Source organism: Microcaecilia unicolor, chromosome 5, assembly GCF_901765095.1.
Source record: "Microcaecilia unicolor chromosome 5, aMicUni1.1, whole genome shotgun sequence".
Lineage (NCBI taxonomy): Eukaryota > Metazoa > Chordata > Amphibia > Gymnophiona > Siphonopidae > Microcaecilia > Microcaecilia unicolor.
In genome coordinates this window covers 180,201,205-180,444,997 of record NC_044035.1, presented here as the reverse complement: position 1 = coordinate 180,444,997, position 243,793 = coordinate 180,201,205, and the positions used below count along the sequence as shown (strand labels likewise).

The 243,793-nt window shown below is 45.2% G+C and overlaps 1 protein-coding gene across 1 annotated transcript; it reads right to left on the bottom strand.

The window, feature by feature from the left end:
* Positions 1 to 2,227: 2,227 nt before the first annotated feature.
* On the bottom strand, positions 2,228 to 211,429 carry FA2H (fatty acid 2-hydroxylase). The gene is made up of 7 exons (XM_030203632.1): positions 211,100 to 211,429; positions 69,877 to 69,969; positions 26,298 to 26,440; positions 21,465 to 21,571; positions 19,313 to 19,485; positions 14,603 to 14,855; positions 2,228 to 3,878 (listed from the first exon to the last, which is right to left on the bottom strand). The coding sequence occupies exons 1-7, from the start codon at positions 211,373 to 211,375 to the stop codon at positions 3,802 to 3,804; spliced, it is 1,122 nt and encodes a 373-aa protein (XP_030059492.1). The 5' UTR covers positions 211,376 to 211,429; the 3' UTR covers positions 2,228 to 3,801.
* Between the last annotated feature and the right edge of the window lie 32,364 nt (positions 211,430 to 243,793).

The following is a 243,793-nucleotide window of genomic DNA, read 5'->3' as shown; positions in this document are numbered from 1 at the left end:
GCGCACAGGAACCATGTCAACCATTCAACCCAATGTACAGTGAGATGGTTTAAAAGCCATTCTCAAACACCACAGCAAATCTCAGTGCAGGTCATAGGCAATACCAACCTCTGCTGCGCACACTCCTCTCTCACCACAAGGCTCTGCTACAGCTTACATGTCTCTATTTCCCATTAAACGCTGTATGCAAGGCCACAGGATGATTGCCTACCATACACTGTAGGACAGGCAAAAGGGTAGTTCTACCCTTGAAAGGCACTTTCCTTATACATTATAAAAAGTTCCTGGATATACAACCACAGCTCCTTGCTACCAGTAGACACAAGTTTAGGTCTAGCTTTCTAACCACATCATCACACAGGCCTTTTATCCATGCCCTTGCTAAATTACTGAGGCCATGTACTGGGGGGGAGGGAAGGGTAGAAGACCCCCAACTTAGCAATTACCTGGAACGAGGCTGCCGTCCATAGATGAATCTGAACAGCCAAAACAGGAAGAAATGTGACTTCCATATGAAAATAAGAGGACAGGAATAAAATGGCAAAGGTTTTAAATGTCCCCCACTGGCCAGCATCAATACCATAGGTCAGTGGTTCCCAAATCTGGTCCTGAACACACCCCAGCCAGTCAGGTTTTAGGATATCCCACAATGAATATTCATGAGAAGATTTGCCATGCACTGTCTCCACTGCAGCTTTTTAAAATTAATAGCCTCTAAAGTCAAGAGCTTACAGACATCAGGGTGCTAATAAGAAGCTGCTAAATAGTATAGCTCAATTAGTTATCGACAATAATTATTGTTTTAGGTTTCAGGATAAACAGTTTTTTTAGGTCAATGGAGTGGCCATGGGGGCCACAGTGGCACCCACTATGGACTGTTTATTACATGGCTGATTTTGAGGAGAAATAAATCATTCTAGATTCATGATTCTATCATCTTATGGAAACAGGGTGGGTGTTTTTTGTTTGTTTTAGTATGGACAGGGAAGGGAGGTATCATTAACTGAATTTTTCTAATGTCTCATGTTAAGTTTACTCCCAAGTGGGATGTAATCAGGTGGAATTCTTGGATATACTGAAGGCCAGGTTTTTCTTTTACATAGGGAAAGCCCACTGATAGAAATACTATATTACATTATAACAGTCATCACCCAAGGAAGCTGAAAAACAGTATCCCATCAGGGCAATTTCTTCAGTTGAAAAGACTATGCTCCAATATACAACATTTTGAGGAACAGGTGAGACCAATGTGGCACAGATTTTTGCAGAGAGGGTATCCATACAAGGTCATTAAGCAAGCATACAAAAGGATGAGGCATGCCCAACAGTGCCCAACATTTGAAGTGATGCTGAGATTTGCATTTACGAGGTCAGAATCTGGGAGAAAAAGGTGTCCAGTTAAAGAGATCAGTGATATTATTCGGTACCATGGGAGACATGATCAAGGCCATCACTGTTGACTGTAAATATGCAATGGTAACAGATTTAAGATATGGGTTCCCCGTTTTGAGACAATATTTTTATTTAAAATCTGACAATGATTGTGAATCCCAGTGGGTTATAATGTCCATGTTAAATTAAGGTATATAGGGGAGACCACATGCAGAATTAAACAAATAGCACAACATCTTACCAATATTAGATTATGGCATGTGGAAACCCTATTTAGTGGAGCACTGGCAGCAAGCTTTACATTGTTTGGAAGATTTGCGTTTTGTAGTTTTGATAAAAGTGTCACTGAAACGAGGAGGGGATATTGCTAAGCAGTTAATACGTAAAGAACAACAATTCATACATTCATGGAATACAGTGATCCCAGCAGGGCTCAATAAGGAAATAGAATGGAGCTATTACCTGACTGATAAAGTAGCAATAATGACAGAATAGGCCTTTAAGTGAACTGAGGATTTATACTGCACATGAGTGTCTTTATAGATGAGTTCCATGTTGCTAAGACATGGATTCCACATCCCTGCGTAGCAACCGTTAAGTATGGTGGAGATGAAAACGGAATTCAAACATGCGTGGGATAAACATAAAGGAATCCTGTTCAGAAGGAGGGGATCCTCAGAAGCTTAGCCGAGATTGGGTGACAGAGCCATGGGGGTGGGGGGGGGGGGGGGGGGGCGGGCTACTGCTGGGCAAACGTCTACGATCTGTGCCCTGAAAATGGCAGGTACAAATCAAGGTAAGGTATACACAAAAAGTAGCACATATGAGTTTATCTTGTTGGGCAGACTGGATGGACCGTGCAGGTCTTTTTCTGCTGTCATCTACTATGTTACTATGATTAAACAACAGTTTTTTGAACAGTTTATAAGGGTGTTATGACCATATTTTTAAGTAGGATAGTGACATTTTGATTCTTTGCAGTTTGGTCTCCTGATGTTCCTATCGGTGAAACTTGGACCCATGTCGAGACCAAGACCAGGACATCAAATTTGGGAAAGTTTAATCATAGCTAAGAAGCACAAACTTTTATAAAAGCTCCCTTCCTGGAATGAAGACACCAGGATGATTAAGTGATTCAACTGGAAGAATAATTACACATATTGGTGGAAGATATCATAAATGGAGGAACTGCAACTGTTTTTGTTTGATCTCGTTTGGGAATTTTGCTGAGTCTTATTTGAAATATCACCGGCTCTAACAGTTTGAGGAAGTGAGATTGGAGTTGAGCATATGGTGAACAGAGTACTGAGACACTCTAACAGCAAAATTTGGATTATATAAAATAATTCGCTTTGGCAAACTGCAGTTTTCTTCAACTATCAGGATCAGAATAGATGTTTTCTAATCCTCTGACTGGCAGCACAACATGGGGTGATTGTTTTGTCTTTTGTGGAACCCTCTGGGATTGTCACTGACAATGGCCATGGAGCCAACAAAGTTGAATTTGGCAAAATTGAATGAATAGTCAGGATATAGTAGAGGAATATTCATTGTGGATATCCGGAAAACCTGACTGGCTGGGGTGCCTCCAGGATCAGGTTTGGGAACCACTGCCATAGGTGAATGCTGAAGGAAGTACCTCACTTTTCAGTACAGATAGTGCTCTAGTCTAAGCTAAGGCTGTTCTATCTCAGCTTACATCTCTAGCATACATTATTACAGGCTTACATAAACACCATTTCAAGATTTAGATAGAGAGCTAGTGTTTATTAAAAAAACCAGGCTCATCCAGGATAATTAAGAAAGTTGAGAGGCTGGAAGTCAGATGGTTAATGTGCTGGCCAGTGAATTCAAATGCAGTAAGGCAGCCATCAATTACTCCGCAGTATGCATTACCACAAATCCACCATGCAATTTGGCAGAAAATGTCCAGCATCCGCTCTTGGAAGACCAAAGATTGAAAAGGCAAGATGCTGCAGGGCACACCTGGAGTATTCCTTGCTCAGCCCAGATCAATCTGTCCCTTACTTTCTCAACGCTAAAAATTTCCCAAATATATTAAAACTATACCAAAATCACAAAAGAAAATATACAAATTCTGGACAGAGGCTGTACACTTGATCATTCTACCAGAAGCGGTATATACAAGAGTTTTTCCTTCCAAAAAAATAGATTTAGCAATTTTGGCTCATTCTAATATGCTCTCAGCCACAGGCATTGCTTCGCCCCTGCAATCAGGCACTTAGCAGGAACGAATAAAAATGCACAACAGGAAGCTTAGACTACAGAATAGATTTTGCTGTTTGGCTTCAGAACTGAAAAAAAAAAATAACCCATGTGCAACCAGCAGTGTGTTGTTTTTGGGAAATCTTCCTGTGAAGGGTGCTATATAAGGTGGCAGGTGTCCGATTAATGTGTTTGCTCTGTCTCTTCAGGGATCAGTGTGTGGAATGGGTGGTCCCAGAGTTTGCTGGTGATTCCAAACCCTGGAAGGAAGAAAAAGGGATGAAAAGGTAACGTTTAAAATAAGGTATTAAGAAAGCATACACTTTTATAAGACACTGCACTGACATATGACAGTTTGTGTAGACTGGCCAAATTTTCAAAACAAAACAAAAAAAATAAATAAAAATTATAAAACTGCTCAAGCTGATCACTTAGCTGAGTTTAGGAACCTGACATTCCCACTGAAATTCAGGAATCTAAGTTTTGCGCTGAAAATGATCCTAAGTTTAGGATTCTAAAGTGCCAAAATCTAGGAAAGTGAACTGCAGGCATAATTTAACACACCTAGGTTTATTTATTAGGATTTATTAACTGCCTGTATGAAGAGATTCCCCCACGGCGCTGTACAGTAGGTACAGTTTAACAAACTTACAATTTTGTTAATAGTAAATGTACATGTATAAACAAATACAATGAAAGAGGAAAACTTGAAAACAGCAAATTGAAACCTAGTAAGATTACCATGAAAGAGGATAAAAAATATACACATTTAACAGCACTGAAATTCAAACAACAGTGGTGTACCGAGGGCAGGGTGCTGGGAGCAGCTGCACGGCTGTCGGCTCCACCGGTTCTCGGGGCAGAGGGAGCAGGGAACTGGCGGAGCCAACAGCCACACGGCTGCTCCCAGCACCCCTCCTGCAATGTGCACCGGGGGGGGGGGGGGGGGGGGGGGGGTCATGCTGCACTCAGAGGGGACGGATGAACACTGCATCTGGGGGGGGGGGGGGGGGTGCGCAGTGGTGACCGCCCCAGGTGGCAGCTGACCATGGAACGCCACTGCAGAGATATAAAATGATTTAAGTATAACAGTGATGGAATATCTAATAAGCACACAATTAAAACATTCAAATAACATTGCTATGATACTAATGCTTTTCTACAAAACATTTTTCTAAAGAAACACTCTAATACTCAATAGGAGAAAAACAAACTCTATTGAAATACTCTAACTCTCTACAAGGAGTTTGCTATATATAATTAGTTCGGAGTGTCCCTTTAATTGTGGAAAAAGCTCCACTTAAAATATATTACAAACGATTGAAACCTCAAATCCCCAACAGGAAAAATACAAAAAGTATTTATACTATCCTTGTTGTATCAGGAGTAAGTTAATATCACCTGGTTTCTTGAGAAGGACAAAGAGAAAAAAACCCCAGAAGCAAAAAAACTCACAATGGTGAGAAAAAGCAAATGAGGTGAAAAAACTCTCTTACCTTCTTAAATACTAACTAATAAAGGGTCACTCACCCAAACTAAACCATAACAGACCACTCCCAGCCCAAAACATGCAATAAAGGCTAACCACCCCAATCGGAGGACACGGCAATCTTAACAGCTCATTAAACAGGCATTGACTTAAAGCTTCCTCATGCTGGCTTTTACTGTCAATCAACAAACTATCCCTTCTAAAGTATGGTACTAAGCTTTAATTAAGCAGACAGGCTCTAGTCCACAAATCCTGATGGTATCTGATGCTGCTGTAAATTGCTATAAACAGCTGTGGGCTGCAACAGGCTATGAGTTCCTGTAAGCTGCTGTAAGTGCTGAAAGCCGACACTCCTCCTAAGGGGCTCCGGAGCCCTGCAAGTATTTTATCAAACAAAAAAGAAAAACGTCAGTCCTTCAATTCTTCCACCAAGCGAAAAGGACATCAGCCCTTCAACAAGAGCGCCTTGTTTCGCCAAATTATGGCTGCTTCAGGAAGGGCGCTTCAAAAGATCCATCTGAAGTTCAACACCGCTACAATAAAAGATGGATCTTTTGAAGCGCCCTTCCTGAAACACTTACAGCAGCTTACAGGCACTCATAGCCTGTTGCAGCCCACAGCTGTTTATAGCAATTTACAGCAGCATCAGATACCATCAGGATTGTGGACTAGAGCCTGTCTGCTTAATTAAAGCTTAGTACCATACTTTAGAAGGGATAGTTTGTTGATTGACTAGAGCCAGCATGAGGAAGCTTTAAGTCAGTGCCTGTTTAATGAACTGTTAAGATTGCCGTGTCCTCCGATTGGGGTGGTTTCCCGTAGTTAGCCTTTATTGCAAGTTTTGGGCTGGGATTGGTCTGTTATGGTTTAGTTTGGGTGAGTGCCCCTTTATTAGTTAGTATTTAAGAAGGTAAGAGAGTTTTTCACCTCATTTGTTTTTTCTCACCAATTGTGAGTTTTTTTGCTTCTGGGTTTTTTTCTCTTTGTCCTTCTCAAGAAACCAGTGATATTAACTTACTCCTGATACAACAAAGATAGTATAAATACTTTTGTATTTTTCCTGTTTGGGGATTTGAGGTTTCAATCGTTTGTAATATATTTTAAGTGGAGCTTTTTCCACAATTAAAGGGACACTCACGAACTAATTATATATAACAAACTCCTTGTAGAGAGCTACAAAACATTTTACCATATAGTTGAGAGGCCAAATGCAGATATATAGATTGGGACAAGATGCGTGGTACGGAGTCAGTTGGGATAAATAAATGGATGGCTAAACTAAAGGCAAGTTCTTAGACCAGTTCCTTTATATCTTGATTAACTGTACAAAGTTACAAGTTTGGTGCTTAGTGTTGAAAATCAGTACTAAGTGCCTAACATATTTTACTCCCTACCCTAATGGCACCTGTGTAGCTACCTACTTTTCGGCCCCCAAAATAGGGGGTCTTTTACTAAAGATTAGCATGAGTTATCTGCAGCAGGGTCCATAGGAATAAAATGGGACCTGCTGCAGATAACTCAAGCTAACCCTTAGTAAAAGGCCCCCCTAGGCTCCTAAATTTCATACACAGTTAGGGCCCGATGCACAAAGGTCACCATGTTGGTAACACTTGCTTTAGAATGGTTGTAACCAATCTAAAGCAAATATTTAGCATGTAATGCAAAAGGGGGTTTGAATCCCTTTCACTGTCCTCCTAGCAGCTACTGAAAACCTATGCAAATGTACGCAGGGTGCTCATTAGTATTAAAATGAGCATTCCAAGCAATGCAGACAGTGAATGCCTAACCTTTAATGTGCAAACCTTTATGGCAGGTCTGGGACCTGTGGTTATGGGGAGCAGCCTGCTTGTACCATATAGTGTAAGCAGACTGCTCATGGGTAGGCGCTCATGGACAAGACCCCCACCCCCCTCCCGCTGATCCAACCCCTCCCTGCACCCCCAAGCAGTGAATCTCTGGTGGCCCGGTGGACTCCAACCCTCCCCTGCACCCTCTCCAAGCAAAAATCTACCTGGTGGCCTAGCAAGCCCCTCCCCCCCAATATCTTCAAACGATAGAGGCAGGAGTAACACCTCCTCTCTCCTTGCCTATGGGCCTGTCCTGGGGAAAAATGGCAGCGCATCCTGGGATGTACTGGGCAGGGACTAAGCCCCCATAATAAGGAGTTTTCTTCCTTATATGGGTGCTATCATTTTGCACAGGATGGGCCCAGAGGCAGGAGGTGTTGATCCTGCCTCCATCATTTTAAAGGTACTGGGGGGGGGGGGGGGCCCTAGACCACAGATAGAATTTTGCTGGGGGGGGGGGTCAGGGCCCACTAGGGATTTTTTTTGTGTGGGGGGGTGCAGGGTCCACTGGACAACCAGGGATTTATTGCTTGGGAATGCAGGGGGGACTGGGGGTAGAGGTCTGTGCACTGTCAAATGCATTTTGACAGTTTGAGTCACACAATGGGATCCATGAATCTCATCTGTATCCATCCACTTTGGTGCACTGGTCGCTGTTTTCGACTTGGTAACTTTTCGCAAGGCACCCGTATTTAACGGATGCCTTTGTGCATTGGCCCCTTAAATTCAATTTTCAAAGGATCCAATCTAGGCGACTAAGTTAGGTTCCTAAACTTATCCCATCTAGGAGCTTAGCCACAGGTGGGCCTGCTCACTTTCAGTTCAGGGTTACCAAGCACTGGTGTTGCTGGCAGGGATTCCCAAGCCCTGCCAGCTGTAGACATCCTCAACTTGTCATACTCCCATCAGACAACCGCCGCTCACACATGCCCAATTCTTGTAGATCTTGCTGCAGTTGTTTGAGGAGTGTTATGGTGGGCTATAGCTCAGGTAAGAAGTGGTGTAGGAGGGTGGGAGAAGGCCGGGAAAAAAAGGAAATGTAATGTGTCCATCCTAGTCTACTCGTTAGTCCACCCAAAATTTGCCATCTGGCTGTACCACTGATCGAACCATGAAAAATGAAACAGATCAGTAGTAAACAGACTTTATTAATAAAATAAAATTGCATATAGAGTATACTGCCCGACACAGGCCGTGTTCGCCCAGCAGGACTGCATCTATGGGGCTATAAAAATTAAATAAAACAATACAAACAAATTAAAAAAAATATATATAGAAGGAATATGTTAAAACCAATATCAGCTGAAAATACAATAACACCATGACAAAAAAATTGATATAATATCTAAGTATATTTATGTCTTATGTTCTTTATTATGCATGTTATTATTTTTGAATTTTATATGATACTAGTAAGAAAGGCCAGTTTCTGGCTGAAATGAAATGGGCGCTAGCAAGGTTTTGCGCGGAGTGTGTATGAGAGAGTGTCTATGAGAGTGACTGTGTGAGAGTGAGAATGTGCAAGTGTGTGTGTGTGACAGAGAGTGGGTGTGAGTGTGTCTGTGAGAGAGCGTGTGTGTATGTGAGAATGAGTGTGTGCGAGTGCGTATGTGAGACAGTGAGTGTCCTTCCCTGTCCCCCCTGTCAGGTATCAGGACTGGGGGGACTGTGGACAGTCATGAAGGCAGCCCCTACCAAAATAATGAAAGCAAGACCATTTGTATAATAATCACTGCATTCCAGAGAACAAAATGGAGCAAGTTCCCACATGCTATCTTTTGCTTTCTGTATTCAGTAGTAGCTTGCTAGACTTACCTAAGTGGCTGCAGCTGCAATACACTGAAAAGAAAGCAAGGAAACCTATGAGACGTAGATACGGCCGTCCCCTTGGCCTCTGACGCTCCTCCCTTCTTCTATTTGACTTCCCTCTGATAGGTCCGTCATTCGGTTGTGGACGCTCCTCCCTTTTCCTGTTTCAGTTCCCTTTGATAGGTCAGAGCAGTGCAGCTGTGACACTCCTCCCTTCTCTGATAGGTCAGGGTGGGGTAGAGATGTAGTGTGCTTAAAAATGGTTACAGAGCTTTGAACATACGAACTGTTGAAGCCTCAGAGTGTGCTTTAGAACCTTGAGGGTGGTTTTTATGTGCAGATGGGGCGTGGCCTACGGCCCAGATGGGCGTGGCTGAGACTGAGGGTGAGTAGTCCGAATAGCCTAGCCTACCAGGACAGGAGTTCAGGACAGATGGAGTGAGCTTCAGAACGTCTGAGGGGGGATTTTATTTATATAGATAATTTATGTATAAAGGTTTTAGCTCTAGTCTATTGAGATATATATATGTAATTCATTTGATACGACATTAATTTATCTAGTGGTAACTTATTGAGAAGTATATATATATTATTTTATCTGTTTTGATTTTATATTAGTGTATTTCATATTTATATTTTATATATTTTTGCATACTTATAAGGGCTTTGTATGTTTTTTTTTGTCGTGGTGTTATTGCTATTTTCAGCTGATATTGCTTTTAACATATTCCTTCTATATATATTGTTTTTTAATTTGTTTTGTTTTATTTAATTTTTAAATAGCCCCTGACGCAGCCCTGCTGGGTGAAACATGGCCTGTGTCGGGAAGTATACTCTATATGCAATTTTATTATAAAGTATGTTTACGTTTACTACTGATCTGCTTCGTTTTTTTTTCCACTTTGGAGTTTGCAGATCGTTGCCTTGCTGTTTCCTGGGGCCCCATCATACTACAAACCTCAGAGAATTCTTTCCAATCCTGCTATTTATGTAGTGGGTGTTTAGAGAGTTGTAGCAGTTTGGGGGTAGCCTGGGCAGGGGTTGAGAAGAGTTCAAGTGTGCACTCAAGTTTCAATTTATCGGAAAAAAAATACTAACCACAATACTTTCAGCAATTTTACCCCCCTCAGATGTTACTGGCTTTATAACTACAGCCATCACTGTCATGGAGCTCAGCCCTACATATAGTGACAAAGACTATGTGAGAACTTATCCAAAGATTACATAGATAGCTCATGTAGAGTGCTAGGTCTGTCTGTCGTGTCCCCGACAACTAGTCTGACGACAGTTTGACTATTGGACAATTGTTCTAAACTACTGATGCCAAGAAGAAGTCTGTTCTTTTGATTTCCGAAATTAAAGATTAGCACACAAACTCTTATGTGTTCTAAATGCACAGATTGTTCACCATGACAAATTATGACTTCACATCCTTTATCTGATTATTTAATTTTTAGACCAATGTACACTAGACAAATAACTTTTAGATAAAAACATAAATGTTGCCATACTGGGACAGACTGAACGTCCATCAAGCCCAGTATCCTGTTTCCAATAGTGACCAATCCAGGTCACAAGTACCTGGCAAGATCCCAGAACAGCCAAAACAGATTTTATGCTGCTTATCCTAGGAATAAGCAGTAGATTTTCCCAAGTCCATCCTAATAATGGCTTATGGACAGTTTTTGGGAAATTATCCAAACCTTTTTTGAACCCTGCTAAGCTAACTGCTTTTACCACATTCTCTGGCAATGAATTCCAGAGTTTACTCACTCATTGAAGAAATATTTTCTACGTGTTTTACATTTACTACTTAGATGAATTGGCCTTTAGATGAACTGTATCCTTACACTAATTGACCATTAGACAAACTGTCAATACCTAAGTAACATCCAAGAAACTAGAACTTAAAGGTAAAATGTGCAACCAACTTCAGGGCATGAACTTATTCACTATAAAGCTAAAAAAACTTTAAAGCCTTTGCTATTGGGGAGGAATGCAAGTGCTCAAGAATACAGTGAGCTGAAAAAATTTTCAAAGCTCCATACTAAACCTGAAGGTCACTGTTCATCAATTGCAAATGATGAAGAATCCAGCATCCTCATCCAGCAATGGCTCTCCCATCTCTAAAGCTTTGCTATTTTGGGTTTGCAATGAAACTGAAGCCACTCCTTCATGAGCTTTTGAGTGTTCATTTTATCTCATATGTTCAGCTTACAATTCATACAGCACAGATTCATGAGCAGTGGCAGGAGCATGCATACTTGTATAGCACTCTGCTTCTAGCTTATCAGAGAATCTTTCTGATTAGCAGATGCACCACATCTACAGATACGGAGTTGTTCACTTCTCTATAAATAAGTTGACATTGATCAAAGGTGTTTAGTGCTTTTCAGTAACTATTTTCGGTGGTCCGCATTACGTTGAAGTTTTTAGCAAGTTATGAATGAGTGAAGAGTTTTTGTATGACCAACTGACAGAACGTTGACCCCAGGTTTTCCTCATTTATCCCATAATAACGATATTGGTGGAGGTTGGGCACCAGAAGGCTTTTTCCCTCTCTCATTAATATGGTCCCTGAACTCATAGGAATTAAATATCATATAAAGTACTTTGGAGTTCAGAATCACGAGAGAACTATGTGCTGCATTGTTGAAGATGCCCACTTATTTTATTCTTGTGCCAGCTGCATAATATTCTGCCTTGCCAATAAGCTAACTTTGCCCCTTCAGATCACATTGGGCCTCATCAGTTGAGGCCATGTCAACCTCTGTGGCTAACCTACGTTTGATGCTCTTAATGGACACTTGCAAATCTGCCACATGGATTTGATCCTACACCTTCCTGTCATTTCCGGTTTGGATTCTTCATCCAGAGCGAACAGCTAGGCTTTCTTCATAATATATGTGCCTGAGGCTTCCAATCACCTGGATTCACGATTTGGGTTGCCAAACCAAATGAACAGATACCAACCCAACCCCTCAGCTAGGCAGTCAGAGGTGTGGCTGCATTGTGCTGGCTGTCCTGAGAAAGCAGAGTTGCATACCTGTAACAAAAGTCCTCTGTACACAGAATGATATGGATACACTGTTCCACCTACCACCCACTCTAAGAACTCAAAGAGAAAGGGAAAGGGACTTGATCTACTGCCTTTCTGTGGTTACACTCAATACAGTTTACATATTATATACAGGTGCTTATTTTGTACTTGGGGCAATTGAGGGTTAAGCAACTTGCCCAACTTTGCAAGGAGCTGCACTGGGAATTGAACCCAGTTCCCCAGGCCACAGCACTAACCGTTAGGCTACTCCTCCACTCCACTTACCCATAGTCACAAACAGCAATTAAGAAACAAGGATGTAAAATTAATGGCCCAAAGTACCAAAGAACTAGTGTCAGCATTATTATTATTTGTTACATTTGTATCCCACATTTTCCCACCTTTTGCAGGCTCAATGTGGCTTACATACAACCGTTAATGGCATTAGCCGATAACGGTCTGAACAAATACATGGTATGAATGAATACAAAGTGATATTGTGGTAGAATGAGGTACATGTATGGTAGGTACAGTTGGGGGGCACTTAGAGAGGAAAAGGGGGAAGAAGAGTCAGGTATGTTTGTTACGGTCTTTGGTTACATTGTGTTGCAAGTGTCTAGGTATTTTTATGTTGGGTCGGTGGGGTATGCTCTTCTGAACAGGTCTGTCTTTAGTGCTTTCTGAAAATTTAGGTGGTTCGAGCGTAATTTTTACTGCTTTTGGCAATGTGTTCCATAGTTGTGCGCTAGGTAGGAAAAGCTGGTGCATAGGTGGATTTGTATTTGAGTCCTTTGCTGCTTGGGTAATGGAGGTTTAGGTATGATCGTGCAGATTTTGTGATGTTTCTGGTTAGCAGGTCGATGAAGTCTGTCATGTATCCCGGTGCCTCACCGTAAATAATTTTATGAACAGTCGTGCAGATTTTGAAAGCGATACGTTCTTTGATTGATAGTCAGTGCAATTTTTCTCTGAGTGGTTTCGCGCTGTCAAAACGTGTTTTTCCAAATATAAGCCTGGCTGCAGTGTTTTGGGAGGTCTGAAGTTTCTTTATGATTTGATTCTTGCATCCCGCATGGATTCCATTACAGTATTCTGCGTGGCTTAGTACCATGGACCGTACCAGGTTACGAAATATTTCCCTCGGGAAGAATGGTTTTATGCGTTTGAGTTTCCACATTGAGCAGTGGCGTACCAAGGGGGTGGGGGTGGTCCGCCGGTGCTGCAGACTGCAGGCAGCCCGCGTCTCCTGCCTCCATCCTGCTGTGCCTTAAAGAAAAATTTGAAAAGCGGCATGGCAGGCATGCTTCGCGTCTGCCCTGCCTGCTTGTAAAAGAAAGCCCCCTTCCTCAGGTCAGGTTAGGACACTGTAATACACTATACTGTATTGACCTGAGAAAGAAGGTTTTGGCCTCTGACAGCTAAATGTACTAGTCCAATAAATGGTATTTTATTTTCTATATTTGTTTATTCTATTGTTAATTTGTAAGTGATTGATTGGTATTGTTAGTTATTCTTGGGCCATATTATGTGCGTGAAGCAGATCTCGTGATCCCCCCCTCCCCGGCTCATCAATCTTCGGACGCGTGGTAAAAATTTCGGCTACCACAGGGAATCCTTTTAATTTGCAGTTCTGCCTGAGCTCCTGGGAGGGTGACAGGGGGAGGACCCTGGGTCGCGTTTTTGGGTGGTGCATCTGTGCTGGATACGTTCGGTGAGTGTCATAGCTCCGCCCTCGACGTCATCACGTTTGACGCATAGGCGGGGCTGACACATGTAGGAAAATCGATCTCTGCCGCCTCACTTTTAGAACATTGGGTAAGTGAGGCTTCAATTTGAACATTGCAGTTGTCTTTTATATAGAGAGATATTTGTTTCTATTTGTTAATTTGTAAAGTGGTGATTGGTACTTGTTAGTTTTTTCAAATTTACATCTGCTGTCTTTATATTTGCAAAGTACTAGGGGACATTTTATGTTCTGTGGTGTTGCATTGTATGCAGAGTCTGGCATCTTGGGGGGTCAGTTAATTTTTGTCTAAATAGAAACTTATTATTACTTATTCTATAGTGGATTAGGGTGTATCTGTGTTTGTGAAAAAGACATGGCTTTCAGTTGGCATTGACTGTACAGGATCGACGATCTGTACTATTCCGTCTGGTTTCGTTTTACAATAGGTGAATTGATGTTCTAGTGCTCACTGTAGTGTTTAAGATGCTTTCTTTTTCCTTGTGTGACTCATAGAAATGATTGCTTATGGTATGGTAGAATTGCTCTATAGGTCCTGAGTGTTTTGTATCTCGGTATGCCTAGTACTGGATTTGGAGGGGGGTGTTAAAAATGACCGGCCCGGGTGTCAACTACCCTAGGTACGCCACTGACATTGAGAGAACATTTCTTTATGGTGGATTTCGCTTGGGTCTCTAGTGATAGGTTACGGTCGATTGTTACTCCGAGAATTTTCAGGCTGTCTGAGACAGGGAGGGTTAGTTGGAATGCATTTGCCCATGAGTTCATGATGATTAAGCTTAGCATGAAATCTATGAAAGGTTGTGGGGGTGGCGGGGAGGGGAACCTGGCTATTTCCTGAGGCCCATTTTTAGCAGAATTTGTTTTCAGATTACATTAGCACATATGTCTTCTGCTTTTGAAACAAACTCCTCTAAAGTCTATTCATTTTCAGGAAGGACATATGGCCTCAAATACATTGCAATCGCATGGGTAATTACTAACAGAACAAACTGTGGATCTAGAAAGTAGTAGAAAAGGGGGTTCTGTAGTTAACTACACAGTAAGTCTTATACCTGATTTCTGATGTTCAAAGTGGTGCTTCACATGGTAGGCCTTCAGCTCATACAGGTAGGTGCCTTCTTTGGGGGATCCATAGTGCAGGTAATAGTGGATCATGTCGTACACAACATAGCCAAAAAGGCCACCAACAAAAATGGACTGTCCCACAATCTTTGGAAAGAGGAGGAGAATGACACCATACAAGAATCCTATCACCAAGGATGCCGGTAGAGGAGGGAAGACCAGACGGGAGCTGTCAAAAGGAGACTGATAAAGAGAACAAGTGTTAGTTTAGCTTGTTTCCTCCAGCCTGGTGCTCTTACCTTTGGACTCCTAGCCCTTATCCTAGAAGCAATGGCAGGGTCACTCTGCATCAGGAGAAGGAAGAAGTGTGATGATCTGACCTGCTGCTCAGAACCAGTGTTTCATGGGTGCAAACACAGCAATTGCCTTGGGGCCAATGATCTTTAGGGCCCGCTGATTTTTCTGCTCTGGGCTTTAGCATATAACACCAGCCCTAGTGCTGCTCCTCTCTGCACAGAGACCCATCTGCTTTCTCACTGGTAAATTTCTTCCCTAGACACCAACATTATATTTCATAGATAACATGTTTCCATCACTGTACTGTGCTATTTGCTGGTGGGTACACCCTTCCTAGGTTTCTGCGCCTCCTGTTTTTATTGCTAATCAAAGCCAGCAGGGGGATTCCTTGGTGGAATTCTGTGGTGGCAGAAGTTACTCCTCCCTCTTCCCCTTCCAATGTGAAAATCACATGCTTGTTGCCTCCATTACATACATGCCTGTGCCCTACAGCAGTGTTTTCAGGATATCCACAATGACTATGCATGAAAGATTTGCATACACTGCCTCCATTATATGCAAATCTTTCATATATAGTCATTGTGGATATCTTGAAAACCTCACTGGCAAGGTGTACTCCAGGATTGGACTTGGAAACGAACACAGGCCTCCTCCAAAGCAGTGAGATCAATATTCAAATAGCATTTGGTGCCATGCTAAGCATATAATATCTCTTAATTATCTGGGGGCCTTATATGTATACTGCTAATCTCATATACATATAGGGGGCAATTCAATTACTGGGCACCCACTAGTAGGGGATCCAGCTCTGTGCATGGAGTGCTTATTCTATAGCATCTGGGTGCCTGGATTCTATTATACAATGCTTGCTTAAACCTGCATTAGCACGCCTAAGTATAGGCGCACCTATTTGCGACAGGTCAATAGAAGGTATAAATGGGCATGCTTATCTGCAACATTAAACATGCATAACTTACAGTATGCATTAAGTTGTGTGCATAAGTGGCAGCACCACCCATGCTCCGCTACACATACACCCTCCCCCTTGCAGTTAAGCATTATAGAATTTATGTGTCATAGCAGAGGTTTTCAACCCAGGAAGATTTGGGTGCCGGACAGGGTATTCGAAGATGAAGAGTCGGAAAAACTTATTGAAATATCTGTAAATCTGGAAGACGTAATGGAGCAGTTCTGCAAACTGAAGAGTAGCAAATCTCCTGGACCGGATGGTATTCACCCTAGGGTACTGATAGCTGTTCTGCCAGCTCATTTTTTAGTTCTGTTATTGATTTGTAATTTATCCTTAAAATTGAGCGTGGTACCAGAAGATTGGAGGGTGGCCAATGTATCGCTGATATTTTAAAAAGGTTCCAGAGGAGACCCGGGAAATTATAGACCGGTGAGTCTGACGTCGATGCCGGGCAAAATGGTAGAGACTATTATCAAGAACAAAATTACAGAGCACATTCAAAAGCATGGACTAATGGGACAAAGTCAACATGGATTTAGTGAAGGGAAGTCTTGCCTCAGCAATCTGCTGCATTTCTTTGAAGGGGTAAACAAACATGTGGACAAAGGTGAGCCGGTTGATATTGTGTATCTAGATTTTCAGAAGGCGTTTGATAAGGTCCCTCATGAAAGACTACAGAGGAAATTAGAGGGACATCTGATCGGAGGTAGTGTCTTACTGTTGATTAGAAACTGGTTGAAAGATAGGAAACAGAGAGTAGGATTAAGGGGTCAATATTCGCAATGGAGAAGGGTAGTTAGCGGGGTCCCTCAGGGATTGGTGCTGGGACCTCTGCTTTTTAACATATTCATAAATGACCTAGAGATGGGGGTAACTAGTGAGGTAATCAATTTGCCGATGACACAGTTATTCAAACTACAAGAGGACCTTACGAGACTGGGAGACTGGGCGTCTAAAAGGCAGATGACGTTAATGTGAACAAGTGCAAAGTGATGCATGTGGGAAAGAGGAACCCAAATTATAACTACGTCATGCAAAGTTCAGTGTTGGGAGTCATGGACCAAGAAAGGGATCTAGGTGTCATCACTGATACGTTGAAACTTTCTGCTCAATGTGCTGCTGCGGCTAGGAAAGCAAATAGAATGTTGGGTATTATTAGGAAAGGAATTGAAAACAAAAATAAGGATATTATTCTGCCGTTGTATCACTCCATGGTGCGATCGCACCTCGAGTATTGTGTTCCAATTCTGGTCGCCGCACCTCAAAAAGACATAGTTGAATTGGAAAGGTACAGAGAAGGGCAACAAAGATAATACAGGGGATGAGACGACTTCCCTATCGGATAGCTGAAGAAGCTGGGGCTCTTCAGCTTGGAGAAAAGGCGGCTGAGGGGAGATATGATAGAGGTCTATAAGATGAGTGGAATGGAACGGGTCGATGTGGAGCGTCTGTTTACGCTTTCCAAAAATACTAGGACAAGGGGGCATGCGATGAAGCTGCAGTGTGGTAAATTTAAAACAAATCGGAGAAAAGTTTTCTTCACTCAACGCGTAGTTAAGCTGCCAGAAAAGGTGGTTAAGGTGGTTAACTTAGCGGACTTCAAAGAAGGGTTGGACGACTTCCTGGAGGAAAAAGCCATAGAATGTTAACGAATGGACGAGGGAATAACACAGTATTTTCTAGGATGGCGGGACAAATTGCTTGTTCATTTGGCCGCTGTCGGTGACAGGGTGCTGGGCTCGATGGTTCCTTGGTCTGTCCCAGCATGGTGATGCTTATGTACTTAATAGAAACAAAAAGCTGGGTGGACTATATGGGCTTTAGTCCACTCCAGATAGAAGGCTAAGGCTTGCTTGCTTGTAGTCTAAGGTATGTGCACTTTCACCAGGATGGGCATGCAATTTTGGGAAGAATTTTAGCAGAACGACTGTCTGCTTAAGATGGAACTCCAACACCACCTTAGGAAGGAACTTAGGATGTGGTGTAGAGGACTATCCTATTATGATTAAATTTAGTATACAGTGGATCAGCTACTAGGGCCTGATGCTGGTGCACTCCCAGTGTCAGATGAAGCTCTGGCAGCCATCGGGATGACCAACATCAATGGACTGTACTTTGAGGATGTAAAAAGTTCCCTCTGGTGGGCCTGACGTGCCTTCTGTGTTCTTTTCTGATTTGTTAGCAAGGAACACAGATGAGTCATGGTCAGACCCCAAGCACAAAGGATACCTTCCGCTTGTTTTGTTGTTTTCTTGTGTTTTTTACGGGAATTTTGGACTCTCCTTGTTTTTCTTAGACCCCAAGCACCCCACACACCAATTGTTTAGATCAATGCAAAATATCACCCGATTATTCTGGGGGTCGTCTAGGGTATGTCAAAAAGCACCATGGTCTTCTGGGGTATATCAAAGGGTTCAATGGTGAGGCCAAAATGGGCTTACCTCAAATTGAGCTTGGTGCTGTGGCCTAAGAGGGCCTCCAGAGCAGAAAAAAACAAAAAAAAAACAAAGAAAACTTAAAAATGCTCAACACTAAGAAAATAAAAGGAAAGGAAGAAATTAAACTTTTATGAGGGAAAAATAGCAAAAACTAGCCAAAAAATCCTGTATGGGAAGGCACAAAAACGCGAAGAAGTGCTGAGGAGGAGAGACAAAATGCAATCTCCTAGCTCCACAGAAAAGACAACCAATGGTCCCGCACTCACATGTTGGGTGGAAAGGTTCTTGTGCATGCGCAGTGGGGCAGCTGCCAAAGGCCTCTTAAAGTTATACACCGCCCCTCTCCCGGTTCAACTTGTATCCCTGGTGGTCCTACTGGTGGCGACTGCAGGAGCAAGTGGGCATCACTTCTGTCTCCATCTCCCCTCTAGGGCCACCAGAGATGCAGGTAGGCTTGGGGGGGGCCTACCGACACTGCAGGGAGGGGGGGAAATCGAGGAGACTGAGCTGAAAAACTTGTTATGTGGGTCTCAGCCAATATTCAGCCAGGGCCCACCTAAAACTGTCTAATGCTGGCCCAGGCTGAATTTTGGCTGGGACCTGCATAGGCTCCGGCAGCCATCCCCACCAAATTTAGTCCCCGATATTCAGTGCTGGTGCCCAGATGGTGCCCAGTACTGAATATCTGGGGCTAATCTAGCTGGTGATGATTAGCGTTAAAAAAAACAAAACAAAAAAACAAACAAACAGTGATCGCCACCGACTGAATATCAACTGGTATATGTCTGAGCCATGGGACACACCTGAGCATATCCATAGCATAAAACGAGATGCTAAATCTCTCCCAATGAATGTACTCAAATATGCTAAATTTACTCCATGCTGTGAGAAGACTGGCAAAAGTAATGCAAACATTTCTCTGCAGCATAAGGTGCAGAGACAGACATGCGAGAGATGCACCCCCCTCCTCCTCTCATCCCTCCAGGGTCTCTCACCTTGTGGTGCTGGCCGTGCAGCATAAAGTGCAGCGTGATCAGGTAATAGTTGCTGGCAGGGGGCTTCATGTGAAAGATGAAGCGATGGATGGTGTACTCCAGCAGGGACCAGATCAGCATGCCCAACAGAAAGAGGAGCGGAAACCAGTAATGGTGCACAGGGATGGTGTACTCTGCAGAGAAGGAGATAGATACTTAGTCCGGGGTCAGCAAGAGAATGTGTGTGTGTGTGTGGGGAGGGGTGGGGAAGGTCACAAAACAAATACCCTGAGAAATCTGAAACATGGCTTGTGTCAGTCTTGGATGTTGATGAATAAATCTATAGATCTGTGGAACAACTGACTATTCTTTGAGTCACCTTTGCTGTGTATAATTGTTGGAAGTCACAGGTGGGGAAAAGGGCCCAATGGTATGTTTACTGTGAACCACGGGGACTGGAAACAGGTGCATCTACTTTGGCAGAGGGGCTCATCTGTGAGAAGGTATGGAAAACAAAGAATTTTTGGTTGTAATGGGAGAAAATATGTCTTTATCATCATTGCTTATGTCTGTACACCTCGTCAACAGATCTTCAGCAGTGAAAGGAGTTAATGCTGTAGGGTTGTAGGGATGAAATATGTTTTGTGCTGTGTGTTTTGCAGTGCAGTTTTCAGTGGTGTGAAGGACACAGCTTTAACAATGTACAATATGTTTTAAGTGCTATACAGAATTGGATTCTACCAGATATACAGAAGGACATTTTGCAGGTGGTACATCTAGCTCACATCTTTTCAGTACAAGTTACATTCAGGCACAACAGGTGCTGCTGCAAAAATTAATATATTGGGTGTATCAGCTGAAAATTGACACCCCCTTTTTTAATTTGATGTCTTAAGGTGTGCTTTTATTCTCTACTACTACTATTTAGCATTTCTATAGCGCTACAAGGCGTACGCAGCGCTGCACAAACATAGAAGACAGACAGTCCCTGCTCAAAGAGCTTACAATCTAGTAGACAAAAAATAAAGTAAGCAAATCGAATTAATTAATGTGTACAGGAAGGAGGAGAGGAGGGTAGGTGGAGGCGAGTGGTTACAAGTGGTTACGAGTCAAAAGCAATGCTAAAGAGGTGGGCTTTCAGTCTAGATTTAAAGGTGGCCAAGGATGGGGCAAGACGTAGGGGCTCAGGAAGTTTATTCCAGGCGTAGGGTGCAGCGAGACAGAAGGCGCAAAGTCTGGAGTTGGCAGTAGTGAAGAAGGGAACAGATAAGAAGGATTTATCCATGGAGCGGAGTGCACGGGAAGGGGTGTCGGGAAGGACGAGTGTGGAGAGATACTGGGGAGCAGCAGAGTGAGTACATTTATAGGTTAGTAGAAGAAGTTTGAACAGGATGCGAAAACGGATAGGGAGCCAGTGAAGGGTCTTGAGGAGAGGGGTAGTATGAGTAAAGCGACCCTGGCGGAAGACGAGACGGGCAGCAGAGTTTTGAACCGTTTGGAGAGAGGAGAGGTGACTAAGTGGGAGGCCAGCAAGAAGCAGTATGGCAATTCTTATGAATTAAATGTAAACATGCTCTGCATTCACAATATTCTCACATTAGTTCTATTTGAACATCACATTCTTACAAATTATGAGATTTGATGGTATCTGCCATTTTCTGTTTTATGAATATTTGAGAGCATAGCCTTAATTTTTGCCATTCGCTGCTTTGTACTTTTAAGGAAATGTGGTATGGAAATAAAATGATAGAATGGTTTCTTTGGGTTGACCTGAGCGAGGTGGCACACCCACCATCCACACCTGAACACATTCACCAAAATATTTTGGTCCTAGGAAGTTCGACATTCCAGAGGTCCTATTCCCTCCTCTGTTTTTTTTTTTGTTACATTTGTACCCCGCGCTTTCCCACTCATGGCAGGCTCAATGCGGCTTACATGGGGCAATGGAGGGTTAAGTGACTTGCCCAGAGTCACAAGGAGCTGCCTGTGCCTGAAGTGGGACTCAAACTCAGTTCCTCAGTTCCCCAGGACCAAAGTCCGCCACCCTAACCACTAGGCCACTCCTCCACTCTTGTTGTCCCGGGGACCCTACCCTGTTGAACTCCTGAGAAACGAAAATCAGTGACTCATACCTTAGGCTTTTGCAATTCTTAAGAGGAGGCAATATTCATACCTGTTGTGAAGGAGGTGAAGAGTCTGGTGTTTCCCTGAGCGAGGGATGTATAGCAGAACCAGCTACAGTAAAGCACAACTGGGACCCAAACAGCTAGAACTATATACCTAAAGAGGAATAGGAGGAGAGAGGTACTTTAGTCATCACAGGAAGAACACATCAGTATCTATGACTGATCTCTAAATATGGCGAGTATACACTGAGCAGACAAATTAAGATCAAATGTTAAATAAACCTTGTCCAGCTCAGATCAAAATCTATAAACTGAACCAAACCAACTGTACAAACTGACACCTTTGGTGTTTCGCCAAATAAGGATAAGGTAAAAAGCATATTAGTGCAGGCTAGTCCTATGGCTCAGGTCTAACAAGGATCAGAATTTAAATTCCCCATTTGTTACACCTGATCATGCAAAGAAGCACCGTCAAGCATTCAGGGTTAGGGAAGATGGATGCTACTGAAGCAGTGGTTCTCAACCCAGTTCTCGGGCATATTATACAGCCAGGTGTATTTATTTTATCAGACGTATATCCTGCATTATCCATAACATCTAAGTGGGTCACAAAAAACAACAAACAAACAAACAACAGCATAAAAAAAAAGCCATTAAAAATTATTCACATCAAGACTACTGAATCAGACCATATTTAAAGGCCATATAATCAGCACCACTTAGATAATTCATCTAATAAAATTCCTTTTTGAAATAAAAACGAAAGAGAAGTTATCTGCCATAATTGCATACAATGAAGGCAGTGCATGCAGCTCTCATGTATACTCACTGTGGAAACCTGAAAACCTGACTGGCTGAATGTGTCCCAAGGACCAGGTTGAGAACCCTTGCAATAAAGCAGTGGCTCTTAACCTTTTTTAGTCCGGATATACCTGACTGATGATGCTCGCATATGTGACACCGCATACAGGTGTCACATACTGTGCCACAGACCTTTGCTCTGATACAGTATGGCAATTCTTATGAATTAAATGTAAACATGATCTGCATTCACAAATAGCCATCTCCCCCCCCCCCCCCCCCAATCAACAGGCGCAGATCATAACTAGCACATTTTCTCCATATAGAAATAACACAAAGTTATGATTCTCATGTCAGTGTAATAGCAACATAAATCTCTTTACCAGGCAAGTTGTAAAATACAGACCCTGAAAACATTCTAACTCAAAATACATGTAGCAAATCTACCAAACAGTAGCACTAATTCCAATGATTTAAACATGAAACTTACCTAAGAACAGGCAGCACTATAAATATTAGATGAGGCAATAGAACATCAGTACACTTACTACAAGTAAAACAGAACAAGTCGGACTGTTCCAGAGTTCTACACAGGTTATCAATAGAAATCAAACAAAATAAAACATGGAAAAGAAAATAAGATGATACCTTTTGTATTGGACATAACTTAATACATTTCTTGATTAGCTTTCGAAGGTCTCCCTTCTTCCTCAGAACGGAAATAAGCAAATGTGCTAGCTGACAGTGTATATAAGTGAAAACATTCAAGCATTACTATGACAGTCTGACAGGTGGGAGGAGGGGGGTGGGTAGGAAGTATGCATGGGGACATCAAGCATATCATTGATATTCTAACAGGGTGGGTGTGGATAGGTGAAATTCATGGAAAAACAGAATCCTGGTAGATGTTGTGCTGATGGTTTAGCTGGCTATCCGTAGCAAACACCCACAGAAGGTGAGCTCTCCACAAGGAAACCAACGATAGACAAAACACACAGTGGATCCAAAAAAGTCCTCTCACAATGAGTGTCTTCCTGAACAAGGTCTTTATTAACAATAGCAAATATAAATCAATGAGAAAATCAATTTTCATAACAATTATTTCTATTTTTATTTTTAATTTTTATTTTTCATCTTTTATGCATGTGTTCACCATTATTATGCTTTACTGTTCATCATCTCATGTGCCATTTTCGTTTTGGGATCCCTGTCCATACTTCTGTTCCCTGCTACCATCATTCTTATTATTCTATCATTATTGTTTTATTTTGTATATATATGATTGTATGGACTGTATGTATTTATTCATTTCATTGCTCTACACATTTATTATAGATATCGTTTTTAGCAATTTTAGTGCTATTTCTTTACTTGACCTACAAGGCATTGTTCTAGGTATGTTCCTTATTTTGATATTATTTAATGTTATGCATTGCATTTTATTTTTCCGTCCTCATACCTTCCACGTGGATAAGTTTATTTTCTTATTGATTTTCTCATTGATTTATATTTATATTTCCATATTCTTTTTAGGATTAATTTTTCATTCTGATGTGTTAACACATAAATTTGTTTATGGCATGTTCATGTTTTCATGTATTTTTTATGTATGTTCTTAAATATATTTGTATCTTTATGCATTTATGTATATTATTTTATAGACCCCTGACGCAGGCCGCACGGCCGAAACACGTCACGTGTCGGGTCAAGTTTGCTATTGTTAATAAAGACCTTGTTCAGGAAGACACTCATTGTGAGAGGACTTTTTTGGATCCACTGTGTGTTTTGTCTTAGCTGGCTATCCAACAACAGGCGCGTGGGATCCCTTAGGAAGGGAAGGAGCTAATGGTTACTGAGGAAGGGCAGACTGGATGGGCCATTTGGCCCTTATTTGCCGTCATGATTCTATGTTTCTACGAAACACATGTGAATGCATTTGATGACTGAGAATTATGTATTTTCTGTATTAGGTTTTGTGCATAATTTATTCATGTATGTACCACATGGTCATGTTGGCTTTTCAATGAGTCAAAAATTTTATTTTCTTGTACTTATCTGTTTATGGTATTTAAATGTTTATATTTATCAATAAATTTACAGTTATAGTTAGAATCTATTTTTGATGAAGTCTAGATGGCTAGAGGTTCTGCTTGGCCTCTGCTCTGTTTTGCACTCGTCATACCCCACAGATCCCAAGGGGGGGATTCATTCCATGTTGTACACTCTAGAAAAGGGGACAATTATCAGATTTAGCTGGCTTATAACTTAATAGACATGTCCCTCCAGGATCCTGTCCAGACTCTGTGTTATGATTGGGGTCTGAACCCCTCTCAAACTTACCTCTTTCCTGGGGGTCAGCTTCTTAGCTGGCTTCTGTTTCTTTGTCTGTCCTTTCTGAGCTGGCTCTGTCTCTCTGTGCTGGCAGCTTCCAGCAGCAGGGCTCTAATTGTTTCACTATACTGCACCTGTGTGGGTAGTCTGAGTTGTTCTAACTCTCTTTGGGTGTACTGGCTTCAAGTGTTTCACGGTTTTGCATTGGTGTGGGTTGGGCCTCTCTGGGTCAGTGTGCTTTTGCCTAGGTCTAGGGAGTGTGACATCATCAGGGAGGGCCTTGATAAGGAAGTGGTGTTTCCTTCAGGGCCTTTGCAACCGTGGTGTTTGCTTTAGGTAGGGTGGTGCAGTGTGCACTTCTGACTTTGTGTCTAGTTTCCCTGCTTGCTTTGCTAAGGTCCAGGTTAGTGTTAGTGCAGTGTGCACTGGTGACTGTGTGTTTAGCTTTCCTGCTTTTCCCTCTTGGTTTTGGAAGCATTGCTGTGTGTAGGGCTTTGGAAGCTCTGTTGCTGATAGAAGTACTTCAGGGTTTGGTGGTGTTAGGAACACTGCAGAGTTTGCTGTTAGAAGTACTTCTGGTGTTTGTGCTATTGGGAGCATTGCAGTCTTTGCTGTTGGTGTTTGGTGATTTAGAATCACTTTTGGCTTATGTGTTAGCTTCCCTTCTTTTTCCTTGTGGCTCCCCTGTCTTCCCTTTTAGTGCTAGGAGCTCTTCTGGTTGCTTACCAGAGTAGTGCTTAGGAAGCACCTTGTTAGTTGTATCTAGCTTGCTAGAGCAGTGCTTAGGTAGCTTGGTAGTTTTGTGTTTAGCTTATTAGTGTAGAGCTCTGCTTGTAGCTTGGTGCTTAGTAGCACCTGTGTTAGCTTTGTGTTTAGTTCCCTGCTCTGTTAGTTTAGGGCTTAGGAAGTCCCTTTCTTGAGCAGGGCTTAGGAGCTCCTGTTTAGTATAGGGCTTAAAAAGTCCTTTTGTCAGTTTACTGTTAGGAACACTCCTGCTGGTTTAGGGCTTAGGAGCTTTTCTGTTGGTGCTGGGCTTAGGAACACTTTTGGTCACTTTAGGAGTTAGGTGCACTTCAGTTACAGCTTGTTCTAGTCCTGGTCCCTGTGTCGTCCAGTAAGTCCTGCCGGCTACTCGAACCCATGAGCTCAACTCCTGGGGGGCTTAGTAGCTAAGTGCAGGTGAAGCTGTGTGGACCAGTGCAGTGTGCTCCAGTCCCGTGTTCCAGTCCTGTGTCCTCCAGTCCGGGGGACCAGTCCAGTGTGTTCCGGTTTGGTGTGTGTTCCAGTCCGGGGGATTGCAGTCCAGTGTTCCAGTCCTGTGTCCTCCAGTCCGGGGGATTCCAGTCCATGTGTTCCGGTTCGCTGGGCAGTGCCTGCAGTCCCTGCCGTTGTGTTTACCCAGTGTTGGTTGGTGGGTTTTGCCTGCTGCTGTCGCTCCTCGGCAGCAGCCCAAGGGCTCACGTTTGCTCCAGAGCCCGGCCCCGCGGGCTCTGAACCTGAGAACCTGACACTCTGTTATACAGTACTGGCTTTCAGCACATCCTCCAGTAACAAATTTCACAGTAACTTTACATGGATTCAAAAACACTTCATAAAACATATTAAACTGACAATCAGTTCATTTCATGAAGCATCTTTTAGTCCTAGTATTAACTGAAAAAGGTAAACCAGTTACATCCTATTCACATCTTTACAGACCTCTACTACACACACATTGGATGGTCATTACATCCCCAAACAACTCTTACCATGCTGTTTTAGAGCAGGACTCTATGAAGTCTGAGTGGAACAAGCGGATGGGCCGATCCACAGGCTGGTGAACCCATTCGTCATACTTTTCCTTCAGATGTCCCACCTGCCAGAGCAGAGGCTTTTTCCAGTCCACAAGATCCTAAATGGAGAAGAGAAATGGACATGGCATATTAACATCATGGATACATTAACCTTACCAACCACAGCAGTGCAACCCAATTCTTACAGCACAAAACTGAGGTTTCCAATCAAGCAAATTAAATCTCAGAGTCTGCGTGCTAAAAGTTTAGATAGGAAACTCTTAACAGGGATACTGTGACCAGATACTTAATCTAGTACATTGCTATATATAAGTTATTGTTTATTAAATTTGCTATACCGCTTAGTTGAAAACAAATTGAAGCGGTTTACACTAAAAACAATAAGTACAATTAAATAAAAACAGAAAGGAATGCCAGATTATGACAGGAAAGAATTATTACTCACACAAGAGAAATAAAAGCACATATACAACTGAAAATGCTTACATTCATTCAATTAGTAACCCTTCATATACTTCTCATCCATCATTCCTGACCTCTTGCTGCAGGATCAGCTGTACTTATAGAAAAAAATCTGTTGAAAGACGTATGTTTTCAAAACAGTACGGAAAGAGGTATAAGATGTTTCAAGGCAGAGTTGCTGAGGTAGGGAATTCCAAAGTGCAGGGGACAAGAAGTAAAATGCACGCCATCTAGCAGATTCCCATCTCACTTTAGAGCAGTGGCGTAGCCAGACTTGACATTTTGGGTGGGCTCAGAGTTAATATGGGTGGGCACTATGTATATAGGTATGAGTAGTGTTTCTTGGGATACTACAAAATAAGGCCTTAGAGTGCACTTGATGATGGATTTCTAAGTAGTCTGCCTAACAGCTGCATCAGCGTAAACCACCATACATAACAGAAAAACAATATTTTTAAATATAATTACATTATCCCATCTCTTAAAATTTACCAGACATAAGTATACTACAGTGGCAAACCTCTCAACACACGACAGGATCTTGCAATATAAATACACAGGAAAGATGTATTCAAATTCTGGTAGCACCTCATAATAGCAATACAAAATCCCTTACTGTCAGGTACTTTGTGAAGTAACACTAAATCCTGCAAAGAAACTTCTTAGAGCCTATGTTGCAAATCTCAACACCAATTCTGAACACGAATACCAATAACAGTACTTTTATAAATGCAGCAGTGCATATACATAACAGAAATACACTTCCCATTGGAAAAGTCAGACTCGTACAACCCGACACAAACTACATGCCAGCAGAATCTCTCACCTTGGTCACATGCAGAGCACATACCAACTCTCATCAATTACAGAATAGAGGACCATACATTAGCAATTGTCCTGTAGCCTGGCATCAGTCCCATCCCTGCCCTTCAGCCTGGCATCAGCTTTTCCCTTCCCCACTTCAGGGGACCCCAAGATTATATGAGCTATTACTAGAAGAAAACCAGGAAGGCAAAATTACAATGCACAGTTCAGGTATGACTGAGGGCAGCACCTTAACCTGAAGACCTAATACTCTGGTTTAAATTTCCAGCAATTAAAATCTGGCACTCAACATGAAATTGCCCTTCTGGGTCAAACTAAACGTCCATCTAGCCCAGTATTCTTTTTCCAACAGAAGCCAATCCAAGTCACAAATACCTGGCAGAATCCAAATGAGTAGCAAGATTCCATAGAATTCTAGATAGAAGGTAGTATAAATTATTTAAGTAAATAAATACATGGAATAAAGCTTGGGAAATAATATCTGATGTACTACACTTTTCAGAAGCTCTTTCAACCAGCAAAATTATATTTGGATCCTTAGCTTTTGAAAACCCTTTAGATATGTATAATTCTAAATTATATGATACCTTAATTGCAATAGCTCTCATAATGGTTTTAGCTAACTGGAAGGATAACACTAAATTCAATTCCCACTTCTGGTGGCACTCAATACTGCAAATCCATAAGTTTGAAACTTCTCTTGCCATCAAATTTAAAACCTCTCCACAAATTGACAAAGTATGGCTACCTATTAAAAAACCATTTGGCACAAAAAGGACAATAGCATGATGTCTATAAATAAATCTGAATAATATATATTACATATTATTTTATGTTAATGCCACTTACTAACATATTAATACAACAAGGTTTATAACAGTAACTTTAAAAGATATTATCATGATCATTCTTCCTCTTCTCCTTTTCTTTTAACTTTCTTTCACTCACTACTATTTTTGCTATTGAGATTACTGACATTTATTGTCCTTATGTTTGATAAAACTACTTATTGCAATAGTTGTTAAGTTTACCTCTTATCCTCTCTGATAGACAGATTGATAATTGTACTGTTCAGTTCTCCTTGATTGTATCTTTGATTTGCTAAAGCCCAATAACATTTCTGCCTTGGTTGCTCCAAGTATTATTCACGTTCAATCAAGAGTGAGAAGATTCAGAGAAACGTTACATACCAAGTAGTCTGCATATTGTGCAGGTTCTACTGTATTTACATTTCCAAGTATGGCTGGATGAAATAGAGCAGAAACAGAGGAAGAAATGTGCTTGACTGCTTGGAAGCAGTAGGGTTTTAAATCCATGGCTGCTGCATGATACATGTTTTACCCTCTGTAAAACATAGCATGTTGGATTCAAAAAGACATCTGTTGTATGGTCTGGAAAACTGCCATTCCTGATGTGAAGAGATGCAACTAGGGTCAGAACTAGGGCTGAGTGACTGGGGCACATTCTTCAGAGCACTTACACGGGTGGGCAGGGAGCCAGGGATCGGGTCCTCCGCTGTCTTTCTCCTTTTGTGCCACCTCTCACCGGACTCGCGTTATATTTGCCAGGATTTGCAGGGCAGAGTGCAGGAACCGGAACCGCGACCGCGATGGTAGCCGGCACAATTTCCCTTCCCATGCAGCACTGCGGTGCATTCGTGCGCATGAGTGGGAGGAGCAAAGCAAAACTGTAGGGTCCAGAAACTAGATTAAAACTGGATGGGGACTCGGGAGTGAGCAACGGAATAGCGGCGCCGTGTAGTATAATGGCTGCAGTGCTGCACTAAAAACAAAATTAGGCAGAGGAGGACCGGACAGCTGCCGGCTGCCTAGGTGGGCCTGAGCTGAGATTGGTAGCTACGCCCCTGCTTTAGAGGGGTGGGGAAGAACCAATCTATTATCATTTAAACAGCATAGAATACGAGAAGGTGTATAAGGGATTACCAAGGACACAAGATAAGTTGGAGAACCACTGTGAAGAACTCTGGGGTAGATGCACTAAAAAAAAATCGTTAAAGCCCTTCCCTTACCGATTCCTTAGCGAATCAGTAAGAAACAGGAATGCATCAAGGAAATCGCATGCAAATGAGCTGGTCGCTGCTAGCTCGTTTGCATAGCAGCCAAGCGTTATGCTGGTTGCTCTGCGCATGCCAATGACGTGATTTATGGACGTCCTTCACTCAAAAAAAAAAAAAAAGGACATCCCTGACGAGCAGGCTTTTCTTCAAATTGTCCACCCTGTAAGCACAGACCCAAGTGAAATCCTCTGCCTGGGTTTCTCTCTTACCTTGAGCTGCTGAGGTGCTGCTGGCGCTCAGGATGGCCAGGGCAGGTAAGAAAACATCTGTAGGATGTAGCCCAGCCCTAGTCCACAGCTCGCCCCTTCCCCATGCTCCTCAGAAGGAAAACAGCAGCCAAAGAGCCCCGCGATGCCAACCAAAAAACCCCAAACAATTCCACCTGGTCTCAAGCCCTCCTTAGGCATAGCTCCCTCCTCCAGGTCTCTCAGCCAATCACAGCGCGTTTAGCTGTCACTGGTGTCAGCTAAATGTGCTGTGATTGGCTGAGAGGCCCCTTCAGCTGGCGATGAGGAAGGGGGTGAGCCACTCACCCCGGTAGCAGATGGACGGCCCCCGGCTCGCCGCTGTCAAAGAAGGGCTGGAAGTAGGGGATGGACGAGAAGCACTCCAGCATCAGGTCTTCCGGGAGGTGTGGGGCTCAGGCAGGCCTAGGTAGGCACTGGGGGGGGGGGGGGGGGGGGGCAGGCGAAGAGGTGCTGGTAAGCCGGCAGGTGAGGGGTGACCACCGGCATGGCAGCCAGGTAGCCCAGCAAGGTGTCCATGGGCTGGTTAAAGGCGGCCAGGGGAGCCAGCTCATCCCGGTCCAGTCTCTCTTTCTTGACGGCAGGCATGGCGCGTGCAGGCTGCCCCCGGAGCCAGGACAAATCTGCCTCCTGCCACAACAAATCTCCATTAGCAGAAACCCCGGGGGAACTCATGGCAGGAGAGAGAACATTTCGGGCTGGAGAATCCTCCATCTGCACTGATGAGTGCCACAGCAGAAGCCTGGCAAGTAGGGAAGCGGCTGAGCAAATCATTCTTCTTTTTTCCTTCCGATTCCCTCACAGCAACCCCAACAAGAGGTGCAGACCTCCCGTTAGGTTTTCCACAGTGAGGGGATCGGAAACCGGTAGTGCATCTCATTAGGTTACGAATTATACACATTATAATACTAATTTGTTCATCTGCATTCCGTTTTCGTTAGCTGCTACCGTGACAGAGACAATGCCCTTTTGTGCATGTCCCTGTTTACTACTTGCAAGTTAAACTGGCTAGAACCAGTTTAAAACCCACGTTGCTGGCTCATAAAGCTTAGTGTATCTAGCCCTTTGTGGGTTAGTGTAAGAATTTTTAACTTGATCCTAAACTCAATGGGTAACCAGTAAAGCTGGTTACCTATAGAATATAGATCAAAATTCCTCTGTTCTCTTCAAATACCCTTATCACCATTCAGTGAAGACATTGGCTAACCAGGCCCCTCTGCTTCTCTCACATCTGTACAAGAAGAAAGTTCATCTGTTCTATCATTTACACCCCTCTTATAGATGTAAGCAGCACTATTTACATGTGCAAAGCTCTGAGTGATCCTGCACTTTTGTAAAGTGTCATCTTCTGATGTGCATTTCAAATACACTTTTTCCACCAGGCTGTACAGGTTTTATAAACACTCCACATTCAGTGTGATCTTTTTGCAGATTTTCGTGCATGAATCTAAATGACATTTAGTACCCATGCCCAGGTTAAAATAATTATAAGAAACATTTTGTATTTAATGTTGGTGGATTTCTGGGTGGGGATGGGCTCAGTGCCCACCCAGGTTAAAATAAAATTTAAAAAATGTTTGTACATTTCATTTTGGTGTGGATGGTCTCTGAGACCATCCTCACCAACATGAAATATACAACTCTTTTTTAATTTTAATTTTAACCTGAGCACAGCAGAGCCCATCCCCACCTAGAAACCCACCAACATTAAATACAAAATGTTTCTTATAATTATTAAAAAAAAAAACTTTTGTATTTAATATAGGCGGGTTTCTGGGTGGAGGTGGGTTCTGCAGTGCGCATGTCATTAAAAAACAAAAGTTTTTATATTTAATGCTGGTGTGCTTTAAGGTGGGGTGGGGGGGGGCTGAGATTAGGAAGGGCAGGGGAGATGCCAGACTATGGGGGGATGATTAGGGCTTAGGACAGGGCTGACATTAGGCAACAGGGAGGGGTGGTGGGTAGGGTAGGGCTCAGAGGCGTAGCCAGGTTTTGATCTCAGGGAGAGCAGACTTTTATAAAATAGGCGCCGGTTGGTGTCAGCTAGACAGCAGTGTCTGTGTTGTTGCTCAAGGGCTGTGGCGGACACTGATTAATACAGGCTGTCTCTGTTGCGTCCTGCCTACAAGGAAACAGTAAGTTACATCAGGAGGCAGGACGCAGAAGAGGTCCCTGGACTGGCCACAGCAGGAAACCTGTCTTAACTACAAAATAAAAATATTCAAATCGTGACCATCAGCTCAGGAATAGCACACACATTCCTTCCACTGCTAGACATCTCGTTTAAATCAAATGGGCTTTTGTTTGTGTGGTGACTCTATAGGATGTGCAGACCACTAGTCTTCAGCACTTTTATTTTGGGTGGCAAGGGCCCTTGCCCAGAGTGGCTGAGCCTACTTTCAAATAGGGCTAGACACTTCAGGTTTTCAGGCTATCCACAATGAATCTGCATGAAAAAGATTTGTATGTAATGGAGGCAGTATATGCAAATCAATTTCATGCATATTTAATGTGGATATCCTGAAAACCTGACTGGCAAGGGGGTACTTCAGGACCAACTTGGGAAACGCTGCCCTAGAACACAAAACTTACCACCACATAACAGCCCTAACCCACCTATGAAAAGACAGTGCTATATATTTTACACTGGGTTCTGGAGCACCAATATACCTACTATTGGGAAACTAGAACAAGCTGCACTGTTACACATTCCTACACAGGCACTACATGCTAGCAGAATCCTTCACCTCAGTCACACATGCAGAACATGGACAGACCCTCATCTATATAACATAAGAGTAGCCATACTGGGTCAGACCAATGGTCCATCTAACCTAGTATCCTGTTTCCAACAGTGGCCAACCCAGGTCACAAGCACCTGGCAGAAACCCAAATTGTGACAACATTCCATCCTACCAATCTAATACAGAATAGGAAGCCACAAAAAAAAAACAACAACAACAACAACAAAAGTTGAAATAGAGACCCCCTCCTTTCTGACCAAGAAAACCAGACTCTATAAACAGTGCAATACTGGTAAAGAAACAGAAAGCATTTTCTCCTGTACTTTGCAAAATAAAAATAGAAAAAAATATACATTTTACAAAGCAGGTATCTCAGTCCTTACAAAGTATTAAATAAAAATAATGTTTTTCTACCTTTGTTGTTTGGGAATTTGGCTGGTCCCAAGTCTTTTTTCCATGTTCCATGAGTCAGCCTTACAAATTCTTTTCCAGGCTGACCTTTCCATTTCTTCTCTCATCTCTTGTCTTCTTCACATCTGTTTGGCACTGATCTTTCGTTTTATGTCCCCACTATCAAATAGCTATGTATAGAGCTCCCAAGTGATCCAGTTCCAGAAGGGAGATTTTTCAACCAGTCCTAGTGTGAACTCACATCCCCACATTAAACATGAATTAGGTTGAAACCTGAGAGCATTTTAAATCTTTTTTTCCTGTGCTTACATCAAAAGAAAAAGATGGCATGTGGGAATTTGCTCCTTTTGTTTTGTGGATTGCAGAGGTACATTATTAAAATGCACTTGATATTTTTATAACTATTATTTAAAAGACAGATATTGAATAATGAGGGCAGAGCTACCTTCATGCAGAAGTCGAGTCAGTCTAAATGTGCCAACATTGTCCAGATCGGCACGCTATTAGCTGCCAAGTTTATACAAAGTTAATTATGTTCAGTGGAAAATAAATGTCGGCTCTGTCTGACTGCTATGTGAATATTCCATCATTGTTTCATTATTGCTACCATGTATTACATATGGGCATTTGCTTTAAACTTTGTTAATTTGTTTATCCAGACCTTACATACACGTTTGCTTTTTAACCCCAAAGGTGAATCCTAAGGGTGGTGGAACAATTAGGTATATTTCTGATTTACTTGTTTTGGAGTGCTTTGGGTCCTCCTGATCTGTACATCTGCTGTCTGGAATTTTGGAAGATGGAAATAAGGAAATAAAATTTAAATTTTAGATGTACTCTGTAGAAGTTGCTGTTCACTTTTGCAATGATTTCTGAATATGTGGTATCATTAAAGGGCAAACATTTAAATGCCCAGTTAGGTATATAGGCTAATCCCATGATATAACTGAATTCTATTATTTTGTCTCACAGTATTTTCAATTGCAAATCACATTGAACCCGAGTTTGTTTGGGATAATGTGTGATATAAATGTAAAAAAAATTAAAAAAGCCCTATATCCTCCACCTTTTAAGACACTGCCTACCTGCTGGATAGTGATGGCAAAAGGAAGCAAGTTTGGTCCGGTGAAGACGCATTCAAAATAACCTGTTCCTTAGCTGGGCCCTAATATTACCATATTAAAAATGAGACCATACCATGCCTCTGTGGAATGTTCCACTAATGTTAAATGATTAACTGGATTTCTTGAAACATAGGATGCATAACTAGGGCCACAAACATACACTTTATTCAATATCACAATTCCTCATGTAGAGCCACAAAACAACTTTTTAGGGTGGATAGTGTTTCTTTTACTATCAACCAGATACAGATAAGAGTTTTCAGTTTTGGCACAGCATAAGTCTTCACAAGAAAAAAATATATAAGAAAGCCAATGGACTGCATTAGGGGCTTATAGCCCATTTAGTTCTGTTTAAACAAAAGAGATATGCATTAAAAAATATTTATTTTGACCTATAATTTATTTATTGCATTTGTATCCCACATTATCCCACCTATTTGCAGGCTCAATGTGGCTTACATAGTTTTGTTATGACATTGTCATTCCAGAATATCAGATACAGTTAGTAGTGTGTAGGGATTAAGTAGGGAAGAAAGAGGAAGTGATTAGGCGGGTGATAGTAGAAGTAGATTTTCATAACTGGTTAGGTTGGGAAAGTGAATTAGTGAAGCTATTGGTTCTCGTTGTAGGCCTTGTTAAAGAAGTATGTCTTCAGAGATTTGCGAAAGTTATTTGTTTCGACAATTGATTTCAGGTCTGTGGGTAGAGCATTCCATATTTGCGTGCTCGTGTAGGAGAAGGTAGTGGCATACATCAGCTTGTATTTTAGTCCTTTACAGCTGGGGAAGTTCAAATTGAGAAATTTGCGGGATGTTCTTGTGGCATTTCTGGGAGGTAGGTCCACTAGGTTCAGTATGTAGATCGGGACGTCTGCGTGGATAATTTTGTGTACAATCGTACATATCTTGAACGCAATGCGTTCTTTAAGTGGGAGCCAGTGCAGTTTCTCTCTTAGTGGTTTTGCACTTTCATATTTAGTTTTTCCATATATGAGTCTGGCGGCAGTATTCTGGGCTGTTTGGAGTTTTTTGATAGTCTGTTCTTTGCAGCCCGCATACAGTGCGTTGCAGTAATCCAGATGGCTTATTACCATTGACTGTACCAGGGTGCGGAATACGTATCTCGGGAAGAATGATCTTACTCTTTTGAGTTTCCACATGGTGTGGAACATCTTTTTCGTTGTGTTCTTCACATGGGTATCAAGGGTGAGGTTTTGATCAATAGTAACTCCAAGAATTTTCAGGTTTTGTGAGACTGGAAGACAGCAGTGTGGTGTGATTATGGTAGAAAGTTTTTTGTGTTATGTTGGGAGGTGAGTACAAGACATTGTGTTTTTTCTGCGTTAAGTTTTAGTTGGAATGCATCCGCTCAGGTGTGCATGATTTGGAGGCTTTGGTTGATCTCGTTGGTGATTTCGTTTAGATCATGTTTGAACGGGATGTAGATTGTGACATTGTCTGCATATATGTAAGGATTGAGGTTTTGATTGGCTAGCAGTTTGGCTAACGGTATCATCATTAGGTTGAATAAGGTCGGTGATAGGGGGGATCCTTGGGGTACTCCACATTCGGGTGTCCATGGGGGTGATCTGTCCGCGTTCGTTGTTACTTGGTATGATCTTGTGGTTAGGAATCCCTTGAACCATTTGATTACTGTACCTCCTACTCCGAAGTATTCTAGTATATGTAATAGTATTTCATGGTTAACCATGTTGAAGGCACTGGACATGTCGAATTGTAGGACGAGTATGTTATTACCAGTTGCAATTGCTTGTTTGAATGAGTTCATTGCGGCTACTAGAACAGTTTCTGTGCTGTGGTTTGTCCGAAATCCTGATTGAGATTCGTGCAGGATTGAGTGTTTATTTAGGTATTCAGTGAGTTGTTTCGTCACTATGCCTTCCATGAGTTTGGTTATGAGTGGGATAGATGCTACTGGGCGGTAGTTGGTTAAGTCCATTGTGTTTTTCTTAGCATCATTCGGTATCGGAGTTAGTAAGATATTTCCTTTATCCGTGGGAAAGAGCCCGTTTTGAAGCCTGTGATTTACGTGGTTCGTGAGGTCTGTTTTGAATTGTTTGGGTGCGGATTTTATTAGACTGTTAGGGCATATGTCTAATTTGCATTGTGACTTGGCGTATTTTCCGACCCAATGTGAGATTTCCTTTGATGAGAGCTTGTCAAAGTTGGTCCATGATCGGTCTGCTGGGCATTCCCCGGGTTTCGGGTCTAGACATTCAAGTATGTTTGTGTAGTCCATTGTATTTGTAGGTATCATAAGTCTGAGCTTTATGATTTTTTCCTTGAAGTAATTTGTGAGGTTGATTGCTAATGGGGTTTCTGTGTTGTTGGAGGTGGCTGTAGTGGTGTTTAGGAGATTGCTTACGAGTGAGAAGAGTTTGTGTGTATCTTTGTAGTTTGGTCCTATTTTGGTTTTGTAATATGTTCTCTTAGTTTGTCTGGTAGCGTATTTGTATTTTCTTTGTAGTTGTTTCCAGTCTTTGAGTGTGTTTTCATCTTTTTTCTTGTTCCATGCTCTTTCTAGTCTTCTGACCTGAGTTTTTAGTTCTTTCAATTCTTCGTTAAACCATGGTAGTGAGTTTTTTCTGTGTGAGGTTCTGGTTTAAAGTGGTGCTATATTGTCTAGTATTGTTCTGCATCTGTTATCCCATTCTTGAAGAAATTGGGGTGAGTCTGTAGGTGTTGTCCATTCCTTGGTGTAAAGTTGTTGCCAGAATATTAGTGGGTCTATTTTGCCTCTCGTAATGTAGGTTTGTTGTTTTTGTTGTGTCTTTTTTGTTTGCCAGTGGAGGAAGAGGTTAACACTGTAGTGGTCAGACCATGGTCTGGCTGTCCATTTTGTGTCTGTTATTGTGAAATTTGGATCTGATGAGAATGTGTGGGTGATGATGTCTAGTGTATGTCCTTATTTATGGGTGGGTTGTGTGTTTGGCCAGTGGAGCTCCCACAGTTGGAGGAAGTCTTTGCATTCGCGTACATTGCTTGAGTTAGTATCTTCAAGGTGAAGGTTGATGTTACCTGCTATGATAAGGTTCTGGGTGGACAAGCAAGTATTCAATATGAAATCTTGAAAGTGCATTTGTGAGTCTTGCCATTTGCCAGGGGTCTGTAGAATAGGATTAGGTTTAGGTGTTCATGTAGGTTGGGGTGGTTAATTCTGACTGAGGCTATTTTGAGTTGGGGGTGTATAGATTCTGCTGTTTTGACTGTGAATTGAGATTTATAGATTATTGCTATACCTCCTCCTCTTTTTCCTTCTCTTGTCCAGTGGGTAATTTTGTATCCTGGAGAACAGAGTTCTAAGATTATTAGGTCTTTGGGGTCATGGATCCAGGTTTCGCTGATAAGGAGGTCGAGATGGTCATCTGTGATCCAGTCGGTTAGTGTCATGGTTTTATTGACTGCTGATCTGGCGTTGATGTATCCTATTTGTATTTGCTGGTAGTGATCGGTTGGATTTGAGGTAGTGTTAATTTTTATCAGTTGCCTGTCTTCTGGATGTATACGTTTGTTAAGTCCTTTCATTCTTTTCTGTTGATGGTGATCGTGGTTGATAGGCATGTTGTATATGGGTTGTATGGGTGATTTGTGAATTGTGTGGGTGGTGATGTCTGTGATAGGGTTTGTGGGTGTGTGGTGGATTAGGGGGAGATAGTCGGTGATTAGGAATAGTAATTTGCTGGGGCTCATATCAGTGTTCGTTGTTTATGGAGCGTTAGTGGGTTATAGTTCAAAATTCAGTGAGTCAATATTTAAATTGCAGTTTCAGATGTAGTGTTATGTTATGAGGTGCCTAGTGAGCAGTTAAATTGCGTTACAGATCTTGCTTCATTAGAAAGATGCTATGGCGATCTAGCAGACAATTAAGAGACAGTTAAGAAAGACCATTAAGATGCATTACAGATCTTGCTTCAATAACCGGAGAAAAGAAATGCTATGGGCACCCTAGCAGACAATTAAAGGGCATTTGAATTACAATTTTTGATGTGGTATTATATGCGCTGGCTAGTCAGCAGTTAAAAGCATTACAAATCTTACTACAGTACAATTCTATGTAGAACCTAGAAACATTTAGCAGGTATTTAAAATACAGATGGCTGGCTAGTCAGCGGTTAAAAGCATTTCAAATCTTGCTACAGTACAATTCTATGTATAACCTATCAAACATTTAGCAGGTATTTAAATTACAGATGCATGGTAATCATTAAAGCATTCTGGCTCTTGCTACAAGGTTATGAATTGTAAAGCACCAACAAAAGAGATCTGCATTAAAACAATATTTATTTTGACCTATAAAACCACTTGTCCCTGAAACATGCCTAAAAACAGAATAATCCATTTGTGTATCTAAAATGTAAATTCCTACAAATGAGATGACGTGAAAATGTGATTCCATGTGCCCCAGAGAAAGGCGAGTTTAATTACTTCCATTTAACTTCAATATATTCTATCATCTTTATAACACCAGGCTTACCAAAGGCAGATTACAAGAGTTAAGATGAACCCTTCAGGAAACAGGATATCCTCACTGAAATCTTCTTGGCCATATGTAGCTTACTTCCACTCGTCTGTTAAACCTCCTTGGGCAGCTCTTTCTCCCTCTGTCTCTTCTGCGTTGTCATTTTTATTGCCCTGAGAAGTGTTCTCCCTCAGCACCGGGCGATTCACAGTCAGCCTTCAGCCAGCTTCGGGGTCTCTCCTCAGGCACGTCCCGGACTTCTGCCTACTCTAGCGCAACTTCCTGTATTCTGCAGAGGTGGGAGTGGGACATGCCTGAGGAGAGGCCCCGAAGCTGGCTGAAGGCTGACTGTGAATTGTCGGTGCTGAGGGAGAATGCTTCTGGGCAGTAAAAATGACGATGCAGACAGAGACGGCAGGCAGAAGAGACAGGAGGAGAAGATGCAACTAGACTACGTTGGTAGAAGGTGGCAGGGAAAGTTACTGGCAGCATGTGGCGCATAGGCACCATTTCTCCTAAAATCTGTTTGGGGGAGCGACCGCTCCCCCTGCACCCCCCCTAGCTACGCCACTGCTGCCGTAATCAAACATAAAATTTAGGCAGTCACATGTAGCTCAAAAGTTAAACTGAATCAATTATAACTCCCATGTGTGTCAGGTTCATGGGACCAGACATTTCAGGCTCATTGTTGACCAGTACTCATTGTTTTTTTTCATCAGATATGAATTTGCCAATTATAATAACTGATGCTCCCTATGGTAGTTATAGAATTGTGCACTTGGTAAGCATGAAAGAAACAAAGAGGATGATGGTGGTCAACATTCCCATGGTTGCCTTGTCGTGATCTTCATATGCTAATCCAGAAGAAGGCAAGAGCCATTCTTTATCCTCCTGGGTTTGTTTTCTCCCTCAAGCAGCTGTTCTGCTAAGTGAACACTAGCAAAATCTGTGCAAGGCTTTCAAGGACCAGACAATTGACATATCACAGAAGTGCTGCATCAACTGGATTATGATATCATTAGTGATGTCATCATGTGTTACATCCCTAATACTTAGGCAGAAATCTTGGCTGCTGTAGCAGTGCTGATGGCTTAATGGCCAATTAAACTGGTGGTCTATCATTGATAGCAGTTTTATTAGCAGCTATTGGCCGCTCCTGGAACTAAAAAATATGTAGTAAAAGTTTGGGGAGTTTTATTTAACACATTTGTACCCCACATTTTCCCACCAATTTGCAGGCTCAATGTGGCTAACATCGAACCGTAATTATAAGGAATGATCTTTAGATGTGTTCTTTATTTTACAGACACAAGGAAACCAACTGTCTCGTTGTCTGCTGTGGGTGAGTATTTGTGTTTTGGAGTGATACATGTCTAGGCTTTAGGCCAGTTCCACTCTTTACAAACACTCAAAATAGTTACAAGGAGATTGGTTAAACTAAAATAAGCCTTCTATTCCTCCTTTTAAAAAAAGAAAGGTTAATCCAGAATGGGTGGCCAGAGTGAAAAGAAAAGTATGAAACCCTCCATGATAGCTTTTGGGGCTTTCAGGTTTTTCTTATTATTTCGGCTTGCTTTAGTTTTAAATATAGCTTAAGAGATCTGTGTATGCTTTAAATATAATTTTTGCAACTTTTTGAATAATTGTATCATATAGAATAAGATTTCCAACTTTTGAGGCTTGCTGCCTGTTTCTAAATCTTACTCATAATGAGCTGAAAAAATGCTTAACTATCTCAGTCTTCATTCAAATGCAATATCCAAATAATTGCACCTATATATATTAAAAGTGGAGAAACAACCTCAGTAATCAAAGCATGGCAATCATATAATTATTATGTTTAATGCCAGCAATCACTTGATTCCGTTCTTATCATTGGTCTGTAAACTCCACTTGTGTGCAAGTAAAACGCTCTACCTGGGGTTATATATACCCCATTAAGAACAATTTAGGCAACTGCTTCAATAATCATATTACTTAGCTTGAACACCTTCGCCCAACAGGGCTCACCGTTTCACCATTACGTTTGGCTTCCTCAGGGGGCCAAGCAACTATCAACAAGTCATATTGCCTTCAACAATGGCGTCCGTGATCTCCAGGTATCCTGGATCTAATTTTTTCTAAATCTTACTCCACATAACTCATTCCTTTTGCTGGAACAAAGTGCATGTGTTTTATTGTCTGAGTTCATTGTTACTTGTTTAAAATGTTTTATATTATGAACAAGAAGGAGGTAAGGTCCTAGTGGTTATAAAGATTTTGCTGTTACAAGATTAAAGGAAGACCAGTTGGCATACAGTCTTCGGTAGCAGCTCATTAGCTGGAACAGAAGCTGCCAAATGTCTTGTGGCCAACTGTGCCATCCATTGAAAGAAATGTCTCCATGAACTGACAAATAATATTTCATATCCTTGTCACTGCAGTAATAATTTTATCCTGTATGAATTCATGCTTTCAGTTCTGAAATATATTCATAGATGTATCCAGATATCTTTCCCTGAAATAATATTCCATAGCTTAAAAACCATAATCATGGCAGTTCTCTATCATGTCTTATGTTGTGAAGCATAAGAAGTAGTTTCCCGGATTTGGATTTTTGGTTTTAATTGCAGTTAATGCAGTGATTAAAGTGCTATTAATCACAATTTAAAATTTTTTATCACAATTTACAATTTGCCTTCTGCCTGATTCCCTCCCAGCACACCCGCCTATTGTCTGGCATCTCTCTTCTTCCCCGACTGCCAGTGACCCTCTTCCCTCCCCTTCCCATCCAGTTTTACCTTTTTCCATTTTCAGTAAAATCTTTGGTCCTGCAGCCACGGCAGTGATATTGAAAAACTGCCTGTGGCCTGTATCGGGCCAGCCTTTCCTCTGATGGAACTTCTTTTGTTTAGGACACATCAGAGGGAAGGCCTGGAGCAGGACACAGACAGCTTTTCAGTACTGCTGCCATGCCTGCAGGGCCAAAGATTTTACTGGAAATGGAAAAAGGTAAAACCAGGTGGGAAGGGGAGGGAAGACAGATGCCAGTCCATAGTGGCAGGCGGATGAATTAAGAGAACTTTGGGTGGCCAGGTTGGGAGGGAGGAGGGAAAGAGAGAACATCGGGTGGCCGGGTGGGGGGAGGGAGAGACGCTGGACTGTGCATGAGGCGGAGGGGGAAATAGGGAAAGGTGGATGGAGGGAGAAGAGAGGAAGAGATGTTGAGCTCATAGAGAGGGAACGAGAGATAATGGACCTGGAGTGCAGAGGGTGCAGGGAAGGAAGAAAAACAGATTTTGGACCGAGGGGGAGGAGGGGTTTGAGAGATAGGTAAGACAGATAATGGACCTAGGGTAGAGGAGAGGAAGGGAGAGAGAGTTGAACCTGGAGGCAGAGTAAGGAAGACATTGGGCATTTAATCACCCCCTTCCTCCTCATACTGCCTCAGGACTGAGGAAGTCAGCAGGGTGCTTCCAACCACCAATGGTTGAACTCCCCAAACATGCTAAGTTTGTGTATGAACTGTGCATGTTCAGAGTGCCAGTTATTGGCAGTTGGAGGCACCCTGTTAACTTCCTCACTCCTGAGGCAGCACAAGGATGAAGGGGGCTGCTTTGGCAGTGGATTTCTTTGACTGGCGGGGCTTCAGCATCCCCACCAGCAAAGGTATGATATCTAATGGGGGGGGGGGAGGGGAATGTGTGCCCAGTCCATCCCCATGTCCCCCCCATGGATTGCTGGCTATGCCCTGCATTTAATCATGTGATTACAGTTACAGCTAATTGACTTATCCTATATAATAATACTCACCTCCAATGTTCTAACCTGCCTGGGACCGTGGCTCCCTCGGAGGTGGTCTGCTAGGCAGCTTAGAACGTCACTGACAGCTGATTCCCAGCGTAACGTCACTGACAGCTGATTCCCGGAGCGTGTTTCCCTACTCCTCCCCCTGCCTGGGAATCTGCTGTCAGTGCGCCGCTCCCTGCAACACAGAACATCCCCCCCCCCCCCCGGCGCATCACCAAAGCACCCCCCCACACCCGAAGATCATCAACACACCCGCCCCACACACACATCCCATCCCGTTCAAGATCCCCTCACGCAGAGTTCAAGACTCCCCCTTCCTCCGATTTCAACAACCCCCCCTCCGCATAACTGACCCCTGGATCCCTCTGCCGTGACCCTCTCGACCCCCCCTTCTGCCGAAAACCCTCCCCCGCTGCCGTTGCGTTCCTGTGCTGACGACAACCAAACTTCTCTTCTCGGCTGCACCGGGGCGTTGCTTGATGTATGATCATCTGTTCAAGTTTCTGTGTGTGCGTCTGACATCAGACGCACGCACAGAAACTTCAACAGATGATCATTCAACAAGTGGCCTAGTGGTTAGGGTGGTGGACTTTGGTCCTGGGGAACTGAGGAACTGAGTTCGATTCCCGGCACAGGCAGCTCCTTGTGACTCTGGGCAAGTCACTTAACCCTCCATTGCCTGCCGCATTGAGCCTGCCATGAGTGAGAAAGCGCGGGGTACAAATGTAACAAAAAATAAAATAAATAAATAAGATAACTTTGGCTGTCTTCAGCACAGGTACGCGACGCCGGCGGGGGAGGGTCGCAGCACAGGGGTCCAGGGGTCAGTAACGCGGAGGGGGGGTGTTAAAATCGGAGGGAGGGGGGAGTCTGGAACTCGGAGAGAGGGGCGTGAGGGGACCTTAAACTGGGAGGGAGGGGGTCTGGAACAAGGGAGGGGGGGATTACCTTGCTAGCGCCCGTTTCATTTCCTACCGAAACGGGCCTTTTATACTAGTAGCCCAATAATACCATTAACTAAGTTCACAGTGGGTTACAAATAAGAAGCTAGATATAAATCTAGAAGTAACAAAATTCATTAGAATTATTACAAACCACAATTTTACAATTCTCATAAACTATCAGAAAATGACATCTTAAATTGTCGATACTGTATCTCACTTCCTTGTCACATATTTATGGAGCATCAAAGTTTTTAATCCTTTTTTGAAACTGGCATAATATAGATGGGAGAAAATTCCATAAACTAGCTGTCTGATAAGCAAACAAGAAACAGCATCTTCGAAGTATCCCTCAAGGACTAGGAAAAGAAAATTAAATTAAACTTCAAGTCCTAATATCGAGAAACATACAAGAGAAATAACTTGAGGAATTGAACCAGATATGATCTTAAATAGGACACAGCCTAATTTAAATGCCCTAGCCTAGGGAGCCAGTGCAACTCAATGAAATAAAATGTAACCCAATCTGATTTTCTTAAAGAAAAAAAAATCATATGTACAGCCACGTTCTTAATAATCTGAATTCTTCGCAATAATTGTTTTGATAAACCCAAGTATACAATATTGCAATAGTCTAATTTACTAAGCACCAAAGATTGTACCACGATTACTTTGCTACTTGTTTTATTTATTGTAAGCCACACTGAACTCAAGTATGTTCGGGATAATGTGGGGTATGTCATTAATAAAATACATTAAAAAATAAATAGATCTTCCAACATATTTTTGAATACTCATCAACTACCTCATAACATAGATAGAGCTTCTTATAAGAGAATTGATCTGACATTCCACAGATAATCATCCAGCACAAAACTCAAGATTTTAATGAATGGTCTAAAAATAAGATTCTCTATTAATAATGAGATTTAAATCCATAGTTTGGTTCTGCCCGACACAACATAAATTTTGTTTTCTCTATTTAGCTTAATTTTAATCAAAATGCAGCCCTACTCTAAATACTTTGGAATGACCTTCAATCGCCAAAATCTCAGCTCTTTCCAATTCTAAACACTTCACTGGCAACATCTAAGGTCATCTGGTTTGGAACTTAAGACTTTACTCTATGTAGCCTTAGCCCAATTATCAGTTTTAATACCAATCTACTTCAAGAATATCACAGTATCGTCAAACTTTTTCTAAGCTTCACGTAGAAGAAAATATCAGCAGTATATGAATAGACCAATACTCCCAAAGCAGACAGAACAGTTCCCATTGTGCTTAAATGGATAATGGTGACCCTTGGGGAACTGCGCAATTTGCATTCCACTCTAAGGATACCTTGGAATCCTCTCTTAGGCTATAGTTTTTTTTCTGTAAAAACTCACTAAACCATTTTAATACAGTCCCATTCACTCTAATATGACTAAGCCTACTCAACAACTGATCATAATTAACTGCATCAAATTGTAACAATCATTTGCGTTCCCTTACTGAGAGCCAGCCTAATTTCTGTTACCATTTCCAGCAGCAATGTTTCAGTACTGTGTTAACAGTGTGAAACCGTGCTGTGAGGTACATAGAATATCAAATCTACTCAAATAATCAGAGGCCCCAGGAGGAGCTGAAGAAAACTTCCAAGATCCTGCCAGTAATAATGGAGGGACTGCCAAGCAGTGGCATAGCTAGATCCATTGTTTTGAGCAAGCCAACAGTTAAGATGGGTAGAACTTCCATACACTTCCCCCTCGTTTGTCCCGCATATCTCCCTCCTCTCTTCTGCCCCTGGATCTGGTATGACCCCCCCCCCCCCCCTCCCAGTTTACCTCAGCATCTTTGCTAGCGAAGCAGTGATGCATATCCGCTGCCTGCACCAGCCCTGCAGGCTTCTCTCTGCTAAGTCCTGCCCTCACGGACATTACTTCCTGTTTCCTCTCTGGTTGGATGGGCATAGGGGAACCTGTGAGGCTTATGCAGGCAGCAGATGTGTGTTACTGCTATGTCGGCGAAGATACAGAGGTAGATCGGAGAGAGGTGAGTGAGGTGACGGCCACTGAACTTTTTTGATGGGCCAGATAGGGGGGGGTCTGAAACAAGGCCCACCCACAGCTATGCCACTGCTGTCAATTATTCCATAGCATAGAAGGCAGAACTAGCTCTGTTTCCATTATTACCTTTAAAAAAGAGCTTCAATTTGTTCTTAAAAGTGCCTCAGTATTAGTTTATACACCAAGAGGCTCAAGGCTCGAGGACTTGCCTATGTTATGACACTGTGAATGAATTACATTAAAAGACATTTAAAATATAAATAAAATGTACATTCATATAGGATGTACATCCGGAACATCTCAGTTGGCGCATTTAGTAGCAGAGTCCAATGACAACTGACTGCTCTTGGATTCTGCCATACAGTAAAAGCCTGAGAGAAAGGTAGTGGTCTGACAGGAGAAGCCATTTCTACCAGCTACAATCAGGCTAGAAGTAACTAACAGGCCTTGAATGGTAAAGAAAGACAGGTGCCTTCTACTCCTCTTGTCCCATCAGGTTTCAGACGACCCAGGCTGCTATTGGTGTACATGTGAAAGTTGGTGCACTTTGTGCTGTGAGCAACCTACATTGATAAGAGTATCACAGCATCTTCAGTGTATAGCTCTGCAGCTGCATTACAATCTCCCTGACAGAGGTATCATTGTCCCTCTGATAACAATGACATGCATGGTCAGGCGACCCTCAGGGAGAGGAATGCTGGCTTCTGCCTAACCCCTGGTAAGCCCTTCCTCAGCTGAAAGGTGCCCAGCTCTACCACCGGCTGCCTTTCAGGTGCTGTGGAGGACTTGCAGCTCATCTGCATATCCTTACAGCCTTCTCTGGGGTGACACCCAGGTCCACTCCGATCCACTCAGGGCTCCGCTCTAGGTGCTGCGCGACTAACGGCACGCGGGGCATTTTTCTCTTTACATCTAATCTTCTTCCCAGTTGCTAAAGTACCTCAGTCATTTATGGCCCTTATTCACATTCTCTTCCTAGCCCTGTCCCTTCCTAATCTTTTCCCTCACCCCCTACCTCTCTCCGCTACAGGAACTCACTGCCCATCCATCGACTTCATCACCTCACCTTCTCTCCTACCCTCTTCCTCCCTCTTGGCTTTTAATCTCCGCCTCTTTCTTCCGTTCATTTTGCCTTCCCCATTCCACCTAAATACCTCTCGCCTTCGACGCCACACCTCTCCTACTCTCCTCCGCTCTCTTTTACTCCTTCTCTTACTCTCAGCTGGTGACATCAATCCCAATCCTGGCCCCCCTCACCAACTATTATCCCAACTCTACAGATCTCACCGCGACCTCTCTAACCTCATCTCTATTTCTCTACTCCCCTCCTCTTCTCTGCCCTTCTCTTGCGCCCTATGGAATGCCCGCTCTATCTGTAACAAACTCCCCTATATCCAGGACCTCTTTATCTCATGTCACCTCCATCTGCTCGCCATAACAGAAACCTGGCTCTGCCCTGATGACTCTGCTTCAGTCACAGCCCTGTGCCATGGCAGTTATCTATTTTCACATACTCCTCGCCCTGCTGGCAGTGGGGGCAGTGTTGGACTACATCTCTCTCCCTCCTCCAGATTTCAACCCCTTCTTCCACCTCAATCTCATTGTTTTTCCTCCTTTGAAGTCCACGCTATCCGCCTTTTCTCTCCTCTGCCTCTTCGAATAGCGGTCATTTATCGTCCCCCTGATAAGTCCCTTTCATCCTTTCTCAGTGACTTTGACGCCTGGCTTGCCTTCTTCCATGATCCTTCCTCCCCCTCTCTCATCCTTGGTGACTTTAATATTCCTGCTAATGATCCTTCCAACTCTTATATTTCCAAGTTACTCGCTTTAACGTCCTCCTTTAATCTCCAACTATGCTCCACCTCCCCCACTCATCAAAATGGTCACTGTCTTGATCTCATCTTCTCCTCCAACTGTTCACCCTCTAGTTTCCTTGCCTCTGATCTTCCCTCCTCTGATCACCATCTTATAACTTTCACACTTAAATCTCCTCCCTCCCAGCCCCGTCCTATCTTATCTAATTTATCTAGGAATCTTCACGATATTGACCCTTCATCTCTATCCTCCCATGTTTCAAACCTCCTCTCTACTGTGGCACCATCCACGTCTGTCAACGAGGCTGTTTCTTCTTACAACAATACTCTATCCTCTGCCTTAGACACTCTTGCACCTTTGATGACCCGCCCTGTAAGGCGTACAAAACCCCAACCTTGGCTGACTTCTAATATCCGCTACCTACATTCCTGTACCCGCTCCGCCGAACGCCTCTGGCGGAAATCTCGGGCCCTTGCTGATTTCTTACACTTTAAGTTCATGTTGACCTCCTTCCAATCTGCTCTTTTACGTGCCAAACAGGATTATTATATCCAACTGACCAACTCTCTTGGCTCTAATCCTCGACTTCTCTTCACATTGAACTCTCTCCTCAAGGTGCCCCCTCCCCCAACTCCCCCTTCATTATCTCCTCAGACCCTTGCTGAATTCTTTCAGAACAAGGTTCAAAAGATAAACCTTGCTTTCTCTACCTCACCACCTCTCCCTCCACTAGTCCGTTCCCCTCTCTCTCCTTCCCCTCATTCCCTTTCCTCCTTTCCTGAAGTTACTATTGAGGAAACTACACTTCTCCTTTCTTCCTCAAAATGTACCACCTGTTCCTCTGATCCCATTCCCACCCACCTTCTTAATGCCATCTCTCCTGCTCTTATTCCTTTTATCTGTCACATTCTCAACCTCTCACTTTCCACTGCGACTGTCCCTGCTGCCTTTAAACATGCTGTGGTCACACCTCTCCTTAAGAAGCCTTCACTCGACCCTACTTGTCCCTCTAATTACCGACCCATCTCCCTCCTTCCTTCCTTTTCTCTCCAAATTACTTGAGCGTGCTGTTCACCACCGCTGCCTTGATTTTCTCTCCTCACATGCTATTCTTGACCCACTACAATCTGGTTTTCGCCCTCTCCACTCAACCGAAACTGCGCTTACTAAAGTCTCCAATGACCTATTACTGGCTAAATCCAGAGGTCAATATTCCATCCTCATTCTTCTTGATCTTTCCGCTGCTTTTGACACTGTCGATCACAGCATACTTCTCGATACCCTGTCCTCACTTGGATTCCAGGGCTCTGTCCTTTCCTGGTTCTCTTCCTACCTCTCCCTCCGCACCTTTAGTGTTCACTCTGGTGGATCCTCTTCTACTTCTATCCCTCTGCCTGTCGGCGTACCTCAGGGTTCTGTTCTTGATCCCCTCCTCTTTTCTATCTACACTTCTTCCCTTGGTTGATTAATCTCATCCCATGGCATTTCCTACCATCTCTATGCTGATGACTCCCAAATCTACCTTTCTACCCCTGATATCTCACCTTGCATCCAAACCAAAGTTTCAGCGTGCTTGTCTGACATTGCTGTCTGGATGTCTCAACGCCACCTGAAATTAAATATGACCAAAACCGAGCTTCTCATTTTCCCCCCCAAACCCACCTCCCCGCTCCCCCCCGTTTTCTATTTCTGTTGATGGCTCTCTCATTCTCCCTGTCTCCTCAGCTCGAAACCTTGGGGTCATCTTTGACTCTTCTCTCTCCTTCTCTGCTCATATCCAGCAGATTGCCAAGACCTGTCGTTTCTTTCTTTACAACATCCGCCCCTTTCTTTCTGAGCATTCTACCAAAACCCTCATCTACACCCTTGTCACCTCTCGTTTAGACTACTGCAATCTGCTTCTTGCTGGCCTCCCACTTAGTCACCTCTCCCCTCTCCAGTCGGTTCAAAACTCTGCTGCCCGTCTCGTCTTCCGCCAGAGTCGCTTTACTCATGCTACCCCTCTCCTCAAGACCCTTCACTGGCTCCCTATCCGTTTTCGCATCCTGTTCAAACTTCTTCTACTAACCTATAAATGTACTCACTCTGCTGCGCCCCAGTATCTCTCCACACTCGTCCTTCCCTACACCCCTTCCCGTGCACTCCGCTCCATGGATAAATCCTTCTTATCTGTTCCCTTCTCCACTACTGCCAACTCCAGACCGCGCCTTCTGTCTCGCTGCACCCTACGCCTGGAATAAACTTCCTGAGCCCCTACAACTTGCCCCATCCTTGGCCACCTTTAAATCTAGACTGAAAGCCCACGTCTTTAGCATTGCTTTTGACTCGTAACCACTCGCCTCCACCTACCCTCCCTCTCCTCCTTCCTGTACACATTAATTGATTTGATTACTTTATTTTTTGTCTATTAGATTGTAAGCTCTTTGAGCAGGGACTGTCTTTCTTCTATGTTTGTGCAGCGCTGCGTACGCCTTGTAGCGCTATAGAAATGCTAAGTAGTAGTAGTAGTAGTAGTAGCATGCTGTCGTATCTCAGTTGTAAACTCAATGATACACTTATCAATATGAACTGCAAATACAGGAGGCATGTGTACCATCTCCTACCTTGCTCTTGGAGTAGAGGAGTGGCCTAGTGGCTAGTGCAGCAGCCTGAGAACCAGGGGTACTAGGTTTGATTCCCACTGCAGCTCCTTGGACTCTGGGCATTTAATCCTCCACTACCCCAGGTACAAAACTGCAACTTTAAAAGACAGAACGCAAGTAATCTCTGTGCATATAACAGCAGCTTCATAAGCTTTTGTCTAATGAAAATGAAAAGTACCAGCAGACATCTGCACATGCTGCTCTGCACATAAATAAGCTTTGCAAAAATTATATGCACAAGAAATTTTTGGGAGGCCAATACTCAGGTGCAGAGCATGCTCAGAGATGTGCCAGAACTTTCGTTTTATTTGGATATGCACATGATAAGGTGACCGTAACACATATCCTTTGTGTGAATATTGGGATCATTTTCGAAAGGGAAGGACGTCCATCTTTTGACATAAATCGGAAGATGAACGTCCTTCTCCCAGGGACGTCCAAATCGGTATAATCGAAACCCGATTTAGGACGTCGCCAACTGCACTCCGTCGCAAGGGCGGCCAAAGTTCAAGGGGGCATGTCGGCGGCGTAGCGAAGGCGGGACTTGGGCGTGCCTAACACATGGATGTCTTTAACCCATAATCGAAAAAAAATCAAAGACATCCCTGACAAACACTTGGAAGTTTTCACCCGGACCTGTTTCTTACCACTAAGAAAGTTTAGCTCGATGGGATCAGGTAGATGTTTATTTAGAAAAATTGTTTTTGAATTTTTTATTTATTTTTCATTCAAACCATAAACATTTAGGCAAATATTGATGCTTTCAGGTTTACCCAACTATGGTGACCTCAGAGGTGCTCATTGCCCAAGATGTATATATGGCAATGTAATTAGCACCAACTTCTTCATCGGCACACCCGATTAATCAATTTTTACTATATATAGCTTTTTTTCTCTCTTCTCTACTTATTTTACTTATCTTTTTTATGTCAGACCAAGGTGTTCAGCTGTCTGACATGCATGTAAGCTCTTTGAGCAGGGACTGTCTTTCTTCTATGTTTGTGCAGCGCTGCGTACGCCTTGTAGCGCTATAGAAATGCTAAATAGTAGTAGTAGTTTCGCTCAGATGCGAGCTGTATCAAGGACATTCCTCTCAAGTCTCCCTTAGCGCCAGCTCTGCTATTATTTATCAGGATCGCCCCCCTTACAAAGGCACAAAAAGTGCCCAAAATGACCACATGACCTCCCGTTACTCCCCCAGTGGTCACTAACCCCCTCCCACCCTCAAAAAACATCTTTCAAAATATGTCGTACCAGCCTCATATGTCATACTCAGGTCCATGACGGCGCATGCAGGTCCCTGGAGCAGTTTTAGTAGGTACTGCAGTGCACGTCAGACAGGTGGACCCAGGCCCATATCCCCCCTACCTGTTACATTTGTGGAGGGAACAGCAAGCTCTCCAAAACCCACCACAAACCCACTGTACCCATATATAAGTGCCCCCCTTCACCTGTAAGGGCTATGGTAGTGGTGTACAGTTGTGGGGAGTGCACTACAAATGCTGGCTCCTCCCAAGACCAAATGGCTTGCATTTGGCCGTTTTTGACATGGACGTCTTTGGTTTCAAAAATCGCCGAAAGTCAGAAACGTCCATGTCTAGGGACGACCAAATCTAGGAATGTCCAAATTTAAGGATTTGAAAGTCTCTGACGTATTTTTGAAACGAAAGATGGATGTCCATCTTTTTTCAAAAATACGTGTTTCCCCGCCCCTGGATTTCGCTGTTTTTGCAAGGACATCCAAATTGCAACTTGGACGTCCCTTTCGAAAATGCCCCTCTATGTCTGGCAGGCTTCCCCTGATTAGTAAACAAGTTCTGCAGGCTTTAAGTTTATAATGTTGTTTACTGCATCTCTGTGGAACATGTTCTCGTTAATCTTGTGGGAGAAGCTGAATGCTTAGCCATTAGTGTGCAGCTCTATTTGTGGTTTTCTGCATCAAGCCCAGAATTTTTATTTGTATTATACATAAAGCCAGTGCTTTTATTGTATTAAAAAAGGTGCGGTTCTCATACAGTGCCAACCTTAAGGGCGGGGTCACTATGGCTCCACCCTTACAGTAACCACATCCATTTTACAAGCCATGGAGCATATAAAAAGGTATCATTGAAAATAGTACACAAGTCCCTAGGCCCAACAAAAGAACCTTATAGTCAGTCTTAATCAAATATGTAGACAAAAAATCTGCTGAACCCCCAACAAAAAACAGGCTCTGGCATGCAGGACAACACTAGAAAAACAATTTCCCCCCTTGCTATAAAAATAGTAGACAAATTTCAAATATTCCATTCACTATATTACAAATGAACAACTACAAATAAAGCAAACAAAAAAATAAAACAGAACAGCTAACACACTACTTTATCTTAAAATAAAAATAAAATTCTTTTTTCTACCTTTGTTGTCAGGCCACATACTTTTCATTTTTGTTGGTCCCAGTCTCTGGTTTCTACTTTCCTAATCTTCTCTTTACTCTATTACCAGGATTTCCTATTTGTCATTTTTCTCTCCTCCTTTTCCTTTCAGCTTGCTTCGATTTTATTTTCTGCCTTTATCCACATTTATTTCTTACTATCCAATCTTCTAGCATTTCTCCCCTTGCCCCTTCTCTCCCCATCCAGCATTTCTCCCCATTGTCCCCTCTCCTCCCCATCCAGTATCTCTCCCCTTGCCCTCCTCTCCTCCCCAGTATTTCTCCCCCTGCTTCCTCTCACCCCATCCAGCAACTCCAGCAGCAGTGGCGCAAGAAAAAGGCGCAAGACCATACTGCTCAGATGCACACTGCCGGCTCTGCTGATTCTTTGCCCTTCTGACGTCAGCCTCCTATTCCAGGGCAAGGGATCAGCAGAGACAACAGCGTGTGACCTAGCACATAGCATTGCGCCTGCTACTCCTTGCAATGCTGTGTCCGCGGTGCTGCTGCTGTTTGTAGGAAAAGCAGCTGTGTGGCTATGGGAGATGGAGGAGATGAGCGGAGATGGGGGGAAAAAGGTGCTGGTACATCATACCGGCACACACAAAAAAAAGCACTGCACAAACCTGTGGACTACAACTAAACCCAGGTTCTGTGTTTCCAAGGTTTGAATTCCTGTTCTCATCACTACACTTTAGAGGACAGGTCATGTTTCATTACCTGTTGTCTTCAGGGCCTGGAGACAAATGTATATTACTGGGCTCACTTAATATAATTTGAGGTTATATATTTAAACTAAACTCGCTCAAATTAAAGTTATACAAGGCCTTGGTATCAGCAAACATAAGGTTACATATTATTCATAGTTTAATGTCCTATGAGCAGAGGATCACTGAAAACTGGCATGCTATGTGTACAGATATTCATACATGTGTATGTGTAAGGGTCCTTGTGTATGCCCAGATACTATAAGGGGGAACCACTCACAAAGAATTTATTGGTTTAAGATCATGGCTGGAACCAACAGAAACTGAGGCTGAAGGCAGTTTCACCACACACAAAGTAGACCACACCACAATTGGTGTTCTGAACCACAAAGCTTTAAAAGTTATTTAGGCAAATAGGAGAAGACAATAGAGGCGGTAACTTTGGCAGAGGGAACAAAATAAAAAAGTCTCTCCCTCCTTCTTTACCTTTCTCCTTCCTTACACTCCCCAATAAGGGAAGTAGTAAATGGTTTTCACTTACAATTAGTTAGATGTGCTGAGACACTCAGGAATTCTGAAACTCTGAGGCAGCAATTCAGGTGGCTTGATCCTGATTGGATAAGAGTTGGTCCCCAGGAGACATGTAACTGTAAATGGTTACTTCTTCAGTCGCTAGAGTGGTTCCAAGACCATGAAGAGATTAAAGGAAGTCCTGGGCACCCTGCTGGAAATACGCAACTGTTTCCAACTTCTCCTTTTCTCCAGGAGTGAGTGCAATAGGTTCCATAGGCGGTCGGTGACTCAGATGTTTGGGAAGGCTAGGGCAGAGTGGGAATGGGATAGAATGTGGCATGGCAAGTTTCAATCCTTGCGGTGGCAACACCTGTGTGAGAACTTCTGACGACAGCAAGGAAGGACCCCTTCACTATATCCCTCTGCCCTTGTCCCCCCCCCATATCTCTGTCTATAATTGTAACATACAAGCTAATTACACTCAAAGAGAATTATCTGCCAAAAAAATATTGCCTCATCTCTCTCCTCCCCTCAAAATCCAACATCACCCCATCTCTTTCCCCTCCCACCATTGTCCAGTCTTTTTCCTCCAACCCTCTATCAAGTACTACCACATTTCATTTCCTCTTACCCTACCATCCAGCATCACCTCATCTTTCTCTGTGTCCCCCGCCCCAATATCAACCAGCACCATTATCCCCCACCAATATTCAGCCTTTTACCCGCACCTCTGCCAGACTACTACTCAACAAAAAATACCTTCCCCTCCATGCATCCCACCCTTTCCCTCCCTTGCTCATTCTGTCTGCCGGCCACCGACTCTCAAATTTCGTAGTTCCACACAATGAGAAACCGTAGGACCATAGCTCTCCGTGCGCCACTAGTGGCTCTGCAGGTCGCACACATCCCCCTATGATGTAACTTCCTGTTTTGGAGGGCGGGATCAAGAGCTGCTGCGACTGGCGCTTAGAGAGCTATGGTCCCGCGGTTTCACATTGTTTGTAGCTACAAAGTTGAAGAGTCTGCGGCTGGCAGGCAGAGCGAGCAACTGAGGGAGCGGGTGGAAAATACAGATGGGAAGGTTGTGATTTATTGTTGCCTTTCCAGAAGAGCAAGCGGCCACAGGGAGGGGAAGGTAATGGTTGGGGCTGGGGAGGCTTAGACTCCCCAAGCCTCTTATAAGGGGCGCCTATGATAGGGTCCCTGTTTCCACTGTCCCAGTAATAGTACAGAGCTTATTTATTTATTTATTAGGATTTATTTACTGCCTTTTTGAAGGAATTCACTCAAGGCAGTGTACAGTAAGAATAGATCAAACATGAGCAGTAGGCAATTAGAGCAGTAAAAATATTCGAACAACAATACAAAGTATGGCATGGTATACTACTTGCAATGACAACACAATCCGCCTTATTTTTGAAAGAGAAAGACGCCCATATTTCGACCTAAATCGGGAGATGGGCATCTTTCTCCCATGGGCGGCCAAATCGGTATAATCGAAAGCCGATTTTGAGCGTCTTCAACTGCACACTGTCGCGGAAACGGCCAAAGTTGACGGGGGCGTGTCGGAGGTGTGGTGAAGGCGGGACTGGGGCGTGGTTATCGGCCAAACAGAAATGAGCGGCTTTCACCGATAATGGGAAAAAAATAGCCGTTTTTAGCGAGAATTTAGGGCACTTTTTTTGGACCCTTTTTTTCACGAACAAATCCCAAAAAAGTGCCCTAAATGACCAGATGACCACCGGAGGGAATCGGGGATGACCTCCTTGACTCCCCCAGTGGTCACTAACCCCCTCCCACCAAAAAAACCACAACTTTTAAAACTTTTTATTTCCAGCCTGTATGCCAGCCTCAAATGTCATACCAAGCTCCCTGACAGCAGTATGCAGGTCCCTGGAGCAGTTGTTAGTGGGTGCAGTGGACTTCAGGCAGGCGGACCCAGGCCCATTCCCCCCCCCCCCCCCCGCTACACTTGTGCTGGTTAATGCTGAGCCCTCCAAAAAACCCCAAAACCCACTGTACCCACATGTAGGTCCCTCCCTTCACCCCTTAGGGTTATGGTAATGGTGTAGACTTGTGGGCAGTGGGTTTTGGGGGGCTTTGGGAGGGCTCAGCACACAAGGGAAGGGTGCTATGCACCTGGGAGCTCTTTTACTGTTTTTTTTAATTTGTAAAAGTGCCCCCTAGGATGCCCAGTTGGTGTCCTGGCATGTGAGGGGGACCAGTGCACTACGAATCCTGGCCCCTCCCACGACCCAATGCCTTGGATTTGTTCGTTTTTGAGATGGGCGCCTTCGGTTTCCATTATCGCTGAAAACCGATAGTGCCCAGCTGAAAAACGGCCAACTCCTAGGCATTTGCCCCGCACAACCCGTATTATCGGAAAAAAACATGGGCGCCCATCTTTTTTCGAAAATACGGTTTGTCCCATTCACGGACGTAGGCGCCCATGGAGATGGGCGTTTGCATTCGATTATGCCCCTCAATATGTACTAGAACATTATAATTGGTAGTGAGGGGTAAGGCAAAGTTGTTGTAACATATACCGTTAGATGAGTAAGAAAGTAGGAACAATTAGAAAGTAAGGTGATTAATTTGAAGAAAGTTGCACGTGAGGTCAGAGAGATGGTTAAATATTATCTCAGCTAGCTTAGGCAGCTGCTGTCATCGTGAAAGGCTCAGAAATTGTTTTCCTAATTAAATGTCCAGGCTAGAGAAACCAAAGTTCTTCTGTACTTTTGCTGTAGCTCACTGGCTGAGGTCTTTTGAGCCCACTAGGAACATAGAAAGTACTTCCACATAATATATATAATCCTCTTTGGTTGCACTGCAGAAAGGCAGTAAAGCAAATTTAGAACCCTTTATGGGCTGCAAGGGCTCTCCCTCTCACATACAGATCAGTGGCTGGGAAAGCAGAAGCCAGAGACAAAAGATCTGAACAATGCACAGGGCTTTATACCCCCCCCCCCCCCCCCCACGAGTTCCTCTAGAATCTATTCTGTCCCCTGATTATAAATAGTGGTGTCAGGAGAAGCTCCTTTCTGTAAACTGACAAGAGAAAATCAAGTCAACCAGTACTCATGTAGAGCCATTAGAGGGCACTGCAGGATCCCTATATAAAAGTGTCTCCACATATGGACCCTTTATATGCAACCCTGGTTTTTTTAAAAGGCCAGCGGGCCAATGAACACACCCAAGTAAAAATTCTGATTTTAACTCTGTGTGTTTATTGGCTCACAGGTAGAGTGGTCGAGCGCTCATTTCAGGGTCATGTTCCCTCATATCTATCCATAGAGGGGAAATCCATCATACAGCCCATGACTCTAGGCAGAGCTACTTACGAACAGAAATATAAAAGTAGCAGGGAAAAAAACCCAATAAAACAAAACAAAAAAAAGCAAACAACAAAAAAAAAATATATATATATACACCGAATGGTGGCATACCAAAATGAGAGCAGCAATATTGCTAGGAATCACAAGACATTCCTCCATGTCAGACTTGCACGCACACTAACAAAAAACGGGCTTCAAATCGGGGAACAGATTTAGCTTGCACTGCTCATTTCTTCCATCAGACACTTTGGGGCATTTTCTTTAAACTACAGCATGTGGTACTCAAGAGGCGTAGCCAGGTTTTGATCTCAGGGGGAGCAGACTTTTATAAAATAGGCGCTGGTTGGTATCAGCTAGACAACAGTGTCTGTGTTGTTGCTCAGGGGCTGTAGCAGGCACAGATTAATACAGGCTGTCTCTGTTGCGTCCTGCCTACAAGGAAACAGTAAGTTACATCAGGAGGCAGGACGCAGAAGAGGTCCCTGGACTGGCCAGAGCAGGCAACCTGTCTTCTTAACTACAAAGTAAAAATATTCAAATCGTTACCCTCAGGAATAGCACACACATTCCTTCCACTGCTAGACACCTTGTTTAAATCAAATGGGCTTTTGTTTGCGAGGTGACTCTACAGGATGTGAAGAACGCTAGTCTTGAGCATTTTTATTTTGGGTGGCAAGGGCCACCAAAGGTGGCCCTTGCCCCACAGCCTACATTCAAATAGGGCAAGACACTTTGTGAAATAACACAAACCCCTGCAAAAAAGGACACCCCAAACCTATACTGAAAACTTACCACACCATAACAGCCCTAACCTACATATGAAAAGACGGTACTATAAATATTACAGTGGGACCAAGAGAACTGTTTCCCTAATGGTCCTGGAGCACCCTCTTGCCATTCAGGTTTTCAGGTTATCCACAATGAATCTGCATGAAAAAGATTTGCATGTAATGGAGACAGTATATGCAAATCAATGCCGTGCATATTTATTGTGGATAGCCTGAAAACCTGACTGGCAAGGGGGTACTCTAGAACCAATTTGAGAAACACTGCCCTAGAACACAAAACTCACCACACCATAACAGCCCTAACCTACCTATGAAAAGACAGTGCTATATATATATTACACTGGGTTCTGGAGCATCAATATACCTACCATCGGGAAACTGGAACAAGCAGCACTGTTACACATTCCTACACAGACACTACATGCTAGCAGAATCCTTCACCTCAGTCACACATGCAGAACATGGACAGACCCTCATCTATATAACATAAGAGTAGCCATACTGGGTCAGACCTATGGTCCATCTAGCCCAGTATCCTGTTTCCAACAGTGGCCAACCCAGGTCACAAGCACCTGGCAGGAAACCCAAATTGTGACAACATTCCATGCTACCAATCTAAAACAGAAGAGAGAGCAACAACAAAAAAACAACAAAAATTGAAATAGAGACCCCCCTCCTCTCTGCCCAAGGAAGCCAGACTCTATAAACAGTGCAATACTGGTAAAAAAAGAAACAGAAATGCATTTTCTCCTGTACTTTGCAAAATAAAAATAGAACAAAAATGTACCTTTTACAAAGCAGGTACATCTCAGTCCTTACAAAGTATTAAATAAAAATGATTTTCTTCTACCTTTGTTGTCTGGGAATTTGGCTGGTCCCAGGCCTTTTTTTCCATGTTCCACGAGTCAGCCATACAAATTCTTTTCCAAGTTGGCCTTTCCATTTCTTCTCTCGCCTCTCTTCTTCCTTTCCTTCTCTACATCTGTTGGCAGTGTCCCCTTCTCTACGTCGTTCTATGTACCCACTATGAAATAGTTGTGCATAGAGCTGCCAAGTGATCGAGCTCCAGAACGGAAGATTTTTCAACCAGTCCTAATGTGAACCGACATCCTAAATTCATGTGGGATTTGCCGTCCTTGATTCTACCCATCAAAATCTGTGCACTCGGACCCCTGCATGGTTGCTAATTTGAAGACATCGGAGATGTGCATTTTTAAATACTGTCATATTCCTAAAATCAAATTCAAAATAAAATACCTTTTTTTGTTTGAACAATTTATTTTCTCATTTGCTTTGGTCCCACTGTCTGTTTTCTGTTTTTCTCTGTTTCTTCTGCCTTTACAGGGTCTCCTGCCCGTCTGACATTTCTTCTGTCGCCAATTGCACCATCCTTCTTTCCTCTGCACCACTATTTGTCCTGTCTAGTATCTCCCTTCTGTGTCCCTTGTCCTTACGCCAAGCCCCCTCCCTGCCCATCTTCCTTTGCTCAAAGCCCACCTCTTCAATGCTGCTTTCGGCACCTAACTCTCACCTTTCAGGAAATCCAGACTGCCCCAATTTGACTGCCCCTATCGGACTGACTGTTCACTTGTCCTTTAGATTGTAAGCTCTTTGAGCAGGGACTGTCCTTTATGTTAAATTGTACAGCGCTGCGTAACCCTAATAGCGCTTTAGAAATGTTAAGAAGTAGTAGTAGTAGTATCCTACCCCCAAGTTCAGCTTCTGCCCCTTCTGTGTCCCCGTATCCCCTTCTTTTTCAGCACAAGCCTACCTGGTCTCCTCATCTCCCCCTTTTCTAATATCTGCCCTCCTGGTGTCTCCATTTCCCCTTTTTTCTAATATTGCCCTGTGTCCCCATCTTCCCCCTTTTTCCAGCATTACCTCTTTCTCCCCATCTCACCTTTCTCCCCATATTCCCATTCCCCCCTTCCAGTGGTGCCTCTTTGTGTCCCTATCTCCTCCTCCTACCCATTCCAGTAGTACCCTCTCTGTGTCCCTATCTCTTTACCCCCCCCCCCCCCCCTTTTTAGTAGTGCCCCTGTGTCCCTATCAGTGAACAGTGAAGAAAAATGAGCTCAACCTATAGAGTTTATAATTGCAGTTTCTACCGGCTATAATAATTTTTGAAGCTCTTTTAGTGATATTTGATTGTTATTTCTTTTCTCCTCCAGCTTTTAAGGCACTGCCTATCCAACTGAAACTGCTTTAGACTTGTTGCAGATGACCAACAATAAAAAAATTACAAGTTGGATGCAGTAGCTCATAAATTTGCTTGCTTTGTTTCGAGTGAACGGCAATGACAACCGTGCGGGGGAGTAGAAACAGATTAACCAAACTGCCTTCCTTGCTTACAACGGACTAGATAGGCAGAGTTCCACTCCTGTCTATTAAACCTTCTTGGGCAGCTTTCTCCCTTCTTCAGCCGCCCCCCCCCCCCTTTACATGTTTCGTCCATGGTGATTTTCACTGCCCTCCTGCGCGAGTCTTGCACCTACTCCGAGTCCTGACTCTTCCACCAGCTCTCGCCCAGCCGCGTGGTCACTCGTTTTTAAAGCCCTGAGGCGTTCTCCCTCCGACACTGGTGAGTCACAAAGCCAGCCTCCTCTAATGCAACTTCCTGTCTTCCGCAGAGGTGGGAGATGTCTGAGGGAGAGGCCCCGACGCTGGCAGAAGGCTGGCTATGTGAATCGCCGGTGTCGGAGGGAGAACAGCTTTAAAAACGAGTGACTATGTGGCTGGGCGAGAGCGGGCGGAAGAGACAGGCCTCACAGTAGGTGCAAGACTCGGGAGGGGGGAGGAGGCAGAGAAAGCCATTGGCACTGCAGGCATTTGGCGCTTAGGCACCATCTCTTCTAAAAATCTGTTTCGCCCTACCTAGCTACGCCACTGGTGGTACTATAGCAGATGTACAGACATCCAAATTGGTGTTATCTTCCATCTGCAGAATACAATAGTCTGAGCAGTGGAATGAGACCAGGAATGTACCAACCACCCAACTGGAATATGTGACCCCATAACATCCAGGGCTCAGCTGGATTTCCATTTCAGGGAATGACCAAATCAAAGACAACATTCTCTGTTTTTAATAATTCTGATTTGACATAGGGTGTTATCCATGCTAATTTTACTTGTCTGCACAGTTCTATTGCTACTGTCTTCCAGAAATCCTTTTACACAGCACACAGGAGTTTAATCCACATAGGAGATGGTACATATGATTCTTGCACGAATAGAGGACATGCAGCACATAGTTCCAGTCTAAGTGGAAGGAAGTTCTGCTTTGAGGATCTAAAGTTTGGTTCCATTACCAGTGTTCAAAGTGCCATGCAGTGGTACTGTATCACAATCTCAAGGCATACGAGTCCCAGTTCATTAATGTGCCATAGTACATTAAAGTATTTGCTGCAGTTGTTAATCAATGTCTGATGGTAAAATGTAACACTATTCTGAAGGGATACCACAGGCCTAACCAGTGGGGAATTCATGAAGAGTCTGCGGCTGGCAGGCAGAGCGAGCGAGCGAGCAAGTGAGGGAGCGGGTGGAACATAAGGATGGGAAGGTTGTGATTTATTGTTGCCTTTCCAGAAGAGCAAGTGGCCACAGGGAGGGGAAGGTAATGGTTGGGGGCTGGGGAGGCTTAGCCTCCCCAAGCCCCGTATACAGAGCTCCTATGATAGGTTCCCTGTTTCCACTGTCCCAGTAATAGTACAGAGCTTATTTATTAGGATTTCTTTACCGCCTTTTTGAAGGAATTCACTCAAGGCGGTGTACAGTAAGAATAGATCAAACATGAGCAGGAGTAAATTAGAGCAGTAAAAATATTCGAACAACAATACTAGGGGCATAGCCACGGGTGGGCCTGGATGGGCCCAGGCCCACCCATTTTCCCTCCAGGCCCGCCCATCGACATCTTTCGCGTGCTGTCGCTGCCCTTTTGTCCCGCGGAGGCAGCATTCAGCATTTCCTTCCTGCCCTGTCTTTTCCCCAAGCTCCGCTGCATCGTCCCTGCAAGTGGAATCCTTTTCCCTTGCGGCTGTCGCTCTGTGCTGCCATTCACACAGGCAGCTTCGCTCCTCCCTGCTGCGTCCATCTGGCCCTCTCTGATGCACTTCCTGTTTAGGGCCGGATGAACGCGGTGGGGGAGAGCGAAGCTGCTTGTGTGAATGGCAGCGCAGAGCGACGGCCGAAAAGGAAAAGGATTCCACTTGCAGGGACGATGCAGCGGAGCTTAGGGAAAAGACAGGGCAGGAAGGAAATGCTGAACGCTGCCTCCGCAGGAAAAAAGGGCAGCGACAGCGCGGGAAGGATGTGGATTCGCGGGCCTGGAGGGAAAGTGGCTGAGCTGCTGGGACATGGGAGGGAGAGGAGGAAGGGACTTGAGGGAAGGGAGAGAGAGCTACTGGACATGGGAGGGAGAGGAAGAGGGGACTGGAGGGAATGGAGGGAGAGGACAAAGGGACTGGTGGGAAGGGAGAGAGCTACTGGACATGGGAGGGAGAGGAGGAAGGGGCTGGAGAGCTGCTGGACAAGGGAGGAAGAGGAAGAAGGTACTAAAGGGAAGGGAGAGCTGCTGGACATGGGATGGAGAGGAGGAGGGGATTGGATGGAAGGGAGAGAGCTACTGGGACATGGGAGGGAGAGGAAGAAGGGACTGGTGGGAAGGGAGAGAGCTACTGGACATGGGAGGGAGAGGAGGAAGGGGCTGGAGAGCTGCTGGACAAGGGAGGAAGAGGAAGAAGGGACTAAAGGGAAGGGAGAGCTGCTGGGCATGGGATGGAGAGGAGGAGGGGATTGGATGAAGGGAGAGAGCTGCTGGACATGGGAGGGAGAGGAGGAAGGGGCTGGAGAGCTGCTGGACAAGGGAGAAAGAGGAAGAAGGGACTGGAGGGGAGAGAGCTGCTGGACATGGGAGGATAGGGAGAGAAAGAGGGGAGATGGATGAAAGGATGCAGAGAGAAAGGGGAGAGACTGGAAGGCGCTGCGTATGCCTTGTAGCGCTATAGAAATGCTAAATAGTAGTAGTAGTAGTAGAGAGAGGAGACTGAACAGAAAAGGGTAGAGAGATAGAGAGACACTGGATAGAAGGAGAGGGGAGATAGAGACACTAGATGGAAGGATCAGGGTAGATAGGTGGAAGGATGAGATAGAAAGAGGGAAGACACTGGATGGAAGGGTAGGGAGAAAAAGGAGACGCTGGATGCAAAAGAAAGAGGGGAGACACTGGAAGGATGGGGAGAGAAAGAGGGGAGCTGCTGGATGGAAAGAGGGAGAGGACAGAGTAGGGAAAGACTGGAGAATAAGAGGAAGGGGCATGTGGAGAACAAGGGTGAGGAAAAGATGAAAAGTCATAGGTGATGAATGGACAGGAAATCCTGACAAGAGAAAGACGAAGGAAAGCAGAATCTAGAGACTGGGAGCTACACAATGAGAAAAAGGTAAACAAAGGTAAAGAAAATAATTTTATTTTTAATTTAGGATAAAGTAATATGGTACCTGTGTTAATAAAGTTTCAGAGACCAATACTTCCTTCCTTAGGTCAGGAGAGGATACCATAACATTATACTGACCCGAGGCAGGAGGTTTTGGCCTCTGAAAGCTCATTGAAAAGGGTGTTAGGCTATGAAATAAATTATTTTCTGAAACCTGATGCACTGAAAAGCAGCACTTTACCCCTGTGTGACAAATGCATCTGATAACTGTGACTAAATTTTGCTGGGGAAGGGGGGTAGAGAGAAAATTTTGTGCCCACCCACTTTAGGTTCAGGCCCATCCAAAATTGGCAGTCTGGCTACGCCACTGAACAATACAAAGTGTGGCATGGTATACTACTTGCAATGACAACACAATAGGTACTAGAACATTATAATTGGTAGTGAGGGGAAGGCAAAGTTGTAACATATAGATGAGTAAGAAAGTAGGAAGAATTAGAAAGGTGATTGATTTGAAGAAAGTTGCACGTGAGGTCAGAGAGATGGTTAAATATTATCTCAGCTAGCTTAGGCAGCTGCTGTTATCATGAAAGGCTCTGAAATTGTTTTCCTAATTAAATGTCCAGGCTATTTTAAAAGCCATTGGAGGAGATTAGATCAGTTTAAATATCACTGAAAGGGACAGCATTTTTTTTTGCCTCCTTTCCACCAAGCACTTGAGGGAGTGCAGAACTTCTGTGAAGATGGGTCTTCGGTACTGACCTCTGGCCTAGTCCCCTGGACAAAGGAAAAGGTATTATTGGCCTTTTTGCCTCCTTTCTGCTACGTTTTTGATAGCATAGAGTTTCTGAAAGGTTGGGTCGTACATACTGGGCTAGTCCTGAGACTAATTTAAAGACACCTTGAAGAATCCAGAGCTGTAAGGCTTGAGGGAGTGGAGATGGGGTGAAGAAGAGAATTCCTTCATTTGTAATGAGGCCCGGAAAGGAAACAATTGCAAGTTTTGGGAAAGGGAGGGGGGAATAGGAGGAAAACAAAAAATTGTCCATGTAAGGTCCGCACTAAATCAGTGGCTCGAGTACCCAATTTAGGGTTCTGGCTGTGACATGTTCTGCATGATTGAGGAAGCTTGATGTTAACCTAGAAAGATAGCAGCCTAGAGGATTTAAATGACCACAGCCAAGCCAGGAGAGGGGTGGTTTGAGAAACTATCTATCCAGATCGCTCCCTTGGGATTAGGGATCCCTGTGACTAAGTTGGAGCATGGAGATGTATTTTGTATTTAGGGATCTTAAAGGTCAGCTAGTGGAATACCTAGATGTAATTAAAAGGAAGCTACTGTAATGTCTTAATTTATTTATTGGGGTCTATTTACTGCCTCTTTGAAGGAATTCATTCACGGTGGTTTACAGCAAGAATAAGTCAAACATAAGCAAGAGGAGTAAAAATATTAAAACAATACAAAGTATGGAATGGTATGATACATCACAATATCAACTCAATGCGCAATAAATCATTTTAACAGTATAGGTGTAAGCAAAAATGGAACATATAGATAAATAAGACAGTAATAGGAGTAAGAAAATAAGGTGACTAATTTAAAGAAAGTTGCACGAGGTCAGAAAAGCGCTTGAATATTATCTTAGCTAGGGTACGAGTGAATTAACATGTCCTGCAGCTGGTGTCACTACCTATGAGTGTGTGCTTCCTGTGTTAAACAAAGCCCTTCAGGGAGTACATTCCAGAGTGTGGGGGCTACTCCAAAGAAAGCTCGCTGGCGAGTATCACGCTGTACGATATCTTTTGGAGAGGGTGTGGTTAGGGATACTCCTTGGGAGGACCTTAATGACCTTGGAGATGTGTAGAGGAAGATCCTGTTTAAGTACTCTGGGCCATTTTTTTAAAGGGTCTTGAAGATCAGAGTTTTAAATTTAGCCTTGTATTGTACTGGTATCCAGTGAAGCTATTAGTCTTGCTGCAGCATTTTGAATCAATTGGAACTGGTGCAAACCCTTTTACGTCAGACCAGTGTAGTGTTGTATCTCAGAAGAGTGACTTCCTGTCTGCAAAGAGAAATGAGATTTGACAGTTGTAGCAGTATAGAGGGTGACATTTTCAGTTCTGGTTTTGGCACTGAAACCGGCCTGAAATTTGGGTTCAGTCATTCTTTGGTTTCAGCTGAAAATGTCAGTGTAGAAGTATTCCTGGCTGGAAGTAGTTTTGGCGGAAGCCAAAACCAAAAACTCAGGTTTGGTTGTTTGAAAGTGAACCAGTAAGGGCTGCTGGGGATTGTCAGAACTTGTAGTCTACATCCTTCTGATAAACCCACAATACAATAATTTAAATAATGAAAGACACTTACCTACAAGCAAAATAGCCTCCGCACACATGGACTGCAGCTAATGAAAACTGAAACAAGCCACAGTACTTTGACTTTGCACCACACTCAAGTGTGACAGCGGACGACAATTCCACAGAGAGGCTAATTCCTAAAGAGCTTATCCCAAATTAAAATTCCTGGTAAAGCATTTGGAGCACTCGATTTACCATATAAATTATTGTGCAAGATCATAACTGCATTACAGTACTTGCACACTGAAAAAAAAATACAAAGAAGCCCCCCCTCCTTCCGAACTACTTACATTCCCTAGTGGTCTAATCAGGGCAGGACTGATGCCCCAGTCACGGCAGGCATTTTGAGAGCAGAGCTGAAAGAGGCAGGAATAACTGGGGATTGCTCCTGCCCCATCTACACCCCCTAGCCTACCAGGGATTATAAAATAGGCCTGGGGGGGGGGGGGGAGAAAGGCACTCAAAGGGGTCTAGGAGGAGGGGCACATCCTGTTTGAGGGTGAGAGAAGGAGACAAATGGGACAAAGCACAAATTTTTGGCTTGCACTGAAAACAGGTGGCCATTTTTGGCCAAAACCAGAAATATGGCTGAAAATTTAAAATGGGGGAAAACCAAAGCTAATCCAATGGGTCAAGTCTTTATTGACTCAAACATGATGCAAGCAATTGTCTAAAGGTTCAACATGGCCATGTTTCGGCAGAAGTGCCTTTGTCAGGAGCCTTATTTAAAATGAAAAGAAATGTATGTTTTCATTATGCAAATGTGACACTCAATGTTTTTGAGCATGTTGCTTCACGAGTTTTTCATTTTTCACATTGTTCATAGTGATTTCATTTGTCCTTAGTATTCTTCATATATTTCTGTTTGGACATCCATTGCTTTTGGTGCGGTCAGCACATTTTAATTATATGTAGCGCAGCACATACTGTTTTAAATATGCCAAGTTATGAGCAAGATGACAGGTGTTCCGGTTTTTCTTTTTCATTTGATATATAACCATAAGTGATTTTTTGTTAATAGTACTTTATAAATTTTGTTATATTTAGTATGCCTCACTAAAATTCTTGTTTTATGGTAAAAATCTTCTTTGGTAATTTATTATGTTTTGCACTTTTCACACAGCTGTACATTGTTTTTAGGTTTGTTAAAGCTCATCCTTTCATTCTATTAGTGTTTATATATTTACAACATTCTGTATTATGTTTTTTCCCTTGCACATTGTTGCTCCACTTTTTTCTGATATACTGGACAACTATACATGTTACAGCAAACAAGAGTTTTTAGGGTGCCCATCCTCTGTTCTTATTCATAGATGTGTACTACATTTGTACAGATCTTCATTTTGTTTATGTGGTCATTAAGGTATGTAATATGGTTTTTTTTAGTAGTGTATGTGATGTGCATAGACTTGGGGTGATGGTATCTGAGGATCTGAAGGCAACAAAACAGTGTGACAAGATGGTGGCTGTAGCCAGAAGGATGCTAGGCTGTATAGAGAGAGGTTTAACCAGCAGAAGAAAGGAGATGTTGATGCTCCTGTACAAGTCGTTGGTAAGGTCCCACATGGAGTATTGTGTTCAGTTTTGGAGGCCTATCTTGCTAAGGATGTAAAAAGATTGCCTCTGTGAACTGGACCCGACTGCCTCTACGAACCCACTGGGCCTCTATGAATTGGACCTGGGACCATACCTAGACAACGAATGCTGGCAAAACGGTGCAAAGAAAAGCTATAAAAATGGTATGGGATTTGCATTACAAGACATATGAGGAGAGATTTACTGACCTGAACATGTATACCCTGTAGGAAAGGAGCAACAGGGGTGATGTGATACAGACATTCAAATATTTGAAAGGTGCTAATCCGCAAACAAACCTTTTCCGGAGAGGGGAAGGCGGTAGAACTAGAGGACATGAAATGAGGTTGAAGGGGGGGGGGGGGGGGGCAAACTCAGGAAAAATGTCAGGAAGTATTTTTTCACGGAGAGAGTGTAATGCCCTCTTGTGGGAGGTGGTGGAGATGAAAATGGTAACGGAATTCAAAAATGCATGGGATAAACACAAAGGAATCCTGTTCAGAGCAAATGGATTAACAGAAGCTTAGCGGAGATTGGGTGGCAACACTGGTAACCGGGAAGCAAAGCTAAAGCTGGACAGACTTCTATGGTCTGTGCCCTGAAAATGGCAAGGACAAAAATAAAGGTCAGGTATACATATAAAGTAGTACATACAATGAGTTTATCTTGTTTGGGCAGACTGGATGGACTGTACAGGTCTTTACCTGCCATCATCTACTATTTATTGTTTCTCTTCATTTGCTCATCATATTTAAAGTTTTAATATTTATATAATTTAAAACTGTCCTTTTATGTACTGTTTATAAATATAAGTATCATTAAAAATCAGTAAAATCAATGTTTCATTGGTATACTGTATTAATATGCATTTATTTGTTTTCATGTTAAATGCGTATAAAAGGAAAGGCAGAAAACTAAATATATAACTAAACATTGGAAAAAAATATCTAAGAAGGTCACAGGTGGCCATGTTTAATGACCCCACACATTACGTTCTTAATTTGCTTCAGACTAGTAAGCAGATGATCAGAAGCCCTGCGCTGTTCCAAACAGTGCTGTAAAAATAGCTCTGGAACAGCGCGGGGGCTATACTGCTCCTATTATCAGAGCTAATAGCATGCAAATATAGGGACGCTATTAACTCTGATCATAGGGGAAAGTGTGTGAGGATTGCTCAGGCACAATCCTCCCACACTAGTTTGACAGGTCCAGGCTGTCAACGAGGAGATGGAGGTCCGCAGGACTCTCATAACTCCATCATCTGCTACCCCAAGCCCCCCCCAAGACAGCAACATGGGGAGCAGGAGATCCGGTGGACCTCCAACCCCCCCCCCCCCAACACAAGGGTCTGGAACCCCCAACACCCCTGCAACAACCAAAAAATAATCCCTGGTGGCTCATGGACTGCCACCCCAACCCCAATTCTCTGGGTTGGGGTGGGGGGCAGCCCACTTGGGCCACCAGGAATTATTTTTTGGTTGTTAGGGGGACTGGAGTTCCACCAGATCTCCAGCACCCCCCCCCCCCCCGGCCCTTGTGTCGGGGGGAGGGGGAGGGTGTGACACTAGCCATCAGGGCCTTGACTGCTTGTGTGAGGTTTGGAGGCCTGCAAATTGCATGCAGGACAAGGCTCCCCATTCCTCAGAAATAATAGCATGGACGGCTTCCTAAAGGAAAAGTCCATAGACCATTATTAAAATGACTTGGCAAAAATCCACTGCTTATTTCTGGGATAAGCAGCATAAAATGTGTTGAACTTTTTTGGGATCTTGCCAGGTATTTGTGACCTAGATTGGTCACTGTTGGAAACAGGATGCTGGGCTTGATGGACCTTTGGTCTGTCCCAGTGTGGCAATACTTATGTACTTATAGGGTAAAAGTACAGGAGGATTGTATGCACTCAGGCACAATCCTCTTACACGATTAACAGGTCTAGGCTGTCAAAATCCCAGACCTGTCAAATATAGAGGCTTGAGGTCTGGAGGACCCCCAGTCCCTCTTGCAATGCAAGGACCTGGTGACCTTGTGCCCTCCTCCCCAAACACCCACCCCAAGCCAGCGACAATCTCCTGACCCCCCCCCCCCCCACAACACAAGTTCACAGTGAGGCTGGAGATCTGGTGAGCTGGCGTAAGGTTTGCTGTGGACAGTGCGCCAATGTTTGGCGCGCTGCCCACTGATCATTGGGGAGGAATAATAAAATTACCTGTTTAGCATGCATTTGCATGCTACTTGCACTCAGAGCCTGCAAGCGAATTGTTTCATGCGCTCGGGGGTTCTGATCATGGGGCGGTAACAAACATGGGCGCTAGTATGGCGCTAATAGCCTCTAGCGCCCACATTTGCTTCTGATCATCTGCCCATTAGTTCCACCTAGGGAAAGAAAGCCAGCAGATCAATATCACAACAAAAAGATTTTATTGAAGATACCGTGTATGAACAAATCGCCAGACACTGGCTTCAATAATGGTGTGTCCATTTGTGTACACTAGAGACTACATTGCCCCTTTACGAAGGTTTCAAATTAGCCCCTGACGCAGCCCTAGGTGGGCGAAACACGGCCTGTGTCGGGCGATTTGTTCATACACAGTATCTTCAATAAAATCTTTCTGTTGTGATATTGATCTGCTGGCTTTCTTTCCCATATTGGATTTTGCAGATCGTTTGCCTTGTTGTTTTTTGGGACCCTCATTAGTTCCACCTATCCATTTTCTCCTATCACAGCAGATGCTGCAAGTCAGTGGAATGCCCTTCTAGAAAGAGGTGATGTGCACAACTAGTTGTATGTTGGATTTAGTCTTCAGCTGGTTGATTACTTACATTATCAGGATCCACAGTTTTACACCGAGGGTCCATTTTATAGCTGGTGGCTGGGGGCACAGCAGTTGCAGGATGCCATCTCTCTTCAGAGGCCTGAAAACACAAGAACAAAGCAGGGAGTTTAATGTGGGGCATTTGTAATGATTTCAGAATCCCTTGTACCCAAGAAATTGCAAGAACAGCTGTGCCAGTTCAATTTGTGTGGGTAACTGTGTGTGAGTTACTCAAAAAATAAATTACTTCCTCTTTCTGTTCTGGATTTTCAAAATACTGAAACATACACTATATTTTAAAAAGTCATTACAGGTTCCAACGCACTACCTACCATTACTCCCTTAGAATGATATAATCTTTATACAAGCTGACAATCAGTGCCTCCACTTCCAGGAAGCTCAGAAGTATAGGACTACGGTTTACCTAAAAACCATAAGTATATTCAACAGAGTTAAATATAAAAAGAAGAGCGACCAAAATGATAAAGGGGATGGAACTCCTCTCATACGAGGAAAGGCTAAAGATGTTAGGGCTCTCCAGCTCGGAAAAGAGATGGCTGAGGGGAGATATGATTGAGGTCTACAAAACGTAGAATGAGTAGAAGTGAATTGATTTTTTACTTCTTCAAAAAGTACAAAGACTACTCCTGCCGAAATTCTGTGACAAAAAAATTCTAATTCTGCACATAAAATTTACCAGTTAATTAGTCATAATTTAATCAATATTACAGCCCCCCTCCCTGTACACAGATAACATCCATATTTTTCCCCAGCATCAATATTTTTTCCAGCCCCCTCCCTACACCCACACATAGCATCTAATTTTTTTTTTACAGCCCTCCCTCCACCCATAGCTTCCTCCTGTTTTACAGTCCCTCCCTCTACTCACCCATACATAACATCCACTTTTTTTTACAGCTCCCCCACACGTACAGCATCCACTTTTTTTTTTTTAACAGCTTCCCTCTAAACACCCACATTTTTTTATTCAACTGCACCTGCACTCATGTGTGAGGCAGGAGCAAGATCTGCATGGGAGCACCTCTTCGGGGCAGAAAAGAGCCCCACTCTTTCCTGCCTGCTGCCGTTGCTCTGGGCTGGTCAGAGCAGAGGTTCTGCATAAAAATGTAGAATTGTGCGTAGCTTTGGAATTCTGTGCAAATTCTGCGCTCTACAGTCAAATTGCGGCAGGAGTAAAAGACTAGGGGACACTCAGTGAAGTTACATGGAAATACTTTTAACACAAATAGGAGTCAATATTGTTTCATTCAGCAAATAATTAAGCTTCAGAACTCATTGCCGGAGGATGTGGTAACAGCAGTTAGCGCAGCTGGGTTTAAAAAAAAAAGGTTTGGACAAGTTCCTGGAGGAAAAGTTCATGGTCTGCTATTGAGAGACATGGGGAAGCCACTGCTTGCCCTAGGATTGGTAGCATGAAATGTTACTATTTGGGTTTCTGCCAGGTACTTGTGACCTGAATTGGCCATTGTTTGAAACAGGATACTGGGCTAGATGGACCATTGGTCTGACTCAATATGGCTTTTCTTATGTTCTTACTGCACCCCAGCAGTGCTCTCCAACAAAATGGGACTCTACACAATGGCCTAAAGGGATTTAGCTCATGTTTTTCTCATCAACCAAAGATGAGTTACATTCAGGTATACTAGGTGGGTTCACAATCTAAGTCTTTACCAGAGGCAATGGACAGTTCACTTGCCTAGATTCACAAGGAGCTGCAGTAGGAACTGAACCCAGTTCCCCAGGCTCTCAGCCCACTGCACTAACCATTAGGCTACTCCTCCATTCCATGAAGGCTACTGCAGGACAGCCTTGGAGAGGTCTCATTCCAGAGTGACTTAACCATTTCTCCTTTGGCCAATCTACTTGGAACCACAAAACTTACAAGCTGTTTGACCCAAAGCATAAGTAAGAATAGGAAGGATGAAAAAATTGATTGCTGGGCAGTTACCTTCAGTCGAGGTACCTGATCACAGGCTGCCATACTCACAGCGAGGTGTTGCTTTTAGGGGCAGCTTTAGCACTAATTTATTTATTTGGATTTAATTACCACCTTTTTGAAGGAATTCACTCAAGGCGGTGTACAGTAAGAATAGATCAAACATGAGCAGTAGGCAATTACAGCAGTAAAAATATTCGAACAACAATACAAAGTATGGCATGGTATACTACTTGCAATGACAACACAATATGTACTAGAACATTATAACTGGTAGTGAGGGGTAAGGCAAAGTTGTAACATATAGATGAGTAAGAAAGTAGGAAGAATTAGAAAGTAAGGTGATTGATTTGAAGAAAGTTGCACGTGAGGTCCGAGAGATGGTTAAATATTATCTCAGCTAGGGTAGGAGTGGATAAACATGTCCTGCTGCAGTATGTGCAGCCCGAGTCAATCCTTGTGTGTGTGTGATTGAGACTGCCCGAGTCAATCCTTGTGTGTGTGAGTGAGACTAACAAGTTAGTTACTTCTTCCATTAAAGGCTTGGTTGAAGAGCCAAGCTTTCACCTGCTTCCTGAAGTTGAGGTAGTCTTGTGTCAAGCGGAGCCTTTCAGGCAATGCATTCCATATTGTGGGGGCTACTCTGGAGAAGGCTCGCTTGCAGGTATCACATCGTGTAATGTCTTTTGGAGAGGGTGTAGTTAGTGAAAGTCCTTGGGAGGACCTTAGTATCCCTGGCGGTGTGTGAAGGATCATCCTATTCTTCAGATACTCGGGCCATTTCCTTTCAGGGCCTTGAATATCAGACATATTTTAAAATTTAGCCCTGTATTGTACTGATAGGAGTTTTTGCAAAAATGGTGTGATATGGTCACGTCGCTTGCAACCTTCTACGAGTCTTGCTACTGCATACTGAATCAACTGGAGGTGGTACATAGGGTTACCATATTTTGTCCTCTCAAAAAGAGGACGCATGTCCCGCCCCCTGTCATGCCCCTTTTGCATCCTCACCCCGGCCCCGTCACATATTCCCCTCCCCCTGGGTCACATATTCCCCTCCCCTGCCCCCAATCACCTCCCCTCCCCTTACTTACTATCTGCTGCCCTGGTGGTCTAGTGACCTCTTCGGAGCAGGAAGGAGCCCCCTCTTTCCTGCCCAGAGCTCTGTCCTTGCCCTGCATCCTGTTGCTGTGACGGTCTTGGGATTCAAAATGGCCACCGAGAGTTGAAGTCTCGTGAGGCCATTTTGAATCCCGAGACAGTCACAGCAACAGAATGCAGGGCAAGGGCAGCGCTCCCGGCAGAAAAAAGGGGGCTCTTTCCTGCCCCGAAGAGGTCACTAGACCACCAGGGCAGTAGATAGTAGGGAAGGGAAGGCTAGGATAGGCCCGCTGCCCACCCATTTGTCCAGAAATCCAAACAAATGGGCGGACTGGCAAAACCCGTCCGGACATGTCCTCAAAAAGAGGACATGTCCGGGTAAATCCGGACATATGGTAACCCTAGTGGTACAGACCCTTTGTAGTCAGACCATTGTATAGTGCATTGCAGTAATCCAGTCTTGACGTTACCATGGCATGCACAACTGAGATAAGATTTACCTTTTCGATGTAAGGAGAGAGGCAGCGTAGCTGTCGCAAATAGTAGAAGCAGCTCTTGAAGGTTGCTTGGATTTGGGGAATTAGAGTAAGTGTTGAATCTAACTGTATGCCAAGGTTCCTGACTTGTGATTTGAGGGGGAGTTCATACTTATCAAAAGGGATTTTGATGTCAGGTATGTATCCACTTGTGTTAATGCTACCTTCTTCAAATAAAAGCAACAGCACCCTCTGTGATGGACAGGGGTCTACCTATAGTACTGGGGATTGTAATGCTCCTTTACAGTTGTCACAGCCCCCCTGCTGAAGCATACCCCAAAAGCCAGCCCTGGTTGGGAGATCTCTAATGAAGCCAGATCCAAGGCAGGCAGGACAAGTGGGGAGGGGGGTGGGCAGCATTCCAAGGTCTATTTAGTAACCACAAACATTCAAAGGCAGTTAATAATTCAACTGAGGAGAGTGGGAGGGGGGGAACAATTAGGTGCAGCTATAAAGGGGCAAGTTAAAAGCCTTAGAGCCGAGGGGCAACATCTATGCCAGCAGTAAAGGGAGACATAGTAGGGGAACTTTTGATCATAGCAGGGAAAAACTCTGTCACTGTATGCCAGCTACTTCCCTCCAGTACCACTGTTGCTGATGGTATTATGAATACTGAATGCACTCCAGGGAATTAAATGTACAAAAAAAAAAAAAGCTACACACTAATACAACATATTAAACAGTATTTGCAATAATCAGAAAATACACACAGGTACTTTAACACTTTGATTCCAGTCAGCCCTAGATCCTCAGTCCAGCGTCTTCCTACTGGCAATGTGAGCAGTGATGTTCAGTGGCACTGAAACAGAAATTCTATGGATACTGGCGGCAACTACACAATAATTTGCCTATCAGGGGTTTTTTTTTTTTGGAAGGTTGCCAAATGGCCACCAGGCTTCAGATTTACTGGCCGTTATTTTACTATTGAGTTGCCAAGTATGTTTAGAATTTATATCTGTACTAGTAAAAAAAGGCCCGTTTCTGTTTGAAAGGAAACGGGCGCTAGCAATGGTTTTTTGTTTTTGGTAACTATAGAGTTGTTAGAAAAGTATTATAATGAGAAGGAATATTTGTTAAATTTGTAAATCATCTGTTGCTGTGTTGTTCCGTCATGTGAAGCAACTGTCTTCCCAGGTGCAGTATGTTTGAGAGCGTGTTTGAGAGTGTGTGTGTGTTTGACAGAGTGTGTGTCACAGTGACACACAGAGAGTGAAAGACTGTGTGTGTGTGTGTGTGTGACAGTGAGACAGAGTGTGTGTCACAGTGACACACAGAGAGTGAAAGACTGTGTATGTGTGCATGTCCCCCTCCTTCTGTGTGAAGTGCAGTCCCCCCCTTTCCTCCTGTGAGTGGCAATGTAAGGGTGCCCCCCCCCCCCCCCGTGTTTTGTTTTTGAATTCCTTTTCTTTCTTTTATCCAGCGATTGTGCTCTCTTTCTCATGCCCTCCATTCATCCATGTGCATCATTCTTCCTCTCCCCTTCTGTTCTCTCACCCCCTCTCCATGTGTTTGTCTCCCCTTCAAGTTCCATGGCCTCTCCCTTAAAGTTTCTGCCCCCTTAATTGTACCTGTTCGTTTACGTTGCACTGCTGTCTGCAGGATCGGTGTCTGTGAACCTCGTCCAGCTTGCCCTGTTGCTAGTGCTGCAGTATCGAGAGGGCAGTTCAGGGCGGCGTGAACCTCGTCCAGAGAAGGCTGCAGTTTGTTTTATCTTCTTGCGCAGCCTGCTGAAGTCTTTTTGCTTTTTTTGACGTCCCCTGTTGAGGCGGCTGGAGGCTGTCTGTTGACCTTGTTTTTTTTGTTAGTGTGGGTCCGGAGGGCGGCTGGAGGCTGTTTCTTTACCTTTTTTTTTTTGTTTGTTGGTGCGGGTCCGGACGGCGGTATTCTCCTCAGCTGGGCGGCAGTCTCGTGCGGTGCGAGCATTGTGGATGGCGGTTGTTGATTTCGTTAGAGCATGGCAGGGTCGGGAGTGCTTCTCTAGCCTTTTTTTTTTCACCTTTTCTTTTTGCACTTGCCAGCAGCCAGTTCCTGCGATCTGCTGAGTTTGGTGACGTGTTTTTTTTTTGCGCATGCCAGCAGCCAGTTCCTGCGATCAGCTGGGTTTGCTGATGTCATTGAGTTCGATGCTGCCTCGCAGACCACCTCCGTGCTGAGGGAGACACGGTCCCAAGCACTTTAGAACGTTGGAGGTGAGTTTTATTATATAGGATTAGCTCTACCTAATGGTTAGAGCAGTGGACCGAGAACCAGGGAAGCCAGAGTTGTATCCCACGGTTCAGCCTTGAAATCTCGGGCAAGTCACTTAACCCTTCATTGCCTTAGGTACAAATGTAGATTTTAAGCCCTTCAGGGACAGAAAAATACCTACTGTATCTTAATGTAACTCGCTTTGAGCTACTACTAGGAAAAATGTGATCTACATCCAGGGCCAGACCGCCCCCCCCCCCCCCCCCCCCCCATTTTCCATTTACTTTATAAAATATTTACAGTGAAACCTCGGTTTTCGTTGACTTCGGATTTCACCATTTTCGGTTTTCGTTGAATTTGTTTGCGAAAAATTTGTCTCTGTTTTCGCCTGTTGTCTCGGATTTCGTCGGCGTGCCCAAGCTGCTAATTTTGCATTCTCCCGCGGCGTTCTCCTGTGGCATTGTTTCTCGTTTTTCCCACACTGTCAATTTTGGTTCAGTGCCTCTGCATAAATGACTGTGGCTTGAAGATTAGAATTTCATCGTTTTGCCCACACTGTTGATTTTGGTTTAGTGCCTCTGCATAAATGACTGTGGCTTGAAGACAAGAATTTCGTCGTTTTGCCCATGGGACCAAAAAATGTTTCTAGAGCCAGCAGCTCTTCGAAGAAGAAGGTCAGGAACATGATTGAGTTGAAGAAGGAAATCACTGAAAAATACAAGAGCGGTATTAAGATTGCGGAAATCGGCTGCATGTACAGGAAGTCGCCATCCACTTCAATTGTGGCGAAAAAGGAAGCATTAAAGGAGGCTAAAGTTGCAAAAGGCGTAAATGTGCTAACAAAACAGAGATCGCAAACAATTGAAGATGTGGAACAGTTATTAATTTGGATCAATCAAAAACAGATGGCGATTCTGTTTCTGAGGCCATCATATGTGAAAAGGCAGGACTGTTGTATGCCGATCTCATTAAGAAAATGCCTGGGACGAGTGCTAGTTCAGTAAGTGATTTTAAGGCCAGCAGAGGCTGGTTCGAAAAATTCAAGAGGCGCACTGGCATACACAGTGTTACTAGGCATGGTGAAGGTGCAAGTTCGGACAAGTCTGGTGCCGAAAAATTTGTGTCCGAATTCAAAGATTACGTAGCGGCTGAAGGATTCATCCTCCAACAAGTCTTCAACTGTGATGGAACTGGCCTGTTTTGGAAGAAAATGCCAAAGAGAACATTCATTACACAGGAGGAAAAGGCACTGTCAGGACATAAGCCTATGAAAGATAGGCTAACTCTTTTGTTGTGTGTGGTGATTGTAAAGTGAAGCCCTTACTGGTGTACCACTCAAACTCCTAGAGTGTTTAGCAGAAACAATGTGACCAAAAGTAAATTGTGTGTGATGTGGAGGGCAAACAAGAAAGCATGGCTCATGAGGCCAATTTTCATTGAGTGGATGAATGAAGTGTTTGGCCTGAGTGTGAAAAAATACCTCCAGGATAATCATTTGCCCCTTAAGTGCCTTCTGTTAATGGACAATACTCCTGCACATCCTCCAGGTTTGGAAGATGCATTGTTGGAGCAGATCAGTTTTATCACTGTGAAGTTCTTGCCTCCTAATACCACACCACTCATCCAGCCCATGGACCAGAATGTCATTTCCAATTTCAAGAAACTGTACATAAAAGCATTGTTTCAAAGGTGCTTTGAGGTGATATCAGATACAGAATTGTCCTTAACAGAGTTCTGGAAAAACCATTTCAACCTTCTCAACTGCATAAGCCTCATAGATAAGGCTTGGCAGGGAGTGACATCCAGGACGATGAACTGTGGCTGGAAGAAATTATGGCCAGGATGTGTGCATGAGAGAGATTTAGAAGGGTTAGAGCCTTCACCTGATGACCCTACACATGTGGTGCAGTCAATTGTTTATTTGGGGAAGTCCATGGGTTTGGAGGTGAGTGGTGAGGATGTGGAAGAGTTGGTGGATGACCACAGTGAAGAACTCACCACTGAAGAGCTGCAAGACCTTCACCTAGAAGTGCAACAGACGGCAGATGAAGTTGCTTCGGATAAGGAGGAAGAGACAGGGGAGAATGTGCCTTCTTCAGAGATTAAGGACATCTTCTCCATGTGGAGTAAAGTGCAGGGGTTTGTGGAGAAAAATCACCCAGACAAAACTGTTGCAGGCCGTGTCTGCAACTTGTTTAATGATAATGTCTTGCCCCATTTTAGGCAAATCTTAAAGAGGCGGCAGAAACAAACCTCTTTGGACAGCTTTCTTGGGTCCACTGACTCTGAAGCTGGTCCTAGTGCCAAAAGACCAAGAAGGGAAGTGACCCCAGATACTTCCTTGATACCTAGGGTCCTTATGGAGGGGGATTCCCCTTCCAAACAATAATAATCAGCATCTCTCTCTCCGTCTTCCATACGCCAAGAAGAGTCTTCAGAAAGGTAAATGTCATCTTAAATGTTCATTTATTCTTTACATTAGTGTTTTGTATTCATTTTTAAAAAATTTCTTGTTGCCTCAGTTTGCATTGGTTTCGGATTTCACCCATTATTTTCGAACGGATATTTGACGAAAACCAAGGTTTTACTGTATTAGGAGCTGATGCAATTATCTTAAGTGACAAATTTTTACCTGAAGCAATAGAGGGCTATGTTAGAGCTGTGCATTCAAGCTCAGCACACATTCCTAATGCAAGCATAATGTACAGATTTTGCTCCCTAGGTGTTATAAGCAAACATACAATAGCACACCCTATTGCTTGACCCAGAAACTAACTCACATCACAAAAAAAGTTTCCTATGGCCCTGACACGCCCCTGACACTTAACACTCCCCAGACTTCACAAAAACAAAAACCATCTCTGATGATTCAGTAGCAGCTGGACTCTGACCCCCTCCCCCCCCCCATCAACCCCACTCCACAGACTTCTCTGGTGGCTCACAGGCCCTATCGCCTACCCTCCCTCCTTGCTCCTACCCTCCAGCTTTAAACTTGGGATATGGGGGTTCGCCCATCAGGGAAATCTTTATGGTTGGGGTGGACGGTGGGTGTCTGGGACTAGGAACCAACAGAGACTTTTTTGGTGGGGGTCCAGGGACCTTGTATTTCATCTTTACACCAGCCTGAAGCTGGCATAAAAATTAAGTGTTAGAAAAGAGTAAAACTATGCAAGATGTTAGCACAGGTGTTTTTAAACATTAGAAGCCATCTTTTATACAAATTTGAATACATTTTGCATATGTAGTGTGCTAAGATTAACATGAGAAAAATCAAGTTCACAGAACTGTACTAAATGTTAGTATAGCTTACGACACTGGCCTCTTGGATTGTAAGCCGGGACAAGGAAATACCTAAATACAACTCACTTTGAGCAACAACTGAAAAGAAGTCAGCTAAATCCAAATAAAAATTAAGTCACAGTGAGACACTTCTTGTCCTTGTTAAAGTTGTAATTCAATCAATCATTTGCTTTGTTGTGATGAATCAGACCCGGGTGTTAACCAATCTCTTTTTGGCCAGACACACCTTTCTTTTCCTAGGTGTAACAAGCCAGACTGGCTGTACAGATTCTGCCCTGATACATATTCCTATTTTGCTTTTAGTGACACCCTAAAGAGTCTTTAAGTGCTCAATTTTGATGGCTCTAGCATGATACTAGACCAAATGTTCAAAGTGATCAGCTGGCTCTTCCCTGCAGTATATGAGAGAGTAAATATGAAAGGCATTACATTGACCAGAACATTGTTTTATTTAAATACTAGTAAAAAAGGCCCGTTTCTGTCAGAAATGAAACGGGCGCTAGCAAGGCTTTCCTGGGAGTGTGTATGTTTGAGAGAGTGTATGTGACAGTGACTGTGTGTGAGAGAGAGAGTGAATGTGTGAGAGAATGAGTGTGGGTGCGAGTTTGGGTGTGACAGAGAGTGTGTGTGGGTGAGAATGAGTGTGTGGAAGTGCGTATGTGATCCTGGTTTCTGTAGTTGAGGGGGTTTTCCGGGGAGGCTGGCTGTGCCAGGCTATTTGCCATCTGTGCCGTGAGGTCCCTGAGCTATCGTGATGGAGGGTATCACACTTTCTATACCTCTGTATGTTGTACATAGGTTCCTGCTGTTTCCCTCTGTGTGAGACAGAGGTACCTGGGTTCTGTGTAGAAATGATTCTTCAGTGTTTGTGTGAGGCTCTGTGGCAATGGGCTGTCGCTTCCTGCGTGTCTCTGTAGGTTGCCTGGCTTCACAGTTCCTCCATGCTGTCTGGCAAGCTGCTGGCTGCGTTCCATGTGGGACTGGGCACTGTTGATGAGCGGCATGGCGATTGTTTGGGAGTTATGTGCTTGGGGGGGGGGAGGTGGTGAGCGATGCGCCGAGGAGGGGGGCAGGGCGTACTCATCGCTGTGCGCGCGTCACGGTTTTGTTTGTTTTTGTACTCCTGCTCCTCCCCCTGTGTCCGTGGTGGTGCTCCCCCCTCCCCCTGCGTCGGTCGTGGTTTTGTGGGCCTTCTGCCTTTCCTGCCCTGCCGTCATCTGTCCATGCGATTTGTGGCTTCTGCCTTTCCGGCCCCGCCGGTGACGTCATCACAAGAGGCGGGTTGGATCACCTGAGCTGTGAGTAGAGCGTTTCTCTTGTGGAGTGTAAAAGTAATCCTCTCCACATCGTCGCCCATCCAGAAGGCTCATCCAATGACGGTATTTCGCCGCGCCTTCTAAGGGAGTTTCGCCCATTGAGGACCTGCCTAATGCGCGGCTCTGCCAATGGCGGGAGAGGACGCGCCGTCGACGTAATTGCGAGAGGCGGAGGAACGTGAGGGCGGAGGGCGAAGCTACAGGCAACAGGCCAAACCGGATATCTCGGGCGCCTCAACATCCGGCTTGAGGCTTCAATGAAACGTTGGAGGTGCCTTTTATATATATATAGATCCTTCCTAAATGACATCACTAACCGATGGTAGTAGTACAGTGGCCTTGGGACTCTGCCACCAGGTCTTGACCCAGAGGCCTGGGTGACTAGAAGGGGAGACTGGAGGGCAGTCACAAATGCAGACTAAACCAGATGAAGTGACCTGGAAGCAAGCCTGAAATAAGAGCCACAGGAAATATTCCCAGGGAGACAGAAAAGGGGTTGCTGGAAACAAAGCATCCCTAGCAACATGGATTTTGTGATCTGTGTGACTTGACTATCTATGTATATTGGTGTGAATATTTGAGTTCTGGCCTGTATATGTGCACCAAACCTGAACAAAAAATTAGAAGCCACTTTGAATTTAACTAGCTTAAATTAGTACTGTATTGGCATTAATGGACTGAGTAGATATGTTTAGGAAGAGACTTTACTTTGCAGTTGAACCTGCTATATTATAAGCAATGCTTGCTGCTTATTAAGTTGAGGTTAAAAAATAAATCATGTGCCAAAATACCAGTTCAGTAAACAAAGAGGAAGAGAAGCTTAGTGGTTAAAGCAGCAGACTGGGAACCAAGGAAGCCAGGGTTCAAATATTACTGATGTTCCTTGTGATCTTAGGCAAGTCACTTAACCTTCTATTGCCTCATGTTCAAACAGATTGTAAACCTTCAGGGGACAGGGAAATACCTACGGTATCAGAATGTAAGAGTGTGTTTATGTGTACAACCTTGCATTTTCCCCTTGTCCTCTTGCACTTGATCTGTCCCTCTCACCTTCTAGCATTATTCCCCCTCTCTCTTTTCCTGGTACCCAGCCCTGTTCTGTCTTCATTCCTTGCCATTTTTTTTTTTAATTCCCCCTCTTTGCATTCTTCCTACCTTCCTTGCTCTTTTCCTTATGCTCTATCCCCTTTTCCTCCTCTAACTCCACCCCTTCCCTTTTGCTCTATCCCCCCTCACCCCACCCCCTTCTCTGATGCTTAGCCCATCTTGCTGCCAGGACCTGGGGATGCCTGCTAGCTCATGCCACTGCCGCTTTGTCTCCTCCACCAGCAAGAGAATGTAAACTGCCTAGATGGCAATGCCATAGAGTGGGGTAAAAAAAATGTGAAATAAACTTGGAAAATTGAAACTTCCTAAAAAGTGTTTGCTTATGTGAAATGAATCTAGAGATAAGAAAAATAGACAATATGATCAAAAGCCTGCCACAAGAAAAAAGCCAATTCAAAAAAACCCACACAGGTGGGTTCACTTAATGCCACAACATAGTAGAACCCCTAACACTACCACTAAGTAGAAGTTTTAGAAGCTGATGAGGAAAGAACACTTTCTGTGTGGAGAAGAAGGGCTGGGAGTAGATAGGGTTACCATATGTCCGGATTTACCCGGACATGTCCTCTTTTTGAGGCCATATTCGGGCGGGTTTTGCCAGTCCGCCCATTTGTCCGGATTTTGGACAAACGGGTGGGCGGGATGCGGACCTATCCTATCCTCCCCTCCCCTTACTATCTACTGCCCTGGTGGTCTAGTGACCTCTTTGGGGCAGGAAAGAGCCCCCTCTTTCCTGCCCGAAGCGTTGCCCTTGCCCTGCATCCTGTTGCCGTGTGACGGTCTCGGGATTCAAAATGGTCACCGACAGTTGAAGCGGCCTCGCGAGACTTCAACTCTCGGTGGCCATTTTGAATCCCGAGACAGTCACAGCAACAGGATTCAGGGCAAGGGCAGCGCTCCGGGCAGGAAAGAGGGGGCTCTTTCCTGCCCCGAAGAGGTCACTAGACCACCAGGGCAGTAGATAGTAAGTAAGGGGAGGGGAGGTGATGGGGCGGGGGAGGGGAATATGTGACAGAGGGCGGGGTGAGAGCGAGAGGGCGGGGCGAGAATGTGAAAGGGGCGTGGTGGCGGGGCAGGGGGCGCGACATGTGTCCTCTTTTTCCGAGGACAAAATATGGTAACCCTAGGAGTAGGACCACAGAGAACATATACAAATCAGTGAAGTGAGGTGAACGATTCTCAACAGACTAGTCAGCTAAACCAAAAGCTAGACAAAGCAATGGGACTGAATAGGATATATCCAAGGAAGTCAGGGAAGTTCTAGCAGATCCAAGTTCTGACTTTTTCAATGCTTCTTAGACTGGAGAAGAACAGATGTGGTTGCTCTCCACAAAAGCAGAAAAAAAGAGGAAGTTGGGAACTACAGGCCTCTATAATGAGCAAATTAATGAAAACTAGTAAAAAAAAGGCCCGATTATTAGAAATGAAACGGGCGCTAGCAAGGTTATATTGATTAGTTGTTTTTTGTTAACCAAATAGTTCATATTAAAGTATTGTAATGAGATGGAGTAATAGAGACTGTGTGTTTGTGTGAGTGAGAGATACAGTGTGTGTGTGTGTGGAACTGATTTACATGACCCCCTCCTTCCCTTGCTCTAATTCTGTCTGTTGTGAGAGTGTGTGTGTGCCGGACCACAGGGGCAGTCATAGAGACAGTGTTTGTGTGTGTGTGAGTAAGACAGAGAGACAGACTATGTGAGTCCGAGAGTGAGTGTGTGTGAGAGTGAGACAGAGGGATTGAAAGAGTGTGTCTGTGTGTGTGTGATAGAGACTGTGTGTTTGTGTGACAGAAAGATACAGAGTGTGTGTGTGTGGGGGGAACTGAGTTCCATGACCTCCTCCTTCCCTTGCTCTTCTTCCGTCTGATGTGAGAAAGTGTGTGTGCAGGACCACAGGGGCGGTCATTGTGACATAGTGTTTGTGTGAGTGAGAGTGTGTGTAAGATAGAGAGACAGACTGTGTGAGTCCGATAGTGAGTGTGTGTGAGAGTGAGACAGAGGGATTCAAAGTGTGTGTCTGTGTGTGTGTGATGGAGACTGTTTGTGTGTCTGAGAGATACAGAGAGAGTGTGTGGTGAAGTGATTTCCATGACCCTCTCCTTCCCTTGCTCTCCTTATGTCTGTGTTGCAGGCCCCGCCCCCTCCCTCTTCGGTCCTACTTGAAGACAGGGATTATTGTATTTAGTAATGGTGCCCTCCCTGCTTACCTTTGTTCCATGTTTGTGTGTGTTGGCCAGCACAGGGTTAACTATGGAGGGAGGGTGTTCATCGTGTGCGTTTTTCGCGAACGGCAGCTGAATTGTAAAGGAGGGAGTCTGTTCAGCGCTTCACTGACGGCGCCAGTTTTTCTCTTTTCTTCTCGTCCGTGCCAGCTGAGCGGTTTCTTTGCAGGGAGGCTTTTTGTTCCGCTGTTCAGCGCGTCTGTGCCGGTAGTCTCGAGCGTGTTCCGTTTGGGTTTAGGCGGGCAACTATTTTTGCGAGCCAGTTGTGTGGGGGGGGGGGGGGGGGGGAGAAGGGGGGAAACAGGATCAGCTGAGAGGTTTTTTTCCCCTGGTTTGACGGCATAATGGGTGCAGTGACGTCAGCTGAGGCTTCGGAGATCCAGAAAGTTACGGACACAGGTAGCCAAGTTTTAGAACGTTGGAGGTGAGAATTATTATATAGGATGCTGTCAAAACAGAGGGTAATACAATTTCTGGAATTCAGTGGATTACAGGATCTGGAGAGTTAAGTGACTTGCCTAGTCAGATGAATCAATTTCTTTGACTGGGTGACCAGGGAGTTAGATTGAGGGATAGCGCTAGATGTGGTGTACTTACATTTCAGCCAAGCTTGTAAAACATGGCACCATATAGGTGATAACCAAACCAAGTGCTCTTGGCATGAGCCTTAAAGTGACTGACTGTGCTGGAAACAGGTTGAGTGGGAGGCAAGAGTAGTGGCAAATGGAGTTTACTCCGAGGATAAAGTATGCTACCAGCAATGTGCTGCAGATATTGGTCCTTGGTCTAGTTCTTTATAACTGATACAACAGTGTATTACAGGGGAGTGCCCAACCTTGGCCCTTGCCAGGTTGGGTTGTCAGGATTTTTCTCAATGAATATGCATATGGTCTATTTGCATACAATGGAGGCAGTGCATGCAAACAGATCTTATGCATATTCATTGGGGAAATCATGAAAACCCAACTGGACTGCGGCCCTCGAGGACCGAGGCTGGACACCCCTGATGTAGAAGGGCTGTCAAGCAATCCTTGTAGATGCTATCAAAATCTGTAACAGAGTAGACGTCTTGGAAGTATGGATAACATTGGGAGAGTAAAGAAGGGAATGCCATTGGGCTATTCAAAAATACTCAGTGGTACAGTGTAGTACTTTTGTGCAGAAAAGAAGAATGAGGCCTGAGAGTAACCAGATCTGTTTATCTTAAAGTGGCCAAACAGGAGGGGAAGGCCCTGTTAAAAAAGTCAGAAGGATGCTTGGGTGCACAAGGAGAGGCATGGCCAGGAGATGGCAATAATCCTCTGTTTAAGTCCCCGGTGAAGATCCCATTTAAAGTACTATGTACAGTTCTAGAAACACCAATTTCAAAAGATAACAGGCTAGAGTAGGTACAGAAAGCTGTTACTAAAATGATTAGTAGCTTTCGTCAAAATGTATGGGGACAAATACCCTCAATATGAAAGATGAGAGGGGAGATACGACAGATATTTAAATATCTCCATAGAGATACATCGTTCAATTGAAGGGAAGCTCTGGAACTAGGGGGCATAGGGCAAGGGTGAGAAAGGGAGTCATTTAAGGGTAGATGTATGGAACAACCTCCCAATAGTCTCCGTAGCATAAATTAGCCATTTCTGTCCTCTTAAATCAGTCCAAAACTCTGCTGCGCGACTCATTTTCCGCCAAAGTCGTTATGCTCACATCAGCCCTCTCCTCAAGTCACTTCACTGGGTCCCTCTCCGTTTCCATATTCAATTCAAACTTCTCTTATTGACCTTTAAGTGCATTCACCCTGCCACTCCCCAGTACCTCTCCATTTTCTTCTCTCCCTACGCCCCCCCTCGGGTACTCCGTTCTGTAGATAAATCTCTCTTATCTGTCCCCTTCTCCTCTACTGCTAATTCTAGACTCCGTTCCTTTTATCTTGCTGCACCTCATGCCTGGAATAGACTTCCCGAGCCTGTACGTCTAAGCACCATCTTTGGCCATTTTCAAGTCCAAACTTAAAGTCCACCTCTTTACCACTGCTTTTGATTCCTAACCACTACTCACTTGCCCTGTCCTTTTATCCTCACCTCTTTAATCCCTTACCCTTAATTGTTCTGTTTACCTGTCTTATCTAGATTGTAAGCTCTTTGAGCAGGGACTGTCCTTTTTGTGTATGGTGTACAGCGCTGCATATGCCTTGTAGTGCTATAGAAATTATAAGTAGTAGTAGATAAGTCTTTTCAATTGAAGGGAATCTCTGGAACTAGGGGACATAGGGTGAGGGTGAAAAACGGAGTCATTTAAGGAAATATTTCTTTACAGAAAGGGTAATAGATGTATGAAGCAACCTTCCAACAGTCTGGTGGACACGAGAACCATCTTAATTAAAGAAAACACAGGACAACCACAGATCTTAAAAGGGAGAGGAAATAATTGTAGAGCTTGGTAGCTATTAAGAATGAGAAGAATGAAGGTAAATAAAGACCATATATGGTCTATCCATTCTCTATCTTCTGAATGAAATCTACAAACACTGGAGGATTTAGGATACAGAAGTGCCCTTAAAATGACCCACTTAGTAACCATATTTCCCCAATAAGTAATCTATAGGAACAGGATAACTAAAATAAATGTTAGATAGAAAAATGCAAGAAGAAAGAAATCACTTCAGGTCACACATTGTTTCCTACAGTTTGCGCTGTTGGAGAGATTAGATAAAATGTATTATCATGAAAAGGGTAATGACTAGTTCTGAAATTGCACTGCCTCCTTTAAAGGCAATGTCCCTTCCCATTATTTCATTCTCATTCATCCCTACAGATTTAAGTAGATTATATACAGTTTCTCAAATCAAAAAGATAATGTTTGGCAAATGGAATTAACACTCCTCAGTGTGCCAGTGGATTGGTAAACCTAATTTGGTAGATGATACTCTGTAAAGCTATAGCACAGGACCCCCCCCCCCCCCCCCCACACACACACACACACATACACACAAATTTTCAGCCAAAGTAACCACATTTTAGCATTTGAAAATTCACACATCTACAGAAGATGAAGGTTCCCTCTCCAAACTTCTCTAAATCCCGCCAATATCCTTTTTGGAATGTCCCCCACTGCAGCCAACCCCCCCCCCCCCCCCACACACACACATATTTTCCAACCAATTCACTCCTAATTCCCTCAACTTTATTCATTTCCAGGTTATCTACCAGCTTCATTCCCCCACCTGATCCTTGACAGAAAAACACTAATTTGAAATGAACACATTCAACTTAACCACAGAAAGTTCTAGGCAGAATATGATTTCACATTTACAAAATATTTCAGAGTTAACAATATCTCTAACTCCTCTTTCCAGAAAAAGTTTCACATTAACATATATTAAAACATAGCCTAATGAGTTCCCGTTTCCATAAACTCATGGATAGCAAGTACAATAGCTAGCTTAAATAAGCACATTTTCTAATCATAGGCCTTGTATACATCTAATTGTCCATAATCCATTTATATATTACATTAATACAAAACTATATACTTCTAGATATCGTACAATTCATCCTATCATCCCCAGTTTCACATCCATCTCTCCACACCCTATTATCTCTCTCACCCCACCCCATTTCCTCTCACATTCAAACAAACATAAGAATGACTGTACTGGGCCACACCAAAAAAAAGTTCATCAAGCTCAGTATCCTGTTTCCAAAAGTAGCCAATCCAGGTCCTAGGTACCTGGCAGGATCCCAAAAAAGGATATATACCTCTGAGTGTAAAGCATGGAACCTAAATAGTAGATTACCCTGAAATGCCCATAAACCATATAGAGGGGCATAATCGAACGGGGCGCCCAGGTTTTCCTGAGGATGTCCTTGCAGGATGTCCCGGCGAAGGGGCGGGGAAACCTGTATTATTGAAATAAGATGGGCGTCCATCTTTCGTTTTGATAATACGGTCGGGGACGCCCAAATCTCAACATTTAGGTCGACCTTAGAGATGGTTGTCCCCGGTTTTCGGCGATAATGGAAACCGAGGACGCCACTAAAACTGCTCCAGGGACCTGCATACTGCTGTCAGGGAGCTGGGTATGACATTTGAGGCTGGCAAAAATTATTATTAAAGGGTTTTTTAGGGTGGAAGGGGGTTAGTGACCACTGGGGGAGTAAGGGGAAGTCATCCCTGATTCCTTCCGGTGGTCATCTGGTCAGTTTGGGCACCTTTTTGAGGCTTGGTCACAAGAAAAAATGGATCAAGTAAAGTCAGCCAAGTGCTCATCAGGGATGCCCTTCTTTTTTCCATTATTGGCCGAGGATGCCCATGTGTTAAGCATGCCCCAGTCCCGCCTTCGCTATGCTTCCGACACACCCCAAGGAACTTTGGTCGTCTCCGCGATAGAAAGCAGTGGGGACGCCCAAAATCGGCTTTCGACTATGCCAATTTGGGCGACCCTGGGAGAATGACGCCCATCTCCCAATTTGTGTCGTAACATGGACGCCCTTCTCTTTCGAAAATAAGCCTGTAAGATATCTGGAATGTGCTCAAACGTTATTTTAAATCCAGCTTCAAGCTGCTTTCCCCACATTCTCCAGCAATGAATTTCAAAACTTATTGATTTGGATTTAGCTCATACCTTTTTCAGTTGTATCTCTGTTCCTGGAGGGCTCACAATCTAAGCTTGTACCTGAGGCAATGAGGGGGTTAAATGACTTGACCAAGTTCATAAGAAGCTGCAATGGGATCTGAACTGGGCTTCCCTGGTTCTCAGCTCACTGGTACATAAGTACTGCCATACTGGGACACAGGGCCGCCGAGAGGGGGGGGGACAAAATTCCCCAGGCCCGGGCCTCCAGGGGGGCCCGGCGCCGCATGTCCCTTCAAGCGTAGCTAGGTGGGGCAGAGGGGGAGCGGTCGCTCCCCCAAACAGCTGTTTAGAAAATCTGCTCCCTCCCTCCCGTCCGCGTGGTCGCTTTTCACTTCCCTGAAGCCTTCTCCGTCTCCCTCCTGCACAGCACTGCACCGGCGGCAATTTAGAGTCAACCTTCTGCCAGCATCGGGGCCTCTCCTAGGTCATCTAGAGGCATATTTTCAAAGCACTTACCCTTCCAAAGTTCCATAGAAACCTATGGAACTTTGGAAGGCTAAGTGCTTTGAAAATATGCCTCCTAGTGGTCCAACCTATGTGTTTTTGCCTCCAACGCAATCTTTTTTGTTCAAAGTCTCTCTATGCCTTCTTTATTAGCGCTTTGCATTTGACTTGATATTCCTTATGCTGTTTCTTATTATTTTCAGTCGTTTCCTTCTTCCATTTTCTGAAAGATTTTCTTTTAGCTGTACTAGCTTCCTTCACCTCACTTTTTAACCATGCCGGCTATCATTTGGTCTTCCTGCCTCCTTTTTTAATAGACAGAATATATCTGGCCTTGGCCTGGGCTTCCAGGATGGTATTTTTGAACAGCATCCATGCCTGATGTAAATTTTTGACCTTCGCAGCCACTTTTTTTTTCACTGTTCTTCTCATCTTATCATAGTCTCCTTTTTGAAAGTTAAATGCTAACGTATTGGATTTCCTGTGTGTACTTACTCCAAAGCTAATATCAAATCTGACCATATTACGATCACTGTTAACAAGCCCCAGCACTGTTACCTCCTGCACCAGATCATGCGCTCCACTAAGGACAAGGGCTGCTTTATGGAGCAGCTGATACAGGAGCCGACAAAAGAAGGAAAAATTCTAGACCTACATTTTGTCAAGGAATTTTACCTACCTAGCATGCCCTGATGATTTATTTATTTTATTTATTTATTTATTGCATTTGTATCCCACATCCCCCCACCTATTTGCAGGCTCAATGTGGCTTACATTGATTTGTTAACATTGTCATTGCAGGATATCAGATACAGTTAGTAATGTGTAGCGATTAGGAAGGGAAGATAGAAGAAGGGAGAGAGTGGTTAGGGTAGTTATAGAGGTAGGCGTTCATAATTGAGTGGATTGGTGAGGTGACTTATTGAGGCTATAGGTTCTCATTGTAGGCCTTGTTGAAGAAGAATGTCTTCAGAGATTTTCGATATTGGGGTAATTGAAATCACCCATTATTATTGTGTTGCCCAGTTTGTTAGTCTCCCTAATTTCTGATAACATTTCTACATCCGTCTGTTCATCCTGGCCAGGTGGAAGGTAGTACACTCCTATCACTGTCCTTTTCCCCTTTACACACGGAATTTCAGTCCATAGGGATTCCAAGATGTGTTTTGTTTCCTGCAGAATTTTCAATCTATTTGATTCAAGGCTCTCCTTAATATACGACTGCTACTACTCCACCAATTAGATCCACCCTATCACTACGATACAATTTGTACCCTGTTATGACAGTGTCCCACTGGTTATCCTCCTTCCTCCAGGTCTCAGAGATGCCTATTATATCTAATTTTTCATTTAGTGCAATATATTCTCCCATCTTATTTCTTAGGCTTCTGGCACTCGCGCATAGAGACATTTCAAGCTATGTTTGTTTTTCCTATTTCATTTACATTTTGCTCAGTAGTTGACAGTGTTAATTTGCAATCTTTTCCTGGTCTAACCCATTAGGCTGCTACTCTACAAACATTTTCTCAATTTTATTTTCAATGTACTTAGTAAGTTCATGGCATGCCTCCCAGCCTTTGCTGTGGACTCTTAAAAAAAATGGAGATTCCCATTTACTCATTTCACTCCACTCATGATTCTATAGACCTATCAAACCTCCCCTCAACTGCTTCCTTTCCAAGCTTAAGGGCCCTAACCTTGATAACCTTTCCTCATAGTGGAGTAATTTCTTCCTCTATCATTTGGTCATTCTGGATGGTCATGGCTAACATCCTTTAGCTATAAGTTTAGGTTCTTCCTATATGCATCACTTTGTCCACATTAAATTTTTATCTGCCATTTGGATGCCCAGTCTCAACAGATCAAAGGCAGAACATCCACATCAAAGAATGGATCCAAGAAAAAGGTGAATGAAATGTTGTTATTCCTAAAATAATAGACACCCGATATGGCCATGTTTTGAGAAATCTTCATCAAGAGTAATAGAGTTGTAAGACCAATTTTGTACTTGATAGAAAATCACAATATTGTGAGCCAGACAAATGGGATGTACAAAAGCAATTTTTAAGAGAGGACTGATATCCCTGCAGCAAGAACTGTGGCCCCGAAGGAAGCATCTGCTTAAACAAAGGATTGAGAAGACCATGTCGCTGACCAACAGATCTCTGCCAACGAAATTGCCCTAGACTCTGCCAAAGAAAAATCACCAAAGACCTGGTAGAATAAGCCTTGATGTGCATGGGAGATCTACCCCTCAGAATGTAAGCAGAACAAATAGCCTCCTTCAGCCATCAAGCTACTGTTGCTGGCAAACAGCAGAGGATGAAAAGATGATCACACTGCCTGAAACTGTTGGTAGCAGTAAGATAGTGCATAAGGACGTGCTTCACATCCAGTCGCAGGGAAGCAAATTCTGCAGAATAAGTATATAAGTATTGCCATACTGGGAAAGACCAAAGGTCCATCAAGCCCAGCATCCTGTTTCCAACAGTAGCCAATCCAGGTCACAAATACCTGGCAAGATCCCAAAAAAGTACAAAACATTCTATACTGCTCATCTCAGAAATAGTGGATTTTCCCCAAGTCCATTTAATAATGGTCTATAGACTTTTCCTTTAGGAAGCCGTCCAAACCTTTTTTAAACTTCGCTAAGCTAACTGCCTTTACCACATTCTCTGGCAACGAATTCCAGAGGTTAATTACACTTTGAGTGAAGAATAATTTTCTCCGCTTCATTTTAAATTTACTACATTGTAGCTTCATCGCATGCCTCCTAGTCCTGGTATTTTTGGAAAGCATAAACAGACGCTTCATATCTACCCGTTCCACTCCACTCATTATTTTATAGGCCTCTATCATATCTCCCCTCAGCCGCCTTTTCTCCAAGCTAAAGAGCCCTAGCCACTTTAGCCTTTCCTCACAGGGAAGTCATCCCATCCCCTTGATCATTTTCATCGTTCTTCTCTATACATTTTCTAATGCCACTATCTGATGTGGTGACCAGAACTGCACACAGTATTCAAGGTGTAGTCGTACCATGGAGTAATACAAAGGCATTACAACATTCTCAAATTTTGTTTTCCATTCCTTTCCTAATACCTAGGATTATCATATGTCCTCTTTTAAGAGGACATGTCCTCCTTTTTGGACATCTTCAGGTATGTCCTATAGGATTTTTAATTTTTAGGGAAATGTGCCTATGACCAACACACCTACCCTCATAATGCGATAAACCATCTCTGGCTTAATAGTCAGTCTGGACACATGGGGGTGCTAAAGAGAGAAAAAGGCATTGCTGATCCCCTCTCTCCTCCCCTGCTGGTTGAATCTGTCAAAGGAATTTTGTTTCTGCAGCACTATTTTAAGCATATGTCCTGCAAAGACACATATGTCAGAAGCCAGCCAAAGGGATATGTGCTCTTATGATAAGTATTCTTAGTTCAGACTTAGTCAAACTCAAATCCAGAAGTTCTTGAAAAGTAGAATGTCTACTGCTGTAATGTAAGTAAGACACAAATATGGTAACCCTACTAATACGTTGCTTTCTTAGTTGCTACTGCATATTGAGCAGACGGTTTCTACATATCAACGATGACACCTATATCCTTTCCCTGGGTGGTGATTCCTAATGTGGAGCCTTGCATCATATACCTATAAGTTAGGCTCCTATTTCTCACATGCATCACTTTTCACCAGAGGAATAGCCAGACTTCGATTTTGGAGATGGCATGAGCTCAAAGTGTGTGGCAATATTCGTCGCCGCGCTGCTATCCCTGCTTCCATGCCCAGGTGCGCATACTCATTTTTATTGAAGTGGAGAATGCACAAAGTTCATGCATGCTCAATTTCTCTAAAAAGGAGCATATATCACCACAGGAAATCTTCTGCTGGTGGGGCTTGGTGGACCCCAGGCCCCCCCAGTGGCTATGTCACTGCTATGCAATTGCTCACATTAAATATCATCTGCCATTTGGATGCTCAGTCTTCTAATCTTGTCTTTGGGTATGTTTTGCATTCTGCGCAAAGGAACACTTGATCAAGTACAGTGCACTCCATTTAAGTGCACGTTGGATAAGCGAATGCTGTTTAACTGTATGCCATACTTTGGTCCCGTTTTTTGGCGCCATCAATTTCTATGGGGACAAACTTCGGTTTAGCGCACCAGTGATAAGTGCAAGAATCGCTTATATGCATGGTTTAAGACCGCTCCTCTGCATAAGTGCATGCATGGAATATGGAAGTCGACTGGCCTGTGACAAAGGGGCGATAACCAATGAGAGTTAATTTGTTAGAATAAGCGAAAGAAAGCTGTCAGAGTGTACAATGGAGCTGTTGTTGCGCAACTGTAAGTAACACTGGCTGAACAAAAAGAAGTTCTTAAAAAATTAGAAAACAAAGTCAAGCATCGATTGCTAAAGAACATGGGGTCAATCCCAGTCAAATTTCACATATCTTGAAGCAGAAAGATCAGCTTCTGGAAGACCGGCAAAACAATACAAATCCACACAGGAAATGTAAACGGGCGGGAAAAGCTGAGGATGTAGAAGATGCTCTTCTTTGGTGGTTTTCTCAAGTCAGGAGCAGACAGTTTTCTGTCAGTGGTCCACTGCTTTTGGAGGAAACTAATCAGCTAGCAACAAACTAATTTGGGAGAAGAGTAATTAATACAAAACATACTTGAGCCTGCTCTTCCTTCCGGTTTTAGTTTGTTGTACCACAAAATGCCTTGTTTGTGAAAGTTATCTCAGGTTAACTGTATAGCCTTACTTCTTTATAGTTACTGCTGCACCTGTTTGTAAGGGAATGTTTCTCCCTAACTGGTCTGTTCACTTATGTGATAGCCTATCTGTACATATGTTTGTTATATGCTGTCTGCTATAAGTCTCTCATATCCTTCAAACATGAGGGTTCTTCTGTAAATGTGTTAAAGATATGTATCTCCATTCTCTTGACTCGGCTGCACTAAGTCAGCATTTCTCCTATACAGTATAGGCGTTTTTCCTTTTTAAAGTAGTTATGCAGTTTGGTTTGACCACGGTTGCAGGTTAGCCCCTTATGCTGCATTTGTAATGACACACCTTCTCTAGTGTCCAATAACTATGGCTCCTGCTCTCCCGATAGCAGCCATTCTCTGTATGATGGAGGACTATTGCTGTAGCTGTGTCTTTCAATGATACTGTATAGCATTTCTGTCTATTTTTATTCTGGTGTTTTAGTTGCTAATCAGTAATAACCCTCATGTTTGAACCTCAACATTGCAGTCTTCAAGATGTTCTTGTCTTTAGATGTCTTTTTCTATAATATGAGGTATAGGTTTAACAAGCGTTAAGTTTTCTCTTTTTCATTTTTGCATATATATGAAACATGCAGGGGCTGTCTTTAAGTGTTCTCTCGTCTCTCCTTGCAACCTCTCTTATTATATAACGCTGAACTAATTGTTAGTTCTTTATGCCGCTTTTCTTACTTCTAACCCAGCTTTCCCTTTCCTTCTCTTTTTGGTATTTCCCCAGGTGTCTGTCTAATAAAAGATCATCAATTAACACATTTACTTTCCTTTTCATCTCTGATGTCTCAGTCTAGCATAGCCGCACCTATAAGATTTGTGACCTGGAATGTTAATGGTTTGCATCATCCTGTTAAAAGGAAAAAGGTTTTGATATACCTTAAGAAACTTAAACCTGGGGTGATCTTACTACAAGAGACCCATTGTGTCTCCATGACAGCTTTTATCAAACAAAGTAACTGGATCTCATCTTCCATAGACTCTCCCTCAGTAGGCAGGAAGCACGGTGTTTCAATTTTATTCCACAAAGACTTGCATCCAACTATTGTGGAACAGAATGTGGATATCCAAGGTAGATGGATAATTGTTAAGGTATCTATTAATAATGCCTCAATATTACTTGTTAATATATATGCTCCTAACGCTGATGCTCCTGAGTTTTTCCTTAACCTCCTTCAGCTAATTCAGACATTTGATCCCCTTCCCATAATTTTGTCAGGTGACTTTAATTTACCTTTAGATCATCATCTCGATAGACATTCTCAGGCTAAGGTTACTCCCTCCAAATCTTCTCTCGCTCTGTGTTCTCTTATTGATCACATGCATCTTGTCGACCCATGGAGACTATATAACCCGACCGCTAAAGAATTTACTTTTTACTCCTCTCCTCATAAGAGTTTCTCTAGGCTGGATTATTTTCTAATTTCCAACACTCTGACGGAGTCAATTCTTACTTCCTCTATTTCTCCAATCACTGTCTCCGATCATGCGCCAGTCTCATTAGATTTGAATTGATCCGGCACCAATAGTAGGCGATCTCCTTTATGGAGAATGCCTCTAAATCTTCTGGCTGACGACGATATTTCATTGCAGTTAAAAGCATTCATTAAAGACTTCTTTAGCGACAATTCCTCTTTCACAAGTAGCACGCTCACAGTTTGGGAGGCCTTTAAAGCTACCCTCAGAGGTGAGCTTATTTCGATTGCTGCATATAAAGCTAGGGCAGAGAGGGCTTCAATCTTAAAGCTTGAATCACAAATTAAAGAAATCGAAAACAACTATTTTCAAACTTCTAATCCTACCCTCCTTAATAACCTATGTCACCTAAAATTTGAGATGAACAAGCTATTAAGCTTTAAAGCCGGCCAGCAGATTTTTGACTTTCAGTCTAAACATTATGCTGAAAAGGATAAATCCAGTAGATTATTAGCTAATTATCTAAAAAGAAAAAGATCCAAGGTGCAGATCTCTGCCATTAAAATATCTGAGCATAGCATTGTCACCTCTCAAACCGATATTTCTAGGGCTTTTCATCATTTTTATTCAGAACTATACCAGTCAGAAGCCCCTCAATCACTTCACTTAACGGAAAACTTTTTAACCCCCCTACAATGTCCTAAATGGACAGAGCAGGAAGTCATCCCCCTTCTGGAGCCCATCACTGAAAAAGAAATTAGAGTGGCCATCCAAGACTCTCCTCTAGGGAGGTCCCCAGGCCCAGACGGGATCCCTATAGAGTTTTACAAAATCTTTAAATTTGACCTCATTCCTTTTCTCTTACTTTTATTCAATGACCTGTCTCTGGAAACCACCTCTACCAGTCGATTCGCAGAGGCAGTCATAATGGTCATTCCTAAACTGAATAGAGATCCTCTTTTGGTGTCTAATTACCGGCCTATATCCTTACTCAATGCAGACTAGAAACTATATGCTAAAATTCTAGCCAACCATCTTAAAAAAGTTGTGCATAAAATTATTCATCCCTGTCAAGTAGGTTTCATGCCTGGACAACTTATTAGCGATAACGCAAGGCTTTTTCTTCATTTATCGCATATAGCCTCTTTCCAGCCCCAACCAATTGTGGCTTTATCATTGGATGCAGAAAAGGCCTTTGACAGGGTTGAATGGAACTTTCTCTTTGAAGTGCTAACCTGATTCGGCTGCCCTTCTGAATTTGTGCTTAAAGTTCAGTCTCTTTATGCAAAACCAGTAGCCAAGGTAATCACTAATAACCTTTTGTCAGAGAACATTATTTTGCTCCGTGGCACCAGGCAAGGCTGTCCATTATCCCCATACCTCTTCAATATTGCATTAGAGCCGCTTCTAATTGCGATTAGATCTCATGCATGTGTACATGGAATGGTCTATAAAGATCTAGAATTTAAGTACTCTGCCTATGCAGATGATGTCTTACTTTATATTTCTGATCTGAACCAGTCTATCCCAGCGCTCCTGGACCTAATCGCTCACTTTTCCAAATTTTCAGGCTACAAAATCAATCAGCAGAAGACGGAATTATTTCCTCTCAACGCATAAGCGCTTCCGAATATAGCTCAGTCTTTTAACTTGGTGTGGGCCACCCCAAAAATTAAATACTTAGGAATTGAATTGCACGCCAACTCCATAGATTCTATTCATCATAACTCCGACTTAATCCTGAAAACCCTTAAAGCTTTGCTGCATTCCTGGCATCCTCTACACTTGTCCTGGTGGGGCCGGCTTGAAACTATTAAAATGATATCTCCAAAAATTAATTATATCCTCAGTATGCTTCCGATCGTCTTCCCCCTTCCATTCTACTCACAAGTTGACAAATTATTATCTTCCTTTCTATGGTCAAATAAGCCTCCAAAGATTGCTTTGAGGAAACAAATGCACCAGGGAAAAAGGTGGAGTTTTATTTCCCGACTTCCTCACTTATCATAAATCTTACATTTCACAGCAGGGGTGCAGATGGTTCTTCCGCGCTTCTGAATACAAGCCCATGTGGCTGCAATTGGAGGAGGCCATGGTAGCTCCTCTCACTTTACCGCTTCTTCTTACTGCTTCTTCATTTCCATCACATAGAGTTAATCAGATTATAGTCTCCACGGTCAAATGTCTATTGGACCTCGACAAATTTCAAGCAATACCTCTCAGTAAGTCATCACGTCAGTCACTTTGGTATAATCCGCATATCTTAATAAATAAGGCTCCATTCTTTTGGAAAGAGTGGATAGATAAGGGAGTCTTCTATCTGTCTGATATTGTTAATGCTGATAATAGTTTTTGGTCCTTTTCTGAGGTGGTATCCAAATTTTCTCTACCTCCTACTATGTTCTTTCAATGGATGCAACTTACTCATAGTGTGAAGGCATCTGTTGAGCTGGCATCATTGTCATCTCAGCTGCCTTCTTTATTTGCCAACGCCCAGACACTAGTATTAGCTGGGCACACAGCATCTATTTATAAAATTTTTTATTAACGCAACACACAACTTCAATACTGCCCTTCAACATAATTGGCAGCTTGATACAGAGTCTGTGGTAGATGAAAATATATGGTTCTGTTTCTGGTCTAAAGTTATGAAACCTCTTTCCTCTGCAGCGGTTTTGCAGTCTATGTTTTTTTTATATCATAAAACCAATTGGACTCCTCGAAAACTTGCTACTGCTGGCCTGAGCTCATCAGACAAATGTTGGCACTGTTTGCTGCAAGTGGGTACTTTCTCTCATATGCTATATGAGTGTCCTCCGATCTTTCAATTCTGGAAGGCTGTTTGGAATATTATACAAAAACTTTTGCCCATAACTGATGACCTGACTTATTCAATTGTAATTTTTAAGTCCGTTCATGCAACTTTTGATTTGACCTCCCCGCAATCAAAACTATTGGACATTCTCCTCACTATTGCTCAATGGCATATTTTGCAAAACTGGAAAAACACACAGTTGCTGAATATTCATTTCTGGTGGAATACCGTCCTGCAGCATCAGAAGTTTGAGCTCGCCATGGCTGTGAAAAGTCGGATGATAGTATCTAAGAAAAACATTTGGTCTATTTTGGACAACTACCTCCAAACTATTCAGGCCACACCTTAAACCAGTACAAAGGACTTATTTGTTAAACACCTGGATGCTTTCCCCTCTTTTTTCTCTTTCCTTTCTCTTTTTTTTTTCCTTTCCCACCTGTTGTGTTTCTTGCTTCCTATGTTTTTCCATCATTGTTTTCCTGTTATTTGTATTCTTGGAAATTAATAAAATATTTGGAGGTAATCAGCTAGCTGAAGGTCTTGGACTAACTGAATTCAAAGCCACTGTTGGATGGTCAGAAAGATGGAAGGAGAAGGAAAACCTGGATACTCGGGGGGGGGGGGGGGGAACAAGATGGCATCTTGAGGAGAACGTAGCAAGGCAGTTCTCTCCCTGTTTTCCTCTAACTAGAAACTTTTTACCTGAGAAAATGCCGAAAAGGAGGGGTAAACAGCGCGTTGGTCCCACTACGCCTGTGAGACCATTAGGGCCGATGGACCGCTTTGTAGTGCCTGGAAGCCCTTTGGGGCTGGATGCCTCACTGCTGGAGGGAGCGGTGGGAAGTGCCCCGCTCCCCCAGCTTGAGGCCAAGGTCTCACTCAGCCCTGACAAACGGAGCCCTCCGACAATGCCGGCAGTGGAGCAGCAACAGGGGCGGGAAACCCCTTGTACCTCAGGTCAAGGAGTGCTTCCTCCAGTGGGGCTGTCGGATATCATCAGCGGAGGCGAGGTATCGGGAAGAGCCAGTGTCCTGGCAATCTCTAGAGCGGTAGAGGAGATGCAGCTATCGGATCAAATTTCACCTGAATTTACATCACTCAGTAAGTCTGAGCATTATTACCTTAGACTCAATTTGGGAAGCTCTTATGAGCTTAGCTTCTTTTTCACAGAAACTGTTACTGGTGACCCAAACTACCAAATTGCCATTGGAAAACATTTCAATCTTTGAAACAAGAACACTATTCATTTCTATTGTTTTCTCAATGTTTAAAGACAATAACAAATCTCTTCAACTAACTCAGTCCAACTTGATAAAGGAAAATATGTTACTTCACTATAAAATGGAAAATTTAAAAAATCAACAGAGCCAAAACTCTAAGGTTGATCAATTTTCCTAAAATAACATCTATAGCTCCTTTAATAACTTTCAAGAAATATTTATCCGAAGTATTGAAGATTCCTGAACAGGCTTATCCGCCAGTTTCTAAAATATATTTGCCACCATATAAAAAGGATAAAAAAGGAAATATTAATCAAGCTGAACAAGGAGCAGATGTTTCATTTCATATATTGAATCTCACACAAATAATTCAAGAAGATGGGTACTACACCAGCAACTTTAATTGTATCATTTGTTTTAGAACCAGATCGTGATTGGATCCTGAAACAATTTTTTTGTTACAGAGATGAACTCTTTATGAATAATAAGATTAGAATATTTCCTGACATTGCAAGAGCAACTCAAAAAAGAGACGTCAATTATTTCTAAAACTTCGACCCCAGGTCCTACAATTGGGTGGTTTATTTTGGCTCAACTTTCCCTGTAAATGTGTATTGAAAGTCAATTCAGTTAAATATATATTTTATGATGCCCACTCATTTGAGTTCCTTTTTAGACTCGAGGGTTGCTATAACTCTTAATCTACAGTCAGCGGCATTATCATCATCTACTCCGTAACTGTTAATGAAAGGGCACTTTAAGTTCTCTTCTTTACTCACCTGCTATGTTTAATTAGTGGAATGTATTTTTTATGGAATTGTACCTTGTTTTCCCTTCTAAATTGTGGACTTGAGTATGGAAGGGGGGGGGGGTGAGAAATTTCCTGTGTCATTTGAATATTTGTATAAATTGAATATTACTTATCTCCCTATCTTTCATATCAAGAGTTTCTTGAATTATTGTGAATACTTATAAAAATAAAAAAAAAGATGGAAGGAGAGGAACAAGAAAATTCAAGAAACAGTATGGTGAAAAACAGGATGCTGATGACTTTGGTGCTGAAAATTGGGTTGTTTCAGTTCTTCCTACCATCTTGAACGAGTTTGCACCTCATGACATTTTCAATGCTGATGAAAACGGTCTCTACTGGCGAGTGATTCCTGATGGAACACTTGCATTCAAACAAGCAGAAACTACAGGAAGTAAGACATCAAAGGAACGACTGATGATCCTCCTTTGCTGCAATATGGATGGGAGTGAGAAGTTGGAACCACTTGTCATTGGAAAGAGCAAACAGCCCCGTTGCTTCAAGAATGTTAAGCGACTTCTTGTGTCACACGAGGCTAACACAAATTCGTGGATGACTGGGGAAATTTGAAAGCAGTGGCTAAAGAAATTAGACACTAGAATGTGGGCTCAAAAGCATCAGATTTTGTTGCTTTGTGATAATCGTGCTGCATACAGTGATGATGTCAGGCTGTCTAATGTCAAGGTGGTCTTCCTGCCACCAAACACTACCCCTCTGATTCAACCTATGGATCAGGGCATAATAGCCAATTTCAAAAAACATTATTGGGCTCTTGTGCTACGTCGACTGATGAGCGTTATGAATGACCAGACTGGCAAAGATAAACATGCTGTTGAACTGGCTTGTAATCTGTCACTGTTGGATTCCCTACATATGCAGAAAGAAGCCTGGAATCGTGTTACACAGGCAACCACTGTGAACTGCTACAAGCAGGCAAGCTTTGTTAGGGATGTGGAGAGAGACAAAACAGATGCAGCTGTTCCAAACGGTGTTAGTGAAGAGGAGTTTCATCACTACGTAGCTGTTGATGATAATCTACAAACAGCTGCCGACAGCACTGATTGAGATATGCGCCTACACGCAGGCAACGGCTGATGATGAAATTAGTAGCGAGGCAAATGCTGACGAAATTCAACCTCCCGTCACTTTTGCAAGAGGGCTGGAGAGTCTCAACCCGTGCAGGCCTATCTGGAGGCCACTGGATGTCAGTGCTATGACAGTTTTTACCGCCTGGCAGACGTAGTCTATGAAACTCACAGACACAATAGTGTACAGAGGACTATGAACGATTACTTTGAGTAAGACTAACGTCAGTTAATGGAGACTGTATACTGTACATATACTAAACGGTACATGTGTTTATCAGACTTCAAGCTTCTTTGGGTCACTACGGTTAAGTGCACACTCCGGTTAACTGCATGTATTTCTTTGGTCCCAGACCCCTCGCACGTAAGTGGATTGCACTGTATATAATTTAGCAGAAGTGGATTTTGGCATTTTAATATTCTTTTTCTACCTTTGGTAGGTAGTATCACCCATTGTTTTCTGAGTTGTCAAACTCAGTGCTAGTACTGTGATACTCCACTGTTTAACATCTAGTGGACAGGCTGTTCTCCCTATTGTGCCTTGCTAGAGAAACACTTGTGAATTCTCTTGATGTAAAACTGTTTGGGACAGAAAAGGAACATTGCCATTAACATGGTCTGCTCTGTTAGCAGCAGCACTGTAAAAGTAAGAACCTGTTAAGTTTTCAAGTTTATTGGGCATTTCTTACCCCACCCATTGATCATCTGAGCAGTTTACACAGTCAGTGAGATCTAGGGCAAAGGTGACACCAAGGATGAAACATGCAAATTGCTGGTTATACTATGAGAAAAGGATCACTAGTTATTTGTGCACTTTAATGGAAATTATCTGCTGAAGTTGGTGGATGAGAGCATGTGTAGTGAAGTACACACATTAAACAGAGGTGACAGGAGTATATTAATGTCATCAATGGAAACCCTTCACCACAAATAACAAGGAGGGGATAGTTAGGATTTTTAGAAACAAATGTATTGGATAAGAATCAATTTGGCTTCAGAAATCGTAAAACTAGAGCTGTACTGCATAGCATATTTTACTGTTCGGCCACATACAAATAAATATTTGGCTGAATATGAATATTGAATAAGAAAAATGGACATTGAGCTTTAACAAACAATAAAAGAAGCAACATGAAATCAGAGCTCAAGTGTTTATTTCTGTAGGATTTAGTACAGTACAGCCCTGGATTATTTGTATTCAAATTTAAAACCACTATTTGGCCAAATGTAAATAATGTATTTGGGGCTGAACTGAATCGAATATAAGTATTTGGTACAGCCCTAACTGAAACATTAATTTCACTTTTGGATGTGGTTAGATCAAGTTTTGATATGGGGCTTCGTCCTAGTTGATGACCCTAGATATCTCAGCGGCATTTCATACGATAGATCATAAGATTTTGATTAATAGGTTTAGTTTATTTAATCTTGATATACCGCCTTTCATCAAATCAAAGTGGTTTACAAACAAAATTAAAATTAAAGGAAAAGAAACTACAACTCATGATAGAAAAGAAATTAAAGAATTAATAAGTACAGTAAAACTAAAGGGCAAACAGCTGCCATACCTGGTAAGCTAGAACATCACACCTCAAAAGGATTAAGCAATAATTAATGTGTCTTCAAAGCAACTTTAAAGCATGGGTAAAGACTGTTCATTAGGAAGCAAAGGGATAAAGCATTCCAGAGAGTTCGACTCAGGGGCGTAGCTAGGTGGGGCCACGGGGGCATGGGCCTCCACAGATTTAGCCCTGGCCCCTTCTACTTTTGACCCCCCCCTCCCCCTCGCCAGGTACCTTTGCCGGTCTCTGGCGTGTTTGCTGATCTGTTTCTGCGAGTCCTAATTCCTGACGTCCTGCATGTGCATGTAGGGGAGAGGGGGGTCGAAAGTGGTGGGGGAGGGTCGGCAGCGGGGGGAGGTGAGCTAAAATGTGCCCCCCCCCCGCCGAGGTCTGGCTATGCCCCTGGTTCGACTTAGAGAAAAAAAAGCAGTGACGGGTGGCTTGGAATCTGGTATGGATAACAGCAGTGGTAGCCAATTGACTCTAGTTAGATGAGCGTAGAGAATGTATTGGACAAGAAATGATGAAGGAAGATAAATACGCCCCTCAGCCCAGCCACTCCAAGGGTGACACTGCCTATATAGTTTGCCTAATCCACCGTATCTCCAACAATTAATTGTATCCAAATTGCAGCTGTTTTTTTAAAGCAAATAATTTCTGATTGCATTCATTCTCCAGCTTTCTGCTTTGTATCAGATGCTTTTCCTGTTTTTAGATTAAAAGGATCTCTAACATACGCAGGTTTGTTACTTTTATATACCTCTAATAGAAGGATATTAATTTATCTTCTCTTTCCCTTAAACTTGTTCATCAACTTAATATAGGCTTTTCCTGTTGCCCTCACTTCAAAAGGAGCAAGAAGTCACTCTTTGTGTATACTCTATAGAGCGATCTGGCCCTTCTGGCACTTTTAGAAGTGGTAGTATTGTTGGAAGGATAATGAAGAAATCATTGTCACTTAACAATTACCTATACATTGAGATCAGTTTTATTATCTACTTTGTAAGATTAATCCCTTGAATTAGGCCTACAACCAAACACTACACATCAGGAAAAACAGAATCCTAAACCTGAAAGGATAAACTAAACCACTGTATATCCTAATAATAGGCAAGTACTTTGAACTACATCCACAGAGTAAACCTGAACAGGTTCTTAGATCTCACAATAAAAACTACCTTCCTGTAACTTACAGAACAGGTGAAAGAAGATAGGGTTGGGACTTCGGTAGGCCTTTTTCATTTCTTTTATCCACAGGTACAAAAAGCTCCTAACACTTGATGTCAAAAGCAACATCATGATCCTAAAGCTGCAGCTCATTACAGCTTCTGCCTCTGTCTAGACTGAATGCTTAGTCCAAGGCAAGATTCTGGTTTCATGTGATAAATGCATGCACATTGAATCTCTCATGAAAAGGCGTACAAGAACTAAAAGAAGGTGGCAACCATCCTGGAGATGCATGCTGAAACATTGGGTATCTCCAGCAAAGGGAGAGAAGATCTTGTGCAGAAAGAGAACAGCTGGACACAGGTCACTATATCCTACAAAATCTACTCTTCCCCCCCCCCCCCCCCACACCATCTTTTGTTGGACTGAAGAATTGGTTTGCAGCCTTGGAGGCAGAAGAGCTGAAAACATCTCGAGAGCAGGAGGAAACAATTAAAATAAATCCCAAAGCTGCTGGATCGGTGGCTAATAAAAAGTGAAAACGAAAGGTAGTTGTGGCTGGTGATTCTGTTCTGAGGGGTACTGAGGTGCCCATCTGCTGACCAGATATGATGTCCAGGGAGGTGTGCTGTCTGCCTGGTGCCAAGATTAGAAAGATGTAGCAGAAAGATTGCCTAGACTCATCATGCCTACTGACCACTCTCCTATGCTGCTCATCCATGTTGGCACATGCTAGGTATCCTACTGAACATATCAAATGTGACTTCATGGCTCTGGGTCAGAAGGTGAAGCACCTAGGTGCACATGCGGTGTTCTCATCAATCTTAGGGTTACCATATGTCCGGTTTTACCCAGACATGTCCTCTTTTTGAGGACATGGCCAGGCAACTGGGTGGGTTTTGCCAGCCTGCCCGTTTGTCCGTATTTCCGGACAAACAGGCTGGCTATTGGTGTCCTATCCTCCACTCTTTCGTGCCCGGAGCGCCTGCATACTGTTCCTTGCTGATGGTTCCGGTGCCGATTCAAAATGGCTGCTGAGAGAAGTCTTGCGAGGCCACTTCAACTCTCGGTGGCCATTTTGAATCGGCGCCGGGACCGGAGTCAGCAAAGAACAGTATGCAGACACTCCGGGCAGGAAAGAGAGGGCTCTTTCCTGCCCCAAAGAGGTCACTAGACCACCAGGGCAGTATAGTAAGGTAAGGGGAGGGGAGGATAGGACACCCTTAGGGGGGTGTGTGTGTGTGTGTGTGTGGTGGTGGGGAGTAACAGGGGGCGGGGTGGGGTGGTATGTGACAAGGTGTCCTCTTTTAGGGGAGAGCAAATATGGTAACCCTAATCAATCCTTCCTGTTGAAGATAAAAGGCCAAATGAGGGACACTCGCATCCTGAAGCTAAAAAGTGTGCCTGCGTGGATGGTGCCAATATGAGTGCTTCGGTCTCCTTGACCACGGGATGATTTTCCAAGAGCTAATGATCAATGATGGTGTCCATCTTTCAAGGAAGGCACAAAGTGTCTTCAGTAACAGACTGGCTAAAGTACTAAAGAGAGCTTTATACTAAAGTTGCTGGGGATGGGTAAGAAAAACCTTCAGGAAGGTAAGACAAATAACCTTACAGGAAAGGGGAGAAAAAAAAAAAAAAAAAAAAAAAAGAGTAACATCTGGAAAGCCTTGCATACCAATGCCCATAGTATGGAAAACAAATGTCTATATCTAGAGGCTGCAATGATAGAAGCAGACTTGGATTCAGTGGTGGTCACGGAGACGTGGCTCATGGAGAACCACGACTGGGATATAGTTATACTATACATTGCTTCTAGTCTGCAAATACCTGAGCAGTTTGATGTGGATTATATAAAGAAAAAAAACTGCACCAAAAACTTTCTAGGTAATACATACTGGTGAATAAATGAAAATTAAATGGTGCTTATATGCTGTGGAGAAAAGCCCTCAGAAACCAAAGGCAACAAGTCTGAGGTTTTGAGCGTGGTAACAATTAAAAATGTGACTCACGCTTAAGTTCTATCATCGGGCAGAAAAACTCCACTGGGCAATAGAATATATTTTTATTCTTAAATGCTAAATTGAATTACTTCTGTAATACACCCTGGTAACAGCATCAAGGTATTTAAATTGCACTTAGCTTAATGTTGTCATAGAGAGCACTCTTGTCTTAGCGTTTGACGGGGGGGGGGGGGGCACCATTTCACCCTGGAAACAAGGCTTCAGTGCTGTAGCGAGGGCAGCTGACACCCGGGGCGGGTCGCCGCTGCGCACCCCCCCCCCCCCCCCGGTGCAGCATGGCACCCCCTCTGGAGCGTGCACATCCCCCCCCCCCAGAGTTCATACGGCAGAGAGCGGTGAGGGATGGTCGGGAGGGCCGATCCGCCCCGACTGCACGTTGCTGAGAGCTGTGTCGGCTCCGCTGGTTCCCTGCTCTCTCTGCCCCGGAACAGGACGTAACCTGTTCCAGGGCAGAGAGAGCAGTGAACCAGCAGAGCCGGCACCCCCCCAGCGGCGTGCACCTGGGGCGGACCGCCCCACCGCCCCCCTCTTCCTACGCCACTGCAAGGCTTCTTCAGGAACGGAGTGCTTAAATACAGTGCTAAGGGTAAAAAAAAAACAGAAATGTCAAGTGAAACATTATTATTGAGAGCAAAATCACACAGGAAAAACTCATGGATACACATACATTGAATGGAAGCTTTTAAAATCTGAAAATGGCGCTTCAGCGTCATCGGCTCAACAGCTGATTTAAATAGATCTCTAGATTGTAGTGCTGATGATTCAATGTATGTGTATCCATGAGTTTTTCCTGTGTGCTGATTTTGCTCTCAGTAATAATGTTTCACTTGCCATTTCTGTTTTTTTTTTTACCCTTAGCACTGTATTTAAGCACTCTGTTCCTGAAGAAGCCTTGTTTCCGGGGTGAAACGGTGGCCCCCTGTCGAACGCTAAGACAAGAGTGCTCTCTATGACAACATTAAGCTAAGTGCAATTTAAATATCCTAATGCTGTTACCAGGGTGTATTACAGAAGTGATTCAATTTAGCATTTAAGAATAAAAATATATTCTATTGCTCAGTGGAGTTTTTCTGCCCGATGATAGAACTTAAGCGTGAGTCACATTTTTAACTGTTACCACGCTCAAAACCTCAGGCTTGTTGCCTTTGGTTTCTGAGGGCTTTTCTCCACAGCATATAAGCACCATTTAATTTTCATTTATTCACTAGAGTCTTTTACAACGTAGTATTAGGTTACAATTTTCAACTCTAGTAGATACTGCAATTTTTTGTGAGTGATTTTCCAAATACATATTGGTACCTAACAAAATTAGTCAATTAACTCAGAAAAATTTCTCAAATAACCAAGTTTAAGATTTTACAAAATGCCAGATAGAATTGATATGAATTTCCAAAGGTAATGAATTCCATCCTGCAGCAGCTTGATAATACAATGAAGAAGGTGCTAACCCATTTAATATCTTAGAAACAAAAGAACAAAGTTTAAACTGAACTCTTGCTTTCACTGGAAGCCAGTTACTTCTCCAAAAGTGGAGCAGCTGACTCAAACCTGGAAGCTGAAAATATCAAACTGCAGTATTCTGCAGCAATTATATTCTATTTACTAGGGTTTTTAAACAACCCACAAATACAATATTGCAGTAATCTAATCTGCTCAAAACCAATGCTTGAACCAACAACCTTAATTCAGCAAAGACAAAAAGGTTGCTTATTGCTCTTAACATCTGCAAAGTATAATAAGATTTATTAACTACCTGTTTAACGTGGCCTAAAAAGGTCATTCAACTATCAATTTCAACTCCAAAGATTTGTGTAGCCTTCTCAAAAACAAAAGAATGTACTATCTGAAAACTTGTGGAAAATTTGAACACACAGGTCCTAACCATAAAAGTTTTCTCCCTATTTAACTTCAAACGATTATTGGTAATCCAACACAACCATTCAAATTATTAAAAGTGGATGACCAATCAAAATCGGTCTTAACAAGGTAATGCCATCTACATATATACAGAATGGTATTTTCAGCTGTCCAAGAACCTGCCCCACAGGTTGAAGCATAACACTAAACAGTGAAGTGGATAATGCCGACCCCTGGAGAACCCCACAACCTGGCATCCAACTCCAAGATAAACCTTTTCACCCTCTAACTTTGCATAGCTAAAAAACCTTTAAACCATGATAGTACAAACCCAAATCACTCAAATCGAAGCAGCAAAAGATCATGATCAACTAGCTCAAATGCTAAAGAAAGCTCAAACTGAGTAATAGCATTGTCCCTTACTCAAAAAAAAAAAAGATTTCCATAAGTAATCAATGCTCCCAACACTTTTCAGTGCTAGGATTTTTTTTTCTGAATCCAGACAGAGATAAGAAGAATATAATCTATTCAGAAAGGACAAGGTAGGAAAAAAAAGGGTGGAGGAGTGGCATTATATGTAATAATAAAATTAAAGTGACAGAACTGCAGAACATATGGGGTATGGAAGAAGCACTGTGGGTTAAACTGTTAAGATGGAAAATAAATGTATTTACATTGATGTAATATACAGGTCACCTTCACAGTCAGAAGAAATGGACAGACAATTGAAGACACCCACAAAATAGCTATGAAAGAGGAAGTACTACTGATAAGTGATTTTTAATATGCCAGACATCGATTGGGGCGTCCCTGCTGTGGGGTGTAGAAGCAAAAGGGATCTTGGATTTTTGACAAGAAAAAATATTTCAGCAGTGGGTAATGGAACCAACATGGGACAGAGCTATTCTAGACCTAGTGCTTTCAAACGGGGAGAATGCTTGATACTATGGTGGGAGATCATTAGGCATCTAGTGATCAACGAATGGTGTGGTTCAATATTAAGACACAGGAAGAGAGCTTACTCAACATTGAAGGTCCTGGATTTCAAAAGAACTAACTTTGCAGAGATGGGGGAATTTCTCAAGGAAAAGTTAGCTGTGTGAAGGAAAGTAGAATAGCAGTGGGCATAAAGGAGACAAACCTTTATGTTAGAAAATTACTAAAAGTAGACAAAGCGATGGGGTCTGATGGGATACATCTGAGGGTACTCAAAGTTCTGGCAGCTCCACTGTTCAGTCTGACTTCAGTGGTGAGTAAAGTAATGGAAATGCTTCTAAAGTGGAGGATTGTGATGTTTCTCAAATTGAATGGACTGCAGGACCTGAGGCAGCACAGCTTCACTAGAGGCAAGTTTTTTCAGACAAATCTGATTAATTTTTTTGACTGGGTGACCAAACGTGGAAAGGGTGCTAGATGTGGTGTACTTGGATTTTAACAAAGCCTTTAATATGGTTCCAAACAGGTGACTGATAAACTCGGTATGGGACTTAAAGTGACTGACTTGGGTTAAAAACTGGTTAAATGAAAGGAGACAGAGGGTAGTGGTAAATGGAGCTTGCTCTGAGGAAAGGGATATTATCAGTAGTGTACTGCAGGGATCAGTCCTCGAGACAGCTCTTTTTAACATCTTTGTGAGTGATATCGTGGAAGGACTGGTAAGATTTGTCTCTTTGCAGATGATACCAAAATCTGTAACAGGACGGACACCCCAGAGGATGTAAATGGCATAAGGAAAGATCTAGCGAAACTTGAAGAATGGTCCAATAATTGGCAACTAACATTTAATGCTAAGAAATGGAGCGCATGCACTTGGGTTACAAGAAACCAAGTGAACAGACAATATAGGGGGTGAAGTGCTTCTGTGTACAACAGAAGAGCAAGACTTGGGGGCAATTTTGTCTGATGATCTTAAGGTGGCCAAACAGCTAGAAAAGGTAATGGTCAAAGCCACAAAGATGCTTGAGTGCATAAGGAGAGGGACGACCAGCGGGGGTAGGGGGGGGGTGGGAAGACGATCGTGTCCTTGTATAAGTCTCCTGTGAGACCCCATTTGGAGTACTATGTGCAATTCTGGAGAACACACTTATAAAAGATATAAACAGGATGGAATTGGTCCACAGGGCAGCAACAAAACTAGTAAGCAGTCTCCATCATAAATCATATAGGGACAGGCTTATGAACCTCAACCTGTATACACTAGAAGAGAGGCGGAAGAGAGGGGATATGACAGAGCATAGGAGCCAACTTTTCAAAATGATTGGGGGTGCTGAATTTTTTTTTTTAATTTATTATTATTTTTTTTTTTACAGGTGGTGCATTCCCCCCTCCCCTCCCTCATCCCTCTCCCTCCGAGTTCCAGGGTCCCCCCTCCCTTCCTCCGAGTTCCAGGGTCGTCACCCATCCGAGTTCCAGGGTCATCGTCCCTCCCTCCCTTTGAGTTCCAGGCCCCTCCCTCCGAATTTTAAAAGTCATCTTGACTTACCTTGTCGGGGTTACAGCGGCAGCAGCGGTAAAAAGCATGCAGGCTCGGCGCTTAGTTCAGTTTTCCCTTCTCTCTCTCTCAGCTCTGGTCCCGCCCTTGCTGGTCCCGCCCTCATTTCCTGTTTCCGCAAGGGCGGGACCAGAGCTGAGAGAGAAGGGAAAACTGAACTAAGCGCCGAGCCTGCACACTTTTTACCGCTGCTGCCGCCGTAACCCTGACGAGGTAAGTCAAGATGACTTTTAAAATTCGGAGGGAGGGGGCCTGGAACTCGAAGGGAGGGAGGGAACGAACTTCCGGTGGGTGAAATATTGGGGGTGCTCGAGCACTCACAGCACCCACGGAATCGGCGCCTATGTGATAGAGACATTTAAATAACCTAAGTGGCATTAATGTACAGGTGCTGAGCCTTTTACAAATGAAGGAAAACTCTGGAATAAGAGGGCATAGGGTTTAGGATGCAGTTAAGAGGAAACAGGCTTAGGAGGAATGTATAAAAATACTCTTTCACGGAAAGGGTGGTGGATGCATAGAATGGCCTCCCGGTGGAGAATGTGGAGACAAGGTCTGCCAGAATTTAAGAAAGTGTGGGACAGGCATGTGGGATCCCTTAGGAAAAGGAGGCATTAGTGGTTACTGTGGATGGGAAGACTGGATGGGTCATTTGGCCCTTATCTGTCACCATGTTTCTATGTAATGGGTCCAAAATTATGGAATTGCTTACTTGTTTAACTGAGAACAATACAGTCACTGGATTTAATTAAGGAGCTAACAATTTTTTATCTATTTCAGCAAGCATATCAACGTGACCAGGAGGCAATAAAGCTTCTGGATAAAATCATGCTGACTGGAAGTTGTGAAGAAAATCTCTTGTTAGGACCAAGATGATAGTGGTCTAGTATTAAAAGCAGGCTGAAGAAATTTCTGTAAGTTATGAGCAGGGAAAGGAGAAAATCCTGCTTATAATCGAACGAGAAAAATGCCCAAGTTCCAACCTAAATCGGGAGATGGACGTTTATCGCACAAAAACTAATAACACGGTATAATCGAAAGCCGAACTTGGACGTTTTCAACTGCACTCCATTGCGGAAGCGTACAAAGTTGACGGGGGCGTGTCGGAGGCGTGGTGAAGGTGGGACTGGGGCATGGTTATCACCCGAACAGAGATGGGCGCCTTTCGCCGATAATGGGGAAAAAAAAGTATGCGTTTGTAGCTAGAATGTAGGGCACTTTTCCTGGACCCTGTTTTTTCACGAATAAGGCCCCAAAAAGTACCCTAAATGACCAATTACCCCCAGAGGGAATCAGGCATGACCTCCCCTGACTCCCCCAGTGGTCACTAACCCCCTCCCACCACAAAAAATGATGTTTCACAACTTTTTATTTTCACCCTCAAATGTCATACCCACCTCCCTGGCAGCAGTATGCAGGTCCCTGGAGCAGTTGTTAGGGGGTGCAGTGGACTTCAGGCAGGTGGACCCAGGCCCATCCCCCCCTACCTGTTACAATTGTGCTGCTTAATGTAGTCGTCCAATCCCCCCAAACCCACTGTACCCACATGTAGGTGCCCCCCTTCACCCCTTAGGGCTATAGTGTAGACTTGTGGGCAGTGGGTTTTGAGGGGGATTTGGGGGACTCAACACACAAGGGAAGGGTGCTATGCACCTGGGAGCTCTTTTACCTTTTTTTTTTGTTTTTGTAAAAGTCCCCCTAGGGTGCCCGGTTGGTGTCCTGGCATGTGAGGGGGACCAGTGCACTACGAATCCTGGCCCCTCCCACAAACAAATGCCTTGGATTTATTCATTTTTGAGCCGGGTGCTTTCATTTTCCATTATCGCTGAAAAGCAAAAACGCCCAGCTCACAAATTGTCGAATAAAACATGGACGTCTATTTTTTTCCAAAATACGATTCGGTCTGCCCCTTTACGGACCCGTTCTCGGAGATAAACGCCCATGGAGATAGACGTTTTCGTTCGATTATACCCCTCAATGTGTCCTAGTGAATATTGTACTGTTTAAGTTGTATGTAGTGTTGATCATTTGATTATGAGTGTTTTAATTGTACTCTGTCGCGGATATATAGACAGTGTGGATAATAAAAATTGTAATTAAATAATTACAAAATAATAAATATCTAAATATCTGAAACCAGTTGAACTGAATCCAAAAGGGGTTGAGGGGGATATCTTTAGAAATGTTGAAAAGCACGAACAGTACAGGCCAGCCATTACATTATTTAATTACAATTCAAATTTTTAATCTTTCTGCAGCCCTAATATTGATATCATTAAGTCTGTCCCAATATGCTTTAAGAGGAAGACCACTGACCATTTTAGTAGCTGCCCTTTAAACCAATTCCATCCTGAGTATGAGGGTTAAACTAAAAGTAAAGCCTCTATCTCCCTAAGTTGTTTAAATAAAGATAACGCTCTTCTTATTACATGCATTTATTTTTCTACATAGTTGGCACCATTCGCCACATATTGCTGCCAATGATGGACAAGTTTTAAAAAGCTATTGCAGAAGAACTGCACATCTCGTCTCTTCAACCAGTTGGCTCACAGTTCTTTCCATCTTTTCATTCAAGTGAAATGTATTCCATGCAATTTCCAACTTTTTCCAAAATTGAAGGTGCTAAGACTGGGCTGTATGGTGGATGGGGTAAGACAGAGACCCAGCTATAGCATCACTAGTTTTTTAAAACTACTTTTCTGCTTGTTTTGGCTTTTGAGGGAATGAAGACTTGGTTGTTCGTAATACTGCAACCTCCTAACCGCACTCCTACCACTACCTTCTGCTTCTGTCTTAATATGATGAATGCTTATATTTTGATTTCAGTTGCTACTATCTGTGCAACCAGGCTATTACCTTCTCAGCATACAGTTATTGTCTCACGTATAGTCCTGGCATATACTACATTCCTTAATGCTGAAGTATTTTTCAATACTAGTTTTAGCTTTTTCTCCTACTCTGTTGATTTTTTTTCTCTTCATGTTTCATGCCGTACTGTACCTTTGTATATTGATATTTGCACAACTTCTGCTACAGCTCTCAGTTGGAGATATTTGATTTAGGTACAAAATAAGTACTGGTATATACTATGCAAACCGCTTTGAATGTAGTTGCAAACATCGCAGAAAGGCAGTAGACAAGTCACATTCCTTTTAGTAAAAGTTACCTTGGGCACATTTTTTCAAAGGTCAAAATGTCATGCTGTCAGCTGAGATGTTTACTGCAAGTTGTTCCTCTAAATAAGAATCACAGGCACTGTAAAGTCATGTAGCCAAGCATGAGATATTAGACACACCTGGCTAAGCTAAGCAACATATGCCTAAGGGAATCCAATCAGAGCAAGTGGAACAACAATTATAATCCCATTTTTTAGATGTAGCTTTTTAAAAGAAGTTATTGTATTTTTGACAGGGCTGGCTTAACCATTGGGCTGGGTGAGGTTCTTGTTGGAATGTAATTGTATTTTACATGCATTGCCTGTCACCTATTATTTCTCTGTGATTACTCTGTGACCTCTGATGTGAATTACTTAGAGAGGTCACACAGCTATGCAACTTCCTGTGGGGGTTAGATGCAGCACATGAAGCACATGGAGCACATGGAGCTCATGATCTCTCCTAACCTGAGAGGATCTATGGTGGTGTGAGCATCCATTACCATCTAAGCACATGGAAGGAGCTGATAATACAAATGTATAGTAATATGTAAATATAAGCCTGTCTGATTATAATCTAACTACAAACTGTGAGTAAACAGATGTTTTGTTACTTCAACTTTAAAGTGACTCAGCAGTGAATTATTCAGGGGTGAATGAGAGAGAGATGAAGAAAGAAATTAACATTTCTAAAGCTGAAGCTGTGTGTACTAAAATCTGCTAATTATTTACTACAAATAATCCAACAAAAGGGTTATGGGCCCAGGGTCCAGGAATTGAAAAAGAAGAGAAATATTACCAGGCAAAAAAAAAAAAAAAAAGGCCACATTTTTCTCTTAAGTTTTAAAGGAAAGATTCAGTCTGTCTCTCTCTCCCCCCACACAGCAGACAGAAGGCTAAGAAAATGGCTGAGGGAAGAAATTCACCATTGTTCTATTCTCTCAAGGTGCCTAAATTAACTGAGTTTAATTATCAAAAGTGGGAACTAAGATTCATATGTCTCCTTCGAGCAAAAAGATTAAATATATGCTTAGACCAAGACAGAACAGCTGAAAATATGGCTGAATGGGACAATGCAAACTATTATGTGAAGTGCATGCTTTTGGAAGCTCTCTCAGAGAAACAAGCCATATTAGTGGAGGGAAAAGATACACCAAAGGACATTTTATATAAACTGAGAACTATGTATGCAACTACATATGCAAAGCAGCAACCAATTTGGCTGGCAGAGTTGAATGAAACCAAATTAAGGGATAAAAGTAAATGTAATGATCACATTATGCATCTTATGTCTTCATTTCAAAAGCTAGAACTTTCTGGAATTCCCATGTGTGATGCATTGAAAAGAGCATTTCTTTTTACCTCACTATCAAAGAAGTTTGATGTTTTTAGGTCTGTAAATGAGGCCATTGAAGGGCAATCTTTTGAACAGGCAACATCAAAACTAAGGCAGGAATGCATAATAAATGATTCTGAGGAGATGTGTTCTCAAAGTCAGTCAGAGAGAAATGAAACAAATTTCTTGGCAAAGAACAGAGGAAGGCGGAGCTATGGGAAAACTCCACCCAAGGGCAAGCTGATTTGCTACTCATGTGGAAAGGAGGGACATGTATCTAAATGGTGTAAGGAAACACAAAACACTCCCTCTAGCTCACCTAAGCCAATGGAACTAAAGAATTTTCAAACCAGGAAATGTATGAAGGACAAAGATAAACACAAGGGCTATCTAATGGCAGAAAAATCTTTGACTATGGTAAATAATAATTCAAATAAAAGTACTTGGATTTTGGATTCAGGGAGCACATGCCATTTAACCAATTGTAAGGATTTCTTTCAGGAAATGTGTCCAGAGGAAGGTATTCTTAAAACTGCAAACGCAGGGACTGCTAAGATCCAAGCAAAAGGTATTGGATTCTTAAAATGCAAAGTGTCTAATGAAGTTAAAGAAATTCCTGTAAGTGATGTCTTGTATATTCCCCAAGCAGTTTGCAATATGCTTAGTGTATCTACATTAGATAAGAAGGGATTTGTGATTCATTTTGAAAACAGTAAGTGCACAATCTCTAAAAATGATGAAGTGTATGCTGAAGCTTTTATGCATAATGATGTTTATAAACTGAGCATTTCAGGTGAAGCCTCACATCTGGCGCAAGTAAGGAAGAATGATGGTAAATGTAGTCTGGAAATCTGGCGCCGCCGCCTGGGACATCGTGATTCTAAGGTGATCCAGGATCTTTACAGTAAGCAACTGGCCACTGGCATTCAGATAAGTGCAGATGCTGGTAAAATGGAGAAATGCATAGACTGTGTTACTCAAAAAGGTGTGAGACCCTCATTTCCTGCATATACAGGAAATAGGAGTAATAAAGTACTGGACTTAATACACAGTGACTTATGTGGACCGTTTAATATCCCATCATTGGGAAATAACAGATTTGTGCTAATATTCTTGGATGATTTCTCTAGATATTGTGTGGCCTATTTGCTGAAAGAGAAAAGTCAAGTCACAGACATGCTGAAGAAATACGTAGCCATGGTGAGCAATAAATTTGAAAGAAAACCAAAGGTTCTTCAGACCGACAATGGTGGTGAGTTCACTTCACAAAGCATGCGCACATTTCTAGAACAAGAAGGCATTCAGCATATCACAACAGTAGCTTATACACCAGAGCAAAATTCTGTTGCAGAGAGAAAATTTAGGTCACTTGTGGAAATGACCAGATGTATGCTGTCAGATAGCAATCTCCCTAAAAGACTATGGGGGGAAGCCATTCTCACAGCAGTGTACCTACAAAACAGAATGCCAACTAAAGGCGCTGAGCGCACACCACATGAGACATGGCATGGTAGGAAGCCAAACCTGTCACACATAAGAACATTTGGAAGTACAGCATATGCTCATGAACCAAAGCAAAGAAGGCATAAGCTGGATTCCACAACAGAAAGGGGCATTTTAGTTGGCTATGCTCCAGGACACAAAGGATATAGAATTTTGAATCTGAAAACTGGCATTGTTGGCATAAGACATGTTACATATTTTGATGAAAACAAAAGGGTTGATAAAGGCTGGATTATCCCAGATGAGCCTTATCATCCAGAATATGAAACTAGAACCATAATAGACATGCCAGTGTATATAAATGCCATACCAAGGCAGATGTCTGAAAGCAACTCACCTGTATCTAACGAGGAACAGGCAGAGGAAACAGACACAGAAAGGATCATTGAAGAAGACAGTACAGTTGGAGAAGGGGAATCAATTGGAGAAGGACTCTCAGATATAGAGGATGCGGAAAGGTCAGACCAACCTGTTGTCAGACGCTCATCCAGGGAAAACAAAGGTATTCCACCCCCAAGACTGTCTTACCTAACAAAGTCAGCAGAAGCTCAAGAGCCCTTAACATGGGATGAGATTGAGAAAATGCCAGCAGAAGAAGCTGCTGAATGGCATAAAGCTGCACAAGAAGAAATTGATGCATTGGATAAAAATAATACTTGGATTCTTACAAAATTACCTCCTGGCAAGAAAGCTATAGGATGCAAATGGGTATTCAAGTTAAAAAGGAATGCACAAGGAAAAGTGGAAAGGTATAAAGCCAGATTAGTGGCAAAGGGATATCTTCAAAAATATGGAGAAGATTTTGATGAAGTGTTTGCACCTGTAGTGAAACACATGACAATCAGAACACTTCTGAGCATTGCAGTCTCAAAAGGCATGCAAGTCAACCACATTGATGTGAAAACAGCATTTCTTCACGGAGATATAACTGAAGACTTGTACATGGAACAACCAACAGGTTTCATAAATACAAAACAAAGACAGCTAGTGTGTAAATTAAACAAAGGTCTTTATGGATTAAAGCAAAGTGCAAAATGTTGGAATGAAAAATTGCATGAAATATTGACAAATTTAGGATTTAAGCAAGGTGAAGCAGATAAATGCTTGTACACTAGGTGCACAAATGGACAATATGCATACATTTTAGCTTTTGTTGATGATCTGCTCATTGCAAGCGAAAGTGAGCAAGAGTACAAGGACATTGTAAAGTGTTTAAACCAGAATGTTGAGATAAAAGAACTTGGTAATGTGTCATACTATCTTGGTATAGAAATTGAGAAACAAAATGATGGTTCTTATCTTCTAAGCCAGAAGCAGAAAATAAATGAGCTTATTGAAAGTTTAGGTATGCAAGATGCCCAAGTTGTAAGCACTCCCATGATCACTGATTTTCTGAAGGATGAAACAGTAAGAGAACCTTTACCAGATAACATCCAATATAGATCAGCCATAGGTAAGCTTTTATATCTAGCTACCACGTACAGGGCTGATATAGCAAATGCAGTAGGAATTTTGAGCAGAAGGGTCAGCTCACCTACCAAATCAGATTGGACTGCAGTTAAAAGGATGGTAAGGTATTTAAAGGGTACCATTGATTGTAAATTAAAGATTTCAGCCAATAGTAATCCAAAACTAATATGTTACTGTGATTCAGATTGGGCAGGGGATCATTCTGATTATAAATCCACAAGTGGATATGTGTTTATGTATGGAAATGTACAAATTTCATGGGCCAGTCATAAACAAAGTATTGTGAGTTTGTCTTCTACAGAAGCTGAATATGTGGCTGTATCGGAAGCGTGCAGAGAACTGATGTGGATTGAAAAACTTTTGCTGGATTTTGGAATAGCTGAAAAGAGACCAATCCAGATAATGGAAGATAATCAGAGCTGCATCCGACTGTCACAGAATGACAAGGTTCAGTCACGCACCAAGCACATCGCAACGAAATACCACAACGTGCGAGAGTTGGCGAAAGAAGGGGTCATCAGTCTACACTATTGTCACACCAGTGAGATGACAGCTGACATCATGACCAAACCGTTACCCAGAGAACATTTTGTGAATCTGCGTATAAAGCTTGGACTTTGTATGAATAAATAATTGCATGACAGTTATGCATGAGAAGGGGTTTGTTGGAATGTAATTGTATTTTACATGCATTGCCTGTCACCTATTATTTCTCTGTGATTACTCTGTGACCTCTGATGTGAATTACTTAGAGAGGTCACACAGCTATGCAACTTCCTGTGGGGGTTAGATGCAGCACATGAAGCACATGGAGCACATGGAGCTCATGATCTCTCCTAACCTGAGAGGATCTATGGTGGTGTGAGCATCCATTACCATCTAAGCACATGGAAGGAGCTGATAATACAAATGTATAGTAATATGTAAATATAAGCCTGTCTGATTATAATCTAACTACAAACTGTGAGTAAACAGATGTTTTGTTACTTCAACTTTAAAGTGACTCAGCAGTGAATTATTCAGGGGTGAATGAGAGAGAGATGAAGAAAGAAATTAACATTTCTAAAGCTGAAGCTGTGTGTACTAAAATCTGCTAATTATTTACTACAAATAATCCAACAGTTCTGGCCCAGGCTGCTAGTGATTAAGGGTGCCTCTGGTCTCACCCAGTCTACAGGTTAAGCCTTTTCTTCCCCTCTCTGGACCTCACCTAGTCTACAGGTTAAGCCTTTTCTTTCCCCCTCCTGGTCCGGTCTCCCCTTCCCCCATAGGCGTAGTTTGACTGTTTCATTTGGGGGGGCAAAGAATGGGCGGAGCATATTAGCATATCATTTGCATATATAAATATGCAAATGAATATGCTAATATGGAGGAAGGAAATGAAATTTACAGGCAAAATATCACAGATGCACATTTCAAAAAGCTGACACATTTCAATTAATAAATTATGAATAAAATACTTTTATTTACCTTTGTTGTCTGATCATTTAGTTTTTCTATTCGCTTTGATCCCAGTGTCTTCTGTTTTATGCAGTGTCTTCTTTCCAGTAGGCTTCCCTCTGCTCCCCACCCTCCCAGTCCCATCCATCTCTTGCTCCTTCCCTCTGCTCCCCAACCCTCCCAGTTCCATCCATCTTCTGTTCCTTCCCTCTGCTCACCATCCCTCCGTCCCATCCATCTTCTGCTCCTTCCCTCTGCTGTGCCTGACCTCTCCCAATCCCATCCATCTCCTGGTCCATCCCTCTGCTCCCCACCCCTCGCAGTCCCATCCATCTCTTGCTCCTTCCCTCTGCTTCCCACCCCTCCCAGTCCCATTCATCTCCTGCTCCTTCCCTCTGCTTCCCACCCCACCCAGTCCCATCCATCTCCTGCTCCTTCCCTCTGCTTCCCACCCCTCCCAGTCCCATTCATCTCCTGCTCCTTCCCTCTGCTTCCCACCCCACCCAGTCCCATCCATCTCCTGCTCCTTCCCTCTGCTTCCCACCCCACCCAGTCCCATCCATCTCCTGCTCCTTCCCTCTGCTTCCCACCCCTCCCAGTCCCATTCATCTCCTGCTCCTTCCCTCTGCTTCCCACCCCACCCAGTCCCATCCATCTCCTGCTCCTTCCCTCTGCTTCCCACCCCTCCCAGTCCCATTCATCTCCTGCTCCTTCCCTCTGCTTCCCACCCCTCCCAGTCCCATTCATTTCTTGCTCCTTCCCTCTGCTTCCCACCCCTCCCAGTCCCATCCATCTTCTACTGCCCCCCCCGCGAGGTCCAAGATCGTGACTCCGTTTACCCCCTCTCTTCCTCCCTCCCTCCCTCCGGCGCAGGCAACAGTCTTCAGCTTTTTCAGCGTTCCTGGCAGCGGTAGCGATGTACACGCTGCCTTCGGTCTGCCCCGGAAGCCTTCTCTTCAAGTTCCTGTTCCCACCTATGCGGGAACAGGAACTTGAAGAGAAGGCTTTGGGGCAGAGCCGAAGGCAGCGTGTACAACGCTACCGCTGCCAGGAACGCTGGAAGACTGCTGCCTGCGCCGGAGGGAGGGAGGAAGAGAGAGGGGTAGACGGACACGCTCCTCTCGGTCCGCTTGGCTTCCCTGCCCTCTCTGTCTGCGTCCCGCCCGAAAGGAAATGACGTCAGAGGAAGGCGGGACGCAGATAGAGAGGGCAGGGAAGCCAAGCGGACCGAGAGGAGCGCGTGCCTGCCTGCATGTGGTTTTTTTTTTTAAACTAATGGCGCGGCGGCGCCTCGCGTCGTTTGGGGGGGCATTGCCCCCCCTCGCCCCCCCCAGTCTACGCCTATGCCTTCCCCCTTCTCATGGGTCTGGCATTGCTCTCATGTCTTTCATTCCCCTGCAGTCCTGTAAACTTTGTGGGTCACCTGCAGCAAAAGGAGGACAGGCTTCCTTCGGTCAGCCCTGGATCTTCCCTCTGCTGCATCCCACCCACAGGAAATTGCATCAGAGGAGGCAGGATGTGGCAGAGGAAAGACCTGGGGCTGGCCAAAGGCAACCTGTCATATTGCTGCTGCCAGTGACCAACATAAAATTTACAGAACCACTGGGGAAGTGAGAGGTGAGGGAGCAGTGCTGGACCCATGGGAAGGAGGAAGGAAAGCAATGTGTATGCGATTGGAGGAGGGGGGAGGCGCTGCCTGATTTCTGAATAGGAAGTTTTGTTTTCTTGCTCTTCTGGACCCCAGGTCAATCAGAACTGACCTCCACTGATCAGCCTTTGATAAAGGTTTTTCTCACCTGTTACACATGAAGGGCAATTCCATAAAATCAAGCATTCCCATTTATGTGTGCATTATGCACATAAATATATAGAACACACATGCATAAATGTCAATGTTCTGCTTAAATACTATTTTGTAAATAGTACATAAGAGGTATATATAAGGGAAGAGCAAGGGCAGAAACTAGGCATGCCTCAATGAACCACCTACACTCACGCCAACTGTATGGCTGGCATAAGTGGGCATCTACATGTTGGGAGTCCTGATACTGGGTTATGCTACTATTCTATAAACAGAATCTAGGCTAGATGTTTCCTTTTTAGAATCTGTTTCTACTACATGACCTCAGGGGCACCTAAATGAAGGTGCCCAGTTACAGACTCTTCCTTTTTAATCCAAATCTCAAGAAATAGTCTAAGCAGACATTTTTATCACTTCAGGGGGTTAAGTTTTCACAAACTAGACTATAAACACACACATAACTTGTGCAGGGGTAGTTAAGTGTAACATTAGGAGGATCTCAGGTATATTAAAATGCCTCTTCCTCAAAAAAACAAATGGCTTGTCACCCCAGTTTAGGCCCTACCACTAATGCCTCACTTCCCTCATGAAGAAAAACTTGCATCTGAGGCACTGCCCCCCCCCCCCCCCGACCCCATTCCAACATGTCTAAATAGTGAAAGGAAAGCAATGGCACTGCCCTGGGCCCCCATCCTCATTTATAAAGTGATCTGTTTAGCCAAAGGAAAATTCCAGTGCCACCCTGTCTCCCCATCCAGTATGACCTGTGGACCATATCCTGCTTCTGATGTGGGGTTAAGAGATTCCTCCATGCCTCCTGTTTTTTGTACCTCTGTCATATTACCTTTTATTTTTGTAGTGGTCCTGCCCCTCCCCCCTTGTGGATCTTTTCTTATTCTCTTTCTAATTTGTTTTATTTTCCCTCTGTCTCTGAGTAATTCTTTTCTCCATTTCTTTAGCCTGTCTATCCACCCAATGCTAGATTTTATTCCTCCTTGTCCCCCCTTTCCCCTTCAATTTCCCTTATTTTACTTTTTACTTATCAGCTTTCCATCTCCTACTCCAAGTTCCTCTTTATCCCCTTCTGTTCTCTCTCTACTTTACTAGGCTCCAATCTCTCCCTCTTTTTTGCATCTCTCTTAAGTCCCCCATTTCCACTCACTATGCCCACCCCTCTTGCCAGCTCTCACCTACCTTCTGCTGCCTCATCTCCATTAGCCCCAAACCCTTCCATCACACTCGCCCCAATTCCTTGCCTTTAGCCCACATCTCTTATATCCTCCCCAGCTTCCCATTCCATTTGTTCCATTTTTACTCTTACTCCTTCAAAGATCCATCCCTTTTCTATTTTTGCTCTCTCCACAGCTTCCTGTCTTTTTCTATTGGCTCCTAAACTCACCCTCAGCCACTCCAGGTTCTCCCCGCCCTTCTTCACCCTGTGGTACATCCTACAGCTCATCCAACGCATCCCTAATTCATACCTCTGGCCGAACTCTTAGTAACTCTTTGCAACCTAAAATCCCTATTTGTACCTTCCCACCTTACCCAATCACTACTCAGTGCCCAAGACCCCATGTGCCTCAAAAATTCCTGCTAATTAGCCCTTTTTCCATACCCATCTCTTCCACCTCTCCTCTTCCCTCCCAACATTCTTGCTCCTGTTTCTCACTCTCAGCACACAGTTCCTCTGCCTTTATCCTCCCTCCCACACTATCCTTGTCCAGCATCTCGTTCCTCTAATATCTTCTTCCCCCGGAGGAAGTGACGTCATCCCATAGAATGGCAGCCTAGCTTGCGAGCTCCCGCTCCCCGAACTTCCAAAAAGCATCTATTTACGGTCCCCTGTTCCGTAGTTGGCTGAAAAACGGGAGACGCGATCACTAAAGCGCCAGCAATAATGAGTAAAAACGCAGCGGCGCGAAATAAGGAAGTGGACCGGCCATCAGGAGGAGGGCCTAGTCGGGCATCTAAGTGCCATGAATCCGCAGCACATGGGTCTCCATCCGACTCAGACTCGGCATTATCTTTGGCCGAATCGCAGCAGCCCCCCACAAAAAAAGGTATTTCCACCGAGCTCCGCCAGCTTCTGTCCAAAATACAAGACGATATCAAGGGATCGAAGGATGAGATCCTTGATCGCATGGAGGCGCTGAGCACAGATTTGCGAGAGCTGGGGGGCAGGGTAGAGGATGTTGAGACGAGAATGGATGAGCATGCTGAAACACTGAGCGCCCATGAGACACACTTCCAAGATTTGGCAAAGAAAAATGCTGAACTGGAATATAAAATCGATGACTTGGACATTAGAAGTAGGAGGAACAACCTAAGGTTCAGAGGGGTGCCTGAAGGTGGCGAGACCGAGGATGTCCTGCAGATCGTTAGAACCCTGTGCGCGGCACTACTGGGTCCAGAAGAAGGAGCGGAGGAGATTGCACTGGACAGGGCGCATAGAGCACTTGGCAAGAAGCAGGACAATAGAGTGAGGGACATCATCACAAGATTCCACAAATATGAGGTGAAAGAGAAGATCCTTAATCTAGCGCGGAAGGCGCAGGACTTTGAGTATGCTGGAGCTAAAATATCAGTTTACCAGGACCTCTCACAGTTCACATTACAACAAAGATGCTTGATGAAGCCGGTCCCGGAAGTTCTAGCCAAGGAGCGCATCCCCTATAGATGGGGTTTCCCTTTTTCGTTGATGTATACGCTGCACGGAGCTAGGCATAGAGCTCAGTCACTGATGGAAGCATGGGGTACTCTCCACGAGGCGGGTCTGGTTTCAACAAATGTGCCGCAGGGCGCGTTGGCGCCAGCTACAAAGGCAAAGCTACAACGATGGAAGCGAGTCCCTGATACCGCCACCCGAAAAAACGTGGAGGGGCAGAGGAGACCTGAACCACCCTGAGGAAGGTCGGAAGAAACTGTTCGTCCAGGTGACAAGCCTGAGCTGAGGCTTTGTGAGTTTTTGGACAATGTAAAAAAGGACTGAAGTTTCATTTGGGGAGAATTGAACTGTTATGTAGCGTAGAATAACGCTCTGTTTGGTTCCCGGGTTTTGGGGCACAATTGGGTAACAGTAGTGGGGTTGTAAGAGGGTTCTGGGAAGAGTGTGCTGGGGGGGGGGGATGTATGAATGGTTTGATTGTAGTAAGTTGTGGGGGGTAGTGGGTTGGGCTGTCAGGGGTTGACGGGTTGCTTTCTCCATTCCCATTTAGGGGAAATGTGTCCTCTGATTGGTGTTTTGTTGGGGGGGAAGAGAGAGATGGAGGGGGAGGGAGGGAAGGTTAGGTCCAGCCTATCGCTTGGAAAATTTGGTTGGTAACCACGATGTGGGCTGGTTCCTATTGCTGGAACGGCAAGGGACCTTGTCACCAAATATAAATGAGTGTTGATCTAAAGATTATGTCATATAATGTCAGGGGCCTGAACATGCCTCAGAAAAGGCAAAAAATTTTTAAGGAGCTGCTGCACTTGAAGCCACAAATAGTTTTATTACAGGAAACGCAACTTCGCCGTAAGCACGAAAAACTCCTCTCACTCCAGTTACCCGCAAATTCTTTTTGCCTCTTCCACAGAAGGCTCCAAGAGAGGGGTAGCGGTGATGCTACATGCATCGGCGGCGGCGCAGATAATGCGGATTAAACAAGACCCCGGGGGCAGGTTTTTGTTCGTGCATATAGTGCTTGACCAAGTAGATTTAACCCTGGCCTCTGTGTATGCCCCGAATGAGCAACAAGGGGCATTTTTTTTACTAAAGTGAAAAACACACTTGCCTCGTTTGTACAGGGCTCCCTAATCTTGGGTGGTGATTTTAACACTGTAATGAACCCAGCACTGGATAGGTCTGGAGTGAGTCGCTCTGGGGAAAATAGGGAGTCAATAGCTTTAGGGGCACTGGCGTACTCCTTGGGGGTGTTGGATGTGTGGAGGGTGAGCCATGGGGGGGAGCGGGATTATACATGTTATTCCCCTGTCCATGATTCATATTCCCGTATTGATTGCATTTTTTTGGATACTGGGCTGGTAGAAAGGGGGCCGAAAGCAGGGATAGGAAGTATGACAATCTGACCACGCCCCAGTTTGGGTAGCTCTGTCAACCATCAGGGCGGAGTTCAAGGAGAAAAAGTGGACCCTCAATACGAGTATGCTCCAAGAGGTGGAGGTGGAGGTGGTGGAGGGGTGCAGGAGAGTCTTGACGGAATATTTGGAGCTCAATAAGGAGTCAGGGCCTCCCCTCAGTACGGTCTGGGATGCTATGAAGGCAGTTACGAGAGGTTACTTTCTACAACTAGCAAGTAAGAGAGCGAAAATTCGTAGAGCACAAGTGGCTAGTTGTTTAGGGAATATCCAGCGTTTAGAGGCGCAACATAAGGTGGGGAGGTCACCAGCAGTGTTGGAAGAGCTGAGGGGCGAGAGACTTAAGCTGGACTCTATCTATTCAGAGCAGTTAAGCTTGTTGCAATCTAGAATTAAAAGTAGCACTTATGAGTTTACCAACAAAGCAGGGCGCAGGCTTGCGATGAAACTTCGCAGGCAAAAAATAGATCGTACAATCACCCGAGTGTGGGATAGTACGGGTAGCATACTTACCACATCGGAGAACATACGTAGGAGGTTTGGGGAATATTACCAAGCTCTGTACGCACAGGAGGGAGATCCTTCCCCGGAGTCTATTGATGAATACCTGGCTGAGATTGACCTCTCCTCCTTCACATTCCAGCAACGAGCAGATTTGGACAAGCCGGTCACCCTGTTGGAGATACAAAAGGCTATCCAGCATCTACCATCTAGCAAATCCCCGGGGTTGGATGGCTTTCCCAATGAATTTTATAAGAAATTCGCCTTGGAGCTGGCACCCTTGCTGGCAGATCTGTTTAATCAGATTGGGAAGGGTGAGGTATTGCCTCCTACCATGCTAGAAGCATGGATAGCCATCCTACCTAAGCCAGACAAGGACCACATGGAGTGCGGCTCTTACCGTCCAATCTCAGTTTTGAATGCTGATGTAAAAATATTAGCTAAAGTGCTGTCTAATCGATTGGCGCTGCTGCTTCCGGCGATTATTCATCCTGATCAAGTAGGCTTTGTGCCATATAGAAAGGCTATGGATAACACTCGAAGGGTAGTTGATCTAATGCATCTGGCGGCGAGAGTAAAGAGGCCAATGTGTTTCCTCAGCTTAGACGCTGAAAAAGGCCTTTGATAGGGTCCAGTGGTCATATATGTTGTGAAAATGATGAGGCTTGTGTGATGATGAAGCTCCCACCTCAGGATCCCAGGTCCCTCTTTCACTCAGGGTGAGCTGGTTCTCAGTATGCAGATTTATGCAAATTAATCTACCACCCTTTTCTGCTCAGGGTGACCTGCTTCTCCAAAAGCAAACATAGTCAGGTTTCACCAATCAGGCTATTTTCATACACAACTTTATTCCAGCCTCTGGGGCACACTTCTTTTAGCTTAAAACACTTTCACAAGCTACAAGCTTCAACAGTTCTTCCAGCTTAACCATTTCATTCCTTTCTACTCAGTGCAATCTTCCCTTTTAAACATTTCTCCTTGCACAGTTCAATATCCATGGATTTCTTCCCCCTGAGCCCCTCTCACACAGGCATTTGGGCTCAGTAATAACTCAGTCCCTGGACACACAGTCCCTCCTTGTAGCACCCAGCTCTAGACACACAGTCTCTTCCTCTGGGCCACAGAGTACCTCTTCACTGTTCTAGACACAGTCCTTTCATCTGACACACACAGTACCTCTTCACTGTTCTAGACACAATCTTTTCACCACCAGGCCATAGGGCTCAGCCAGCACTTCTCATGGGGATCCCTCTGCTTCAGTTACCAGCCTTCTTTCTCAGCTGCCAGCTCTCCTCTCTCCCTTCACACCTCAGGAGGAGTATAAGTAGTTAATAGCCAACCAGGCCCCAGCCCACAACCTGCTGCACCTGTTGCTATCCCCAGGACTCTCCCCGGTCCTAACGACCTCCATCTATCCTCCAGGACTCTCCCCGGTCCTAGCGACCTCCAGCTATACCTCCCCTTTCTGGCTCCCTTCAGCAACTCACCCAGCCCTTTTCCCTGGACATTTTAGGGGAACTACGCCCTCTAGGGGCCTAACCAGGGTAGGACAGCCTCTTCCTTCTTACAATGTATAAAGTGTTGGAGGCATTTGGGATAGGTCCTCAATTTTGTAGCTGGATCCAGTCCTTTTATGATTCACCCAAAGCTTGCGTATAGAGGCACACGCCATGGCTGCCCGTTATCCCCTTTGCTATTCGCCATGGCAGTGGAGCCTTTTGCATCTACAGTACTGGCGGATCCGAATATCACTGGAGTTACAATAGTGGGAAGAGAACACAAAATGGCTCTCTTTGCAGACAATGTGCTCCTGTTTGTCACTCGGCCCCAGGTTACATTCCCTAGTTTGATGGAGGCTATTAGTAAGTACTCGGAAGTGTCTGGTTTCAAGGTGAATATGACAAAGTCTGAGGCCTTGAATATATCTCTCCCTGATGAGCTGGTGCAGTCATTAAAAGCCTCCTTTGCTTTCAGATGGGCACCTAAGCAGATCAGGTACCTGGGTGTCAATCTGACAGCAAACTTAGGGGACCTCTTTATAGCAAACTACAAGAGGCTAGCACAGGCTATTTCGGCGGACCTGTAGGGGTGGGGCGACCTGGGACTTTCATGGTTTGGTAGAATAGCTGTTAAAATGAATGTTTTTGCCTCGGTTGCTCTACCTATTCCAGGTCCTCCCGCTTAAGATGCCCAAAAAATATCTTTCGGCCTTACAGGACCGTATTGTTCGATTTATCTGGGCGGGGAAACGCCCACGTTTGTCGCGTTCTCATCTGTACCAGGCTAGGAGGAGGGGAGGTCTGGGGGTCCCCAATTTGAGTTGGTATTATAGAGCAGCTCAAGCACGCGCAGCCATCGAATGGTTTCAAGACTATCCTGATAGACAATGGGTGCATTTGGAGCAATACTCTCTGGGTCAGAGTCCTCTGGGAGCAGTGATGTGGCTCCCCAACCAGTTCCGGTTACTTGGGAAATAGTTATGCCCCTCTATTCATGTCACTCTGCATTACTGGGATAGTCTGTTTCCTAATAGGAAGTGTGTGCTGTCACGTTTATCACCTATAGCTTTTAATTCATTATTTTATCCTGGGACAGAGAAGGGGGTATTTATGCGGTGGCACGAGGAAGGCTTAAAAATGTGGGGTCAAATGTTTGAAGGAGATGCTCTATTACCTTTCAATGCTGTGGTGGGGACTTTTCCAAGATTGAAGGGTGACTATTTTGCTTATCGTCAATTGTCGCATTTTCTCAAAACACGAGCTGTTAGAGAGGTGGTAACCAGGGAAAAAAACACTTTAGAGGAAATTTGTGAGGGGTCCACCACAACTAGTGGGCTAATTTCACGTTTATATAGTATTATTAATCTAAGGGAACCTAGCTACACTCTTCATAGGAGGAGTTGGGAGAGGGAATTGGGTATAACCATGGAAGAGGCAGAGTGGGAGAGGTTGGAGAGAGCTACGGCGAGGGTGTCTTTACATGTACCTTTTCGGGAGAATGCGGTGAAGGTGATGTTCCATTGGTACTTGACGCCTGAGCGCCTTCAGCGTATATACCCCAACTCGTCGGGTTTGTGCTGGAGGGGTTGCGGGGTTAAGGGGACGATGGGACATGTAGAAAAGTACGGGCCTATTGGAAATCAGTACATAGCAGGTTGCGGAAGTGGCTGGGATGCGAGGTCCCATGGAGCCCAACCCTTTTTCTTTTCTCTGCAAGGGTGGCGGGCCTCTCGCAAGCCCAACAGACCTTACTGAGACATGCTATAAGTGCAGCTAGAGTGGTTGTGGCAACTTTTTGGAAGAAGCCCTTGACCCCTCCAATAGCAAGATGGCTTAGTAAACTGAGGCATGTTTGTGAAATGGAAAGGCTCTTAGCGGAAAGGCGTAACCAACAACAAAGGTGGCATTCAATATGGGTCCCTTTCACTAGTAATGGAATGAGTCAGTGAGGTATAGGGGAGACCAAGTATTGTTAGGGGAGGTAGGGACCTAATCGGGGAAGGGGGGGAGGAGTTGAAGGGGGGGGTTGGTCAATCATAAAAAATATTTCATAAAACTTGGAGTGTCATTCGTTTTCAACTGTAAGGTTAACAAGGACTGTGAATGTTATGTACCAAACAGTTAAGGTGAATGTTGAATGATTTTAAAAGGCTTGGTGCTTTATTCTTTTTCATTTTATTGTTTGTTTAACCTGTTAATAAAGACTTCATGCAAATAAAAAAAATATATATCTTCTTCCCCAAGATTCCCCGTCCTGTTCTCCAGCACCTTATTTCTCAGCCTCTTTACTCCTCTAGCATCTATTTCTCTTGCCTCTCCTTCTTCCCCCATCATCCTCCCTCCTACATTTCCCCCTTTTCCAGCATAGCATTGAGCACCCATTTCCTCTTTCTCTCCAAATCTTATCTGCTTTCCCCTTCATCCTCCACCAAAATTCAAAATAGTTATACCTTAGATCCATGTAAATACATGTAAAACAAGTTCTTGCTAGTAAAAGTTTAACAAATGCCAACATTCGGATAACACAGAGGCCATCATTAGTCTATGAATTATCATCATTACCGACTCCAATGTACAGCGTGTTTTTTCTTATATGCTTTCATGTTTACATAGGCAAGCAGCACAAAAGAGTTACATTCCAGCCACAAGTTTCAATTAGTTTCATGACCTACCTACATCCTGTCTAACAGCTATGTGCTAGTTTCTCTGATCCTTATGCATACCTCAACCTGTTCAATTTGATGTGCAGACTCCACTCCTAGAATGCACTGCATGAGGTCAGGTGCCATCATTTTCCAAGATGGTGGTGCAGGGCAGGGGTGGGTAGGTTTGGAGTGCTAGATATAATGGAATTTAAAAAAATGTGAGCGAGAGAGTGTTTGTTGGGGGGGGGGGGGGGGGGGGAAGGAGGCTACTCAACCACCAGAATTTTTTTTTTTAAATGTTGGGGGTAGGGTGATGTGGGAAGTTGGGGGGGGCCAGTAGACTACCAGGGATTTTAGGGGTCAATTCTATCAAGACCATGGGGTTCAGGTAGTGCTGCAGATTTGGCAGCCTTTAAAAAGAAAATCTCTTCTGTTAATGCATGAGCCAAATCACCACACACATTGCCAGGACAGGTGAAATTTGCAAGGTGTGGATTACTGCTACATTTTTAATACAGCAATAATTTGTAAGCGCTGATTACTGCATCACCATGGGATATTTTACTATGTTAGTTTTACCATAAAAGCCAAATGCTCAGCTAGGTGTGGTCCCTTAGTCTGATTTTTGGGACTGCTTCAGTTTTGTGTGTGTTTGTTTATTATAACACCACTATGGCTGTAATACATGTTTACTCAGTGCACGCTAAACAGCAATAAAATGTGTATCATAATTTAAGGTACTGCTGTGCTATTCCAGGAACAATGTCAGCATAAAACTAGTGTTCTTTTGGCTGGCCAATAATGGCTAAACTGCCCCTTCTCTTGAATCCTCACATCACATACCCTGATTTGCCACAATAGCCCCTCCACCTCCCTCCTAGTTTCCCCCCCCTCCCCCGATTCAAAAGAGAGCTAGAGGGTTGCTGGTGTCCTGTCTTGTGATACCAAGTCCTGCTGTATATGTGCTAATGCTAGGGGGTTACTGGTGATATTTTTAATTAGTCACTGGCCGGGATGAGAGCCATGGAGGTTAGCTCCTACTCCCTCTTCACTGTACTCCAGGGATTTGACAGTGTTGGCCCAGGCAGGAGGTAGTGTGGGCTAAGAGAAAGCTCTTCAGAGCAGAAGGTATGCAATTTGAGGAAGGGTGGGGGGGGGGGGAAGGAGAACATAAAAGTATCCTGCTTCCAACAGTGACAGAAACCCAATTAGTAGCAACATTCCATGCTACCAATCCTTGGGCAAGCAGCGGCTTCCCCCAAGTCCATCTCAATAACAGACTATGGGCCTTTCCTCCAGGAACCCAGATACGCTAACCACTGTTACCACATCCTCCAGCAGCAAGTTCCAGAGCTCAACTATTCTTCGAGTGATAATTATTTCCATCTATTTGTTTTAAAAGTATTTCCATGTAAGTTTCAGTGTCCCTTTGAGGCAGCCTGGGCAGAGAAATCATATTAATTTGTTAATTCTGTTTAATTTTGGTTCAGTCCTGTAAAGTGGTAGAATGCCATCTGGTTTTAATTACTCAAATGTCTAGCTTTTGCTAGACTAGAGGTTAGAAAGGTCAGAGAGAAATGAAACTTTCTTTGTCCCTCTTTGAGTGATGGATTGTTAAGGCTGGTTCATAGGTATTATTTACCACATCTGGATGCCATTCTAGCAAGGCATACTGGACAATCTAGAGGGGATCAGCAAGCAAGCTGTTTTAAAAGATTAGGCTGAATGCTGTTTAGAGGTTCTTGATAATTTAGATTTTGTCTTATAAGGAATTCTGATTTCTGCTTATTTTAAAATATGTTTTATTCTGTTTAATTAATAAGTTTTATTTCTCCCTGTAAAATATCTTTTCAATTCAGTGTTACATCTTTGTCTGACTTTCAAGTGAGATTTGTCTGCAGTTTAAGAGGTCATCATCTGGTTTGAATTATCCACAGTCCTAGCTAGTCTGTGTATGAAGCTAATAGGTGAACGAGGTCAGGAAAAGTCAATTCTTCTCCTTGATTGATTATAGCTAAGTGTAGGACTGGTCTCCTGAAAGTAATAACAAACCATGTCTGTGTGCCATTAAGTAAGATTGGCCCCTTAATGAATGCCAGAATTCAGTTAGCAGTTAGTATGAAGTTAGCTGGGAATCTGAGAATTTAATAATAATAAAATGCAGGAGATAGGTGCCACATTGTCTAGTTTGAGAGGCCCCAGGTCATAGGTCAGTTTAGGAAATATCTCAAACCTATGTAACTGATATTTTTGAGTAAATGTGTAGAGATAATTAGTTCAAGACAGGGTAATCAATCTATTCCTTACCATCTGGTGAGAAGGGGGGGCTAGAAGGGTTTAGGACCCTATATAAATGGGAACAGAAGCAGCTTACGTTAGAAGAGAAGGAACCAAGACAGGAGACACAGAGAGCTGAAGAGAAGGAGAGAGCTAGCGCTGATGTCCTACTTTGTTTGCTGGCAAATAAAGAAGATTTCTCTCTCATTCTGGTGTGTGGTGTTTGACTCCTGAAGTACCACAGATTCTGCTAACAATAGTGGTAATTCCTGCAACACCTTAGTCTTTGCACTTGTTGAAGAGGGAAAAATAGATTCGCTTTTACCCATTCTACACTACTCAGGATTTTAGACCTCAATCATATCCCCTCTCAGCCGTCTCTTTTCCAAGCTGAAAAGCCCTACCCTCTTTGGCCTTTCCTCATATGGGTGCAGTTCCATCTCCTTTATCATTTTGGTCACTCTTCTTTGAACCTTTTCTAGAGATACGGTGACCAGCATCAAGGTGAGGTTGCACCATGGAGCGATACAGAGGCATTATAATATTCTTGGTCTTAGGATGCTAGGAATTATTAGAAAAGGGATGCAAAATGTTTGCTATGGGTTTAATTGAAATATTCCAGATTTTAAAAGGAAACACTATATAGAATCCGTAACGCACAACAGTTCTAGATGTCTGACTGAAGCAGATTATGTTGAAACACAGTCATGTTGGGTCACTGATTGCCCCGATATTTCTGGATACTGCAATAAATTATTTTCTAGTACAAGCATAGAAAAGTGGCGATGACCAGGTGTGGAACAAATATTCCAAGATAGTTGTCAGTGCTTTAAAAAGTACCACAGCATATAAGAACTCTAATCTTATCACTCCCCTTTACATAATTTGACTTACTCTTACAATCCCCCCCCAGTCTCATCTCCATGAAAGTCAACAGATTTTAAATCTTAAAAGTATTATAAAAACTCCATTAGATACTACAATAAATTAGACTCACCTATTTAGTGATTCACAAGGTTGAAAAGCAGCAATTTAAAGGAATAAAAAAAATGAAAATTGAATGTAGCTCAGAGATATAATGAATATTAGTTGTAAATATACTCTATGAATATGCACATTAACTAAACATACATAGGCGGTCGGTGGCCCAACTGTTTGGGGAGGCTAAAGGCGGCAGGGTTGGGGGTGGAGCTTAAATCCATAATTGTCTGATAACACAGAAAAAAAAATAAAAATAAGGCACAATTAATACCTTTTATTAAATTTAGATATTAGATATGTATCATATGTCAAAGAATAAAGTGGTTGCTCAAAGCATATACTAACCACAAATCACTCAACTGCAAAACACTATGCACAACTTTGTGCAAAAACACACTCAGAATCTTACTGTACCATAAATATTACACTGGGCAGAACCTAATACACCAATATACCACCCATACGGAAAATGCAGACCATCAACAATATGAAACAAGGGATCATAATATCATGATACGTATAGAGCTACAAAAACACCCTAATTCATGTTTAATGTGGGATAAAATGCCATAAATAAAGTAAATAAATATAAACTTTTAATATTGAGCACCTAATTCTCAAAGTGGACATATTCCAAACACTATAATGAAAATAAAATGATCTTTTCTACCTTTGTTGTCTGGTGACTTTGTTTTTCTGATCATGCTGGCCCAGTATCCGATTCTGCTGCTATCTGTCCTCTTAACTCCGTTTCCAGGGCTTCCTTTCCATTTATTTCTTTACTTTCTGCCTTTCTTCTTCATTTCTTGCCCTACATCTGTAAGTAAAGGCTGGGTCCTCCACAGACTTGACTGTCCAGTGGATCCAGCTTCTGCCTATTTTCTTCCTCCATGTGCAGTTTTTCTCTCTTCCTTTTCCCTCATCTCCTTCCTCACTCTTCCCTCCCCTCCATCCACCCATGTCCATCAACCCTCCTCTCCCCTGCCCTCCCTCCATCCTCCCATGTCCAGCAACCCTCCTCTCCCCTCCATCCACCCATGTCCAGCAACCCTCCTCTCCCCTCCATTCACCCATGTCCAGCAACCCTCCTCTCCCCTGCCCTCCCCTCCCCTCCATCCAGCAGCCCATGTCAACCATCTCCCTTCTGCCAGCCATTTCCTGCCTTCTTCCAGCCCCCTCCACCGCTCTCCCGCTCCCCCCATCGTCAATCATCTCACATCTGCCCTCAGCTGATAGCCCTCGTTCCCTTCCTGCCCTTGCCCTACCTTAAAATATTGTCATTTTCCTCGAGTGGGCGGCACAGACATTGCAAGCAGCAGCAGGCTCCAGCCTTCCCTCGCATGGTTCTGCCCTCATGGAAACAGGAAATACGTCAGAAGAGGGCGGAGCCATGCGAGGGAAGGCTGGAGCCTGCTGCTGCTTGCAATGCCGGTGCCGCCCGCTCGAGGAAAATTACAATTTAAAGGTAGGGCAAGGGCAGGAAGGGAACGAGGGCTATCGGGCAGCTGAGGGCAGAGACGGGAGATGATTGGCAACTGGGGAGCGGGGAAGTCTGCAGCTCGTGGGGTGGGGGCAGCGGTTGGGCTGGGGAGGCTCTTATACTGGGCGCCTATGTAAACATAGCAATGAGAAATAAACTGGTAAATATACACTGTCAGCACTTTAGCCTCTTTCGAAAAAGTGCAAATACAAGGAAGATCAATGAAGCTTAGCCGAGATTGGGAGGTGGGGCTGGTGTTTGGGTGGTGGGGCTAGTTCTGGGCAAGACTTCTACAGTCTGTGTCCTGAAAATGGCAGATACAAATCAAGGTAAGGTATACACAAGTAGCAGCACATAAGAGTTTATCTTGTTGGGCAGACTAGATGGACCGTGCAGGTCTTTTTCTGCCGTCATCTACTATATTACTATGCAAGATCAATGAATTGATTATTTTGGAGAACAGAAGTTCCATGCAAGAGGGAAGAGTATTTCTGTATCTAAGATGTCTCAAGCAGCTAGTGCTAACCTCTAACCCATATTAAAAACAGCTATTGCTGCAAAATTTGCACTAGTTGCTTAACACAGTGAGAGGGTCAGTACTATGGGCTTACTGTCAATGACTGCTGATAGCACAGTTGCACTTATTGCCACCACCCTTTTGAGTTCTGATTTCCCTCTGACATTCTCCCCCCCCTCCCACTAGTGTGAGGAGGTGCTGTTCCAGATTAGCATGCCCTGAAAAAAACTCCACCTCAAATAAAATCCCACCCCCTCAGGCCCCTACAGGGGGTGTGGGGAGGGGGGAGATAAGAGATTAGCAGTGTTTGGATTGACCTTCATAGGTGACAGCAATCCCTCTTTGCTGCATCCCAGGTTGGTCCTGCCTCCAAAATGCGCTTCAGTCCCCTAACAGAAGTCTTTCTGTACTGCCAACTAGAAAGACTGCACCTAGCAGAAGTACCACAAAACTACTGTTAAGGGACTGAAGTGGCATTTTGGAGTCAGGTGATTGCTGTCACTCAAAAGGTTAATCCTACCACTACTGACCCCTTGGGTAGGTCCTGGTGGGGATTGGGGTTGAGATCATGGTTCTGTACACAGACGGGGGGGGGGGGGGGGGGGGGGAGGGGAGGGGTGTGCTGCTACACTTTCACACTATTTGGTATTGACTGGGCCCACCCAGGGTTACCTACAATGTCAGACAGTGTTGGTGCTCCTTCACTGCTACTGCAAGGAACGTGGTCCCTTCGAGTTAAGTGTCTGCCCTTGCAGTAAATGCAGGTCTAATGCTGGACATTCATCCTGCATTAAATTTTGCAATTAATGCATGGTAACTGCAAAACATTACTGAAGTAAAAGCTCTACTATTTTCTGCAGTCCTTAGGAATATGGGTGGTAAGTCTCTTGGAAAACAAAACAAAACAAAAATAACATATTACATATATATATATATATATATATATATATATACACACACACATCCTATATAATAAAACGCACCTCCAACATTCTGAAGCTGACTGCATGGCTGAGGCATTCCTGCTCTCTGTATCCATCTCCTGAATTGACATCACATACTTCCGGGTTCGTCACAAGCAGAAGTGACCAACCACACGAGGTTTCTCGGCTTCAGAATGTTGGAGGTGCATTCTATTAAATAGGATTGGTCAGTTCCTTGAAGCACAGCCAGAGCTCAGCGTCCTGCAAAGTAACGCTCAGACACCAGCGTCCTGCACAGTCACTCACAGTCTCTTGGTCTCATACACTCAGTCTCACAGAGAGTCTGTGTCTCACACACACTCTCTCTCTCGCAGACACTGTATCTGTGTGAAACACACTCTCTCTCTCACACTGTGTCTCACATACGCACTTGCACACACTCATTCTCACACACACACACTCTCTCTCTCACACACACACACACTCGCACATTCACTCTCTCTCACACACAGTCACTCTCACATACACGCTCCGAGGAAAACCTTGCTAGCGCCCATTTCATTTGTGTCCGAAACGGGCCTTTTTTACTAGTATATATATATCAAACATATAAATGTCAAGAGGCGTACTCACTCGCAAATGCGTAGTAGAGACCCTCTCTGTCCCGCCCCCGCGTCAATACGTGATGACGGGGGCGGGACAGAGAAGGAACCTGCGCACCTGATCGCCGGAACTTCGTTGAAGAAAGGCGCTACTCGAGCGCGGAAGGAACTCTCTCTTCAGGAAAGGTATCATTTGCGGCGACGGGGCGGGCGGTGACGGCGGGGGAGAGTTGGTGGTGGGAGGGGGGTTGAAGGGGATCGTGGGGCAGTGGGCCAGGGCCAAATCTACGGGGGCCCGGGCCCCCTCAGGCCCCACGTAGCTACGCCACTGGTACATACAAGTACATATAACATTGCCATGCTAGGACAGACCAAAGGTCCATCAAGCCCAGCACCCTGTCACCAACAGCGGCCAAAATAAGCAATTTGTCCCACCCATCCTAGAAATACTGTATTATTTCCTCGTCCATTCAATAACATTCTATGGCTTTTTCCTCCAGGGAGCCGTCCAACCCTTTTTTGAAGTCTTGTAAGTTAACCGACTTAAACTCTGGAATTCGCTGCTGGAAAAGGTGGTTAACTACGCGTTGAGTGAGGAAACATTTCCTCCAATTCATTTTAAATTTACCACACCGCAGCTTCAACGCATGCCCCCTTGGAAAGTGTAAACAAATGCTCCACATCGACCATTCCATTCCACTCATTATCTTATAGACCTCTATCATATCTCCCCTCAGCCGCCTTTTGTCCAAGCTGAAGAGCCCCAGCTTCTTCAGCCTATCCTGATAGGGAAGTCGTCCCATTCCCTGTATCATCTTTGTCGTCCTTCTCTGCACCTTTTCCAACTCCACTATGTCCTTTTTGAGGTGCAGCAACCAGAATTGAACACAATACTCAAGGTGCGGTCGCAGCATGGAGCAATACAACGGCAGAATAATATCCTTATTTTTGTTTTCAATCCCTTTCCTAATGATACCCAACATTCTATTTGCTTTCCTAGCGCAGCAGCACATTGAGCAGACGGATTCAACGTATCATCATCGATGACACCTAGATCCCTTTCTCAGTCCGTGACTCCCAACGCTGAACCTTGCATGACGTAGTAATAGTTTGGGTTCCTCTTTACCACATGCATCACTTTGCACTTGTTCACATTAAACGTCATCTGCCATTTAGACGCCCAGTCTCCCAGTCTCGTAAGGTCCTCTTGTAGTTTTTCACAATCTTCCCGCGATTTGACTACTTTGAATAACTTTGTGTCATCGGCAAATTTGATTACCTCACTAGTTACCCCCGTCTCTAGGTCATTTATGAATATGTTAAAAAGAAGAGGTCCCAGTACCGATCCCTGAGGGACCCCGTTAACTACCCTTCTCCATTGCGAATATTGACCTTTTAATCCTACTCTCTGTATCCTATCTTTCAACAGTTTTTAATCCACAGTAAGACACTACCTCCGATCCCATGTCCCTCTAATTTCCTCTGTAGTCTTTCATGAGGGACCTTATCAAACGCCTTCTGAAAATCTAGATACGCAATATCAACCGGCTCACCTTTGTCCACATGTTTGTTTACCCCTTCAAAGAAATGCAGCAGATTGCTGAGGCAAGACTTCCCTTCACTAAATCCATGTTGACTTTGTCCCATTAGTCCATGCTTTTGAATCTGCTCTGTAATTTTGTTCTTGATTATAGTCTCTACCATTTTGCCGGCACTTGTTAAAGTGTTAAGGGGTAATAAAGTAGAGGATATTCATATATTCTCATAAGGAAGAAAGGTTACAAAGAGGACCATAATCGAACGGGGACGGCCATCTTTAAGGGCGTCCATCTCTAAGGACGTGCCAGTGAAGGGGTGGGGAAACCCATATTATCGAAACAAGATGGACGTCCATCTTTCGTTTCGATAATACGGTCAGGGACACTGAAATCTCAACATTTAGGTCTACCTTAGAGATGATCGGCGATAATGGAAACCGAGGACGACCATCTCAAAAACGACCAAATCCAAGTTGTTTGGTCATGGGAGGAGCCAGCATTCATAGTGCACATGCCAGGACACCAACCGGGCACCCTAGGGGGCACTGCAGTGGACTTCACAAATTGCTCCCAGGTGCATAGCTCCCTTAACTTGGGTGCTGAGCTCCCCAAAACCACTCCCCTCAACTGTACACCACTACCATAGCCCTTAGGGATGAATGGGGGCACCTACATGTGGGTACAGTGGGTTTCAGGTGGGTTTTGGAGGGCTCCCATTTACCACCACAAGTGTAGGAGGTAGAGGGGAATGGGCCTGGGCCCGACTGCCTGAAGTGCACTGCACCCGCTAAAAACTGCTCCAAGGACCTGCATACTGCTGTGATGGAGCTAGGTATGACATTTGAGGCTGGCATAGAGGCTGCAAAAAGTTTTTTTTAATACTTTTTTTAGGGTGGGAGGGGGTTGGTGACCACTGGGGGAGTAAGGGGAGTTCATCCCCGAGTCCCTCCGGTGGTCATCTGGTCAGTTCGGGCACCTTCTTGAGGCTTGGTCATGAAAAAAAAAAGGGACTAAGTAAAGTTGGCCAAATGCTTGTCAGGGACTGGTCGTCCCTGCGACAGAAAGTAGTTGAGGACTGAATAAATTAGGGGCTATAAAAAGCTACAAGGAGGCTATAAGGTTGTGGTGTTAATAGCTTGGGCAGGTGAGGCAATAGGATTTTACACAGCCTGAGTATAAACCCCCCTCAACAATTAGAAAGACACACAGGGATAGAAGAAGGTATTTTTATTATCATCTCACCAAAGGCAGTACAGGCTATTAGGCATTCATATCTGGAACATGGTGGAACAGCGCTTCACGACACACAGCAGGTGCAGTCTGTCCTCTCTCTTCAGCCTTCTGCTCCGATACCCCTGCACACTGCCCTTTTTATACCCTGCTGGCTCTATTCATTCCTATGGACCCTAAATTTCTCACCAGAATTCTTTGGCCCTTATCAGTTGATAACAATGACTTCACATGTCCCACAAGCCTTCCTCCAGCCCCCCTTTGGATGTTCTCATCCTACTTGCACCTGACCTACTGCTATCTTCCACTAGCCAAAACATCGTTGCTCGTGACTTCTTGCAGATGCCAGTCCCACCATTGTTGATAGAGCAGATTCCCCCCTCCCTCTATCTGCCCTCAGTTGCTTTCTTCAGCATTTGCTGCAGTGAAATGTATCTGTGTCAGAGATGATCTTTGATTTTTAGAGGCCTAGCTCTTAGCCTGAGCCCTTGGCCTGTATTTCACTGAGAGCAAGTGACGGCATATTTCTACAGGACGCCCAAAATCTGCTTTCAATTATGCCGATTTGGCCGACCCTGAGAAAAGGACGTGTCGGAAGATGGGCGTCCTTCTCTTTCGAAAATGCCCCTGATAGAGACTTTGTAAATACTGTTCAATTACTGCCTCTTATTTTTACTGTCCCGTTTAATTGCAAAAATTCGTTGGTTCAGAACACCACTAACAGTTTTACATACTAGATGAGAGTGCCACCTATGTGAGAAAACTACTTACGGCTCCTGACTATATGCTATGAAACTGCTGGGACAAGTAATAATTTAAGATGAAACTTCAAGTTGGCTCTCTACATGGTAAGGTAGGCAAGGAGTTCAAGAAGGTGACAGTTGGGGAAGAAACTAATTAGTGCAGTGAGCTAAGAACCTGGAGAACTAGGGTTCAATTCCCACTGCAGCTCCTTGTGACCCTGAGCAAGTCACTTAACCCTCCATTGCCCCGGGTAAAAAAAAGTTAGATTGTGAGCTCACTAGGGACAGAGAAAGTTATATGCATATAATGTAAACCACTTTGGTTGTACCACAGAAAGGCAGTATATCAAATCCATTACCATTTTCTTTCTCCTACAAGCAAGGTATGAGCTCAGCAGTTTGGAGTCTCTTGGAAGGCTGGCCCTGGAATACCAAAACTGGTCTTGAAAGGATGAGATATGGGGAAAAAAAGTCATCTTATGTCTCCTTCCTGTCCCCAACTAAGACCCCAGGTAAAGGAAAAGCTGTGGATTTTGCTTTCTTTGGCCTTACTACTAAAATTAGAGGGGGAGGACAGTACAGAGCCTATTGCTTTCTGAGAAGTTCTGAGAGAAGAGGACATTTCTCAGGTAAGTGAATGCTATTTTGCTTTGTGCTTTGGGAACTTAAAGATTGGGGTTTAAAGGAGGAATTGTAGGTTAGTGTTAGGCAAAATAAAAATATAAAAAGCAAATTTTATCAACTAACCTCCATAGTCTTTTCAACTTAGTTTTAAAAACTTTGTACCACAGCATTAACAGATAGAATCTAACAGGCACTGCAGGATCTAGTTTAGTATTAAGGTGGAATTAAAAAAAAAAAAAAAGAAAGAGAGAGAGAGAGAGAGAAAGCAAGCATGACCTAGTTTAGTATTAAGGGGGAAATAAAAAGAGAGAGAGAGAGAAAAGCAAGCATCATTAACTAGTTGCCATAGAGGGGCATTTTTGAAGGGGGACGACCATCTCTAAGGGCGCCCATCTGTAAGGACGGCGCCACAAAGGGGCGGGAAAACCCATATTATCGAATCAAGATGGTGTCCATCTTTTGTTTCGATAATACGGTCGGGGACGCCCAAATCTCAACATTTAGGTCGACCTTAGAGATGGTCGACTTAAATGTTGAGATCGCCGACCTTCAAGATGGGCGACCTCGGTTTTCGCCGATAATGGAAACCAAGGCCGCCCATCTCAGAAATGACCAAATCCAAGTCATTTGGTTGTGGGAGGAGCCAGCATTCATAGTGTACTGGTCCCCCTGACATGCCAGGACACCAACCGGGCACCCTAGGGGTCACTGCAGTGGACTTCATAAATTGCTCCCAGGTACATACCTTCCCCCCAAAACCCACTCCCCACAACTGTACACCACTACCATAGCCCTTAGGGATGAAGGGGGGCACCTACATGTGGGTACACCTGCCTGAAGTGCACTGCACCCATTAAAAACTGCTCCAGGGACCTGCATACTGCTGTGATGAAGCTGGGTATGACATTTGAGGCTGGCAAAAAATGTTTTAAAATTTTTATTTTTGGGGGTGGGAGGGGGTTAGTGACCACTGTGGGGAGTAAGGGGAGGTCATCCCTGATTCCCTCCGGTGGTCATTTGGTCAGTTTGGGCACCTTTTCGAGGTTTGGTCGTGAAAAAAAATGGATCAAGTAAAAAGTCGGCCAAATGCTTGTCAGGGACGCTTGTCTTTTTCCCATTACAAGCCGAGGACGCCCATCTCTTAATCATGCCCCAGTCCCCCCTTCGGTACGGTGCAGACACGACCTCGTGAACTTTGGTCATCCCCGTGATGGAAAGCAGTTGAAGGTGCCCAAAATCAGCTTTTGATTATGCCGATTTGGACGACCCTGAGAGAAGGATGCCCATCTCCCGATTTGTGTCAGAAGATGGGTGCCCTTCTCTTTCGAAAATTCCCCTGTTAGTGTACAAACCCTTTTCCCATAGTTTTAAACTGAAACCTTTTCTAGAGGTAGAAACTAAACAACCAAAAACTCTTGTTCTAAAAAGCAGTTATTTTCTGTTCCTTGGCTGCTGGAGAGGTAGCTCATCCAGGGACCTCAATTAAGTGTTAATTAAGGTGTAAGGTGTGGGGAAGTAGAATACTTGCATAGGTTGCTGAGTCAGCTTCAAAGAGCCTGTTTATTTATTTGTTACATTTGTATCCCACATTTTCCCACCTATTTGCAGGCTCAATGTGGCTTACATGGTACTGGAAAGGCGTTTACCGATTCCAGTGTGAACAGTACAATGTGGTTTTGTGGCATGATGAAGATCATATGGCAGGGCCACAGTATGAATAGTCGAGCATAAGAGTAGAGATATGTTCATTACATGCTTTAGTTTTCTTGTGTAGCCGAGGTCAGGCATTTAAGTAGGATCGGGAGGGTATGCCTTTTTAAACAGGGTGGTTTTTAATATTTTCCGGAAGTTTAGGTGGTCGTACATCATTTTCACGGCTTTTGGTAGCGCGTTCCACAGTTGTGTGCTTGTGTAGGAAAAGCTGGATGCATAGATAGATTTGTATTTAAGACCTTTAGATCCAAAACTATATACAGAGGAAAGGTCCCACTGAACTTTCTTTCTGAGAAGTTCCGAGAGAAAAGGACATTTCTCTTTTGCTTTGTGCTTTAGGAGCTTAAAGATTGGGGTTTAATGGAGGAATTGTAGGTTAGTGTTAGGCAAAATAAAAATATAAAAAGCAAATTTTATCAACTAATCTCCATAGTCTTTTCCACTTAGTTTTAAAAACTTTGTACCACAGCATTAACAGATAGAATCTGGCAGGCACTGCAACTGTTGTAGTTGGTGATTTGATCATTAGGCATATAGATAGCTGGGTGGCTGGTGGACATGAGGATCGCCTGGTGACTTGCCTGCCTGGTGCGAAGGTGGCGGGCCTCACGCGTCACCTAGATGGGATTTTAGATCATGCTGGGGAGGAGCCGGCTGTCTTGGTACATGTGGGTACCAATGACATAGGAAAATGTGGGAGAGAGGTTCTGGAAGCCAAATTTAGGCTCTTAGGTAGAAAGCTCAAATCCAGATCCTCTAGGGTAGCATTCTCTGAAATGCCATCCCTTCCACAGGCAGAGCTCCGGAGTCTCAATGCATGGATGAGACGATGGTGCAGGGAGGAGGGTTTTAGATTTGTTAGGAACTGGGCAACATTCTGGGGAAGGGGGAGCCTATTCCGAAAGGATGGGCTCCACCTTAACCAGAGTGGGACCAGGCTGCTGGCATCGGCATTTAAAAAGGAGATAGAGCAGCTTTTAAACTAGAAACGGGGGGGGGGGGGGGGGGGGGGGGGGGGGAGGCCGACAGTCGCTCAAAAGCGCATGGTTCGGGATAAAGTATCTTTCAAAGATATCACCAAAGCATGGACGATAGGGTATCCTGATAGTGAGGTTGCAAAAGAGACCGTAGTAGATCAGGTGTCCTTAAATAAAAATCAGACAAAAGATTGCAAATTAATACTGTCAAGTACTAAGCATGATGTAAATAGGAACAACAAACATACTTTGAAATGTCTATATGCGAATGTCAGGAGCCTAAGAAATAAGACGGGAGAGTTAGAATATATTGCACTAAATGAAAAATTAGATATAATAGGCATCTCCGAGGCCTGGTGGAAGGAGGATAACCAGTGGGACACTGTCATAGTGGGGTACAAATTATATCGTAATGATAGGGTGGCTCGAATTGGTGGAGGGGTAGCATTGTATATTAACGAGAGCCTTGAATCAAATAGATTGAAAATTCTGCAGGAAACAAAACACTTCCTGGAATCACTGTGGATTGAAATTTCATGTGTAAAGGGGAAAAGGATAGTGATAGGAGTGAACTACCGTCCGCCTGGCCAGGATGAACAGACGGATGCAGAAATGTTAAAGGAAATTAGGGACACAAACAAACTGGCCAACACAATAATAACTATTGACTAGGTAAATGTAACATCAGGGCATGCTAGGGAGGTAAAACTCCTTGATGACTTCAAATGCTGCCCGTGGCATTTAAATTTATACATGGATATTCAGTGCCAGCCTGTCCTGGGATATTGGCGCTGAATACCAGGTGTAAATTTGAACACTACACCAGACAGCCTATGTTCAAAAGCTTTAAAACCTGCACTTTTATTACTTTAGAGTACTTCCCATGTAGAAGTGTGCCAGAAGCTTAGCACACTTACATGCAAACATCTATATACAAGAAACCCACAGACAGATGCAGCTACCTCCACAACTCCAGCTTCCACCCTTCACATACAAAGAGATCCATTATTTACAGCCAAGCCACAAGATACCACCGTATCTGCTCTGACCCAAGGGACAGAGACAGACATCTTGAAATCCTGACTGCATCCTTCAAACAGAAAGGCTACAACCCCAAAATAATCTCCAAAAATATTGCCTCCTCCCTCAAAACACCCAGGGAACATCTGCTACAGTACAAAGAAAAAAAAAAGCCACAGACAGAATCCCCCTTATAGTGACGTACAACCCAGAGCTGGAAAAATTACGAAAAATAAAAAGATCTTCAGCCTCTACTCCAAGAGGATGAATTACTGAAAGAGATATTCCCAGCCCCACCAGTGCTGGCCTTCCGACAGCCTCCCAACTTAAAACACAAGCTAATCAGAAGTAAACTCCCAACACAGACTGAAAAAGAAGAGAAGGGCACATATTCCTGCAATATACCCAGCTGCAAGGACCCCACAGTCATTCACAAAGGAAAAATATTCAACATAAAGGAATCTTTCACATGCTCATCTTCCAACGTGGTATATATCATTCAGTGTAAAAAATGTAACGAAGGATGCTATATTGGAGAAACAGGCCAGATGCTTAAGACAAGATTTAATTTACATAGACATAACATGTAGAATGCTGGTGCCAGCTGGGTTCCTACCCCTGTGGGGCAGCACTTTACCAGACCAGAACACTGTACCAGTGATTTCACAGTAAGAATCCTGAAAGGTAACTTTAAAACAATACAGGAACATAAGACCTTTGAAGTCAGAATGATTGAATATTTTGACACCCAACAGACAGGACTTAAAGATCTGGGTTTTCTAGCCCATTATAAACCATAACGTTGTATTTCTCTGTTTATCTCCCTCTTCCCTCACCTACCCACACTCATCCTGTTAGACTATCAATGAAATGCTTTGATGTTCCCATGCATACCTCCTACCCACCCCCACCCTGTTAGACTGTCAATGAAATGCTTGGATATTTCACTTATATATTCTGTCATCTTCCACATTTGCTTATTTCCGATCTGACGAAGAAGGGCAACCTTCAAAAGCTAATCAAGAAATGTATTAAGTTATGTCCAATAAAAAAGGTATCATCTTATTTTCTTTTCCATGTTTTATTTTGATTACTATTGATTACCTCTAAAAGTGGACTAATAGGGCTACCACACCTCTCTAGTGTAGATCTTAACAGCCACTTCATTTGCATGCCAATAGCTTACTTCATCGAGTGTTAATGCAGTTTTTTTTTTGTTTAGCACAAGAATCAAGTAATCGTGCACATTAGCACACACTTCATTACGTCAGGCTGTCATGGAAGATAAAATTTATGACCAACATTCAAAGGTTCCCAAGCAGGAAGGCCGACACACCCTGTGCAAATTCTAACAAACCCCATCTAAAATTAATTCTGTTTAAAAAGCTGTTCAATTCCACTGCATCACAAGGTTTCCAAATAGAAACTCGGCAATAAACATCAAAGGTTGCAGTCATTTTTTTTTTATTGGTGTGAAGGTAAGACATTTGTGACTGGCTTTTGAGAAATAGGCTTCCTTCACCAGGTCCCTGTAAAATGGTAAGGATGAGATTACCAGGAATGCACTGGTACGTTACAGGTTGTATTACAGTGTTCATGTTTGTTTTCAAAGCTGTAAAGAATTGTGACCTAAAAGAAGGAGAGAGGAAGGGAAAGGAGATACATAACATACATAGTAGGTGACGGCAGACATAATCCAAACTGCAATTTCTTCCCATTTGACTTATTTCTACCTAACCAAAAATGTGGACTAAACAACCACACTGCAAACTGTTTTTTGTTTTAAACAAGTATCCTGCAGTCAGCTCCCCTCTGGCTAGCCTTCAGATTGCTGTAATTCAAGATTGTTAAAAAGTAGGCAGTGTTTTCCCTTTAAAAAGGAGCAGCACTAGAGATAAGACTGTTTTTGTCTAAGTCTGTGGACAGCTAAAGACAGATTGTGCTTTATTGCCAGGGTAAGGTTAGAAGTTAATATATCAAAGCCCCTCTCTCTCCATTATGATGTTAAATAAAGCATCACAATGTTGTCCCAGTGATCACAGCCAGTCCTACAAGTGCTGCCCTGGCAGTACAGGAACTACTAACCCAACACTTCAGAAAGGAGTGCTCCTCAGCTTTTATGACCAAAACATTCACATCGCCCCCTAGTGTTGTGTGTTATTCTAGTATGGGGATCTGGCTGCCAGCTTTGTAAATACAGCATCTGAAAGCTCTACACTGCCTTCAAGAAGTTCTCCAGCCCAGAATAATTTTGTTTTGTTAAGATCACTAAACTGAAGCAATGAAGATGCCAAAATGCAGATCAGCTACTGCTGAAAAGGCACTCCCTCATGAAAATTTAAGCTGGCAGCAGTTGGTGGACAAAGCTGCTCTTTCTTTAATGCCTACTGCATCTCAGATATGCAACATTGATGGATGTCATTCTGGAAGCTCAGACCCAGGGAACTACAGAGAGGGACTGTCCATTTAGCAAATACTAAAAGAAATAAGCAAATGTGTGTGAATGATTTGAGGATTGAAAAAGCATTTTGAATTCCATGAGAAGTAAAAATTTAGTGTCCGTCAAAGCCTCTTCAAGGAGCCATCAAGCAGCTGCGTTCTGTAGAGAGGGATTTGGGGGAATCTAGTAGCAGGCTCCAAAATTACAAAGCAATTTTTCTTAAGAGTCACATTTTTCTTTTGCAAAATTTATAGCACTCAAGGACTTATGCAAGAACCTAGCGCAGCTTTTAACACCATTTTACCATGAGTTTTACTGACTGAACAATGTGTTCTGTCCCTGGCAGCCTTATGCTAGTTTTTATAGTGTAGCCCTAAAATGCGTTTCATGCCTTTACTGTTATTGTCACTTCTTACAAAGATGTATGAGCAAAGCATTGTGTGTAATGTAGTCTCACATGTACTGCAGCCACCCCTGCTTGTTTGTATAAAGTTAGTTATTAGTGGCCTATTCTACTGTAAAGACCACCTCTCTCTCTCAGCAGAGGTTGATTCCTTTGTCCACACACTGTCATTTCCTTATTATTCCTACTATCTTTGTTCAGACGGGTCAGTAGGGTATGGCCTTTTGCTCCAATCAAGGACTACCCTCTGTTTCCACCTCTGCTACCTGATCTCAGGCTCTGTCCCTATTGGTCCTTTTACCTTTCTAGGCTTTTTGGGTGCCTTTTCTTGATCCCTGTTTCCACGAGCTCAGACCTTTTCCATCTTGTCTTGGACAGCACATGTCCTCCTGCTCTCCTGCAATGAACTTGTCTTTTTAAATCTGCTCGTTCATCCTTTCTTTATAATATTGCACGAATCAGCATCCCATCTCTAAATCATCTTCATCTGACAACTCATCTCTGCCATAAAGCTTCCTTTTCTTCAAATTTCCATCTACATCCACTGAAACAGCTCTCAGAACTACAAAGTCTCCTGTCTTGGGGCAGTAACTTCTGCGAATCTACTGAGTAAATTAGATATGTTTATTCAATAAAAGTAAGTTTCAGAAAAACATAAGAGGCTTCTGAGTTTGCTGCCATGTTGAGGTTATACTGTCTGGTTATTTTACTACATATCTGCTTTAAGATATTACACTTTAAAAGACCAGAAACACAATGATCAAATGGTTTCAGCGTGGGTATCAACGCGTACTGAAACCATTACTATAGGCTGCATTAAAATACATGTTTATTTATTGCATTTGTATCCCACATTTTCCCCACCTCTTTGCAGGTTCAAATGGGGTCACTATGTTAATGAGGTCACTATGTAAACTCCCTGGTAGTGGGGCAAGGTGTTACACACTTTGATCACAGTGGTTTCCCCAATTAACCACAACACCAAACCAGGGAATTTAGTATTAAATGTGTATATTAAATTTTACAGCAGTGTTAAAGATGTAATTAATTGCACAAATGATATGTTACTGGTATATGCAATAGAGAAAACATTTTCTGGATCTGGAATCTTTTATCAGGTAAAATTTCTATTCATCCATATATCTTTCCAGCTCTCTCTGTGTATGTCTTGCACACAATTCTTTTCAATCACTTAGCTTTTGGGTGCTTTTCTTCCTAGATCTCATGCATTGCCTAGCTCTTCAGTTACTGAACCTCTTCAGGTAAGTTATTTCCACTCCTTGGATAATGTATCTATTCTAGCTTTAACAAACCAGAGAATCTATTGCCTTAATGTGCAAGGTTGTTTTTTTTTGTTTGTTTTTAAAGTGTTCTATTTCTTCTGGATTTCCATTTGTTTTAACATCTATCCGAAAGGAAGTGATTATTACCCTTGCTAGATATCCATCCTCAAAATGTTTAATCTGCTTTTATCCCTCAGGCACTCGGAGTCATGCTTTCAGATTCTTCTTGTACTCTCAGGTTTAAGCTTCATCATTTTTGCAATGGAATATCTTTCAAATATCTCTCAACTAATAGACTTAAACTCCCAGAGGATAGTTGTAACAGTGAAATTTCTGCTTTGTCTTCCCCTGAGTTTTCAGAACACATCCGTCATTTTGAAGTAAATTTTCACTCGTTTTTCATCACATCCAACAATCTGTTTGGCCACAATTCCAGAACAGTAATTCTGGAAAAACATCTTCTTGAAATACTTCCTTACTTTCATTAGCTAGAAGGCATTCACTAGATCACCAAAACTGAACACTTTCCACCGCATCATGCTGTACGTCAATAAAACTGCAACCATTTCACATAATTCCATTCATCATACTTATCAGCTCTAGAAACCCTAAGGGAACATACCAGTTTCATACCACATTAAAATTTCCTTCTTTACAACAATCTCATGTCTGCATTTTATTCCCCATTTTCACAACAGCTACACATCCTCACGATCGCTGTTCCGTCCCAAATGAACTAAATGTCAGTTTAGAATCTTTCCATAGAAACGGGAGCTATGAGACCACAAAGGTAAATAAACGCAGTAAATGCTAGTGCTCAATTAAGGTAATCTAATACTAACAACAAAATGCACTAGTGTAAAACATTCAAAGCTGATGTACTGTTGTATTGGACAAAGCCCTCAGAAACCAAAGGACTATGGTTTCATTTATTGACCAGTGCTTAGTGTCTATCATAGGGCTAAAACGCCATATTTTTTGTGCTTATCACGTAAACTTTTCACATTAATCATAGTGTCCAAATCTTGATAAGGCTGATTACAAACTTTTCCACACTGAAAATGTTAAGCCAACACTTAGCTTGTGCGTAAGTTTTTTTGCAATGCCAATGTGTAGAACATTCCAGCAAATAGATGGATACAATTTTTTTACACCTACTTGTGTACAAAACTGTCGCCTCTCAATCTGCCTTCAAAATTACAAGTACTGTTATACTTCGGAGAAGGAAAAAAAACTGGCATTTAATCCTCTCAACTATCCCTTCTACATCCCCTCAGATATGTAGCTCAAAGATCTTGAGGCAGATGCAGCAACCAAACGTAAAAAAATCTAAATCGTTAAAGTCCCTAACGATTTTAAAATAACGAAAAATGCACCAAAAAAAAAAAAGTCACACATGCTGAGATCGGTATTGAAACGTACAATGTATCAAAGAATCACAATACACATCGTTAATCGGCCCCCAAATCATGCGCAGAGCAGCCAAGCGTTATGTTAGCTGCTCTGCGCATGCCACAAACAGTCAAAACACAGTCAAATCACAAGCACATGGCTCCCAAATCAAAACAAAAATTTAAAAAAAAGGGTCGGGAGGGGGCAAGGGCGCTCATCAGGAGCGTCCTGTACGGGCGGCCTTGCCCCCCCCCCCCCGCTGCTCCCCACTTTCCGCCGCTCCCCCCACCCCGAAAAAGCAAAATTCTAGCAGCCCCTGCCCCCCTCCCTTCCTCGCTACTCTGTCTCACCTCAGCTCCGCCTCCTGACATTCTCCGCCCTGTGCTCCGCCCCCTCTTGGGGTCGTCGCCGCCATTCCCCTCCTCCATCGGGCCCCCCTCCCTCTTACCGGGCCCGTGCAGCGCCTCTCTCCTCTGTCCGAAGGCGCTGCACGGGCAAGAAGAAAGCTGATGCCTGCCTTCGCCCAGCTTCGGTCGCGCGTCTCTCTCCTGCTGCGCCCGCCCCTGTCTGACGTCAGTAACCTCGTAGGTTACCGACGTCAGACAGGGGCGGGCCCAGGAGGAGAGAGACGCGCGACAGAAGCTGGGCGAAGGCAGGCATCAGCTTTCTTCTTGCCCGTGCAGCGCCTTCGGACAGAGGAGAGAGGCGCTGCACGGGCCCGGTAAGAGGGAGGGGGGCCCGATGGAGGAGGGGAATGGCGGCGACGACCCCAAGAGGGGGCGGGGCACAGGGCGGAGGATGTCAGGAGGCGGAGCTGAGGTGAGACAGAGTAGCGAGGAAGGGAGGGGGGCAGGGGCTGCTAGAATTTTGCTTTTTCGGGGTGGGGGGAGCAAGGCCGCCCGTACAGGACGCTCCTGATGAGCGCCCTTGCCCCCTCCCGATCCTTTTTTTATTTTTATTTTTTTATGTGTTTTCTGACGTCCTTTGGACCAATCACAGCGCTTTTAGCTCTGCTAATGCGCTGGGATTGGCTCAAAGTTTGTTTATTTTTTCACTTAATGATTTTTCCTGGCACAGAGCTGTCCTAACGAGAGGTCCAGACCTCTTGTTAGATTTCCTGCCTTTTTCCTGCGTAAAGGCAATCGGAAAAGGTTAGTGCATGTCGTTTCAATGGGGTTTTCACACTAATTGCTCATCTCCATTCCGTTTTCGTTAGCTGCTGGCTTCCTCGGTAAAAGCCCTTTGATGCATGCAACGGATCAAATTTTCCTCGTTGGAGAGTCATTAAAGGCTCATTTAGCTTTAGTGCATCTGCCTCCTTGTGTTGTACTTATCTTAAAGTCATGCTTATCTGCACTGGGGCTAAATAGCTAATAGCCTCATTACTAATCATTTAAATATGCTGCGCATCAGTGTCCTGTATGTGGATTTGCACAGCATCAACTTCTATTTGAAACACTCCTCTGCAGATTGCAACCTTAAAAGTGAAGTTCATGGTTATCGAGACTGCTGGGTGTATCGGCCCCTCAGTCTGCTGCACTATGCTGCTATTCTATCAAGGATGCTAGACCTCTAACTTCACCTTGCCTCCCGCTGCTACAGCATACCTAAAGCCCCTTTTTATGCATTATCTTGCATAGGAAAATTAGCTCCTATTGTAAACAAACTCACCTTCCCCTAGGACAAGGAAAAGTCTGGCAGGTGCATAACCAGTTGCAGCCTGCCTAGATCTCGCTTTTCTAAAGATACAGTGGAGTGTTAGTGCTTTCAATGCCTCAGGCAGCATTAGTTAGACAAACTAATTAGAAAATATTAACATACAGGTTTAGCGTAGGTGCCAACAGGTTGGTAAGATGAGTACAGTGCCATAAACAGTAGGGGCACAGGGCCACAAGCCACAGTTAATCAAGCTAGAATACAACAACAAAGGGAGCACAGGTAGTGTGGTCCTGCATCACTCTTGGTTGGATCCCAAACTAGGGTCATGACACTAGGTATCTGGAGGGCAGTGGCGTAGCTAGGTGGTGCCATGGGGGCCTGGGCCCCCCACATTTGCTCTGGGCCCCTGGTTGGCTGACGGGGGTCCTCAACCTCTGCTAGCTGAAGACTTCATCCAGCGCTGGTCTCAGGGGCGTAGCTATCCAATCTCGGCTCAGGCCCGCCCAGGGGCCCCGCGCTGACTCCCGACATCAGACCAACTATCTCACATTCATCGGGATATTCGCAGTCATCTTCTGTTCAGCTTCGCAACTCTCTTCCCTTTTCATCTCCCCCTTTTTCCCCAGAGTCCAGCGATGCTTCTTAAATTGCCTTGTTCCACAGCCCCCCCCCCCCCCCCCCCGGCAGCAGTATCGATTCCCTGGGTCCTCCCACCTGGCTTGATCGCTGTCAGTGGCTGTGTGATTGTGATAGACTACCTCCAGTGCCATGGCTGCCAATAGACGAGTGTTCCACCTCCTAACACGCGACTTCCTGTTTCTGCGCAGGCGGGACTCGGACATCCTACAGGGAAAATCCTGATGTCGGAGAGGGTGGTCTGCTATGGTTACAGCTGCAGTGCTGCCAGTGATCGAGTCAGATGGGAGCACCCAGGGAGGTGACAGGTGGAGTGAACTCGCTGGTGATGCTTGAGGGAGAAGGGCGCTGGACTCAGGAGTGGAGATGGGAATCCATTTGTGTGGTGTGAGAGAGAGAGGTGTGCTGCTGGCCATTGGGACTAGATGGGAGGGGAAGAGAGAGGAAAGATGCTAGATCCAGGGAAGGGGGCAGAGGGAAGAGACCACAGAAGGAGAGCCACAAGATCCATGGAGAGAAAGCAGGAGATATGCCACAATATGTATGTGTGTGGAGGGGGGGGGGGAATATGAGAGAGAAGGGGAGAAATGATGGACCCAGGGTAGGGGTGCAGGAGGAAGGGAAGAGAAAAGGGAGAGACAGGGCACAGAGAAGAGAAACTGGGCATGGAGTAAGCATAAGATGGGGAGAGAGAGGGGTGATGCTAAACATAAATTGAGGAAAGAGGACCCCAAGAAGTCAGATGCTGAACAGATGTGGGAGGATAGAAACAAGGACGAGAGAGAGAGAGAGAGAGAGAGAGAGAGAGAGAGAGAGAGAGAGAGAGAGAGAGAGTCAGGTCTGGCTACGCCACCGCATTGCCTGCCCTGCTCTCTCTTCCCCTCACATCAGGCATGCTTCTTGTAGTGAAATTAAGCATGCTCTGTTTCACTAAAAGGAGCGTGCCGGACGTGAGGGGAAGAGAGAGCAGAGCAGGGCAGGCAATGCAGCGGCACCAAAAACCAGCGCTGGATGAAGTCTTCAGCTGATGGGGGTTGGGGACCCCCGCCAGCCAAGATGTACAGACGAGGCAGTGGTCGGCGGAGGGGCAGCGACCAAAATGTGCCCCCCCACCTCGAAATCTGGCTACGCCCCTGCTGGAGGGTGCTGGTTGACAATGCTATTTAAGTGTAGACTTAAAACATAAAGTACCTTTCAACTCAAGCCATCAATGGGGTAATGTTGATGCCATTTTGATCTCCGGGAGACAAATGTATTAAAAAGATGCGCATTAATGGATTGCCCTTATAGGGAGTAATGGACTGTGGTGAGATTTTGGTTCTATTGGTACTGATGCAGCGTTGCTCCTGAATTAGTGAACAATTACTGAAGACTCATCTCTTTAATAAGGCATACAATGATCAACAAATATAAACTCCTATATGCACATCCAAAACTGCCTCTACTATGTCAACCTGCCAAAACACTACCATGTTTTTTCTCTATCATGGTACCCAAGATCCTTTAGCTACTTCTAAATGTATATTTTCTTATATAATTCTTGTATTTTTCTTAAATATTTCTTAATATGTTTGATTGTTATAATACTATCATGTTTTATCATTATCATGCTACCCCAAATCCTTCAGTTATCACTAAATGTATACTTTTTCATGTATTTCTGTTACTCATGATGTGTAAGCCACATTGAGCATGCAAAGAGGTGGGAAAATGTGGGATATAAATGCAACAAATAAAATAATAAAAAATTACCCAAGTAGACCTTCTCTGGCTTCATCAGCTTAGAGCTGTTCAGTCTTATGAGTCATACAGGCAGCCTGGAATGGCACCATGACAAGCCTGGGTGCAGCCTATAAAAATTACCTGGATTAGATTCCTTGGCCAGTTTCTGCTCTGTGTTGCTGGAGACTGGATTCTGTGGAGGCAGCATCCATAGCCCTTGGAATGGAGATGTAATCGTCAAGCAACAGTAATACCTAGTGGCCACACTAAGGACTCATAAGGGCATAGGTCCTGAGACAGGTTAGCACATAGTCCTTGGCTGAGCACTACCACTGCAATGATTTGAGTTGGGAGTGGGATATAAAATAACAGAAAATGCCTGGGTAGTTGTGAATGAAGGCTAAGTGGTGCCAAATCCTAATGCAGGCTGATTCCTATTGACGTGAAGTCCAAGGAACAGGAGGAAACTGATCAGCTTTTTTCCCTTTCCTAGTACATAATGTACAATCAGTATATCATGTTCATTCTTCTAGTGGAATCACTCGGGTCATTGTCACTAGTTGGAGACACCAAAAGTGGAACCTGAGCTATAGCTACATAATGCAAGGTTCCACGTTAGGAGTCACTGATCAAGAAAGGGATCTCGGCGTCATTGTTGATGATACACTGAATACCTAGAATGATAGGTATTATTAGGAAAGGAAAGGAATGGAAAACAAAAGTGAGGACATTATAATGCCTTTGTATTTGTCAATGGTGTGACTGCACCTCGAATATTGTGTTCAATTCTGGTCACCGCATCTCAAAAAAGATATAGTGGAATTAGAAAAGGTACAGAGAAGGGCTATGAAAATGATAAAGTGGATGAGATGACTTCCCTATGAGGAAAGGCTGAAGCGGCTAGGGCTCTTCAGCTTGGAGAAAAGACAGCTGAGGGGAGATATGATAGAGGTCTACAAAATAATGAGTGGAGTGGAACGGGGTAGATGTGAATCGTTTGTTTACTCTTTCCAAAAATACTAGGACTAGGGGACATCTGATGAAGCTACAAAATAATAAATTTAAAACGAATCGGAGAAAACGTTTCTTCACTCAATGTGGAATTAAACTCTGGAATTCATTGCCAGAGAATGTGTAAAAAGCGGTTAGCTTAGCCAATGTTGGAAACAGGATGCTGGGCTTGATGGACCTTTGGTCTGTCACAGTGTGGCAATACTTATATACTTAACCTACAGTTTCACCACAATGTACATTCTGTACATTGTAGTTAAGACCAAACCACTGCTAACACCGACGCATACATGCGAGTGCCATGAGATTTCAACTCAAACCATGCTCAAATAGCACATATCTAACCTTACTGCAAGGTCAAGCTGGATTTCCCCCTTCCAAAAGGGATTATTTACTAATTACTGGACTTTTGAGATATGATGCAATGCATTAATGATGATATGTGACAGCACTGCATGCACAATCTCTAAAGAAATTAAAGACATTTTATCGTAGTCCATTTAAGCCAGCCAGAGTTAGAAAAGCTCTCTACACTTTCAGGCTTGTTTCTTTCCAGCATGCCCGTGAAGCTCAGAGATAAGGCTCTGAGGGGAGACAGATGTATACAAAACTTCCAAAGAAAGGGCCTTTTGATGGTCGTGAATGTTTCTGCAGAGAGATCAGGGATCCTGCGACACTGCAAACAAGTGCCAGTCCGTGGCAGAACCCTTCAGGGACTTCCTGAGGCCAAGACAATGCTGGGAGAGAGACAGGTACAGTCAGTGGTGTGCTGGTAAATTTTTAACAGGCTCTCTCCCCGGTCTACTTCGGTGCCCCCCCCCCCCCCCGTCCACCACTGCGCCCCCCCCCCCCCCCCATCCACCTCTGCGCCCTCCCAAAATTGCAGAGCTGGCTATAGCCGGGGGGGGGGGGGGGGGGGGGCAATGCATTACTCTCTCCAGGAAAAAAAAAATTTAAATGATCCCAGGTTCCAATCTAATTCATGTTTAATATGGGATAAAATGCCATAAATAAGTAAATAAATATAAACTTTTTTTTTTAATAATCTATTTATTGATTTTTCATTACATTTATATCATAAACATAAATGGCATTACAAAAGTCTAATTTTCATAGACATATATCAGAAGAGGAAAAGAAAAAGAAAAGGAAAAAAACAATATATTATATTAGACCACAAATTATTGATCCAAGATATAGGTACATATTTTAACACCAAAATGAAGTGATAACCCACCTCAATCTACCAAAATACAAATAAATCTTAATCAGGAAAGGGCAAGGACTCAAGTCAGGGCAGCCGATAAATACAATTCAAGTTAACGCCAGATTACTCCTTACTAGCTATAAATATTAAGTTTTTCAGGTTCGAAAAAAATATAATTAGTGGATTGTAAGGAAATATAACATTTACATGGAAACTTGAGATTAAAGGTCCCACCTAATTGTAGGACTCTTGCTTTTAATAATAAGAAATCTTTCCTTTTTCTTTGTGTCTCTCGAGAGAGATCAGGAAAAACCTGAATTTTCGAACCCAGAAAAGGTGTGGAAATATGGCGGAAAAACAACCTAAAAATATTATTGCGGTCCAGTTCCAGAGCAAAAACTGCCAGCAGTGTCGTCCTCTCTGTGATAACCTCCATTGAGTTTTCAAGGAACTGAGTTAAATTTAGCTGAGGAGATGGTATAGTCCCCTTTCCTGCCCCAGAGATGTAAAGAACTCGAGTCAATGGAGGAAAAGCTTCTGAGGGAATCCCCAGAATTTCAATGAAATACTTTTTCAACATCTCTTTGGCAGGGATTAAAGGGGACTTAGGGAAATTCAAAAACCGAAGGTTATTTCTCCTCTGCTGGTTCTCCATATATTCAGTTTTTTTTCTTTGGACATTATTATCCTTCATTATAGCTTGAATAAAGTTCTTATTGGAGTTTACCTCAGTTTCAATGGAGTCCACCCTTGATGTTTGCTCAGTCACCTTTCCGGATATCTCAAACTGAGCCTGTGACAGCTTCTCCAAAGAACCTGCTACCTGGAGTAGCGTGGCGTTTAGCCCTTGAATTGCCTCCCAAATGGAGTCCATGGTGATCACCGCTGGTTTCACTATCTCCCGATTTCCCATAGAGGATTCGTCCCGATTCCATACAGGCTGAGCGGCCTTCGGCATCAAGCCTGCCTGCAATGATGTTCCGATCGGAGACGAAGTAGCAACGGGGTCTCCACTGCTAGCCGCAGGGGTCACACTTCCGGACACCACCATCGGCTGGTTCTCCGTCGCCAACAAAGTTCCTCCGGGCCTCAGGGGGGGTTATCCTCAGAGGGGGGCTCAATGTCACTCCCTCTGCACTAAGGTCCAAGATCTCCGTTGGACCGCTCGAAGCGCCGGCTTGAATCCTCTGAACAACTAGTCCCGACTGCTCTAGCGTCGTCTGACGAGCGGCAGGGGGATTCGCCTGACCCGTGGACCAGGGTGTTCCAAGCTTCCCCTTTCTCTTACCCATTATAAAATAGGTAAGTTATCCGCTTGCAATTTCGCGAAGGGCAGCAGGAGCTGGTGTTCATGCGACCTTCCCAAACGCCATCTTGAATAAATATAAACTTTTAACGTTCAGCACCTGATTCTCAAAGTGGACATATTCCAAACACTATAATGAAAACAAAATTATTTTTTTCTACCTTTGTTGTCTGTGACTGTTTCTCTGATCATGCTGCTCTCTATCTGTTCTCTTGACTCCGTTTCCAGGGCTTCCTTTCCATTTATTTCTTTTCTTTCCTCTTTTCCTCTTCATTTCTGGTCCTCCACAGCAGTGGCGAAGCCAGACAGCCAATTTTGGGTGGGCCTAAGCCCGAAGTGGGTGGGCACAAAATTTTCTGCCCCGCCCCCTTCCTCCCCCTATTCTCCACCTCTCCCCCAGCACCTCCCAACTCAAAATAGAAACAAACACTTTAGCTCATGAGGAAAGTGACATCCGCTATGCACATTTCTCAAGCTATCATATTTCAGTTAAGATTCAAAATAAAATGCCTTTTCTACCTTTGTTGTCTGGTCATTTTCTTTTTCCATCATGTTGATCCAGTTTCTCTTTTGAACTTTCCAATCTTTCTGCTATTTCTCCTTCAAGCAGCTGCTGTCCATTTGTCTTTTTGTCCTCTCTTGTTCCATTCCCTCACTTCACTTGCCTCTGACATATTGACCTTTCCATTTTAGCTCTTTCCTCTCTTTTTTTTTTCTTTTCTGCTCTCTGTCCACCCAAATTTTATCCTAATCCCATTCCTTTGTTTTACTTTTCAGATACCTGTCAGATTTCCATTTCCTTTTCACACACTAGTTCTCCTATTCCCCATCTCTCTACTTCCCCAGCCATCCATTCCCTTCCATCTTCAATCTATTCTCCGTTACCATATTTCTTTCCCCTGTAATCACCATCCTCCTCACATTTCCTTGCCACCCCCTTGGCCTCTCCCACATGGTTCCACCTTTCCCAGTGTCTCTCTCCCTCCACCCTTCTAGCCCAGCATCTGCTCCCTCTCTTCTCCCCACCCTTCACCCCCTCCCAGCATCTTCCTGTCACTTCTCTATTTCGTCTTGCCCCCCCTCTCCTGTGATCCAGTGTGGCCAGAATTTCCCCCACCCATCCTGTTTCTTTCCACCCCCCCCCCCCCCTTCGCAGCATCTCTCATCTCTCTTGGCAAAGAACGACAACGTGGATGCAGCAGCTCACAGGTTTGCTTGCTGTGTTTTGAATGAACGGCGACGCAACGGCTGCGCGGGAGAGTGAAAACAGAAATTTACCAAATGGCTTCCTTACAGTGGACTTCATAGGCTGGCTCACTTGCACTCCACTTCAGAGGTTGCAGCGGCGAACTGGCAGGCGGGCGCTACTCTCCAGTAGTAAAAGCAGCAAGCTGGCAGGTTCACCTCCAGGCCCGTGCCAAGGGTCTATGCCGCCCCCCCCCCCCCCCGCAGACGAACTGTTGGCGCCCCCCCGCAGAAGAACAGTTGGCGCACGCGCGCCCCTCTCCCCCCCCACCCCCGTGAAGATGATCGCTGCGCACCCTGGGGGCCTTTAAATCTTTTACTTGCAGTCGCAGCAGCGTCTGTGAAAGCGGAGCGCTGCCGACGTCTCCCTTCCCTTCGCGCTCTTGGTTCCCTCAGTGTCCGCCTTCTTCTGACGTCAGAAGAAGGCGGGACACTGAGGGAACCAACGAGTGCAAGGGAAGGGAGACGTCAGCAGCACTCCGTTTTCACAGACGCTGCTGCGACTGCAAGTAAAAGATTTAAAGGCCTCGGCGGCGTGGTGCGAGGGTAAGCACTGCGGCGGCGCCCTCCAGAGGTGGGTGCCCTCCTGCGGTGCTTACCCCGCTTACCGCATCGGCACGGCCCTGTTCACCTCCGTCCTTCGCTTCCCTGCCCTCTCTGCATCCCGCCTTCCTGTGATGTCATTTCCTTTCAGGCAGGTGGGACGTAGAGAGGGCGGGGAAGCGAAGGACGGACTCGAACCTGCCGGCTTGCTGCTTTTACTACTGGAGAGTGGCGCACTGGTGCCCTGCCCACCAGTTCATTGCTGCGGATGAGGATTCAAAGATACGGACGGACGGGGATGGACTCAGACTCTGGGTGGGTGGGTGGGCCTGAGGCTAAATTGGGTGGGCCTGGGGCCCATCCAGGCCCACCCGTAGCTACGCCCCTGCTCCGCAGACTTGACTGCACAGTGGATCCAGCTTCTGCCTATTTTCTCCATCCATGTGCAGTTTCTCTCCTCACTTCCTTTTCCCTCATCTAATATCCTTCCTCTATCTTCCCTACATGTCCAGCATTTCTTCTCTCTCCCTTCCCTCCCCCTCCATGTCCAGAATTTCTCTTGCCCCCCTCCATACATGTCCTGAAACTCTCCTCTCTCCCCTGCCCCCTACCCATCCATGCCCAGCAATTGTCTTCTCTCCTCTGCCCCCTCTATCCATCCATGCCCAGCAATTCCCTCCCCTGCCCTCCCCTCCATGTCCAACGATTTTCCTCCCTCCCCTCCTGCTCCCATCCATGCCTAGTAATTCTCCTCCCTCCCATCCATGCCAAGCGATTCTCCTCCCTCCCCTCCCCTCCCATCCATGTCCAACGATTTTCCTCCCTCCCCTGCCCTCCCCTCCCGCTCCCATCCATGTCCAGCGATTCTCCTCCCTCTCCTGCCCTCCCCTCCCGCTCCTAAACATGCCCAGCGATTGTCCTTCGCCCCCACCGTCCCCTCCCGCTCCCATCCATCTTTTTAAAATACCTCCTCCATTGAAGTGCCGCGTTAAAGCCCTGCTGCCCGTCTCTAGCTTTCCCTCCCTGTTTGCTTCAGTTCGTGAACTTCGTGCCCTTAGTCCCACCTTCTGACGTCAGAAGGCGGGACTAAGGGCACGAAGTTCACGAACTGAAGCAAACAGGGAGGGAAAGCTAGAGACGGGCAGCAGGGCTTTAATGCGGCGCTTCAACGGAGGAGGTATTTAAAAAAGATGGATGGGAGTGGGAGGGGACTGTGGGGGCGAAGGACAATCGCTGGGCATGTTTGGGAGCGGGAGGGGAGGTAAGCATGGCGCCCTCCTGCCATGCTTACCTCCTGCAATAGAGCCGGCTCGCCCCGAAGAACAACTGGCTCGCAAGAGCTGTCAAAATTTAACAAGCAGCTCTTGCGAGCCAGAGCGAGCCGGCTCCAGCACACCACTGGGTATAGTACTGTAACCAGTAAACAGTCTTCAAAGAATTCCCGAGACACTAAAATTGCACACCATCAAAGACCACATTAAGTCCAACTTGGACTTAAAGGAAGCTCAGTCATGAGACAGAAAGACAAATTAGAGTGAAGATACCTTTTTGAAAAAAAGCTATAAAAACAGCTGTCTTACACTTGGTATCTAACTTCTTTGGTTAAGCCATGGTGAGCACAGTAAACCTTCATCCTTTATGGAAGCTAGAGCTATCACTGAGCGTTTCACTAGTTTAGATCCTGGAGTTTTGCCTACTAGATTGGGGAATGAAAGCAAGTCAAAATGGAGAGGATTCCAATTTGTTGGGCTGCACACCTAGACAACTACCTGATATAAGACCAGGAAGCTGGGTGGAAGGGGCACACATTATAATTTTTTTTTGTTTGGGACCAGGATTTATCCTGGGAGGACACAGCAAATAGCATCAGACTGAGCCAGTAACCCACTCCACACAGTCTTTTCTGTCTGAACCAAACTTCACTGTTCTTAAATGATTTAAGCACAGTACACTTTATCTTCACTGATCAAATAGTAACTATTTATGGTTCTTTCCTCCTCTCTCCAGACCCAGATGAAAATACTACTAATGGTTACTTTAATTCCTTTAGATGGTAAAATCTATTCACCAGGTAGATTATCTGCTGTTCATATTGACAGATGTTAAACATACATCAGTGCTTATTTGTCTAGTGTCCTCAACTTCCAGATGCTGCCAGGTGGCTCCAGTAGATAAGATGGTAATAAATAATATATTAGCATACCCTTCAGCCCTGTATAAATGGAAAAAGGGAACCAGACTGTTGTAGCAGAAACACAAACTGACCTCCTGCTCCTTTCCTTTAGGATTTTGTACGGTTGGACAGGTTCCCCATTCCTGTTCGCTATAAGGCAGCAACTGTTAGTTTGGTTTCTTGTCCCTGATCCTTCTTGGAATCTTTGCTCCTCTAGCAAGTGCCTCTAATGGCAACCTGTGAAGATATGAATCAGCTGATTCTTTCAGTTAGGCTGCTGATTCAGGCATATGTGAAGGGACCCCCCTCTGTAGTTACAAGGTCAGAGGCGGAGATGAACTAAGAAAAAGTGGGATAGCAGGAGTGGGCTTAAATACCCAGAGGGAATGACTCCACTGCCACCAGAACCTTCTCCAACGTTAAGGCTCTCCCACTAATTCTTTTAAGATTAGCCAGCCCATCATTTGTCCTATCATGGATTATTGTAATGGTCTTCTCAAAGGAGTTAACACTTTAGGTGCACTTCAGGTTGCACAAAATTCAATTACAAGAGTTATTACTGGTACTTCTCAATTCAGTCATCTCCCCTATTTTAAAGTCTCTTCATTGGCTACCTATTCAATAGAGTTAAAAACAAGCAAAATCTTAAATTTAAGGTGCTTAACCAGTGTGTTTCTCCCCACTCTTTGTTCTACGCCAAGACTATCAGCCGGTGCATCCATTGCGATCTTCTCAAAAGCTGTTGCTTGAGGTGCCATCTTACCACATGGTGTGACTGGAAGAATATAGGTCTTATTTTTTTCATCACTGGTCCCAAATTATGGAACACTCATTTGAGCTCAGTGCAACGCAAAATATAGCACAATTTAAGAAATACTCAAATTCTTTCTCCAAGCGTATGGGATAGAAGAACAACTAGGACCTTTTTTATCTGGTTTATATTTATACCTGAAATTTTCAGTTATGTATAAGTCTGTCTGTAAAGTATTATGTATGTGGATTGTTTTCTCAGCTACCGCCTGGAATTTCAATGTGAAATTTTACAGCTTTATTTGTTGTCACTAAATACATTTATGTACTGAGTAGAATGAGCCTAACACTATGAAGTTAGACTTTTAGCATGACTACCCAGTGATTTTTCTGCATTCAAAAACGTTTGCACTGTAAAACTTCCATTATTTGAAAAAAAATTACAAACTGGGTACCAGCTTACTATTAGTCAGTGACAGACTTGTCTGGGGAGCAATGTTAAGAGGCCAATCACAAGCTCCACCCAAAGCTGCAACTGCCGAACTCAATGTAATGCTGCAGATGATCTAGGACAGCCTGCCACAGGGACCGATGGACAAGGCTGGGTGTGAACACTGAGCATTCAAAGTGACTGAAATTCTGGCACATTGTTAATTGTATCGTTTGACTCACATTTTATTGTGTTTTAGCTCAAACATTTCAGAAAACTCGGAGAGATCATGTAACACCTGTTGGATGCCCTGCACTAGTTGCTAGTGCAGGCACAGGTTATTTTTAAAGTCCTCTGCTTGGTGTAAGTTTATGGATGGCACTTGCCCTGAAGATAGTTCCCAGTTGGTGAATATATTAAAGTTGAGGGCAAATTCCAGGAGTTGTTAGCTTTTCCTTCTGTTGAGGGGCTACGGCTTAAAACTGTTCTCTAAATCTTTCTTCTTTGCCACTGTCCAGCATTGGAACAATCTTTCTTCTGAACTTCGTTTAATGACAAATTATTTTCTATTTTGTAAAGCTTTGAAAACTTATTTGTATATTAGGTTATGAGGTTTGTGTTTTCTGATAAATATACTCTGACTTTCAGATAGCTTGTTACTTTGTTTTGTAACTCACCTTGAATCTTGAGAGTTGGAGTGTAACAAGTCTTTATTAACCTAACATAACATACCTGTATGATAGGGTATACTAAGTGCCAGGTATTTTACATAAGATACATCTCTGTTATAACAACATAGTAACATAGTAGATGACGGCAGAAAAAGACCGTCACGGTCCATCCCGTCAGCCCAACAAGAACAGCACAGGTACAAATCAAAGTAGGGTATACACAAAAAGTAGCAAATATGAGTTATCTTGTTGGGCAGACTGGATGGACCGTGCAGGTCTTTTTCTGCCGTCATCTACTATGTTATTATAACAGGGATGTATCTTATGTAAAATACCTGGCACTTAGTATAGCCCTATCATACAAGTATAAACTGATTTGAGGCAGAATTTGTTTCTCAAAAGTGTGTGAAGATGTGAGGTGTCAGCAGTGGCGTAGCAAGGGGGGCTGCCACCCGGGGCGGTTCGCCATTGCACCCCCCCCCCCCCGGGCGCAGCACGATGACATACCCCCCCCTCAGCGCATTGACACCCCCCCCCGACCCAGTGCCTACCCTCCTCCTTCCAACCAGCTCCCTACCTTTAAAAAAAAATATCGGAATCAAAGGCGAGGCGCAGCGCCTCGCGCCTGCACGTAAAAGAAATGTGGACCGTCTCATCGGACCTTCTCTCGCTGTCCCGCCCTTGCGGAAATAGGAAGTTGCGTTAGCGGAGGGCGGGACAGATAGAGCGAGGGAAGGCCCGATGAGACAGTCCACATTTCTTTTATGTGCAGGCATGAGGCACTGCGCCTCGCCTCGGATTCCGATATTTTTTTAAGGTAGGGAGCTGGTTGGACGGAGGAGGGTAGGTACTGGGTCGGGGGGGGGGGTCATCGTGCTGCACCTGGGGGGGGAGCTGGCAGGGAGCACCCCCCCTGAGCTGACACCCGGGGCGGACCACCCCTCCCACCCCCCCTTGCTACGCCACTGGGGGTCAGGTCTTGACCTAATGCTACCCCTTGACTTGACACTTACAACTATGCATGTCTGGCCTGTATACTTTTATACACCTTCTGCCAAAATAGATAGTGCTAGAAGGCATCACTCATTAGCGAGAGGCAGTTTGCAAGATTAGCTGACAACACAGTTATTCAAAGTTAGGTCGCGAGAGGATTGTGAAAAATGACAAGTAGGGGCATAATCGAAAGGGGCACCCAAGTTTTCCTGAGGACGTCCTCACAGGGTGTCCCGGCGAAGGGGCGGGGAAACCCGTATTATCGAAACAAGATGGGCGTCCCATCTTTCGTTTCGATAATACAGTCGGCGGCGCCCAAATCACATTTAGCTCGTCCCTAGAGATGGTCATCCTTAGACTTTGTCATTTCTGATTTTCGGCGATAATGGAAACCAAGGACGCCCATCTCAGAAACGACCAAATCCAAGCCATTTGGTCATGGGAGGAGCCAGCATTTGTAGTGCACTTGTCCCCCTGACACACCAGGACACCAACTAGGCACCCTAGAGGGCACTGCCGTGGACTTCAGAAATTGCTCCCAGGTGCATAGCTCCCTTACCTTGGGTGCTGAGCCCCCCAAAACCCACTCCCCACAAGTATACACCACTACCATAGCCCTTATGGGTGAAGGGGGCACCTAGATGTGGGTACAGTAGGTTTCTGGTGGGTTTTGAAGGGCTCACATTTACCACCACAAGTGTAACAGGTAGGGGGGGATGGGCCTGGGTCCTCCTGCCTGAAGTGCACTGCACACACAAACTGCTTCAGGGACCTGCATACTGCTGTCATGGAGCTGGGTATGACATTTGAGGCTGGCATAGAGGCTGGCAAAAAATAATTTTTAAAAGTTCTTTTTTGAGGGTGGGAGGGGGTTAGTGACCACTGGGGGAGTAAGGGGAGGTCATCTGGTCAGAGTGGGCACCTTTTTCACGGCTTGGTCGTAACAAAAAAAAGGACCAAGTAAAGTCACCCAAGTGCTCGTGAGGGACGCCTTTTTTTTTTGATTATGGGTCAAGGACACCCATGTGTTAGGCGGGACTTGGGCATGCCTTCGCTGCGCTTCCAGGAACTTTGGTCGTCCCCGCGACGGAAAGCAGTTGGGGACGCCCAAAATCGGCTTTCAATTATGCCGATTTGGATGACCCTGGGAGAAGGACGCCTATTTCCCGATTTGTGTCGAAAGATGGGCTTCTCTTTTGAAAACATTTATTTGTATCCCACATTTTCCCACCTATTTGCAGGCTCAATGTGGCTTACAGAATCCTGTTATGGCATTGTCATTTCAGGATATCAGATACAATTGGTGGTATAAAAGGTTAGGTATGGGAAAGAGAAGATTAGGTTGGATGAGGATAGATGAAAGTTTCCTACAGGGGTGTGTTAGCGAAGTGATTTAGTGAGGTTATGGGTTCTCTTTGTAAGCCTTGTTGAATAGATATGTCTTCAGAGATTTGCGAAAGTTGGTTATTTTGTCAAAGAGGACCTTACGAGACTGGGCATGTAAATTGCAGATGACGTTTAATATGAACAAGTGCAAAGTGATGCATGTGGGAAACAGGAACCCAAAATTATAGCTAGGTAATGCAAGATTCCACGTTAGGAGTCACCGACCAGGAAAGAGATCTGGGCGGTGTCATTGATGATATGTTGAAACCCTTTGCTCAGTGTGCGGTGGCGGTGGCTAAGAAAGTAAATAGAATGTTAGGTATTATTAGGACAAAAACATTTAGGACATAATGTCTTTGTATCACCCCATGGTGCAACCGCACCTCAAATAGTGTGCGCAAATTTGGTCACCGCATCTCAAAAAAGATATAGTGGAATTAGAAAAGGTACAGAGAAGGGCAATAAAATGATAAAGGAGATGGGATGACTTCCCTATGAGGAAAGGCTAAAGCGGCTAGGGCTCTTCAGCTTGCAGGAGATATGGCAACTCCTGTAGTTGGAACATAAGGATAGAGCTAGGCGAACTTCTACGGTTTATGTCCCTGAAACAAAGAAAGAGCATGATCAAATATAAATCATCATGCTCACTGTTGATTCAATCTAGAATTGAGAATGAACGAGACTGTTGGGCAGACTAGATGGACTGTTCAGGTCTGTGATGGAGGAGTAGCCTAGTGGTTAGTCCAGTGGACTTTGATCCTGGGGAACTGAGTTCAATTCCCACTGCAGCTCCTTGTGACTCTGGGCAAGTCACTTAACCCTCCATTGCCCCTGGTACAAAATAAGTACCTGAATATATGTAAACCACTTTGCATGTAGTTGCAAAAACCTCAGAAAGGCGGTATATGAAGTCCCATTTCCCCCTCCCCCTTTATCTGCTGTCACTTACTATGTTACTATGTTCATTGCATGTCCTCTAGTCCTACTATTTTTGGAAAGGGTAAACAAGCGATTCACCTCTACCCGTTCTACTCTACTCAGTATTTTATAGACCTCTATCATATCTCCCCTCAACTATCTTCTCCAATCTGAACAGCCCTTTCCGCTTTAGCCTTTCCTCATAGGGATGTTGTCCCATCCCCTTATAATTTGACACCCTTCTTAGTACCTTTTCTAATTCCAACATTTTTGAGATGCAATGACCAACCCACCAACCTAGGCAGTAGCTAGCCCACATCTACATAAGGGGGTTACATACACACACAAACAAATCAGAACTTATATACATCTGAAATACTTAAAATTAAAAAAAAAAAAAATGATACATTTCCTTCTAGCTGCAAACCAAATCAGCTTTTCTCTGTTTCAGTTGAAACAAACTGCCACTAGAACTGTCTGAAAATATTCGGCCAAAATCAAAGCTGCAGCTGAAACTCATTGCCTGGTTTCAGCCAAAACAAACAAAAACCAAAAACTCAGGTTTGGTTGGTTGAATGTGAACCAATGAGGGCTGCTGGATGTCAGAGCTTGCAGTCTGCGTCTGCTAAATCCATAGTATCCAAGCCAGAATGTAATAATTTAAATAATGAGACTATTTTACCTCCAAACAAAACAGACTCCACACATATGAACCGCAGCTAATGAAAACAAATTAAGTGCCACAGTGCTCTTACAGTAGCTGACTTAGGGCCAGATGCATCAACCAAACGTATAAAAAAATCTAAAACGTAAAAGTCCCTAACGAATTTGAAAAAACGAAGAATGCACCAAAAAAACAAGTCGCACATATTCGGTGCGGTATTGTAAAGTACAATGCATTAAACTGGTGTAATCCCCGTCGGTAATCAGCCCCTAAAGCATGCGCAGAGCAGCCAAGCGTTATGCTGGCTGCTCTGCGCATGCCACAAACGTCAAAACAACAAAAAAAAACAAACACACAAACACGTGTGTTTCGGGAGGGGGCAAAGGCGCTCGTCAGGAGCGTCCTGTATGGACGGCCTTGCCCCCCCCCCCCCCCCGAGGTCACCGCTGCTCCCAGCTTCCCCCTGCAGCATAGAAATCCAAACTTTAGCAGCCCCGGCCCCCCTCCCTTCCTGTCTTCCTTTCTTTCGCCCACAGCTCCGCCTCCCGCCATCCTCCGCCCCCCCCCCTGAGGTCGTCGTCGCCGCTCCCCCCTCCACCGGGCCCCCCCCCCCGCCTTACCGGGCCTGCGCAACGCCTCTCACCTCTGTGTGAAGGCTCTGCACGGGTAAGAACATCTGATCACCGCGAGTCTTCATGACGTCTCTCCTTCCCTGACCTGGGCCCGCCCCCGTGTGACGTAAGTAGGTTACTTATGTCAGACGGAGGCGGGCCCAGGTCAGGGAAGGAGAGACATCCTGAAGACTCGTGGCAATCAGATGTTCTTCTTACCCGTGCAGCGCGGGCCCGGTAAGGCGGAGGGGGGGCCGAGGATGGCGGGAGGCAGAGCTGTGGGCGAAAGAAAGGAAGAGAGGAAGGGAGGGGGGCAGCGGATGGCAGGAGGCAGAGCTGTGGGAGAAAGAAAGGAGAAAGGTAGGGAGGGAGGGGGGCTGGGACTAATAAAGTTTTGTGCTTTTTAATGCAGGGGGAGCAGCAGCGACCTCGGGCGGAGGGGGGCAAGGACGCTCATAAAGGACGCTCCTGATGAGCGTTTTTGCCCCCTCCCTCCCGATTTTTTTTTTTACATTACAGTTTGGAAGCTGGGCAGCCCTAACAAGAGGTACAGACTGTTGGTGGAGCAGTTTCAGTGCTGCTAAGTATCTAATATCTAAGAATTAATGTACAGACGATGAGAAGTGGAAATTTCTCTTTTTTCTGTAAATTACAATGATATTAAGCAGGCCAGGTGGAGCAAGTACCCCCACCTCTTCCCCCACCTTCCTCTGACCAAGCAAGTGAAAGACAATCCATTTGCTGTTTACATGATTGTGTTTATTAGCCTTTGAGAGACTTTTAGGATGCAGATCAAAGGAAGTTCCAGGTGAAGGGGGCAGGGCTGACAGAGGAGAGAGATAGAAATCCTGTAGTCAGGACGGGATAAGAAAATATTATTGCAGAGGGGGGAGAATCTCTCCCATTGAATCTGGTCAGGAGACAGAATTCTTTCCCATGCCCTTTGAAGTAAGGCTACTATCCAGGAGAGAATTACCCTTTTTACAACCATGAGAGGAAGACCAGGTAACACCTTATTTCCTTCTCTGCCTAGAACAATTCAAACACTATCTCCCTGATCCCTGGAGTCAATAGCAATAGTTCTATTGACAAGAGAAACCTAACACCTCTATAGCAACTCTATAAGGAAGCAGTAGTTAACTTTTGTTTCCTCTTTTAGAATAGGGGAAATACTAATTAAAGGTTCTGAGAAATGTATTCTTGTGTGAGAAAGGCTGTAAAGATGAATAGAAGAGGTCCAAAACATTTGGACAACAAACCAAATGCATCTTCAAAAGGAAATATAAACAGATGCTATATATTTCTTTATTGTCAGGAGATCCTGCCTGACTGTAAGATGCTAATTAAGGGGGTAAGAAGAAACCCTCCCCCTTCTTGTGCTCCTCTGGTATTGAAAGGGAAAAGAAATCCTATATAATATTCCTCTGCCAGATAGGAGGCTGGTCAGTGTGCAGCGCTCCTGGTCTCATGCCAGAGAACTGGGAGACTGCCCTGGCCAACTTTCCATTGTAATTTCCATTTCTATATATGTTCTCATTTCTGTCATATTCTAGACTATTTCTATGACTATTTCTTATTATTTATCCTAAATCTCTGGATAAAGAATAAACCTGTGTTTTCCCCCAACGGAAGCTTCTCTTGGCTCTCTTTTCTGTGTTATTGTTTTAAAGGCTATAATCCATCTGTCAGAGTTTCTTAAGGTATAGTTGAGAGGGTTTGTCTGCGTAGTATTGCTGGCCTGATTGGACTCCGCCGGCCGCAAGAACAGACGCAAACAAGACCTCTCGTTAGCTTTCCAGTGGTTTTCCTGCTTTAGGGCAAGCGGTAAACTTTGATGCATCTCATTCCAATAGGGTTTCTAAACAATTTGCTCATCTGCATTCCGTTTTCATTAGCTGCTGTCATCTTCGGAAAAAGGCCTTTAATGCATGTCACGGTTTAAAACTTGTTTGTTAAAGGGTTGTAAAAGGGTCATTAAAGTTTAGTGCATCTGGCCCTTAGTGCCATTCTTGGAGTGACAACTGATGTCAAGCTCCACAGAGACTAATTCCTAAAGAGCTTATCCCAAATTTACAAATTTAAATTCCTGCTAAAATTTTGTATGAAAAGCATTTATATTGTAAATAGAGTACTCCAAACAAAGATCATAACTGCATTACTTGCAGATTTAAAAAAAAAAAAAAAAAAAAACGACCCCCCCCCCTCCCAGGACCACCTTACATTCCCTGGTAGTCTAATGTCATAGTCAGAGCAGGAGCAATGCCCCAGTGAGAGCTGAGCTGAAGTGAGCGTGAGTAACTAGGCATCACTTCTGCCTCAACTACACTCCTAGATCACCAGGGATTCTTGAATTTATTGTAATTTGTGTACATTATTATGTTTTATTTACTTTATTGTTTGTAAGCCATATTGAACTTGAGTCTATTTTGAGCTTATGTGGGGTATAAATGTCATGAATCAGTAAATAGCGAATGCTACATACCTGTAGAAGGTATTCTCCGAGGACAGCAGGCTGATTGTTCTCACTGATGGGTTGACGTCCTCGGCAGCCCCCTCCATCGGAAAGTTTACTAGCAAAGGCCTTTGCTAGTTCTCGCGCGCCCATGCGCACCGCGCATGCGCGGCCGTCTTCCCGCCCGAAACCGGCTCGAGCCAGCCAGTCCAGTATGTAGCAAGACAATACACTTCAAGGGAAGACTCAACTCCAAAGGGGAGGCGGGCGGGTTTGTGAGAACAATCAGCCTGCTGTCCTCGGAGAATACCTTCTACAGGTATGTAGCATTCGCTTTCTCCGAGGACAAGCAGGCTGCTTGTTCTCCCTGATGGGGTATCCCTAGCCCCCAGGCTCACTCAAAACAACAACCATGGTCAATTGGGCCTCGCAACGGCGAGGACATTAATTAGATTGACCTAAAAAATTTACCAACTAACTGAGAGTGCAGCCTGGAACAGAACAAACAGGGCCCTCGGGGGGTGGAGTTGAATCCTAAAGCCCAAACAGGTTCTGAAGAACTGACTGCCCGAACCGACTGTCGCGTCGGGTGTCCTGCTGCAGGCAGTAATGAGATGTGAATGTGTGGACAGATGACCACGTCGCAGCTTTGCAAATTTCTTCAATGGAGGCTGACTTCAAGTGGGCTACCGATGCAGCCATGGCTCTAACATTATGAGCCGTGACATGACCCTCAAGAGCCAGCCCCGCCTGGGCGTAAGTGAAGGAAATGCAATCTGCTAGCCAATTGGATATGGTGCGTTTCCCTACAGCCACTCCCCTCCTATTGGGGTCAAAAGAAACAAACAATTGGGCGGACTGTCTGGTGGGCTGTGTCCGCTCCAGGTAGAAGGCCAATGCTCTCTTGCAGTCCAATGTGTGCAGCTGACGTTCAGCAGGGCAGGAATGAGGACGGGGAAAAAATGTTGGCAAGACAATTGACTGGTTCAGATGGAACTCCGACACAACCTTTGGCAGGAACTTAGGGTGAGTGCGGAGGACTACTCTGTTATGATGAAATTTGGTGTACGGGGCCTGGGCTACCAGGGCCTGAAGCTCACTGACTCTACGAGCTGAAGTAACTGCCACCAAGAAAATGACCTTCCAGGTCAAGTACTTCAGATGGCAGGAATTCAGTGGCTCAAAAGGAGGTTTCATCAGCTGGGTGAGAACGACATTGAGATCCCATGACACTGTAGGAGGCTTGACAGGGGGCTTTGACAAAAGCAAACCTCTCATGAAGCGAACAACTAAAGGCTGTCCTGAGATCGGCTTACCTTCCACACGGTAATGGTATGCACTGATTGCACTAAGGTGAACCCTTACAGAGTTGGTCTTGAGACCAGACTCAGACAAGTGCAGAAGGTATTCAAGCAGGGTCTGTGTAGGACAAGAGCGAGGATCTAGGGCCTTGCTGTCACACCAGACGGCAAACCTCCTCCAATGGAAGAAGTAACTTCTCTTAGTGGAGTCTTTCCTGGAAGCAAGCAAGATGCGGGAGACACCCTCTGACAGACCCAAAGAGGCAAAGTCTACGCCCTCAACATCCAGGCCGTGAGAGCCAGAGACTGGAGGTTGGGATGCAGAAGCGCCCCCTCGTCCTGTGTGATGAGGGTCGGAAAACACTCCAATCTCCACGGTTCTTCGGAGGATAACTCCAGAAGAAGGGGGAACCAGATCTGACGCGGCCAAAAAGGAGCAATCAGAATCATGGTGCCTCGGTCTTGCTTGAGTTTCAACAAAGTCTTCCCCACCAGAGGGATGGGAGGATAAGCATACAGCAGGCCCTCCCCCCAATCCAGGAGGAAGGCATCCGATGCTAGTCTGCCGGAGGCCTGAAGCCTGGAACAGAACTGAGGGACTTTGTGGTTGGCTCGAGATGCGAAGAGATCTACCAAGGGGGTGCCCCACACCTGGAAGATCTGCCGCACTACACGGGAATTGAGCGACCACTCGTGAGGTTGCATAATCCTGCTCAGCCTGTCGGCCAGACTGTTGTTTACGCCTGCCAGATATGTGGCTTGGAGCACCATGCCTTGACGGCGAGCCCAGAGCCACATGCTGACGGCTTCCTGACACAGGGGGCGAGATCCGGTGACCCCCTGCTTGTTGACATAGTACATGGCAACCTGGTTGTCTGTCTGAATTTGGATAATTTGGTGGGACAGCCGATCTCTGAAAGCCTTCAGAGCGTTCCAGATCGCTCGCAACTCCAGAAGATTGATCTGTAGATCGCGTTCTTGGAGGGACCAACTTCCTTGGGTGTGAAGCCCATCGACATGAGCTCCCCATCCCAGGAGAGACGCATCCGTGGTCAGCACTTTTTGTGGCTGAGGAATTTGGAAGGGACGTCCCAGAGTCAAATTGGAGCAAATCGTCCACCAATACAGGGATTTGAGAAAACTCGTGGACAGGTGGATCACGTCCTCTAGACCCCCAGCGGCCTGATACCACTGGGAGGCTAGGGTCCATTGAGCAGATCTCATGTGAAGGCGGGCCATGGGAGTCACATGAACTGTGGAGGCCATGTGGCCCAGCAATCTCAACATCTGCCGAGCTGTGATCTGCTGGGACGCACGCACCCGCGAGACGAGGGACAACAAGTTGTTGGCTCTCGCCTCTGGGAGATAGGCGCGAGCCGTCCGAGAATCCAGCAGGGCTCCTATGAATTCGAGTTTCTGCACTGGGAGAAGATGGGACTTTGGGTAATTTATCACAAACCCCAGTAGCTCCAGGAGGCGAATAGTCATCTGCATGGATTGCAGGGCTCCTGCCTCGGATGTGTTCTTCACCAGCCAATCGTCGAGATATGGGAACACGTGCACCCCCAGCCTGCGAAGTGCCGCTGCTACCACAGCTAGGCACTTTGTGAACACCCTGGGCGCAGAGGCGAGCCCAAAGGGTAGCACACAGTACTGGAAGTGGCGTGTGCCCAACTGAAATCGCAGATACTGTCTGTGAGCTGGCAGTATCGGGATGTGTGTGTAGGCATCCTTCAAGACCAGAGAGCATAGCCAATCGTTTTGCTGAATTATGGGGAGAAGGGTGCCCAGGGAAAGCATCCTGAACTTTTCTTTTACGAGATATTTGTTCAGGGCCCTTAGGTCTAGGATGGGACGCATCCCCCCTGTTTTCTTTTCCACAAGGAAGTACCTGGAATAGAATCCCAGCCCTTCTTGCCCGGATGGCACGGGCTCGACCGCATTGGCGTTGAGAAGGGCGGAGAGTTCCTCTACAAGTACCTGCTTGTGTTGGAAGCTGTAAGACTGAGCCCCCGGTGGACAATTTGGAGGTTTTGATGCCAAATTGAGGGTGTATCCCTGCCGGACTATTTGGAGAACCCACTGATCGGAGGTTATGAGAGGCCACCTTTGGTGAAAAGCTTTCAACCTCCCCCCGACCGGCAGGTCGCCCGGCACTGACACTTGGATGTCGGCTATGCTCTGCTGGAGCCAGTCAAAAGCTCGCCCCTTGCTTTTGCTGGGGAGCCGCGGGGCCTTGCTGAGGCGCACGCTGCTGACGAGAGCGAGCGCGCTGGGGCTTAGCCTGGGCCGCAGGCTGTCGGGAAGGAGGATTGTACCTACGCTTACCAGAAGCATAGGGACCAGTCTTCCTTCCCCCGAAAAATCTTCTATCTGTAGAGGTAGAGGCTGAAGGCTGCCGGCGGGAGAACTTGTCGAATGCGGTGTCCCGCTGGTGGAGAGACTCTACCACCTGCTCGACTTTTTCTCCAAAAATGTTGTCCGCATGGCAAGGCGAGTCCGCAATCCGCTGCTGGAGTCTATTCTCCAGGTCGGCGGCACGTGAGAGCCTGCGCATCACCACACCTTGAGCAGCGGCCCTGGACGCAACATCAAAAGTGTCATAAACTCCTCTGGCCAGGAATTTTCTGCACGCCTTCAGCTGCCTGACCACCTCCTGAAAAGGCTTGGCTTGCTCAGGGGGAAGAGCATCAACCAAGCCCGCCAACTGCCGCACATTGTTCCGCATGTGTATGCTCGTGTAGAGCTGGTAAGACTGGATCTTGGCCACGAGCATAGAAGAATGGTAGGCCTTCCTCCCAAAGGAGTCTAAGGTTCTAGGGTCTTTGCCCGGGGGCGCCGAAGCATGCTCCCTAGAACTCTTAGCCTTCTTTAGGGCCAGATCCACAACTCCAGAGTCATGAGGCAACTGGGTGCGCATCAGCTCTGGGTCCCCATGGATCCGGTACTGGGACTCAATCTTCTTGGGAATGTGGGGATTACTTAGTGGCTTGGTCCAGTTCGCAAGCAATGTCTTTTTCAGGACATGGTGCAAGGGAACAGTGGACGCTTCCTTAGGTGGAGAAGGATAGTCCAGGAGCTCAAACATTTCAGCCCTGGGCTCGTCCTCCACAACCACTGGGAAGGGGATGGCCGTAGACATCTCCCGGACAAAGGAAGCAAAAGACAGACTCTCGGGAGGAGAAAGCTGTCTCTCAGGAGAGGGAGTAGGATCAGAAGGAAGACCCTCAGACTCCTCGTCAGAGAAATATCTGGGGTCCTCCTCTTCCTCCCACGAGGCCTCACCCTCGGTGTCAGACACAAGTTCACGAACCTGTGTCTGCAACCTCGCCCTGCTCGACTCGGTGGAACCCCGTCCACGGTGGGGGCGTTGAGAGGTAGACTCCCTCGCCCGCATCGGCGAAGCTCCCTCCGCCGACGTAGTCGGGGAGCCTTCCTGGGAGGTGGCCGCGGTCGGCACCGCACGCGGTACCGACGTCGGGGACCTCAACCTGGGCGATGGGCCAGCCGGCGCCACGCTCGACGGTACCGGAGGCGCAAGCACCGCCGGTACCGGAGGGGTAGGGCGCAACAGCTCTCCCAGAATCTCTGGGAGAACGGCCCGGAGGCTCTCGTTTAGAGCGGCTGCAGAGAAAGGCTGAGAGGCCGATGCAGGCGTCGACGTCAGAACCTGTTCCGGGCGAGGAGGCTGTTCCGGGCTGTCCAGAGTGGAGCGCATCGACACCTCCTGAACAGAGGGTGAGCGGTCCTCTCGGTGCTGATGCCTGCTGGGTGCCGAATCCCTCGGCGACCCAGAGCTCTCGGTGCCGACATGGGGAGGAGACCGGTGTCGATGCTTCTTCGACTTCTTCCGAAGCATGTCACCGGAGCTCCCCGGCACCGACGAGGAGGACGTAGAATCCATCCATCGCTTCCTCGGGGCCGAGACCGAAGAGGGTCGATCCCGGGGGGGCTGTACCGCAGGAGCCCTCAGGGTAGGAGGAGACCCACCCGAAGGCTCACCGCCACCAGCAGGGGAATGGACAGCCCTCACCTGCACTCCTGACGATGCACCTCCGTCCGATGACATCAGCAGACGAAGTCTCGGTACCACCGACGTCGATACAGTCGCCCGATGCCTCGGCGCCGATGCAGAGGTCCGATGCCTCGATGCAGTCGATGGAGCGGCAGCCAAGGAAGATGGTCCGGACGCTGACGACGTCGATGCACTCGATGCCTCCGGTGCCGATGCCGACGAAGAGCCCGAGAACAAAACGTTCCACTGGGCTAATCTCGCTACCTGAGTCCGCCTTTGTAACAGGGAACACAGACTGCAGTTCTGAGGGCGGTGCTGGGCCCCTAGACACTGAAGACACGCAGAGTGCCTATCAGTGAGCGAGATTACCCGGGCGCACTGGGTGCACTTCTTGAAGCCGCTGGAAGGCTTCGATGTCATGGGCGGAAAAATCACGCCGGCGAAATCAAAAGCCGAAATGGCGAAAATTGAAGCACCAAAATTTAGAGGGAGAAAAATCTCGACCGAGGCCAAAAGAGGCCTACCCCGACAACGAAAGAAAACTTACGGGGCAAAAACTGAGAAATACGGGAAGGGCAGAAAACCCGAAAGGGTCTTCCGGAACACTACCGGAGCGCTTCCCGAACTTTTTCAAGGAAAAAAAAAAAAAAGGACAAAAACATGTCGAAAAGGACGCGCGAGGTCGACTCTCTGGGGCACGAACGGCGTAACACGACCGTACCGAGTGCGGACGAAAGAAGACTGGCCGGCTCGAGCCGGTTTCGGGCGGGAAGACGGCCGCGCATGCGCGGTGCGCATGGGCGCGCGAGGACTAGCAAAGGCCTTTGCTAGTAAACTTTCTGATGGAGGGGGCTGCCGAGGACGTCAACCCATCAGTGAGAACAAGCAGCCTGCTTGTCCTCTGAGAAAAATAGTTCCATGGCAGAGGCATGGCCAACAATGATGACAGAGGAAAAGGCAAGGGCTGTACTGGTCGGGGGAGGGAGGAGGAAGAAAATAAAGGCCAACCAAATTTCAGTTTTGGTTATGGCACCAAAACTGGCCTAGAATCCTTTTCTGCCCAGTTTCTGTTTCGGCCAAAAGGTAAAATTATGTATAATCATACCTGATAATTTTCTTTCCATTAATCATAGCTGATCAATCCATAGACTGGTGGGTTGTGTCCATCTACCAGCAGGTGGAGATAGAGAGCAAACTTTTGCCTCCCTATATGTGGTCATGTGCTGCTGGAAACTCCTCAGTATGTCGATATCAAAGCTCCATCCGCAGGACTCAGCACTTAGAGAATTACACCCACGAAGGGACACTCTGCCCAGCTCACCACCGCCGAAACGGGGGAGGGGAATTAACCCAGCTCATCCCCACACAAGTGGGGGAGGGGAATCCGTCCAACTCATCCCCGCGGAGCGGGGGAGGGACACCACACCCGCCGATGCGGGGGGATCTGGCTTATCCTGCAACCGCGGGAGGAGCTGACTGACCCTAACACCGCCGAAGCGGGAGGGGTACAAAGCTGCCCTACAGCCACACGAAGCGGGAGGGAGTGCCGGCAGAATTTATGTCTCAATCCAGCCCCGTAAAACGGAGGGGAGAGGAATGCAGCAGCTCACTGTAACACAAAGTCGTCTCAACTCTTGAAGAAGCCAAGTGAAAGAAGAACTTGAACACGAAGTCCTCCTGAAGTAACTGAAGGCTAAACTTGAACCTAAAATTCAACCAGAATATAAACAGTACAGATATCTGGGAGGGGCTATGGATTGATCAGCTATGATTAATGGAAAGAAAATTATCAGGTATGATTATACATAATTTTACCTTCCATATCATCAAGCTGATCAATCCATAGACTGGTGGGATGTACCGAAGCAGTACTCACCCAGGGCGGGACATAGAAATCCCTGACCTCAACACTGAAGCTCCAAACCGGGCCTCCGCCCGTGCAGCCACAGTCAAACGGTAATGCTTGGAGAATGTATGAGCCGAAGCCCACGTTGCCGCCTTGCATATCTCTTCCAAGGAGACGGATCCGGCCTCTGCCATCGAGGCCGCCTGAGCTCTCGTGGAGTGAGCCTTCAGCTGGATAGGCGGCACCTTCCCCGCGGCCACATAAGCCGCTGCAATGGCTTCCTGGACCCATCTTGCCACTGTAGGCTTAGCAGCCTGCAGACCCTTACGAGGACCTGCAAACAGGACAAACAGATGATCCGATTTCCGGAAATCATTGGTCACTTCCAAGTATCTGATGATGACTCGTCTCACATCCAGATATTCAAGAGCGGAGTACTCCTCTGGGTAGCCCTCCCTACGAAAGGAAGGGAGACAGAGCTGCTGATTCACATGGAAGCGAGAACCAATCTTGGGCAGGAAGGAAGGCACTGTGCGAATAGTCACTCCTGCCTCAGTGCACTGCAGAAAAGGCTCTCGACATGAGAGCGCCTGGAGCTCGGAAACTCTTCTGTCTGAAGTGATAGCCACCAAAAAGACTGCTTTCAACGTCAGGTCTTTCAGAGATGCCCTCGACAAGGGTTCCAAAGGCGGCTTCTGCAATGCTCTTAGCACCAAGTTGAGATTCCACGCAGGCACCACTGAGTGCAGAGGAGGGCGCAGGTGATTAACTCCCTTGAGAAAGCGCACCACATCTGGCTGCGAAGCCAGGGAAGCACCCTTCAGGCGGCCCCTGAAGCAAGCCAGAGCCGCTACCTGGACTTTAAGGGAACTGAGCGACAGGCCTTTCTCCAGACCTTCTTGCAGGAACGCCAACACTGAAGAAATTGGAGCAGTGAAGGGAGAAAGTGAGCCTGCTTCACACCATGCTGCAAAGATACGCCAAACCCTGGCGTAAGCAGTAGAAGTAGAGCGCTTCCTCGCTCTCAGCATAGTGGCGATGACCTTGTCTGAGAAGCCCTTCTTCCTCAGACGCTGCCGCTCAATAGCCAGGCCGTAAGACCAAAGGGAGAGGGATCCTCCATCACCACGGGACCCTGATGTAACAGGCCCTGCTCCACTGACAGCCGCAGAGGATCGTCGACTGAGAGCCTGAACAAGTCCGCATACCAGGGACGTCTGGGCCAATCCGGACCCACCAGGATTACCCTGCCGGGATGCTTTGCCACCCGGTCTAGCACCCTGCCCAACATGGGCCAGGGCGGGAACACATAGAGGAGCTCTTGTGTCGGCCACTGTTGGAGAAGAGCATCTACTCCCAGGGATCGAGGGTCCCGTCCTCTGCTGAAAAAGCGCGGCACTTGGCCATTGGCCGATGACGCCATCAGATCTAGGCTCGGCTGGCCCCAGCGCTTCGTGATGTCCAAGAACGCCTGAGCAGATAGTTGCCACTCTCCGGGCTCCAAGGTATGGCGACTGAGAAAGTCCGCCTTGACATTCATGACTCCGGCAATGTGGGCCGCTGAAAGCTGCTCCAGGTTCGCTTCCGCCCACTGGCAAAGACTCATAGCCTCCTTGGCTAGAGGGGCACTCTGGTACCTCCCTGGCGGTTGATATAGGCCACAGCCGTGGCATTGTCCGACAGGACCCGTACAGGCTTCAACACGAGTACCGGGATGAACTCCAATAACACCAAGCGAATGGCTCTGAGTTCCAGGAGGTTGATAGACCACTTGCCTCTGCAGGAGACTAGAGCCCCTGCGCTGTCCTTCCCAAGCAGTGGGCTCCCCAGCCCATCAAAGAGGCGTCTGTCGTGACGACAATCCACTCCGGGGTCACCAGAGGCAATCCTGCAGACAACTTGTCTGTCTGCGTCCACCAGCTCAGCGCCTTGCGCACTGCTGGGTCCACGGGAAGGCGCACAGCATAATCCTCCGACATCGGAGTCCAGCGCAGCAGCAGAGATAGCTGTAGTGGTCTCATATGAGCCCTGGCCCAGGGCACTACTTCCATCGTGGCCGTCATAGAGCCCAACAGCTGCACGTAGTCCCAAGCCCGAATAGGAGAGGCTACTAGGAACTAGTCCACCTGAGCCTGAAGCTTGACAATCCGATTGTCTGGCAGGAACACTCTGCCCACTTGGGTGTCGAATCGAACTCCCAGATACACCAGGGACTGAGTCGGGCGCAGCTGGCTCTTCTTCCAGTTGATGATCCATCCCAGGGAGCTCAAAAGAGCAACTACCCGGTCCATAGCTTTGCCGCACTCTGTATAAGAGGGGGCTCGGATCAACCAGTCCAGATAAGGATGGACTTGTACTCCTTCCTTTAGCAGGAAGGCCGCTATGACCCCCATTACTTTGGAAAAGGTCCGCGGAGCAGTAGCCAACCCGAAAGGGAGGGCTCTGAACTGGAAGTGTCGTCTCAGGACTGTAAAACGCAGAAAGCGTTGGAGAGGAGGCCAGATGGGAATATGCAGGTACGCTTCCTTGATGTCCAAGGAAGCCAAGAACTCTCCTGCCTTCACTGCCGCTATAACAGAGCGGAGAGTCTCCATGCGAAAGTGCCTCACTTTCCAGGCCCGATTGACCCCTTTGAGGTCGAGGATAGGCCGGACAGAACCTCCTTTCTTTGGAACCACAAAGTAAATGGAGTAACGTCCCTTGCCAATCTGATTTTTTGGCACCGGAACGACCGCACCCAGGCGGATCAGGTTGTCCAAGGTCTGCTGCACTACCACAGCTTGACCGGAGACTTGCAGGGAGAGAGTACAAACCCGTCTCTTAAGGGTTGGCAGAACTCTAGCTTGTAGCCGTCTCTGATGACTTCCAGCACCCACGCGTCTGAAGTTATAGTGGTCCACTCGCCCAGAAACGAGGACAGCCGTCCTCCAATCTGCACTGGGGCGTGGACCAAGGCCCCGTCATTGGGTACGAGACCCTGGGGGAGGACCGGAGGGAGCACCTCCGGGACGGCGGTCTCTGCGAAAGGAATGCTGCTTGGGGGAGAAATTCCTCTTGAAGGAAGAGGGGGCAGAGGAACCCGACTTGCCCGGGCGGTATGGAGGTATCGGGACGAGTACTAACCCGAGCCCTGACCTCTGGTAATTTCTTGCCCTTAGACGTGCCGAGATCGGTCACGATTTTGTCCAGCTCGACCCCAAAGAGCAGCTTGCCTTTAAAAGGCAATCTAGCCAGGCGGGATTTAGAGGCGTGGTCAGCAGACCAATGTTTCAGCCAAAGCCACCGCCGCGCAGAGACTGTCTGAGCCATGCCTTTAGCTGAGGCTCTCCAGACATCATACAGCAAGTCTGCCAAATAGGCTAAGCCCGATTCCAGGGCCGGCCAATCAGCCCTCAAGGAATGATCCGAGGGGGAAGCCCGCTGCACCATAGTCCGGCACGCCCTGGCCACATAGGTGCCGCAAACTGAGGCCTGCAAACTTAAAGCAGCTGCCTCCAAGGACGACCTTAAGGCCGCCTCCAATCTTCTGTCTTGGGCGTCCTTTAGGGCCGTGCCACCTTCCACCGGCAACGCCGTTTTCTTAGTCACCGCAGTGATTAAAGAATCCACGGTAGGCCACAGATAGGCCTCACGTTCACTCACAGCCAAAGGATAGAGGCGGGACATAGCCCTAGCCACTTTAAGGCTCGTTTCCGGGACATCCCATTGAGCCGCAATTAAGGTGTGCATGGCATCATGCACGTGGAAGGTTCTAGGCGGGCGCTTCGTCCCCAGCATAATGGCAGAGTCAACAGGGGCTGAGGGAGAGACGTCCTCCGGAGAGGAAATCTTCAAAGTGTCCATGGCCTGTAACAACAGGTTGGGCAAATCCTCTGGGCTAAAAAGCCGCGCTGCAGAGGGGTCATCCGCTCCATCCGAGCGGGGATCTATCTCCTCCAAGGAATCCGCAAAGGATCGTTGGGAGACCTCAGACACGCTGCCCTCATCTACATCGGAGGAGACAAAAGTCCTCCAAGGCCTGGAAATCAACCCGAGGGCGTTTACCTCTGGGAACCTCAACCTCTTTATCAGAAGAGGGAGCAGGGGCAGCGTTTGCATGAGGAAAGCCTGATGCAGCAGCAAAACAAACTCGGGGGAGAAACCCCCCAGACTGTGCACTTCCGCAGCCTGGGCAACAGCCCTAGACGCACTCTCAACCGGCGCTCGCAATAGCGGGGGAGAGACATGCTGCGCATCCAAAATGGCGTCCGGCGCGAAACTCCGTGAGGGAGCCGCGCGGGAAGAACGGCGCTTAACTTTAGCCGCTTTTGTGCCGTCGCCCAAATTAAGGGCGTTCATGGCATTAATGTCTCCAACCTCAAGGGCGGCCCCGAAGAAGCCGTCCGAGCCGCGTGGCCGGCCAAGATGGCGGCAGCGAGGAGCGGGGGATGGGCGTTTATGGCGGGAAAAAACCGCCACGCCGGAGGAACGACCGGGACATTCATCGGTCACTAAACTATCACCCATCAAGGGCGAATCAGGTTGTAAAACCCCCGCATCCCCTCTAGAAGCGCTCCAGCGATCCGGGGAGCGACCCTTTGCGCCCTCGCCCTCCGACGCCATTGCCACGAGGAGAAGAATCGGGGAACCCCCTGCCCGCTATAAAAAGGTAAAATTACCTGCTTGCCGCTCCGAGCTGTAACGAACTGGTGTCCCAGTGAGTAGCTGCAATGAACGTTTAAAGAAACGTCGAATTAAACGCCTTTAAAGACGTTTAAAAATATTTTTTTTTTTTTTTTTAAACGGAGCCAGCGGGAGGGGGGAGAAAAGGAGGGGCCTGGCACCACCAGGTTTGCACTTGCTCAAAAGAGCCCTCAACCCCAGGCCTCAACAAAACCTAAGGATTAGGCTTGGAGGCCTAGCCAGAGCTGCTGCTGTGTGTGACCACCACCTGCTGAGATAGAGAACATACTGAGGAGTTTCCGGCAGCACATGACCACATATAGGGAGGCAAAAGTTTGCTCTGTATCTCCACCTGCTGGTAGATGGACACAACCCACCAGTCTATGGATTGATCAGCTTGATGATATGGAAGGTGTTTTATTTTGGGGTTTTTTTTGTTTTAATTGGAAGACAAAACTTTGTGCTTTGTCCCATTTTTCTCTCACTCCATCTCACCAGGAGTTGCACTTCCTCCCAGACTGCCCCCAGCCCTTCCCTCACCCATAGGTCCAATGGGTCTATTTTAATTCTGTCAGCACATTCCACTCCAAGGTTCACCAAACTAGAGTCTCCCAGTGAATGTGTGACTTGGCATACTTTCCTGCTCCCTGACACTGTACTCCACCCTTTTAGCCTGCACCCTCACCCATGAGTCCTCACTATTTTCTGCCCCTCAGGTGGGTGCACCACCTCCCTCCCCAGTCTAAGAGAATGGGCAAGGGCAGGAGATGGGTTCTATTAACCTACTCCCATCAAAACTTTACTCCTTCTTACTCACATGAACTAGCAGTATTTTATGATAGTTCACGTGTTTTCTTCAGTAGGTCAAGGTGAATTACATTTAAGTACAGTAAAAAATAAATAAAAAAAATTAAAGAAGTTCCCAGTACCTTAAAGGGCTTACCATTTGAGGGATAAATTTAACAGGTATTAAATTCAACACTGGCCTCAATAACAGTGTGGCTTATATACAGATAACTCATATTAATGCAAGTTAGCAAATCTAGCCATTTAAAATTTTGTATCTCAGGCGAAGTGAAGGAATAAGTCCTGTTGATCTTGAAACTGCTTAAGAATCTCCTGGCTCCCCTTGCACTTGTCTTGGTGGGGTAGGCGTCAAACTCAGTGGCGTACAGAGGGTGGGGTGGTGGGGGCGGTCCACCCCCAGGTGCAAGCTGCTGAAGGAGTGCAGAAAGCAGCTGTGTGGCTGTTGGCTCCACTGGTTCCCTGCTCCCTCTGCCTCAGAACAGGTTACTTCCTGTTCCAGGTCAGAGGGAGCAGGGAACCAGCAGAATCGACAGCCGCGCGGCTGCTCCCAGCAGGTAAGAATGCACCCGGGGGGGGGGGGCCTTGGGTGATACGCAGCGGCGATCTGCTCCGGGTTACAGCCGACCAAGGATTGTCACTGGTCAAACTAGCAAAAAGATGGTCTCCCCAAAATAAACTACTTAATACGACTCCAACAAACTTCTCCTTGTTTCTTTGGAAATCTAAACAAGCTTGGATTTCATTGTCAAAACTTAAACACCCAGAAGAGAGACTAGTGGGCTCATTTTCAAAAGAGAAAAACGTCCAAAAAGTGTCATATCTGCATTTGGATGTTTTTCTCACAAAAATGTCCAAATCAGTATTTTCTAAACCTATTTTTAGATGGTGGAAATGAAAACGGTAACAGAATTCAAACACGCGTGGGACAAACAAAGGAATCCTGTTCAGAAGGAATGGATCCTAAGGAGCTTAGCCGAGATTGGGTGGCAGAGACGGTGGCGGGAGGCGGGGATAGTGCTGGGCAGACTTATAAGGTCTGTGCCCTGAAAAGGACAGGTACAAATCAAGGTAAGGTATACACAAAAAGTAGCACATATGGATTTTATCTTGTTGGGCAGACTGGATGGACCATGCAAGTCTTTTTCTGCTGTCATCTACTATGTTACTATGTTTAGATGTTTTTCTATGAAGTCCACCAGAAGTGCGTCCAAATCTCAAGGGGGAAGTGCCAGGGGCGTGTTCAGGGTGGAACTTGGGCGTTTTCAGCCATAATGGAACAAAACAAAAACATCCAGGACTAAAAAAAACTTAGATTGAGATAGACCTGTTTTTATCATGAATAAGGCATAAAGGGTGCCATAACAACAGATGACCACTGGAGGGAATCAGGAATGACCTCCCCTTATTCCCCCAGTGGTCACTAACCCCCTCCCACCCCCATAATGTGATGAAAAACATTACTTGCCAGCCTCTGTGCCACCCTCAGATGTTATACTCAGGTCCATCAGAATAGCATGCAGGTCTCTGGAGTAGTCTAGTTCTGGGTGCAGTGCACTGCAGACAGGTGGACCCAGGTCCATAACTTTCCCTACCTGTTACACTTGTGGAGGAAACTGAGCTATGAAGTACAGAAAAATAGCATTCATATTTAGATATATGTAATGAGACCTCCTTTTTATCTGTAGATCTGAATTCAAAGCCCAAATCTACTGATAAACAATAGACACAAGGCTCAGATGTTATAACAAAAAAAATAGAAAGCTTGGCATCAGGTAGAATAATTGGAAAAAAGTGACATCCTAGGAAAGCAACAGGGCACCCTAGGGGACACTGCAGTGGACTATGCAAAATGCTCCCAGGTACATAGCTCACCGTTGCTTTCTTACCTTGTCTGCTCAGTCCCCCAAAACCCACTACCCCCAACTGTACACCACTACCTTACGGGTGAAGGAGGCACCTATATGTGGGTACAGTGGGTTTCTGGTGAGTGAAACTTTTCTTATGGTCTGTATCCTAATGGCTTGATTTTGTGCATTTGGACGTTTTTTGTTTGAAAATGGACCAAAAAACAAAACAGCCAAATCACAAAACGTTTTTCAAAACAGTATTTTCAAAAGAAAAAGATGGTCATTTTCAACAACAACAAAAAAAGTCTCTTTTCTGTTCAGAATTTGGACATTTTGTGTAAAACGTCCAAATCCAGATTTAGACTTCATATCGAAAATGCCCCTCTAGGTGTATTATTCCCTGATTTTTTTTGTTATACCACAAGGTTTTATAATACAACAGGGTTGTCACTGGTTTTCCCGTGACAGTGATTATTCCCCTCTGTGGCTCCAATCAGAGAAATCCCTAGCCAAGTCAATACTACTGAACTTTCCTACACCTCCCTGACACATAGAGAAAGACAATCTCCTCATAATCAACACTAAGACTTGGTTACAGGAATCTGACTGTTTACTTGATCACATACACACTTCATTACACATTTCCATATGATTTTTAACCCTAAATTTCAGATTAACAATAATACTTTTTACTGGAAACCAATGGCAGAATATAATATTTGGTCTAAAGGATATTTACAATTCTTAAGGCTTATGATCTCAGTTCCACTTAGCTCCTCTCAACTTTTCCACTGGCTCCAAAATCTCTCACTTTTTGAAAAGCTCTGGTATTTGGAAGTTTGTTCATCACTCAACCTACCATTTATCAGCTCACCAACTCTATTGAGTAATGGTCATACTGTTTAATATTTAAAATATTTAGATTTTGCTCACACCTTTTTCATTAGTAGCTCAAGGTGACTTACATTCAGGTACACTGGGTATTTCTCTGTCCCTGAAGAGCTCACAATCTAATTTTGTACCTGAGACAACAGAGGGTTAAGTGACTTGCACAAGATCACAAGGAGCAGCAGGGGGATTTCACCTGGCCACCTCTGGATGTCAAGACTGGTGCTCTAACCACTAGTCTGTAATGACCTGTTCCTTGCCAAATCCAGAGGCCATCCTCATCCTCCTTGATCTATCCGCTGCTTTTGATACTGTCAATCATGATTTACTTCTTGCCACACTGTCCTCATTTGGGTTCCAGGGTTCTGTCCTCTCCTGGTTCTCCTCCACTCTCTCTCCCACCGCACCTTCAGAGTACACTCTCATGGATCTTCCTCCACCCCCATCCCGCTCTCTGTTGGAGTTCCCCAGGGATCTGTCCTTGGACACCTTCTTTTTTCAATCTACACCTCTTCCCTGGGCTCACTGATCTCATCTCATGGTTTCCAGTATCATCTTTATGCTGATGACACCCAGCTATATCTCTCCACACCAGACATCACCACGGAGACCCAGGCTTATCTGACATTGCTGCATGGATGTCCAACCGCCACCTGAAACTGAACATGTCCAAGACCGAGCTTATCGTCTTTCCACCAAAACCCACTTCTCCTCTTCCTTCGCTCTCTATCTCAGTTGACGGCACCCTCATCCTCCCCGTTTCATCTGCCCGCAACCTTGGAGTCATCTTCGACTCCTCCCTCTCCTTCTCTGCGCATATCCAGCAGATAGAAGCGACAGGTCTTGGCTTTCTCTTTAACATCATCAAAATTCGCCCTTTCCTCTCTGAGCACACCACCCGTACTCTCGTCCACGCTCTCATTACCTCTCGCCTTGACTACTGCAACCTACTCCTTACTGGCCTCCCACTTAGCCATCTATCCCCCCTTCAATCTGTTCAGAACTCTGCTGCACATCTTATATTCCGCCTGAACCGATATACTCATATCACCCCTCTTCTCAGGTCACTTCACTGGCTTCCGATCAGATACCGCATACAGTTCAAGCTTCTCCTTCTTACCTACAAATGCACTCAGTCTGCAGCCCCTCATTACCTCTCTACCCTCATTTCCCCTTACGTTCCCGCCCGTAACCTCCGCTCACAGGACAAATCCCTCCTCTCAGTACCCTTCTCCACCACCGCCAACTCCAGGCTCCACTCATTCTGCCTCGCCTCACCCTATGCTTGGAATAAACTTCCTGAGCCCTTACGCCAAGCCCCCTCCCTACCCATCTTCAAATCCTTGCTCAAAGCCCACCTCTTCAATGTTGCTTTCGGCACCTAACCTTTATACCTTTCAGGAAATCTAGACTGCCCCTATTTGACTGACTGTACATTTGTCCTTTAGATTGTAAGCTCCTTTGAGCAGGGACTGTCCTTCTATGTTAAATTGTACAGCGCAGCGTAACCCTAGTAGCGCTTTAGAAATGTCAAGTAGTAGCAGTAGTAGTAGGCCACTCCTCCACTCCACTTGTATACAAGATTTTTACTATCACATCAACACAAGAACATTAACTGTCTGCTGCCACTTTGCAAAAAGGATACCAACCATTCCTGAAGCTCTACAAATCAAGCTCTGGCCATCGCTTATCAAACCCTCGTCTTTTTTTTTATTTTTACAACCAGTGTTTTCACTCTACCACAGAGCTATATGGACACCACAAAAGCTATACAGTGCTACACCATCATCTACCAACCTTTGCTGGCATTGCCACATACAGACTGGAACATTAGTTCACATGATCTTAGAATGCTCAGAGATCCAACTAGTCTGGCAAGCTGTTTGGTGCATTATTTATAAAATCTTCAAAACCCATTTATTCCTACCACTAATCATTTTAAATCCTGTTCTTCAATTTCAAATTCTCTGACCACCACAAAATTTTGATATACTCATTACTATAGCACAACAAATGACTTTGCCAACTGTAAAAATTCTTTGAAGACTCAATGAACATTTCTGGTGGCAGTCTGTTTTCTGTTTTGTTACTTGTGTCTGCTGATTTCCTAGGATCAAGAATTTAAAAAGCGTTCAGTTTGGTCGCCACTTGCAGAGTTTGAGTTCAAGATCTACAGACAGATCACTATATATATATATATATATATATATATATATATATATATATATATATATATATATCTTCTCATGTAATTGCATACTTATAATTAACCTCTTTTGTACTGTAGCCTCCTCTGCATTGATATTCTGTATTTTTTATATAGCTATCTGTTTGTATTTCATTGTTTGCTACCATATGTTTTATAAAAACTTAAAGTTTCATGGAAAAAGTGTCCTACTCAGAACTCTGCAGCTTGTTTAATCACCATACTTCAAGATATGATCACATTTCTCCAGTTTTGGCTTACCTCCATTGATTACCAAATGACCACAAGAGGATCCATTTTAATTTTTTGACCTTAATTTGTAAGATTCTAAAAAATGAAGTATCTTCAGTTTTATCAACTACTCTTAAGTAGAGGAGTGTGGTAGCCGTGTTAGTCCACTCTTAAGGTTATCAATAGAAATCAAACAAAATAAACAAAATAAAACAAAAGATCAACTACTCTGAAAGTATATAAACTTGTCAGGACCTTGAGATCTGCAGATAAATTGTTATTAGAAATACCCAGTTCTTAAGTGGTCAGTCTACTTAGGGGCCCTTTTACTAAACCATGTAGGCGCCTACATGCGCCCATTGTGGGCCAAATTGGAACTACTGCCCACCTAGCGCCATGGCCCGGGCGGCAATTTAATTTACGCACGCCCACTAAACGCACCATAAAATTTCCGGCATGTGGTGCTAATCGGGCTGTAATCAGCAGTGTACACACACCGACGATTACAGCCCGGTTAACACGCGAGTCTTTAAGTCAATGGGTGGCGGTAAGGTCTCAAGGCCAAAATGGACATGCGCCAATTTCTATTTTGATGCAGGTCAATTTTCAGCCACCCCAAAAAAAAGGCCTTTTTTGCAGGTGCGCTTAAAAATGGACCTGCGCACGTCCTATACACGCGTCTACACCAGCACAGGCCCATTTTTCAGCGCACCCTAGTAAAAGGACCCCTTAGTCTGAGATCCTCTACTTCTCAAGTCACTTTATGGAACCTGATACCAAATCTTCGGAAAATGTATTAATCTCTTAGAAAGCAGCTTTAAGCATATTTCAGGAGGCATTTTCATAATCTTGTTTTATGAATTGAGTGAAGGCTGGGACTGGCTATTTGTCATGTTTAAATATTTTATTGGTTTTTTTTTTTTTATTTTTTATTTTATTTATGAATTTTACAATTACATTCCAAAGCTGTACTTTGTCAAGAAAAAAAGGCAATCAAACTTAATAAGGAAATATAGTTTGAGAATAAATTCTCATCAAACAAGTGTCATTTTTGTAGTCCTCAAGTAAGGGGGAGACTTTAACAATCTTACAAGAGGATAAGAATATCAGGTAACATATAAATTTAAATCAAGAAAGGCATCAGGGTTATCACTACTAAAAAAAAAATAATTAAAGCCCATTACATTGAATCCTGTGGTGGTTTTGGTAACCTTGCATTTAAAAAAGATCGCAATTGCAAAACATCAAAGAAATGATATGTCTTATTTTCATATTGCACTATGCATTTACAGGGAAATCGAAGCTGAAACTTAGCTCCCAATTGTAAAGTCTCTTGCCTCATCATCAAAAACTTTTTTCGACGCTCTTGTGTAGTCCTTGACACATCTGGGAAGATTTGAATTTTCTCTCCCATAAAAACAACAGATGAAATTTGTCTTAGATATTGCCTCAAGATCGCTTCTTTATCAGTAAGGAATACAAAAGATACTAGTAAGGTAGACCTAAATTCTACCTCTTCTTGTGACTGTTCTAGCAAGGCTGAGACATCCAAATTTTCTACTATAGTATTTCCCACAGCTTTATCTTTTCCTTTAATATCTCGAGAAGGTAATAAGTAAAGTTTTTGTATGGGAGGAAAATTTGTCTCAGGATATTTAAATACATCTTTTAAGAACTTATGAAACAATTCTCTCAGTGGAATAAATTTAACACAGGGAAAGTTCAAGAATCTCAAATTTAAATTTCTGAATCCATTCTCTAAGTTCTCAATCTTCCTGTGCGTCAGGTCTGCATTTTGAAGCAATTTAGAGTCTTGTTCTTTTAATTGTAAAATAGAAGATTCACATTGTTTCAAATTATTCGCTTGGGAAGCCAGTTCAGACTGAAGCATTTCTGTCTTTAAAGTGTTAGTTTGCAAAGTAGAAACTAAGGAAAAACATATTTTATGCAGGGATTCCATCGCCCCCCATAAAGATTCCAACGTCACCTTTGTTGGTTTCTCCAGAGGCTGTAGTTGCACCAAAGGTTCCAACCGTTGGTCCGCCATTTCCTGAACGGACCGGGCTTCTTCCTGGGTATTAATCGGGCTACTGCTACCTCTGGGGATGAATGTTTGACACGGTTCCTGACGGGAAATTCCCGACTGTTGCAGCACAACGCTAAGGGAGTGCTCCTTCCCCGAAACCGCAGCTTCCAGCTGTAGGGCGGGACTTCCTTTCGCGTCGTCACCTGCTACTCGCGGCAAACAGGGGCTCCTTGGGCTGAGTGATAGTTCACTCCCCTGATCGAGGCTCCTCTCCGCCTCAGTCTGCGGGACGCCCGGTGTAGTGAGAGCGACTGTGAAGTCCGTTATCGGAGGTTGCCGTCTAGAAGGGTCCATAGAGGGTAAGGAGCTACCTCCCCTTGTTTTCCCCTTTCTTTTGGGCATAACGATAGGAAATAGTGAACGAAGTTATTCAAGATGGCGTCAGGGTAAGACGTGTGGTCTTATTGGTTTTGTTATAAAAGAGAGAACAACAACATGTGACAACGAGAAACAAAGTTAAACAATGCAAACTATAGCAAACTGCAAATCTTCAGGTACATTAACAGGGGCAAATAGAAGGAAAAGGAAGACAGGGAGGGACTGGCTATTTGTTATAAGATTGGGGTCTTGTTTTAGTTTTATGTTTTTAATTAGATGGCAAGTTATTTGTTACTTTATGTACAATAAAATCATAGCTATGCAGAATATAACTATTTTAAATAATAAATTTCTGCTGCATGGATGGAGGTGTAGGAGAACGCCAGAGGCTTCTGTCCCCACTGGGATCAGAGATGGGAGGTTTTAGTCAGTACTTGAGCCAGGAAACTGCTTCAAAAATCAAGGATACCTCAAAACTAGGGTTACCCCTCCCCTTACTTACTATCTACTACCGCCGAGAGTTGAAGTCTCACAAGGCCGCTTCAACTCTCGGCGGCCATTTTGAATCCAGAGACCATCACAGCAACAGGATGCAGGGCAAGGGCAGCGCTCCGGGCAGGAAAGAGGGGGCTCTAAAGAGGGGGCTCTTTCCTGCCCCGAAGAGGTCACTAGACCACCAGGGCAGTAGATAGTAAGTAAGGGAAGGGGAGGCTAGGATAGGCCCACCCATTTTTCCAGAAATCCGGACAAACGGGCGGACTGGCAAAACCCATCCGGACATATGGTAACCCTACTCAAAACCTTACTTCTATTCAGGTTACAGTTGTAGGTGCATGAGTAGGGAAATATCTATGAAGGGATTAGGCTAGCCAGGTGTCTAGATGCGAGTCTCTTGTGTTCTCTCCTTCCCCTTGCCTGGGAGATCATTCACTTCTGACTTAGCTGCCCCCCCCCCCCCCCCCCCCCCCCCACTTCCTGCAAGCACATTGCTGAGAATTTACATTCCAACACTGATGTAATTAACAGACAAGGAGCCCGAGTGGATGCGCATGTGCAGGAGATAGCAGGTTGGGAGTGTGCATGAAGAGGAAGGAGCATCTCTGCCCACCAAGGGCAGTGTTTACCAAGTCAGTCCTGTAGTACTCCCCTTGCCAGTTGGGTTTGAGATATCCACAATGAATATGCACATAGGAGCCAACTTTTCAAAATGATTGGGGGTGCTGAAATTTTATTTATTTATTTATTTTACAGGCAGTGCGTTCTCTCCTCACCCCCACCTTAAAATCCTGTCTGCTGCAGTCTTCACCTGGTCAGTGGCAGCGCCACTCATAGGCTGCCTGCAACCTGCACCAGGACTTCTTCCCTGAACACCCCTCAGTCCCCCTGTACTGTGCAAATATAAAGAGATTCAAATTTCAAAAACTGACATTTTCAATCACTATTCTATAAGTTAAATACAAATAAAACAAAAAATGGAAAATATATCATTTTTATTGGACTAAATACACTTTTCAATTAGCTTTCAAAGGCCAAAACCTCTTTCCTCGGGTCAGGACAGTATACTGCTGTTATGGTATTCTGTTCTGACACAAGAAAGGAGGGTTTGGTCTCCAAACATTAGTCAAAAATGTATTAAAATGGAGGACGTGACATCACCACATAGAATGGACGCTTGAGAGCGGAGCTCCCGCTTACCCCCACTAAATATTGATGGATATACCGAACCAAAGTTGAGAGAGCCGTAATGTTCCAAAGTGATTGCCTCTTAAAACAAACATCGCAGACCGAACGGTTTATGAGCCAGAAACCTACAAGAGCAGATTTCACGCGATTTGCATACAAGCCTAGAGTGGAGTCGCGAGAAAACAAAATGGCGGAGCCCGGGAAACCGCTGACACCACCAGGCCCGATGGAACAGCACCTGCAAAGCAGTGACCCTGATCAAGTTGGGGCATCGGCGACCATGTCAGAGCTACCATTGGAGCTAAAAAACTGGCTCCAGGAAATTAGCAACAACTTGCAATCGTTGCGCTCTGAGGTTGTGACGCTGGGGGCTGACCTCCGGAGCGAAATTCGGGAGCTGGGCTCGAGGCTCGCTGAGATGGAATCACAGCTGGAGAGTCACAGCGAGGCCTTGGGGTCGGTGGACCAACAAATGACAGAGCTGCGCACTGCCCAGCAACAACAATCAGAAAAACTGGAAGATTTGGAAAATAGGGGCCGCCGGAGCAATCTGAGGTTCCGGGGCCTCCCACTTACCACAATTGCGAAGAAGTAGTTCAAAAGATGGTGGCAGAGCTACTTGGCGCAGGCGGAACGCTGATCAAAGAAGATGGCATTCAGCTAGAAAGAGCACATAGGGCACTGGGCCCAGCGAGGAATAAAGCACCGAAGGACATCATAGCATGTTTCACTAGCTATAAGCTCAAAGAGCAGGTGCTACAAACATCTCGCCGAACACAAGACTTCACCTGGGACTCATATAAGATAGAAATATACCAGGACTTGGCGGCAGCGACCCTAAAGCAAAGAAGCGAGCTAAGACCATTTACAAGAGTGCTGCGGGAGTTAAACATTCAGTATCGTTGGCGGTACCCGTTTGCATTGGTTTTCTACAAAGAAGGCAAACAACACCAGGTGCGATCACTGGCAGAAGCACGGGTGGCCTGCCCAGAAGTCGAGATGGATAAAGAATTGGCAGATATCGGCAGCACCCAAAGGAGATCATCAAATAATGCCCCACTGAAATGGAGACGAGTTGGGAAGGGGCCGAAGCACTTACAACGGCAACAATCGGCGACGAGAATCACCTGAGAGCGGGAGCAGCGAGGTGAACCTGATGTCGGGAAACATGGGACTATGATCACCTATGCCCATATAGAGGCAGAGAGAGTTTCTGAGACTGCTTGTTTGGTTTAGTTACATATGTTGAAAGTTAATTCCTGGGGTATGCAGTAAGCGACCTATACTTCACTTTCTTACTCACAAGGGCCTAGTGGTATTCCACTGGACACCATATGATACGGGGTTATTGGGGGAACAGGGGAAGGGGAGATGTGTGGCTGAAGGAGGAGAGAAAGACAGGTGATGGGAGAGAATTCATGGGCCAGACACACACGAACAAATTACATGGCAGGGGCAGCAGCAGGGAAAGAAGCGAGCGAGACTAGAAATTAAAATTAATGGCTGACATAAAATGGATGTCACTTAATGTCAAAGGGCTGAATATACCTAGAAAACGACAACTGCTGTTCCGAGAGTTGAGCCGCTTACAGGTGGACACAGCACTGATTCAAGAGACCCATCTCAAGCTTAAGTACGAGCGGCTATGCTCACACAAAAATTACCCAACAATATACCTTGCCTCATCATCTGGGGGAATCAAGAGCAAGGGAATATTAATAACCTTATGCAACTCCAAGCCCTGGGAGGTTAAAAAGATAGTCAGAGACAAGGAGGGCAGGTATATGCTCCTGATCTTGTCTTTGGCAGGACAATCATATACAGTGGTTGACATATATGGGCCCAACCCAGGACAGGGAGAATTCTACTTAGAACTTGACAATCTGCTCACTACACATATGGAGGGCTCCCTTTTGATAGGGGGAGACTTTAATGTCATGCTACAACCAAGTGTTGATAAATTCCTCCACGGGAGCGCAGTACGCCAAGCAAAACAGGCGCCAACTGCAGGGGATGATAGAGAGATGGCATTTAACAGATCTTTGGCGTAGGGCTTACCCCACACAGAGCCAATATACTTATTATTCAGCAGTCCATAAAACCTCATTGAGAATAGACATGTGGTTAGGAGATGGGTCAATCCTAGGGCTAATATACTCGCTTGAGATTTTACTATGCACCTGGTCAGACCACTCCTTAGTGCTTCTACATTTGAAAAGTTGGAGGTTGGCCAAAAGAAAGTGACCTTGGTACTTAGACGATGCATTATTGTCCAACCCAGATAATGTCACCAAAATAGAAAAGCACAATAAGGAATATATCCAGTTTAATGACACTGGCAAGGTTTCACCGGTGATCCTGCATTTATTTTCTCCATCCATGTGTAGTTTTTATCCTCTTTTCCCTTTCCCTCATCTCTGTCAGTATGCATCTCCTTCCTCTTTCTTCACTCCCCTCCATCCATATGCATCTCCTTCCTCTCTCTCTTTCCTCTCCTCCATCCATGGCCACCATTTTTCCTCTCTCTCCACACCGCCATCCATGTTCATCTCACTTCCTCTCTTCTCTCCCCTCCATCCATGTCCAGCATTTCTCCTCTCTACCCTCCCCTCCATCCATGTGCATCTCCTCCATCCATGTCCAGCATTTCACCTGCCCGCCCCTGCATCCATGTCCAGCAACTCTCCTCTCCCCGCCATCCACGTCCAGCAACTCTCCTCTCTCCCCTGTCCTTCCCTCCATCCATGTCCAGCAACTCTCCTCTCTCCCCTGCCCTCCCCTCCATTCATGTCCAGCAACTGTCCTCTCTCCCCTGCCCTCTCCCCCCATCCATATCCAGCAATTCTCCTCTCTCCCTTGTCCTCCCCTCCATGTCTAGCGATTCTCCTCTGCCCTCCCCGCCCCTCCATGTCCAGCGATTTCTCCTCTCCCCCCCTGCCCTCCCCTCCATGTCCAGCGACACCCCAAACCCCACATGCCCCCCCCCCCCGAGTTCCAGTTCCAACCCCCACTGCCCAAGCTGCCAACCCTCTTCTCCCTCAACAGCCCTCCTTGCCTTCCTGCCGCCCAGCTAGTTGTAGCTGGGTCGCCCATCCAGGACCCAGCCAGGCTCGACCCTGCTTAGCTGCCTCTTCCTCCACACGACTGTTGCCTTTGCTGTAGTGGAGTGCACAGCAATCTGGCTCCTCTGAGCCTTGGCTCCAGGCCCTGCGAACTCCCAGGACTTCCTTCTCCCTCCGTTCCTTTCACAGAGGCACATTCAAAGCCCAATGTTTATAAGAGCTTTTATTTTCTTGCTTCAAATCAACAAAACACCCTTCACTCCAGGTTGTTTAGGCTAGCAGCCCAGAGCACAATTCAGGTTCAACACAGTCAAATTCAGGTTCAAAAACAGTCCATATAACTTCACTTCACTTTACCTCAGACTACTTCACTTCGGGAACAGTACATTATCAGAGGGAAAAACCCAATAGCTTGGTAGGTTGCAGCCCAGACCTTTTTAGTATGAAACAGTTTACACAGTCTCTCTTGCACCTTCTTACAGCACGGTTACACAGCTTTATTCCCACCTGGTTCAGGCTGGGGTTTCAATTGTGCCCAGCTCTCTTTCTCTCCCACAGGCTGCACCTGTTTCCTCTTTAGTAGAGATTTCCCCCAGTGCCTCAGCCTCTCTCCTCCGGTCTTCCACCAGTCTCTCCAAGGTACAGCTAGCCACCCTCTTACAGCAGCTTTTTGGGTTTGAGCCAGGGCTCCAATCTCCATCTGTTCCTCCCCTAGTCCTTCAGTAACCTCCATTTTATTCTCCTCCTCAACTTCCCCCACCCCCAAACTCTCCAGCTGGCCCTCATCACCTTCCTCCGAGACCATTTCCCAATCTATCTCCTCCCCTAACTCTTGCACAGCCGGGTGGGGAAGAGAAGGATTCTGGGACTGGTAGTTCCTCCTCTTCTTCCTTAACCCGGCCAACCTCTCTGCCTCCGGTAGACCAGCTTTCTGAATTTGGGTTTTGTGCACATGAAATCTGCCCCGTTGGGGCTCCCCGGCTGCCTGCACCCCCTTTCTTTGTGCCTTCCCAGATCCCCTTTCACCTGCACTCTCACACAGTGCTTAAAACTCATTCTACCTGACTGAAGTCGTGACTGCAAAAGAAGCAAAGTACAGCAGGCTCACCTTCAGCCTTCCCCTTCTCTCTCAGCGTCCCGCCCTCATTTCCTGTTTCCGCAAGGGTGGGACGCTGAGAGAGAAGGGGAAGGCTGAAGGCGAGCCTGCTGTACTCTGCTTCTTTTGCAGTCACGACTTCAGTCAGGTAAAATGAGTTTTAAGCACTGGCTGGGCGGCAGGAATGCAAGGAGGGCTGTTGAGGGAGAGGAGGGTGGGTAGGTCGGGCTGGGGATGTTGGAACCGGAACTTTGGATGACTGACAGCCGGGAAAATATTGGGGGTGCTCGAGCACCCACGGAATCGACGCCTATGATTATGCGTGAGAGATTTGTATACAATGGATGAAGTGTATGAAAATAATTCAGGTACATTCATTTTGGATATCCTGAAACTCTTACTGGCAATGGAGTACTCTAGGACTGACTTGGGAAACACTGACCTAGAGAGTACCAGGAGGCCTCTTGCTGTCGACTGCACCCACCATTATCTGTGAAAAGCATATGCATATATAAACTCAATGCAAAATATGACCTGTTTGGAGCCAAGCCCCTTTTAACATCCTTTTGAACAAATGTTCGGCCTAGCCGATTATCCTTCACAACATGCTATTCAAATAGGGGTGGGCAACAATTAAAACTTTTAATCATACGATTAGTTGTACCTCTGGGCTGGATGGCTTGATACTAGTAAATGCCCACTGCATGGAAATTGTTTATACCTGCTGAATAAAATGAAAAAAGTTGCATAGATGGACCGTTCAGGTCTTTATCTGCCGTCATTTACTATGTTATGTATATACATGTTTCCTTCCCACAGCACATTGCTCCCCCTCCCCTCCATACAGGTACTTATCTTTCTCCTGTCTTGCTGCATCCTTCCCCTGTACATACACCCAAATGTCTTCTCTTCTGCTATTAAACCTGTTACCCCTGACACACAGACGCCCATTTCTCTCCTCTCCTGCTGCTGCCCTCCCCCCCCCCCCCCCCCCCAGGTCAGAGGTCTTGGCTCCCCTTTCCCCCTTATTTATCTGGCTCTTCATAGGGTCTCCATCAGCAATTCCCACATGCTGCTTGCAACTGATGCCTTCCCTCTGCTATGTTATGGCAAGGTGAAATAGGATAAGCAGGGGAGAGAAAGCAATGCTGGACAATAGACAGGAGTAAACATTTTTGATCATGGTAAAAAAAAATGTAATTGTAGTTAAAATGTAACAAAATTAATCGAATTAATGGTGCACTAAATGTCCATCTGTACTAAAAATACACATACTTTTCTAATTGAGTATCTGATGCAGCAAGTTTTACAAGTGTTAAAAGCAGTACAGAAGGTTATACATCTGAAAATGTTTTGACAGGAATCTGTTCAGAAATAAAAGGCCAAGGCAAAGAAATCCAGCACCTAAACCAGGGCTACCCAGTCAATGAAAGCAAAATGTCACAATGCATCCAAAGTGCAAACTGGTTGGAAGTCTATAGTTCAAACCCTCAGCTATAATGCCCCATTATTAAACCAGTTTTTTTAAAGCATGTTTAGCGTATGAATGTGCAGCACTACCCAGTTACAGATATATCTGCCTCAGAGCCACTCCCTTCTTTACCACCCACACAAAAGCAAGGTACAATCATACACTATCTGCTGGGTCCAACCCATAGCTCCGCCTCTCACTACAGTACAGGAATTGTTCAGGAAAAAATAAACACACACACACACACCAATGAAGTCTCTACATTTCCCAGGAAAAATCTTGTTAGCCCACTTCACCCAGAGGTTTAGTGATGCTTGCATACTCGGTTTAGGCTTGAAGATATGTGCAGTAGGGCACAGATTGCTGTTCGAGTAACCCCTTGCTATTAAAAGAGCTGGAATACATCTCTGAACTGATTTAGCTGTCAGATCAGGAAAATACAATTAACATGTATACAGCACACTCCATACTACAAGTTAATATTTCAGAACCATCTACAAAGCCACCTGAATTGCACAAAAGCGAGATGTTGCTGCCCCAGTGTTAACAGCCAGCTGCCTAGTCCGTGCCAAGCCCGCCATCTCAAACCCTGGCCAAATCCAAGGCATTTGGCTGGCCGGAACCGTATTATCGAAACAAAAGATGGCTGGCCATCTTTTTCGAAAATACGGGTCTGGCCAGCTGTTTGCGGCACCGCAAAAATATATCACCGGCCATGTATTTCGCCGGCACCGTTCGATTATTCCCCTCCACATAACAGTATATATGTGATGTCAGGGGCAGTATTAGCTGAGCAGACCTTGTCTTTCAGTATGTGCACTGCTGATTGGCAACCTGCTCCACGGAGAGAACTATTTTGTAGTTTTGGCTCTGTGAAATGCTAATAAAGGTAACTATTGGCTGCACCTAATGGAATCTAAGTTCTCTTATTATTATTGTCCTATGCTTCCCCCCTTCCTGTGAGGGCTAAGAAACGGGAGGAAGTAATGCAGGAATAAGAAAGGAGAATGGGAGGGCCAGAGTGAGGAAAAAAATAAAGAAGGAAATCTGATGAAGTGGTGAAGACAGGAGAGAAAAAAAAGTGGCATATGGACAGGAGACCTTTGGAAGGATTTAAAAGGGAAAGAGAAATGGGACTTGATATACCACCTTTCTGTGGTTTTTGCAACTACATTCAAAGCGGTTTACACATTATATACAGGTACTTATTTGTACCTGGGGGAATGGAGGGTTAAGTGACTTGCCCAGAATCACAAGGAGCTGCAGTGGGAATCAAACCCAGTTCCCCAGGATCAAAGTCAATTGCACTAACCACTAGGCTACTTCTCCAGGAAAGCCGTAACCAGAGACCAGGACCATTAGAAAAACTAAATGGCTAGACAGTAAAGGTAGACAAAAAGGAATTTTAATTTATGATGAAATACGGTAGTTAATCCACTTTATAAGTTAAAGTTAATATAAATAAAAGAAAAATACATTTTTGACTGACTTTTAGAGACAAAAACCTAGATTCTCTACGTCAGGACAGTAAACTGCTGTAATAGTATGCTGTCCTGACTTAGGAGCTTTTGGCCTCCAAAAACTAGTCAAAAATGTAAAATAAGTTAGTCCAATAAAAAGGTACCACCTTATTTTCTGTTTTTGTTTTGTTCATTTTGTTCATGTAGCAATTGGAGTGTCAGTTTCTGAAATTTACATCTGCTCTCTATTTTGCACAATACACAGGGATGTGTCATTTCTTTGGTTTTTGCACTATATGCGGAGTATGGCTTCTTGGGTTTCAGTTTAATTTTTGTTTACATATTTATATTTTTAGTTTATTGTTACTTATTCTATACTTGAAGAGGGTGTATATTCTGTTATCACTGAGTGCCTTTGGAGGACTTCAGTTCTAATTCAGCTTGTTTAGTTTTCAAGTAGGTGTATCAATGTTCTTCAACCCACTGCAATGTTTACCTTATCTTTCTTCTAAAAAGGACCTTGTGCAACTCCGTGACAGAATTGGTTTATAGGTCCTGAGTGATTCTGTAGGGTTTTGTATTACTTCACAGTATGCCTGACACTGGATTTAGTTCATGCTTTTTTCAAATGTTGCTCAGTGAAAGTTATATTAATATACAGTATGTATTTTCCTGTCTCTAGAGGACTTACAAATCTGTTAAAATACCTTTATATATTTCCAGAATACTGCAAATATTGTTCTATTTAATATGTTGTATTATTTTTGTGCACTATTTTTGTTTATGTATTTTTTGGCACATAAGTCTTGGAGTGGATTCAGTGTGCATATTGTTCAGGTACTACTAGGGATACAGTTGCACCAGAGACTCATAGTTAAGGACTTACCATGTTTTCCCCAAGGGGGGGAAAAAAAAAAAAAAAAAAAAGAGGACACAAGCCCTGCCCCCTGTCACACCCCCACCCCCTGTCACTGACACCCCCCCAAAGAAAGCCAGATTCCCTCTCCCCCCCCCCCCCCGTTATCCCCTCCCCCTCCCCTCCTGTACCTTACTGTAGTGCCTTGGTGGTCTAGTGGCCTCTTCAGGGCAGGAAAGAGTCCCCTCTTTCCTGCCTGGTGCGGCTGTAGACCTCTCCCGGCGCTGATTCAAAATGGCTGCCCAGAGTTCAAATGGTGACTTTGCAAGACTTCTGTGGAAGTCTCATGAGGCCGCCGCTTGAACTCTCGGCAGCCAGTTTGAATCAGTGCCGGGACCGAGAGAAGTGTCCGCACCAGGCAGGAAAGAGGGGGTTCGATGTTAGCTTCAGAACAGTACAAGAACAGTACTGGGCAGACTTCTACGGTCTGTGCCCTAAGAAAGGCAAGGAAAAATCAAACTCAGGTATACATATAAAGTATCACATTCCATGTAAAATGAGTTTATCTTGGTGGGCAGACTGGATGGACCGTTCAGGTCTTTATCTTCCGTCATGTACTATGTTACTATATGCTGTCTGAAGCAAGATGGAGAATGCCTCATGGAGAGAGAGAGGCCAAGAAGGGGCTGACACAGGCCCAGGGAGGAGGAGGTAAAGGGACCAATAGGGACAGAACCTGCCATAAATTAGCAGGGGTGGTTCCAGAGGGCAGCCCTCGATTGGAGGGGGAAGGTCATACCCGGCTGACCTCATCAGGACAGAGATAGTAAGAATGACCAGGAAATGATAGCAGATAGACAAAGGAGCCAAGCTTGGCTGAGAAAGAGAAGAGGTCTTTGCAGCAGAATAGACCAATAGTAATAGTCCTTATACAGACAGGAAGGGGTGACTGTATTATACGTGAGACTATTTTACACACAATGCATTGCTCATATCTTTGCAGTGAGGACTGCTGAAGAAAAATCCTTAGAAGTGAGAATAACAGTAGAAGCATCAAACACATTTTAGTGCCACACTATAAACTAGTGCAAGGCTGTCGGAGGACAGAACAGTGCCTAAACTTAAACAGTGGCTCACTGTGTGATGTCTGCTAAACTGGTTAATGATATTAAGGAGCTTCTGTTGTCTTCACTCTGTATAGTAATTCCTCTTTAATTTTAGCTGGAGAGACACACTCGCTCACTTTAAGAACGTAGAATAGGGCCCTACCTCTAGGCAGACTAGTATCTGCCTAGGGTGGCAGAATTTTGGGATGGCCATGAATCACCAGTGCAGCCGAACAGCACACAGACACCACACCATGCTCATAGCAGCTTCTTTCAGTACAGGCCTCTGCTCAGCCCTACTGTGTTCCACACCGAGCATGGGCCAATTTATTTTCGCTACAGTCTTGGCTCAGGGAGAGGGAGAGGTAGGGTGGTGGTAGGCTTGGCAAGGGAAGGGAAGATGAGATGCTGGACACCTTGGGGGGGGGGGGGGGGGGGAAGATGCACAGCCTAGAGCATTAGATCCTGATGACAGGTTCTGAGTACATTAAAATCCCTAGTGTTATCTTGAATAGCAAACCAACGTTTTCTGATCAGATTAAAAAAGCTAATTTTCTCTCTCAAGATGATTTTGGCCATGCAGCCATTCCTTGATATAGTTTTGATTTGTATACTAAACCTTGCTTTTATCAATTTACTGGATTATTACAATTCTACCTATCTTGGAATTACTTCTACCAATGCTAAGAGGCTCCAGTTAGCATAAGATACTATGGGGCCCTTTTACTAACTTAGTGCGTGCTAATGGACATTAGCGTGTGCCAAGTGGCCCATAGGTGTATAATGGAATGCTCAGCATTTAGTACTTGCTAACATCCATTAGCAGGCGCTAAGTTAAACAGGCCCCTATGTAAGGCTTTTATATGGTGGTAAACTGCTAGATCATGCAACTCATTAAGAGCATGGGATGCTAGTTGCAGCCAGAATTCAGTTCAAAGTTTTAATACTGGCTTAACTGGGTTACCACACTACTTAGCATTATTCATTACACGTACTCCAGAGCTTTGGTCAGCTCAAAATAATCTAATGACTGCTGTGAGGAACTGCTTCATCTCCCTTTCATTTCCATTATATTTCTACTCACAAATTTGAATTATTCCTATATTGTTTTAATTTACCATGTTCATCACATTGTCTATTTTTGAGGGGTTTTTCCTCACTATTCCCCTGCTTCATACATGGCCTAGATTTTTTTTTTTTTTTTTTTTACTATGCCACTATATTTAATCAAACAACTTCCTCAATGCATTTTTATTTATTTGTTACATTTGTATCCCACATTTTCCCACCTATTTGCAGGCTCAATGTGGCTTACATAATACCATAAAGGCATTTGCCAAGTTCGGTACGGGACAAGTACAAAAGATGTTATGGTGGTATAGGGAAGATAAGATTCAGTCACATGGGGTTAAAGGTAGGAAGGTTTGATAATGTCCAATACGATCTTTGATAGTGAAGTGTTGCAGGGTTGAGGCATTTAAGTTGGGTCAGTCTGGGTCATGCCTTTCCGAATAGGTGAGTCTTTAATGATTTCCTGAATTTTAGGTGATCGTGGGTTGTTTTCACAGCTTGTGGCAATGCATTCCACAGATGTGTGCTTATGTAAGAGAAGTTGGACGCATGGGTTGTCTTGTATTTTTGTCCTTTGCAATTTGGGTAGTGGAGATTCAGGTGATGAGCTGGTACTATTTCTGATTGGGAGATTAATCAGGTCAATCATGTAACCTGGGACTTCACCGTAGATAATCTTGTAGACCAAGGTGCAGGTTTTGAAAGTGATGCGATCTCTGATTGGAAGCCAGTGCAGTTTTTCACGGAGTGGTGTGGCGCTTTGGAATCGTGTTTTACCAAATATCAACCTGGCTGCTGTGTTTTGGGCTGTCTGGAGTTTCTTTGTGAGTTGTTCTTTACATCCCACATAGATTCCACTGCAGTAGCCAACGTGGCTTAGTACCATTGATTGAATTAAATTACGGAAAATATCCCTTGGGAAGAAAGGGATATTTAAACAGGTTGGACACCTGCCCTCTACAGGTAATTTCATACATAAAGTGCTACTGATCAATTTATAAGATGAACAGTTTCTACTTCAAAAGCAAGTTGGAATTCTGTGTGGATTATAGTGCTAAAATTACACATACTGGACAAATTCTGTATATGGCAAAAAATAAGTGCCAAGTGCTATTGTGTAAATCCCCATGCCTAAATTAGGTGCAGATCTGCCATATTCTATAAAGCTGTGTGCAAATTCTTGAAACGCTCAAGCCCCTCCCAGATCCACACACTAGAATTTATGCGTGCATTTTTATAGATGCATGCGTAAATTCTAATTTGACAATTAGGGATGATAATTAGCACCCAATTATTGGCACCAATTGATTTGTTACTCAATTAACTTGTACACCCAAATTTGCATACACAATTTTGTGCACTATATATAGAATATAAGGGATTAACCTTAATGAATGATCTTTACAGGAGCCTGGACACTTGTCAGGGCCCTGGATACGCCATACTCAATTGTGATGGTTTCTAGATTTTCATCATGTTCCTCTTGTAGCTTGGAAAAACAAAAAAAACCTTTAGGCCCTACACTACAGGAGTTTAGATCCTTCCTGCTCAGTAAAGTTCAGAAAATTCAAACTTCACTCTTCTCCTTAGATCTGCCTACAGATATCTCAGATGCACTGACAGACACTGAAAGCCCTTACAATTCAGTTATGTCTCGGCTAGACAATGATACGGGGACGGAGACAGAGCCCGTGAGGACAGGGACAAACTTTGTCCCCACGTCACTTTCTACTTTGAAGCCTGTTAATCAACTGGACTGTTATTTATGTTTGATAGATGCAGATGAGAATATTTTTATTTTTTGGAAAAACAAGCAAACATGCTGTCCACAGCCAGCAAAATTTGCATGGGGGATCCTGTACATTCTGTTACCAGCACATCTTCTAAGAAAACATCTTCTATTGCAGGAGGGACTGTGGAAGACAGGAGAGCTAGACTGAATCCTGAGATTGTTGATGACATTCATCCACAGATTTAAAAAATCATAACAGTGCTTCATAGGGCATATTTCTCCCCTCTAGGACATACAGAACGGGTTGCATTTTGTACCCCTGCACATAACAGGGAGGATTAAGATTTCTTGGGGTAGTAAAAGTCAGCTTTTGTTGGGGTTGGAAGGGTAGATGGTGGTGGGAGGGTTTATTATAGTTGCTCATTGTTGTTATTGTTTTCTTTTTGTAAATTTATACACAACAGTTGCACAACATATTGTTCATTTTTATACTTTAATAAAAAGATTTAAATATAAAATTATAAGTGTTCGAGGCTTCTGCAGATGAGAACAGAGCCCAGGGGATGGGGCGGGGACAGAGACAGAATCCACAGGGACAGGGACAAATTTTATCCTCATGTCATTCTCTAGTCTCAGCACAAATGATTTGGTCAAAGTTTGTTTTGCTCCCTCCCTAGGGTTATATTTGATACCCATAAGAAAAAAGTTCCAACTTTCAGATCATCATCTTTTCTTTGAACATTTTTCCTTCTGTTTGGAGCCAGTGCCCCATCCTTGCTGTATGCTCTTGACTTGCAACCGTGTCCATGTATTGCTAATAAGCCCTGGCTCTTTTGTAAACCGCCATGGATATCTCCATGAACAGCATTTTATCCAAAATACAAATTATAGGGTGTTCTCTTGTAAGGGGTCAGCACTTTAGAATATTTGTGAAGTCAGTCATTTTCAATTTATATGGAATCCGATTCCAAAGCTTGGTTATTTGAGATTGGCTTTTCTACAGTTTGAATGTTTATTTTACTATTACTGGTTTATTATTGTTAATTTTATTTGTTCTGAACCACTTTGTAGCTCTCCGGGAGAAGTGGTATGCAAGAATGATAAACAAAAATAGCAGTCAGTGGGCGTGGCACCAATTATGCAAATTAGTTTTGACTAAAAGGGGGTGAACCTTACTACTGACAGTTTCTCCCTCAGAAAATCCTAAACTGTATGGCAAAAAGGTGAAAAGTTCCTCCTGTCTTGGGCAGGAGTAAATAATTATAGAGGTAGGCTCCCATAAGTGAAGTGGTCAGGCAAGTTTTAAGGGTGAATTATGCCTGAAGGGCTCATTCAGGAGGCAGAGCCACAGTACATTATATTTCCACCCTCTGCATGTCCTTAATCTCTGGGTTTGCCTAGGTTAACTTTTATCAGCCCTAAATGTCACACAAACCCTTTTCTCCACTGGTGATTATCTTTATTTAGGTCAACTCTATGTTCTTTACCTAAGAAAGAATGACCTTTGGTGTCTGTCATACTTTGTATAGGGAAAAGTACTACAATCACACACAAAAAAAAGTTATTTGCTAACATTCAAAGGTGAGATGAAGAGAAGAGGTAAAGAGATGAAGATGCAGGAGGTGGTAGGGCTAAGCCAATGATTTGCAAACTTTTGTCAGGACACATAACATAAGAGAAAGACCAAAGCCTATTAAACCCAGCATCCTATCAACAACAGTAGACAGCAGACCTCAGAAATAGATCACATATAGCTCATTTCAAGCAATAAGCAGTGACTAACCACAGGGCCGTGCCTAGGGTCTCTGGCGCCCCCCTGCAGACTATCAGTTGGCGGCGGTGCCGCCCCTCCCCCCCCCCCCCCCCCCCCCCCGTGAAAATGATCGCTTACCACTTGCCACACTAACAGGAATTGTCAGCAATATTCTTAGAAACAAATTGCTATACATTGCAAAATAAGATAGCAGATGTAAATTCTCAAAGTGGACATATTCCAAACACTAAAATGAAAATAAAATGATTTTTTTCTACCTTTGTCTGGTGACTTTCTTTTTCTGATCATGCTGGCCCAGTATCTGATTCTGCTGCTATCTGTCCTCTTAACTCCGTTTCCAGGGCTTCATTTCCATTTATTTATTTCCTTTCCTCCTTTCTTCTTCATTTCTGGTCCTCAGCTTCTGCCTATTTTCTTCATCCATGTGCAGTTTTTCTCCTCTCTTCCTTTTCCCTCATTTCATCTCCTTCATCTCTCTTCCCTCCCCTCTATGTCCAGCAATTTCTCCTCTCTCCCTGAGCCCTGCCCTCCCATCCATGCTCCTCTGTCCCCTGCCCCCTCCATTCATCCCTATCCAGCAATTCCCCTCTCTCCCTGAGCCCTGCCCTCCCATCCATGCTCCTCTGTCCCCCTCCATTAATCCCTATCCAGCAACTCCCCTCTCTCCCTAAGCCCTGCCCTCCCATCCATGCTCCTGTCCCCTCCATTCATCCCTATTCAGCAATTCCCCTCTCTCCCTGAGCCCTGCCCTCCCATCCATCCATGCTCCTCTGTCCCCTCCATTCATCCCTAATTCCCTATCCAGCAATTCCCCTCTCTCCCTGAGCCCTGCCCTCCCATCCATGCTCCTCTGTCCCCCTCCATTAATCCCTATCCAGCAATTCCCCTCTCTCCCTGAGCCCTGCCCTCCCATCCATGCTCCTCTGTCCCCTCCATTCATCCCTAATTCCCTATCCAGCAATTCCCCTCTCTCCCTGAGCCCTGCCCTCCCATCCATGCTCCTCTGTCCCCCTCCATTAATCCCTATCCAGCAATTCCCCTCTCTCCCTGAGCCCTGCCCTCCCATCCATGCTCCTCTGTCCCCTCCATTCATCCCTAATTCCCTATCCAGCAATTCCCCTCTCTCCATGAGCCCTGCCCCTCCCATCCATGCTCCTCTGTCCCCCTCCATTAATCCCTATCCAGCAATTCCCCTCTCTCTCTTCCATGACCCCCCCCTCGCATCCATGCTCCTCTCTCCCCTGTCCTCCTGCTCCCATGTCCCAGTTGGCCTGGCCCGCCCTCTTCTCCCCTCCCCCTTCGCATCCATGCTCGTCTCTCCCCTGCCCTCCCGCTCCCATGTCCCAGTTGGCCTGGCCCACCCTCTTCTCCCCCCCCCTTCGCATCCCTGCTCCTCTCTCCCCTGCCCTCCCGCTCCCATTGTTCAACTGCCCGCCCTCTTCTCCCCCCCCAACATCCCTTTTCTTTTTAAATTTACCTCCGTGGCGGTCCAGCAGCGCAGCGTCAGTGAAGGAGGCGGCGCTCCCGACGTCTCTAGCCTTCCCTTCGCTGTGTTCCGCCTTCTTCTGACGTCATTTCCTTGGCTATCTTTTTCGATAATATGGTTCTGTTGTCGCTTTACGGTGCCAGCTATATAGATGGCCGGCGCCGTTCGATTATGCCCCTCCATGTATCTTAAGATGTAGCGAATAGAATTGTGCACAATACTCCAGGTGTGATCACACCACAAAATTGTAAAGGCATAATCTTGTCAGTTTTATTCTCCCTTTTTGAATAATCCCCAACATTTTATTTGCTTTTAGCAGCTGTGATATACTGGGCTGAAAATTTCAATGGATTGCCCACATGATTCCAAGATTTTATTTTTGCAGCAACACCTGGACCCAGCATTTCGTACCTGTAATATGGTCGGGGACAAACAAATCTTGAAATTTAGGTCGTCCTTAGAGATGGTCGTCCCTATACTTGGTCGTTTCTGATTTTCAGCGATAATGGAAACCGAGGACGCCCATCTCAGAAACGACCAAATCCAAGCCATTTGGTCATGGGAGTAGCCAGCATTCGTAGGACACCAACCGGGCACCCTAGAGGGCACTGCAGTGGACTTCAGAAATTGCTCCCAGGTGCATAGCTCCCTTACCTTGTGTGCTGAGCCCCCCAAGCCCCCCCCCCCCAAAACCCACTACCCACAACTGTACACCACTACCATAGCCCTTATGGGTGAAGGGGGGCACCTACATGTGGGTACAGTGGGTTTCTGGTGTGTTTTGAAGGGCTCACATTTACCACCACAAGTGTAACAGGTGGGGGGGGGGGGGATGGGCCTGGGTCCACTGCCTGAAGTGCACTGCACCCACTAAAGCTGCTCCAGGGAGCATACTGCTGTCATGGAGCTGGGTATGACATTTGAGGCTAGCAAAACATATTTTTAAAAGTTTTTTGAGGGTGGGAGGGGGTTAGTGACCACTGGGGGAGTAAGGGGAGGTGATCCCCGATTCACTCCGGTGGTCATCTGGTCAGTTCCGGCACCTTTTCATGGCTTGGTCGTAACAAAATAAGGGCCAAGTAAAGTTGCCCAAGTGCTCGTCAGGGATGCCCTTTTTTTCCATTATGGGTCGAGGACACCCATGTGTTAGGCATGCCCAAGTCCCTCCTTCGCTACGCCTCCAACACGCCTCTGGAAACTTTGGTCGTCCCCACGACGGAAAGCAGTTGGGGACGCCCAAAAAAGGCTTTTGATTATGCCAATTTGGGCGACCCTGGGAGAAGGACGCCCATCTCCCAATTTCTGTTGAAAGAAGGGCGTCCTTCTCTTTCGAAAATAAACCTGATAATATTTTAAGAAAACTGAAATAAAAAATGTAAAGATGAAGGGTAATTAAAATTAAAGCTAGCAGTTATTACTTGACATGAATTAGTTAAACAGAAAAGGCTACTTGTACAAAACAAATAAAAAGGCCAGATTAATCATGACAGGTGGCTGGCCCTTCCTATCCTTCATCACTGTCCAGTCTGGATAAAATTGCTGCTCCTACATCAGATTTGTTCACCTGTCACTTTCTCCTTAATATCTCATCTCCCCCTAACTTATTGCTCAAAACCCTTTTCTTTCCTTACTCTCCCCCCTCCCCTGCTCATACTCTTTCCTCTTGTCAGCTCTTGGTTATACATCCTCCCCTTCCCCCCTCTACTTTTAGCACTCCTCTCAATCCACCTTGTGCTTACTCTTGTCACTCACATTTTAGTCCCTCACCCAATGGTCCTTCAGGTGTCTTCCCCAAATGGTCAGCTATTTAGCATCAGTTTGTTATTTACTTATTCAGATTTTGCTCACAGCTTTTTCAGTAGTAGCTCAAGGTGAGTTACATTCAGGTACACTAGATAGTTCCCTGTCCCAGGAGGGCTCACAATCTAAGTTTGTACCTGAGGCAATGGAGGGTTAAGTGACTTGCCCAAGGTCACAAGGCGCAGCAGTGGGATTTGAACCAGCCACCTCTGGATGTCAAGACCGGTGTTCCAACTACTAAGCTACTCTATGTTAGCATGTGCAGGGCTGGTGGTACAGGAGTCAAAGTCCAGGTACTGACATGCCATAATGACTACATCTGAAAAGTTCAGGTCTAAGTTGCAGTTCAAAGAGACTCCCAATTGAATAACCAGCATAAAATCTGCACTGTCTTTTCCAAAATATCTGCTATTCAATGAAGTTGCCTCCATCAACCCTTAGGTGTTATGAACTTAATGCACACTCAGACTTAGGTAAACACCAGCCCTTCCTTGTTGGGTGTTGGTGCTTGCCTAAATTGTTACTTATTTCTGGAACTAACTTTTATCTGTTTACAGACAACAGATTACTGTGATTGTTTCCTCCTAGTAAAATGGATGCACCTTTTAGTTTCACTAGGTGTCCCCAGCTGCACCCCACCTAATTTCTGCCACATAACCACAGAGTTCACTAACTTGTTCAATACTTATTTCAACTCTGCAAAAAAAAAAGGATAACAACCTCACTCACCAGCATATATTATACAAAGGTAAATGTGAACAGAGAGCCAGTTGTGAAATACTATGTTTAAATGTTTTTATCGTCAATGCCGGACACACATTGCCCCATCAGCATTTGTGCTGCCAAAGAACTGAAGGACATATTTCATTTTCTTTCCAACAACATTTTCCCCAACCCCTTCCCTTATGACTGGCCCCTCATCATAAAACTGCAGTTCAAACTCAGCAATATATTCTGCAGCCCAGAGTTCTGTTTTCAGCTTATTCCTATCTCTATCTAATCTGTTAGCAACCTGAGTCACAGCTGCCCAGAAGAGAAATGTAAAGTTATTATTTCACTTCCTGGTCTGGAAGCCATATTATAAGGCATTTTTTTTTTCAAGCCATTGCATCCATTAAAAGATTTTTCCATCCTTAACAGACTCTTCATTTGATATCTCCATCGGGAGGTTTTTCTTCTATAGGCTGTCTCACAGTGAGAAAGATATATTTCCTAATAGCAAATATTACCATAGAAATACCTATTGGTACCTTATCTATCATACCTGGTAGAAACTTCTGCTCATTTGCTCTTTCCCACATGATGATGGAAATGACAAATGAGTACATACTTCATTCCAAAATTCCTCAAAACTGGATATTTCCATGCACAATGCAGATACTCTAGGACTATGTGCCCTCAGTGTCCTTACATTTAACGCAGCATTTTGGGTTAACAGTTCTCATGTTAAGTGCCTAAGCAAAACTTGTAAATGCACCTCTTAAAATTGTGCTTTCTACTAAATCATTGCGTCAAACTACTTCAAAACTTGTTCTCCGATATTATTGCCCATTTTTTGGGCTGCGTGTTTTAAAGTGAGAAGTTATACTTTCTATCATCTTTGAAATATGATGCGGTTCTTTCTTTTTTTAAATCAACGATCACATTTGCAAGGCTTGTAACATCCACAGCCATTTGCTAATGACGACTCAACTAACGTCATGACTGGAAAATAAGGATCCACTGCAACCTACAATATACTATTACTGATAATAATTTCTATAGCGCTACACTTTCTTCAGCATTTGAAAAGGCCTATCTTGATTTATCTCCCTTCAGTAGCCGCTTCACTTTAATGATCCCTTTCTTCTCCCAACTATTGGGATTGTCCCAGACCTAGAGAAAACTCTGTCCAGCCTAGGTTAATGCCCATACTCAACCTAATAAACTGCACTTCACTGAGCTAGCTAGGCAAGACTCTGGATGTGGGAAATAAAAAGGGCTTGGCTAGCTAAACTGCCCCTCCAGAGTCATATATCCACATAAAGATTAACTTTAAAATTCTGACAGGAGATAGCAATGTTCCTTTCTTAGCTGGGCAAATCACTGTATCTGGGTAGGTCAGCGTAACAGTACCAGGCAACACCAAGTGCTTAGTATGTTTTTTAGATCAATTTTTAACTTAACTTCCCATTAGCGCCGGTCAGATTTGACTTTTTTTTTTTTTTAAATCTTTTTCCACAGAGGTCAACTATAAAGATTTTTTAGTATATCTCAACTAAAGTAAAAAAAAATTATGTATTGTTTCTATTAATAGGATCCCATATCAAACTTTTGAAATAATAAAGGCTAGAGATGTAGCTCCTCCACTTCCCATCCATAAATGCCCCTTTGACTCAAGTTTTGAAGGGATCGGTGGGTCCCCCTACAGCTCTCTGATCATCCATTTCACTTTGGCATAACTCGCCACTCACCTGGCCGGCGACGCCCTGTTCATCTTCCTGGAGTTCCCCGATATAGTACTGCTCCAGCCAGCGGAGTGCGTTGCGCGAGTGGCGATGCGGAGGACCCTGTAACTCACGGCTGACATCGCAGCCCGCCCGGCTTAAAAGCAGCCGCTGACCGCCCGGGTGCAACCTCAGGAAAACCGTGACATCATAGACCCGCCGGCCGCACAGCACCCAGCACGAGGTAGCCGAACGATGCCGCTGCACCTCCGCTGCAGGGATTCTACCCACCGCCGAGTCCATCACTGTAAAAGAGACTTTCTATCTATGTACCACCGGCCACACACTCCACTACACAAAGCCATATTATTCAGGAGATAACCACGCCCTCCTAGAAGCCAATTGGAAGCTGGCCACCTGCTCATCTACATAGTACTGCACTATTCAGAAGGGAGCCCCGCCTTCCGAGGTCGATTGGAAGCCAAACACCTGCTTTGCAACACTTTCATATATCTATGAAGTGGCCCCGCCCCCCCGGTTGGGAGCCAGACACCTGCTTTTTAGCACAAGCTTCTCGTATGAATCCAATGTATAAACCTCACACAGCTATAAAGGGCAATAGATAAGCACATCGACCCTCTTTTTCTGGTGTTCAATACATTTGCAACCAGCTTTCCCAAAATATGATCCCACTGCTCAGGACAGATGCCTCCTCGCTTGCTATTTATGAGGGGCCACACCCCTTCATTTCTTATCTGTAGATAAAAACATTCTGCTATACATTAGTCATAAAGAAGTGGGAAGGAAGCCATGTCGTGCTTTATCCACTGACGCTCCTTGTGACTTTAGTATTTTCTTCTCCCCTTTTCCAGGTACAAACTTAAAATTATGCACCCAGCTGAACAGATGTTTGAAAGGGAAGTAAATCTAGAAATCAAATTCACAAATTGAGGCAGCAAATACCATTAATAAATGACTGCCTATTCTGGACGGGAAAAAAACCCCCTGTTTTTATCTGCTCAGCTAAGCTTGTGATCTGATAACTGTTACCTAACTAACTACTGCTTATTGGCTATTTCTAATTGATATCTGTAATCTACATAACAGATTTTAAAACTGCTTATTGGCTATTTGTATTTGATATCTGATAATCTGAGAACTGGTTTTAAAAACTGCTTTAAAATCTGTATTAGTTCTTTTTTTCTGTTCCATATTGTGTGGTGCACCCTCCTCCCTCACCTGGTTTTTGTTGTAAGCAAATACAGAGGTGTGGCTAAGCTTCTCCACAGGTCTGTCTCTTGCCAGAGGAGCTGGAAGGAGTTGGAAGCTCACAGATAAGACTATTTTCTGATTATCCCCACCTTAGAGCTGTGGTTCTGGGCATTTCTGGTGCATTTCAATGCAGCTCTAGAGATAGGTTACAGCAAACACATTCCACAGAGCTTAAGCCCGTGTACCCTGCCCCTCAACCCACACACCCCAAGACTGACACTTCCTAAATAGCTTTCCCAAATACACTACTTATCACAAATTAACTCTACCCTAATTACAACTGTCTCTGAAAAGTAAACCCTTCATTATCACAGGAATCCCCAGTCTTCTGCTCACCATCACAGGCTTACTCCTCTAGATAAAAAGGACCTCTGTTAACATATCCACTGGCTGCTATTCTCATTATATATCACATACCTGCTTATAATCGAAAGAGAAAAACGCCTATATTGTGACCCAAATCGGGAGATAGACGTTTATCTCCCAAAAACGAATAAAGCGGTATAATCAAAAGCCGAATTTGGACGTTTTCAACTGCACTCCGTCGCGGATGCGGACAACGTTGATGGGGGGCGTGTCGAAGGCCTGGTGAAGGCGGGACTGGGGCGTGGTTATCTGCCGATCAGAGATGGGCGCCTTTCGCCGATAATGGAAAAAAAATATGCGTTTTTAGCGAGAATTTAGGGCACTTTTCCTGGACCCTGTTTTTCCACAAATAAGGCCCCAAAAAGTGCCCTAAATGACCAGATGACCACTGGAGGGAATCGGGGATGACCTCCCCTGACTCCCCCAGTGGTCACGAACCCCCTCCCACCACAAAATATGCCGTTTCACAACTTTTTATTTTCACCCTCAAATGTCATACCCACCTCCCTGGCAGCAGTATGCAGGTCACTGGAGCAGTGGACTTCAGGCAGGTGGACCCAGGCTCATCCCCCCCACCTGTTACACTTGTGCTGGTAAATGGGAGCCCTCCAAACCGCCCCCCAAACCCACTGTACCCACGTGTAGGTGCCCCCCTTCACCCCTTAGGGCTATAGTAATGGTGTAGACTTGTGGGCAGTGGGTTTTGAGGGGGATTTTGGGGGCTCAACACCCAAGGGAAGGGTGCTATGCACCTGGGAGCTGTTTTACCTTTTTTTTATTTTTTGTAAAAGTGCCCCCTAGGGTGCCCGGTTGGTGTCCTGGCATGTGAGGTGGACCGGTGCAGTACGAATCCTGGCCCCTCCCACGAATAAATGTCTTGGAGTTATTCGTTTTTGAGCTGGGCGTTTTCGGTTTCCATTATCGCTGAAAAACAAAAACGCCCAGCTCAAAAAAAGATAAACGTCCATGTTTTTTCGAAAATACGATTCGGTCCGCCCCTTCACGGACCCGTTCTCGGAGATAAACGCCCATGGAGATAGGCGTTTCTGTTCGATTATGCCCCTCATAGTATACCATTTTACCTTCTCTTCCTTAAACTTGTTCATCAAGCTTCTCTCACTGTTGGCAGTACCATAGTGGCAGGATAATCAAAAATCATTATTAACCAGCTATACCCATAGATCTACCCTCTTTCCTTTCCTGCCTAGCTCTGATAGAGGATAGGCTTTTCCAACTGCTTCTGGGCCTGTAGCATTCTAAGGTTGTGGAAAGGTTCTGCCAGTCCTACTTATATTCTAGTGGAATTTGAAAGTTAAATCAACTGGAGCTTCTTTGATCAGACTGTATCAGTTCTGGTCATACCTAGAGAACTTTTTTGATACAGCACTTGGCTGACTTACTGGGACTTATAATCCCACCCACCAGTGGCGTAGCCAGACAGCCAATTTTGGGCGGGCCCCAGAACAAAGTGGGTGGGCCAACATTTTATCACTGCCCCTCCACCAACCTAAAAACCCTAATTTAGTTTCCACCCCCTCCCAGCACCCCACTCTAATTAAAACAAAACCCTAATTTAATTTCCACCTGGTTTCAGTTAAATCTTGGATCCCCTGGATCCCTTCAAGTAAAACAAAACCCTAACTTAATTTCCGCACCCTACCAAAGTAAATGAAGTACCTGTGCTGGCAGGGATCCCCAAGCCCTGCCAGCTGAAGACCTCCTTCCTGCTGAATAAACTTATCTCGGGTGGCTGCCGGGCAGTTATAAACTCTGTATTTTGTGCTCATTTTTCTACACAGTTGGTCAAATTCAGTGAGGATATATCCTATTTCCTGATGGGTCCATCTTAAAAAAAAAACCTCGGTGAAACGCCTCGCGTCTGCTCTGCTGTAAAGCAAGCAGCAAATCGCTTCGTCGCCGGCCCTTCAATCACTGTGTCCCGCCCTCTGATGTAACTTCCTATTTCCTCAAGGGCGGGACACAGTGATTGAAGGGCCGACGCGACAAAGCGATTTGCTGCTTGCTTTACAGCAGAGCAGACGCGAGGCGTTTCACCGAGGTTTTTTTTAAAGGCTGGGTGGCGGACGAGGGTCGTCCGCTCGTCGATGGAGCTGGTAGGCAGGTGGTGAGTGCTGACACCCGGGGTGGGGCGGACGTTGGCTGGGCGGGCCTGGAGGCAAACTGGCTGGGCCTGGGCCCATCCAGGCCCACCCGTGGCTACGCCCCTGCCACCCACCCCAGGGTTTTCCAGACATATATAGACAAGCCAAAACTCACAGTCACACACAGGCAATCTTGCAGACTGTTAACCCCATCATAGTACACATATTCATACCCATTTCAACCAATCAGGATGACTTTTATTCTCTGTAATAATTGTGGTGCTTTAGTTTCAAGGCCAATCATCTGGAAAGGCTTGTCCTATCTGTCTTCAGCTTGCTAGTTTAAAACAGGAGTTCAGTAAAGTAAAGCAGGAATTGGATGCACTTAAAGCAGCTTCTAGGACTGCACAGAATCATACCAACATCTCACCACTACCTCAAAGGATAAAACCACCTAAGAATAGATGGTTCACAGTAGGCTCAGGCAGACTTCGTTATGTGACACAGAAGCATCCGCCCCCACAAGTGTTGCCCCTACAGAATTCTTTTGCTCCATTACAGCACTGTGATATTCCTGAAAACAGAACTGAGGCGGAAGAAAAAGCAATGAAGGTGGAACAAAAAGATATAAAGGTACCCAAAGAGAAAAGACACCCCCAAATCACTAATGTTGAAACACATACCAGGAAATGTAGATGGAAAGCAATGACTACTACTACTACTATTTAGCATTTCTATAGCGCTACAAGGCATACGCAGCGCTGCACAAACATAGAAGAAAGACAGTCCCTGCTCAAAGAGCTTACAATCTAATACCACAAATGATCGCAGTCTAAGCAATAAAGTTCATCACCTTCAAGTCCTGATGTTGGCGGCAGACGTTGTTGCAATCACGGAGACGTTGCTCAATGGCTCCCATGAATGGGATACAAACATGCCAGGCTATAATCTGTTTAGGAAGGATAGAGATGGTTGTAAAGGTGGAGGAGTAGCTCTGTATTTGAGAAATGATATCGCAGTGACTGAAATGACAGGGACCTGGGGAAAGGAAGAAGCGATATGGATCACCTTAAAAAGAGATGATAGAACCTCTGTCCATGTGGGTGTTGTCTACAGACTCCCGACACAATTGGCAGAACTAGATAAAGATCTGATCGCAGATATTCAAAAGTTGGGAAAGAAGAGAGAGGTGCTGTTGCTGGGAGATTTCAATCTGCCGGATGTAGATTGGAAGGTTCCATATGCGGAATCGGAAAGAAGTAGAGAGAACGTGGATGCTTTTCAAAGTGCTCTACTCAGACAAATGGTGACGGAACCCATGAGGGAGGGAGCGACACTGGATCTGGTGCTCACAAATGGGGATAGTGTGTCAAATGTCCAAGTGGGTGCCCACCTGGGAAGCAGTGACCATCAAACAGTTTGGTTTGACATGACAGCTGAAGTGGAGGGCGGCCACTCAAAATTCTGGATTTCTAGCATGCTGACTTTAGTAAAATGGGGGAATACCTGAGGAAGGAACTGATGGGCTGGAAGGATGAACAAGAAGTGGAAGGACAGTGGTCCAGGCTGAAAGAAGCTATAAATATGGCCACAAACCTTTATGTAAGGAGAGTAAATAAAAGCAAGAGAAAAAGGAAACCAATATGGTTCTCCAAGCAAGTGGCTGAGAAAAAAAAGGCTAAAGTGTTGGCGTTCCTGAAATACAGAAAAACTCAAGAAGAGGAACACGGAGAGGAATACCGGATGAAACTGAAAGAAGCCAAGAGAGAGATACATCTGGCGAAAGCGCAAGCGGAAGAACAAATGGCTAGAAAGGTAAGGAGGGGTGACAAAAATTTCTTCAGGTATATTAGTGAAAGGAAGAAAACTAAAAAGGGAATTGTGAGACTGAAAGATGCTGTGAACCGCTATGTAGATAATGATGAAGAAAAAGCAAATTTGCTAAATAGATACTTTTGTTCTGTTTTCACAGAAGAAAATCCTGGAGAAGGACAGCGATTGACTGGCAAAAGTACTAATGTGAATGGAGTGGATGGAGTGGATATAGCACCGTTCACTGGCCTCAATTTGGAAATAGACTATGACCCTTTTTTTTTTAATAGGTAATGCATCTGACACATTGGCTTGCATTCACTCTTCCCTTTACCATATTACTTGTGTATAGACATATATATTTATACATTTCACACCATATTTTCCTTAGGATTACATATTGCTTGAGATGCAAAACTTGTCATTTATTTTACATACATATATAGAGCTTACTTCCCTCAAGATGTTTTCTATCAGTTCACAGTGTTTATTTAGGGCCCTGTTTACTAAGACACACTATAGGTGTGCTAGCATTTTTAGCATGCGCTAACGCTCGAGACACACATAGGAATATATGGGTGTCATACTAGCGTTTAGCGTGTACTAATTTTAGCATGCACTAAAAACTCTAGTGAACCTTAGTAAACAGGGCCTTTAGTTTATAATAATGATTATTTGACTTTTCATTCCATCCTATTTTAATTATGCACAATTTTATGTATACACTAGTAAAACAGGCCTGTTTCTGACACAAATGAAACGGGCAGGGGTGTAGCTACAGTGTGGTAAATTTAAAACGAATCGGAGAAAATTTTTCTTCACCCAACGTGTAATTAGACTCTGGAATTCATTGCCGGAGAACGTGGTACGGGCGGTTAGCTTGACGGAGTTTAAAAAGGGGTTAGATAGATTCCTAAAGGACAAGTCCATAGACCGCTATTAAATGGACTGGAAAAATTCCTCATTTTTAGGTATAATCTTGTCTGGAATGTTTTTACGTTTAGGGAGCGTGCCAGGTGCCCTTGACCTGGATTGGCCACTGTCGGTGACAGGATGCTGGGCTAGATGGACCTTTGGTCTTTCCCAGTATGGCACTACTTATGTACTTATGTACTTATGGGCCTGGATGGGCCCAGACCCACCCAGTTTTGCCTCAAGCCCACCCAGAAGCAGAGTCCCAACACCTCCGTGTCTTCCAATCCTCACCCTCTTCCACCCCTGCCGCATCACTTGCATTTAAGTTTAAACAGTTTTTATTGAACATGCAAAAAAACATTACAACCATATTCCGTAACAGGATGTTCATTTTTCGTTACTACAGCTCATATTCATAACAACAAGGATATATTCTGGTCATGTGAATACGAACTCCTTATTATGACATCAGACCAACATATGTCAATCATGGATAAGGTCTGGACCCTTAAACCCTCCCCCTATGATATCACCCCGAGCGCGCAGCCATGTGCTAAATAAACTACCCTGGGAGACTGGCAACAGGCAGGAGGGGGGGGGGGGGAGGGACGGGTAGGATAGGGTAAGGAGGGGGAGGGAATTTAAGGAATAGAAGGGAAGAGTACAGGGGGGAAGGGAGGGGGAAGTGACCCATATACATTATATCTGTGGAGTTATTGACCAATTCAGGTTAAGATATAGTGTTCTTATTATGTAATGTTTAAAGTGGGGAATGCATTACTTGGGAGGGGGATGGAGGGGGAAAAAATGTAAAACAGTTTGGATCTGGAATAATATTATATTGTTTATAGGCAGCATGTTTGGTTGATGTATTGGAAAAGTTTAACATGCTGGTTTATCAATAAAAATTGTTGAAACATAAAAAAAAAAAAAAACCCTCCCCCTATGATAGCAGATCCCTGTATTGCTTTTTGCGGTATTTACTGATGACATTATCCATGCCGTTTATATTGTCATGCATCATGCTCCTTATTCGTAGCATCATGACCTTATCCTATCCACACATCTTATTAACAATCTTCTCTATTTGCCAAAAGTATCTGACCATACTACAAACAATCAAGACTAGTATATCCCCTTCCTACCCCAACCTAAAGAAGAGCTCTGTTTTCTTAAATCCCCCCCTTTGAAACCCTGTACCCCCTCCTCTTCCGTAAGTATCCCCTTCCCCCCTCCCCCCCCCCCTTAAACCCAATCCAGGCGACCTCCTGCACTTCAGTAATTAAACAGGCATCCGTATCTTTCAAACAGGTCTTGTTGTTAGTTTCACGGGATCTAATCTCAGCTTGTTAAGAATGGAACTGCGAGCTTTGGGGGCCATCTCGTTAATATAAGGCTCCCAGACTAAGTAAAAACTGCGCTGTTTTTTTGGTTTGTAGCAAGAGTCTCGCAATTCCATCAAGAGCAATGCACGCCACCTGTTGTGCCATTGCCAAAACGATGGTGTCTCCGAAGTTGTCCAATTCACTAAAATACATTTCTTCCCCATTATACATGCTTTATAAATTAATAGGTTCTGATGGACAGCACCGGCCCCCTTCAGCCCATCCGCTCCCAAAATTGCTATCTCCAGTGTTAAGATCACATTCACTTCCAGCAGTCTCCCCAGAAACCTCGCTATTTGCAGCCAGTAGTCTTGTATCTCTACACAGGCCCACATTGCATGAAAATATGTGTGTTGGGAGCTCCCACATCTACCACAAAGAGACGTTTCAGCTTTACCCATTTTTTGTAAACGTGATAGCGAGGTATACACTCTATATATGCTTCTCCCTTGGCACTCCCTCAATTCCGCACTGTCAATTCTATAAGCTATCTGCCTCAAGCTTCTCAGCAAGAAACTTACAGTGATCTGTTTCTGCATATCTTCCGTCCATCTCTGTGCTAACTTTTCTAGGCTCTTCGGTGCCCTGATGTGGAGAAGCCATTTGTGCAATATTGAGATAGAGGCGGGGTCTGTTGTTGGTGTTTCATACAAATCTTTAATTTTGGAGGCCACATCAACTGCCAAGAAATGTGAAGGCAAAGTCTTAATGTAGTGTGTAATCTGTTTATAAGCATATCTATCCGCCCAACCCAAGGAGCCCAGATTTAAGGAGTCCAGGGGTCACAGGCGTCCCCTGAGATCCACGAAGTCATCTACCAGATAGAATCCCTTGTCATTCCAGTTTCTAATATATTTGTTCTCCATTCCAGGGGTAAAGGTCCCATTACCTCTAATAGGTAATAGTCTACTAATATGAGCGTCGAAGGACCATAGCTGTGCTAACTCCCCCCATTTCACCCGTAGCGGTCTCACCAAATTACTCCTCCGAATGTGCACTGGCAAACCTGGAACTTCGGCTTGTAATATATAGTTTAAGTGTAGGGGACGAACCCACTCAAGTTCCATCTGCAATGGAGAATATCGTGAAGTCCCCAACAACCAGTCTCCCAGGTGACGGAGTAAGCAGGCTCTATTATACCACCATATGTTCAGTAATCCAACCCCCCCCCTCTATTCCAACCATCTAACAGATTGTTCGTATTGATCTGGGGCCTTTTCCTATTCCACAGGAATTTAGACAACAAGCTTAGTATTTTTTTCCAATCTCCCTTGGTGAGGCACAATGGCAAGGTCTGAAAACAATATAGCCACTTAGGGAATATAAGCATATTAAACAAAGATATTCTGCCTAAGAGTGATATCGGCAATGTCATCCATCTTTCTAACATGTCCCTGGTCCCTAAGAGTAGCCTGTCTACATTCAGTTTATACAGCTTCCTCAGGTCTCCAGGTAATTGTATACCTAGGTATTTAAATGCATCTCGTGCTGTTTTTAATGGGCAATTAATTTGAGCCCAGTCTGCAGCTGAGATATGCAAGGGCTGAACTTCCGATTTATCTAAATTGATGCGAAATCCCGAGTAATCCCCAAATTCAGTAAATATCTCCAATAGTACCGCAAGGGAAGTCCGGGGGTCCTGCAGTATGACCAATAGGTCGTCAGCGAAGGCTGCTATTTTAAATTGTTCCTGCCCTATTTGCACCCCTCTCACCTCCTCCATATTCACAATATCCCTGATCAGAGGATCTAATACTAACACAAATAAAAGAGGCGAGAGAGGGCAGCCCTGTCTTGTGCCCCTTGCTATCGGGAACGACTCAGAGAATATCCCATTAACAGCTACTTCCGCCTCTGGTTCACGATATAAAGCCATTATGGTCTCCGCAAAATAGCCCTCAATCCCATAAGCCTTCAAGCTCGCAAACAGGAACTTCCAGTCAACGCGATCAAATGCTTTCTCCGCATCAAAACTGATCAAGAGCGATGACCGGGAGTTCCTATGTATTTCCTCCAATGCCAACAGGATCTTTCTCACATTTCTGGCTACTGATCTTTCTCTAACAAATCCTACTTGTGGTTCCGCTATTAATGAAGGTAAGACTCTGGCTAGTCTATTTGCCATGATTTTTGCCAGCAATTTCGTTTCAAATGGTAGTAAGGAGATAGGTCGGTAAGAACCCGCACTATCTGGGTCCCTACCAGGTTTTAGCAGCACAATTATCTGAGCTTTCCGCAGCAAAGCTGGCAGCTCCCCCCTCCGCACTATGGCATTAAACACATCACACAAACATATGGCTATATCATTTACCATCATTTTATAAAATTCAGATGTATATCCGTCTATTCCTGGGGCTTTATGCAGGAGACTTGTTTTTATACACCATCTAACTTCCTCCCAGTGGTGTGCTGGAGCCGGCTCACACCGGCTCGCAAGAGCCGCTTGTTAAATTTTGACAGCTCTTGCGAGCCGGTTGTTGTTGGGGGCGAGCCGGCTCCATTGCAGGAGGTAAGCATGGCAGGAGGGCGCCATCACAGGCCATGCTTACCTCCCCTGCCGCTCCGAAGCATGTCCAAAGATGTCCTTCGCTCCCAGCCTCCCCTCCCGCTCCCCTCCGTCTTTTTTTAATTACCTCTGTCGAAGCGTGCGCCATTTAAAGCCCTGCTGCGTGCTGGCCGTCTCCAGGCTTCCCCTGCTTGATTCGGATGATGTTCGTGCCTTAGTCCCGCCTTCATTCTGACGTCATTTCCTTTTTTCGCGAAGGCGGGACTAAGGCACGAACATCATCCGAATCAAGCAGGGGAAGCCTGGAGACGGCCAGCACGCAGCAGGGCTTTAAATGGTGCGCGCTTCGACGGAGGTAATTAAAAAAAGACGGAGGGGAGCGGGAGGGGAGGGTGGGAGCGAAGGACATCTTTGGACATGCTTTGGAGCGGCAGGGGAGGGAGGAGAATCGCTGGATGGGTAGAGAGGGGCAGGGGAGAGACCTGCTGGGCATGGGTGGGTAGAGGGGGGCAGGGGAGAGACTTGCTGGGCATGGGTGCATAGAGGGGGGCAGGGGAGAGACTTGCTGAGCATGGGTGGGTAGAGGGGGGCAGGGGAGAGACTTGCTGGGCATGGGTGCGTAGAGGGGGGCAGGGGAGAGACTTGCTGAGCATGGGTGGGTAGAGAGGGGCAGGGGAGAGACTTGCTGGGCATGGGTGCATAGAGGGGGGCAGGGGAGAGACCTGCTGGGCATGGGTGGGTAGAGGGGGGGCAGGGGAGAGACCTGCTGGGCATGGGTGGGTAGAGGGGGGCAGGGGAGAGGCTTGCTGGGCATGGGTGGGTAGAGGGGGGCAGGGGAGAGACCTGCTGGGCATGGGTGGGTAGAGGGGGGCAGGGGAGAGAAGAGAATTGCTGGGTATGGATGGATAGAGAGGGGCAGGGGAGAGAGGAGAGTTTCAGGACATGGATGGAGGGGAGGGAAGGGAGAGAGAAGAAATGCTGGACATGGAGGGAAGATAGAGGAAGGAGATTAGATGAGGGAAAAGGAAGTGAGGAGAGAAACTGCACATGGATGGAGAAAATAGGCAGAAGTTGGATCCACTGTACAGTCAAGTCTGCAGAGGACCAGAAATGAAGAAGAAAGGAGGAAAGAAAAGAAATAAATGGAAACGGAGTCAAGGGAACAGATAGAGAGCAGCAGGATCAGATACTGGACCAGCATGATCAGAGAAACAAAGTCACCAGACAACAAAGGTAGAAAAAAAATAATTGTATTTTCATTATAGTGTTTGGAATATGTCCACTTTGAGAATCAGGTGCTGAACGTTAAAAGTTTATATCAGTGGCGTAGCCAGACCTGACCTGACATTTTGGGTGGGCCCAGAGCTACTATGAGTGGGCACTATGTGTATAGATATGAGTAGTGTTTCTTGGGATACTACAAAATAACGCCTTAGAATGCACTTGATAAGGATTTCTAAGTAGTCTGCCCAACAGCTGCCCTGCATCAACATAAACCACATACTGTAGCTCGGCATCAGCTCTTCCCTCTTTCCTACCCCCCCAATTCATCCCCATAGCCCAGAATCAGCCCTTCCCTACTCCCCCCATCTGTCCCTGTAGCCCGGCACTGACTTAAAAAATACTTTCCATTCCCTACCCCCTCCATCCATCCATTCCTGTAACCCAACATCAGCCCTTCCTCTCCCCACCATCCATCCCGTAGCTAGGCATCAGCTCGACCCTATCTCACTACCCCTCCATGCAGCCTAATGTAAGCCCTGTCTTATTCCCTAGCCATCCCCCCCACCCAGAGTCTGGCATTTCCACCACCCCCCTGCATTAAATGCAAAACCTTTTTTTTTTTTTAATGTCCTGGGTACTGCAGATTACACTCCTACTCAGATACCTGCCTACATTAAAAAATAAAACTTTTTTTTTTTAAATTTTAACCTGGGTATTGTAGAGACTATCCCCACCAACATTAAATACAATTTTTTTTTTAATTGTAAGCTGGGCACTGAGCTCACCTCCCACCCAGAAAGAAATCCAGCAGTATTAAATTAAATATACCTTTTCTCCCCTAGGTAGTGAAGAGCCCACCCCACCCCCACCCATAAGCCCACCAGTATTACACATAACTAAAATTGAAACATTTGTTTTTACCTGGGTTTTAAGTGTAGAGTTTCCCAAAAGACTGCAGTTATGTGCTGACTGCTGTGCCTCTTTGTGGCTGTGGATGAGTGCTGAGAGGGCCGAACTTCTTTTCGATCAGTATGCACCATGCGCACCTCAGGGGGCCCTGGGTGGAAGGGGAGCAGACCCTGGTGAGAGCACCTGCAGAGCACTCAGCTGAGCTGCGAGGCCTGGGGCTGATGAATGAATACTCAGCAGGGGGGGGGGGAGGGGTTGCAGCTAAGTTAAAAATCAGCAGCTCTGGAGCTCCAATAAACAACTCCCTGCCCCTGGGACGATTTTTCTGGGGAGCAGTGCGTATCCGGTGCGCAGGTGAAGGAGCAGAGGCTAGAAGTGCAGCAGCTAAGTTTTAAAAAAAGCAGTGCCGGCCCAGAGCTCCAGTCCAACTCCAAATAAAATAACTTCCCGGGCCGATTTTGCTGCAGACTGCCAGATTTCTCCAGCAGCACAGCAGGGGGGAGGGGGCAGCAGCCAAGTTTAAAAAAAAATAATAAAGTAGCGCCGGAGCTCCAAATAACTTTCGGGGTCGATTTTCCTAGAAGTGCTGCTCTGGCAATAGAGCAGCAGCATCCACTCCAAGGGAACTTGGCCACAAAAGTAAACTTGTAGGAGGTCCTCCTGAAGCCCGACTCTAGGGCAGCCCGAAAACCAAAGTCCTGATTGGTGCACAGGCTGAGACAGGGTGGGCCTGAGCTGAGATTGGGTGGGCCTAGGCCCACCCAGGCCCACCCATAGCTACGCCCCTGGTTTATATTTATTTACTTATTTATGGCATTTTATCCCATATTAAACATGAATTAGGTTGGAACCTGGGATAATTTAAATTTTTTTTCCTGGAGAGAGTAATGTGTTGGCCGCCCCCCCCCCCCCCCCGGGGTATAGCCAGCTCTGCAATGTTTTTTTGGGGGGGGCGCAGAGCTGGGTGGGGGGCGCAGTGGTGGACGGGGGGGGGGGCGCAGAGGTGGATGGGGGGCGCCGAGGTGGATGGGGGGGGGGGGGCGCCGAGGTGGACCATGGAGAGAGCCTGTTGTTAAAAATTTACCAGCACACCACTGCTTCCTCCACATCAATATCTGCATTAAGCATGTCTCGTTGCCGGTCCGTTATCTGAGGGAGCTCCTGTCCTGTCAAGTAAGATGTTGCTTCCAGTCCCTCCTCAAACGGAGCCGAATAGAGGTTAGCATAAAAATTGCGGAATACTGTATTAATTGCCTTATTTGTATAAACATAGGAGCCCTTCTTCATTCTGAATCCTAGGCACACACTTCCTCCCTCCCACTTGGCTCACCAGACGCGCCAACAGTTTACCTTGTTTGTTAGCATGTTTGTAAAGCTGAAAGCGAAAATATGTCTGTGATTTTTGTGTTCTTGCTTGAATCAATTGATTTAATTCCACCTGGGAGGCCAGAAGGTTTTGTTTATGCCTTGCCGTCGGCTCTCGCCCGTAAATCTGCCTATCTCTTCTTACTCGTTGTTCTAGCCGCACTAACTCTGCTTCTTTCGCCCTCTTCTGATGTACTGAGTATGAAATAATATGCCCCCTCAGCACGGCTTTGGCTGCTTCCCAGAAAAGTATCGGGTCCCGTTCATAGCAGTCTCCGTTACATTCCACATATTCCCCTCACCTCTCCCGCATATACGGAGGGAACTTGGAATCATAATACAATGCTTTAGGGAACCGCCATCTAAATCCTACTCTTTCCTCTCTACTCCAATCCAATGTCACCCAGATCATCGCGTGGTCCGACACTGCGGTAGCTCCTATTGTGGCCTGTGTTATTCGTGAAGAAATATTCTCAGAGAGTAACAAGTAATCTATTTGCGATTGCGTACCATGCGCTCTGGATAAATGAGTAAAGTCTCGCTGACTAGGATGCAGCAATCTCCACGAGTCCACCAGCTCCAGGGAAGAGCAGATCCATGGTATTCCTTTTAAAAGGTTCACCGGAGCCACCTTCTGGGGCCTGGTACTGTCCATCAGAGAGTCAGCTACCAAGTTAAAATCTCCTCCTATTAATATGGGGATCTGGTCAAAAGCATGAATATGTTTTATAATTTTCTGGAAAAACGTTTTGTGGTATTGGTTAGGCGCATACAGGTTTACCAGCAGGAGTGGCTTATTGTTCAAAATAATATGTTGAATTACATAGCGGCCATTGGGATCTATTACACTATCCTTCATTATACATTGCAATCCTCTTCTAAACAGAATAGCCACTCCCGCTTTTTTATTTTGTGCAGGGCTATCCACTATCTCTGCCACCCACCATCTACGTAGTTTCTGATGTTCTGCCGCCGTTAAGTGTGTTTCCTGTAACATAACTATGTTAGCTTTTTGTCTATTCAAGGCCTGCAACAATTTAGCATGTTTTATAGGCGATGATATGCCACCCACGTTCCAGGATAATATTTTAACCATAAGAGATCATCCCTTTATCTATTTTACAGGATACTATCAAACTGTTATCACCGGAAGGGGGAATGTCCCAGCTCACTCCCCCCTTTCCTATACCAAGAAGCCAGCCCGTGTTCCATTTGGTTTCAATGCTTATGAGCCCTCCGCCTGAAAGAGTTCCCTCCCTCTCGACCTGTCCCCTCCCCCCTCTCCCCCTCCCCCCACCCAACTCCCTTCCCATTTCCCCAAAACAAACCCAACTATACCCTCCCCCTCTAAACCATTTGAACTCCTATACGAGTCCATCACGTCTAGGTGCCTCCTTCCCTCCCTTCACTTGTATACCGGTCACACACCAATCAAACATTGCCCTCAAACCTTTAACTCCTATGTAATTATACCCCCCTACTTTTTCCATCCAGAACACAAACGTTTAAACCTGGGGGTATTCTCCAGAACGGTCAACATCTTCGTATGCAGCCCCCAACTCATAGTAAGAACAAACGTGTCTGACTCCATAGTATAAGGATAGGCTGCCCCTCCAAACCAAACCCATAATATACAGGCACATTTAACATTCTATTAATTCCATAAACAGCAAATTAAATAACATATCACATTTTTCCCTGGATCCCAGAATATTACACGGGACTCCTTCTCATATTATTAAGTTTAACTATGAATATTATTAACTCAGCAGTCCAAGTCCTGGGTCAGTGTTTGCCTACTCTAACGGTGTACTGGCTGGCGCCTCTTACCTTAGGCTTCAAATTATGCATAGTCAGGACGCGAATTTAAAATGTTAGCCCCAACGTGCTTAAATGGCAACAGATTGTCTTTTTATATTGTAGCCTCGCTGCAGGTTTAAAGGATTACCCCCTTTTCCAGCACACTTGTAGTAAAACATAGTACCTGACTGAGGGCATAATACCTCTAGGTCTCTTCAACCAGTACAGACTCCAAACACTAATTCCAGTCCAGGTTGCCTGTAGAACAGATTTGTCCCGCCATTTCTATCTGCAGTGGGCCTTCAAAGCTGTTCGCCACCATTTCGCTCATTATCTTTTGACGGCAATGCCTTGACAAGTTCTTGAGCTGCCTCCACCGTCTCCAAAATTTTTTCTGTTCCTTCATGGAAGACTTTTAATTTGGCTGGATAGATTAAGGCGAATTTAATTTTCCTGTTATATAACTCCGTGCACGTGGATGCAAAAGCTCGTCTAGCCGCCGCTACTTTTGTGGAATAATCCTGAAAGCATAATACACGTTTGCCTTCATAGTTCAGCTGCTTTCCCGACCTGAGCGCTTTCATTATCGCCTGCTTGTGCCCATATTGTAGAATGTGTAAAATCACAGCCCTCGGGCGTTCTCCGGTTGCTCTTTTAGGGCCCACCCGATGGGCCCTTTCAATCCGCAACGGATCTTGCAATGTGGTAAGCTGCAGTTCTTTAGGAAGCCAATGCTCTAAGTATTCCACAAGCTCAGAGTCCTTTAACTGTTCTGGGAGGCCAATGGGCTGCAAATTATTACGTCTCGATCTGTTTTCTAGATATTCTAGTTTTTGCTCCATGTCATGTATTTTCAGGCGCATAGTCTCTGTTGGTCCCGCGGCCTCCGTCATTCGATCCTCCATGTCGCTGATCCGCTGCTGCATGTGATCTAAATCCAGGTGGAATCCATCCAACTGTTCATGTGCAGCCTCTGCTCTATCAAAGATCGCTTGCAATTTTTTATCGAGTGCCGCTTCCACTGCCGCGGTGACCTCTGCTGTTATTTCCGACGTCCAGGCTGAGCATACAGAAGAGGTAAGTTGACCCTGTATCTCCGCCATCTTGGAGTCAGCGCCTTTGCTCTTCTCTTTTTCTTTCTTTTGCGTTTTTGTGGCCATCCCAGCGATTTTAGCATCTGAGGTCTCTCTATACTGCTGTCGCTTCGTTTACCACTTCAATTTGATATGATACCCTCCGGTGTGCCGATTTTTAGCAGGATTTTAGGGAGGAAATGTGGGAGCTCCGCTTTCCAGCGTCTTCACTCCACCATGGCACCACGTGATCTCCTCCGCATCACTTGCATTTAATGCTGTCGGCGCTGCCAGTGGCACCACCTCACAGACACGGCGTCCTGCTTCTGCACCTCAGTCTCCCACCCCCCGCGGCAGCACTTGTACTTTGCTATCAGTGCTGCCTGACAGCAATTCACAGACGTGGCGCTGAAGTCCTGCTCCAGGGCCTTCCCTCTGCCACGTCTCGCCCTGCATAAACAGGAAGTTGCATCAGCGTGGCAGAGGGAAGGCTCCGGAGCAGGATGTCAGCATCGTGTCTGAGGCAGCGCCGATAGCAAAGTGGAAGCGCTGCCGCGGGAGTGGGAGACTAAGGTGCAGGAGTAGGACATGTCTGTGAGTGGCAACGCCGATAGCATTAAATGCAAGCACTGCAGTGGGGGTGGGAGAGAGTGAGGAAGACAGTGGGTTGCTGGCCCTGCAAGGGCAGTGGACTGAAGGGAAGGGAGAGGTGCTGGACTTTTTAGGGGGATAAGGAAGATACGAAGGTGCTGGCCCAGGGAGGGGTGGGGCCTGAAGGGAAGAGAAAGGTGCTGAACCTTCGAGTGGCAGGGGGTTGGAGGGAAGGAAGAGAGGTACTGAAACAGGTGGGAAATCAGGAGACGAAAGGCAAACTTTGGTTCCAAACAAGGCAACTTTATTGCTAGCAAGTGAACAGCACCGAGTAGTCTCGGGACACTGTGTGTCATAAATCATCTGACACTTACATTTATACTTCCCTACTGGGCCTGCGCATTTGGCCCCTTACACATCACAACTGGCATGCGCAGTAAACATTTGTAGTTCTTACAGTACAAAATTGTAGTCCCAGTACATACTCACGTCATAACACTGAAATGATACTGGCAAGAAAAACGAAACTTAGCAGCTTATTCTTCACACACACACAATGCTCCTTTCTAGCACAGGAGATAAGGTTCGGCTCAGGAATGCAGGGGGTGTCAGCACCCTCCAAGGTCGCGTTGCTACATGCAAGCTGGTCTTGTATAGGCCTTGCAAACTACTGTTACAAGCTATATGTCTAATAGTCCTGCATTCTGTCCTTACATTAGTAAACAACAACCTTCTTTCGTTAGTAAACAGTAAAACTGGATAAGGCACAAATGTCCAGTGCAGTAATAAGGTGTGGCTAAACAGCCAAAAGCAGAGGTAGAGTGCATAAGTATACGTCCATCAGTAGGCACAAAAACATGAGGTTGTCCTGTTGTTCAGCAGTATTCGGGTAGTATTCGGCGTTCCACTCCTTCATTCCCCCCTTTTGATACTTGAACATCCATTCTGGTGGAGAGTATCACCTCCATGAACCCTGAAAAGGAAAGAAAGGACAAGGATAGTCAGCGAGGGAGGCAACAAGCGAGCCCTAAGCCCTTGCGCAGCCGTTGGTTGCTTCGCCGGGGTTGAGACGGAGGGTCCCTAGAGGAATCCCCCCCCCTTTGTAGCCGGTCTTTTGCTGGCACAAGGGTAATGGCCCATTAAGTGACTCAGGGGGTTCAAAGTGCACATCAGCCACAAGGTGCTTCATCGCAAGCTTCATCAGACTGGGGAATGGGGGAGTACATCTGGAGAGCCATGAGCTGGGCAGCAGCCCGGCGGTCAGCGATGCTCTCCATGGTGGAGCGGAGACACCTGAAAACAAAGGGAAGAGATAAAGGAATTAGTAAACAGGACAACAAAAACAGGCCACCCATGACAAGGAGGCCTTGCAGGCTCCCGGAGGTTGGCAACCAGCTGGTTAGGGAGGAAGTCCAGTCCCACGCGCTGTTCCAGGTCTGGACGGGGACGTGGGCTAATTTGACCATCCGGTCAGTTATCTCTTTGATGACATGGCTCTGGTCATCAATCTGTAAGCAGCAATTACTGAGGTTAAACTTGCCACACACCCCGCCCTCCTGGGCTAGGAGGTAGTCAAGAGCCAAGCGATTTTGGTAAACTGCGGTAATGAGCTTAGTGTTTTGTCGGGCTAGGATATTGAGGGCGAAGGCCGAATCGTTAGTAAGGATTTCGAGCACGGCCTGTAGGCGAATAATGCGATTCAGCATATAGATAGGGGTTCGGTACCCGTATGTACCATCTTCAGCCCATGTGGCCGGTCCATAGTAATGAATGATGCGTTCTGGCGGCCACTCGTTGTCTTTCCAGTCTCCAATTTGGACTTTGGGCTTGGTGTTTAGAAAGGACCGTTTACGTCTGGCAGGGTTATCTGGCCCCTTTTCCACGTATAGGGGGATACCCAAAGTTTCGCCAACTCGCAGGGGCAGAAGGAAAAAGCTAGGTCGAACAGTGCCCAAGAGACAGGTACCGTACCAGCGGGCCGGGAGCTGTTCGTAGGCCCTGCGCCCGCAGATATAGTAGTAGCCCTCCGGGGCTACCCACTTGAGGGAGGCGTTTCCTCCGTATGTCCATGTCGTGTTCAAGGTGGGTTCTGTCCAAATAGGCTCCGGGGCGGGCAGGTTATCCGTTTGCCACCAGGTCGTCCGGCTTCCATTATACTGAAGGACCCCCGTGCAAGCAGAATCTCCCACTGGTACAGAGTACCGCTTCGATGGCGCTCGACTAGCGCAGAGGGTACCTATGATATTTGTTCTTAGGGCCCATTCGTACGGCTTCGGCCGTTGGGGAAAGGTAATGTTAGTGGTGTTGAGTGCATCCCATGTTTGCTGTCGGATCTCTCTCGCTTCCCAGGGCCATTGTTCACCCATGTCGGTGCCTCCACAGACGAAACAGTTGGCAATTCCCAGGGAGAGGGCAATGTTTTTGGCCAAGTTGAGGAACATATTCCGGGCTTCTGGGGAAATGGGGAATTTAGTCTCGGTCTGTTCAGCACGAGCGATTTCATCGAATACCTCTTGGTAGCCGACGACAGTAGTCTGGTAGTGCGTAGGAGGCTTTGTTTCGAGGCTCTGATATATGGTAATATATGTCAACGGATCCATTCCTCCTCCGTCAATGCCAAGGCCCCACGTCCCTCTCCATGGCATATCGTGTCCTCGAATGGGCCAGTCTAGGGACACATAGTTACCAGAACCTCGACGAAACTCGCCTAGGCCGGTGCAGCCGGCATATCCTCCACCCGTATAAGCACATACTCGGTCCCAGCCCGAGGCTTGAGTGTCACCGGCACATGGGAGCCAAACCCACGGAGAGCAGCATCTCACGTCTGGACTGAAGGGGCAGACATACTTGTGGTCGTTCACATATGCCTTACGCCAACTCTGGCTGCCACATTTGCGAGACCAAGGGTGTTTGTCCATGGCGACACAAACGTCGAAGGTTAGGGTTGCTACCGTTTGGATGCCACCGACAAGGATGCGAGTGGAATTTATGTAATACAGAATGCCATCTCCCTCGACTCCCGGAGGCCCGGCCACATACGCAGGGAGTCCTACACTGAGGGTGACATTGTAGTATCTTGGCTTGGTAGGGCTATGGCAGATAGTGAGATTGCCTTGGAGGCATCTGTGGAACTGTTGGAGGCCATTCGGGGTTATGAGGGCACAAGTCGGGAGAAGCCGGCAATCGCCTTCCGGGGGCTGCGTCTGGTGAATGAGGGTGGTAACCAGGTGATATCCTCCCTCTATACGATGGCGCACCAGGCGCAAACATTCAGTGCAGTTCAGGCTCAGGGTGGCAGGATAGCTCGGGACTGCACACAGGAGAAGGAAGATGCTCAGCATTATAGATTTGGTGGGAGGTATCCGAGCTTTTGCAGCAAGAAGATAATGAGGCCCACGATGAAGGCTGCGATAAACAGGGAGCCAAAAACGCAGTGGGTCCAGAAGCTGAGTTCCTGTTGCTGGGCAGGCATGAATCTGGTGGTTCACGTCTTTCTTAAGGTCAGCCGTAATGGAGCGTCTGGATGGTGATGAGCAGTCCAACGCTTCGGGGTGCTGTTAGTGGGAGCGGCAGGTTTCAGTCGGGTCCAATGTATCCACACCGAGCTTCCTGCAATTTTAACAGCGGTTGGGGTCGTTAGGAGAACAAGGGAGGGCCCCTTCCATTTGGGCTTTAGACAGTCAGATTCATCCCACTCTTTTACCCAGACCTCATCTCCTACCCTGAACCGATGTGTGGGATTGGTGAGAACCAAGGGAGCTACTCTTTCAGTGTATTGCTGGATGTCTTGCACTACCTCGTGTAATGCTTTCATCTGTCTCACTAAGGAACTCTCGCCCTGTATCTGCAAGGAGTCGGGAAAAGAGGGTAGTGGTGGTGGCCTAGCATACATCATCTCATAAGGAGTAAGGCCGGTAGCCTTGGGGGTACACCTAAGATGTAGCAAGGCCAGTGGAAGCAGATCGGGCCATTTGGCTTTGGCTTCTTGGCATAGCTTGGCTAGCTGGTTCTTCAGGGAACGGTTAGCTCTCTCCACTATTCCACTGCTCTGGGGTCTCCATGCACAATGTAATTTCCAATCGAGGCCCAGTCTCGTACTGAGCTGTTGAGTTACTTCACTGGCAAAGGCAGGACCGTTGTCGGAGTTTATCTGCTTGGGGAGACCGTATCTGGGTAAGATTTGATGAAGCAGTAGGGAGGTGACTTCTTTAGCCATTTCCGTTCTAGTGGGCTGGGCTTCAATCCATCCGGTGTAGGTACACACGGCGACGAGGATAGCTTTGTAGCCCCGGGCCGGGGGCATGTGTGTAAAGTCAATCTGGCAGACTTGGAAAGGGCTAGTGCCTCGGAGAACATGTCCTGGCATAGGACCGGGCCCCGTTCGAGGGTTGTTCCGGGCACAAGTTGCGCATCGGCTGGAAGCATTTTTGGTCCACAGGGACAGTTTGTTGATGTAGTAAGTTTTCTCGAGTAGGCGCCCCAGAGCGTCCCTGCCCAGGTGGGTGCGGTCGTGAGCCTCCTTGGCTACCGTCCAGGCCAGGGCTTCGGGTATCCATATGCGCCCATCCTGTAGTACCCACCAGCCATTGCGTGACTCCAGGCCCTCTTGCCGGGCCCACTCAGCCTCTTGTGGGGCATAGATAGGGGTCTCTGTGGGGAGGTGAACGACGAGTACAGGGTCAGAAGAGTGAGTAGAGCAAGGGAGCAGACTTGCCCTTTTTGCGGCATCATCCGCTCGTTGGTTACCGCGGGCAATAGGGTCCGTCCGGCCGGTGTGGGCCCTACAATGCATTACAGCTACTTTCTTTGGCTTCCACACCGACTCGAGTAGTTGGCAAATCTCAATGGCATTTGCGAGTCCTTTTCCCTCAGCTGTCAGAAATCCCCTCTCCTTGTACAAGGCTCCATGCACCTGGAGGGTGAGGAAGGCGTATTTGGAGTCAGTGTAAATGTTAACAACTTTTCCTTCAGCCCACAGGAGGGCTTTGGTGAGGGCGATCAGCTCCGCTTTCTGGGCTGACGTTCCGGGCGGCAGGGCCATAGCCTCGATCACGTGGTCCTCAGATACAACAGCATAGCCAGCTCTTCGACTTCCCTCTATTACTTGGCTACTTCCATCGGTGAACAGGGTGATGCCCCCTTGCCAGGGTTGGTCCTTGAGGTCAGGTCTGCTAGAATGCACTGTGGCCATTACCTCCTCACAGTCGTGTAATGGCGGTTCAGGTGCCGGGAGGAGGGTGGCAGGATTGAGGTTGGTCGTGTCCAGGATCCGCACCTCCGGATTTTCGCACAGGAGGGCTTGGTATTTAACCAATCGGGAGTTGGTCATCCATCTAGGTCCGTGGCTCTCGAGTAGGCCGCGGATGGTGTGGGGTGTGGTCACAAAAAGTGTTTGGCCAAACGTGAGTTTATTGGCCTCATGTATCAGCAGACAGGCCGCTGCAATGCTTCGGAGACAGCCCGGCCATCCTCGTGCCACGTTGTCCATGCTCTTGGAGAGGTATGCTACAGGGCGTTGCCAGGTGCCGATCAGTTGGGTGAGGACTCCAAGTGCCAGTCCCTTCTTTTCGTCGACGAACAAGTGGAACGGCTTAGTCACATCTGGCAGTCCGAGCGCTGGTGGGGCCACAAGGGCCTCCTTGAGGTCCTGAAGGGCTTTCAGTTCGTTTTTCTCCCACTGGAGGTTTTGGCCCTCGAGTTCAGGTCCTTTTAGCTTGGCGTACAGATCATGGGTCAGAACAGCGAAGTTGATGATCCATATCCGGCAGTATCCAGCGGCTCCGAGGAGTGCTCGCAATTCCTTCTTATTCACAGGGGTGGGTTGGTTGCGGATAGCTTGGGTTCGGGGGGTACCGAGCCTTCGGGTTCCTTCTCGGAGGCGAAACCCCAGATACTCGACTTCGATCTCGCATATCTGGGCCTTTTTGCGACTGGCCCGGTACCCCTGGGCTTCCAGGGTTTTCAAGAGGTAAAAAGTAGCTTCTGCACAGTCCGTGTACGTTTCCCGGGCCACCAACAAGTCATCCACGTATTGGACGACCGGCCCGTACTCATCTTGGTACATTTTCAGGTCCTGGGCGAGCTGGTCACCAAAGAGGGTAGGGGAGTTCTTGAATCCCTGGGGGAGTCGGGTCCAGGTAAACTGCTGCTTATTACCAGTCTGTAAGTCTTCCCACGTGAAGGCAAACAACTTTTGGCTATCGGCAGCAAGAGGGATGGAGAAGAAGGCGTCCTTCAAATCAATGACACTGTACCACTTGGTCTGGGATGGCACTTGGGCTAGGATGGAGTAGGGATTCGGTACGAGGGCAACTATGTCGGCCACCTGGTTGTTAACTTTCCTTAGGTCCTGGACGGGTCTGTATTCGGATGTTCCTGGCTTCTTAACGGGCAACAATGGGGTATTCCACGCGGATCTGATCGGTTTAAGGACCCCTTGTTGGAGGAGTTTCTGTAGATGAGTTTGCATACTATGCCGGGCTGCATAGGAGATGTGGTATTGTCCTTGGTTGACAACTTGAGCATTTGGTTTGAGTTCAATCCAGATGGGGATAGCGTTAACGGCCAGTCCTCCGGGGTTCACTTCTGCCCATACACCAGGCACTTCATCCATTATGGCTCGCCTCTGCTGGGCAAAAGGGGTATTCTGGTCGTAACGGCAGCTGCCAGGCCCTACGGTTGGGGGAGCGTGTAGTCTCCATTCTTCCCTTACCGGGCAGATAAGTGTCACTGGCCGATCTTCAAAGCGAGCTTCTACTTCACCCGTGGTCTTGAACTTCAAGGTGGCCTGGAGCTTACAGAGTAGGTCTCGACCAATCAAGGGGACTGGACATCCAGGGATGTGTATGAACTGATGGGACACCATTGTCTCTGGACTTGGCGTTCCTTGAGGAGGGGGGCTGCAAGGGATTTCCCGGAGGCTCCCACAATTGGTATAGTTTCTTTCGTGGCTGGGGCTATGGCGGTGGTGATAACAGATCGTTGGGCCCCCGTGTCTAGTAAGGCCTTCATAGACTCTGTCCCCACCCGAATTTCCACCAGAGGGTCAGTGGGGACTCTGCCCTCCCGGTCTCTTCATGCGGTACTGTCTCGGGTAGCCTCCATAGCCATCTGCCATTCCCTCCGGTCATCCCGTCCCCTGTCTCTTCGACCCCGGCTCCGGCCTCGTCTGGGGGCCCCTGCACGGTCGTCCGTCTCCTCCTCTCTGGGCCGGTCCCATGTTTCTTCTTCTCTCGGGTGGTCCCGTATCTCCTCTGGGCAGTCAGCCCACCAGTGCCCTTCTTGTCTACAATTTGCACACTGGTTACGTCCTATGGGGGACCGTGCTCCTCTTGTCTTTCTGCCCCTCCCCCTTGGTCTAGACCTCAAGCGTTCTTCCAGTACCGTGGCCAACACATCTGCCTTCTCCCGCATCCGTCTAGTCGACTCCTTCCGGGCCTCTGTCTTCTCTTCTTGGTCGCGATACCCGAATACGCGGTCAGCTATAGCTTTTAATTGGCTGAGGCTCATCCCTTCAAACCCTTCCGTTCTCTGCAGCTTTCTTCGTATATCCGGTGCTGACTGGCTAACAAAACTCATAACTACGGTTGGGAGGTTCCTGGGGTCTTCGGGGTTTATCGGGCTGTGCCTTCTAAATGCCTCCATAAGCCGTTCCAGAAAATCCCCCGGACTCTCGTCCTTTTGTTGGACTACACTGTGAATTTTCCCCATATTGGTAACCTTCTGTTTCCCCTTCTTTAAGGCGGCCAGGTACGCCTGCTGGTATCGGCGGATAAGGGTTTGGCCTTCAGCGGTTCGGTAGTCCCAAGCAGGAGCAGCGAGGGGCGCCTCCGTCTCTATTAGATTCTGTAAGTTGGCATGGGTGGGGTTCGCATCCCGGACAGCTTGCTCCATATTTTGTTGTAAAAGGCGGCGTTCTTCAGTGGTCAGGATGTGGGCGCTCAACTGCCTAAGGTCTCCCCAAGTCGGATTATAACTGTATATAATGCCTTCCACCAGCTCCACCAACTGCTCGGGTTTCTGGTCGTAGGACGGCCCATGCAATTTCCAGTTATACAGGTCGGCACTTGAGAAGGGAACGTGGCTATAAACTGTTGATTCAATGGGCTGGCCCCCCCCTTCCGCCGGGTTAGGGGTATAGGTGGTAGATTGTCGAACTGGGAATAGGTTAGTGGCTCCCTCCTTCCTGCTCGAAGGGAGGGCATTGCGCGGACTCGATTGGGGGAACCAAGTAATGTTCTTCACAACCCGTTTACTCTTCCGTATGGTTGCGGGGCCCGGTGACTCAGGTGAGTCTGGACGGGACGTCTCTCCGGCCTCCGACTCTGACCCGGAAGCATCAGCGTTATCCGGGCCCTCCTCCAGGCTCGCGATGTCGGGGTATATCGGGGCATACGGCGGTGGCGCGATGTCGTCTTCGTATGCTTCCGCCGTAGCAAGTATCGGGGCCTTCGGAGGCTTCTTTTTGGGCAAACCCTGAACTTTCCCTAGGGTTTCCTTTGGGGGTTTCATTCTAGAAAGTGTGTTGGTCGTACTGGGCGTAGCTCCTACCTTACCAATGGTAGCAGGGGGCGTGGTCTCAGTGGCTTCAGCGCTAGGGGCGGTAGGCCGTATGGGGGCGGGCCCTGCGGCCTTCTGAACGGCAGCGGTTGCCGAGCTTTGGAGAGCGAAGGCATGGGTCGGCAGGGCCTTAAGTTTAGTTTTCCGGCCCTTTCTCTGCTTTACCACCATGAGGGCGGCCTTTTCTACCTTCCGTTGGGCCCAAGCCGGCGGGTCCCGGACTACATCCAACCACGCTTCTATGTATGGGATGTCCTCGGGACAGCCTGGGTTTCCCTCAACTATAACAATATTCATGACCGCCGCCACTTTTTCATACTCGAATGACCCTCCCGGGGGCCATCCGGCAATTCCTAGCCCTGGCCACATAAATTGACATCTCTGTATCATCCCGGCCCTGCTACATTTATCTTGGTCGAACACTTCGCTAAAGTGTTCCGTCATTAAGTCTAACGGTGAAGACCCACCCCCGCCCATCCTAACCTGAGTGCCAAAGGACAGGTGACGGACAAAGGGGGAAGGGGCGGTGGAGGAGTAAGGGGTCTCGTTCCACCAGACACAAAAGGGTCAACACTCGGCCTGACCAGGACGCGGTCGCCCGGCCTGGAACTGCAAGCCCATTCACACACTTTCATACGCCACAAGAAACCCTCCCGTTCGCCGCTCGGTTTCGTCGCCGGAGCCTAGTGAGTTTCGGGACCTAGTCGTATACCAATAGTCCGTATTAGTCACTGGCTAAAAGAGGGTGATCACGCCTCTTCTTCGGTCCTTACTGGGCCGGTCACTACGTAGAGTATACTCGCCTGTCCGCCGGGGTCGCAGGCTGCGCCGTCGTACGCTTCTTTCTGAAATAGAAAAGGTGCCTTGCCGGAACCACACAGCCCCCTCTACAGTCAGGCGGAGTTGATCGACCCTCCTCCGGGAGATGGACGCTGAAATCAGCGGTGGCCACTCACCACCTTCTCGGGTGGGGATCGATAACCTGACCCGACCGCAGTGGGGGAGGGGAAGAATATAATCCGATTCCCCTTTCTACTTCTGTCCCATCTGGGGTGCCAAATGAAACAGGTGGGAAATCAGGAGACGAAAGGCAAACTTTGGTTCCAAACAAGGCAACTTTATTGCTAGCAAGTGAACAGCACCGAGTAGTCTCGGGACACTGTGTGTCATAAATCATCTGACACTTACATTTATACTTCCCTACTGGGCCTGCGCATTTGGCCCCTTACACATCACAACTGGCATGCGCAGTAAACATTTGTAGTTCTTACAGTACAAATTGTAGTCCCAGTACATACTCACGTCATAACACTGAAATGATACTGGCAAGAAAAACGAAACTTAGCAGCTTATTCTTCACACACACACAATGCTCCTTTCTAGCACAGGAGATAAGGTTCGGCTCAGGAATGCAGGGGGTGTCAGCACCCTCCAAGGTCGCGTTGCTACATGCAAGCTGGTCTTGTATAGGCCTTGCAAACTACTGTTACAAGCTATATGTCTAATAGTCCTGCATTCTGTCCTTACATTAGTAAACAACAACCTTCTTTCGTTAGTAAACAGTAAAACTGGATAAGGCACAAATGTCCAGTGCAGTAATAAGGTGTGGCTAAACAGCCAAAAGCAGAGGTAGAGTGCATAAGTATACGTCCATCAGTAGGCACAAAAACATGAGGTTGTCCTGTTGTTCAGCAGTATTCGGGTAGTATTCGGCGTTCCACTCCTTCAGTACTGGACTTGCAGAGTGGAGATTGGAGGGAAGGGGAGAGGTGCTGGATATGCAGGGGGGTTGGAGGGAAAGGGGAGATGTGCTGGATATGCAGAGGGTTGAAGTGAAGGGGAGAGGTGCTGGACATGTAGGGGGGCTGGATGAAAGGGCGAGAGGTGCTGAACATGTAGTGAGGTGCTGGACATGTAGGGAGGGGGGAGCTGGAGGAGAGGTGCTGGATATGCAGGGTATGGCTGAAGGGAAAGGAAAGAGATGTGGACCTGCAAGGAGAGCTAAAGCAACAGGAGAAAGGTGCTGGCCCTATCGGAGGGGTTAGAGGGAAGGGAGAGAGATGCTGGAAGAGGGGGGCCAAATGCTGAACTCTCAGTGGGAGAAAGAGCCAGATGCATTAGGGGAAGGAAAGAGAGAGGAAGAGAAGCTGGTTGGGGTGGAATCAGAGAGGAGAGGGACACATTGGTTTGGAGGGGGAGAAAGGGGACATAGGGAGGTGTACAGATATAGAAGGGAGATGATGGGCATTAGGTGGGAGCATGGGGACAGGGACACAAATGTGAGATGCTGTATGGGGATGGCATATGGGCACAGAGGGGCAATGCCTGACAAGGGGGAGAGGGAGATATGGAATACAGACAGGGCCGCCGAGAGGGGGGACAGGGGGGACAAAATTCCCCGGGCCCGGGCCTCCAAGGGGGGCCCGGCACCGCAGTCCCCTCTACCCGCCCCTCTCCGTCCACCACCGGACCGGGCCCCCCTGAATTCAAATCATAGCGCCTCGCCTCGACCTCTCTCCATGTGAAAGAAGCACAGCAGTGGCAGTCTGCAGATCGCCTCCCTTTGGGCCTTCCCTCCCTGTGTCCCGCCCTCGAGGGCAGGACACAGGGAGGGAAGGCCCAAAGGGAGGCGATCTGCAGACTGCTGCTGCTGAGCTTCTTTCACGCGGAGCGAGGTCGAGGTGAGGAGCTATGATTTGAATTCAGGGGGGCCTGGCCTGGCGGTAGATGGAGGGGAGCGGCATCGACGATGACCTCGGGGGGGGGGGGAGCAGGGGCAGGGCCCCAGGGGTGGCCTTGCCCCGGGCCCAGCCCAGTCTCTCGGCGGCCCTGAATAGAGATACACTGCTGGACACTGGAGAGGGGCGTATATGGACACGGGGGGGGGGGGGGGGGGGAGATACCAGACAAGGGGGAGAATAGGAACATAGAAAGGATATGCTGGGTATGGGGTGCACAGATGCACAGAGGAATGATGATGGATGAGGGGATATGAACACTGGGGAGATACTGGACAAGGAAATACAGGAAAACAACGATGGGAAATGGATGATGGACATGGAGAAAGAAGAAATGTCAAATAGACAGGAGACCCTGGCAAGTGAGTTAAGAGAAGACAGAGGGAAGCAGAAACCAGAGACTGGGACCAATATGATTTGAAAAATAAAATGGTCAGACGACAAAAAGGTAAAAAAAAAGTTGTTTTATTTTCAATGTTGTGAATATAATATGTTGGGTTTGGAATGTACATCTTGCCAGAATTGATGTTAAACATGGCTGAGGTCCAGGACAGAAATCTAGGAAAGGACCCCAAAGTCCACTACCAGGCTCACCTTCAGCTTCCAGTAGGTGGACTTTCTCTCTGGCCAGGGAACCAAGCACAATTGCCCTAGTTGCAACCCCTAATACCATCCCTGGCATATGCCATTTTTATATTTTCCACAGGAGGAAATGCCTTTCTTTCTTGTTTCTCTGGGATTTCTTGGGATTTCTGTTTAATTTATATTTCTAGAGTTTATGGTCACTTATTCTGTATGTGACTGAGGTATTCTGTTAGCATGAAGTTTCTATGTAGCATTCTGTAGTAATTTGGCTTGTTCAGCTTTCCTGATAAATGTATTTGCATTTTAGGGCTCCACTGTAATATTTAACGCACTTCCTTTTCATACGTAGGATTCTTGTTTTTGGAAGTTAGTGTTGGCATGGTAGATTTGCTCTAGGCTCTGCGCTACTTTTGTTTTATAGATTTTTAAAAATTAATTTATAATATGTATGCTATTGAGATTACACTAGAAACCAAAATTTCTTTGTATGATGAGTTTTATAGGGAAATGTCCTTTCTGTGCTCTGTATCCATTGTTGGTGGAGGGCCAGGAGATTCTCTGGTTGCAGAATGTGTTTGGCTTCAATAACATATGTGTGTTGGAGGACCATGGCTTAAAGGGGCTGAAGAGTGTAGTTTATTGTACTTCCTTTAGCTCTCAATTGGCCTGCAGCCACTGAAGCCTGCACTGCAACCCTCATTGAAGTTATGGGGAGTGAGGTACAGGTCGAGCACGGGGGGGGGGGGGGGGGGGGGGGAGGGGTAGGGACAGAGCATGAGTGCATCAGGTTGATGTTTTATCTCTTAAAAAACAGTTGGCAGCTCTAGTGCCCACCCATCCAACCTGTTGGCCCACCGGTTTTCCTCGGAGTGTGTATGTTTGAGAGAAAGAGAGTGTGTGTGTGAGAGAGAAAGTGTGTGTGAGAGATGGAGTGTATGTGTGAGTGAGAGAGAGAATGAGTGAGAGACAGACAGAGTGTGTGTGTGTTTGTGTCAGAGAGAGAGAGTGTGAGAGACAGAGTGTATGTGTATGTGAGAGTGAGTGTGTTGAGTATTATTAGAAAAGGGATGGAAAACAAGCATGAGGATGCTATAATGCCATTATATCGCTCTATGGTGAGACCGCATCTGGAGTATTGTGTTCAGTTCTGGTCGCCTCATCTCAAAAAAGATATAAAGGAATTGGAGAAGGTGCAGAGAAGGGCGACAACAATGATAAAAGGGATGGGACAAATTCGACAACTACCCTATGAGGAGAAGTTAAGACGGCTAGGACTCTTTAGCCTGGAGAAAAGGTGGCTAAGGGGTGATATGATAGAGGTCTACAAATATTGAGTGGGGTAGAGTGGACAGATGTGAAGCGTTTGTTTACACTTTCTAACAATAACAGAACCAGGGGACACAAGATGAAATTAGAATGTGGTGGGTTTAAAACAAATCGGAGAAAGTTTTTCTTTACTCAGCGCGTAGTTAGACTCTGGAACTCATTGCCGGAGAAGGTAGTGATGTCAGCTTGCCTTGCTGAGTTTAAAAGGGGTCTGGACAGATTCCTGAAGGAAAAGTCCATTGATCATTATTAAATTTGGGGTTTCTGCCAGGTTCTTGGGACCCGGTTTGGCCGCTGTTGGAGTCAGAGTGCTGGGCTTGATGGACCTTTGGTCTTTTCCCAGCGTGGCAGTGCTTATGTACTTATGTGTGAGAGAGAGAGAGAGATTGTGTGTGAGAGAGAGTGTATGTGAGAGACAGAGAGTGAGTGTGTGTGTGTGTGGGGCTCCGAGTTCCATGACCCCCTCCTTCCCTCCCTCCTTCTCCTCCCCTCCGAGTTCCATGCCCCCCTTCTATCCAAGGTGCAGGCCCCCCTCCCTCCCTCTCCTCTCCCTCTCTCTCCTCCCCTCCAAGTTCTTGGCCCCCCTTCCCTCCGAGTTCCATGCCCCCCTCCCTCTCCTCCGCAGCGTGTTCCATGCCCCCCTTTCCTCAGAGTGTGTATGTTTGAGAGACAGTGTGTGGGTAAGAGATGGAGTGTGTATGTGAGAGAGAATGAGTGAGAGAGACAGACAGACAGACTGACAGACAGAGTGTGTGTGTGTGTCAGAGAGAGAGAGTGAGTGTGTGAGAGACAGAGTGTGTGTGTGAGAGAGAGAGTGTGTGTGTGTGAGAAAGTGAAGCCTTCAAGCCTTGAAGCATTCATGTGCTCTGTAAGGCTCCATCTCCTCAGTTGACAACACGTAGTTCCGGAACGTTGCAGGAATGCTTCATGGCTTGATATGTTGGTGTATGAATTGTTTACATTACTTGTCTATAAGCATTATTTATACAATGGTTTATAATTCTGTCTCAGTAGTTGAATAAGTTTTCTCATGTACCAGTTTTGCTTTTCATGTTTACCACTTTTGGTTCAATTATCCTGCTTTTATGTTAGTACTCACTCTTTTTTTTTGTGATGAACATTTTTGCGTTTGACCTCTTCAATCCATACGCATGCGCAGTAGTCTTGGCAGTCTTTTTTAATATAAAATTGGGCGCCCTGACAGTTGGATCTGTTTACTTTGACACGATCGCCAGGCTAACTTATTGCTTTTTGCAGTCATATATCCTCGTCTTTTTCAAGGTATGTGCTTTATATTTCTTCATTTTAAACACAATATGTCTAGTCCAGTTGATTTTTACTGCCAGTACTTTCTCATTATGCTCATTTGTGCTCATCTTTAGCTTTTTATCTCCAGTGCACAGCGTGTTTGTAGATCTCCCTGCTAGCAGATTGGTATTTTTAATTTTTATTGGGCATAGTAGTCCTTCAAGTGTATCCCTCACCTGCATGATCACTGGTCTTTTATAATTAACAAGCAAAAAGCCTGTTTCGCGAAAAATGAAATGGGTCCTAGGAAGGCTATCGTCTAAGCGATTTCTCCTCTCTCCCCTGCCCTCCCCTCCAATTCCAGTGATTCTCCCCTCCCATCCTATCCAATCCATGTCCAGCAATTCTCCTCTGCCCTCCCCTCCTCTCCCATCCCACCCATGTCCAGTGACTCTCATCTAAGTGATTTCTCCTCTCTCCCCTGCCCTCCCCTCCATGTCGAGCGATTCTCCCCTCCCATCCCATCCCATGTCCAGCATTCTCCTCTGCCCTCCCATCCCATCCATGTCCAGTGACTTGCCCCAGCCCCCACCTGCCCCCCTTTTAAGCACCCAAGCTCAAGTTCAACCCCACCCCCACCCTTGTCTCCCACAACAGCATTCTTTTTCTTCCTGCTGCCTTGCCTTTAAAACTTTCATTTTACCTCAGATCGCAGCGGCGACAGTGAAAGTGGCAGGCTCAGCTCGCGTTGCCTCCAGCCTTCCCTTCCCTCTCAGTGTCCCGCCCTCACGGAAAGATGACATGACATCAGAGGAGGACGGGACACTGTGAGGGAAGGGAAGGCTGGAGGCAAGCTGACGTAAGCTCATTTGCATATGGTTACGAACCCAGCCAGCCAGCCAAGGACGCAGATGGACAAATGATTATATAGGATGCTTTGTACCT

Bases quoted from the DNA above. Each gene is read 5' to 3' on its own strand.
- FA2H (XM_030203632.1), bottom strand. From the start codon at position 211,375: ATGGACTCGGCGGTGGGTAGAATCCCTGCAGCGGAGGTGCAGCGGCAT. The intron at 69,970-211,099 runs GTGAGTGGCGAG...TTGTGTTTTCAG, and splicing joins AACAGGGCGTCGCCGGCCAG to GCCTCTGAAGAGAGATGGCA. The intron at 26,441-69,876 runs GTAAGTAATCAA...TTCTCCATTTAG, and splicing joins AAACTGTGGATCCTGATAAT to GATCTTGTGGACTGGAAAAA.